General features: G+C 48.2%; 1 protein-coding gene and 1 non-coding gene across 3 annotated transcripts; one reads left to right on the top strand and one right to left on the bottom strand.

Moving 5' to 3' along the window:
• Window positions 1-825: 825 nt before the first annotated feature.
• Med27 (mediator complex subunit 27) lies at window positions 826-182,498 on the bottom strand. Of its 2 annotated transcripts, none has more exons than XM_046451423.2 (8): window positions 182,271-182,498; window positions 179,963-180,107; window positions 122,622-122,752; window positions 62,839-62,932; window positions 28,387-28,494; window positions 19,895-20,053; window positions 3,035-3,112; window positions 826-1,220 (listed from the first exon to the last, which is right to left on the bottom strand). In XM_046451423.2, exons 1-8 carry the CDS (start codon window positions 182,471-182,473, stop codon window positions 1,086-1,088), a joined length of 1,053 nt encoding a protein of 350 aa, XP_046307379.1. In that variant the 5' UTR covers window positions 182,474-182,498; the 3' UTR covers window positions 826-1,085. The 2 variants fall into 2 exon arrangements, with proteins under 2 accessions (XP_046307379.1, XP_046307380.1); XM_046451424.2 differs by lacking the exon at window positions 19,895-20,053 and adding an exon at window positions 20,083-20,124.
• A 7,071-nt stretch (window positions 182,499-189,569) lies between these two features.
• LOC124097524 (U6 spliceosomal RNA) lies at window positions 189,570-189,676 on the top strand. Its single transcript, XR_006853262.1, has one exon. It is a non-coding gene; the product is annotated as a U6 spliceosomal RNA (small nuclear RNA).
• Window positions 189,677-249,510: the final 59,834 nt, after the last annotated feature.

The following is a 249,510-nucleotide window of genomic DNA, read 5'->3' on the forward strand; positions in this document are numbered from 1 at the left end:
GGAGGGGGTGGCCGGTACTGGGCAGGAGAGATGGCCTCCCTGGGAACACAGGAAAGCCATTTCAAAGCAACCACAGGCTGGTGTGATGGCTCATGTGCCACACAGGGTCATCACTGAGGCCTGGCAGTAGCTTAATTGGCAGCGTATTTTCTTGGAGGCTCATAAAACAATGGCACATCTAATGGGTGTTGGCATCTTAAATCTGGTGAACAGTGGCATTCAGTGGGGGCTGCCTGCTGCAGGTGTCCTGCTTGTCACTGCTGCTTCTCAGGCTGCCCGGTGCTGCCTGGCCCTGGAGCCTCTGCCTAGGAGGTCCGGGGCAGGCTGCCCAGGGCCAGGTGTCCCCACCACTGAAGCCCCCGACTCTGCCTGCCAGCCTGGTGGGGACAGGTAGGACCTAGGAGGAGCCAGGACCTTCTTTGGTCGGCTCAGACGGCAGTGCCTCCGGATGTCACTCCCTGGGAAACGTCCTCTCCTCAAGTCCTTGGCCAGGGCAGAGATTGCCACAGAAATGGATGATGGCTTCACGAGTTGGTGTCCAGAAACTGGATGGACCTATAGTAATGCCTGGGGCAGAGCCAGGCCAACAGTGGCGCCCACCCTGGGAACCTGTGGGACTGGTTTAAGGGGAAGAGACACCTCCTGCTGTCTTTCTCAAAGGGAACCATCATTTTTCAAGCCACCAAGGTGGCTTTGAAAGGGAGCATTACCCAGGCTGGCCTCCCTGCAGGGAGAAGCGGGAGGTACCCCCAGAGAGCCGCGTCCACACACCCGCTCCTGTTCACTGAGCCAGCGTGGAAGGCGCTGTAAGGAGGAGACGAGGCCTTGCCTGGGTACAAAAGGTTTATTGCTTATAAAAATAACTTAGCAAGCACAAAACAAAGTCCCCCGTGTGACAGGGCTCATTCAGTCACCTTCAGCAAACTGGGGGACTCACCCGCATTGCCAGCGAATACCAAGTCTAGGCTGGGCGACCTCCCCCGGTGGTGCTCCTAGAAGGTCCTTCATGACAGCCAGAGCTGGACAGAGAGTGGACAGCAAGGGGTCAGGGCCAGTGTCACTCAGGGCTGCCTGGGTGGGTGGGGTCACTGCCGGCAGGTGTCATGGAAGGCTTCCAGTGTTCGGAAGTCCCTCCACGTGGGGGGCAGGCCATCCTGCAGGAACTTCCCGCAGCGCTGACATGGGGCCTGGAACAGCTTTATGTAGCTTCTTAACCAGGTCTGAAAAGAGAAGGGAGGACAAATGCAGCAGCCCTGGTGCTTCCCAATACCCTCCCATCAAACCTAGTGGCCCCAAGGACAGAGCCCTGGAGCTGGCTTTGGCCCCAGAGAGAAGCTGCTGAACCCACAAGGCTGTCTCGAGGGACTTTGGGTTCTGAAGCCCCCCTCCCCTCCAACCCCGAGTTATCAGCACAGAGAGGGCAACTCTCCCTGGCAGGGAGGCCCTGGGGCAGCACCAACCACGCTGCACGGAGCCTGGCAAGGACCCTCTTCTGGCTTGCTGCCAGGTAGGGGGCATGGCCACATGCCAAGGGAGTCTAGGAATAGCTGACAGCTGGAGAATTCTGCATGGAGGGCACAGCGCCTTCTAATCTGATTTCTGAGGTCACTGCTCACTGTCAGGATGTGGCCTAACACTCTGGGAAGGGATAAGTGGAGACAACCCCAGTGCCACCAAATCACATAATAAGCAGCAAATACACACTTTAATTCAGAGAGCAGAGAGCTTTCGGGCATCATCTATAAGGATGAGATGTACATAACTCAATTCTCAAACTCAAGGAGATTTGCTACCAAAAAACCCCACCAAAACAAAGCAAAGAAGCCCAACACCCAACAGAGCCAAACGCACGACAATTGAGCCAGTTCTCACTGTGCAGGGGTGCAAGACTCTCATCAATTAACATTCTCCTGAATTATGTCGACAAGAGAAAACGGCTATCTGAAGAGGTCAGCTGAGTTACATGAATCCCCTGCTTCAGCTGGGCGGCCCTCGAGATGGCAGAGTGCGGCCCATCCATGCCACCTCCGTCAGCAGGGTGGCCTGGGGGTTTCTACAGCAAGTCACGAGGAGGTCACCGGATCAGTCAGCTACACTGCTTATCCTCTGGTGCCAAGCACGTTTGCATCCTTCCCAGATCCCCAAGTCAGAGCTGAAGGGAACGGACGACCCAGAATGTGAGACTAAAGCAGGCCTCCCTCTACCGGGTGGCTGCTGGCTGCCTGCCCTCTTGCATGTGGAGGAAGCCTTCATGGACTGCTCCTTGTTTGCCCTCCTAACATTAGGAAGCCAAGCGATGAGCTGGGCTTGTCTTCTGAGCAGTGCGTGACAGGCTTTCTAGGAAGCCCGCTGGTGGAGGCCCACGTGACAGGATGGATGGGACCAGAGACACCCACCTGGCTGTCAACAGTGATTTGCACTCACTAAAGGGAAGTCTGAGGGGGTTTCTACCAGGCAGCCTTTCCAGCAGAAGACAAAAGGCAGTTCTGTGGGCAGTGAAAGATGGAGCCTAGTGACCCAGCGTATTCGGCCAAGTCTGTGCGAGGCGAAAGAGCTGGCAGGGTCTGCCTTGGACATACAACGCAATGTCACCCCTGGTCAGGCCAATGCCAGGGAAAGGTCCTGACTGTGGTCTCTGCCCAGAGCTGCGGTGCGAGTACTCCCACTGGGTTCCATTTCAAGCCAGAAGAGTTTGAATAGGCACTGCAAACCTCTGAACACCCCTCAAGAGCTGCCAGGCTGCCGGGGGCTGCCCTCACTGCTAGCTGCTCTGAAATCCAAGAACGAACTGTATTGGGTGCAGCCAGCCGAGACTCACCACTGCAAGCCTGGGGCCAGGCACAGGACCTGGGTGGGGCAGGTCAAGAGCCACGTGAGAAACTTTTAGAGGATCCTTCTGCGACCACCTGTCCAGCCACGACAGGGAGCCCGCGGTGCCATCTCCCACCCGGCTCCCATGGCAGCCCACGGGCCGAGGGTGCAGCTTCCCCCCTCAGCTGTGTGTGCACACTCCAAGGCTCCTGAAGCCACTTACCATGAAGGACCTGACCACAACATCTGGCATCTGGGGCAGCTGGTAGTGGAGCAGGGCAGTGGTGGCATGGTCTGTCACCTGAAAATGAAGGACAGTGGCTGGAGTCAGCAGTCAGAGATGGCCAGCGGGATGGACGCCTCCTTTTATAGGCACCAGCCCTGCTTTTGGATGTCTCTCAGAGAAAAGGACATCTGAAATAAAATCTTGAGTAGGAAAATTAGGTAGCAGAGTTGGGGGCAGAGAGGGGAGGAGGTGTGTGTAGGCAGAAAGGTCAGTCCCGGAGGGAAGCGGAGTACGGAACAGCCCTCCACAGAAAACCCGGACAGGCTGGAGCGCTAGGGGTGGGAAGGCAGTGGCCTGAGGCCAGTGGGGAGAAGGCAGGGCAGACCAGAGGGCGGACAGGCCTCCCTGCTCCCGACACGAGGATGCAGGCAAGGAGCCTGGCGGCCATGCTGAGACCATTCTCCCAGCAGCACGCAGGGTCTCCTCTTGCTCCCTTAGATTCTCCCTGTCTCCTAACTTGTAGCCACGTGGGCCTAGTGGTCAGGGAACTGCTCATTTCTGAGGACCCTTCCTCAGGCCTCATGGTGGCTACCTTCCCAGGTGTCTCCAGCACTTCGTGGGCCACACCCACATCTCCACTCCATGGGCCAGGAAACTGCCATAGCAGTTTCATGACCAGTGGACAGGGCACTGCTTCCTGACCTTGACTTAGCTATTCATCCTTTCTGCCACTCAGTCCTTTCCAAAAGACAAAGGGTCTGGTCTGCGATTCTCTGCAGGTCTGAAATGTGATGACAACATGAATCGCTAATGCCTGCTATCCATCAGCAAATTAATAGATTCTACTAATTTGATAGTTGTGTTCAAACTAATGGTTTATTTGATTGTCCTCATTAGGGATTCTTGGCATTATAAATGTTGTGGTTAAAACAAAACAAAACACAAGAAAACAAAAAACTCTAGACAAAAATCTTTGAATTTGAGAACAAAAATAAACACAGGTCCAAGGTGTTCATTACCAGCTGGCCTGAGCAGTAGTCGCGCACACCAGCAGGGGGCGCCAGGAACACTGTGCTGACCCCACTCAGTGGGCTGTGCGTGAGCCTGACACTGGTCCCCACACCCGTCAGAGAGGCTTCACCACTAGGTATGGGGACAGCCTCCACAGCTGGGCTTTCCAGGGCCCTGTCTTCAGCCTCGTGTGAACATAACCTCAGCTTCCCCAGGATAAAATGGGTGTGCAAGTGACACCCTCCAGTAGGCCCAGGAGGCTGGGAGGAGTGGCATGGGAGGGGCTCCTCCTGCCCAGCCGTGCCAACAGCCCCACCGGCTCTCCGGCCAACTGGCCTGCACCTGCCTCTTTCCCACCAGACTTTCCAGGGCAGCCTGGTAGCTGGTGAGCCCCGCTACGTGATCAGCTCTGTGAGCAGGAATCATCTGGTTCATGCTGCGACTATCAGGCCTGGAATATCACCAGGCAAACAGCAGGTGCTCAATACACATGTGTTGAGAAAAAAATGCCCACTGCCATAAACGTGGGGCTGGCTTTCCTGCAAAGGCAGCCGCAGCTCGTGTCCCGTGCTGTTGGGGAATTCTCACTTTCCAGCTGGGTGGAGCTTTCTCCCCCAAGGGCCAAGCCTGCTTTATTTTAAGCATTTTGACAGACAGCTTTCTAAAATGAGCAATGCTTTTTTTCTTTTTCTTTTTTTTTAACAGTCGCAATGATAACCTTGCAAAATGACTGATGGTGGCAGTCGGGTGAGGGGAAGAGCCGCATGAAGCTCGGCAAACAAGGCCCGTGGGCTTGAACCTGGGCTTCGTTCTTGCCCATCCAGCTCCCTGGCTAAGAAAGCCCACGAAGTACCCTGTGAGGTCCACGGACGTTCCCTGTACCTGCGTGTGCTGTCACAGAAAGGAACAGGGTTCCTGGAAGCTCTCTCCTGGCCTCCCCAGGGGTTTTCCAAGGCCCTGGCTGCAGCCTGCTCTAGTGTGCAGCGAGCCAGGCTGGGGTGCTCTGGGCAAGGCTCCTTTCCCACCCAGGGCACTGTCCACTTGCACCAACTCTGGGTGGCCCCCCGGGAGGGCACAGGGTTTGCTATACCCACAGCTGGAGCTGATGACCCAGAGGCACGGCGAAGGCAGGAAGCTTTGTTCAGCTGGGCTTCTTTCTTTTCACAGTTTTAACACAAATGATCAACATTTAGAATCTGCGAGCTTCACTTAACTGTGGTCTTTGGAATCTGGGGCCTCGACTCAAATGCCAACAAGAGCATGGCCCCAAGATGCCCTAACCCAGCCCTGCCCAGCCCTGCTGTCCCTGCGCCTCCCGCCTGGCTTCCCAAGTTCCGCTTGAGTGCATCTTCCCTGGGGTATAGACCTGTGTCCACTTCCTTTTCCTTTCCTCAGCTCACCTCTTACCTTGACCTTTCCAGCTGAACTTGAGCTGTCCAAGCCATCCATGAGATGAACCTAGTTTTGATCACCTCTAGGTGCTGTCCCCAGGCCAGGCTTGGTGCTCATCGCAGGGCCATCTCAAGCACTTTACAGACCTGCTCCCCGTGGCCTTGCTAAATGACCAGAGCCAAGGCTGTCCCTGGGGCCTCTTCCTACCACCACTCTCAGCAGCCTCAGAGCCCCCAGGTACATATCTTGTTCCTCCTGTGTCCTCTCCCCTGTTGCCACTGCACAGCCTAGGCTGCGTCTTTCCTATCAGGGTGACCAGAAGATCCCGAGGGCTCTTTCCAGTCCTTTCTCAGCAGCAAGCGCTGGGAGAAAGGGTGTGGGCTTGGGGCATGGACCCTGGTCCTGCCTCTTCAGAAGGCCATGTGGGTATGCAATGTCCTCTCATTTAGTGGTGGCTCCCCCTCCAGGAAAGTGGAGAGGCTGGGGCCAGCGTGAGGACCAGCACACGATGCGCAGGTGCTCGCCATCCAGCAGACATATGGTCACCCTCACACCACAACTGTCCCTGCCTCCCAGGGAACAGGAGGCCAAGGCTCCCTGACCCTGGAGCCCTGGGCCTGCTCCTGTACGTCTACCCTCGGGTCCCTGCCCACCCGCCTTGCCAGCCTCCCCTCCTGTCTAGCTCCTATTTCTTCACATCAGAACCCACAGAACTGGCTTTTTGTTGTTGGAGATTTTGGTTAGCATCAGTTCCCCTAACTTGACTGAACTCTGCCAAGTCCCCAACAAGAAGGTCTCAGAAGAGGTGGGTGAGCAAGGGCCTGACAAGGGTGGGGATGCAGGATGAGGGCAGTTGAGGCTTCCCTTTCCTGGCATGTGGGGACACTTTCCGGCTGCCCTTGCCACAAGGCTGGGCCACGTGGACAGTTCTAGTCAAGGCATCAGGAAGAGGAAGTGTGCATGCTACTTCTGCCTGGAGGCTGCGAAGGGCAAGCATGGGTTCTTCATGCCAGTTCTCCACGACAGTGTCACCAGATGGGGCAGGCCGCCTGCTGGTTGGGTGGCATGTGGCTTTCCTCCAGGCAGGCACTCTCGCCCCGAGAGAAAGCCCTCTGGAGCCTCGCCTCTTGTCTGGGGGATGAGCTGTGGCCAAGCAGCCCCCTGTGCAAGGTATTGCTCAGAATGTGGCACTTGGAGCGGGCAGGCTGGGTCACCTAGGAACGTGTTTGAAATATGCCCAAGAGCAGAAGCCTTCTCAGGCTTCTCAAGTAGTGAGCCTCGGGGGTTCTTACTAGGGACGCTGCGCGCACAAGAACAGCAAGAGACACACAGTATCTGGGGTCCTGCCAGCAAGCGGGGTTCATGAAGGAGGCCGCAAATGGCCGAGGCCTGGCATTTCCAACTGCCTTCAGGCGACACCCAGGCTGCTGGCTAAGGCCTGGCTTCGAGAGGCCAGGCTGGAGCACGTCCTGGGTCCTATTGGAAAATGGCTTCAAAGGAAGAGGCATTGGATTCTGGGACACAAAGAAGTTCCAAAGCAAGACAGTTTCTTTCTCAAGAATGGAAGTGAACAGGATCCCTCCAACCTCACAGTGGGTGCTGTGGAGTGTTAGTGACAAGATCTTGCATCCGAGTGGCCAGGTTATCCTTATTTCTGGAAGGTACATTTTAGGATCACAGGATAGTCTATCAACTGAGAAGAGCTACTCAGAATGAGAGCTTATAGGTACCAAGCTCTATCTGCCCCTAAAGTAACTCTTACAAGAATAGAGGGGGTGTAATTTTCCCCCCTGGATATTGGGGATGGACCCAGGGGTGCTCGACCACTGAGCTACACTTTAGTTCTTTTTATTATTTAAAAAAATTTTTTTTAAGATGAGGTCTGACTAAATTGCCAAGGTTGCCTCAAACTTGCGATCCTCCAGCCTCAGCCTTTGAGTAGCTGGGATCACGGGTGTGGCTCTGTAAGTCTTAGAGATCACGGAGGTTGGAAGATGTCCAGAGGTACCCAGTTGGCAAGGGGCAGTTGGCGTTTGCACACAGATCCTGCAAGACCTGAGCCCCACCCCTCCCATCTCCCACTGCAGGCTGGTGCCTAGCAGCATCTCACCATGTTCCAGTGAGGTCTCTGGAAAGCCTGAGTTACATGCAAGGTGCAGGCCGATATGCACAGGTGGCAGCTGTGCAGCAGGCTGCCCAAGAGCAGAACGAGCTGAGTGACCAGGGACACCCCCTCTAGGTACAGCCGGAGCTGCGTACTGAGGCTGTTTTGGCATCTGACTCCTGGGAGGGCATCCAACTGGTCTTTCTCTTACTGTTTGGCATTCTGGTCAAATCCAGTCTCCTTTTCAAAAGGCCTAGTATACAGTATTATCTTTTCTTGCCAAATGGTGGCAGTTTTTTTTTTTTCTAACACTGATGCATTTAGTTTCCCCAATTTCCCACCACCAATTACAGGAATATTTTAATGAGGGAAACAAGGCCAGCCGATGTGCTTTCTCCTCCCTTCCTCTTCCCTGGTGGCTCCCCTGCAGTGTCTGGATCCCGGAGGCTGAGCTCCCCAGCACCAGGCAAGGGCACCGGAGAGGCTTACCTATAACCATCTTCCTCTTGGTCAAAGCACTCTACCTTCAATATATTTTTGTTTTACACTTTTTGACAACAAAGTTGTTTTTGGCTCAACATTGAAGATATGGAAAAGACAAGCCTGAGGCAAAAAAAAAAATTGCTATTAACTAATTTAGTGGCAGCCCAGGTTTGGGTCCCATTGTGCTGTAAAGCTAATGAGATTCTGCGGGGAGATAAAAGCCACCTTGCTTTGCGAGGCGCCAGGGAAGGGCACTAATGCTACCAGGAGGGGGAGGGAGGATTCAGCTGCTAGTTGAGTGCTGGCTAGAAACAAAGCTTGTAAAAAGATCAAAGTGGACAGGGAGCCCTAGGAGAGGGAGGGAGGGAGAAGCCACCAGAACAATGAGCTGACAGGACAAGGTGGCGGGAAGGAGGGAAGAGCGGAACCTCATAGCCAGATGGAATGGCCATACCCTGCAGCCTGGTTTCCCGGCTCAGAGCTGAACTGTGGTGAGTTACTTGGGAAGGCACCATCTGCAGGGCCTGGCCACCAACCTGCATGGCTTTGTTGACTTTACTTTCTGTTCTCTCCTCCTGCACAGCCAGGCCTTGCCTCGCCCTCACCTCCAGGCACCAGAAAGGTCAGGCGCACTCCAAAGGAGGACAGCTGAACTTGGAGAAGGACCTCTTTCAAGAGTCCTTGAACCAGCTGCCAGTCAACGTGCTGGGGAAGGACTGACAGTCAAAACAGTCTCACCAAGTTCCTCTGCCATATTGTGTGCAAGGAGCGCTGACAGCCTCCCTCCCAGAGTTTGGGGATGGAGGGCTCGAGAGCTATTTTAGCTAAACCAACAACGGCACTGCCTGCAACACTGGTGACAGGCAGGTCGGTGACAGTGGGGCCTGGGCAAGGCTGGTGTATGCTGCACAGCCTGGTGGGAGCCCAGCCTCGGGACCCCACCACAGGTCATGCAGGAGCTGGGTGACCTGGGGTGAGGATTAACTGTCAAGGGCGGGCCAGTGACTGACAAAGAGCAAGCAGCCACCAGATGTGAGCCATCACAGTTTCATCTCACTTAATCTCCACAAAATCTAACAACAGAGGGACTTGTAACTGCCATTTATAAGTGAGGGACAAAAGTTGCCAGGAGGTCAAGTGACTTGCCTGGGCCAAGGAGCTGTGAAGCCGCAGAGCAGGGACGGCCCAGGCGCGTGAGCTTGAGTGCCAGAGCGAAGCCCCAGGCCTGGCGGCTCCCACTGCAGGTCTTTGGGGTTGATGTGGGGCTTGGGGGTATCACATCCACGTCTTCTCCCCCGGGGGGAAGGAAACCCATCACTCTTAGGGGGGAGCTATGGCCGTAGTACAAGTCTCCCAAGTGAAGCCATGTTCTTGCCACTTGGACGAGGTTCCCTCCACTTCTCTGCTAGAAGCTTCTTCCTATCTTGCCCACTCTCAGGTGCAGAGCCCCCGAGGTCTGATGCAGACGCCAGTGGGCCCTCAAGATGACTCTGGATTGGACAAGGCTCTGCCTGAGTTATCAAGAGGGAAACTGGGCCAATAGGAGGTGGCAGCACCAGTCTAGTCTGTACCCTGATTCATCAAGGGAAATAAAAAGTGTAGCATAAAAGTGAAGTGGGTGAGGGGGCTGGGGAGACTGGACCTCAGTGATGACTTTGGGACAAGAGCCGCTCTTGGCTCCCCAACCCTCCACTCTGCGGCGGAGGGCCACATTCGTTTTGTTTACATTCCCTTATGGCCAACCCCAGCCCGGCTTTGTTCTTCTGCGTCAGTAAGGGAAGAACAAAGGGTGTGCTGGTGACACAGGTGACACAGGGAGGAGCAGGACAGGGAGGGGACTCTCAACAGACCTCAAGCCCCAGCTCTCCCTATGTTAAAAGAAGGATCCACTGAGCCCCTTGAAGGGGAGAGTTCCAAGGACCATGAGGCCCGTTGCCAGCCAGGGCAGGAGGTGACACACTCTGCAGCAAGACTCTGGCTCTGTTTCAGGGGTGGCCTTGTATTTTCTTCCCCACCTTTTTCCTCAGAATTTTCCAACTATGTTCAACATGGGGTGTTTGATTTAATTGAAAATGTACGATTCCTGCCTGGGCTTCTTAAACAGGGGTCCCTGTATTTCTCTAACCAGGGACCGTCTTCAGGGGCTCCTGAGCCTTGTAAGGTTGTGAGTCCCCCAAAGTCTAGTAGGAGGACCCAGGTGTGTTAACAAGTTTCACGAGGTGAGGCTGAGCAGGAACCACAGGCAAATGGACCACTGTGGGTACCAGCCTGCTTCCCATCACCAGGGACGGGCCTGGGGGTGGGCAGTGCCACGCCTGCGCTGACCTGAGCTGGACTAGCGGCTTCAGCAGTTCCTTGGTGCTCTTCCTAATGCAATGGACTGATGGCACCAGGCTGCATTATCTGCAGCACACAGCCCTGGAGCCCAAGGCCTCCCCTGCTCAGCTAGGAGAGTGGGGCCTCCCACTATTAAAAGTATTTCCCCGCACGATTAATACACGGGGAAAGTTAAATACCCAAATGCTCAGATGGTGCTTATTTAAAAGGGAAGCCTGGTGGAGACCCAGACTCTGGCTTCCCTCCAACCAATGCTGGCTTCTACACAATGTGAAGATAAAATTCTCTTAGACCTGAGTTAAGGTGGATAAGGCCACATGGTGGGACAGAGGGGACTGCAAGGACAGTGGGCTTCAATCCTGGATTAGTCACTGATTGCCTGGGAGATCTTGGCTTCATCATACTCCCGCTGGCCCTCAGAGAGCATGAGGCTGGGATCAGGGCCACATGGTCCTATAGGTCCCTCTAGTCCTTTAGTGGACACCACTGCAGGCCACTGCTGCCTCAGTCACACCCCATGGATGGCAGTCACCCTCCAGGCCCAAGAGCAGACCTGAGACAAGCTCTACCCTCAGCCCTGCCAGGGATGAAGGTGAAGCTCTCTGTTCTTTAAAAAGCACAGCAGAGGCCAGGCTCAGTGGCACACATCTGTAATCCCAGAGGTTCGGGAGGCTGAGACAGGAGGATCATGAGTTCAAAGCCAGCCTCAGCCACAGTGAGGTGCTAAACAACTCAGTGAGACCCTGTCTCTAAATAAAATACAAAATAGGGCTGGGGATGTGGCTCAGAGGTTGAGTGCCTGAGTTCAATCCCAGGTTCCCCACCGCCCCCCCCCAAAAAAAGAAAGTCCAGCAGATTCTGGGTGGCAGCAGAGGCACCAGGTCCCTGTCCCATTCTAGGCAGCCACCTGCTGTGCTGCCATCTTCACAAGGTCCTCAGTCTTGGGGTGGGTAGAGGAGCTTGGAGAGCGCTGTGCTCTGAGTTGGAAGCCGCCTCTAAGCTCCAGCTAACAGGCATCAGGATGAGCATGTGCTATCTGGATGCCCTCACTCTGTCCCCAACCCAAAGAGGTCAACTTTACTTTCACTGGGTAAAGATACTTTAACGTAACAGAGGACATTAGCCCAGGAGCCAGAGCTGGCCTGGAGTTTTCCAAAGACAGACGTAGCCTTAAGGAAAAGGGCCCAGGGAATCTCTGGCTTCTGGAGGCAAAGATGGCAGCGCAGCGTGTTAAGCACGTAGAGAGACTGCAGCCCCGGCCAGCAACACTGCTCCAGGATGTGCGCTGTCTTCTGGAAGAATACTTTAGACAATCCCAGAAGCACTCATGCCACAGAAAAGAGGTACAGTTATTGCAAAATCAGAATGTGACGACCTCAGCCCTGAAAGTGGTGCTGGAAGTGATGAGGAGAGCTACAGAAGGAAGCTCCCGAGGTGGGGACGAAAGCAGGGGACTCAGCTTTTATTATGCAGCCCTAGTCTCTCCTCTGAACCTGGATTTGTGTGCCACAGGCTCAGCAGGCCTGGGGGCCTGAAGGGGAAGCGTGGCAGCCTGGGGACTGGGGATTACTCAGGGAGATCAATATTCCTCTCTCTGCCTGATGAAGGAGCCATCTGCATGGGATCTGCAAGCCTTCTACCTATCACTGGGCAAAGCCGAGCTGCTCTAGGGCGGAACCAGCATACTGTCCGGTCAGAAAGGAGAGGTGGAAACAGCCCCAGCTGCTCCACTGTTCCCCAGAACCTTGCTCACACCTGAGAACAAGCTGTGTCTGAGAAGGGAGCCCACATGTATAAAGTGCTTAAAACAGAGTCTGGCACAAACCAGGGCCTCCATAAACGAGCCTTCATTTGGTCTGGGAATGCCAGTCCTGCCTTCCTCTGTACTCCAGTCAAGATGACGCTGCTGCCTGGAAGGGAGGCCCAGACTCCCCGGGTCCCTGAGGGTAGACTGGTGGCAGACTGCCTCCAGTCATGGCATGTAAGGCCCCAAGGACCTGGATTCCAGCCTTGTCTCCCATCTCTTCCACCTGACATCCTGGCTGTGGCAGCTCCCTCGGCGCCATCTGTCCCTGCAGCTGAACTCAGGCCGCCCCTCTGTCTGGAACGCTCTTATCCAGTTAAGCCCTTACCTTCTCAGGGCTCGGCCCAGGGTGCTTCCCTAGCCTGTTCCATCCCCTGAGCTGGGGAAACCCTGGCCTGTACTTCTAGCGCAACCCTCAGGATACCCTGGCCAGTTCCTGGTCAGACCCGAGACCAGACTTCCCCACCCCAACACTGCCTACCTGCCACGTTTCTGTCTTCTCAGGCTCAGCTCGGAGTTTTGGAGAGCACCTTTGGGGAGTGGCTCTGTACTGGGTCCCAATTACCCAGGAGAACTCTGATGAGGAGAAGAGGTATTTATTTTTTATTTTTAGCCAGTAAGGGTCCAGGAAGGGGAGCAAGGGCATGGGAGGAGAAGAGGGCACAGAGTACTGCGGGGGAGGAGGGCCTGTGGTGGAGCTCTCCAGGGTCCTGACCGCCTTCCACTTCTGCTCAAGGCCTCGCGCAGAGCTGAGGGGGGATACACATGAAGGGTCCTTGACATTTCTCAGGATTAAGGAATTAAGACTTTTCATTTAGATAAAAAGAAAAAAGTTCGATGCTTTCCAAATGGCAAAATGCCAGAATGTCGCTGGCTGCCAGGAAAGTCCTGGCCCAGAGACACCTGCATTGTTCCGCGCACGCTCGGCACAGGGCATTATTTCTCCAGGAATGCCGTGCAGTGAGAGAAACAGCCAAAGGCTTCTGGGCTCCTGAGAATATCCAGACAGCACCACCTACTTCCCACCAGATCTCAGGCAATGGCAGGAGGAAGAACAAAGACTGCACGTGCCTCCCCTGCCCTGCTTCGCCAGCAGAACAAGCCTTCAGGGCAGGATACATCCATCTCAGGTGTTTCTGGGGGTCAGTGGAGGGGCCCAAGCCCTCTCAGCACATTAGACACGGACCCAGGTGTGTGTGGCTGAAATTCCAGGATCTTACTCCCTCTTTAGCTGCCTCTGTGTCCAGGGGAAGAGAAACTAGGAGTGGAGCAAAGGAAAGATGGCTTTGGTGGGATCAAGTGGCTTTGTTAGGGCAGGTCAGTGTTTGGTCTGGTTTACGTAAACACCTGACTTAAAATGGGCCATGTGCATAGATGGCTGCAGATTCTGAGTTCCAGTACTCCCTGCTCCTGTGGCAATGCAGCAGCCACCATGTTACTGAGCACCTGCTATGGACAACCCAGTACCAAGCACTTCGCCAGCACTATCACAGTAAATCGTCACAACATGTACCCCCAAAAGTGGGTATGACAATTTCTCCCTTTTTATGGAGGAAGGACCTGAAGCTGGGAGAGGCTGAATGGTTCATGACAGAACTGGATGCAAATCTAGAGTCCATGCTCTGAGCCGTGGTTTCCACTGTGAAGAGATGGGCAGAGGTGGCAGCAAAGACACAAGGAGAAGCAGTAGAGGAGGTGAGAAGCCTGTGGGCAAAATCCCAGCCAAAGGGCACCGAGGGGATGGGGAACTTCTGCAGGAGAGGAGGGCCACTGGCTACAGGCAGTTCTGAGAAGCTGAGCAGGACAGGGACTATGCTGTTAGGTCACCTTGTAAGCCCTAGAGAAACAGCCAACTCAGCCTCACACCAAGGGTAAGCGGTGGAGCCAGGACCTGGTCACCTGTAGATGGCTCCTGGCCACTGTGCTGTAAGATCTCTCTCAGGGACAATCTCCATGTGGAGCACACAGGAAAGTCAGGCTTGGAATGGGATCAGCTCAGCTGGGCAGCCTGTGCTCAGGGTTCCAGACTGCTCGGCTGAGGGATGGAGGCTGGCCGGAGTAGGGGTCTTCTCAGACGAAGCTGTCAGTCCAGCTGGTGTCCTGTGCATCCTGTGTAGTCCCGCGGGAGGAAGCCACCGAGCTGACAGGTGACTATCCTGTGATCCCTCTGATGGCAAGAAGCACAGGCCATGTCTAGGGCAACTCAGGGTCCCTGAGAACATCAGCAGGCCAGGCCGGGACTGCCTGGTTCCCTTTCTACTACCACGCAGAAGAGACTGTGGGTACCTCAGCCATGGTCACACTCAGCAGTGGCCGAGGGAGCCTTGGAGGGAAAGTTCTGGGGGATCCCAAGAGGGAAACAAATGATCAAGTGTGACCTGGGTTTAGATGCTATATGTCCAGACCCTTCAGAGAGAAGGTGGTAGCACAGGCTTTCTAGCAGGTAGGTGCCTGAGGGCCCCTCCTTGCTGCCCTCGGCTCCCAGGTCCCCGGACTGAGGCATATACTTATCTGGCCTGTCAGTGCAGGCCAGCTGTCATCAGCTGCACAAAGGGTGGCCCTCGGGGATGACCCTGGGACCACCCGACCTCTCCTTCCCTGAAACTGGTCAATATCCAACTACTGGTGCACGCCTTCCTCCTGCATGTCACTCGTCAGAGTCCACAGACGGGAATCCACTGCCTACATTAAGCTGCCCCCTTACCCTCCCATCTGTGAAATTTGTCCCCTAGCTCTGTCTGTTTGAGACACACTCATGAGGCAGCAAAAGAATGCACAGACGCAAAATGAAAATGACCCCACGCTCCATCTTTAAAACATCAGCTCTCTTCACTGGAAGACGCTGATCACAGCACTCAAGAGACACAGGCACGGGACAGTCAGAGGCACACAACCTGGCAAGAGCAGACACCCTCTGCCAACTTCTGGGTGGTCGCCGGCAGTGGGCACTCTAGGTGTGGGAGTCTCCTACACAGGGCCCTGGGAAGATGCAGACCAATATGGCCTGAGGTCTTGGGAATTTCAGCTCTGGACTCTCTCAGGTCTTTCACGAGTTTCCTGAGCGTCTGGGTGGTGTGAGGTGCTACAGCAGATGTGCTCAGGTAACATGGGTTACCCAGCCCAGCTGGTGAGGGCTCCGTTCTCCAGGAAGGCTCCTGTGCTTCAGGACTTCAATTAGCCTAGGTTGCAGGGGCAGATCCTCAACACACCCAAAATAATACTAGGGATTCCACTAACATTTCAGAGGACTGGGTCTTAGAGAGCTCACTCAGTTCCTTCTATTGAAAAGCACCCAGTGACCGCTCAGTAAACATCCTGGATAAAGCCTGTCCCCAGACAGGGCCTGGTCTTTCACAGGGCCCACATGAACTGGGCATCATCATGCTAAGTGAAATAAGCCAATCCCCAAAACCAAAGGCCAAATGTTCTCTCTGAAATACGAATGCTAACATACAGTGGGGGCGGGCGAAAAGAATAGAAGTCCAGTGGATTAGATGAAGGGGAATGGCGGGAAGGTGGGGAGATGGGAATGGGAAAGACAGTAAAATGAACCAGACATCACTTTCCTGCATTCACACATGCACACAGGACGAGTGCAGCTCCACGCCCTGTGCAACCACAGAACAGGAAGTTATGCTCCTGTATGAGTGTATGTCAAAACACACGCCACTGTCGTGTGTAAGTGAAAAGAACAAAGAAAAAAATGGACGCATGAACAAACACAGGGGTGAAGGAGTGGCAGCACCCTGCTGGACAGTCCACCTGTCCACAGCCAGTCCTGACAGAGCAGGCCCAAGCAGGCTACTCTCCCCTCTGTTGTGGGCAGAATGACTGTGGCGCAAGTGCTGGAGCTCTGTGGCCATAGCTGCTCTGCCCTTTACCTGAGCGGCTCTGACCCTCTCCCAGCCCTCCACCTGCCGCCAAGATTAACGCAGTGAGAAGCTGCAGGCTGGCTCCCGCTCCTGAGTTGCTGGAGGGAAGTGCACACTGTTGTGAAATGAGGGGGTTAAAGATCAAAACAGTGCCTGCCCCTGCAGAGTTTAAATGTCAGAAAAATACTAACACGCTTGAAACCTTTCCCGGCCTTTGTGATTCTGCCCTTTCAGAGGGTCCCCTTATTTCCAAGTCCCATTCTCTGAATCTACTCTGCTGGAGACTTGCTGGCTATGAAAAGCTGCTTCACCCCAGGATGAAGCGCAAGAAGCCTCTGGGGGAGCGCAGCGAATGGCAGGCACCTGTCAGCAGCCGCAGCCCCACAGCAAGCTGTCTCCAGCCTGCGGCCACTTCCTCACTCAGGTACAGGATCTAACGAGCACGACAGAAAGGGCTCGCTGACAGTCAACGTCTGCAGACAAAAGGAGGCCAAAGTCTGCTTCCCATGGTGGAATTTGCTATAGAACCTCAGGTCTGTGGCTTTAACTAGGGAGCAGGCATGGGCCCCAGGAGAATCTGACAGGGGTGTGCTTCTATTGTCTAGCCTCTGATGCCATTTTTCAGAAGTGAAAAGTTTTGGCTCTGCAAGGTAGTTCCCTCCACCGCCCCTCCTGGATCACAGGGAGGAGACGACCTCTGAGGGCTTCCTGCCTTCCTAGCAGGTTCTAGTGGCCATGCTGCTACTGTCCAGCAGGAACATTTCCCCTCCAGTAAATACAGCCATGTGATGACTGCCTGAGAGGTGCAACCTTGGGGCTCTACCCCAGGCCAGCTGTGTGGAGAGGGTGGTGGGGAAAAGAGTCCCCCTCTCAGAAGAGGGCACAGCTGTGCATCTACCACTGTCAGGACATTTAGGCACCGTCTTCTGCCTGAGACACCCCCTTACTGAAGACCCAGAGCCTCCTGTGCACGTCACACCACCTCCTGATGCATGGATCCAGACGATGCTGGTAACAAGGTCCACCCCGGCCAGTCTACATGGCTGGGTGCAAGCAGGCCAGTTAGGGGCGAAAGGGAACGTTTACCTCCATGCTCTTGAACAAGGTCTTTCAGGAAAATGCTATAAGCAGCATCAATCAGTACACCCCAGATTTAAGTGGGTGGACAGGAAGAAAATAGAATTCTGAGAAATAGCTGGTCCTAAAAAGCAAAGTTTAGAACACTGCTGCCTGATCCTTCTATTTTGGCATTTTGAGTTTGAGATGCTAACCATCACCCACAGGCTGCTCAGGCTTCAGAGTCTGCCGCAGACGAAACAGCCCCAGCTCTGTTTAGTGCCAGGCCTGACTGGGGCACAGGAAGTGCCACCATCTGACTGGGCTGACCTCACCTTGGCTGAGGTGAACACAGTGAAACCAGCATAGTGCACCCCAGCTCCCAGGAAGGGACCCTGACTGCCTGTTCTGCATGATCACTCCACCACTACCTTCTGCAAGCAAGGAGCGTGAACTTTCCGACAAGGTGCCAAACTGCTCATGTGGTGGGAACCAGTTGGAAGCTTTTTTGAGAAAGGATTTAATCTAATTCTGTGCTGTATTATTTTCTAATACATTGCTTCATCTGGCAGCGATCAGGCAATGCTCTGATAGGAAGAGATGAGGATTCTTCCATCTACTAATTCCCTTTTATCTTTTTGGTACCAGGGATTGAACCCCGGGGTGCTTAACCACTGAGCCACATCCCCAGCCTTTTTCATTTATTTGTTTTGAGACAGGGTCTTTCTAAGTTGCTTAGAAACTTGCTAAGTCACTGAGGCTGGCCTTGAACTTGCAATCCCATTAGCCTCCCAGGTTGCTGAGATCACAGATGTGCATTGCCATGCCCAGCTCCATCTACTAATTCTTAACTGCTGGAAGGAAAAAAAAAATACTTCAGTGTTATCCGCCTTTAGTTCTAACCAGATGGCACTGTCACCTGCCCCGAGTTGTGATTCTTTAATCTAGTACAGGTCATATTGGAGGTCAAGTCCATTTAGTTAAACACAGGGGAAGGCAGAGATGACAGGGGAATCTCAGGAGACTCTGTGCCCTCCCCAGCTGATACACAGTCCCCAACCATACTGCTTCAAACATAGCATCAACTACAGGGAAGGAACTGCGGGTGCTCTTAACCCTCTCTAACTAGACTGATATTAATCCTAAACACTGCTTCTGTGTGTGTTTGGAGTTTTTAATAAATGCAAAGAACCCCCCGCAGGTCATTTTCAGGAGAGGCAGGATAAAGATGCAGCATTGTCTCTTTAAATCTATGCATCACCAAATCTACGTTGCACACACTTCCCAATTCCCTACTAAACTTTCTGCCTATATTCAAAAACACTTAATTTTACCAGAAATTGTGTGGGAGGGATAGCTATGCAAAGGCCAGAACTGCAAAGCCCCCACTGCCATAAAGGGCTTTGGAATGGAAATGGGACCAATGTTAAAGTCCAGGGTCTGGGCTGCAGGGCTCCTGCCTGGTGAAGGACAGGGCTTTTGTGGAGCTGGGAGAAGGTAACTCATTGCCACCTCACAGAGGACACAAAGATAAGAACCAGGCTAAAGGAAAAAGCAGCGGTTGTAAATGTCCCTCACCGTTCCAGCAAAACAAGATGCCAATGATGAGCTGCATTCTCTCTCTAGAATGCTTTCAGCCAAGAGCCAGGGGCAAAGCCTGGCGAGCCAGCACACAAAGCTAGCGCTTAAGGCCGAGATGTTCTGCACGATGTCCAAGTGACCGCTCTAGGTGTGGCGACTCAGATAAGGATGCCAAGATCACAAATGCTATCCTGGCACTAAAGCCTAGGCATGAGCTCCCTGCAGGGCAAGGCAGTGGCTTTCTCAGTGACTCTCTCTTGACTTGGGAGCACTGTATTTGTAAGGAGGTGTAAATGACACCAACGGGGGCCCAGCCCCCTCCTCTGCTCGCTGTTGCTAACATCTTCCACTGTGAAGGGACCAGCATTGGACACTCGCTAGCAACGCACTCCAGCCCGCGCACCTGCTGTTGACAGATCTAATCAAGAACGTCTCACGGCACTTAGTTGGGGTAAGTTCTTGAATTCTGGCTGCTCACACGTATAGGCTCCCTAAAGGTGTGCTTTCCAGCCCCAGGCTGCTTCTCCACTCCTGGCCCAGGTCTTCTGCCCCTTATCATGGCAAATGAGTCAGGGGTCAAGGTGAGCTGCCATGAAGGAAGCACCACAGGAAGCCCTCCCTGCGCGTGGAGGTTCTCTGGGAAGATGAAATGTGGAGCTGGGGACTGGGGTTTCTCTCGTCCCTCTTTGTTGGGGATAACATTCACTTACACCTTCCACGAGGAAGCCCAATGCCTGACTAAGCTACCAGCAGAGTGTGAAATGGGGGTGAAGCCTCCCCCAGCCCACCCCCAGGCACCTGGAACTCTTTGAGAAATGAGTTGCAAAATGGAAATGACCTTGGAGCAACTCAAAAGCCCCTGATTTTTAAAGTATGTATGTGTATGTATGTATATGTGTGTGTGTGTGTGTGTGTGTGTATATATATATATATATATATATATATTTATATTAGTTATAGGTGGACACAATACCTTTGTTTTATTTTTATGTGGTCCTGAGGATCAAACTCAGTGCCTCATGCATGCCAGGTGAGCACTCTACCACTGAGCCCCAGCCCCGGCCCCCAAAGCCCCTGATTTTTAAGGTGTAAGTTACATATAATAAAACCTACCCACAGCAGGTGTGCAGTTCTGAGTTCTGACACATGCACACCTGTGTTATCTCGACCATGGCTGTAAAAGAGCATTTCCACTGCCCCAGCACCTTCCCTCGTACCCCTCTGGGGATTTCCATCCTGAGGTCTTGCTTCCTTGGCATGCCATGTGGATGGAAGTGCGCGGTGAGCAGCTTTGACTGGCTCCTTAAACTTCTTCCACAGCCTCTGGTTGGAGACCAATGCTTACTCCCCATGCCCTCGTGTTTTGCTAACACATCCTGAAGGAGAAGCAGAAAGTAAGACTTACCTTCTGGAATACTTGATAGTTGGATTTCGACCATATATCCAACTGGGGAAAGAAAAAAATCATTAGCAATGATTTCAGAATTCTAGCCTTTAAGAAATGATACCGTAACTACTGTTATCCTTACTAAACTTGAAAAAGTAAAACATTCAGATTACAGAATAGGATCTGGGGTTGAAGATCTTAAATGTTCTGCTTAAATTTCCTCTCTATCAATCTGTAGGTGACTTCAGAAAAACAAATGAAGGGATGAATACAGGGAAGGCAAATGGAGGAACACAGGCAATCAAGCACTTGCTCAAACCCTGACTCCCACTGCGGTTCTTGCACCTCATGTGCCTCAGGATCTTGGCACCTGTTGAGCTCGTTGCTGGACTCTTTTCCACAAGCTCTCCCATGGCTTCTCCTATAAGTCCTGCAGCTCTATGTCACCTTATCAGAGAGGCATTTATCAGTTACCTATCAAAATATCATTCCCAGTATCTGCCATCTTGATTCTCTACACCCTTTCAAAAATTTAAATGTATAGCACTTGAAACTGCCCGAGGTGCTATCATTTCTTTGTGTATTTACTATCTGATTTGCTCAGAGAAATATAAGCTCAGCGATGGCAGGAGGCCTTTCTTCCTCCCCATATCCGAAGCACACTGTGGGCGTCAGTAGGTCTTTGCTGGGTGGAGGAAAACTAGTAGGATCCAGCTACCGAGCACCTGACCCACGGCAGGCCCCCACCAGACCCTCCACATGGGTTCATTTAATCCCCAGAATGAGCGGATGTGGCTGATTCCATTAGCAGCCTCACTCTCCAGGTAAGGAGTCCGGGTCCAGAGCTGTCCAACAGCCAAGGTTACCTGGACAGGCTTCCTACAGAGAGCCTCACCTGGTGGTGTTTAAACCTGGTTGGGGTCAGAACCTCTAGGTAGGATTTAAAAATAGGTGCAGATTCCTGGCTCCCTCCCCTGGAGTGCTCTCCTTTTGTTATCTGTCTTTTCAGCGGTGTTCCAGGTAAACTTTGATGCCGATGGGCTGGGAAATCCCTGTGGTTTACCCTAGCCAAACACAGTTTGCATAATGAAGCAGACCTGTGCCTTCGCCCTATTTCAAGAGCAGTAAAGTATTGCAAACCCCAAATCACCCCAGTACAGAGCTGGAGACAGCCCAAGGATCACGATTAAAGAAGTTCTCAGCGAGTCCCAGAAGTGCTGGAAAGTTGGCTTTAATATCCGAGGTCAAGAGCTGAGCAAACTGAAATGCCGGAGGATGGGTCTCTTGGAACCTGCCTTTGGGGTTGGCCAGTGGTCAAGCAGGAGTCCGAGACGGGGCTGTTTGGGCCTGAATGTCACGCTGTTGATTTGGAGCCACCAGGAGAATGAGAAGCAAGTCATAGGGGAGACTCCTCTAAGAGGACAGGAAGTGGAATGGCTGCATTTGACCTGGCTTCTATTTTGAGGAAATACACCAGCTTGGCTTTCTAAAAAAAGTCCTTGAAAATTAAAAGTTGGGCTGTGACCAGGCACTCATCCAATTCTCCAGGGTTTTCCTGCTCACATTTGGTCTCCTGTCACCCTCACTGTGGTGAACACTCTGCAGGAGAGAAGGCTAAGACGGTTCCCAGCTCTGCAGGCCCCTGCTGGGGTGGAGGAGGTCAGCTGGCCAACCCCAGCGCCCTTGCAGAAGAGGCTGATGGCACGTTCCTGCCCTCCACTTGGAAACACACTGCAATCCCTCCTTGAGCAGGTCCCAGGGCTGCACCATGTCCCTCCTGGTCTTCACAAGAGCCCCCGGTCCACTCCCTCCCTCCACTCCTGCTAAATCGCTTCCTAGAAAGGCCATGTGGCCAGTCTGCAGTCATAGCCAGCCTTGCCCTCAACCAACGGATGAGGAAGAGTCTAAAAAACTCCAGGCGCTCGAGTTTTAATTTGACAGGTTAACAATTTATAGGGGAAAAGTGACAAAGATAACTCTGAAGGAAACCTCAAAAGAAATAGGTAAAATTAATTCCCCACATTATCAATTCTTTTAAAGTATACCATTGGGCAGCTGGTCACAGAGGGGAAACAAAGCCAGGTTCCTGCTACTTTCTCAGTATAGCAGTTTGGCCTAAGGTTTAACAAATGCGGCACTTAAAGATTCTTCAGAACTGCAGGGTGAATATGAATGGCTTTTTGCATCTTTTAGTTCTACCCAAATCACTGCCAAGATGACAGGGAGATGCCAAAGATTCTAAATCTACATTTTAGGAAGAGCAGCATCAATGTCTGCACTTGGGACTAACTAGTTCTCCTTATAGCTCAAGCCCACAGCTGCTGCTTCTGAAGCCCTCTACCATTCACCCTTCCTGCCTCGTCATGCCCCGCGGAAGCAGAAGACAAACGCAGAGCCAGAAGAGGAATCTGCACAAACTAAAGAGTATCAGTGTTTGCTTAAACACAAAATTGTCTTAAAACACCTTCAGTATCTTCAAAATGTTTTAATGAAAACATCATCTATGAAGAAATATGCAAAGGTTTAATTAGGAGCGGGCTCTGCAGCTCATTGTGGATTCTCAGAACACTCCTAGCTTATTCAAAGCGAGGGTGCTGCTCTTTTTCAAAGGAGGTTTAAATATATTATTCAGGACCCTAGGGACAGCTCTACCATCTGGGAGCCAGGGGCCTTGGACAATGTGGTCCCTTCACCTGGTGCACACAGCTGAGAGGGGTGGATAACAATGGGCTCCCTCTTTTGCAGGACCACACGGCAGGTGGTCTGTACTTGATTTTCCGCTAGATTTATGCCAAAGAAAGCCATTTAAATGAGTGTGCTGGAGTCAATGCCACCTCTCCTCAGGGCCAGGAAGATCTCAGAAATTCATCCAGGGAGCTACGCCATAGCTGCGTGAATATTTATTAGCTCCAGCTTACCCACTGCAAGGGCGGGTATGGCTACCCGTTTTTTTGCTGGCTGCAATATTCAGAAAAGGAGCATTGTGAGGCTGCACGCCTCCAGCCTGATGAACTAAAAATGACTCTGAACCACGGTGTCAGGGTAAGAAGGTGAGCTCCCTGGGTTTGCTGGCAAGCATTTGAAAGACCTTGTGGTGACCGCTGGCCAAGTCTGCAGTCCTATGAGCAGCATCCTGGCCTCGGGGGAGGGGAAGACGTGTCTTAGGGTGGGAATAGGGTCTATTTTCACCTCTCCCAAGGATGACCAAAAACTTCAGCACAGACACATCTGCTCTCAGGAGGTGTCCTAAGGCCTCTCTATACAGGGGCAACTAGTGAAAACAGTGACCAAAAAGAACAATCAGCATGACTTGCCATCACTGGCACATCACTTTAACTTCCATGATAACCACTGTCTCCTCTGTCACAACCGGTGAGCCCAGGCATGGCTGGCTGAGGAGTCTTATGGCCTGTACTTTACCTGTCCTCCCAGCACGAGGTTGATAAGATCATTTGCAACTCACAGCCGAGGAAACTGAGGCCCAGAGAGGTTAAACAAGTTGTCCAATGCCACATAGCTGCTGTGTGGAGGAGTCTGGAAGCAGGTGAGTCTAGAGGCCCCTTTCCCTGGGGGCGGAGGCTGCCCTTAAGCTTGACTTCAGATGGGCCACCAACTTGGAAGCCCCCACGCTGATGCCTGCACAGCTCTTCTGGGGGCACTCTCCTGCAGAGTTCAACAGTGCAAATCTGCTTCGAGGCCTGCTGCCATGGTAATCATCGCCACTAAAATTCATTTAGCAGTATCTGAAATTCTGGCAGCTTCTCAGAAAGTTATCAATTCTTTATTTCATTTTGAAAAGCAATGCATACAATGAATTTTAGATGATCTAAAATGGACATTTCAAAACAGAACTTACGAGCCACAGGGGTTTCAACTTTTAAAGCCTTTATTTAGGAGCTCTGTCTTGCAAGGTCAACAGGTGACTAGACCCGTCAGTTTGGGTGAATGTGACACCTGAGTGACAGGGATAGATTTCTCCATGGCTTCTCAAGTTTTCAAAACCGTGCAAACTTCATGTGCTCATCCCCTTAAGCCTGCCCGCCCTCCCTGGAGAAGGAAGAGGAAGTCTGGGGAGGAACGCGGTGTTGCAGGTCTATTATTCTTCAGCTTTTCACTTTCAATCAGGACACGCATTTGTTACTAAAAAAACTGCTGAAAGCACAATTTCAGGGCCCCCTCTGCCTGGGAATTAAACCGGATTCCCCTCTCCTGGCTTTCACCCTTCTCCCTAGAAGTAACAAGAGGCCATTTTTCTGAAGGTCGTCTGAACAATTTCAAAGGCTATAACAAATCAAAATGTTCCCTGCATCTAATATCAAACGGGGCTGATGCCAACACTTATTAGAGAAATCAGATTCCAGCTTCCCCAACCCCCTCCACCCAAACACACACACACACCCAACTTTGAAGTGAAAGAATGCGGGATCAGAAATTACCCTGGAGACAGCTCTGGCTGTCTTTGAAGGTTTCCTTTGATACCACCATTTCTTCTCCTCTCTTAGGCTTGCAGGCTAAAAGCTGCCTTTTTTTATTGATATGGGGTAATTAATGAAGCTATAGCATTAACATAACCTAAATCCCCTAATAAGACAAATCCAACTGAGACACTTAAATTTTTTTCAGTGAAGCCTGATGGCTTAGGATCGGGACAATGGCCAGGTGTTGCTCTAGATCCCGCCTTTTGACATGCTGAGTCAAGGCCACGGCTCTGACTCCCAGATGGCAGTGAAGAGCGGTGGGCGAGTCGGAGCAGCATTTGTGTTTTCTATTAGAGCCATCAGGCTACTGGTGTTCGGTATCAAAACACGCATTACAGGTGAAGAGACAGGGCGTCAGGGTGGTGGCTGTTCTGCAGAGGGCAAAGCAGAGTCTTGCTGGGACAGGTTCTGCAGGCGAAAAGCCCTGCTGGGTCTGCAACCTGGGGGTGGCGAGGAGCACTCCCATAGTAAGGGGGATAATGAAACCATTTAGAAAGTGCCAGCTGCGTGGTGGGCAGAGGCAGAGGCGAGCCCTCTGAGCTTCATCCAGAGCCCTAAGGCTGTTTCTGGGAGATTACAACAAAACACTGCCACCCCCCAGCCACTTCCGCACCAACTCAGCCAATGCAGGGCTGCACCTTTGCAATAACAAAACTCAAGTGACGATTTGTTCTTGTAGGCCACACCTTAGGTTCCAATGGTGCCTTCCAAATGTTACATTGCATTTGAAATGTGCAAGACACTTCAACACGCAAGTGCATACTCCACGCAGGCGGCTTCCCCGTGCCTCCCACATGTGCTCAGGCTGCTGCTGTGTTCCAAGCACTGAGGATTACCCTAGGGACACAGCAGAGTCACAGGACAGGGTCTATGCCCTTGGGAGCTCCAGCTCAATGCAAGTTTGAGACCTGGCTCTGCGAGGCTGTGGGCACAGGGATCCACCCCCCTACAGCCCATTCCTTCACCTGCGAGACGAGACAGCTGGGGAGCCTACAGCCAGGCAGGCAATGTCTGAACGGTCACGCCACCAGACAAGACATGCTACTGTCACCGGCATTTCTATTAGTTGCAAGAGGGACAGGTAAGCAAGCACACCATACTAATTAATTCTAGAACTGGCAAACAGGTGCTCAAGACTCTGATGTGACCCCTCTGTGCCGGGAGTGGAGGTGCACCCAGCTCTGCCACCTCCGGAGCCCATGCTCATGAGCACATGTCACCATAACAGGCCCCTAGGACAATGGGACAGATAAGACGACTGTGTTAGGCAAGTGTAAAGGGGAGAGAAGGGCCTCGTCAGGTGGACCACAGGGGCAGCCATCCCAGGGAAAGGCGGGCTGGAGCGGGGCATGTCCTGGAGTCCTGGGCAGCCCGAAGCCGGGGAGTGAGATGGGATGGTGTAGACAGCAGCAGAGGAGGCGGAGAAAGCCAAGTCACCAGTGCGCACCCTGAGGAGGAGATGGGGTTTAGTCTGCAAGTGGAGTTCTCAGAAGTGTGTTCTGAAAAATGCCAGTGTCACAATATGCTCTAAGAATAAAGGGTGGAGGAAGGAGCTCGGTGACCCAGTAAGATAGAAACATCTTGCGCACAGTGAGCTCCCTTCCAGACAAGGCACATAGCGCTCACGGCCCTGGGATCTCTGCAGTCTGCAGCTCAGTGGGGGAGCACATGCTGAACACATGAGGCCCGGGGTTCCATCCCCAGCACCCCAAACAAAAAACAGGACCAACTTTCCCTAACAGGTGTTTCTCAAGCTTGTTTGACTGTGGACTGCTCTGAGCCCAGCGCCCACTGCCATCCTGCTTTCTTACTTTGGGGAGGGCTGTTCCAAGCAGCAGGGGAGGGTAAAAAGCAAGAGAGTCACCTGTGAGGATGTGTATTTTAGGGAGGCGGCCCCGAAAGCCAAGGGCAGGACAAACTGGGAGGGAAGGGAGACCAGAGATGGGACTCCAGGCAGGGAGAGCAGGTGTTCAGCTCAGAGATAATGAGCACTGAAGCAGAGCGCATGCATGGGCGAGTACCAGCTGACAGATCAGCCGTGGGGGATGAAGGAAGCAAAGTTCCAGCAGTCAGGAGGTGATGTGGTGACCAACATCAGAAGAGGAGGGAAGTGAGTGTAGGGAGACATACGATGAGCCTGGGTCTGGCCTGGTGGGATCTGAGGGTCAGGGAGAGGAGGTCTGAACGAGTGATCCATGTTTGGACCACAGTGGCCAAGGGGAGGGGGTGGGAGACCCTGGGGAGCCCAAGGTCAAGGAGATGGGCGAGAAGAAGTATCTGCGGTGTGGGAAGAGGGCATCGGAGAAGTTTTAGAGGTGTACATAAGAGAGGGCTGTCCAATGCTCATGCTTAAGTGCAGAATAAAAGGAACCCTAGCCATCGTCTACCCGGCACTGACCAAGCAGCAGAGGCTAAGTGCTGGTTGTATGTTGTTTTGGACACTCTCAGTATAGGGCACTTAAATCAATGAAAGGTTGAGGGTATCAGGCAAAGCAGGTAAAATCCAGTCCTCCTCTGCGCTCGAGTATGCCTCACTGGCATCATGACTTGGTGACTGATGAGAATGGTCCTGATTATAGTTGACCCTTCTTCCCAGTTCACCTGTAAGTCAGACCAGGTGTGACTACACGTCATCAACCTTGGAGAGACCCAAGGAACCTCTAAGTGGCCAGGTCCCACTGCAGGGTATGCACTGACCTGGAGAGGCGTCAGTTGTGGACAGTGCATGGACTTCCTTCTGGAGCTGCTGCCAGAGTTTAGAGCCATTCGCAGGCCACACCTGCCTGACTGCTCACCCCCGCCTCCATGTTTCCTCCAAGGACAGTTTGATTTTTCCCAAAGAAAAACGGAAATCTCCCCTCAATGAATGACCTGCTCTAGTGCAGAGACTGACGAGAGCTAGAGGACGAGTGACTCTCCACATGGCCAGCACGCACATGGACATTGGGATGTGGGTGACTTGCTCAAAACGCAGACGTTACACCATGGGCTGCAGCTCGTGTAATACGACGTCCTTTGCTAAGCACATTTCCACCTGTTTCTGAAGAACCTTCTATTCTCAATGCACCATGGTCACTGTGGGGTGAGAACTAGTAACAAACTTTTTAGTCTGAGTGAGAGTTGGGGGGGCGGTGGGGGTGACTCCTGAGAGGGGGCATCGTGAGGACTGGGAGGACCTGGGAGTCTCTGGGAAGGCTGCTCATTACGCTTGGGAGGCAGCACAAATGAAAGCTGTCAGCTCCCATTAAGACCCTGGCTGCTCTACAGAGCCATATGGAGAGTGTGGAGTCACAAGAGACTAGGGGTCCACCCAGGTGAGCCTCCCACAGAACAGACACCCTGGACAGCACGTGTCCTCCTTCCACAGTGGCGTCAGCATCTGTGGCTGTGAGTAGGCAACTTCCTGAAGGCTCCTTGTTAGTTTTGTGGAAAGAGTGTCATCAAGTTGTGTCAAATCAGCTCGCATTTCCTCGTGGTTCTAGGAAAAGCAAAATGCTGAACCCTGGGCTATTGATGTACGGACTGACTTTGGGGGAAAAAATCTATTTCCTCAGAAGACGTGTTTAATGAGGCAGCCGGGGTCTAAGGTGATGAATTAGAAATTCGACTAAGGGCATCAGGCTTAGAGGAAAAGCAGGAGCTTGATGAAAAATGCAAGTAGAGAGAGTGGAATGTTTTTGTACACGTTCATCTTCACGCTGACAAACCTCTGTCTGTCGATCATTTTGGCTATGATTGCTAGTTTTTAATGCCATTCATCTGGGACTCTATTTGTTGTGGAATACAGAAAATAAAGAACAAGACAGAACAGCACTACACAACCCCAAGACTGCAGAGCACTCACCTTGCCGTCCTCCGTGTAGACGTTTTCGTTATACCCCTTCACTATTGTTCGGTCAATGAACAGGCTCCTCATGACCACGATCACTCTCAACACCTTCCCCAAGGTCACCTGTCAAAACACAAGCACACACTGAACATGCAGATCACTCCCAGCTAACAGCACTGGAAGAACAACAGTTACCTGGCTAGGCTGCTTCTGAGTGAGGCTGCAGGGGACAACTGGAGGGACATGGAGCCTTTGTCTGAGGCACTCCACAACTCAGGATTTTCCTGTAACCACTGAAGGGTGCTGTGGCCCAGCTCATCTGACCTCCCTGAATTTATCTGTATTTCTGGCTTATAAACATTCTGGGTAATTTTTGCGTATGTTTACTATCTGCTAGATAAAGTATCCACCCCCTACCATCTTAAGATAGACTCATCATCTTTTTCCGAAGGCTAGGATCCTATAATTCTGGCATTCTAGGACTCAGCGAGCACATTTATTTTCATACTAGCATGGCCCTATTTATATCCAGGGAACATGGAGAGTGCACAATACGGAGAGTCAGTGCCGGCACGAGGACCCCACGGATGAACCATCTATTTATAGCAGCTGGTAGAAAGTGGAGAAGTAGTACCAAAATACAGTCTGAAGGTAAAAGGAAGTTGCTTGGTTTTATCTCCAGAAAAAGAAACATGATCCTGGAAACACATTTAAGTGCTCTTACTCTCTTAGAACCTGAGCACGTATTATGGATTAAAAAAACACCTAAAAAAAAGTGCACCTTCATATGTGTCAGGGAGAGAGAAGCCCGCTGCGCTCGCTGGGGATGGACTCAGCACCAAGAATAGCAACCAGCACTGCCCTTTCTCCAGGGGCTTGGGAAATTTCTGATACTTTGCTAAGTCTTTTTCTCAGTTCCCAGATGAGACCCTGGAGGTAGACCTGATCCAGGACCCGTTCAAGGCCTGCGGGTCTGGGTTGTTCCCATGGGGCCTGACATCACAGAATTAGCTGAAAGCCGGCCCTGCTGGTCTGCAAAAGATAAAAGCCTCAGTCCCACATGGCAATACCAATCCTTTGACACCAACCTGCTGTCAGTTTCTAGAATTGCCACCTTGGGCCACACTTCCTTATTTCCCTATTTCTTGCAGTTTTTCAACTGGCCGGCCCAGCGGCTGCGGTCCTCTTCCCTTGAGTACTCTTGGGTGCCCATGAACAACTCAATATCTGGCTCCTTCAACAACTTTATTTATTTATTTTTTGTGATGCTGGGGTGGAATCCACGGTCTTGCTATGCTAAGCAAGGTCTCTGCCACTAAGCTTATACCTCCAACCCCAGCCCTCCTTCAGTAATTTTGAGTGCTGGGTTGACACCTGTTTCCATATGCCTAAACCAGCACAGAAAAGAAGTAGGGTGAGAATGGGAGGCAACACATTTGTTTACATTTAAGGGAGCGCTAATAAACACCTATTTCTGTGCACACCAGGTAACATTCAGTAGGTTCTTTTTTGAGTGACTGAGAATCATTACTTATAAGGATGCCAATAAACCACAGTGGTAGGGTCAGCAACTCTTAAGTCAAAAGCAGCCTACTGTAAGGGAAGGAGGGAGGGGAGGAAAATAACAGGGTCTCGGTGTTGCAATGAGGACCAGGGAGGTGGCCTGGCCCTGGGCTGAGTGGAGGCAGGCTTCAAACTTCCTGCAGGAGGGCCACCATTTCCAACTGAATATTTTAACCCTCTTTTGCAAGAAGCATGGATAATTAAAAACTGTTTCTTCAAAACACCAAATCTAGCTGACTACTGTCAAATTGTCATAATTTCTTAAGTTTCTCAAGGTGGATTTCAGAAACACCCTAAAGACATCAGAAATTTTATATTACAATTTTTTAAAGTTAATTTTGGTATTTTAAAGCCAGCTAAAGCTTAAAAAGTGAAAAAAAATGTTATTATGCAAAACTCTAAAATTAGAGAAAAAAGAAGATAAATTGTTCTTCCCATTCAAAGATAATCCCATTCACATTTTGGGGACCTTCCTTTAGTATTTTTATTTTTTAGTTGTCAATGGACCTTTATTTTATTTATTTATATGCAGTGCTGAAAATCAAACCCAGTGTCTCATACACGCTAGGTAAGTGCTCTGCCACTGAGCCACCACCCAGCCCCCCTTTAGTGTTTTTTTTTTGTTTGTTTGTTTGGGCTGGGGATTGAACCCAAGGCCTTGTGCATGCTAGGCAATCACTCTACCAACTGAGCTCTATCCCCCACTTTAGTACTTTTATTACCAAAGATTTCTGAATTTCTAGATGGTTATAATTAAAACTATATGCACATAATTTCAAATCAGAATTTTACTTAAAATTATGACAGGCATTGCTCTCAACTGCTAGGCACTGTGAGGTGATGTGGGCAGTTCTAGAGGGTGACAGACTGATCTTTTAATCCTTCTCCTGTGGTTGGAATTTAACTTGCTTCCAAGTTTCCTCTAATAAAAACCCGGCTGGGATGTGCACTTCTGTTAAAAAGCTTCCACTGTATTTGGGACTGTTTCTACCTTATGGTACATTTGCAGACTTGACATTACCAGGGCAAACAGTACAAATATTTTAAGGTTTCTGAAACCATCTGCCAAACTGCTACCTACAAGGGCAGAGCCAATTAGAATGGTCCACACATACCTTTTTCATTCTGTTCATGCCATTTATGCAAGTCACTGAACAGAAGCAAAATAAAACATACTAAATCCAACGTCTACCCCAACACCAATGTAGTATTTATTTATTATTATTATTTTTGTAGTTGTAGATGGACAGTATGCCTTTATTTTATTTGTTTATTTATTTTATTTTTTTACATATGATGCTAAAGATCAAACCCAGTATCTCACCCATGCTGGGCAAACGCTCTGCCACTGAGCTACAGCCCTAGCCCTCCCAATGTAGTTTTTAAAAACCCTTTTATTATAGAAGATTTAAAAACATACAAGAGAAAGTGATAGAGTATGAAGGATTCCCATGGGTTCATTCAAACTGCAACAATTACCAACCCCTTTCACCTAGATCTCCCTTTCCCTCCCTATGTTATTTTGCAACAACTAATAGACATGGTATCTTTTTTTTTTTCCTAAGAGGAAAGCCATTCTTTTTTTTTTTTAATATTTTAAAATCGTAGATGGACATGATACCTTTATTTTTTTTATTTACTTATTTTTATGTGGTGCTGAGGATGGAACCCAGTGCCTCACATATGCCAGAGGAGTGTTACCACTGGGCCACACCCCCAGAGCATGCTATCCTTTCTAAGTTAAATAGTTGCATATATATCTCTAGAAGATAAGGGCCCTGAAAACAGAAGAGCATAACCATGATGCCACCCCACACCCAAACAAAGCCTCTCCAGTATCATCAAACACCCAGTTGAGCCTATTCAGATTTCCAGTCTCATCAATGTCACTGTTATAAGGTTGGATATGAGGTGTCCCCCAAAAACTCATGTGAGAGGCAATGAATTTTCAGAAGTGAAACGATCAGATTATGAGAGCCAAAATCTAATCAGTGGAACTAATCCACTTGAATGGATTAACTGGGTGGTGGCTGAGAGCAGGCAGGGTGTGACTGGAGGAAGCAGTTCCCTGGGGGTATGCATTTGGGGTCATGTTTTGTCCCTGGTGAGCAGAGCTCTCTGCTTCCTGAATGCCATCTCCTGAGCTGCTTTCCTCACCACTCCCTTCTGCCATGATGCTCTGTCTCACCTTGAGTCAACCTGTGGAGTTGGCTGATCATGAACTGAACCTCTGAAATGGTGAGCCAAAAATCAATCTTTTCTTCCTCTACGTTGCTCTTGTTGCGTCTTTTGGTCACAGTGATGAAAACAATCTCTTAAACAGTCACTTAAAATTTTTTTGCTTCTATTAAGATCCATATATGGTCCACAGGTGTGACTGGTTAACACATCTCTTAAGTCTCGTCTAAATGGGAAGGCTCCTCCCTCACTGCATTTTATTAAAGAAACTGGATTATTTTTAGAGGTTTCCAGGCTGGATTTGCTGGCAATGTCCCTGTGGTGCACTTTAACATGTTCTTTCTTACTCTGGGCTTCCTACAAACTGGCAATTAGATGAGGCTCAGGTTTGGTTGTTTGGGGCAAGACCACATTTGGGGCTGCAGTGGTTTGTGGACCATCAGTGCCGTGATGTCTTGCACTGGTTTGACTTTTACCATCTTTCAAATCTACCAAACTCTATGAAGTTTGTCAATTTTTATTTTTCACAAAGCCAGAAAGGAGCTTTGTGAAAAATAAGGGCCCTGCAGAGGCACAGAACTAGGGCTTTCTCAATGTATAACATGGTTGTGGTGACACCATGCAGAGTTTTGAAGGCTTTGGAATAGACACACAAGGAGTTAAGACTTGGCTGTGCCCCTGGAGAGCTTGGCCCTGATCCTCACGTTCTCTCAACGTCAGCTTCCTCCATCTCAGAAAGGCTGGGAGGAGTCCCATGAGATGATGCCCTGACGGAGGGGGCAGCACAGAGGAAGCGCTCGAGTGGAAGCTAGTGTCACTCAGCTGGAGCCCTTGTTTGCACTTTCCTGAGGTGGCATGACTTGAAGCCAGTTAATATCATGGCTGGAGCCAGACCTGCTACCAACTCCATGTTGGTGAACTTGCCACTTATCTTCCCTTCTGCTGTCATAGCTGGCCGCAGGGTGGCTGGGGATGGGATGATGGTGGTGCTGGGCCCAGAAAGTTGGGCAATACTGTGGGGTCTGATGAGTGAGTGCCAGACAGGAGCATGCACGTCTGCAGGTCAGGCATGCGAAGCTGCCAACACTGATCCGCCAGGTTTCGCTGACCCCAGAGACTACCACTTGGTGTACAGATTTTGTGCCTGTGCTTTTGCAAATGGTTCTGCCTTGCAGGTGCCATATCCAGGCAGTGTGCCCAGGGCAAGTCAGATAGCCGCTCATGCCTGTTTGCACAGCTGCAAAATGAAATGCAGAGGGGCCAGCTGAGGAGATTGAGAGGGGGTCCAGATCAAGCACATCCTGAGGCGAGGCACTCAACAGAGCCTCTGAGTGTGGTGTGACAGGGCAGGAGACCCAGCCCTCTGGCTGTGCCATCAAGATGAGCTCCAGGCTTGTTCTGCAGTATCCTTCCCGCACCAATGTCACTCCACAGTGAGTCAGATTCTCACGACTCAGGAATGTGCAAGTTTCTAGTGTATGGGGATGCCAGGTTGTAGTGACCTTGGACTTCTGACAGACTAATATGACAATGTGTCACAGAGAGGCCAATGGACATCTTTCCACAAACTAGCCAATGCTACCATGGTCAGAAGCAAGATGCCCGCTGACTGTTATGGGTTGGATTTTGGCAACGGCTATGGGAAGCCACAGATAAACGCTAACACCATCTGGTAATGAAGCACGCCTGCTGTTGCCAAGGCAACACTGTTCTAGACTGAACTGCACATCTCCTGAGAGCTCATCACTCTTCCTGAGGTGGCTGGTGCTGGTGAGTGTTCAAGTGGCATGCTGTACAGAGTCAGAGCGAGCACCCTCCTTCCTGAGCAGGCAGTCGGTACGTCCCCACTTCCTGAGAGTGTTTGGAAGTGCGGACTGCCAGCCCCTGGCCAGGTTCTACCACCAACAAAACACCAACACACAGTTGGGTGTGGTGGCCCATGCCTGTAATCCCAGAAGCTTGGGAGCGTGAGGTCAGCCTCAGCAACTCAGCGAGGCCCTGTCTCTAAATAAAATATAAAAAAGGGCAGGGGATGTGGCTCAGAGAACTCAGAGGTTAAGTGCCTTTGAGTTCAATCCCTGGCATGACAAAAAAAAAAAAAAAAAAAAAAAACCCAACACTTCTGATGGTTGAGATGTTACCCTGCTGGTAGTGCACCTCCAAGGTGAGAGAAGCAGATCACTCAAACCCTTATTCCTTCCAAGGGCAGGCTGACCAGGGCAAAGCACCTACAAACTGAGCAACACTGTGGCCAGGACCCAGGGCGGTGTGCTGACCAGTGCTGAGGGGCCCAGGTCCAGACAGCACCCTGCCCTGGTAGGAAGCATGGGCGTACGAGCTGAAGGCGACCGCGCAGGGCCTGCCACCCAGACTGGCTGCATGTCTGGGGCCTGCTAGGGGAGGGGATATATCATTTTAAAAAAGAAGCCGATTATTAACATAAAGCCAACCACAATGCTGTTTTCCACATACAAGCAAGGTAAGACTCTGATGTGCAGGCGTCCTTACGGGGTCTGCTGTCACTCAAATGATGTTTTTCAAAGTGAAGGTATAAAAAGAAAAGAAAAAAACAAGAAAGAAAGGGGTGAGAAGAGAGGCAGGAAGAGACCTAAAGGAGGTTTAGGAGTGTTTTTTTTTCCATGCAGTGTCAAGAGGCTTCCCTAAGTGCTAGTTCTAAAGGGAGAGCAGGCCACGGCGAACATCTCAACTAACGTCTGCACCGCGAGCCACTGGCCTGAGACACTGAGTCAGAGGAGTAGGTAACTGTGGCACTGCAAAGGATTCAGAAAACCATTTTTCCCAACTCTCCCATGTTTTAAAGAGGTAAACTGAGGTCTAGAGATGTCAAAAGTATCAAATATGGCCCCTACCTTGAAAAAGGTGACAAAAACGACCAATGTGCCTGGGGTAAGTGGAGGGCACCTGAGCGCTGCACCAGGGTGAATCTCAAGGGAGAGGGCATTTAGCAGAGGAGGCTTGGGTCAGGGTAGAGGTGGCTGTATAGACGAGCTTCCCTACTCCTATGGACGCTCCTCCAAGAGATGCTTTCAGATGTGGCCTGAAAAAAGCATCAGGGCCACCCTGGTTTCTCACGGACTCCTGGGGTCTCCTTTCCAAATTACACAGCTCTCCCCCTTTGCTCCATAACGAGGACAGGGGTGTGCTCAGGGGCTGTGGCTTTCTCCTCTAGGAACTAGGGATGCTGTCCAAGCAGGGCTCTCAATTCCATTCTTCTTCTTCTTCCTTTTTTTTTTAAGTATTTTTAGTTGTAGATGGACACAATGCCTTTATTTTGTTCACTTAGTTTTATGTGGTGCTGGGGAGCAAACCCATGGCCTCACACATGCTAAGCAAGCGCTCTATCACTGAGCTACAGCCCTGGCCCCCTCAATCCCATTCTTAACAGAGGAAGCTGAGGTTTCCAAAGCTTTGAGTCCAAGGTGTCTGTTTTTCAGGACAGGGCCAGAAGCTGCCTCATGCAATTTCCCCAGCTCCTGCCTGGCCCCCATGATTCACACACAAGCAAGGGTGACCAGACTCCAGGGTCACTGAAATGTTTCAGCCACCAGCAATCTTCCCTGGCACTCTGCTAAATGGCTCAAAATCCTGCTCTGCAGGACCCCTGGATCCCCCCACAAATGGCTTTTTACATGCACTCCTCACCCCACCATAAGATTCTAATAAAGTACCTACTTCATCTAATTTTAATGTTTTTTTTTAAAGTCAGCATGTGGAATTCTGCACAGCTGCTGGTGTGGTAGCCCTGGAGGAGCTGTGCTGGGCAGAACTGTCCTCTGAACAGCAGCTTGGGAAGCTGTAGTGGTGACAGGCCTGGGAACTCAGAGGCAAGGGGGTGGGAATGTTGCCTCTCTTGGAAACCGAGACCCAATGGAGCCAAAGGCTGGAGCCCCAGCAAGGCTGAGGCCCAGAGGAAAGACTGTCTGCTGGGGGCTAAAGAGGCCACTGGACCCTGAGGAACACCATAAAAAGAAAATGGGGCAGTGTGACTTGGAAGCACTGTCACACAGAAAACCACAGTTCTTTCGTGCTCAAGGCCGCTGACTTTGCTGCTCAACAGGGGGACCCAGGGATACCTCTGCTGACAAAATGTGACACCCTGTGAAGCAATTCGATGTGGGGAAGGAAGCAAAGCAGAAGCGACTCCCACACAGGGACCACGTCCTTGTGGCTCTAAGAGCCCAAGCCTGCTTTTCCTTGTGACAAGGGCCAGGGAAAAGGAGGCTGCCTGCAGGTTCTATCCACCTACAAGTCAGGAAACCACTCACCAGCAGGGCAAGAGCAAGAGTCATGGCCACAGATCTGGAGAAAAACAGGCCTGAGTTTGGCTATGTGACGGCAGGCAAGCCCGTTCCCTCACCTGTGGACCAGGAGAATGACTGTCACATGGCAGGGGCTCAGTCAGGGCTCCTGCAGGGCTTCTCTTCATCACAGGGAAAGGCAGCATGGAAAGAGGCAAGAGCCAGGGCTTTGGAATCTGGGACCCAAGTTCAGATTCTCCTGTGTACAGATGGAGCAGTGTGGCTGGGGAGCAGCCCAGCGGCCTTGACCTCCTCAGCTCCATGGCAGAATCCTCTGCACGACGGCACAGCTGTGCTACCAAGGGTCTAGCACATCAAGACTGGTGCTCATCGCACAGCAGCAATTATTAGTATCACTGCTGCCATTATTTTTAATAGTTCCTATACACCCTGCCTAATAAGGTTTATTTTTCATTAGGTGGCTTATTTCATTGATGAATAAATTGGAATCATTTGCTAATGAGCCATCAATGTTCGAAGTCCAGGCACTTCTTATTTTGCCTTAACTCAGTCCTCTCTTCTCAATCCCAACTGTCATGGTTTCTGGGAAATGTCCTCAGAGGGGTGCATCCATTTGCCAAGTTTCATGATAAGGAAGGATTATAAAATAATTTCCCATTTTATATATGTTCAGATCTTATCTTGTCTTCCCCACAACAAAAATCCATACACAATTATAAAGAAGCAAAAAGAACAGAGAATTTGCTTCCTGCTCTTGGTTGGTGCTCCCTCTGGGCTTCCCTTGCAGTGTTATGCAAAATCCCCCCAAACTGCCACGGTAAAATTCGGTCCACTTTAGTTTATAAAGCATACATTCAAATCCACACCCAAGCCCTTTGAGGGAAAAGGTGTGTGCAGGCCTAGCCACAGGAAAAACAGCGCCATTCCCTAGGGACCTTACACAGGCAGGCGGGACACAGGGTAGCCGGCAGAAGGAGCACCTGCCGTGGTTTTCTGGAGCATCCTGGAAATACCTAACAGCTCTGAAGAGGAGTCTGCACAGGTGAAGCCACCACACAGGACACTCCCGGCTCACGGGGCAGCAGCTGTTTTAGTCAGCCTTTTCACTGCTGTGCCCAAAAGGTCTGACCAAAACAATTGTAGAGGAGTGAGAGTTTATTTGTGGGCTCCTGGTTTCAGACGTCTCAGTCCACAGACAACCAGGCGCGAGGTGAGGCAGGACATCATGGCAGAAGAGTGTGGTGGAGGGAAGCAGCTCAAAAGATACTCAGAAAGCAGAGAAAGAGAGAGAGACTCCACTCACTAGATACAAAGTTTATACTCCTCCAGCCACACCTACCACCTTCAGCTAATCCCACCAGGGGATTAATTCACTAACTGGGTTAAGGCTCTCACACCCAATCTCTCTTCTTTGAACCTTCTTGCATTGTCTCACACATGAGTTTTTGGGGGACACCTCACATCCACATCACGACACATGGATACCAGGCCCAGGGCATGACACAGTGGCTGGGAAAGCAGGCCCTGCCCAAACTGCTTAAGTCAGTAAAACTGCCTCTTTCTAGAATTTGGACAGGAAAACATGAGGAGTAAATGGGGAACAAAAAGGAAGAAGCCATGCAGACAGAAGGAGAACAAATAAGGGATGGAGAAAGGCAGGAGACAGAGAGACGTACACTGGAAACCTGAACTGCCCTGGGCTGCAACAGGCTCGCCTGCCTGTTCCTTTCCACCTTCTATCTGTCCAACCAACCATCTATCACGTGCCCGTCATATGCACGCAAGGCGCTAGGCCCCACAGAGATGAATGAAGCAGACGTCCACAAGCAATGGCCTAGAGAAGCCAAGCGGCCAGTGCGTGTATAAAGGAAGAAACCTAAATTGCAGAGTTATGAAGGAAGTGAACAAAAGGGGCAGTTTAGAAATGAATGTGAAAAATGACACCTTAATCGGGTTGTTCATCTGTTAGTTCCCTCAAGTGTTCACGTGCCAGGTGTTGCAGCGAGGGCTGCCGATGGGACAGTCAACAAAGCTCTTACAACTGGACACTCTGCGGGTGGTGGGCAAAAATATGTACTCTTCTGAGACTCTGAAGACAAGAAAGCTGGGCAAGGGGGTTGGTTCAAGTTTGGCTGAAGCCTCCTGGGTAAGACCAGGGTAGTCCAGGGCAAATGTGGGGTAGGGCAGAGTGGCCCAGCTGAGGAGGGGCAGAAAGCAGGTCAGGCATGCAGGAGAGGCTAAGGAGGGCCAGGCAGGTAGGAAAAGCTTCTGGGGCTCTGATAAGGAGTTTGGTCTTGCCTGGTGATGTGGGGAGTTTCGACATGTCTGACATGTGCTTTAACAAACAGCCCTGGCTGCTCTGTGGAGGGGTCAAGAGAGGGAATGGGGAAGCCCTGAAAGGGGAAGACGGCAGCTCCAAGTGGCATGGTGGTAACAGGCAAGGGAGAAGCCAGGGCCTGCCAACCGCCAGCACCTGCTGAGGGACTGGGTATGAGAGGTGAGAAAAGGGTTTTATGGTTTGAACACGAGGTAAATGGTTCTGCCATTTACTGAAATGAGATGAGAAAGAAGAAGGGGAAATCGGGAGGGGGAATCACTTCCTTTGAAATACGAGTGGGCGTCAGATCGGACCTCATGGCTGAGGGCTGGCGAGACAGTTCCACTCAATAAACAGTCCTGTTTCTCAGTGGCCTGCACCCTGAGCAACATTCGTCCAGGCTAAAAGGAGCTTGGGATGCTCTTCCTGGAAAGAGTCAGGCTCAGGAACTGCAAGAGGGGCTGTCTCCATGAGAGGCTAGGCAAGTCCAGGCAAAGGTGGTGCCCACGCACCCACTGCTTGGGTTAGGATGGCACCATGGTGTCCTGTCCTCTGGGGTAAACCTGAAATCCCCATTTCTTTTGTTGATACCCTGTTAGGCAGCACCTGGCTTTTTAATCTCATCGGTAGGATGTATGCCAACTTGACCTTGATGTAGAAAATTTTAATTCAAATCAATACACGGACAAGGTCACTTTAAAATCCAATTAATATGAATGGAAAAATATGCCCCACAGTTCTGAGAGCTGAAAATGGAACAGTTGCAAGTTAACAACTACAAGAGAGACACCTACACATTCCTGTTTGGATTCTTCTGTGTTTGATAATGCAGCTATCTGCGTCCTTAAATACATGTGGTAGTTAGAATATCAAAAAACTTTTTTTTTTTTGCTTCTCTGTATAGTGACTTAAAATTAAACCAAATTTGCTTGAAGAAAAATATAACACACCCATATCAAAAACTGAATTTCTATAACCCAATTTTAAATAAATTAAACCCTGGACTTCAACCCACCTAGGAATCCCTTGAGAAATCTAAGGCTTTAATATAGTTTGGATACTAGAAATTTGCATTTATAAAGAATGCATTTACAAAACTGTTTGCAATGATAACCATAACAGAAGGGGAAACCAAGGCACAGGAATTCTGTAAAATCAGGATTGAAGATGCTTCTCAGATTCACTACTTCTACCCATGACTTTCATTCAATTAGTTTGAAAATTTACTTAATTATCTTATTGATTTATTTTTTGGTGATTGGGATTGGACCCAGGACTTTGCAAAACTAAGCACACACTCTACCACTGAGTTTTCACCCCCAGCCCTGTAAAACTTTATTTTATACAAAGAATGAGAGCATTATGCAACAAATGATCGGAATATATTATTATTAGTGGGTTCCCGTGTGTTCTCTTGGCTTTTGCTTCACTGCTATCCAGAGTCTTTCCTACCTTTAAAATCAGGTTAGAATAGAATATAATCAACTAAGCATCCACCTAAAGACAAAATTGCATTGTTACTACAAGAAGCAACTGTTAATTTTGTAAAACTGGAATGAGATATTTTAGGGGTGCCCAAGAAATGTCATAAACCTATTTCTCAATTTATTTCATACTTGTTTCCGTGCGCCGGCTGAAGGGCCTGCTGGGGCTGCTCTGTGCTAGGAAGGCCACAGCCTGCACGCTGCCTTCAGCTCCCCAGGGACCCTCCAGGATCTGGAGTCTGCCTGGCACGGGGCTGAAGCAGCTTCCCACCTAAGCACCTGGCTAAGTGTGTGTGTTGACTGTTCACCTCTACAGATAATGCTGCTGTGACATTAAAAGCAGCCCAACTCTGCTGCCTCACACAAGGATAAGCTGCTGCCTTGCACGCACAAGGTCTGCCCTTGGCCTCCGAAGGGTGACAGGGATGTCCTGCACTCCCCTTTCTTTCCAAACCCATACAACCAGCACCTCGCCCCCTGCCCCCACCTCCAGTTACCGCATCTGCTGCTAGTTTTAATGCTCTTCACATACTCATTATTCTTTAATGATGCCTGTTTGTAAATAGCAAGACGGGATGCAATTAAACCATGAGAGGCTAAATAAACACACATTCTAATTAGGATCTTTACAAGAGATTTTTTTTCATGTATAGACTGGAATTTACCTTTCATTAATCTAACTTAATTGCAATAGTGCACCAATAAAGAATCAACCCAAATTAAGTGCTCTAAATGATTTCCCCATATTAAAGGTGAGCGAGTGAGTCTTCCTTTGGGTAACAAGACAGTCTACTGGAGGAGGGACTAAATGGGAGATCGGTGCTACTAAACCCTCGGAGGACTATGGCAATTCGACCTAGATGCTGGTGCTTCCAAAGCCAGAAGTTAACGGGATGGAGGCCGAAGGTTGGAGCTGCAGCGTCAGCCCTCTTGTCATCAACTCTGCTGGCTCCCATAGCAGCAGACACCTCTTCTTAGAGCTGTCAACTCTCTGTCACTAGTTCCAAGAGACAGAAAGGGTTTGGCTCCATCGGTTCAGATCGCTTCCTGCTCCTAGAGTAACCGTGCCTGGAGCACGTGCTGTGCAGCGAGGCAGTGATACTTTTGTTGAGAAGGACATTTGTCAGGGCATGTTCTGACCCTTGACTCCAGAAGGCATGAAACAGCATGTACATGTTGGGCTGGGGCTGGGGCTTGGTCATAGAGCACTTGCCTTGAATGTGTGGGGCATTGCGTTCGATCCTCTGCACCACATAAATAAATAAAATAAAGGTACTGTATCCATCTACGACTAAAAATAAAAAAAAAATTAAGAAGATTATGTACATGCAACTAACCTGAAGCACAGTAAGATGGCCTAGCAACATTAGATGCAGTCTTTTAGCAAAGACCTCAGAGCAACTAACAATTTATTCATTCAACAAACACTAAGACCTTCTAGGTGGCAGGTGCTGTGCCAGGGTCAAGAAACTACTGTAGGGAAAATGTTACTCTAGCTAGAACCATTTCTGTATTTTCCTTGTCTTTCTTTGGCTGCAGCTGCTAATCACCTGTCACCCTCTTCTTTGTCAAATATGGAATGCACAAACATGCAGAGGCCTCACCTTCCCTCTGGCTCCCCAACTGAGCCAGTGACACCACTGGCTTGGAACTGACAGTTTTGAAAAAGCCAGGTCCTGCAAAGTCCAGAGGGGTGAGGTTTTCAGCCACCCTGGGGAGCCACCCCTACATTAAATTACATCATCCAAGTAGTAATTAGATGCTTGTGTTCTTCATTTTAAGGTAAGTATTTGAAGCGTTCTCCACGATAACATATCCCAAAGTGTATTCTGTGAAAGGGGTCTGAGGGCAAATATATCTGGGAAAGTACATGAAATGTTCTTCTCTTGAAGACTCAGTTTGTGGAGAAAGTATATTCAAGGCTCAGAAAACGACTCTACAAAGGAGACTGCTTAGTTTTGTTTAACCAGTGCATGTTTCCTCAACTTACTGAGCATGCTAATTTCCTTAAGAATTAGTGTTTTGTTTTTTTTTTTTAAAAGATGTGTTCCCACTTTGGGAAGCACTGTTATATTACTATCGGGAAAGAAATAACTTGCCTATCAGTCAGTCACCAGTACCCTGGATCCCATTTTCTCCTCTGCTGCTACACCTGACCTCATTCACTCCCTGCAGATAGAGGCAGGACAGAAATGCTGCTCTCCTGCCCTTATTCCAGGGCCTGGAACCCACTGCACCCGGTTCCATGTGCAACAGACCAACCGAGGCTCCAAAGATAGGAAACGGCTCCCTGACTGTGGATAAAAATTTATCAATCCCAAGATGCTTAAATGCTCCCAGTTCAAGAAGTTTCAAAGATTCACTCTTAAATTCATTTTTATGGGTACATTACAAGTCTCTGAAAAACCCAGCTTTGTAAAGTACCACCAACAGCTCTCACTTAATCACGCTGGTAGATCATATATAAAAACAAAACAGAGCTAAAAAAAAACCCTTCCATGTTAGTGAGCAGATGTCGAGCCTATTTGCAATTAATACGACCCACTTCCATACAATCAGACTGCTTAAAATTCCTGGAACAAGATGTAAAAGTTAAGATGCAAATGTTCTGATTTTAATGAGAATGAATGGAAACTATAAAATCCTCTCTCCCTTTGAGGGTAAGTACAATCTACATATAAGTCCCAACTGCACACTAAATTTATCAGCAAAACAATCATTTGATCAAGCCTGTGTGGAGGAAGAAAATAGAACCGGGAAAGTCTGCAGTATTTTCAGAAAGCATTTTCTACCAAAATTAAATTTTATCAAAATGCTTTTTCTTTTAAAAAGCTTAAAAAAAGCAAAAACTCATTTCAACACTTTTCCCCCAGTCACCTACACGTTGTAGGAGTTTCCTGCTTTTTAAGATCTGTGCCACCTTTTCCTGGATGGCAACAGAGGTGACAGAAGACCAGGATGCTGGCATTCCATAGATTCCAGCTTTGCTGCTCAACCTGAGTCTGTTTCCCACCTACACAATGGTGACAGTACCTTCTGCTGAAGGTGTGGGGGGGGGGGCGGGAGGGGACCAAGGAGATAGCACATGGTAAAAGGCCAGAGAGTTCCACAGGCAGTAGGTGCAGTAGGGGCTGCAGCAGCTGCAGGGTGGCAGGGTAGACTCCTCCCTTTCTCAGGCTTGGCAGAATCTTGTCCTTCCTTGATGGCCCACTTGTTAGCCTCTCTGGGGGTCTGTGTTTCCAGCAGGGCAGTGTTTCCTTCTCAAGGAGTGGGCCCTGGCTCAACTCCATTTGGATGGGATACTCCAACCCCGTTTGGTCCATCAGGTTTGGGGTGAAACTGATATTTCTAACTAGCACCCTGGCTGGGGACAGTTCAGTGGCAGAGCACTTGACCAGCATGTGTGAGGCCCTGGGTTCTAACCCTACCCAACATTGCAAAAACAAAACAAAACAAAACAACAACAAAAACTAACCAGCACCCAGAGCAGAGTCGGAATCCTCTGGACACCAGCCCAGTTCAGGTCAGCACAGGCAGCCAATGTTGAGGCCAAAAGCAGCCTCTGAAAAACTGCCTCGCAGCACTTATTACAGTACCTGTCTTCCTACCTCTCGCCCTTCTTTCCACGACTCTCAAAAGAGTGCCTCCTCTGTGCCAGGCACAGTTCTAATCCTTGAGTAGAATTCCATTTTTTCTTGGGGAGCACCCAGTCGAGGGGGGATGTACTCATGCATGAGAGTAGAAGGGCAGGGACCAGGCATTGACTCTCCTTTTATCTTCTGTGACTGGCACAAGCCCTGGGGAAACCAGGCACTCAAAAACATTTGACAACAACAAACAAAATCAAGATGGTAAGACTTCAAAGTCCCAGCAAAATTCTTAGAGATCTGGCAGTGCTCAGAAACATTCAGAAATGGGAGGCTGTGTAGTACAGCAGAAAGCATGTGCACTAAAAGTCAGACTGACAGAGGCCAAACCTCGGCTTTGCTGCTCATCTGCAAGGGGCCAGGGCAAGTCCTTCTGCCTCTGCGCAGTACTCTCTGAGGGCTAGAACAGGATCACACTGCCAAACAGTACATTCCTTCACCTGGTAAGCACTTGGGGGACTCAACAGCGCCAGGCATTGTTTCAGGCTCAGGGGATACAGCTGTGAACAGAGCAGCTGCTGACCTGGAGCCCACATTCTGGGGTGGAGACTAATAATACAATGGAGACCAGTAGCCTCTGGGGCAGAAGAGGACATTCAAAAGAGCTGCTGCAGTGTAGAAGATCACAGTGCCAGAGGCACAGAGGGGAGGACATGGCAATACCAGGGAAGAAAGGGTGGCAGCCAGACTGGGGTGGGGGAATGGGTTCTGGATATATTTCAAAGGGAAGCCCCACAGAGTCAGCCAGTAGATTGGCTATGAAGTCTGAGGGAAACAAGAGGCAAGGGCAACTCCCAGTATTCTGGCTAGCATGGCTGGTGGTGTGGCCCAGTGGCTGAGTGCCTGCCCAGCGTGCACAAAGCCCAGGGTTCACACACACAAATTCTGGTTTGGGCAACAGTCGGAATGATGGAGAGGCCAGCATGGAAATCAAGTGGCAGCATCAACAGGCAGATGGGTTTGGGCTGAAGCCCAGGGAGAGGCCTGGACTAAGGGTATAAACCTGGTGTCATCAGCAAATAGGACAGTTGACCACGGGATGCACGAGGTCACCTAGGAGGTATAAACAGGAGCCCCAGGACACACCCACATTCTGGGGCGATGACGAGGGATCTGCAGGAGACTGAAAAGGCATGGCCAAGAGGGAGGAGATCTGAACTAACTGCAACTGAAACTACGACCTCTGGTTGGAGGCAAACTCCCAAACTCAAACTTCATACACCACTGTGATGGCGAGAACTGGAGACACATGGACATGCTGTAAAATAAGGACAAGGAGTCACCGCACAGGAAGACAGGATGGCTACGGGCAATCTCGGCTAAAACACCACTCAAGAATGGTGGAGAGGGCTGGGGATGTGGCTCAAGCAGTAGCTAGTGCACTCGCCTGGCATGCGTGTGGCCCGGGTTCGATCCTCAGCACCACATACAAATAAAGATGTTGTGTCTGCTGAAAAAAAAAACTAAAAAATAAATATTAAAGATTCTCTCTCTCTAAAAAAAAAAAAAAAAAAGAAAGGGGGAGACCCATGTTTCCCTCCTATGTCTACAGAAGGCCCCACGTTGCTTACACAGGCTGACTAGTGGAAACGGGGTCTGCTTCTGTTTACCATGTCTAGGACCGGCAACTGACAGGTAGTAAGTGCACGAAGGAGGCCTACAAAATCTTCCTGTCCTTCACCAAGAGCCCAGTAGAAACCACTGTGATCCCCACTCCCACTGCCTGTCCTGCTGGCCACAGTGCCCTGGTTGGCCAGGAGCTGACACAGCAGCTCTGCCGGGGAGGACTGCTGTCAGCTCCCTGTCACAGAAGAGGAAACGGTGGCACAGAGAGGAGTGATGATGCAATCACTTGGTTAGAAATGGCCAGGCAAGAATCGGAACCTACGCTGCCTACAATTCCCTCTGAGCCGGGTTAACTGTGGTGACGGGCGGGAAGAAGGGCAGGACTCCCCCTCGCTATTCACAGCACTGTAGTTCTGTTAGTGTGCGTTAACAGCCAGCGTCAGAGCTCATACAATTAACACCACCACGGCCCGCACTGGTGGAGATACACTCATCTTTTAATTCAATTGCCATCAGCAATGGACTGTGCATGTCACTTTTATTAAAATCCAACAACTGTTTTATCTCAATATATGGACACAATGAAAATATTAGCTGGAGGGAAAATCAACTGTGTAGACTGGGATTAAGAAATAAAGTAAAATACCAAGATAAACTGCCTTTAAAATGGTTGAAGATTTAATACAGTTCTTCAAGATCTCAATTATGTACACGTTTGGTCTATACGGTGTAAATCCGGGCTAATGAGATTCAATCGCTGTGTATAAATCTGAATAAGGACAACCTGATTGTCTAAAGACAAGAGCAGTTTGGGATTCTGTGTTAATCACTTTTCAAAACAAAGATTATGATTCAGGAAGAGTAACATCACTTTGCTGAACATTATTGATTGCATTCCCCTTGGTGTTGAGAGAAATGGTCCATTTGGTCTAGCACAAACTCTGAAACAAGCTGCAAGGGATCCAAAGAGTCGACTGAGGAGTACCACTGTTCTGCTAACAAGATCAACAACAGTAATTCACATTTTCTCTTTGTCCTATGGAAATTATGAAGTCCCAAAAGAACCCTGCTTTGCAACGTTCCCTATGTCCAGTACCAGAGGCTATGCAAAGCTACATACTGGGGCAGAATACAACAGACTGACAGGTGACTGGCAGGTCCCAGCACTTTCCCTCTGGGATCGTCATGAAGACTTTGTGTACAGCACTGTAGGATACTGTAGGCGTTGAAGCAAAGCCAGCCATTTAAGATCAGTCCATGACACTTTTGTGTATGGTACACCCTGTCAATGTAGGCATCAACAGGGCTGCAGGGGAGACCCCAGCCTGGACCTAAGTGCAGGCCTCCACAGAGGCGGGCCATGGGCAGGAGAACTACAGGTACAAAGCACAGAAGAGGCTGGTGGGGAGTCCCTAGGGGACCCTGTGGGGCCTAAGGGGCCTCTAGAAACAAGGAGGTATTTTTGTGATACAGACACCAGACTTAATTATAAAATGACCTTAGGGGCTAGGGCGGGGGCTGATGGGTAGAGTGCTTGCCTAGCATGCATGAGGCACTGAGTTCGATCCTCAGCACCACATGAAAAACTAAAAATAAAACAAAATAAAGGCATTATGTCCATCTACAACTAAAAATATATAAAAAATGAAATTATAAGAACATGATGAAGAACCAATGCTGGGGTAAAGGGTTAATTCTCCTATACTTTATAACTTTCTGAATTCTGTAGAAATCTAGCTACATCACTCAATTGCTAGGCCAATTAACTGCTGTCTAAACTATAACCTTGTAAGCTTAGTTCTTAGAACTATAGCTCTTAGGGAGATAAACTCAAGTCATCTTGAGTTACTGCTGCCTGTGGTGAAGGCCACTTCAGGATAACACTCGCAGGTGTTGTACTGTTTTTGTTCTACACCTGTGAATGACTTATTGTAAATTCCCTGTGCATGGTCTTTGGTCAAGTAGGCCAAGAATTCAAACCCACCAATGCTGCAATGGTTAAGAAATGATGTCAAATTTCCTATAAAAGCTTCATGTAACTTCAGCTCGGGGCCCAGAACTCCAGCGCACTACCTCAACTGTGACCGCCTGCGTAAATAAACCTGAGTTCTCCAATCCTCCAAGTAGTGCTTGGTCTCTTGCTGAGTGTGCTTTCCATAACACTTTTGCTTGTGGCAATGACTGAGGAGAGCTAAAGTGTCCAGTTACACACAAAGAGGAACTGTCTCCTTGGAAATGCCCTTAGTGCCTCTACTGAGAAACACTGGAGAGCACTGGGACACGGGATGGGCAGGGGAGAGACAGCAGATGAGCCTGTAAGGTAAGCTGAAGCCAGGCTGTGACGACCATCCAAGCTGCCCTAGGAGGGGTGGCTTCCTCCTGCAAACAAGGGGCCAGAAGAGGGAGAGTACATCTCTGGAACGATGACTCTAGTGGAAGATGGACAGGAGGCAGTGTCCAGAAACAGGGGCACCGGGAGACCAAGGACAAGGCGGGGGCCAGAATTCAGACAGCAGAAGAGCAGAGAGGACCGGGCAGAGGCCTCCGTGGAGGTGCGAGGTGGGCCTGGCTGCACACTGGGGAAGCGAGGGGCACCGCAAGTGGTGAGGGGCACACTGCTGCAGGAGGTCGTAATCTGGGGCTTCTTCACAGGGTATCTGATCAATAAGCATTTGTTATAAGAAAGAAGATTAGTATCAGAACAGGAAGAAGCCCAACTGGGGCCAGAGTGTAAAACATGCAGGCTGCTCTGAAAAGAGCCAACGGTTACATGGAACCAAATCAAACCAGATGGCCTTGAACCAGCAAAACTAAGGTAGAGGCAGCAACCCACCGCCCAAACCTTGAACACACAATTTCACCCTGCCCCAGGCAGCAAGAGCTTCCCATTTCTACCAGACACCAATCTCACCTAATGGATGCAAAACACTTTAAAGGTAAAAGTCAATAAAACTCCTTTGGAACTGCCTTCTCCAACCTTGAGATTCCCTAATGCATATGCCAGCCCACAAAGCACAGCCGCCAGGGTGGCAGGACAAGCTCTGCAACTCCTTCGGGCACACGCTGCCTGAGCATGTGGAAGGAGGCTGGACACGGGGTCACAGCGTTGACGAGTGAGACGGCTGCTGGCATATTAGCCTTTGGCAGGGGCACAATTGAGGCTGCCTAACTTGCCTGCTAACCATTTAGACAAACTGTTTTCACGGCATTTTAGAGAAACTCTGTTACGACCAAAGCCCTAAGATGCAGGTGCCTGGTCACTTCCAGGAATGACCATGCTGCACCAATAACTAGAGAATTCAAAGAAACAACACTCCTGGCGAGGGCAAGCAGGAAAGAAAGGGAGAGGGAAGGGCATCAAGTACGCCTGAGATTAGTTCTAAAAACAAAAACTATGTCCCTAAACTTGACATGGAACACTTCTGACAAAAATAAAACGAGGTTCTCATGATGTGTTCTTTCCACCTCAGCCGGCACCCCATAGCTGTGCCCCTCTGGTGCCCTTCGCAGGCCGCTACCCAAGAGCAGAGTCTCACACTGGGCCTCAACCTGTAGGCCACCTGAAAGCCACCGGGAAGTGATGGCCTATGAATATTCAGGCTATTAAATAGAAAAAGAGGGAGAACAGGAGCCAAATCAGGAGGCAAGCTGAAGTCTGAGGAAGGCCGGGCCCCAGTTCCTGCTCTGTCCCAGTGAAAGGCACTGTCCGCTCCACATGGGAGACCAGGGGAGTTCAGAGAGTTCCTGACACCCGTTCCTTACCTCCCAGGAGCTCAGCCAGGCACGAGCCTGGAGACTAGGACAACAGTGACTTCAACAGAGCATTAAAGAGGAATGGGATAGGGAAGTCCACAAAATGACGAGGCACGCGTCACAGAGCCCTCTACTTACAGCGCTTGGAACCACCTGCCTTCAAAAGAAACAACCGAATGTGGCTCTGGAGGGTGGACTTCCGCAGGGCGCGGCGTGTGTTTGCCTAAGGAGCCTCAGAATCAAGTGGGTCCAGAAGAACCACCGCAGCACAGCCCCCTTCATGCCAGTTGCAGGGCTTCCTGCTCTTGGTTTGCTCAGTCCTGACCTCCTCCTGGCCACAGGGAGGCTGGGTCCTCCACTGGTGACAGAACCAGACAAGCAGCTCCTAAGCCCACAGGAATGTGTTTCATGTACCTAAAAAAGCACCGACTCCTAACAGCCCCGAGTGCCTGGTTTTTACTTATTTGCTCTTAACTTAAAAAAGCATTTTCTGAGACAGGGTCCTGCTACATTGCCCAGCTGCCCTCAAACTGCTGCTCAAGTGCTCCTCCTGCCTCAGCCTCCGAGTTGCGGGATGTGAAGGGTCATGGGCGTCAGGCAGGGGCCATGCTCTTGCATAAGAGCTACCTCTCTCTTCAAGCCTCAGCTTTTTCATTTACAAAGTGGGGACAGTGCCCCGGGCTCCTGGGGTCCCAAGTAGGGAAACTTGAAATGGTGCACGGGAGAAGCTCCCACTACAGACACTTCCTGAAGAAATCTTCTGGGTCAGGCCAGTATTTCCATACCTGATGGACAGTTTTTTCTTCATAAAATTTGTGTCTACCTCCCTCACAGCCAGGACTCACTCACTCTGCAGGCCAGGCCCCCTTGATAATATATCATTTCTTATTAACTCTTCTCAGTATTTTAAGGAAAACCTTTCAATTTTAGTTTCTTTATTCTTATATGCATGAATGTGAATCACAGGTTCCAAAGAGAAAGCCAACTGTTTACAAATAATACTGAGCACCTAGTGTGCACCAGGCACTGTTTTAGGGTTGAGGAAACACCAATAAACACCAACAAAAAAAAGGTCTCTCTTGTGGAACTTGAGGCTTTCTAGAGGAGACAGACAAAAAGCAATAATCCTAGCAGACAAGGAACTCAAACACTACATTAGGAAGTGATAATCCTAATAAAATATAAAGGCCAGGGCTGGGGTTGTGGCTCAGTGGTAGAGCGCTCGCCTAGCACAAGTGAGGTGCAGTGTTCAACCCTCAGCACCACAAAAAATAAATAATTAAAATAAAGGAATTGTGTCCAACTACAATTTAAAAAAAAATATATATATATATATATATATATATATATATATAAAGGCCATTCAAAGAGATAATGTGGGGAGGCGCACATGGTGGAGGGGGGTGGTTCACTGGGAAGGAACAGAAGAGCCAAATCTTGCAGGCCATGAGGAACAGGCCCTGGGGAATCCCTGGGCCAAGGCCCGGCGGCAGCAGAGGTGCAGAGGAGCCACTACAAGAACTTGGGCTTTTACTGGAGGAAAGTGGGCAGCCACTGCAGGTTCTGAGCAGAGAAGACACATAACTTGAGTTTCCCTTTGAAAGACTCCCTGGCTCTGTGCAGAAAATAGACAAGATGGGGTGGACACAGGGAGGACAGTAGGAGGCTGCTATGATAATCCAGGTGGACAACAGAGGCCTGGAACAGTGTGATGGCAGTGGGGGAGTTGGGGAGCCACGGTTAGATTCTACACTAAACACACAATCTCATCTAATGTGTGTATCTTAAAAAGCATGCTTAAAATGTTAACTTCATACTTTGAAAGATTTTGAACAACTTCAGACAACAGAGGAGTTGCAGCGATGTCTCAGAATCCCTGCCCACCCTTCCCCCGACGCCCTGCCAGCCACCCACTGCCAGGGTCCCACCGCAGCCACCTGTGCACATCAGCTCTCCACAGACACAATCTCCACAGTCTCTCATCCAACTTCACCCACAGACTTGAGCATCTACCAGCGGTTAATCATACTACTGTGGTTGCCCAGTTACTCGATTCCTTGGACATTTATTAAGTTCACATTATCTACTATGAGGAACCATTTCCCCATGGCTGTAATGGTATAATGACACCTCCTTCATTTATTTAAATAGGACTTACAGATTATTATTGTACTGTGAACTATAATTCATCGCTATTGGGGTTTATGTGGGTTTGGCTAGTGGGAGTCCTTTCAAAATGGCATCTGAGTCCTTTGACACATCCTTGTCATTCTGACAGCGTTCCCCTACTTTCTGGCCCAGCAAGATGCGCCAGGTTTATCTTGGACTTTCTCTGCCCCAGTGTTGGAATTAGCCACTTTTTCCAAAGAATTCTCAGCATTGGAACACATGCTCGTGTGTGTGTGTTGTGTGTGTGTGTACACGCATGTGCATTTGTGTGTGAAGAGATATACCTGTTTCTACCTCCTCTATATACTAATAACAATTAGTTCATATTGATACTTCAAGTTGTAATACAATATCAAGAGTTTATATTCACATTCTTTCCACATTTTAACTTTCCCTCTCTGAAGCACAAAACCTGGTTCCCATTATCACAAAGTATTTCCACATGTGCTCAATCCTGTAACACAGTTTCAGAATTACTTATTCAAACCACCTGAAAGACCTGCCAACTAGTAAGTGTTACTACTAGTTCACAGTAACCATAGATGAAAGGCTTAGAGCCAAAATGCCATATTCAAAGGTTACTAGGGTTAATTCTCTCTTCTCCCCAGGCATAGACACACTATTGAAATAAATTATAGTGAGGTTCAGTTAAGTTCCTTTATTTTTGCTCACATTTTTTTGCGGGGGGGGGGGGCTTCTTGTTAATTTCATTTATTTATTTTTAGAGTATGTGGCACATCAACATGGTTCTAGAAGCTAGAACTCCAGTCACCCTGCCCAGCGCACTCTGCCTTGCCCTATCGGAGTCCCTGCCCCCACCTGGCCTTTCTTATTTACCTTCCCAGGACCAAACTCTTCACATCTTCCTATGTCTCCCCACCACAATAAGCAAACAGCAGATGTCTTATAGCTCTGTTCTGAGACAAGGAAGCTTATTTCGGATATTCTAGTACTCACTTTCCTCCTCTTAACTTTTAAAGGCAGAAGGAGAAGTAGGGGTGCGCGCTACGTGGCACTATTCCTTCTACTCTGTAACAGGTGATTCCCGTGCTTGGCAATCACACAGAAGCTGCAATGGTCACCCTGCACAGCTCCTTCCATCCTGTCAGATGTTGATGTCCTAAGGGCAGATTCCTAGAAGGACTGCTGGTCAAAAGTAGACACTGCCGAAGCCCTTCTAAAATGGCCAGACCCACTGGAATTTCTACTGGCAATGTGTGAAAAGACCGGTTTCCTCACAGCCTCGCCAACAGAGTGTTTTGTTATGCTTTTTGATTTTTGCCAGTCTGGTAGGTGTGAAATGGTGCACCTTGGTGAGTTTAAACTTGCATTTCTTTAATAATGGGTGAGGTTAAACATCTTCTCATCTGTTTAAGCAGAATCATTTATATCTTGGTGAACTTTTCCTCATGTTCTTGATCTTTTTCCTCTGTTTTCTGATTAAAGATTTCAGGGCCCTGTATCTGAATGTGGCAAATACTTCCCAGCGTTTTTGTTTGCATACTGAACTCCTGGTAATGTCTGCAGGTTGCAACCCCCCCCCCCCCCCCCCCCCCCCCCCCCCCCCCCCCCCCCCCCCCCCCCCCCCCCCCGCGTCCTGCTTTGCACTTTGCTTTGTTATTCCTCCTCAGGGTGGATTCAGAGAGCTCTCTGTCAGGGAAGCCCATCCTCTGCAGAGTCCTAGAGATGGGCTCACAGGTGTAGAATTCTTGCTCATTTAAAATGGTCTTCCTTTGGCCTGGAAGGTACAGATACCTACCTACATTTCCTCAACTCACACTGTTTTGAAAATGCTGCTCCATGGTTGTCTTGTGTATTGCAAGGCAGTCTGTTATCAGTCTGATTCTGTGTCCTTATAAATTATTATTTTTTATCTTTGAAGCCTGACTATATTATCAGATTGTGTCTTAGACTCAACTGTGACTGACCACCCCCAGTACTCCTTCCTTCTCAAAGTATAGACTCAGACCTGCTCTCATTTCTAGGAAGCTTTCCTAGAGTTTTCCACATCCATTCTGGTTTTCTCCCTTTGGCCTCTGACTCTACATATGTTGTTTCTTTGTGTTTTTCATTCCAATCGCTTTCTCTCTGGCTCTTTCCATGTCTTTCATCTTGGCTGTTTCAACAATGAAATGTATTCATTTGGTTCTCTTGGCTGTTTGCCTTTTCCCAACGTGCGTTATTAAATTTCATTTATCTCTTTTTCCTTGAATGTCTTCAATTTCTGAGATAATGCTATTTTCCTCCACTTCTGTTTGAGTATAACAAATGTTCATTTCTTCATACTTTCGTCTGTTTCTCTTCTTAGCTTTGGAATTTAGGAGGATTTCTTCACCTTTCCAAATGCTGCTGAGCTGAAGCCATCTGGGTGCTGGGTACTGTCTTCTGCCTTGACGGGTCTATTTCTCCTGCGGGGTGGGTTCCTCAGTAGAGGTGTTCCTTCCTTCAACATTTTATTATGAAGAATTTCAAACATCTAAAAAGTTGAGGGCTGGCCTTGTGGCTCAGTGGTAGAGCGCTCACCTAGCAAGCACGAGGCCCTTGGTTCGATCCTCAGCACCACATAAAAACAAATAAAGATACTGTGTCCAACTACAACTAAAAAATAAATATAAAATAAAAAATAAAAAAGTTGAAAGAGCTGTGGAGGGAACACTAAGATTCGCCTGAGCTGGATTCTACAGTCCATTATGCTCTACTTGCTTTACCACATATAGGCCCGTCATCCAGCCACTGATCCAGGTTGTTTTTGATGCATTTGGAAGTTGCAGACACCAGTATACTCACCCATGAGCACCTGGGCAGCATGTTGTTAAGTTGTTAAGTAGAGTTCAATGCTTGTTTTTAATCTTTTTTTTTTTTTTTTTGGGAGGGATCTGTGCTGGGGACTGAACTCAGGGCCTTGTGCATGCTAAGCAATTGCTCTACCACCGAGTCATACCCCAGCCCTGTTTTAATTTCTTTTTTGAGGTAAAATTTGCTTGCAATGAAACATACAAATCTTTAGTGTGCTGTTCTCTGCATTTTGACAAATCCATACAGCCCTGTAGACCATGCCTCTATTGAAATGCAGAGCACTCCTCACACAAAATCTTCCTCCTCCCTTCCCAATCAGTGCCTGCCTCTCCTTTCCAGAGGCAAACACTGCTCTGATTTTTACTCACCAAGTTCTGGCCTATTCTAGAACTTCATATAGATGAAAGCATACAAAATATTCTCGCTTGTACAAGGCATTTCTCACTCAGCAAAGGTTAACAGTGAGAGTACAATAATAACAGCTCACTAGGATTTGTTTCCCCCTCCAAATCCTGCTGCCATTTTTAAAGTCACATATAATTCATAGCACTGCTATTGTCTTCTGGTTGTATTTATTAGTTTTATTTGGTCTTGTTTTTCTGTACTGCTTGGAGGATATGTGAAGAGTTTTGGATTTAGACAACCATCAATCTTCCTCCCTTCCTTCCTGTTCTGGGGATGAAACCAGGGGTGCTTTACCAATGAGCGCCCCCTTCCTAAATATTGAGATGGGGTCTCACTAAATTGGCTGGCCTTGAACTTCTGATCCTCTTGCTTCCATCTACAGAGCAGCTGGGATTAACAGGGGTGTGCCACTGCACCCAGCTGTCATCTATAACGTTCCCAGTTACGGGCATTTTCAAACATGAAGCAAGACAGATTACTTAATAACTGTGCAAATTAAAAAATGATCAAGATTTTGCAACAGCTGTTCTGTCTATCCAGTTTTTCTTCCTTTTAAAAAATTATGTTGTTGTGTTAAAGTATTTTAAAGCAAACTTCACATTTCCTGTCAGTTCAGACAGACCTACATATTTGAATATCCACCTCTGAAAGATATGGACCTTCACTTCCGTAGTTCTGAAGACATTAATACACCCAACACAATTACCAACAATTTGTTGGTATAATTTCATATTTAGGTTATGCCCAAATTCTTTGGCTTGCTTAAAAAAGGTTCTATAGTTGTTTGTTCAAATCCTAATTTGAACAAGGTTTATATTTAACATTTTTGCTTTTATTTTTTGACTTGGACTTTGTGTTATGAGATTTTTAGTCACTAATACATTGCTAATCATGTCACTGCCATTTTAGAATGACTTTTTTGAGATTAACTCCCCCCCCCCCCCCAAGGGTCTCAACTATGTTGCCCAGCTGGTTTTGAACTCCTGGGCTCAAGTGATCCTCCTGCCTCAGCCTCCCGAGTACCTGGGACTAGGTGAGCACATCACGCCTGGCTGAACGTTTGTAATAACTGAACATGTTTATCCTTAAGGCAGTGGGTCTCAAACATTTTGGTCCTAGGACCTCTCCACACTCTTGAGAATTACTGAGGACCTCAAAGGGCTTATTTCTGTGGGTTGCAGCTATCAGTATTTATGTATTAGGAATTAAGATTGAGAAATGTTTAAAACACAAAAATACATGAGCACTTAGGTGTTAGCACAGTGATGTCATTTCGTATCATGTAGACTGTGGAAAATTTCATCATAAACTTGTGAATTAATAAAAAAGGAAAGCAATGCCTTAGTATTGCCATGAAAGGAGTTTTGATCTCATGGGTCCTTTGAGAAGGTCTCTACGACACTGTCCCCAGATCACAATTTGAGGACTGTGTTTTTGGAAATAGATGTCTCCGGGGAAGGTTTGGTAAAACTGTTCTTGTGTGTCAAAAATGGGAAACTATAAAGACCACTTTTTCCTATAAAGTCTGTAAAATGGCAGTTTTACAAAAAAGACATTAAACAAAGAATTCAAATAATATTCCAGGTAGTGAAAAAATGTTAAAACCTGGGTTTAGATCCCCAAAGTGACCACTCTGGTAGCATCACAGAATTTGGGCCTGGGGTGGCCTGCAGAAATGTCTGAAGGAGCCGGGCATGGTGGCACGCACTGGTAATCTCAGAGACTTGGGAGGCTGAGGCAGGAGGATGGCAAGTTCAAGGCTAGTATGGGCAACTTAGACTGTGTCTCAAAGATAAATAAGTAAAAAGGACTGGGGATGTAGCCCAGGGGCAAGCACCTCTGGCTGGGTCCAATTCCCCAGTAACAAAACAAAAAAAACCCAAAGTCTGGAGAGCAACTAAAGCTATTATCTTTTAATGTTTGGGAAAAAGCCGTTTTCCAAAATGACTGGTGGGTGTAATTCAGTATGGCTGTTTAAGAGAATATGTTGGCATTTTCACAGGAAGTTGATCATTCGCATGCCCTAAACCAGGGTTTCTCAACCATGGCACTTTCATTTTGGGGGAATAATTCTTTGCTGGGCAGGTTCTCCTATTCACTGTCACATGTAGCAGAATTTCTATTCTCTGCCTATTAGATGCCAACAGCACCCTCCCCTAAGTCGTGGCAATTAAAAATGACTCCAGGCACTGCCAAAGGTCCCTTGTGAGGCAATGATTCTCAGCAGTTAAGAACCACCCTCCTGAACCAAGCAGCCCCACTCCTAGGAGTAGATCTAAGAGAAACTTCAGCCCATGGGGACCAAGGAACATAAACAAGAATGGTCTGAGAAGGACTGCTTATAACACACAAACCTAGGAACAAATCAGATGAAGACTGATGGAAAATGGAAAACTAAATTAGAAAATATTTAGATAATGGAACATTTCATATCAGTAAACATGAGTAAACTATAAGTAAACATACAATTTGAATAAAATTTAGTTAAGAGTTAGTAAAAAACTGGTCCATGAAGACGTAATACCTTTGAAATACATTGCGTTGTAAACAGAGAAAAACGAAAGAATGTATTTAAGAATATACTAATTAGAATGACATATTTCAAGCTTGTATAAATATATCAAAATGGTTTCTACTGTCATGTATAACTAAAAAGAACAAACAAAAACTTAAAAAAAAAAAAAAGAATACACATATGTGTGATAAAGAGAACGATAAACCCCTGGAGGGGAAACAGGTCCCTACTGGGGCAGGAGGGGCACTCGGGAAGTCCAGGCTGCAGACAGTGCCTGGCTCTTGGGTGGGTGGTAGATTCAATTCAACTAAATAAATAAATATGAAAAGGTCATGCCTGGGTCAGGAAGGATCATGATGAATTCAATTTCATACACTGAAGTCAAAATTACAAAAAGCTCATGAAACCCCACATCCTACCCAGCCTCCTAAGTGAAGGCCAGCTCTTGCACACTGGGGGTGGCTCCCCCCGCAGTTCCCTGTGCCCTGCTGTCCTGGTGTTAGTGGAACTTGCCCCTGTCCCCGGCAGGCAGGCTTTCTTCCACTCCTCCGTCCCCTCCTGGACCCCGCCCTCCAGGCAGCTCACTGCTTCAGCTCTCGGCTTCTGCCCTACCCTGCAGCACCCATCCCTCTCCAGCTCCCCGACCCTCTTCTGTTCACCTTAACCTCACCACCCACATCACATCATATCTCTGGTCTGTTTTCTGAGCTATAATGCAACTCCAAGAACATAGGGCTGTGCCTGGTTCTTACCAAGCAATGCCTAAGTATGTGTGCTTCTGGCCTGGTGCAGTGTTTTCTGAATAAGTATGCATGCTTCGGTGGCACAGCTCACAGGCCAGCATGACGCCTGAGCTGGTTTGGTTTTAGATGAACCAAGAAAGGCCAGACTTCACCACAAGTCCAAGGCATGACGAGTTCAACATCACATTTCTTAAACTGTGTTCCACGGGTCCCTAGAGAGGTCCTGGGGACAAGGGAAGTGCAGCTCTTGGGCTCTTCCCCAAGGCCACACATTGAGATGGCTATGCAGCTTGCCAGGATGTGCCATACTGTGCCCAAACTCCCCTGGTGACTCTCAGGTCCACTCAGGATGCCAACTCTTGAGCTCAGTGGAGAAATCCAAGCACAAATGGTTAAGTAGTTCAGCAGTTTTTTCTCCCTCAAACAACTTGGGGCAGAGTTAAAATGAGATAATGCATCCAAATGGTTTCAGAAAAGATGTCATTCAAGCAAGGCTGGATGTGCTAAAAAACTGAAGGTTAGTTAAAATGTGCGTTTAGACAGAAAAATGAACTTTATTTTTTAAAAAATCAAATAACATCTAAATAAAGATCATAAAATATCAAGGTATATTTCAAATATCACAGTACAGCTTCTTTTTCTGGTTTTCTTACATTTTTGTACATAGTACATCAGTCAAAAATTGTAGATTAATATTTTAAATGCTGAGAAGCCAGCAGCTTGTTCCAGTCTCTGACTCAGTTAAGCTCTTACAATATTTTGACTGTTTCAAGAAAATTAATAATGGGATGTTAGGCAGTAGATTAACTGAAACTAAATATCAACATCGCTAAATTTATTTTTGGATGACTGAGCTCATTCCTCCAAAGAACAGAAACAGGATTCATTATATCATGAGTTATTAACTTAACAACACCAGCATAGCCCCCAGTGGAGCAGAGAGAGCCACGTGCATTTAGATTATGTAAGAGGCGAAAGTTTAGGTTATCACAGAAGCTGGGATTGGAAGGGTACTGGCTACAACTGATCACCTAAGGCTCAAAAGATACCAGAAGAAGTTAAGGCAATAACTGCCCTGTTGGTTTCAAGATCAGACTGTTATAAATGTCTTACTCCTGCTCTCCTGAGCAGCTAGAGAGCAGGGCTCCACTGCAGCCCATACTAAGAAGCTTTTATTTCGGCCATTCATGTCTTTATTCAGCAAGTACTTACTGGGTACCTATCTGTCCTCCTATCCCTCCTCTTACCCCATCTCATTTCCTCTGCATGTACTACCGGTGGGATAACTGTGAGGAAGATTCGAGCATGTGCTTCTTGGACTGTTCCTGTTTCTGATGGGCCTGAAACCCTGGTGCTTCTAGGCCAACAATGAAGAGCTGGTTTGGTTTTAGATGAAACAAACTGATCTCAGCTGCCTAAAATAGAAGCCTCAAAAAGTGTCATTTCCCTTGTTCTCCCCACTTCTTCTACATTCATTAGTAGACAGCCTTGGGCTCCGAAACTGCAGATGGTCAGGCACTCAGGGGCTCCGTGGCTGCATGGCAACAACTGCTCGTGAGGGAGGACACAGCACCCTGCCTTTTATTGGTGGTCCGCCTGGAGTGCAATGACTATGCACTTCTTCCATGCAGACACCCAAGCATCCCAAGAGTCCCTGTACTCGCTCACCAGGAGACTTGACACTGCAGGGCAATCAGTGGAAGGTGCTACTGAGGAACCTAGGCCATTATTAGCAACCACTTATGGACCTCTGTGTACACCCGTGTGGGACAACACCCTTATTGCTTCACAACTCAGGTGACTCCTAGGAAAAAGCCATCCCACCAGCCACGTAAGGCTTGCACTGGCACCATGGCCTAGACCAAAGCTTAAAATGTTATCCTGGTGTGTGCACGAGAATGCTCACGTTGACCTTATTTAAAATGCAAAACTGGGAAGAACCCCAACATGCCCTGACCAGAGAAAGAATGAAGTGTGGGTGACACAGAATGGACTGCAAGGGAGCAACGAACACACAACCAGTCACAGGGTGGGTACATCTCAGAAACATCAGGCATAGCAGGAAACTATTTTTTAATGAAGCTTAAACTCAAGGACCCTTAGGGTATGTATGCAGGTAGCAAACCACATTTAGAATAGGAGAAGGAGGGTTCTTAGGAGGGAGGAGACCTCGGGCAGTAGAAAGGCAGATATCAGGGAGGAGCACATACTGCCACTCTTCTGCTTCTCAAATCAAGTGGTGGGCTCATGGGTTTATTGGTGCTTTATAATTTACACAAACATTATATATACTTCTTTGTATCTAACAATTTGCACAGAAATTTTTTTAAGAAAAAGTGACTTGCCTGGCACCATTCAAATTTTTCATGGCTCCAGCATGAGCTACACTCAGAATCAGGAGGACAGCATCCTGGAGGCTGGGCTGGGCAGGGTCCCAGCTGGGAGCAATAAGAGAGGATTGCCTCTGCTTTCCACCTGTCAGATAAACATAGGTGGAGCCTCCCACCTGGGGTGGGGGGCACCAGGAGCACCACATGAGTCCAAGCCAGCCACTATGATGCGGAACGCTGCTCCCCTCTTCCTGTGGGGAATTAATCACTTCCCTTCCTCTCCTGTGCACTTCAGTGGGCAGCCAAGGCTGGATCCCCTGCCCCCAACAAAAGTGGACCAGCAACTTCAGGCTCCTCCCAGGCTGTATGGCAGGGGGGAAGGCCCTAATGACAAATCATTTGGGTCCCAGGGCCCCAAGAGGACACTGCTCTGTTCCGTATCTGTGCCTATCCTGGTTTTGAGCCTCCTGGCAAGTGACCTGAATCTTTGAGGCTGTGAGCATCATGAAAGAGCAACACCCAAGTGAAAGCCAACCCCTTCGATGCTGAAGTGAATCAGAAGAGGTTTCTGTGGGGCGCGTCCAAGGAAGCCTGCTGTAGGAGGAGAAGCACTGGCACGGTTCAGCTCTGGCCAGGAAGGGGAGAGGAGGTACAGGCAGAGGCTGCTCAAGAAGGGCCTTCCTGCTTCAAGGGCCTCCTGACTGGCCTTTCCCACCAGGCTCACCACTGCTCAAGCCTTCTCCTCTGGAAAACACTTTTAACTCCTGCTTGTGGCTCCCGAAGTGGTGTCCTTCTGACTACACTATAGGTCCCTGACCTCTACCTCTGAAGTCCAGGAAACAGGTTACTAGAAGAGGTGGTGGTGGTGGGTGGGGGTAGCTGTCCGTCCTGATGTCCCTCCTAGCTGAGACTTTCCTTCTCTGTCCCTCACAGAAGATGGTGTGGCAGGAGGCAAATGGCCTAGGGAGCTGCAAGCCACTGAAACACCTTCCTCTAAAAGTAGAAGCCAAACAAAGCAATTATGTTCAAAGTATGATTCCCTGCCTGGATGTTGATTCTCAATCTAATCACCACCTCTATCCCTACAAATAAGCACCACCGGCTGTGAATTCCTGTGTCACTGAAGACAGGTAACAACTAGCTGGCTAAACGTACACAGATCTGAATGAGCTGTTGCAGGGGTAAAAATGGTGTATGTGATGGGGATCCTTCCTCTGAAGAGCACCCCACACTCTCATCAGTCTATCAGAACAGCAGCTCCCCGGGAGCAGAGGAGGCTGACAGGTCACGGTGAGACAGAGCTGCCTTCTCAGGTGGAAGTAACTGCAGCGTCTCGGGCCTGTTTGCCTGCGATCCTGCTTACCCATTCCCTCCAATGCCAGGTTCCTGCCTTCATCATGAAATGAAAGCCCAATGACCCAGAAATAATTTGAACAAACCTATTTCACTGAGGACGCTCTCATTTTTATCTTCATTAACTCTTTGGTTCCTGTCAAATATGTTGAAAGCAGGATTTATGTTTTATCTGCAAGCTCTAGAGGATCCTAACATGTAGACAATTTGTGCACTTAATGGAGGCAGAAAATATTGCATGTTGTGTAGACAGATACCTTTTATATAAAGAAAATTGCTTTCTTTTTCTATCAATAGAACACTGTATTATTTCATTCCCTTTATATTTTAGCAGAAAGAATTTTATAGAAAAGCAGCACGTTATCCAGGTGAACTTCACTAATGTTTTTCTCACCAATGAAACACTGCACGCTTAACAAGCCCACATCCTTTCCATCCTTAGGAGAAAAACACGAAATAAGCACATTAAGGCACACACAATAAGCCTGTTCTTCTAGGATGAATGGCTTGATGAATAGCAGGCCATCTGGGTGACTGGCTATTTGTAAGATTTCACTCAAGTAAAATGCGAAAATGGGGAGTGCACCCTGGGCCCCAAGGCGGCAGCCAGTGACCAGACACGGAGCCTCAGCTCTCAACCGGCAAATCCTGCCACCCACGAAAGGTGGTGGTTCCTGAAAAACCATACGCAGGGAAGGGCCCCTCAGCACCTGCTGCTGTATGGAATGGCAGGAACCCTTGTTGCGGAGGCCCAGGCATCTCTGGCTAGCTGTATGATTTTGCGTTTCCAGCCCACTGTATTTCTGAAACACAAAGTCTCTGGTAAATTTATGAAAATTCAAACATCGGGGGCAAGATTATGAAGCCAACCTGCTTGGAGCAAACCCAACTCAGAAAGAACAAAACCAGAAGCCATTGGTGACAAGGGTGCAGATGCCTTCTTCAAACACAGAAGAATTTCATCAATGAGTCCCATGAAAGCTGGTTCTGTTTTAAAGAGTATTTTCTTGGACTGTAGGATCCAATAGCTAAACAGTATTCCTATCTCATGCAACTCTTGGGAACAAAGAAAACGTAGTCACCACAGTACTGTCAGGGACAGGTCTGCAAATGAACTGACTGGAGGGCTCACTGTGTCTTTCCACTTGGGTTAACTCTTGCATGGGCCTGCAAATTCTGTTCAAAAGCAAGGTTTCAACATGTAGAATGGTTAGCCTATAGAATGAAATTAAAAAACAAAACATGCTGTTTACCATCAAACTGGGATCTAATCTCCAGTCTATAGATCCTACCACACAGGATCAGAGAGTTAATTTTGAAGGCAATTTTTCTTCCACGTGTCGCCACAAATAGTCAAGCAGCTCTTACCAGAAGCATAGCTGATGTCCCATTGGGCCTGGATAAGTGGATGGACATCTCAGGAAACATCCTGTCAATGCGGCTGATCACGTCGTCCACATATCTAGGTGAGAATCAGAAACACATGCATGTAAACTAGAACCCTGGCAAAGGACTATAAGCCCACAGTGGACTAAGACTTGGCTTTTAATTTAACAAACAACAACAAAATGTTTTGAATGCTCATTCTGAACTATTCATCTTATGCCATGGTCTATTAGCTTTCTTCAACAGGGGTGGGAGTTCAGCTGTGCCACCTTTCAGGCCACTGGGCTCCAGGAGGCAGCCTCCACCGTCTGTCCTTCCAGTCCAGCTGGCCACAGCTTCCTGCTATTGCCCGTCTCTGGGCTGCCCACCACCACCCAGATAGCCAAATCCCTTGAATTAAATTCCTCTGTTTTAAATACCCAAAGTCATTCCTGTTTCCTCAGTTGTGTTCTGATTTAAAATCACAGCATACCACAAGTTCTGCTTAAATCAGTACTCTGTGTTACATTCCAAAATTTCTGCTTATAATTTTGAAAAAAGCTGAGCCACACAGTGGCTTATGAGTACATTTATTTGCTTGTACAGACTTCTGTTTTACTAGATCTATGTTCTGTCTTGGTTTGGTTAGTTTTTCATTTGCCTATTATGATTTTATTCCTAAACTCTTTTTTTAAAAAACATTTATTTTTTAGCTTTAGGTGGACACAATATCTTTATTTTCACATGGTGCTGAGGTTTGAACCTTGTGCCTGATACATGCTAGGTGAGTACTCTATCTTTGAGCCACAACCCCAGCGCCCCCAAACTCTTTTTCTAAAAAAATATTTTGTCTAGTTGCCAATGGATATTTATTTATTTATTTGTGGTGCTGAGGTGTTGAGGATCAAACTCAGGACCTCACACATGCCAGGCAAGCACTCTCCACTGAGCCACAACTCCTGTCCCCTTCTTTGACCCTAAAACCTCTCTCACTACAACCAAATATACCAGACAAGCATCAGTTCAATTTTTATTCCATTAACAGGGAGTCCTGTTCTTCTGGTCCAAGCAAAACCTGTATCTGGAGAGGATTAATAATCACTGAGACCACAACATTAAGCACTTGGCATGGCATCTAGTACATATTAAGTCCTCAAAGATTTTGAGTGCTCTTGCTGGCAGTTCTGCTACACCATGGGCCTAGTCTGCAAACGTGCTCTCTTGGTGGGATGAGTTCTCTGCTCTGGAGGCTCACTGTGGGGATGCCACCCACAGCATAAACACAGCCGGTCTGGCTCAGTCCCTGGAGAACAAAATCATACGAGTATTTGTGCTCACCAGGCAATCACACTGGGCACAAGGGCATGTACAATATAATAGCTGAGATGCAAAACTATCTATTAAGGCTTTGGCATTGGATTTCCTATCCGTTAGTTATGACAAATTAAAACACGTGTCCATTAAGTCAGGGACATGTAAAAGGCATACTCTGAGGGAAGGAGGAATAAGCCCTGCGCTGACAACATGAGAGGACTGCAGTTAGAGCTGGGCTCCTGGGGGAGGGCAGGCAGCATGATGTCCTTTGTTGAAAAGTGAACCCCAGCATACCCAGGACAGAGCGTAGAAAGGGATCCTGCCAGTGCAGCCGGCGGGCTTCCTTACTGCACAGGACAGCTGGAGAAGGAGGGGAGCCAACCAGGACAGCGAGCAGATGGGAGCCAAGGGGCATGCATGAGAGGCAGTGGAGGTGCAGAGGGCACAGGCTCTGGAGCGAAGAAGAAGGAGACTACGCAGTTCTCCTCAAGTGCACAACGGCTTCTGTGATCAGGAGCAACGGCTCTCTCCCTGCTCTCGAAGGGCTCACAACGTGAGAACGAGGCATGGAGAGGCGAGTGTTTCCTAAAGGTGAGGCCTCTCTCCTGGGTGGCTAAGAAACTGACTGACCAGGACCCCACCTGCTGTCTCTGGAGTCCCCACCTAGACTCACAGCCCATGGCATACAGCCTTGGGCACAAGCTTAGAAGCCACCAAAAATGTGAATAGAGGAAGAAAGGAGGCAATCAACTCCTTTTCACCACTGCCCAACATCTGCTCCAAGGACAGAAGACACATGACAAAAACTCCATGCCAAGAGTTTATACCAGGTCACAGGAAACATTCTCACAGTTCTGTACTCCTTTTCTAAATCTGTGGGTGGTTTAAACCCAGTTTCTTCAGACTCAGCAGGAAGCAGAAGTCCACTGTCCTGTGTGAATGGAGGTCACTGCTAAGTCTATGCTAATGGGGAAAGGGGGAGGCAGGCATACTGAACTGACCCTCAATCGATAGCCATCATAGCTCTGGACAAGTGGAAAGCAAATGAATATGCAGAAGTTCAGCACAAAGGCAACATCATAATTTGCTTTCTCCTGTGCCTTTCACCTTGAAGGCTTCGGAATACACGCTGGAAACCACCATCTCTTTAGGAAAATGGGAACCGGTAGGTTATGTGACCACAAGAACCTAGAAGGAAAGCCCAGCGTGTAGGTTTCCAGAATTCCACACCAACTCCCTGACTCTGCTTGCCTTTTCAGCAAGGGCCAGGGTTCTGATGGGGCAGGTCTCAAATGCTCCCTGCCATTCCTGGATTCCTTTACTTGGAAGATCTTATCTATGAGAGAAGGCAGCGGCAGGAGAAAACCAGTTCCTAGGAAAAGTATCTGCAGTGAGCACCAGGAAAGCAGAGAGGTCTGGGTTGGTTCTCCCCCCAACTGGTGACTTAGATAATGCCCAGCAAACTTGATTCAAAGACTGCATTAGGCAAGAGTGAATTTTAAGGAGACTGCTTTTCATTCACATGCCTGACATAAAGGAGATGTAAATTTCTTTGTTATAGGTGACATTATGTGTTGGCTAAAAAGAGGAGAAGAGAAAGTCAGCTGCACCTTTAGCTGAGGAAAACAATGTCGAAATTTTAGAAGCAAAAATCAAAACACTTCATTTTAAAATAGACACAGACTCTGAAACACAAATCTACCACTAGTGACTTGTCAGAAATAAGGAAAGCTCGGAACGTCAAATTCAAAGTCTGGAGACAAAAATGGCACCTTCTTCTTGCTGGGGGTGCAGGCTGGCCAGGGAGGTGGCCTTGGCAGCACTTCCCAGAACTGCCCCTGGGGGCGGTGCGCGTCTGCACAGAGCCCACAGCACGCAGTGCCCGCTGCGAGAGCAGGGCTGAGGACAGGTAGGAACAGCGTGCTCCACTCCCACACTGCCACCATATGTCACACTCCGTTCTGTGGCAGAATCAAATTACTTTAATTTTTACCTTTGGAATATAGGCAAACAAGCAGTAACACAGCAGTGGTGACTAGTTTACACTTGAGCAGACGCGGCGCGGAAAGACATTAATTTAGTGCCAAATTGAGCAGTGAGTCACAATTTGCACATATCTGTCAACCTGTTAACAGGGTAATAACTTGGAAAGATTGCTGTTCCTATTTACATTACAGGAGCCTTTCGAAAATGGAGAGCTGCTTGGTTCTCCTTCTTGAAGCACTCAGCTCATAAGCTGGTTTGACAGTCTAAGAACCAGGATAGAAACACAAACTTCTAGAAATCACAGGTTTGGATCAAGGTGTGATTCATAACTTCAGTATTTTCAGTCAAAAAATTAAGTCTAAAGCAACCAGAGTCCTGTTTCCCCGCCCTGCTCTCTAAGTATGGTCAAAAGATTTCTGACTCAATCTTTGCCAGGACAGACAGACCTGCTCTACTGAAGTTTCCAATGGTTTCCTGGGACTGAGCTTCAGTCTCTGCTGTATCAGAAACAACCACACCATTCTCAGACCCTAATGTTGATTTCTGTACCCCTGTAAGTCTTGTTCTCTTCTGATTTTCTTCAAGAAGCTCAGCTTGTTCCAGAAAGGGCCTTAATCAGAGAATTAAAGAACAGGACCTAGAGGTCTCCTTGCCCAAAGTCCCCTCCGATCCAGGCCTTCAGCAGTGCCTCCAAGAGGTGGTCTGTGTAGGTGCACCATAACACCACCCCTAAGGCCTCATCCTGCTGGATGGCCAGGTTGTTTGGAAGCCACTCGCCACTGTCGTCACCCAGTTCTCTCATTTCTACTTGCAGGGAATACACTTAAATATTTCCTTGGTGGGGGGGGGGGGGGAGTATGTTTGGCAAATACATAAAAGACTCTTGGGTTTTCAATTTCTTTCAACAGTGGCTTTATTTATTTATTTATTAGATTGATTTTATTTTTTTAAATACACGACAGCAGAATGCATTACAATTCTTACTACACATACAGAGCACAATTTTTCATATCTTTGTATATGATATGAAACCTCCTTGGGTCCCAAATCCCACGGAGAAGGTACTGAAAATGAACATGCATCTGCAGGAAGTCTGTACTCCAACTCCCTGCCACTCACAGATCCCAGTGTCCATGTGTGGATCTCATGTTAAGTGCCCTTGCCCAATCTTTCCAGAACCCAGGTCTCTGGTGTTTTCTTCTTGTTGCTTTTCTGTTTCTGGTTTTTGTTTTGTTTTGTCCCCTGCTACCTCCCCTAGTGAGGATATTTTCATGCTGGCAGGGTGGGGTGGGGGTGCAGGTGCCTGTGCACGCATGCATGCATCCATCTATCCATCTATCTCTCCATCCATCCACCCACCTATCTATCTATCCATCCATCCATCCACCCACCCATCCATCCGTTTATCTTGGTTGCAGCCTAGAAGTGAACACAACTGAACTGGGAGAGGGTATAGTAAATCTAACAGTCCTGGTAATCTTAAAATCATGTTTCCATGATGGAGTCCTTAGGTTAGTTTTATTTATCTTGAATTAGCAAATAAAACTTATATATATTTATCCTATATAATGTGTCCTGAAATACATGTACACTGTGGAATGGCTATAACAAGTGAATTCACACATGCATTACCTCACATACTTACTATTGGAGATTAATTAAGATCTATTCTCTCAGCAATTTTTAAGAATACAATACATTGTTATTAACTACGGTCACTATGTTGTACAAGTGATTTCCTGAACTTGCTTCCTCCTAGCTGAAATTCTGTATCCTCTGGACCACATCTTCCCACCCCAACCCCCTAGCAAGCCCCTGCTAACTGCCATTCTACTCTGCTTCTGTGAATTTGACTTTTAAAGATTCTGCATATAAGAGAGATCATGTGATAGATGTCTTTCTGTGCCTGGCTTATTTAATTTAAAATAATATCCTCTAGGTTTATTTGTGTTGTTGCAAATGACAGAATTTCCGTCTTTTAAAGGCTGAATTTTATTCAAATGTGTATACCTCACATTTTCTTGATGCACTAATCTGCCAATGAACACTTAGGCTGACTCCATATCTGACTACTTTTACTAATGCTACAATGAACATGGGAATGCAGATGTCTCTTAACATGCTGACTTCATTTCCTGTGAATACACACCCCATAGTGGGGCTGCTAAATCATACAGAGTTCTAATTTTAATTTCTGGAGGAACCTCCATACTGTTTCCATAGTGGCTGTACTAATTTACATTTCCATCATCAATGTGCAAGCATCCCCTTTTCCCCACTTCTCATCAACATTTATCTTTCATATTTGTTTATTTTGAACAACTGCCTCTCACTGTTAATCCCTCCGGCAAGGTCAAAGAACATGTGAAGTCATGTGAGCATGGGAAACCACCCTGCGCTGCCCTTGCTTCACCAGCTCCTTGCTGGGCCAAGGAAAGAGCCCCCTGATTTCTGCACCTCTGTGGAGGCACAGCTCAGTGGGAACTAGAGTCTCCAGTCCTCAGAGGGCCAAGGACACCCTTTCCTTCCGTCTGGCTGCTGCTACCTTCCAGATCCCTGGAAGGTTCTCTGCACAGCTGCTCCCACCCCTATGCCTAGGTCACTCTTCCTTAGGCTGCAAGTCTTTGGGTTCAGCTTAAACAACACTTCCTCAGGAGTGCCAGAACTCCCTTATTTCCCCACCTCGGAATGGTGCTGTTATAGTCTCTTGCTCCTGAGTGTTTATTCAATATCTAGCTTCTGAATCTCAGGGCTCCCTGGGATGGAATGGCTGCCCTCTTCTACGTGGGATCCCTGCCACAGGGCCTGGCACCTAGCAAACAGGCCCTAAGTACCTGCTGAAGAAGTAGGCAGCATGTTCAAATACAGCCATGAGACCCGAGTTAGGCCACTACGAAACAGCTACAATGCAAAGTTCTCATTAGCCCACGAAGATTTGAGGTGTGGGTGAGTTCATTATATCAGCCGTCAAAAGTCACTAACAACAGCGGCCGAGAGCGCCTCACAACAAACCTCAAAGAAAGCAGCGTAGACCCTTTGAAGTCCTGGGCTCGATGAGCAGCCACCAAATCCGGCATCTGTTGTGGTAAAAGCTCGATGCCTCTTACAAGCAGGAGCCTTCTAAAGAAGTGCACTGTGCTGGCATGCCAGTGTAAAATTTTGCTTTTAATGAACTAATTAATTCTGCAAAATATTAATACAAAGCCGTGTGCTACCAAATTGGGATTACAATACCAAATGACAGCACAGAATGTGGAAGACATTCCCAAAGATATCAGTTTTGCAAAACATTCATTTTCTACTATACACATTAAGATACACTGCAAACTATTTGTTATTAAAGACTTAAAATAATTTGTTGGACAGATGGCTTAGTTCTCTGAAGTCTGACCCCTCCTAAGAAAAAAAAAAAAAATCTGGCCCCCAGCCAGCAATCTCATGTTGGTGTGATGCTTAGCAGCTCCAGCCGGATTTAAATAGCATTTACCCCACACAGTGTGTAAGATACATGCTGTTCATTTTCTCCACCCATACAAAAAAATCTAAGCATTAGGAATGCATATATTAATAAAGCACCTTTTTTTTGGGGGGGGGGGAAGGGTAATGGCCAGTAGCTATCATGAAGTGAATTATTTGCATCATCTAAAAATGATTTAAGATTTTCCCCAGCACCTGTCCACAACCATGAGATGGAGAGGCCTCCGACAGTGGGTGGAAACAGATGGGGGCTGTTTAATTACTACACGAGAAGGAAACTGACTGGAAGTACAACCACCAAGCTCATGGTGCTGAAGAAAGGAACTGGAAACGTAGGTCAAACTCGTTTATATCAAGGATTTGTAAAATGCCTGCATCATGGCTGTGAACGATCTCTGGTTATTCTCTCAAAGAAAATGAAAAGTACTTTCTAAACTGCAAGTTGAGCCGCAAGACAGGGTGCACTGCAGACAGAAATAGGATCCCTTCCTTGTTCAGGATTCTACCCTGTCTCCACCCTGCTGCGCCCCACTTGCTGGCGGACTGCTCCTTTCCACAGAGACTCAAGAGTCTCTCAGAATCTCTTTGTGGAGACTCCACACCTGAGCAGGCAGGCTGGCAACATGAGGCAGAGTGGCATCCTGGAAGTGAAACAGCGGGCAGGCATGAGGAGGAGTAGAGGAGGTGAGCCCAGCTCTTGCCTTCGTTGCTCATAAACTTGTCCACGTGTTACCTGAACGCGATCAGCAGAACCACCTAGGCAAGCAAACAAAGCATCCCTTTATTTGCAAAAAGTGACCAAATCCACAAAGACCAGCACACACTGGCTGCCCGCCCTCGCCACAGGCAGCCCAGTGAGCTCACAGGGTTCACGAAGTAGGCCATGGTGCAAATCCCAGCATAAAAACAGCCGTCTTCTCACACACCATTTGGCGTGATGTAGAGAGGTACAGAACTGAGTTCGTACAGTACTCCTATGTCTCCAGTAGCAAACATTTCCCAAAGGCCCACCATTCTCAACCAACAGCACATGCCCGGAATGCTCTGGGCGGGAAGATGGAAAGCTGTGGAGGCTGAGCCCAGAACAGCCAGGCTTCCCGTGCCAGGCACGTCCACATCCCTTTACTTCATGCACTCTCTCACCACCTCTGGGAAGTAAGCAGGGCAGGTGTAAAGCTCCTTTTATAAATATAAACAACAGAAAAAAGGAGGTTCAGTGACTCACCCAAGGTGACACAAGGCTAAGTGGTGGAGCTGATGGGAGCCCATGGCCTGGACTCCCCATCCAGGGCCTTTTCACATACCACCAGGTTTCATTAGGTCTGCGAGGATTCCAAGCAAATGTAGATTTCATTTTGTCATCACCCAGGCTTCTTGTGAAATAACTAGGACAAATTTTAGTAGCAAAGTAAAAAGATGAAATCAACTGATGGTTTTCCTTTTCCAGTCATTCAGTAACTACCCATACAGTGCCTAAAGGAGCCCAGGAACTCAGGGGGTTCTGCCTCTAGGGTGCTTACAGTTCATTTGCTTACAAGCCAAATCTCCTCAGGTTCTCCTGCTGGCTTTTTGATTTTGTGACTCGGTGTATAAGTTGGCAGGCACAGGAAGGAGTGAAGTAGTAAAGTAGTGACCATTTGCTTTGCATTTTATTTTGTATTAATCACTAAAATGCACAGTTTTTCTAAATTTCTGTTTTCTTGCATTACAAATTTATTCACAGCTTGTGCATTCCAGCTTTCCCTAAAACATTTAAGCAACATGTTAAGCTGGGGAAGATATCATTTCACTATCCTCTCTGCAAGTCCTCACAAGCCTGAGAAACAGAGAGAACTCCTAACAACAAATACCCACCTTTCCCAAAATACGAATTAACAATAGTTATCACTGTCAGATCTGTTGAAAGGACACCCAGAACCCAGACAGGCTCAGAGGGGTGCTGAACTGAGATGCAACTGTCCCCCCATGAGAAGGTGACCCCAGGATCTTTCCTTTCATCCCCAGGTGCAGCTGAGGACTGGTCACTTGTGCAGACTGGCTTGCTCACAGTTGGCTCTTTCTGGCAATGTTCTGAGGTGGTGGTGACAGTGTGACACATAAGTACAGAATAAGATTTCACTTCCTTGGGATTTTTTTTAATGTCCTTGAAGATGCACATAGTAGATTTCACAAAGATAACAATCAATTCCTGAACACATAATTTGTTCTAGTCATAACAATACATTAAGCAAATGCATACCGGTAGTCAGAAATGGTCAACACATTTCAGGAAACCGCAAAATCCCTCTTGGGACAAATACATGGTTTGTATGACAGCAATTTCATTTTGTTTTCACTCAACAGACAATCAACTCCTTGAGGGGAGCGTTTGAGGTCCCATCTCCAGTCCTGTGGCAATTTTGAATAAAATATGCACTTAATACACATTAGGTGAACTGCAGTGATTAAATAAGCAGATTTAATCAAGGCAAAATAAAGTTCAGAGTAAAGAGAATCTTGTTCTGTCATTGCTTCTTCTATAGCAGGTACAAATTCAAAACCAGAAACTGTCATGTGAGGGAGTGTGCAGTCACAGGTAGATTGCTCCCTGCCCTGCCTCCTGACAACAGGAATGCAAGTGGTTGGGTGGTGACGCAGAATGGCAATGACCATGTGGAGAGCAGCCCAGACAAAACCATGCAGAATTACAGTGTTGGATTCAGTGCCTTGTGTTTCTTTAGGAAGAACCTTTATTGGGGGACAATTTCTAGACTGAGGAGACTGCATGTTGGGATGAGAAATGTGGTGACTTGGAAAATTCACTGAGGGTAACAGTGATGAGAGTAGTAGTCTTTGATTGGTAATGAGGTGAAACTTCACATACCTTTTGCTTATTTGATTGAACAATATTCACTTAACAAAATTTTCCTGGAATATCTTAACTATGGAGTATTTCCTGTCATTCTCAAAGAATAATGGGACCATAATGAGAGGACCTGCCTCCCGGGGAGCAGCAGCAGCACCTTAGGCTGCTTTTCTGCCTCCTTCCTCACTTCCCGGTTCTTCTCTTATTTTTATTTCTGCAGTGCTGGGCCCTCGCCTTTCTTCTTAAATTGTCCTGCCACCTCCTCGTAACAGGAACAAAACATTCCCTCCCAGACCACTGCCAAGAGCTAGTGTGCTGTTCCTGCTAAGTTCACTGTCAAATTCACATTCTCCCCGGACTAACAATTTTCAAAATATAACACACATACTCACAAAGAGGTGCATGAGCTGACTTTAGGTGACATTCAGATGAACATCATTTTAATATATGTACATAGAAAAATATACAACTAGCAAACAAAACCTGTGATTCCATAAATATCGCTGCTCAGCTATACCCCCAGGAAGGCTTAGTTTTAAAAGTGGGTTTATTTGGAAAAACAAAATATGCAAATGGTAGAAGAGTTGATCAAAAGTTATGACAAAAATCCTACAGGTGGCTTGTGAATGACTGGGTTTAGAAATAGCTTTTTAAAGTAAGGCAGGTAATTAAATAGCTTAGCTTCAGAGAGGTTTTGCCTATTTTCCCTCCATTCCAAACGAATTTTTACATTCATACCTTGGTGGTGGTGGTGGTGGTGGGGGGGGGGGTCCTCATGGCTACATGTAGAGGTATTGAAGGAGAAAGGGACATATATCCCAGGGGCAGCATCCAGGTTGGCAGCACTGCACAGCAAAGGCCTCTGGAGACCCTGCAGCGTGAAGTTCCTAAGAGAATGTGACCGTGGCACTATCAGCAGCACACATGGCCCCAGCTCTGCACTTCTTTAACCACTTTGAAAGGAGATAAAATGGTGCCAGTTCCTCTCAGTGGAGCCCAATCTAGGATTCCATGTGAAACAGGAGGACAGCGCACCTGAGCCAGCTGAGAGGGTGCCTTCTGCAAGCAGCACGCCACATGCCAGACTTGACAGTCACAGCTCCCCAGCTCAGGCACCCTGTGGCAGCCCTTCGCATCCTCGCACAGATCCCACCATACTGTCCATAAGAGGGGAAACAGGGTCCACCACCTGGAACCTCTACTGACCTATGCTCACCGGCCCTCTTCCTATGTCTCCCCCATGGTGTCCTACTCCAAGGAAACTCCTCTGCCCAGGCAAAGGGAAAAATGCAGGTGAACAAAGCCCATCATTTATAAGCAAAGAAGGTCATAAGACTGAGTTTTTTAAAAAGTGGAAGGGTGAATTCATGCAGAAGATGGAGGGATCTTAGAGGTGTATGATCCCCAAATGGTTAGTAACACCCTCAGCAACTGATAGGACAAGTAGACAGGACACCAGTGAGAGCACCGAGGGCTGAATATTTCTTTATTTCTTGGTTTTGGTTCAGGGATTGAACCCAGGAGTGCTCCATACCTCTCACACACATCCCCAGCCCTTTTTATTTTTGAGACAGGGTCTTGGTAAGTTGCTTATAGCCTTGCTAAGTAGCTGAGGCTGGCCTGGAACTTGTGACCTCTTGCCTCAGCCTCCAGAATTCCCGGGATTACAGGTGTACACAACCTACTCGGCAGCTTGAACACTTTGACCCAAACTGCAGGTATATTCTGTATCCCAAACAGAAGACACAACCTTTTCAAGTACACATGGAACGTTCACCACTGTGAACCATCAGCTGGATCTTAAAACAAGTCTCAAAATCACACAGGATACATTCATTGACCACAACTGAAATTTAAAATCAATAACAAAAATATATCAGAAATTCCCCCTTCCTAGATATTTGGAGATTAAACAACATAACTCATAACTATATAACTCATAGGTTAAGAAGAAATCACAAAGAAAACTAGCATACTCCCTGAACTGAATGATAGTAAAAGTACATCAAATTTTGGGGACATGGGTAAAGCCACGCTTAGAGGGAAATTCATAGTTTTTCCATTTTTCTTGTCTCCACACTTTTTAAATGGTTGCATTAGAGTGGTACACATGCTGGGATTTATTGTTAACATATTCGTACCCACACCACAATACATCGACATTATTTGGCCAATATCACTTCCCAGTATCTCCTCTTTCCCTCTCCTCTTCCCTCCCCTTGGTCCCTTTCCTCTACTTATCTCCATTAAATATTCATGAGATTCTCCCATCTTTCTTTTCCCTTTTCCTCTCTAGCTTCCACCTATCAGAGTAAACTTTTGACCCCTAACCTTCTGAGTCTGGCTTATTTTGCTTAATATAATATTCTCAAGTTCTATCCATCTTCCTGCAAATGACCTAATTTCATTTTTCTTTACGGCTGAATAAAACTCCATTGTGTGTATATACTACATTTTCTTTTTCCATTCATTTGTTGATGGACAACTAAGCTGGTTGCCATAGTCTGCTAGAAACATGGGTATGCACATATCACTAAAGTGTACTGACTTTAATTCTTTGGGTAAATATCAAGGGGTGGCATAGGTGGGTCATGTGGTGGTTGCATGCCTAGTCTTTGGATGAGCCTCCATACTGATTTCCATAGTGATTGAACTAATTTACAATCCCAGCAATTTATACTCCAGTGTAAAAGTGTTCCTTTTCCTCCACTTCCTCTCAGCATTTATCACTGTTTGTATTCTTGATGGCAGCCATTCTGACTGGAGCGAGACAGAATCTCAGTGTAGTTTTGACTTGAATTTTCCAAATTGCTAATGTTGTTGACTATTTTTTCATATATTTGTTGCCCATTTGTATTTCTTCCTTTGGGAAGTATCTATTTAGTTCATCTGCCCATTTATTAATTGAGCTATTTGTTTTTTGTAGTTCTTTATACATTCTAGATATTAATCCTCTGTGAGAAGAATAGCTAGCAAAGATTCCCCCCCGCCATTCTGTAGATTGGAAATTTATAGTTTTAAAAGGCTTATATAGAAAAGAAGAAAGTCTTAATGACCAAATATCTAAGCTTCCATTTTAGAGTTAGAAATAGAAATTAAATACAAAGGATGTATAAGAAAATATGTAATGTAAATCAATGAAATAGAAAATGGATAAAAAGAGAAAAATCATTGAAACCAAGTATAGGTTATTGAAATGGAATCAATAAAATTGAGAAATCACTAGCTAGACTGATCAAAGAGGAAAAAACAGACACAATTTACCAATATCAGGAATAAATGAGGGGACACTGTCCTGATTTTAGACACATTAAAAGGATAAGAGATTATGAAAAACTTTATGCCAATAAATTTGACAACTTTAGATGAAATGCATGTCTTAGTTGTAGATATAAATTCAACTGATATAAGAATAAATAAAAATCTAAATAGTCTATGTCTATTTTTTAAGGGAATTTGTTATCAAAAACCTTCCCATAAATAAAATTCCAGGCCCACATAGATTTATCAGCGATTCATTATGTCAAATGTTTAGGAAGAAATAACAGTGATCTTACGGGAATTTGGAAAAGAGAGGAAGACAAAGCACTTCTCAGCTCATCTAACAGGGCAAGCACCATGCGAACACTGAAACCAGACAAAGGCATCACAAATAAAATTACAAATAAAATCCTCATGAACAAAAAATACAAGATTCCTTGTGAAATATCAGCAAATGGAATATAGTCATATAAGAAAGATCATGAAAATTTGATTAACATTAAAAAATGAACATGGAGCTGAGCATGGTGGTGGATGCCTGTGATCCCAGTGGTTCAGGAGGCTGAGGCAGGAGAATCACAAGTTCAAAGCCAGCCTTGGCAACTTAGCAAGACCCTGTCTCAAAATAAAAAATAAAAATGAACTGGGATGTAGCTCCTTGGTTAAGAGTGTCTGGGTTTAATCCCTGGTACAAAAAAAAAAAAAAAGAATATCAGGGCTGGAGCTAGAGCTCGGTAGTGGCTAGTAGCGCACTCACCTACCAAGTGTGAAGGCCTGGGGCTGATGACTAGGACTGCAAATAAACAAACCGAAACTATCTGTGCTATATATACACAATGGATAATACTCAGACATAAAAAGGAAGGCACTCCTGACACAAGCTATGACATGGATCAATCATGAAGATGTCAAGTCAAGTGAAATAATTTGCTAGACACTAAAAGGCAAATGTTATGTGACTTAAGCACTTACATGAGGTATTCGGAGCACAAGCTCATAGAGAGGCAAGTGGGAGGGTGATGCCAGGGACTGGCAGGGAAGGGGAACGGGAAGTTATACATCAGTGGGCACAGGGCTCACACTTTGCAAAACAGAGTATGGGGACCATGGCGGTGATGGCTGCCCAATGCCACCGTGCCAAACACCACTGCACTGTGCACTGAAAACTCCTTGAGCACCTCAACAGACCCAAAATATCCTTTGACAAAATTCAACACCCAGCTCATGATTAAAACGAACTGACTTTCAGTAGACCAGGACCAGAGGGAACAAAAAATCAGAAGAGACACTTCACCAAGGAGGCGATGCCAGACCAGAGGCCAGGAAGCAGTGGGTGCCAACAGCCAAAGAAAATGCGCACACGCTAGGCACTCAACAAAGGCGGCACTGAAACAGATGGCAACATCGGGCGCGGGGTAAGGATGCGGAGCAAGGGCATCACGGGCGCTGCTGGTGGGAGTGCAAAACCGCAGTCACTTTGGAAAGTGCTGGGAAGTTTCTTACAGAGGCAAACACACACAAGCATCAAGACTCAGCAGTTCCACTCCTAGGTGTTGGCCTCCACGCAAACATCTGTAGAGAAGTGCATACAGCAATTTTATCTCTGGTACCCTCAGCCCAGAAACAGCCCAGAATGAAGGGTGCACAGATGAACCACCTGCGGAGTGTGTCAACAGTGGAATACCAGCGCATGCCAAGAAAGGGTGAATGGTACAGAAGCAAAGAGAGGAACTCTCAAAGACCTGCCTGAGCAAAGCAGCCAGGCACAGCACATGCTGTCACACATATCCCACTCCTGGGAGACACCTCTAATGGAGAGTGACAGGCAGAGCAGACTAGCACCTGCTGGGAGGACACAGGCAGCTGGGGAGGTAGGTAAAATTTCTGGGGTGATGAAATGTTCTCTTGTCTTGTTTGGGATGATGTTTATCAGATGCATACGTTTGTCAAAACCACACTGAAACATGTACATTCATAAGAATAAAAGAGCTGGGTGTGGTAGTACACACCTGTAACCCCAGCGGCTCAGAAGCCTGAGGTAGGAGGATCACAAGTTCAAAGCCAGCCTCAGCAACTTAGGAGATCCTGTCTTAAAATAAAAAATAAAAAGGACTGGGGATGTTGCTCAGTGGTTAAGTACCCCTGGGCTCAATTCCCAGAATGAAAATCGATCAATCAATCAATCAATAAACAAACAAAACACATAAAATGGGTGCATGTTATGTAAATTAGACCTCAAAAAAGTTAATATTTTAAAAATGCTTGGAACATGGTTTGAATTTTCTACATTTGTCTACAGTTTCAATGGGACAAGAGCCAAATTAAGTGCTTTGTAAAAACAAGTGTTGGTGAGGTATGGCAAGAGCAGGACCTCTCTGGGGCTTGAAGAGATGAGAACTCTGTTTGCTCTGCTCTCCAGGCTGCATCAGTGTCGGGGACCATCGGCTCCACTCAGCCCAGGGTGCGACAGATGATGGCAGCAGCTGCCTAAGAGCAGGGTGCCTGGAGAACCACAGCCCTGCAAGGCTCAGGCACAATGCCTGGCTTCCTCATCATTACTGTCTCCCACCTGAGGCTGTGACATGTGGATGTGTTCGTAGATCGCCTGAGAGGAGAGGGGGACTCCACAGGCTGAGCACTGCCCAGAGTAGAATGTCCACAGGACAGCTTCGTACTGAGGAGTACTTTGGGCCTTTGTATTTGCCCATGTGCACCACAAATAGTTTCACATGCATTTGAACACAGATATTCTAGATATATTTAGACCTGAGTGTTACTACTGAAACAAGATATTTCCCTCAAAACAATATCTGAATTAAAGTCTTTCTACACTGGCCAGGTGTAGGGGTGCATGCCCGTAATTCCAGCAACTCAGAAAGCTGAGGCAGGAGGATCACAAGTTTGAGGCCAGCTTGGGTAACCGTCCATATTTCAGAATAAGAAAAAAAAAATAGGGCTGTGAGTACAGCTTGGTGGTAGAACAACTCTGGCTTCAATCCCCAGTACCTGAAAAAAAAAAATTCTTTTGATGTCGAAAGGAAACAATTAACAAATCAGGAAGACAGCACTGTACGTCACGAGATCAGGTATCCAGCTGCTGGGCTCCAAGCCCCAGCTCTACCCTGAAGGGCGAGATGCCGGGCTTCAATTCTCATCTTGAAATATCTGAAGGTGATTTTGAAGACTAAACAAGATAATGCATGTAAGGAAACTCAACAATTTCCTAATACCACCCCCAAATCCCAGTACACACAGCAACCAGGTATGTGATGATAGAAGTCTGTGCATCAAATCACCCAGAATTCAGCTCACAGGGTCCCTTTGTCACTCTTTTCTCTCTCTCACCTCACCTTAACCCAAAGCAGTGTGTTTTGCAGAGAAATTCCTGGTATGGCTACAGAAAGATGAAGGTTCCATCCTGGCTCTCTGTGCATAGTGCTGAAGGGTGAGCATCTACCCTTCCTGGCCTTGGCTTTGAACTAGATGATTGCTAGGGTTCTTCTGGCTCTAGACAACCAATACCCATTTCCTAAGTAACTACTATATGCACAAAGAAGCAATTATACAGTTCCAAGGACTGTTCATCTCTGAATAGTACATACGATAATAATTCTGGAAAATTCAGTTAATCACAGCACCCAATTCCTTGCCCACTAGGAATAACTGGAATCTACTATCCTTTATGGACTTTAGTAAAACCTTTCAGTATTTTTAATAGTAGAACAATGCCAAGTGCAGTTCTGGCATAAAATACCCTGCCTTTGCCACCATCTAGGGAAATTTCTGAAGAAACTTGTAACTAGAAAAAACTAGTGCAACTAAACCTGAGGACAAAAGACAAACACGTTAATAAGAACCCCAGGAAACAGAAACTTTGCAATCAAGACCAATTACAGGAAGGACTCTGCCCACTGGAGTTCACAAATGAACACTTACTACAGCTGAGTAGGTTGCCCTAATGTGGCTGAGTAGGATGTTCAGAGGGCATGTGTAATTAAAGAGCACACACCCAACATGTCTTTCATTGGAGGATCTTAGAATAGAACAGATAAATATGATTATTTACCTTAAATGTCAACGGCTTTAGAAATAGAAGCCCAGGAGTGGAAGCATCTAGGTCCTTAGCTTAAATTTCAGACACCCACTCTTATAGTAGAAGGCCTGCTGCAGTTAACAGATGCAGTCTTGTCAATTCAGTGTCTCATCAATTACTCCAAGAACCACCAAAGCAGTCGCCCTATGGAGGCTGTACCCTGAGCCCTGGCCTGGGAAGTACACATGACAGAGCGGACTACTTGAGAGCTGGGACACAGTTCCCAATGGTGGGAGCAAAGTCACTCTTGCTCAGCTCCCACACTGGTCTTGACTAAGACTGCAGTCAATCACACTGAGAATGAGTCAGGGATGGTGTTCAGTCCACTGCTTGCCACTGTGTTCACATGGCAGGTTATGGTGAAGTGAGAGGTAATTGTTACATTTTGATAAAAACAGGTACAGCAGCAATGTGACTAATAATAAGGTGACAGCAAGTGGGAGAGCAGCTCAAACAGCAATCCTTTGGGGAAACCAGGGACACAAAGCCTCACAAACGGAGGGGAGGCTGCCTACAACCAAGATGGGAGAAAACACACCAATGGAAGGCGCTGAGCCAAGTGGGTCCATTATTCTTGGCAGATGAGAAGAGTAAGAGAGTGACAGCAGGGAACACTGAGGTTAAATGTTAGGCAAAACTTCACCACCCAAGAGGCTGCCAGGGGCGGCAAGGAAGTGGACCTGCGCAGGCGCTCAGGCTTACAGCAGAATCCTTCCTGCCACAGTTCAGGGAGAGGGGACACTGCGGTAGAGGTCTTTTTCCACCTAAATGAGCACAGAAGCATGGATGTTAAACTCCGGCTCATCAACACACTTAGCCCTCTGAGTGGAGAGGTTTTGTCCAGGGGCAGAACTCTAGACATCGAAACCCATCCTGCCCAGCTGAAGCGGCCTGCAGGAGCTGGCTGCAGCAGGCCAGCCTCAACACTGCGCCATTTGTTTCAGAGAAAAGAAAGGCAGGCTGGCCAGGTGGTGGCTCCCAGCAATGCACACTGTGATCACCCAATGGCGTTCCTTCCCTGCCTGGAACGCTCTCTGATGCTTTCCTGCCTTAATTCAAAGGTTTCTTTCTTTGTTGAGTTCAAAACATTACAGCATATTGCTTGTTGTTAAACCATATAACTTGATTAGCATGACTCAAACTTTTCATCATTTTCAGGAAAGTTCTAAAGGGCCTGCCGACAGCTCTGGGAAATAGGGCCTTCTCCAGATTTCCACCACCCCCTTGCTGTGAGGCCTAAGGAAGGCAGCAGGGTACAGGACAGAACTTTTGCTTCCACTAACTAGCTCCAGAGTCTCTCTGGTGCTGGGGAAGCTCTGCTTTTTTCCAATCCCTCCATCCTCAAGACACCAGACCTGTTGGTGACCATGGGGACCCTGACCATGCTCAGGCTGATAGATGACAACAGAAGCTGTGCTGCCTCCAGTGCTGCTCTGTCCCTGGGGTGAGAGCACTTTCGTGGATCACACTGGGAAACACATTCCAAGTACCGATAGAAAGAATTACAGTAACAGTTCCCAAAGGATCAGCCAGTTCCCGAGACGGAAGGCAAATAGAGGCTAGTATCTAGCCCAAATTCTTTCCTTTATGGAGAGTCTGTCTCTAACTGTGAAGCCTGCTGGTGGGAATGAGAATCAGAGCCTCTCAATCTTTTTTTCTCCAATACAGTCCAAGATACAGACCTTTAAATTGTAGCTTCCAATAAGTATTATAAACCAACAAATTCCCCAAAAGACAGCTTTAAGAGTTTCTTACAGGGCTCAGAGGTAGAGTGCTTGCCCTGGCACGTGTAAGACACTGCGTTCGATCCTCAGCACCACATAAAAACAAAAAACAAACAAACAAAAGGGTATTGTGTCCATCTACAACTAAAAAAAAAAAGAAAAGAAAAAGAAAAAAAGAGTTTCTTACAGTCATGAGTAAAAAGTTTCCATTGTATCTTTTTGTTTGTTTCATTTTTAATACGAGTGTTTTATGTTCTTATTCACTTTGCTTTTCCAACAATAAATTCTGGTCATAATTAAATGACCCTAAAATTATGCCACAGGGTTTTAAGAACGCAATCTATTTTCAAGCACATGCTCTGGACAGAGAATAGGTTGGTGTTTCAGGTATACGTGTAGATACATGCAAATCAATCCAGGTGGTGGGGCTAGACCAGGCTCAACTAAGATCTGCCTTTGTATTTTCTGGAATACATTTAAAATAAAATAATAATCCTGTTAAACGACTTTTTGTGAAGTCTCTCTGAATTCTTTCCTTCAGTGAAGAGGAAAAGCCAGATGAAGTTCATAGTAAGATATTTCATTTTATCTGGATTTCAAGTAACCAGCTAATGATTTTCATTCTGCAGATGTGGATGACATTTTAGCATTGATTCAAACACACTTGATTCATCTATGTTGGCGTGTAAGAAAATTTCCAACCCAAAATAAAAACTCCAACATATATTTCTGAAACCTGTGCTGCAATGACCAGTAAAATATTGAAGCATAATGTTCAACTAAACCATTTCCAAGCCATACATCATTTTCTGTTTGGGTCCTACCCAACTGTTTCAAAGTTCATTTTTACAGTGCTCAGGGATAATAGCAACCGTATCATTCATGGGAACCATGGCCAGTCAATTTCTACAGAGAGTAAATGGAATTTTTCCAAATAGATTAAGTTTTAGTGTAGAGAACAAAGACCCCCTGAGGTTAGTATTTCTGAAACAAAACGGCCAGAAATTAAGTTCAGATAATTTCAAGGGACATTTTTCAAGTGTGACTGGCTCAAAATGGGAGGCCTACTGTCTTAAAGACGAAATTGTTTAAAGCCCCCAGAAGCAGCAAGCAAAAAAGAAGATGGGAACAATCAAGGTTCCTGCATCACGGGTGAAGGATTTATGAGCGCAATGGCTGTCAGGAGCGGACGGCATCCCCACTGCCTCCCTGCGGCTGCCCTGCTGAAGAAAGCAAAGCTCCTCATTAGCAAAGGGCGCAGGGATCTCCGGCCTGGCTCTATGAATGCCTCCACTTAATTTCACCCTCCCCAGCGAGGGTCTTCTTGAAACAAAGAGAGTTGCCTTTATTCCCAACAAGAAAACAATTAAAATCCTTTGTTGATGTTAGAACATCAACTCGAGCCCTGGTAGCTGTCACTTCCGTCGCCTCTCCTGTTATGTAAGCATGGGCTCTAGCTGTGCTTAGTATGTGTGCCGCACGTTTCCAAATGCGTTGCCCTGACAACTCGGAGAAAATGGGCTGTGCGAGAGGGTCTCTAGAAGTCTGGGAAACTTTCAACAGAGTTGGGCCCGCTCTCATATACCTGGTTCTTGATTCTATTCCAGCTTTTCATGGAGTCAACAAATGGCTAGCAACTGAGTGAGGGCACCTGCATATGATATGGCTCACCCAGCCAGCCATGCACTCCTGAGCTCTGGTGGGGACGGGGGAGGAGCAGTGTGGAAGCTGCAAGGGTCCGACACATGGTTCTGGAGGACTCAGCCAAGCAATGAAACACCCGAGCCTCAATTTCCTCATCTATAAAATGAAGACTACGGCTGCACCTCACCCAGAATCCGACGCAGTGCTGAGGGCCGAGAGTTGCGCCTGCCAGGAACAACTCTGCTGCTGGGATCTGAAGACAGCGGTGGAGGCCGGGGCTCAGCTGTGCCTGTGTTAATTAATCCCCTCAGGGCCAAGAGGTCAGTGAGACTTCATCCACAGGGCAAATCACTGAGACCACATACCCGACAGGACCACAAATACAAAAACGCGTCTTTCAATGACACAAGAACAAGAGGAAGAAAACACGGGTGGGTAGTTGAGTATCATGATATTGATACCTAATCCCTACCAACCTCTCTAATATAAACCTTCAAGCAAGGACGTACAACTCCTATAAGATGGTAGAATGTTTAGAAAGTGGAAAGCGTAATGTTTAAGCACAAGGGATCCAAATGCTCTGCTTTGATGGAGTCCTTCTCGATACAAGGACATACTACCCATATTTCAAGCTTCCCCAGGGCACTATGCTAATGCATGTTCAATGCTACATCTAAAACCCACTATCCTTCCAGCCACTCCATACCCAGTTCTTGCTGGAAACCCTTATTTACATGCCTATACCTTTCAATAAAGGTTTTTTTTAAAGGAAGAAGTATACAACTTATACATATCATGTATGCATCATGGCTTTGCTTTATCTGGATCTATAGTATTTGTAGATATTTTTACTTAAGCCAAAAAGGTTTGGGAAGGTGAAAAAGTTCAGATCCCTTAATCTTTTCTTTTGAAAATAAATTATTCATGAAGCTCTCTCCCTCAATCCCAAATGGTTAGGTTTAAACAATTGCTTAAAGTGCTGTTTTTAACTGAAGAACACATTATTCATAAAGGCCACAGCCCAGGAACACTCACTTGCTAACTGGCCGTTTTCATCTGATCAATGTCTTCACAGCTGGCATGCCACAGCGCGATGTGCCCCAGAGTGGGCCAGGGGCATTAAGCGCCTGCCTCTCACAAACAAAGCAGGTAGGTTAATGGTCATTCCATAGTCCACATATTATCCTGAAAAATCTATCAGAGTGCAGCTTAGTCCGCCTTATCTGAGATGATTCTGGGGTGCTAAGCACAGTGGGAACCTTCCTGTAACAGGTTAATGGATTAATTTATTTATTTCAAATTTGTTCTTTTCAAGTTGAAACCACTAAAGACTTTGGAAGCAATCAGCTCAATAACCACGAGGCAAGGCCGGATCTGCTGACTGTGGCCCTTCTCTGTCACAGAGGGTTCCTAAGGCAATGCTGCTGGCTCTGGCTCAGCACAGGAGCACAGCAAGCAGGAGGCAAAGCATAGCTTCACTCCAGGTGTTCCTGGGATGGTTAAAATCTTGGCCTACCTTCCATTCAAAGATATCACCTCACTTTTCCCCAAACAAAACCCCAAACTTAAGGATCCCATTTAAATGACAAACCCTTAGGTCACTCCCACTTGTCAATAAGTGTTGTGAGTTTCTCAGAAAAACATGTCACTAACAGACCTGGGCCACCATCACCGCCCAGTGGAAACTCTTTTCTAAATTAACACCCTTCCAGAGCAATGAGGCACCCGTGCAAAGCAAACAAGCACCGCCAGCACAAGAGGGGCCCAAGGACGCGCCTGGGAGTGCATCCACTGTGCAGTGCGGCTCTGACACCTGAGACTGAATGTATGCTCCTGTGAATGGCCCCACTAAGGCAGAGTCTTCAGGCAGCAGCAAGAGGAAATTCTGTTTTGCCGAGTTTCAGATTATATGTAGCACGGCGAAAATCTAATGTTTCCCCTCATGCTATATATAACTACTTCTAATGAAATGACTGAAAATGCAAACTTTGGCTACTCTCTGTCAGTTACTACACTGATGCTGAGCAATGCAATGCAGCAGGTAAGAATCTGGACTTTGGACACTGACTCCCAAGTTCAAATCCCTGCTCTGACAGAATCAAAATCAGCTATGTGAAGTGTGTTAGTCAGCTTGTAACTGATGGGACAAAATTCCTGAGGCAATCAACTCAGAGGAAGGACGATTTATCTTGGCTCACAGTTTCAGAGGTTTCGGCTCCTGGTCAGCTGGCTCCATTGCTATGGGCCTGTGGCGAGGCAGAACATCATGGCAGGGAGCACACAGCAGAGCAGAGTTGCTCACCTCATGGTGGCCAGAAAGCAAAAAGAAAAGATAAAGGGGCCAGAGACAAGATACAGTTCCTAAGGACACAGAACTCACTTCCTGCTGTTTTACCACCTCCCAATAGTCCATGGATCACTAACTATCAACCATCCCTCACTGATGAGGTCAGAGCCTCATGATGCAATCACTTCACCAAAGGCCCACCTCTGAACCCTGCTGCACGGGGATCAAGCCCTCAAGCACTTTGGGGAACATTCCAGACCCTACCAGAGCAAGTCATAGAGGCTCTCTTACTACATGGGGGGTCTCTTGAGGATTAACTGAATTAGTAAACAGAATGCGCAGAAGAGACCCAGTGCCCGGCAGGACGGGTGGAGGCTCGTGTGGGCCATGACCACCTTCGTTCTTCACTAGCTGCGTGGCACTGTTAAACATGCTCATGTTTCAGTTTCTTCATCTGTAAAACAGGAAAATCTCTTCCTCACAGTGTGGTCAAACAACAACGCATGGTGTCTCAGCACCCAAGGTGAGCACGCGGCCACTATCACCATGACTCCATCAGTTATTGAACACTTTCCCACAGAGTTCCTTATTCTGTGCAAGAATAAACACTATGCCATAAGCTTATTCAAAATATAAACCCCAGGCCATTCCAATTTGTGGGTGTTAATTCAAAATTTCAGAAATGCAAGGTATTATTTTCAGAACTGTACTTCCCCAAGAAATCTCTCTACCATATCCCCCAGGACAGCAGCACCAGGAATCAACACCAGAACACCCAGGGCCCCCGCAACGGGTAACTGCACCATTGTTCCGAGTGTCTGTTTGCTTCCCTTCTGCTTCTACCCCTGGGGTGGATTTACAGCAGGGTCCCAACTCTGAAAATACTTGTCTCTTGACTCTTTTGTTTGGGAATTAGAATTTGTCTTAAACAGATATTTATACTTAAAAATCCTCGTTCCCAGAGCCCAGAAGAGTCAAGAAGGAACCAGGCAGCACTGAGAGCAGGCCCACGGCTGCACAGTTGCTAAAGGCAGGGTGGGCAAGCGAGCCCTGGCTTTGTTTCTGGCTCTGAGTTCATCTTTCTCCCCACCATGGCACGACTGAAGCACTGGGTCTGGATCTAGAGGTCATGGGATCTTACATACTAATCACTTTCTGTCTTTAACCACAGTGCAGGTACCCCCCGCCGCCCCCCCCACACACACACACAGAGAAGGGACTCCATAACAGGAGGAAACCAAGATGTCTGCCTCTTAGAACGATGTTAGTCCTTAATTCTGTATATATTTCATTACTAATTTAATATCTTAAATGGATTTTTCTTCTTGCATCTTTTAGAACCCTCATAATATCTTACAAAAAGATTTTTCTTTTGACTATTTTTTCAGGCTAATATCATCATAGGAAAAAGGTTCAGAGTTTTGGAAGAAGCTTCCCAGCTTCCAGGGTGGCAGGACCCCTACGGCACACTGGGCCATCACCACTCTAGCCCCAGGGGGATGCGGATGGAGCAGGCTAGCCCTGACACTCACTAAAGAAAGGAGAGAGAGCTCGGGAGGTGATGCAAGCCACGCACAGCGCTCAGCGGGGAGAGATGGCAGCACGTGGAGGGGCCACCAAGGCAGTCAAGAAGGCCTCTGGGGAAACATTTACCTCCCTAAATCTTCTCCTGGTAACCAGACAAAACAACCATAAGAGCAAGAGAGGAATGAAATCTTCTTTAAAACTCCCCCGAACACTGTGGGGCAGGCCAACTGGGGGTCAAGTGACAAGTGACTGGCCCTATACCTACAAGATCCCCAAACTACCAGGAAATACTCACCTCCTAATGTTTTAGGCCTACCCAAGTGGGGCCCTGGCCCAGTAGGTCTGGGGACAGCTGTTAAAAGTGGGGCTTCTCAGGGCCTAAGTGCATATGATCACCAAGGGCTGCAGGACCCTCAGTGACTCCTCACTCAGAAAGGCAAATCCTTGGAGGGCTTGTGGTGGGGAGCAGAACTGGGCGTGGAGGTGGAGGGTTGCTGCGAGAAGGCTCAGGAGGGCAGTGTCTAGAGCAAGCCAGGGCAGCATACATGGCCTCTCAAGGCCAGTCCCCAGCACACCTAGAAGGCCTGGTGGTCAGGGAGCTCCAAGAGCCGGACCAGCGCATGGGTCTGGAGGGCTGCACAGGCTACCACACTCCCTCCCACCCAAGGGCAGAGCAGGAACATGACGCCGCCCCACCCAGTGCTGGCAGAGAAAGCGAGGTGACGCTGCAGGGTTCTTGTCAGAAGGAGGTGACGGTCAGCAACTGCCAATAGTGACCAATTATTTCAAACTGAGACAAAGACATTGAGGAAACAACTAAACGATGCTTTGAAAAAATAGCACGAAGCAGTTCTCCAAAGCAAGCAGGCGGACAAGGGCACAAGAGGTGAGAGCTCGCAAAGCCAGTCCCCGTGAGGAGCAGCGCTGAGGTGACAGCAGACTGAAGGAAAGGTCAGCGCCTGGAGATACCAGGGAAGGCACAGGGAGATGCAGGGCAGGCGGTCAGAGATCAACGTGGAGTTTGTTTGGACCCTGATTTCAAAAAAACAAACAAAAAACAAAGCTAAGAAGGCATTTTCAAGATGACCAGGGATGTATGACCGTAGGATGGGATGACAAGAGGGAATCACTGCTGCGTGGGCTAAGCGTGATGATGGCATGTGATTATAAAAGCGATGTTCTTATTTTGTAGAAACAAGTACTCAGAGGCACACGACATGGCATCGGGGATTTGCCTTAAAGCCTTCAGCAGCGACACAGAAAAGCAAAAGCAGAAAGGAAACAAAGGGAAGAGAGAAAACCCAGCCAGCTGGTCTGGGCCTGGGGTGACTGTCCCCTGGGAATTCAGGTCCTATTCTCCGTCCATGTCTGTTTGCAAGTGCATGTGTGGGTGGGGGCTGTGTGCAGGTGGGAGGGGAGCTTGGCACATGCTCAGGCTCAGGAGGGTGGGGAGGTTCCAGGAATAAGGGAAAGCCAGGCAGCTAGACAAGCTGGGGGAACGGAGGGGCCTTAGTAGACAGAAAGTAAGGCTTGGGATTTGTCCTGAACATGTTGGGAAGCCACTTGATTCGTGTTCAATCATGAGGAACAAAATTAAATTCACACTGTGAAATGCTGGTATGGCTGCTGTGCATTCAGGCAGAGAGGAACCAGAGACCCTGGAGAGGTGGTACGCAGGACTCCAGGCAGACAGGAGGGTGGCCTGGCCTGGCCATCCCAGTGGAGACAGGGAAGGGTGGGCTCTGGGATCCTCTAAGGGTGGGTTAGAGATATTGCTAGCAGACTAGACTGGGGGGGTGGGGGGTGGGCAGGTGCGCATAAAAAAAAGGAGGCAGTTTCTCTTTTTGGCCATGTGATAACTATCTGTCTGAATTTAACCCTTTTCCTAGAAATGAAAGGGAAACCTGGCAGTCTTGTGTCTACGTCCTAAAAGATGCTCCATGCAAGGGAGCCTGCATCTCTAAAAGGATATTTCCAGAGCACGGTCAGGTTTACACACTATCAAAGTCTGGGTTATGTGTGCCTGGGCGGAGGCCTCTCCCTATGAACAGATAATGAAGCCACAAGTGTGCAGATGGTGTAGGTAACCCTTGGGAGAGACCTCAATTCAAGGCTAATTACTCTACACACACACACACACACACACACACACACAGAGCCAGGTGTGGTGGCACATGCTTATAATCCCAGTTGCTCAGGAGGCTGAGGCAGGAGGATTGGAAGTTTGAGGCTTACCTCGGCAACTTACCAAGACCCTGTCTCAAAATAAAATGAAAAGGGTTGGGGACAGAGCTCAGTAGTAGAGTGCCCCTGGATTCAATCCCAATACAGGTATAAAAAAGCAAGGGAAGGGAAAGAGGGAAAAGAGGAGGAGTACCTTCTCATATGTGGACAGTGAGGTCAAATTTGATATTTCATTTTACAAATGGAACCAGTCTCGATATAGAGCAGTGCTTTTTAGATTATGTTAAAGTGCAGGAGCTTTAGTGGGTAGATTCTGTCCAGTGATTCCTTTATTAAATGCTGGTTTTCATGGATGCTGCACTGTAAATACAGATAGTCATAAAGAGATCCTTAGGAATTAAGAGATATAGCAAAGAAATACCCCGAGGCAGCAAAGAGCCAAAGTCTCCTCCACAGTGCCACACTGAAGCCTGAAGTGGCAGGTCCCTGTTACTACAGGACCTACACCAGGCCCCACACACCAGGACTTAGTAAGCGTTCACTGAGTGAATGAATGGCTCCTGTGGTCCTGCTTCCCTCCAGAACGCTCCAAGCCCCGGACAGAGGGGTAGTGCTGTTAGGGAAACAAGGTCAAGAAAACCGCTGGTGACAGTCACCACAAGAACTGTAGCACACAAAAGCTGCAGTCTGCGCACAGTAGCCAGCAGAGTTTGCCCCATACGTCCTTTAGGAAAATCAAATACAAATCAGGCACCACGTTCAGACGGGAGAACAGGGAACGCAGAACTCAATCCCAGTGAGCCTCCCAGAAAGGGGTGGGGAGGCGGGTCCCCTCCCCTCCCTGAGGAAAAAGAGAGGTCCTGCAGGGACACAGGGCAAGGCTGGGAGAGCAGGCTGGAGGAGCTTCATGCAAGGAGTGACAGGGCCATGCTCTCTAAATACTTTCAGCCTGGAACAAGTAGAGGGTAGGTAAGCAGCTGCACGGTTCCAAAGACCAAGTGGGAACATGGAAAAAGCAAGCACGTAAGTCCTTGGTTGTGAAGCATTTCGAGTGGATGACAGGAAGCCTGAGTGCATGCAGGGAGGAAGCAGGGGGTGCTCTACCTTCAAGGAATCCAGGAACCCCAGCACGACGCACGTGATCAGCCAGCACGTAAACATGCAGCGCAAGGCTGGAAGCGCAAGAGTTTTTTTGATTTTCAAAACCGAATGCACTGAAATGGGTAGCAGGCAGTTACTATTACAGAACTTATAAACAAGGGAAACAATTTAACATAGCAACAAAATCTTCCCGTGCTCAAAGGCTCAGAGAAGGAAGACAACTGACACTACCCACCACTCATCATCCTGTCACCAAGTCCTTCCTGGGAGAAATTCTGAGCCCTGTCAGTACATGGCCCACTTTAGTAGGCATCCCTCCATCCACTGTGGAATGACTCAGACTCTAACAGGTGTCCTCCTCCAGGGAAGGTGACCTTGTCCCCAGCTGGAGGCACAGTCCTCAGTAGTCTGATTCTATCTAGTTTGAGGGTAATTTCAAGTTGCTTGGCAATACCTGGGATGCCAGCAGGCTCATGTGTGGCGGGCAGCCATTCTGGCCAATGCGACATAGGGAATGCTGCTGCAGGGTTTCCCGTGCCTGAGCAGGGGTCACCAGAAGAGGCAGAGCCACCTAGTTCTCTGCTTCACCTCAGCAGGAATGGACAGGCCACCGCCATCTTGCAAGCAGGCAGGGAGCCGGCCCAGGTGGACTGACGGTGGAAAGGGCATCCCGGGGCCACTGCAGTACGCAACTACACTGGCTTCTGAGACACACTTTCCTCCACATTTATTCATCTCTGAAGCCAGGTGTGTTTTATAACTGATAGTATGACATTGTTTAGTTGGCAATTATAGATTCAGAGATTATAAGTAAGAGATTTTGAAGCATAAAATAAGGGTGCATCTTATAGCTGGTAACAACTCAGAGTTTATGGAACCCATGTTACACTCTCCTCAGAGTTGCCCCACCTTGGAACTTCATGTTATACTAAATTGTCATGTTATAAATGAACTGCCTACTGTTTCAACTAGGCTACTACTGCTGTTAATTTAAGTTTGTTGGTTTCAGGGTTGCTGATATTTGTGGAAGAAAGTGCAAAGTTCAACCGAGGCACAGTTCGAGCAGGAATACCTTAAAGCCCTGTGCCATTCTGGCCCCGCCTTGGCTGCCATTCCTGCCATGCAGTACTGGCACTGGACTCAGAGTTCAATGACCCTGGGAATTCTGGGGTATGAAATTATATCTGACCAGGTAGTGTTTTCTAGTGAGAAGGGGCCTTAGAGTTGGTGAGAGGTGACCCACTTGAATATGAAGAATGAGCCAGTGATAAAGCACGGATCAGAACCCAGGACTCCTAACTTCCAGACCTGGGCTCCCGTCACACCCACTGGGCCCTCTTCTGCCCGCCTGCAGTTAAGAGAGTGTTACCTTTGACAATGTGTCACTGTGAGTTCTCCCAGTCATCTCTTAGACATTATTTTTGCACTGGATGCTATCTTGTCAGTTGAGCTGGGCCCCAGTGAACATCATCTATTTGTCCCTTTGCTAGTTACTGCATTTGCAATCACTTCCTCCATGTTCCTCTAGATCTCTCTCTCTCATCTCCCAGCAGTTCTTAAGGGCACAGGGGCTGGGGATAGAGCTCAGTAGTTGGTAGAGTGCTTGCCTTTCATGCCTAAGGCCCTGGGTTCAATCCCCAGCACCACAAAAAAAAAAAAAACAGAAGAAGAAGAAAAAGAAAGAAAAGGGCATCTGCCTTTTTTTAAGACCAGCAAACTCAAAAGGTTTGGGGGAAAATTGTTTCAGATATCAAAACAAAGGTGGCTGTGGGTGTTTAATGGAACCCAAGTGATTTTCCATCCAATGTGCACGATTCTAGGTTTCACTCTCATCTATTTTCACATTGACCTTTAAGTCCATGTAAAAAGTCAAAAAAAAAAAAAAAAAAAAAAGAAATTACTTTTTAGTTATTTGTGAAACTTGTTTTGGTTACTGATGTTTATTTATTCTTTCCTTTAAGTATGTGATTTAGAGAAGGTCTGCTGAACACTTCAGTCTTGGGCTACCTCAGAGCCAACCTTTTCAAAAAGGAATGGATCCCCAATTTTATCACCAAATAAATGTCAACTTAGCCTGTGCCTCCCTCCCCCTTTTACCCACTGCAAAGAGCCACCCCTGTTGCAGAGAGCAGGCAGCACCATGTCACTGCTCCTCCTACCTGCGGGCTCCCCCACCAGGCCTCGGCACCTCCCACCGGCATGGCAGAAGTGGACGGCGGTTTGCCACAAGCTAGAAAACCAAGGAAGGAGACTAAGACCAACTGCTATGGAGAAGCACTTTGGTAGAGTTCTGAGTTCTAATCCGATTTCTGCTTCTAAGTCATCTCTCTGGGGTTTGGATTTTCTTGTTTTAATTGGGGGGTGGGGGGAGTGGTCCAGCTATCCATTATCTTATCACCACAGCCCTATCCTGTCACAGCTGCTGGATGAATCAAGTCAATCAAACCTTGTCACTGCCTTCAAACAGTTCACAGCTACGAGGCAAAGAGAAAACTAGGGACATGGAGAAAGCCAACAAGCTAAAGAAGGACAAAGGCAAACACATGGGCATTGTGTGGACACATTGTGTGGGATGGCTTGGCTGTGAGGAACAGGACACACCAAAACTAAGTTGAGGAGAAAGAGGGAGTTCACTGGTGGGACACCAGATGTCTGTCATAGATCCGAATGACAGGGAAGCTGCCAGCCCTCCAGGGGACAGAGACTAGAACCTCCAGGAACTAGGACCTAAGCAGCCCGCACCTCCTGGCCAGCTTTATCTGATTCTCCAGGGATGTGGTGGCCACAGCCTCGCCTGCTCCACACGGCCCAGTGCCCTCTGGAGCACCCTGGCTCACTCGTCTAGTTCCACTCGTTAGGGTCTGAGATGGCAGGCTCTGGGTTCTCCAGGAAGGGTTCAGGGGCACAGAGAAGACGGCTGACAGACAGCAACTGTCATGCCTGTGACAGAAGACTCTACACGGACCAGAGTGATGACACAGAGGGGGATTCGGGGAGACCTTAGAACTCTACTAGTCCAGCTCCCCATAATTAACGAGGAGGACACGGAGGTGAACGAGTCGGGTGGACCCAAGATGAAACCAGCCTCTTGTCCCACTCAGTCCACAAATATAAGCACAGGCCAGCTCCAAAACCTGGGACACAGGGGTTGTTATCCCCTCCCAGGACTCTACCCTGCTGTCGGCAAGCTGTGCTCTGAGGGGCAGAAGTCAAGGAAGTGAACAGTGTGACAGCCACTGGCGGAGCGTATCAGCTTAGCTAGCTCATCACTGAGACAGGGAAGGGACTCCTCCCAGGTTCCTAAATGCTAGTCCCAAAACCATGCGGAACCAAGAACAATGCCAGCGCTCACCTGATCTTCATCACAGATCAGCCTTGCCAACTAATTAAAACCAGCCCTGCCAAGAAAGACAGGCAGTTTATGAAAGTCAGTGGAGAAACATCTTCAAAGTCTCTGTTTCCTTGACAAGCTAAACTTCTGAACAATTTGCTTCATCACTTACTTTGAAAATAATCTGTACATATAAACCCTTCCCAGTGGTTATGGAAAGAGCTACATCCAACCAAGTACCAGGGAGCACAGCAACAGCCCAGGCTGGCCTGTCTCTAATCGACAATGCTATTATCTAATCAGAAAAGACTCAGAAACACATCATTATGCTGCAGGAACATTATAATTATAAACAGAGGCCTTCCTCCTTTCTGCTCTCCCAAGCCCTGATCACAGCACAGTTATTTCAAGATTCAACTTGCAGGAGCCCCATTTAAACAGGAAAGGCACTAATTGGGACTCCAGCAGCAGCTGTACTGCTTTGATTTCAGTAACAGGATGAACTTGAGCAGAATTCCTTATGGCCCCGCCACAAGGGCCAGTCGGAAGGTCAGCCCTTCAACCGCTTGCTCCTCCAGCCAGCCTTCTGCAGCCTTACTCCACAGGTGCTTCTCTGAGAACACTCTGACTGTCACGGAGCAGTCAAGAGACAGCACAACAGACCAAGCAGGGAAGTGGCAGCTCTGAAACCAGACGGGTTGGGTCAAAGCCTGCCAGATACAGTACGATCCTGCAAGTTAGAAAACTGAGGTTCCGTGACCACTTGCCATTACTATGTAGCCTCAGGAAATCTTTTGGGGCCTCATTTTCCTTGTCTGTAAAAGTAGTTGGTCTGGAGGATTGCTATTGCTAAGGAGCGTTCTAACTCTGAAAACCAAGGTGGAAGTGATCAGATTTATCCAACCCAGCCCCAGCACCCCTCCAGCTCTCAGGCAGCACAACCCTTTGCTCGGGCTGGCCAGGACAGACAGCCTCTCCTCTTCCCTGGGAGCTGGGGGCCATCTCTCAAGGGGATTCTGAAATGCAGTGTACACATCTGCTCCCCAATATCCTAAGGCTGCTCTAGGTCCATGAAAGGCTAACTCATCCCCAAAAGGAAAATTCCTAACCAAAATAATTACAACAATTTCATTTTTAAAATGATTAGAAAAAAAGGTGAGTTGGTCACTATCAAAAGATACAAGGGTTAGCAACTCTATTTTGAGGAAAACTGGTACACAAGGGGAAAGAATCGCGGATTTGCTCTGCTTGTCCTATCCAGTTACACCACAGGGCAAACACAAATGGATGGCATGGGAAGTTCCTCAGCTTCCAGCTGTCAGAGGAACAGGGAGGATAGCATAGCCATATCTCTGTACCCAAAGGCATCCAGACAAGCTGCTACCATCATCAAAAAGAGAGACAACCAGACATTTGTGCCTCCTGATAAGAAAGTAGCCTTGTGAAAACATGACTCCTGCCGAGCTTCTTGATCTGGCCCTCAACTCACAGTACACAGAGAACAGGGGCACAGGCCCAAAGACACCATGGGGGTGGAGCCGGCAAAACCCAGATGATGGAAAACCTGGTTCCTCCAACAACACAATTTCAGGAAGAGATCAGATTTATCCAACCCAGCCCAGCACCCCTCCAGCTCTCAGGGCAGAAAGAAACAGAAAATTAAAGACAGGAACAGTGGAAAATCTATAAAGAGACACAAGAAACACGTTAATCACAAGATGGGGATGGTATCTGGACCCAATTCAGATAGAGCAAATGACAAACCCCGGGGGAGAGCCGGGAAGTGGAAAGCTTGCAGGACAGGGCAGCTGATGCGGTGAACTGCGGGGAGTTTTATTTTAGGCGGGAAAATCATGTTATGGTTATGCTTCCTTAAAAGTCTTCACCCTTTACATATCTTTGTACTTTAGAGACCCCTAGTGAAGGAGTTATGGATGCGTCTCGGATTTGTTTCAAAATAACACAAGAGGCTGATGGGTGCTGGGTGTGCGCACATTCATCATGATGTTCTGTCTCTTCTGTATTCAAAGTTCTCATGAAATTGTATTAAAGAAAAAAGCATTTAAAGAAAGTGACTGTCCTGTGCACGAGTCCACCCATGCAGACCTAAAACCCGAGCCTTCTACACGGGGCTAAAACAGGCTAGACACGCTGCTCTTCACAACTGCGGGTCTGCGCAAGCCACCTCAAGGAGCCCTTTATTCGCAGTTTTTAATTCTGTACACAGAGAACTCTCCACAGAGACAATTTTCTGCTGTCTATAATAGAGCTAGATCCTATCTACCCTTCTTCCCATAATCCTTGCCCTTCCCTTTTCTACCTCAGAGACCCAGAGATGACATGGGGAAAGAGCCCTTCAGGATCCTGAATGTCACGACCATGGGATTGTGGAGCTACAACAACCTTATGACAATCTGGTACACCACAGAGGTGAAGGTGCCCCCTCTCTCACTGCCTGTTTCCTTTTTTGCCCAGCTGTGTCCTGGGACTCGGGAGCTCCCTGGGTATTGACTCAGCTCTCCTGAGGCACGGGGCTGGAGGCCGGGGACACCCAATTTAGGTTAATCACGGGACCTCTGTCTCACCATTTAAAAAAATATCAGTTAACCAATGATTTGACCAAACCAGTCTCAGAATACCTTTGCAAACTTATTTTAAGCAGATTAGGGAACTTACCAACATTCACGTTTTCCTTTAAGTATTAGAAAAAATGGAAGCTAACAGCATACACTGTTTTTCCAACTAAGCTACATTACTTACTTGTTACTAAATATTAAAAGATGTTCTAAAAATATCTGAATGTCAGTGCTGAAACCAGATCCCTTGGGGAGTGCTGGTCCTGCTGTTCTCACTTATCCCCTTGTACACTGCCTGGAACATGGCAGGTACCACAGGAAACACCTGTTGAGGAAAGACACGTGAAGGAGTGCTCTTAACTCTTCTGTTTCAAAACAGAAAGTTCATGTTAAACTCCCATGGAAGCATCAGCTCAGTGGCACAGCCACTAATCCTAGATATTCCTTCCCTCAGAATGGGCTCTTTCCACTAGTCCATACTAACTCTTTGCAGAGCAGCAATTGGCACCAGAGAGGTAGTGGGTAGACGGCTAGATGGTTGGGCGGGTGGACAGAGGGGTGAATGGACAGATGGACAGATGGGTGAACGAGTAGAAGACAGAATAGATGGATAGATGGATGGACAGATGGATGGATGAAATCTGCCCTGAGGGTTCTACAGGACCTTTTTACCCTCAAAACCTTAGGCTATTTGGTCTACCTAAATAACCATTTAACTTTTAATTTAAAACTTAATATAACTGTACAATTTTCCAATTCAGAGCTACAGCCTCAAACTTGAACTGTTCCTTTCAATGGTTTGTGGTCTCTGATTAACCACAAGTACAAATATATCACTACCAGGACAATGTGGTTTCTTGGGAAGACAGTAGTAATATGTGTGTGCTGGCACACAGGTAAGAGCCCTAACATGAAAACGGACTTTAAAGAGGGGAGGGAGGGAAGGGGGGGGAGAGGGCGTGAGGGCCACTTAACAAGAGCCCTAGTTCACTTTAGAAATAAACTAGGCACCCTGTTCATCACATATCAAATGTTTGGCCAGGCAAACTTTTTCCTCTCATTTGGAGCACACTGATTTTGACCTCAAAACATAAACTACTGCAATCAGCAGAGGCTGTGATGATGAAGAGATTCCAGCATCGAGGAGATGAAAACAGACTGGCAGGCACCAGCTCCCAGACAGAGCAAGCATTTCATGTGTCTGCACTTTGTCTTTCCATAAAACAAATGGGACCTCAGGGCAAAAAGGTAAGGGGTACACAGGAACACATCGCTCTCCACTTATCAGGCAGAATCTGACAGTCGGCGGGTATGCTTCCCAATTAGTTCTTAAAAATAAGAGCATGATATTCAATCATTCTGTGAACCATGCTCTTCTTGGAAACTCTTAAAATGGGCTGTGACTGTTTGCTGGAAAAGCTCTACAGAAACATTAGCCTGCCTAGTCCCATAAAGAAAAAAAAAAAGGCACAAGAATGTTGAGGTTTAACCACTTCACTGCTGCCAAGGAGCGTTCTGAGCTCAGTGGCTTCTGATACTCCTGGCAGCAGACAGCAGGCAACTCTCAACAGCTCAATGGAGCAGATTAAGAAAATAAAACCCTGGGGGAAAAGTTTAAGTCACCCAAATTTTTTGACAGAATTTACATGTTTGAAAAGCAAGGATTAAACTCCAGGATTTTACAAGAAATCAGCATAGCTTTCTTTACTGAGTGCTAAATCTGGATGAGGGTATCATGTCTTGAAGCAGCAGGACTCCTAATTTCAACAGAGAACACCACTGAAATTGCTACCCAAAATATAAATACCATCTCAGAGCTGTTGGCTAGGACTCACATTTTGTTACTACATGAAACTTAATTTCACACCTTGTATAAACATTTGCTCATTCACAGCAATTGTTGCAAGTTTTAAGGAAAACTACTATTTGTCTTGGCTAAATTACAATAAATCACATCCTTCTGATTTTCCCAAAGGGTGATGGTTAAAGACGTTTTCCTTCAAAACTGGCATAAGACATGTGTATAACTGCCTGGAATCTGGGCCCATGTGCTAAAATGAAACCAAAATACAATCTCCGATAATGAAGAAGTCAAACACATATGAAAATGCACAGATGATCCAAAATCCTCTCTCTTGGTTTATTTTAAACGTGGCCATTTGTGAGAGCCAGTCCTAGCTGAGCGAGCTGCATAGCTCTTTCTTCATCACTACTTCCAGAAGGAAGGACCAGTCTAAAGGAGGAGGACCAGGAGGGGCTCATCGTTTACACCAACCTGGGGCTGAGGCTGTTCCACACTCACCATGGCAGAAAGGCAATTTACCACACCAACACAGTCAGAGAGTGAAGCCAAGAAATGAGAACAGAGGGCTACCGCAGCTCTGCGGGCCCCGAGTCATCCTGCTACCACCCAAAGGCAGCAAGAGATGCAAAGAGGGGCACACTGCCAGGTAAGGGACTTTCTAAATGAAAAACAGGCCTTAGGTTTCCTACCAAATTTGACAAATGTCCCCATTTTTCTTTCTACTTTATTTTGAAGTGGCAGAAAGGAGATTCCAGTCAGAGGGAAGCATCCGGGGAAGGGTGCGCCCAATACCCCAACCCCACCTGACCCCACTCCCAACTCCAGCAAATGTGCATTAGCAGCAGCGGGCAGAGCCGACACCATTTCTTGCGCAACTCCCATGCTCTTCTGTGTGTGGTCTGTCAACTGACAGCCCCTGAAGAACACTTGGTGGTATGTCTGTCCTGGTGATGTCTCCTCCTCTTGAGTCTAGGATGGCTTTGTGACTTGCTTTTACCAATAAAACGTGGTGATGCTGACAGGTGTCAGTCCCAGTCCTAAGCATCAAGAAAGCTCAGCAGCTTTTGTCTTCACACTCTTGGGAACCTGGGCTCCACATAAGAAGCCCAGCTCCTCTGTTCAAGAGGACACCTGGAGAAGCCACCCAGAAAGGGAGAGGAGGACTGAGGCCATAGGGAAAGAATATCAGCTCCCAGCCATCTATGGGCTGACAGCAGCTCCATCCGTGACCAGGGGCAAGTCTAGAAGAAGCATGGACCAGCTGGGCCCAGACCAGTTTGCAGAACCATGAGTACATAAAACGTGTTTTTTTAAGTTTTGGCATGATTGGTTACCAAGGAAAAGGCAAGTGATTCAACACGTACCATTTCATTGATTATGACAACCACTCAGGAAGCAGGCGCTGCCAGCATCATTCTACATACCGAGGAAGAGGACACAAGTGACGTGGTCCACAGCTGCTGCAGGGGGCTGATTTGAACCCTGGAGATCTGACACTGGCTGCTCCTCTAAATCAGGGAGTGCTGGTCTTTTTCTTAAAGGTCCTAAGTGTAAATATTTTCAGCTTTGCTGGCCAGATGACCTTTGCTGCAATGACTGACCTCTGTGCAATCCAGCTCTGGCACTGAAGCAGCCACCTGCTATCCGTAAATGAATGGGCGTGGCTGTGCTCAAAGAACACTTTATTGACAGCAGCAGGAAGCCAGCAGGCCTTGTTTGCCAAGTGCTGCTTTAATGAACCACCTGAGGATTCTGTTACAGTGCAGTCCCCTCCTGGAGCTCAGCGAGTGGATCTCTAGTCAGTTTCCAGAGCCGCAGCCCACACTTGGCCTCAGGGCACCAGGGGCTACCAGGGAGCCCACACTTCTGTGGCCCAGGCCTGAAGCCTGCCACTTTCTGCGCTTTCTCCGCTTTCTCCTACTGCACACTTTACAACCCCAGAGGGAAAGTTCATCTGGACACCATTTTACAGAACTGGGAAAGGCGAAAGGAGCCACCCAGGCCTGGCACTATTGGGAAGAAGAGCTCTGCAGAGCTTTCTCTCCCTGCTACATGGTTCCTGCACGTACCTTGATACCTTGATACAACCCCCTCGGTTTCCCCTTCACTTCTCTAGACCATCACACCTGGGAAGGACAATTCTAAGGCCTGACTGTAAAGCCTTGCTAAACTCCAGCCACTGAGCAACTTTCTCATAGTTCTGTCATTCTGCAAGCTTTTCCTTACAAAATAGGTCCTGCTAATTGCTTGGGGAGAATCTCCTTTTATTTCTGCAGTAGTTCCTATTTCAAAGGCTGACTGCAATACTTTAAAAATTGGCTTTGACTTTGGTGTGAGACAAATATGTGGAAGTTTATTACTACATTAAACCCAGCCTTCCCTTCCAGTCATTAACAATGAATATTTTTAGCATCTAAAAATGTGCATCTCAGACAGATATGTAAATATTTAGCACCAGCCTTTTGAGACTGTTAAGCTTTCATTTTCAATCATGCAGAGGTATGTAAGTGTTTTCATTAATAGTCTAATTATATCATATATTTCATTCCACACAATACTTTGCTTCTATATTTGAAATAATTGAATTCATTTGTGCTAATAAATGTTATAAATGGACATTTTAATAATTGAAATTAGCACATATTGTACCCCTCAAAACAATTTATAAAACAAGAACTACTGTTTACACCAAGCAAAGCTGCCTGAGATCAGGCGTGGCTCAAGGTCATGAGCAGCTGGAATTCCTTCTGCAGCTCCAGCTAATTCACCAGCATCAGATTGGACCAATTTCTGACTTCCAGTCTCAAGAGTAAGTCCAAGCCCCTTCATTGGGTGTCCCAGGACCCAGCTTATCTTTACATTCTTTGTTAATGCTCCCCATCTTCCATGTTCCTGGCTTTAACACTTTGCCCAGAGGCCTGCACAGCTACACCCCGACTGCTCCAGAGCAGCCACCTTAAGGCAGTCTCCTCTGGCCATTCTCTTCAAACCAGCAGCCCAGCTCTCCAGCCCTTCCTGCCCCCTGGCACTGCCACCTTCTGTTTTATCCTCTTCAGCACTCTCCACTAGAATGTGTGCACCTGAGGGCAGGGGCTGTGTTGGCTTGCTGGTGCATTTAGAGTTACCAGAAGAGTAAAGGCTCCCAGCAGGCACTCAGCAGGGATTAAACCAAGAATGTCCTGCTGGCTGGGAGTGTTCCAGGGTTCTATAGCAATGAACAAGACAAGAGGGGTCCTCTCTCTTGGAGATTTTGGCCAAATAACAAAAATAAAGTTCAAGATTATGACCAATAAGAGACTAGCAGAACAGAGGGTTCCAGAGGCATAAAACTGGCAGTGCCTGGAGGAAGCTGTGTTGGACTAGTTAGTCATGGAAGGCCTCTCTGAGGAGGTAACAGACATTTCAGTTAAGGAGATATTTAAATCTTCCCCTGCTTATCTGATTTGCGGTGCGATTCCCCAGCAGATGATCCAGAAGGCATCCTGACCAGGGTTTACCTGTGGCAGCCTGGCTGCAGACTCACTCCAAGTTCCCCTTCACAGCCACTGGACCCACATGCCTGGAACTCTGCCGTTTTGATTATAAGCCTAGTTTTCTTGGTGAGCCGTGCAGGACCTGTCTCCACTCAACGTCCCTTGTTGTGTGGTACCTACTAGGGTCTTTCACTTTCATAGGTACTGACCCCCCTGGTCTCCCTGATACTGCAGACGTGTCTTCTAAGTCTGGCCGTCTTACATCATGTTTCCAGCTCCGCCTGCCACCTCTGGTTCCTCCCCTTGCTGTGAAGACTGCCTTTATCATTGTCTGGGGGAATTAGATCACATCTACTTTCTAATTCTTTTAGGGGTTTATTTCTAATTTTATACAATGTACTAGAACCTGGATCTCTTGATGTTTAGAAATAATGTCTTGCTCCTAAATGCAATGAGAAAACTCACCAACCAGGAGTCCTCATTCAGTTTGCTCTGTGAATATCTTTACGTCCCCTTTGTTTTAAAATATTGCCTTCTGAAATATAATTCCTGCCAAGCATTTGGCCTTGGCTGCATATTTAAAGAGACCAATGGCTTCCCTGTTTCCCAGCAGAATGTTCACTAATGAACTGCTCCATTCCCCATGCCCCACACAGGGTTTGGCACATGATGAGCAGTCAATAAATGTTTACTGAATGAATGAGTGAACTCAGCACACACTGTCATTGAGGAGATTTTTCAAGAAATACTCACAGGTCTTTCCTGGAGTTCGTACATTTTATTTAAAAAAAAAAAAAAAGCTGATATCTTTCTACAGAAGAAAACTTGGCTGAGTATAAAATTCTTGGGTCCAGCTCTCGTCTCTGGCACTGAATAAGCACCATGGAAAGAATGGGAGGCAATGATTTCTGTGATCCACTGGGATACCTCCCCTGGCAGCCCACTTTCAAAGAGGTCCAGTCCCCTCCTGTGACTGACTGGTGCAGGTACCTTTCACTAGATTTGACTTTTCTTCTTGCTTTTACGAAGTATGGGAGCAGGGAGATCCCGAGCACTGGGGTTGAGCCTCCGGTTTTTTTTTAAAAAAGCTCCACAGGTCAAGTATGCTGCACCCTCAGCAGAGAGAATCAGGGGCCCAAGCAGAAACCATTTCAGTAAGTTTTTTGAAACATGGAACAGACACGGGCACAGAGGTGAGAACAAGCAGAAAGATGTGGGAGGGCAGCTGCCTCCTCCTGGGACGTGAAGTGCTTTGCTCAATGGGGAAACAGGGACAGGCAGATCCTGAGTTCTTTCCAAGGTAGCATTAAACTCAGAGAAAACTCACTCCACACAGGTTCCCTCCTAAAGAAATCGCTACCTCCCCTGAATACTGCAGCTGACAATATAAGAGAGCAACATGTTTTACTGATAATATTAAGTCAGTCTTTTAGTCTTTCAAAGTCATTCCTGTTTTCTTGCAAATTTATTCAATTTTCTGCCTTCTTCCTTTCTGTTTATATTACCCCAACTGTCAGGAGGACAATATTTTGACAAATTAGCCAATAATTTTTTAATTTTTGTTAGGGCATTCATCAAGAATCATGTCTGAAACTGGGCCTCTCCCTACTGTGGTGGGGACAAGGAAACCTAACTGTGCTGGACTCCACTGAGACAGCAGGGATAGCACTCAATTAAGAACGAGCCCTGGGAACTGCCTGCCCCTGTGCAACTGCCCCCCCCCCCCGCCCCTGGCCAGGACCCCAGAATTCCCAGCTACACAAAAGCATCCATGCTCTGGGGGCCTGGGCAACAACAAACTCTCTGCAAAGGACACAGGCTGCGTCATGAAGATGTCACTGGCTGACTCGTAGGCTTGCAATTTTTTAAAGTATGAACTAGGAAATTAATTCTATAAATACAATAGTCAAGAAATAAAACAAAAATCACCATGTTAAATAGGTTAAATTATGAATTCTTTTGCCTTTTAAAATTTTTCTCTAACATTGTGGTTTCATTTCTCATTTTTAGAAAATGACAATAAATCTTGAGAAGTAGGCTCCAGAGGCCACCTGGCTGCACGTCTCCATAATGAAACAGCTATTTAGCACATCACTGTCACCTGTATTCTAAGGAAGCCATCTACCTTGCCTGCCTAGTTCTGATTGAAGATATAGAAGTTCAGGGAAATGGAAATAGTGCTAGATTTTAAAATATTCGTGATCTCATTTCAACTTCCTAACACAATGAGGTGTGGGTATATTCTATCACAGGGACAAGGAAAGGCAGGATGAGAGCATCCTGTGAGTGGCTGGTAAGTACTAAACAACATTTATAGCACTTTGGAAAAGCTCCACTGTTCAGATTTCACTAATGGTAACTGAGTCTCCTCTTAGAAAACCATGAAGCAAGGAAAGAGATCTGGGTTCCACCCTGAAACTTCCCTGAGACCTTTCATCCACAAAAACATTCTTCAGAGGCCTCTGCAGCAGGTTCTGTGGTTGTTAGTCTGATATCACCTCTCTGTAGGTAAGACATACGCAACATATATAATTTTAACCTTTTTCTTTTTTTAAAAAAAGCATGGTTTAAAGAAAACACATAAAATGACCACCATCTTCACTCTTCAAATGTATAGTTCAGCAGCACTGGTCCACTTGCACTACTGTGCACCTGGCCGTCCTGTATGGAGCTGACTTCTTCAAATGGGGAGGCTAGAACACACCCAGAGGACAAGGGCCCGTCAGCCAGCCCTGGCAATTCTCCGCACCTTGACTTCCTGTTTCATTCATCCCTCCCTTCCACGGAAACATACTTTCTATAAAAAGCCAAAAAGAATAATGCATATCCCAGACACCATGAGCAGTTCTTCTGTGGCTGCTTCAGCATACTGCCATTAGTAACTGAGCCAGCTGGCCCTGCACACAATACCCAGTTACCAACTACCAGTATACTAGTTAAAACCTAACCTCAGCCTGCAACCAAGGCATTTGAATCCAGCCACCACCCTCCTGTACCCCGCACACACTGGGCCACTCACCATCTTTCTAACCCCATGGGAGGAGCGCCAGCTCTGATCTCCCCCAGACTGTCCTTCCAGGTTCAGCCCCAACATCTTCCCACACCTCTGTTTACAGGAAGTTTCTGCTTCTTTCTAAGTGGAGCTGCTCCACTCTTGCTGCAAGGAGTCAGGCCCTTAACAACGCTCTCTCTTCCCATACTGAGCCCATAGATACCTTGCAATAAAACACCTGCTGCTCATCTCCAACAACTTGGTGATGCTCCAAGGTCAACCCTTTCTGGAACTTTCCTGCATCTTCTGTTTTGTGCATGAGGCTCTACCTGGATTCCCTCTCTTTGATCAACCCAGAGGGTCCTGGAAGCACATGTGTATCTGTACGTCCACCGACTATTATCTTCATGAGAGCAGGGATCTTGACTCATGGTGCATCCCAGACCCATGACGCCTGAACAGTAGCACCATCACATGCATCCATGATCACTCTATGAATGTTCAGTGAGCATCCTGCAGATTCTCCAAAGGGCAGGAGTATCTGATCAAACAGGTGCAGAACTACTAATTTGGTCCTTTCAGACCTTGCCTTGCTTGCACAGCTCATATGGCCACTGATTTCAGAGTGGCCCTAGAAGTTGGTGGTGTCTTAGTTTACCACTGACCTTTTGAGGCACTACAGCTTGAAAGCCAGATCTAGGATTTCCATTAGCACAGGAGATCTGTCTACACTGTACCTCTCGGGGGATTTCAGCTCGAAATAATCTCATGACAGGCCATCTATACAAATCACTAGGAATTGACATTCTCTCACCTGCCTCTGAGCACAATTTCATCCTTCAATTGGATTATAAGTTCCTCATAGTCAAGGGCACATAACTCTGCACTAATCAGACATGGGTGGGAAATCTATAAACACTTGTGATCAATTCATTAATCAATGTTAATTGGCGTTACAGTGGCAGGGGACAAAGAGAAACCTGGGGTGTGCTTGAGAGCTAAGCGCAGGAGTCCTGGCTCGCAGATCATAACCCAGAGCACCAGAAGAGCCTGTTTGTCTTCCCAAGACAGCTCTTGACAGTTTCTCATAACTGCACCTTGTACCCAAATATCTCGAAGGCATCCATACAAAACAACAGGCGCTTGCTATGTTAAAGTACAGCTGTGTTTCAAAAACTACAGGTGTCATCAGACATCTAAGTCTGCATGCACCTGTAGAGGGAAAAATACCCTCAAATACAACCATTCAGAACTGACATTTCAGAGCAGAGCAGTCAGCTCCACATCCTCACCCAGCCAGGAACCCCTCAGAAAGAGGAACAGGCTAGTTGCACTAGCTGCAGCAAAATTCAAAGCAAATTATTTCTCACTCACCATTAGTAGCAAGCCTGTAACAATGATTCCCACCCACATCTGGCACAGGTCTGAAGCCGACTCAGCAAGGGTCCAGGCCAATCTTCGCTGGACCCTGTGAATCATCTGTCTTTTCACAAAATTAGGGTAATCACCACCTAACTTCCTGTTCTAAGGCACCACCTTAAGATGAATAAACTAATGACTTTCAAAATTAAAATATGATTAAAAACTACATAAGATGGAATTTTTCTTTAAAGGTTCTGAAAGGAACTCAGGTTTTTCAGTGTCTTGAAGTCATTAATTATCAGTAACAAAGACATTTACCAAGATTGCATGTCAGAAGAACTTTGTCTAAGTTCAACCAGTGACCCCTGTCATGACATTTTACTCTTCTTCATTGCTCAAGTCCTGAGACACTATTTGGAAAGAAAACAGTGTCCTCCCATATACATATATGGGGACGGGTAGAATATTCATTAGCAGAAAACATATACACTAAGAGGAGATGTAATTTCATCTGAGTTTGAACTGAGGTGACAGGAAAGACTTGTTCCTGTTTCTGCCACTGGGACAGGGGCAGAATACACCTGGCATGCCAACAGGATTAAAAATCGACACAATTCCAGTCTACACTGCAATCATCACTGCACCTCTGCAGGGCCTCTGCTGACAGGGAACATGCACACTCCTACAAGACAGCCCTGTGGGGGCCACCTCCTCCATGAAGCCTTGCTGTGCCCCAGCTGGATTCCCTGAGGAACTCTACCCACAACACTCACTTGGCACATTCTACAGCCGCTGTAAACATCAGTAATAATGACCTGTGAGTGGCCACCATACAGCAGATACATTCTACTCTTCCTTTATCATTGTCCCATTTGATAAATGTCAAGACCAAGGGTGGGGGTGGGTTGGACAGTGTCCCCAGAGGCACACAGATGGTGAACAGGAGACCAGGGTTCAAGCCACACAGTCTCATTCCAGAGCCTGTGTGTTTGACCTAAACTTCTTTATCTTACGTGTTTTCATATACAGTAACAAAGCACTTTAACATCAGTTGTTATTCTTATTTCAATAGCAACTTTTTAAAAGCCAGGTTTTCCCCATTGTAAAACTTTGTTTATCATGTTGAAAAGTTATCTAGAAACAGTAGATCCTGGAGGGAGGGGCAAAAAATTTAAACCAGCATTCTGTTTTTCTACCTCCCCCCCTCCCCATTTTGAGACAGGGTCTCACTAGGTTGCTGAGGGTGGACTTGAACTTATGATCCTCTTGCCTCAGCCTCCTGAATTGCTGGGATGACAGGTATGTGCCACTGCACCTGGCTAATACCAGTATTCTAGATCTTATCTGTACAACAATAATGTCACAGTTGAATAAAAGTGTGGTGACAGGGAGCTATACTGCTCGGATCCCTCAGGAGGGCCCTGCTGCTGGCTGTGAGGTGAACAGACAGCATGTGTTGCCAGTTCACTCAAGGACAATGCCTGCTGCAAAGCCACCTAAGTTAACAGTTATCCCTGGAGACTGAAACTTCATCATGCTTCCCCAAGAGTGGGGACACACAGACAGTAGTTAATAAATGGAGTCCAGGCTATAGTTGTATTATGGGTGCTCTGCTGGGCATCTAGCCCCACCAAACATTGTGTGAGAGTGACACACTTAGCAGTTTGCACAATAACCATATAAGGTGGTTGGTCTATGGGGTGAGATGCACCAGAGTCGGGAAGGTCCAGCATAAGTCTCTGATACTACCCTGCTCCTGCCACACCCCCAATGCACACCCACATAGCACATCAAAAATAATACTGCATCCTAGAGCAATGGCAGAGGTCAACATCAGCTGGAGGGATCTCAAGGATACAGGGGCAGTGGTCCTCAGTTTATCTCCGTTAAGTTACTAGTCTGATGGTGGCAAAACAAGAGGGATCCTGGAGGAAGACGCAGACTTCCCCAGGCTGGGTCAAGTGGGGAGATAGGCCAAGCTGGGTGCATCTATTGTCAGCTGTGGCATCTCTGCCAGAGCAGATCAACAGGCCTGTGGTTCAGACTAAGCCAATGATTTAGTGAATGTATTTTTTTTCCTATCCCAAGCAAAAAGGAGGGCCCAAATCAGTTCGCAGTCCGTGGAATGGACAGAACACACTTACAGCTTTGCCTTAAGACATTCTCCTGCCCTCACAATAGAACTGCCATGGCCCTCCCACTGCCCATTCCTATGGTTGTACCAGGAAATCCTCCACGATCAACCAGAGGGGAGGAGAAAGCAAGCCCAAGCTCGCTTCATAGATGGGCACCATGGTATGTGGCTAAGAGCCACCTTATGGATTCACCAGGGTGGTGCTGACAGAGAGCAGGGAGGGAAACGTCCCTGCTGGCAAGGTTTCAAGCAGTGCAGCCGGGGCCAGTCTCACGGAGAGAGGGGGGCAGGTCAGATGAAATGTGGACTCATGGGCAGGGGTGGCTGGCCTGCTCAGAACAAAGGCTTAGAAAGGAAAGGACGAGGAGGTCAGGACAAAAGGCCTGGGGTAAACATCTGCATGGACGTGTGGTGAGTGCTATTGAGAAGGCACTTAACAACCAGGTAGCCAAAACAACCTTCCAGTCAATATCCACTGTCGGCATAACGGGCCCACAAACAGGTGGCCATGGTGGCAGAAACGAGCAGACTGCATGAACTTGCACCTTTTGACCCATTAGTACTACACCAAGTTTTCAACTCTGTGAATATTTTAACTAAATTAACACAGGTGCAATAACATAGGTTGGGAATCATAATTTAGGGCTCATGTATAGTATAATATTAACTTACATCATAGCTACTATAATACAGTTACATTCTTACTATTATATAATTTACATATTATATGTTCATGTTTTTGTTGTTTTGTATGTAAGACAATGAGACAAAGTGGGTTAAAGCTGATTAGTTACTGATAAATATCCAGCCTGCATTATTCCTCAGCGCGTGGTGCAGGTGGACTGCTCTGGGCTCCTTCTATCCTCGAAGGCTACCCTGTTCTCTCTCACAGGAGCAGCTCACCCTCCAACTGCGAGTCTGCATTTCTGGCTCCCAGGGCCTGATTCAGCACCACCATCAGAGGAGTACTGAGAATCTCTGAACCTCCAGGAGAGATTCATACAAGATCAAGGAAGCCACTGTGCCTAGTGGACCCGTGACCATGGGATCCAATGGTAACAGCACACCCCGTACCCAGCACCTGCGGTACAGCCTGCAGACGGCACTGCCAATGCACCATCCTGGAAGTACACTCTGCAAGGCCGGGTGCCGTCCTCTAGGTACAGCACACACACTGAATCAGAAACCTGTGTATGATGCTGTGCCCGTGGGAGAAAGAACACATGGATCTGGGAGCCACGCGGGCAACAGAGTTAGAGATCTTCATCCCCAAAAGGGGCACAAACTTGGCAGAAGACATGGCAAATAACCTAAGGTTGCCATGTAGGTACTTTGGGCTCCTGCTCTAGGATCCAGTGAGCAAAAAGAAGAATCAGCACCTTGCCAGAGTAACTGGCTCTGATCATAAGGAGGCTAGGCTGCTGTCACGTGGAAACTGAGAGGAGCACGTGGAGTCTTGACAATCCACCTGGGTACCCCGGGTCCACCCTGGCAGAGGAGGTGACTGGGACTCAGCCTGGAAGGGATGAAGCACTGGGTCTCCCCACTGGGGGGTAAGACTGCACAGAATCCAGAATGGATACTAGAGCAGTGAGGCAGACCACCAAAGGCGGCACCGAGCGTACACCAAGAAACAAGATGTGCCCATACTGAACAACACAGCAGTTTGAGTCACACTCCCTACTTCTGGAATAAAAAGCCATTGTTAGCATTCTGGAACGCAGCCATACAGTAATAACACTGTAGCTGGTGAAGACCTGGGTAGAGCACTCGGCCCTGGCTGTGCAGTCCTGGCTTTCCCACAGCCAGCTCCCCTAGAGATGGAGTGAGGCAGGGCACCAGGGCCAGCCTCCTAGTCAACACAGGGCCATGCTTACTGGTAACGCTGGTTCCAGAGGTGTCCAGGGGTCGAGGCTCTGTCGGGTCTGCGTGGCTGTCCCCTCCCCCTGCCACACCCACTCCTGCTTCCTCCCTTCCCCTCACAGGTGCTCACCCCTACCAAACACATGCACCCCAACTCTACCTCAGCACCTGCTTCCAAGAGCCTAACCCATGACAGCTGGACAGGAGGCACCTCTACTCTGTACAGCTGACACATGCAGCTTCTGGAGTGCCTGTGCCAAGTCTGAGTCCTAGCCACACCACTCCTGGGCTGGGAGACTCTGGACACGGGTGAGCCCCAGCACCAACTCAGGTACGGCCGAGTGGCTTGTAGACTCTTGCTGCCTGCCCTTCTTTGAACTCTTGAGCCTCTAAAGCTGGTCTCACTGGTAAATCAGAAAGAGCTGTTCCTCCTAGCTGGTGAAGGGCATCCTCTGCCCACAGCAGTACTCCCAGGGTGGAGCTCCAGGCCAAGCCTGGACGGCCCCCTCCTCTTGCAGAGACCAGGGGCAGGGCTAGCGGTGCCTGCTGGGCTTGCAGCCAAGCCTCAGGAAGCAAGCGATGTCACACTTAGGGACATCTAAGAACAGCAAACTGGGTGGCAATCCCATGAGACCTGGCAAAAACATCACCTGGAAACAGGCAGACATCAAAGAATTCCTGCGCTCTGGGTCTCAGCTTTTGTTTTGTCCTCTTCCCACTCCGTCTCACCCTCAGGTTAGAGACGGTGGCAGAGGAACAGAACTATGAGGCTCCAGTCCTGGCTCTGCTGCTCAAAATCTTGAGAACTTCTTTGAGAAGCTGTCTGTTCCCTTAGTGTCCACAGCCATGAACTGTGGGGAGAAAGGGGGTGCCTCCTGGCTCTCCCAGGTCTGGTTTTCGTGACACCCTGATTACTGTTCCTCAACAACATCAGAAGTTCCTTCAGGTGAGGACAAGGCCACATACTGTCTAGATGTCCCCTGAATAGACTACACTGAATTAATTGGTCATGGTGGACTTTAAATTCCAAGTGTTCCTTTGTTAAAAATAAAAATCTTTAAAAAAAAAGGAGAGGCTAATCTGTAGGAGCCCAGCCCAGCCCAGCCCAGCCCGACCAGCAAGTGCTATGTAAAGTCAGGTTTACCCGCCCACAGTGGGGAAGGGTCCCTTTTAACTAACAGGACGAGGTCTGGAAATGGATGAAAAGGAAAAGGAAATTTGTAGCTTTAATTTGCTTAATATACTATGTAGTTTCAATTTTTTCCCCCAAAATGCCCAAGTCCACCTCACCCTCAAAATCTATTTTGTTGGATGCCAAAGAGGGAAGGAAAGGAAAGCTGTGAGAGCTATTGTGCTTAGGATTCATCCTGGCTTAACAATGTGATAAAAATGAAATGAAATTTTATATTTTAAGACTGTGAGAGACTTATAAGGACATTTTCTTTGGAGCACTATGATACCTTTAGTTTTCTTCTTTGGGGACAGTAAGTCCCCAAAATCTAACTCCCTGTATGGGAAGACAGGTAGCTACAAAGAAAGAAAAATCTCTGGAGCCAAGAGTTACATTCTTCTAAAAGATACACCTGGGATTGTCTTTACTGGGCTCCAAAACACAGCAGGGGATGGGTGGGGGGGAGGTTCAGCTTCACATCCATAATGGAATCTCCCCAATGTGGGAATGTGTCCCTAGCCCAGTCCCTAGAGGCGAAGGTCTTTTTGAGTTCAAGTCTGGCTACTAAAGGTTAAAAATGAGGTTCCCAGAAGGCAAGGAGGAGTGGGGGAAGTGGGGAAGAGCGGTCCTTCCCGTGGAACCCAGAGGCCTCGGCCTTCCTTGCCTCCCCAGCACATCCCAGGCTCTCTAAGGGAAGGCTTCGTCATCACTGGAAACCCAGCACCTAGCACTGTGGCCATCAGGTTTTATTTGTTGAGACACAAAAATGAACAAAAGCAGAGCAAAATGCAAATAAATACAAACAGCCTGAGTTTAGACCCCAGTGGTTCAAAGATGAGCATGTACACACATAGATGAATGAATGAATGAACGAACGAACGAATAAATAAATAAATAGATAGATAGATAGATAGATAGATAGATAAATAAATAAATAAATCGGGACAAACTAATTAGAAGCTGGTCACCACCAACAGGCACATGCAGATCTACAACTATCATAGCCATATAGGAAGGAAGGTGACATAGTTTAGAAACACCACAAAACTGAGTTTGGACTCCTGGGTGTTCAGTCTGTACCACTTCCTCTGCCATTCCCCAAAGCAACTGACAGAATGATGAGCCACAACAGGGACTCACCAGTCAGCTGACAGATAATAATTTGATAACTGGCTCTGCATTAGGGCATTTTTTAAAGCCTTCAAAAGAAATCCTGAAAATCCACATTTCCCAAGTGTAATTTCCTACACAGTAGGCCTCAATCTTTCTTCTGCACATCCCCAAAGGAGATGATATAGTAATGGCAAACAAGCATGCGAGAAGGTGCCCATAAGTCACTGAGCAAATGCATGCTGGGGTACATGTTAGGATCACTGGAGACACCACGACATGCCCATCAGAACGTCTGACATTAAACAGATGGACACATCAAACGTTGGTGAGGCTGTGGAGCAAACTTCACCCCTGTGGTGGGAGTGTCAAATGATATCTCCTCTTTGGAAAACAATGTGGCAATTTCTTAAAAACTTAAACATACACCTACTATATGACCTACACATAATATTCCTGAGTATTTATCCAAGAGCAAGGAAAACACATTATCATACAAATTCTAGTCCATGAATGCTCATACTGGCTTTACTGCATGCAATAGCAACAGCAACCCAAATGTCCACCAACAGATGCAGGTATAAACTGGGGAATATCTACTTGGTGGAATACTATATAGCAGTAAAAAATGAAAAGAAATGATCTGCCAATACATGCAACAATTTTTTGATGAACTCAAAATGTATACAGAGCTAAAAAGCCAGATTTTTTTTAAAAACTATGTTTTTTTATTCCATTTACATAAACTTCTCAAAAATGCAAACTAATCTATAATGACAAAAATCCAATTAGGGATTGCCTGGGGAGGGAGTAGAAGGATAATAATGGAGTATGAGGCAACATCTGGGGTGACAAATACGCTAGTCATCTTGAGTACAGTGAGCATGGCAGTGGTTTCACAGGCTTCACAATTTGTGTTCTTGAAATGTATGCAATTTATTGTATTTTTTTGAAACCTCCAATAAAGCTGCTAAAACATACAGTTGTAAAGAAAAAAAGAATACACATCAAATCTATAATAAACCAAACTGTGCGCGTCTCGTTTACGTATTTTCAAGTATCCATGCTTAGAGACACTAACTTAGTTAGAAGGACGTAAGGATTTTTTAAAGGACCCAGCTTCCCTCTGCTGGCTGGGCTACACCACCACCCATTTCTTTTCTTCCTTCTCCCAGTAATGGCCAAGTGACGTAATAACCACACCAGACAGCTGATATAAACAAGAACATACTGGAAGGAAGGAAATAAGCAAAATCTCACAGGTCTGTCCTCTTCCGGGATCATAGCTAAAGCTAGTCAGGGAAAGGCTGGGGCAGGCGTGCGGAGGAAGGGGCCCAGGCTCCACCTTCCTTGGGCCTTCAATTCCAGCAGGTGCCCATCTGCAGCTGCAGGACAATATGCTCTGCCAAGCCCCCCGCCCCGACTGCCGCCACCCCAACAGCTCCCCATGAGGTTCCTTGTTCCTTGCAGCTGAGGCTGGGACCCATCGGTCCAGAGGATGCCTAGCCTCCTGAAAAGAGCTGTGGCTCCCACATCTGGCTGGTTGGTCCCTTGACTTGGGAGCCAGAGGGTGCACTCAAACCCAGGTGAGAGAGTGATCCTAGAGTGGGGACAGCCTGAGTGCTCATCCCAAGGGCCAGCCGGCCATTCCCAAGGCCCTCACCACTGCCTCCCTACAGAGAAAATGACCAGTACTTCCCACACTAACGGAAGCTGGAGAGAGATTCAACGCCTCAGCAAGCTACAAATAAGTAGGATCTGGACTGAAAACAGCATTCTCATGTTTTATTATTAAGAATTCTTGTGCATCGGCCAGAGTGCTGCAGAGTGACTGTAGCCAGCAGGCCAAAGCCCGTCTGCCCAAACACCTCAGCCAAGAGCCAGAGCCACTTTCTACTCAGCGCCTGTCCTCGCGTTGTTGCCAAGATCACCGTCCCTGAGAGGGCTTCCGGAATCTTCCAGCACAGGCAGACAGAGAAACTGGCTCACAGTGCCTTATTCACTTGTGACCCTAAGTAGATCTTGAGACTAAAATGGTGGGAACACACCATTTTAGCCTCAAGAGACAGAACACACAAGGGGACCACCCAAATCCCCCTCCACTCCAGGGAAGAAGGAAGTATTTTTTTTAAGAGTTTCCCTCACAGTGGAGTGGCAAGGTTGAGATATTAACAATCCCAAGCTGGTTCTTTGTTATGTAAAAAGGGATTTTAAAAAGGACCCAGCTTCCCTCTGCTGGCTGGGCTACACAACCACCCATTTCTTTTCTTCCTTCTCCCAGTAATGGCCGAGTGATGTAATAACCACACCAGACAGCTGTCTTCCTGGATAAAATCCCTTTGCAAAAGAGAAACACAATTAGAGTGCAATGAAATATCATTTTTAAACTGATTCTACCGGCTGCCACATTTGACTCAGTGCTTAATGGCTGGGTTCTTTATTACAGATTTCTATTTTGTGCATTTTCTTTTTAACTTTTAAATTTTAGTCTATGTCATGATGGGTCTGAGACAGACAAAGGACAGGTCAGCTGCGAGTGGGGGCTGTAAGTGCCTGCAAGGCCGGGTGGGGAGGAGCAGGGCCAGGTGCACAGGGCTCTGCCAGTCTCCTCTTCAGTCTCCCCTTCACAGTCTCTGGCAGGATGTATCCACTCCCCAGAATTCTCCTGCCAACCCTACAACTGTTCATTTCCAAACCTCTACTTCGTTGACCACAATCCAAGTTCCAGACCTATATTTTTAAAAACATTTCATTGTGAAAAAATTCCAATCCAACAGCCCCCTTCTCCTTAACTCTTCTTTCCGCTGTCCAGTCCCCGCAGTGAGCTCCTGGTCTGAAGGAATTTTCAGGTATGCTGAAGTTGCTGAGCCCTATGGTAAAAAATTCATGCTAATTTTGCTGTTAATTTGTTGTTGATCTTTTACAGTGGGTACTTTATGAACTTTATCACAGATATGCAGATTTTCAATGACCACAGTGCCTAGGAGCACGGTGAAGGCACACCCAAAACATCCTGAAGAAAGATGCCCTGTCCGCAGCAGCCAGGCAGCAGCATGGAAAGGAGCTAGCTTTCAGGATTCGTTTGTTCAGCCAACAGGTGTGCACGAGGGCTGGGCAGTAACAGTGCCCACAGCCCTGGTCATCACGCTCTCAGGCTACCAGGTCGTGGGCAAGAAGGGCAAACGCCATGCAGAGACAGTGTTAGAGCCACACAGGGGATGCGGGTGAGGGAGGCAGGTGAGGGAGGCGGCCTCTTCCCTCCCTGGCGCTGGAGCACTTTCCCTTCCCCATCCAAGGTGGATCTGGAGAGACACTGCCCTCCTCCACAGGCCAATAACATGAGGAAATGAACACATAAAAAAGGACATTTCAGCCACCACTACTGGGCATGTCTTCTCCGGGCCCGCAAATGAGAAACTCTCTAAGGAGCAATGAGGACAAGGCAACACTGGAGCCTGGAAGAAGGAAGTCTAGACTCCACCCCCCCACCCCAAGGAAACGCCGCGGGAGTCTGCTCCAGCCAACAGCAGTGCGAACAGCAATGAAAGACAGAGAGCAGGAGATGGGGCCTGGGCAGTTAACTGTTACAGTCCACCCGGCAAGGCTGTTCCGCTGGGAGGCTGAGCCCGCAGGTGGCTTCAAGGGACTCTGGATACCAGAGGTTGACCACACAAAATTTCCTTCCATCCTGTGTAGAGATGGCCCTTCACCAGCTGCAATTTTAGAACCTGAAAATAACAATACATGGTATAATTCCTATACCTTTTTAACTTCTGTACACAAACCGGCTGAAACTAATAGGCAGAAAATTATTCTGTGGCCAAAAGAGGGCTGCCATGAATAGCAGGGTTTAAGATTCCTAAAGAAATGACTCCTGCTGTCTGAGCATTCCTATTCCAACTCAGGACCTGAACAGACATGGATAACTTGTTCTGAGATAAGACTGGTATTCCTCACCATTCCTGGAGACGGCTCCAGTCTTGCAGGGAAAAGATAAAAGAAGCACAGAGTCAGATGCTTAACTGTGACCGATGTTAATAAATGAGCTTTGGTAGTGTCAGTTATTGGAAACTGATCTCTTCCTTATTAATATGGTCCCGCAATGGAGAGCAAAGATCTCTCCATGTTCTAGAATGCAAACAACATTTTAATCTTTAATTATATTCTCAATTTCAGCTCTTCTGGAGAGCTACAGCCACCTAGGCTGAGGATTATTTCTTTATTACATAGCCTCTCCGTGGTATTTAATGAATATTGTTACTTAATACTTGCCAGTAGGGGAAAGAAGGACTTAGCGAATTTCCAAGCAAGTTTTGATGACTTTTTTTTAAACCTCAGACAACTTAGGACTGCACAGTTCTCTCTCTCCTCTGTGGGACATCAGTACAGGCAAAACACCTGCTTGTTCCCCACTACACTCAGGGCTGGTCAGTCTGGGTGACAGGGCATCCCTAGACAAAGGGGCTTTGGGAAGCCGGGCTCTGCACGTCCAGCTCATGACCATGACTGGGTGCACTCCTGGGTCGTGCTTCATTCACTGTTACTTTGCTTGGGGGCACATGAACTCACTCTAAGAAAAAGAGAAGCCAAATACTCTCTCCACGTTGCTATCACCAAGTTGATGCATTTGTTATAAATTAATCACTATATACACACAATATTCCCTCAATAAAGTATCAAGTCACAGAAAAACAAAGTATTCAAGAAGAAAATCAGTCCCTCAAAACCCGTGTCCATCCTCTCCATGTAAATGGCAGTCCTGTCAAGGAGCCTGCATTGGAAGCTCAGAACTCGGAGCTTCACACCAGTGTAGCTGAGGGGGGACAACCACAAACGCAACTCCTCAACAGGGCTCAAATCAGGAGCAGAAAAGATAAAGAAACAGTGGTCAGGGGGGACTCCAGGCCTCTGGGTGTCCCGTCGGCAACTGCCTGCCTTGCTCCTCTCTCTAAAACCAAGGGCCCTGAGCAGCTCCCACCGCACTCACGACTTGCACCAAGGACAGGCTGCCGCCACTGGGCTCACGTGACTCCCAGTGGCTTCATGTAAAGCAAAAGACAGTAGGAGCCTCTCCCGAGCAGAGCAGCAGTCCCCACATATGTTGGAGAGGATCCTATCCATCGCCTCTGCGCAGCGTAACCACAAGTCCATGATCTTCCTGGGAATAGTGCAAGGCAGCGGCACAAGATGCACCTCTTGCAGTTAAACTCCCAGGGCCAATCAGTGGCCTTCCGAAGGCAATCTTTGCTCCAACACCAGGACCCCAGGTATGAGTGCCACATCATCACTCGGGGGCTCCTGCGTTGGTGGCGCTTCCTCCCAGCGATTCTTAACAGAGCACGCCGCCTTGTGGTGGTGCTGCTGTTACTCAGAACCGAGGTGGGCCAGACAGGAACCAGGGCATGAAGACTGCCTCCGAAGGTGCAGATCCAAACATGGAGGCAATGCCACCAGTGGGGTCAGAGAACACGGAGCAATAAAACAGGAAGAGACACCGACGTGTCAAGAAGCAGACGAAGCCAGAGAGCAACACGACAGTCTGCACAACTCCACCAGTGCAGCATTCTAGAGGAGTCAAGGCGAGGGACAGGGAGAGATTCCAAGAGTGGTGGCCTGGGGGGTACAAACTAGAGACAAGAGGTCAACGACTTCAAAGAGGCTTGCTGTGAAGAGGAGGGGAACGAGGTGGGAGCTGACAAGGGAAGTGGGATCCAGAGATGGGGATTCTTGCAGGAGGTGGACTGTCTACTCACAGGAATGATCCAAGAGAAAGGACAATGACCAACGGGAGAGGAGAGAAAAAGAGGAGCAATGGGGAAACAGCCCAGAGCAGCCGAGGGATGGAGCTCAGTGGACAGGAAACGTGGACAGTCCACCCGAGTGACTGCGGGTAAGCGCCCATGAAAGAAAGCGTGCCTTTGGTTCAGCAGGAAGGGGCTTCTCCTGGAAGACAGTCACACAGAAGGAACTGCCTGTCTCAACTTCCAGGGCATGGGGACAGTATTCTCTAAACTAACTTCTGAAAAACTATTTTTCTCTCAAACCTAAATGAAACCTAGGTGTGCAAAATAAGAACAGAGAAGAACCTTTCACTTCTGCTGCCACTGAAAGCCTGCTCTATCGGCTGCTGAGACCCAGGAGACAGAGGCCACTCAGGCTGGCCATCTCCATCAAAACCAACATCCCATGTTAACACAGAGCACCCCAAAATCATACCAGAAAGCTGAGGCTCTGAGAGACAGCACAAGTAACACAACCCAATCTGGCAGGTATTATATACCCAGATATCTGCAAACACAACTTACCGATCAATCTGATAAGCCCAGTTCTCAGAGAGGCTGACCTTGACCAGTGAGGGTCAGAGGCCCCGTGAGGTTTACCCAGCAACAGGGGAGACAGGCTCTGCATGCAAAGACTTGTCCCGCCTGCAAGACTAAGGAACACGTGAAAGGGAGGGTGCTTCATCGGTGGCCCTGAAACTAACACACTGCAAAAGATCTTCCATGGTGAAACAACACCTTTATCTTCTTACAAGCTTCTTTGGAGGGGAAGAAAGATATGAATCATTAATCTCACAAATCAAATCATCCTATGGAACTCAGGGGGGGAACTGGAGTCTTCAAAGACTCCTACAGTTAAAGCCAAGTGCATCTGAAAAACTAACGTATCCTACAAGTCTGCGTTCCCGCCACCCTGTGGTCTCAGCTCAGCCAGGCAGAGCTGGGGAGGGGCCAGGGCTGGGGAGGGGCCGTGGTGTGCAGGAGCACCTAGAGCACTTCCCTGGCTCCCTCTATTGCTTAGAAGTAAACCTTTCCTCAGAATACGGGGGCTATGTGAGAAAGCTTGGAGCTCCCTCCACAAGATAAAGCCTCCATCCTTCCGGGGGGGGGGGGGGGGTGGAGAAAGCTGGCAGCGGCAGCCAGTCGGGCTCCCCTGGTGTGTCTCCTGTACCCTGCATGGCCATCCTAGGCATGGGGTCCATCATTAGGACCTGGCCTTTGCTGTCATGATGTCCTGCTACTTGTCTGTTCCTCAGAGCTTCCTGAAGGCCAAGATTATTACATCTTTCTGGGAGGCCCACAGAAAACATTTACTGAATAAACACGCAAATGGGGCTGGCCAGCTCAGCCAGTCCTTCCCTGAGCCAGTTCTTCCACCGGGGGAGCTCAGCTGGCCATTGCAACTAGGTGGCTTTAAAGTATGTCTGCACATTTTCTGACACTCTTTCTTCAAAAGGAGAGTTAACGCCCGGCCCCCTTTCAATGTCAGTAACACTTAATGGCTCATTTTTAATGAAGAGAACAAATGCAAGTGACCCGTGTGTCTTCTGAGGCTAGATCGTGAAAAGGATGGCCTCCACCTGGTTCTCTCTGGCTGAGCTTGCTGCCTCTAGAGGATCCAGCCGCCATATCACAAGGGTGCTCAAGCAGCCTGTGGAGAGGAACCACAGTCTCCTGTCAACAGCCGGCACCAGTGAGCAACCTGGGAAGCAGAGCTTCTGACCCAGTTGAGTCTTCTGAGGACTGTGGCCCTAGCCAATTCCCCACAGCAACATGATGATAGACTGTGGACCAGAACCACCCAGACAAACCATCCCAGAGTACTGGTCCACAGACACTGTGAGAGATAATGTGCACGTGGTTAAAATGCTAAGTTTGGGAGCAATTTGTTCTGTGACCACATTTGAGAATTTGGGTCTTTTAAAGGGGGTTCAAGGGATTTCCTTGAATTTAAGGAGTTAACGTCAGGTATTATCATGCTTATAATAAAAATGTTGTGATTAGGAATCTATAGAATACAACCATAACCCCACTAGCAATACGCAAATTCTAAAATCCCACAGATCAAATCATGCCACCTTAGACTAAAACTACCTTTGAGAATATTTATATTACAATATAACTCTTTGGGATTATATTGTAATATAAATATAGTTTTCAAAATCACGTATATACAGAAAAAAGTCTGGAATTAATATCTACTGAAATTTTAGTAAGAACTTTTTTAGGATGACATTAGCTTTTTTCTTTTTTATAGTCTTTGGGGTTTTTTAAAATCTACATTATGTATATATTACTACTGTTATATATATATATATATATATATATATATATATATATATATATATATATTTTTTTTTTTTTTTTTTTTTTTTTGAACTTTAAAAAGGGTTTTTGTAACCCAGTAAGGCCAGTAGCTATATGGAATTTCTAGCTAATATCAAACACAACGAGTAACACACAGTAGGTGTTCAATAAAAGTGCAATGAGAGTCTTAGCTGTACATCCTGCCACTGGATGTTAGTTTTATGAAGAGACTCCAGGATAATGTAAGCCCCCAAAACTCCAAGATGTGAAAAAGCAGCAGTCAGTTTTCATAGGAAATAGGTGACTAAGTATAGGAAATCATTTCACTGTTGTATTCTTAGGACACACACAGTAACTACTTTTGTCTTTGAAACTAAGTATTTTGAGTGATTTATTATAAATTTATAATGACAGTTGTGAATACCTCTCTCTCTTTCTTCCTTTGGCATCAGAACAGAGTCTGTTGATTGCCTTGGTGCTTAAAATAGTTTCTAAGTGTCCTCATAATAGCATGTCACCTGTAAACAGGTTTCAAGCCAATGCAAATTAACAAATGGTGAACAGATGGACTAAGAACTGACTTTTGTCAAGAGAGTTAGCAACAAACACTTTTTGGCTCCAGTCTTACGGGACCATTAGAAAGTCTTTCACTCCTCGCCAACATCTTGCCTCAATAGACAATCCATGCATGGAAAGTGACAAGTTACAAGGCCACCAGACTTCAGAGAGCTGCAGGTTGAGCTGTGCAAAACCCCCAGACCAACACGTAAGCAACAACAGAGTGCAACGCTCCTCAAGAAGCTTTGGGCTTCTGTGGTCAGCTGCTTCTTGAGAAATATGGCACCCAGCACACACAACACTCGAGGACAATTTGCCCAGTTCCCTTGGCTGTGTTCATCCTGTCCAGGAAGTGAACGCAAAATGTGGAGGAAGTCTGGAGAGGTGTACATGGAGGTAGAAGAGTGCATTCCTGCTGGACAAAGGCCCAGGAAGCATCCCTGGGGGCCACCCCAGCTCTTCCCTGGCCTTTCCTCCCAGGTGTCTGCCCCGGGTCATGTCCTGAGAGCCCTTTTTTGGCTATTCTACTTCAGCACGCTCCCCCCTCCCACACCTTGCTCTTCTTTATTCCCTTCCACTGATTATAACTAGAAATTATGGTGCTAACTTATAAATTTGTTTAGAGTTTTTTTCCTGTCTACCCCAACTCCCATACCACCACCATCCAGTAAACAAAAGACTCCTGGAAGACTGTGTCCATCTTCCTCGTGATTACATCTCCAGAGCATGGACCATGCCCCAGCACACAGTAGGCACAATAAATATTTGCTAACCAAGCAGAAAATAAATGAGATCTTCAGTAAGGGCAAACTATTAAGTCTTCTATGCAAATACTCCTTTGGGCAGGAAATGTAAAAATGTAGTTTGTCTTTTAGTTCATAAGCAAAAGGGAGTCTAAGGACAGCAGGACAGTTGAGGAATGTGCCTGAAGTCTATGCCCAGCCTTCTGGGGGGGGGGGGGCCCCTCTTTATCAGCAAGGACTGACAGCTGCATCATGAAGCAATCCTTGGAACACATCTCTTAGGGCTTTTGATACACAATAACTTAACAGGTAAATGGATGAAACAACATGGCATATTCACAAGAAGACATAGCAACAAAAAGTACAAACAGCCTGCTGAATCTAAAGATATTGAGTGGAAAAATATGGATACACTGGTCCCAGGCGGGCGCACCTCAGTAGTAGAACACTGCTCCTCATGCACAAGGCCCTGGGTTCAATCCCCAGCACAAACACAAGCTGACAGAGATGCCATGTTGTGCGGCTCCGTTTATATGAAGTTCAAGGGTAGGCAAACTGTTTCAGAGGCCAGGCTAGGGAGGAAGGCAGCACAAATACGCTGGGAACAAGGCAAGGAAGGGGCCCTTCCAGCCTTCTGGCAGTGGTAGTACGTGGAGGTCCACATGTGTGAAAGAACTCACAGAGGTGTGTGCCCTAGGAACCTCGCTGCACCTAGCGCAGAAGGGCACATGGTCACTGCCCAAAAGAAGCAGCAACCCAACTGCTTCCAATGCCAGCTCTAGCCGACTCTCTAGGCGTTCCTCGGCTGTCTCCTTTGTCAGATAAGGACAAGGGTAATCATATTCGGCCAAGTTTGGGACTGTGATAAGGAAACAAATGAAATGATAAGCTATGTGTCATCTAAAAGTCTTAGAAGGAAAGGTCACATACAAAACATGTAAACTACAAACTGCATTACAGCTGCTTCATAAAGATCTATGCAAAGGATGTTACCATAGCACTTGGTTTCTATTTCCACCATACTCCTTTTTTAAAGAAAGAAACAATTCTGAAAACAAAAATAACTTTCCAGCAGCTCAAAACAAGCACAATGTCGAGTTCACCCAAAAGGAAAGTTATTTTCCAAACCCATCACTCACTGAGGTGGCAGGACCAGGGTGGTGGGCTGTGCCTTTGGTCGACGCTTGGCAGACACTCCCATCTGGTTTGCAGACCGCTTCAAGGACTGCTGATTCAAAAGGCCAGATGCCAGGCCTGCATGGTACTGCAACTACAGAGAAGAAGAAAACAAAGGGGGGAGGAAACAGCATCAGACCACCAAATGACACAGTCCCAATCTGCTCCACCAGTTCAGGAATATCATACCCAGCTACCAACATGCTGCTGCAAGGAATTTTTCCTAAAGAGAGAAGTGCATTAATAGAAAAGAAATATGGATAAGGTTGCTCATGGCAGCATTACACAATGATGAACACTGGACTCAACCAAACTGTCCAACAGTGAATTGGGAAAGCGGTTAAAATGTCAAAAGAACTTTACAACATCATTTTGTGGAATTAAAAATAATTTGCATGTAAATAGACACTTAAAATGCTATCAGTATATTTCTAAATACTAGTAGGAATTGGGTAATTTTTCTTTATTTTTCACTCTTATTCATATATTTTATGGAAATAATTTTAAAGCTTATGTCACTTTAAAAAAATAATAAGAGTCCAAGGTTTCCCTTAAAGACAGAGTTAGTTCTGAGAACTCATGTTATTATCATATCTTCCATATAATAAAAACCACAAAACTCGTAGCCTATCATAGCGAGCCAGGAACACACAACCATCACACACTCAAGTGCCACGCGGCTACTGTTTTCATGGTTAAGGTACCAGCATCAATCAGAAGGACAAACTCAGGACTATATCTGACAAAATGTATACAAATAGAGGCTCGTTGAGAACTGGTGAAGAAGTCAATATCATCTCCACTTACCTATGACTGGAAACAAGTAGCAGGGAGGAAGCACATACTTTAAGTGGGCTCAGTGCCAGCATCCTTTGCTTTATTCCTGGACAAACTGCTGAGCTCTGAAGTTACAGGACAGATCATTTTACCCTCTACAGTATTTCACCTTCTCCATTGGAAAAGAGAAATGACACTGCCTAGTTCTAAACCAAACAAGAAATTTTAAAAATCCACTTCAAGATAACAGTTTGTGTAAAATGCACACATTTTAAGTGTACAGTTTGATAAGTTTTGGCAGAAGTATTTATCTGCATGACTAACACCCCAAATCAAGACACAGAAACCTTGCATCACTGCAGAGAGCTCCCTCACAGCCCCATGCAGCCAATCCCCCAACTCCTACCACTAGGACCTATGGATTTATAAAACTCATCATTCTCACTAACTGCCAAATAAAGCGTCTCTCCAGCTTGATATATAATGATGACTTTTTAATTCTGGGCTTTGTATTTTAGATTGTAAGAGTCATCATCAACTCTTCACAATAAAATCAGCCTTGAAAGTTGTCCCAATTTTGAACAGATGTAAACAAAACACTCAAATGTGCAAATGTAAAGCTATGAATCTAGACTGAGACCATTTATAACATCCAATGTTTCCTCTTCTCTTCTCAAATTAAGCAAGATCTTTCAAACATATATTTAGAATAAAGTAAGTGTACAAAGAGTAATTCATTCTAAAATTCTGATCAATTTCTTTTCAAACTGTTCTTCCTAGGCATAGATTTTCTTTGTCGTGTCAGCTACTTACAGCTCATGGTAATGAAGCTGCTGACCACCACATATAAAGGGCTGGGCCCTGGATGCGAAGGGTAATAACATTCTAAAAAATAAATGGCCTCACCTAATGCCACTGGGCTGCACACAAACAGAGTGAAGAAAACAAAGCCAATTGAAATGATCTGCTCCTTGGAAGTGGCTATAAAAATGAAGATACCAGTGACCCAGCAAGACTGAAACGGCTGTATTTGGAGCATCCATACTGCTTCTTAACAGGCTCTTGATTTACTTGTTCGATTTGCTGTGCAGTCTATGGCTGTCCCACACAAGACAAGGATATATTGCCTTCATAATAAAAATGGAGCTCTTCTCAGGATAGAAAAGGGGGGCATAATTTGCCTCTAACAACTCATCTTAGACCAATGAATTTTGTTCAAATTTGGTTTTCTCCTACAGATTTCTTAAATGGGAAATCAATGGAGGCAAGGGACAGTACAAGTTTGAAAGACAATGTTTCAAAATGTCAGCTGCCTGGGTTTCGATCTTCCCCACTAGAATTTGCAATGAGTGCAATATGCATGGGGCTTTATGGAATTTAAAGGGAAAGACGGCTTGGCAGGGCCCCTCCTGGCTCAAGGAATCATCTCTCCTTTTGGCTCTCCTTTATCCATGCAAACTCAGCCATTCCACTCCTGCTGACTTGGAGAGGAAGAGTCCTGCAAACTATGCAGAGTGGCAGGGGGATTTTGCCCACCTGGCATCATTTGAATCGTCTGCTCAAACAAAACACAAAAGAGCAGAACTATATGCTAACTGCATCTGCCTTTTACAGGGTTCCTGTGCAGCCCACCATCTTGGAGGCGCTCAACCACAGCACAGCTCCTGGAGCCCATGTAGGTGGAGGGACGTCTCTTCCCCCAGAATGAAACTTGCCCTTGCAAACTGACTCATAGTGATTAAGTGGCATTTGTTAATCATATATACGGATCCCAGTTTCCAGGAACACAGCTCCAACTGTCAAGATCTATAAGGGGCCCATTAAATATTAACCGGACCACCTTTATAATGGGAGAAAAGGTCAAAGTTAATAAAACTGACAGGCAGCTCCTGTCCAACAGGATTTATACATTACTCAAGCACCTAAAAACTCTGTTCCATGAAGCTCGGTGTAGATCCGAAGAGAGTTTTGGAGAACGTTCACTCGGCTCATCGTTCTAGAACAGAAGGGAGCTCAGAGGGAACCCACAACCAGCATTAGGAACATATCACTCTACAAAACAGTGCCATCAGTTTCCGATTACAGGTTCTGTAATATTTTCTATAAAAATACATTTCAATAAACAATCTCCTCTCCAAACGTCTGTGGCATGGAAACAGCTCTATTTCAAACAGCAACTGCTGAAGTTCTAATGTGATTTTCTAATCAAGATCATTTCACTAGCAGCAAGAATAAAAGAAAAGAAAAGAAATAAATCCATCTATTCTTTTTTTTTTTTTTTCACTTCCTACCACTGCGGAGACAGGGTGTGTGCATGGCGAGCAGGACAGGGTCTTTACTCACCACAGGGCTGCCACACCATGGCACCAACACCCCAGAGCTCTGAGTTTTGAGAGTATTTCTCCAGGTACAGTTCTGCTCTATTAATTTCAGCCTTCTATTTTCTATGAATGATGTAGAATTCTTCCATCAGTTCTCAACCTAAAGCCTTTTCTAATCAATTATATCTACTTATCCCCTCAACACGTAGGAAAATTTCAACACCTTATAATGACCTGAGGGAAAGACCAATTAGAATTAGGAAAATCTTGGTTTACTGGGTATTTTTTAAAGTACTGCTTGGTGATACTAAGCATGTGAGAAGCTCAAAGTGTCATCAGGTAGGGTCTGTAATATTTTCTATATGCCCAGCCAGCGAGCCTACACAAGCATCCTCTTGAGAAATGTGCTCCTGGGCTTTGCTACTAGTAACTGCTATGTGATCATACATCTCACTTCCTTTTCTAGAAAACAAACATTATATTTTCCTCAAGAACCCATTAAATTCTAAAATTGAATTCCTCCGTGTTCCTAAAAAGGGCATTAAGCTTCACCATAAAGAGGTGAAGTGATATCCCTACTATATTCTTATAATAAGCTTAATACAACTTCCCTTGGGCAGCCTAGGTCTTTACAGAATCTTCTTGAAAGAGTCTAAACTGGTCTGGGGTGTGCTCAGTGGCAGAAAGCTTGCCTGGAATGCAGAGATCCTAGGTTTCCATCACCAGCACCGCCACCCCTCCCCCCATCCTCCACTTCAAAAAGAAAGTCTGAGCTCCTGGTGTCAAAATTGGATTGGGCTGGGGATATAACTCAGTTGGTGGAGTGCTTGCCCCCACCATGCACAAGGCCTTGGGTTCAACGCCTGGCACCATCAAAAAAAATTTTTTTATTAGCTTTAATAAGCTATGAATTATAATTAATGACATATACTGGAAGGAAATATGACAGAAAATGATAAAAACAGCATTCAAATGCAAGTTCTGGTTAAAATTTCAGATTCAAAATCAAATGAGCAACAAATTATTCCCCTTAGTTAGTTCTCCATTTGCTTGTCGGCCACATTGCTCTGAATGCTTCTACCTGCTCCAAAATAGATAAAGAAAACATTTTCATTTTCCAATGAACCTAAGTTTAAAAAGAAATTTGTCTTGTTCAATATGCTAATTAAGCCAGTGGCATTCAATCAGGCCCAGTACTTGGAGGTGATGTGCATGCTGGAACCTCCCAGGGGTCCATGCCATAGTGTCTCACCATATGCAACATCTTTCTACCGGTGCCATATGGCCGGAATCCCACTTTAAGAGAATTTGACATTCAAAAATCTCAAAACTTATAAACCAGAGCGATCAAGATCTGATTCTTCCCACTATTAAAAAAAAGCATTACTTCCTTCTCAAAGATTCACCAAAGGCCTTCTTTACAGAAGGGACAAGTGGGGGTGCTGGAAGAACTCTCCTGACCTTAAGGTATGTTTCACTTTATTTTAAGAATTCACTTTATATATGTTTCTAAGAACATTAACAGTGCACTTGGTACTGCCATAACCAAATCCTATGGAAAAGAACAGGACAGAACTAAGCTCTAACACACTGTAGGAAGCTTAGATCAGGGGCCCTCGGGACAGAAAAAAGAAATCAGGAGGGCAAGGACACCTCCCACCCCACCCCACCCCCAGTCCCCCCTGTAAGTCACTCTGGGCCAATTCCCTCTCCAAACACATAGCTCCTATTGTCCTGGGATGTGGGACAGAAGAAAGGCAGCCTGTGCTATTTCCTTGGTCAACAGTGACACTGGCCACCCAGGAAGACCAGGAGAGTGCAGACCTTGTTATTGGTTCCTCTGTGATCCCGCTGCACACAGTGGCTGCTAGGCAGACTGGAAGGTTAGTCAGACTGCTCGGGCCTGGCCTGGCATTTTCGCCCATCTAGAGAACAGACTTGCTCCATCCAACAGTCCTCTTACCATTGGCCTCTTCCAACATCGGAAAAGGAGAGAAGCCAACCCCACCCCACTCATCTCCATTTTACATGAGGAGGCTCCAGCCTTAAAGAGGTCATTGCCCAAGGTCACACACATCTGAAGGAGGAGGTGGGCCACCCAGGACTCACCTCACATGTGAGGAACTAGCACTTGTCATGCCCACTTAAGCAATGACACCTGGTGATTCCTTCTGGACAGGAAACTACATCAGGTGAGTGTCACTCACTCTGGCAGCTCTTGTCTGTGCCCTTTGCCTGGCCTCTCGGAGGCCCTGATATGCTGCAGGCTCTCCCCACTACCAACTGCATCAGGTGCAAGGTGGTGAGTTGGCAGAAGTTTTTGTTTTTAATAATTCTTCAGATGTTGATGGACTTTTATTTTATTCATTTATTTATATGTGGTGTTGAGAATCGAACCCAGAGCCTCACACATGCTAGGCAAGTGCTCTACCACTGAGCCACAACCCCAGTCCCTTGGGAGAAGTTTTAAATCTCATTGTTTTAAGGTCTTATTATTCAGCATTAAAACCTTAGAGAAAAAAAAAATTATGAAACCATAGGAACTTCAATACTATCAGAAAATCTAAATTCTACTCTTGGCTGTAACATATTCAATGTTTTTAGCAGCTTTGATGATGCTTCCTAGTTATTGTTCTAAGACGGGGCAACTGTGGTACTGCTAATGGGCTGTTTTTACTGGAGAATTTTCTTTGAGATTTCATGTTAAACATAATGATAACAACAAGCAAGGACATAGGTGCCACTTTGCCTCTGCAAATCAGTGACCAAAAAAGCTGGCTGGTACAAGTCCACTGAAAACACTTTCAAGGTCCAGCAGAACATGCAGAAACCCATAATCACAATCTAAGAACATGTGACACCTAGACTGCTGCACGCCACACACAACTGGGTCAAGTCACCCTGCACAGATGTGTGTGGTACACTGGGGGTGACAGGGGCGTGGTGCTATCTGAAATTCCCATTCAGTCATTATTTCCCCAAGCCATTAGATTTCAACTAGAACCAAGATTCGTGCAAAACCAGGAACACTTCGTCACCACTTTGAGTCGCAAAGACCTTTGCCCCTCATTACTGAAACACATTTTGTTTCCAGCTAATGAGTAAGAGCCCTGTATTACAATAAAGCTCTGGTTCCTTTTCTGAGAAAAACTTTAAGCAAAAAAACAGGCGAGCTTGCCTGGTATTGTCTGTGCCAAGGAAAACAACTACAGAAAGATACCCAAGTCTAATTGTTTTGCTTAGATTTTAATCTAAATACCAGATAATGATATTAGCTTGATTTTTTCTTTTATCTCCCAACACTTCTTTCAAATAGCCAATAGTTGTTTAAAAAAAAAAAAAACTCAAATTTGAGCTTGTAAATAATGGGTAAATAATCTTTTTAGTTGCTCAAAACAGTACCAATAAACCATACAAAGGAAACCTCCAATTTATTTGCCTATTTGTTCTCCACTGGGAAGCTGGGTTTGGGGCCCTTCAATTACCATGAAAGCAGGACACCCAATCAGGGCTGTGCTTCCTTGCTCAACTGTGGCATGATTTACTCAGTAAATGCCATCTGGGTTTCTTTTCTTCCTACATATTAATCCTCAAATGTCCAAACTTCAAAAGATACTAAAGAAGTAAACAGACAGCAATCTTTTCCTTTCTGAATAGTGACAATGTTTAGGTTGTGCAGAGCTGTTCCACTGGAACTTCCCTGAGTTCACACGTTTATTAATAGGTCTTTCTCCACAACTGCTCCTGTTTACACTACAGCTGTAGCATGCTATCGTGCTTCCAAAATGCCAATCAGCTAGGAGACACATCACTCATGTAGCAGAACAGATTCATTAACAAAGCAAACTGTGAATGTGGCTAAAAATGGAGGAGCAGCCCTTGTGAGATGTCTGTAAGGGAGAGAAAGCAGCCTAAAGAGAGAGGCAAGAGCAGGCAACACAAGAGAAGATCAACCAGGGGACCTAGAACCCTATCGCCCTGCCCCACATCAGCCAGCCCTCCTTGTCACATCAGGCTCTCATCAAGGTGCCCCACAAGGTCTCAGAGAGAAGCGTCAGCCCAAAAGAAAGATCACTGGACAGCAGCCTAGTGCTAGGGGCTGAGGATTCTGTCCCCGTTAAACTCTCCTGTCAAAGGACAGTGCCCAGTGAGATGGGGTTTGGAGTGGCGTTATTTGGGAACTAACATGGGGGAAGATGAGGTCTTATTCAAAGAGGAAGAGGCCAGATTTCTTTCATTCTAATGGGGTAAGGACATAGCAAAAGGTGGCAGGCTGCAAACTTGGAAGAGGGCCCTCACCAGATACCAAATCTGCTGGCACCTTGATCTTGGGCTTCCAGAACTTGGCCTCCAAAACTGTGAAAAACACATGTAGCTTATGCCACTCAGTCTACTCTATTTCTTTACAGCACCCAACCCTAAGACACGTGGCCACTTAGGAAAATGCAGGCAGGAAACAGAAAGGGGTTTATAGCAAAATTTGACAATGCAGTCATAAGAGCACTGTAAGGGATCACTGAAGGGTGGTGACAAGGATGAGGGTAACTCCCCTGAAAAGGGACAACATGGCAGGCAAGTTTGTATGTACACCTATGAGAGGAAGAAGTCCAAGTAAGATGAGACATCAAGTCCCCACTGCCAATAAGCCTGAACCACCCCAAAATAATCACCACTGACATCTGAGACTTCTGTACCCAAGAAAGGGGAAAGCATATATGATGCTTCTCTGTTACTGATCAAAGACCAAAGTAGCAGGGAAGAGGACACAACCAGAATTATTCCTAGCTACACTGCCAGAAATGCAAAATACTAGTTTTTTTTTTTTTTAATTTTTGTACTTATAGATGGACAGAATGCCTTTATTCATTTTTACATGGTGCTAAGGATCAAACCCAGTGCCTCATACATACCAGGCAAAAGCTCTGCCACTGAGCTACAGCCTCAGCCCATACTAGTTTTTAAATAAATAACTTAATGCCTGGATCAACAGTGTGAGAGCAAGTTTACAATTATGCCCAAGGTCCCTTCTGACACTGAAATGCTATGATAGCATAAAGAATCCTCTATGAAAACGCACTGTGGACTTGACTTCCCAGTGTAAAAATCAACACTGGTGGAATTCAAATGTACTTATGAAATGCAAACATTTTACTAGTCACCACAAGTCCCCAATGAAGGCAGCCAGCGAGAAGGTTGAGAAAGGGCCCTGATGGTTTCTGGTACAAAAGCTGCCCAGGCGCTCACATGGTGATCCGTGTAGTACTTTGTTATTCTTCCCCAACACTTACAGGTGAGGCATGGGGAAAAACCAGCATTCTAAATAACAGATCTGACCCTGGATATTTTTCCCCAAAGAGAAAATAAGAGTTTTTCAACCAAGAAATGAGTAAAATGAAAACCAATGGACACTTCTACATCTCACGAATTCTAAGCAATGATCATTTGCAAAGTTATTTAAACTAGTAAGCATGATTTTTTTCAAAAATTACCAATTTGATAAAAGTAAAATTATAATTAAATTATCATAAACTTCTTCTTTTATGGGTAGTGCAAGGAAGGGATGGCTCCCTGGGAGCTAAGAAGGTGCTCTATGGGCCTCCTGGTCATTTAGATTTCATGGGGGAGCTTCCTGAACTCCTTTCCTCCAGGGTCATAAAAAACCTGCTTCTTCTGCTTGAAGCACTAAGTCCAGGTGTCAAATGCAGCCCCACCAGCTTCCCCACCTTCCCCCCATAAACCCAGAGTCCATTAGGAGGCAATGGCTCAGGTCAGGGATCTGATGGACACTCCTCCACCCCTGGTGACTGGGAACAGGAAGCAGGAGGCGGTAGGCAAGAAGGAAAGGCAGTGCAGAGAAAAATCAGACAGAAAGAAGGGAGCCAGAAAGCCACCAAATGGGAAAGATATACAACTATGATATCAAAACAGCTGGAGGTAACAGGTAGAAGTGAGAGGACAGCTGCTTCACTTGGCATGCAAGGCCAGCGACGGGAGAAGGCACTTTTTTATTGATCATTTTTCACAACTGCAATATTGCTTCAGGAAAATGGAAAATGAGGCCTGATGGCTCAGGACCACCAGGAGGCACTGGGTGCAAGGAAGCAACTGCTTCCTCTGCACTCTGCCAGGACACAGCAAAGGCTGAACTCAGGGGCAGTGAGCTGGCCAGTTCCACAAAGGCCACCTCAGGTTCCGTCTCCCATCTGATCCCGGTTCTTCATTAGCCCCATGAGAAGAGCTATGTCTACCCGGCAAGCCCCGAGTGTTGCCATGTTTACTGAGCACACTGCTTGAGGGGACTTTAAAGGGTTTTCTTTTCTTTCTATCCATGGAAGAAGGCACTGCCGGCCTCCCTTCCAGGTGCAGAAGACAAAGAAGGGCTGTTGCTGGATGAAGTAATATGATGTTCACCAAAGCGCCCAGCACAGAGCCCAGCACTCTACAGGCAGGCACACCAAAGCTGCTCTCGTGATCTTCAGGAGTGGCCGTGCCCAGAAACTCCCTCCTCCAACAAAACTGATTAGAGCGATCAGTTTTTAATCAAATGTCACCCAAAACATGTCAGATAATAAATTGGTAAGTGTAATGGAAAAAAGGAAAAATGCACCCACTGGGCCTCTGAATGAGTAGCTGTATTGAGAAGGAAATAACTCAAAATTTTTCCCACACAACTGAGGAAGATGATCTATCACATGGAGATGCTGATCCTGAGCCAAAGTCTCAATAAAAGGAGGAACAACGGCGTAAGGCTTGCAGAAAGCCCTGTGGGCACACTAAATGAAAGGTGATCCACAGGAGCAGCTGGAAGCCCCTCCAACAAACTGTGGAGGAGGCTGCTCTCTTAATCTAACACAACCTGACCACCCAGAAAACGGGCTCAACCTTGAGGCGTGACACAGTCGGGTTAAGGAGCATTTCTTACACACTTAGCAAAGTACCGGCATGAGAAGGTCAGGCCTCAGCAGACTGCTATGCACAGTCTCTTCCTCTGCAGGAAGAAACTTGAGTCCCGACTGTGGCTGTGTACACAGGAGGAGGAGGAAAGGCACAGGTATTGGCCTATGTAACAGGATTTTCCCATGCAAAACACAGGGCTGTGAGCTTCTCCCCTTGGTGAGGGGAAGTCACATTTACTAATGATGGGAATATTTTTGGTTTAAAACAAACAATAGATGAGAGTGAATCTCCTATTGGACACTCAACATGACCTAGGCAGAGGAGGCGTTCTGCAGTTCTCAACTAGGAGTGTGGGTGTGTAGTCATCTGGAGACACAACAGAGGCAGGCCACTCCACTGCCCCAAGCCACAGCTCTCTTCTCTCACTGTGGTGACACTGCTGCTCAACACTGCTGACTGCTCCAGAAGAACCTGGCGCATGAGGAGTGCTGAGTAAAGTGGCTGAGTGAGGACACGATCGAGGTGTGCGAGCTCTGGGTGCCGTGACCAGGCTGAGGCTGTCAGGCCATTAACAACCAGGCCGTGCCAATAACCAGAAGGCCTTGCTTCTGAAAAGTACCTTAGGACTTAGGAGCCTGGACCCATCAAAAGCAGGTCTGTCCGGGCACAGTGGCGCACGTGTGTAATCCCAGTGACACAGAAGGCTGAGGCAGAAGGACTGCAAGTTCAAAGCCAGCCTTAGCAATTTAGCAAGACCCTATCTCAAAATGAATCCATAAAAGGGCTGGGGATGTGGATCAGCAGTTAAGCACTCTTGGGTTCAACAAATCCAGGTACAAAAAAAAAAAAAAAAAAGGTCTAATTTTGATGGGCTTGAGGGAAGGGACGCACATGGGATGGCTAGACTGTACAGAGCTGAGCCCCATACTGCCCCAGATGATGAAGATGACCATGACACTTGGCAGTGCTATGCAAACTTTCTAAAACCTGCTGTGAAGAAAAAAAAAACAAGCAACCAAAATGAGGATCAGCAATAGCCAATGGGAAGGTCCACAAAGGAAGATTAATAACACATCTGTCACCAACCACATTCATCCAGAGAAGAGCTTAGATATTGGGAAGTAGCCTTCTTTAGCAGAAGTGAGAAGATAAGAATAGGCAGTCGGTACCACAGCTAATGTTTCATTTTGTCCATAACACTTAAAAAAAAAAAAAAAAGACTACTTTTCTCTTTAAGTGCCTGGGAGGTGAGAACGGAAGCTTGCTCAACCAGACACCTTCCCAAAGTGCCTCCTGCAGGGCTGACTGCTGTGCATTAGAGCAAAGCTTCTGTATCTGCTTTACTCCTCTCCCAACTGCCTGCCACAGGAGCCCCAGAGGTCACACAGTCTTGGCACCAGGGGCTATGTAGGTGAGTGACAACTATCTGCAAGAACAGGATGCTATGATGGAGTCAGCGCTGCTCCTAGAAGGCCCCGGCCTGCCTAGAACATAAGCTCCCTAGAGCAGATCCGCCCCCAGTCCTCACTGTACATCCCAGTGAGTGAAACAGGGTTTGGCCTAACAATAAAATGACAGCAATGACATGAGCTGCTGCATACACAGGGTTCCTGGTGAGCAAGCACCTAGTCTACTTCTTTTAATTCAATTCATCTGTACAACTGCTTTGTGAGATTAAGTGCTACTGTTATCATCTCTATATCATTGATGAGGAAACTGAGGCACAGAAAGCTTCCTGGCAGGGTCAGGACTGGAATCTGGACAGCCTGGCATCAGGGTCCCTGCTCTGCAAGCACTACACCTAACCAGCTATCCAGAACTTAGTATGCTCTCAAAAACAGTCTTTAATTAAATGAGTAAGCAAATATCTGTCTAGTGGGAGGCAGAGGAGATATGAAGTAAGCTTCAAAGTATGTTAGGAATTTAAATTCTGAACCAGGGGATGGTGGGGACTTAATGTCCCTCTAGTTACTAAGTTAGGTCTCAGGGTACAAGAAGTCACACTCATGGTGCTGGGATTGTGGCTCAACAGTAGAGTGCTCGCCTCACATGGGTGGGACCCGGGTTCAATCCTCAGCACCACATAAAAATAAAGGCATTGTGTTGTGTCCATCTACACCTAAAAAATAAATATTAAAAAAAAAAAAAAAAAGAAGTCACACTCAGGTTACCTGGTTGGTAAGGATTTTTTGTGAGGCTCTTAGGGAAGCAGAGAGGTATCCACAATCAAGCCTCGAGATAGAAGGGAACATGGCTCCTTCTCTACTGCGGCTTCCAGCTCTACACAGCCAACTACCTTTGAATGGTCCTGGCTCTCCCCAGCCTCCCAGGGTGACTGGGGAGTGTGAGAGCTGAGGCCAGAGCACCTATGCATCACTCACAGCCTCCTGGTGTCACATACCCAAAACAGAAGACAGGGCTAGAATCTGTCAGCTCAGAGCCAGAATTCCTTTTCAAAATGTAAAAATGCAGAGAAGCTCTGAAAGTCAAAATCTTTATCATCAACATAGGAGCCAGAACTCATGTGGCAGCAAAACCTGACACAAACTGATGTGAATCTATTTAAATCTTAATTTGTCTCACTTAGTGTGAAGAGTCAGACATTTTTGTCACACAACATTTGATTACAGGGTACTGACCCAGACATTACTGGAGAAATGAATGTGGCATATGAACCACGCCACCTTTCCATAATATAAAATATTCTAAAATCTAAATGAATTCTGACTCACAAAGCTTTGGGGAGGGAGTGTGAACCTCTGCCATGCAGTGGATGGTAGGGGAGCCAGGAAGACTGCTCATGCCAGCTGGGCCTCATCTGCATCAGAATCATCCAGAGCGCCCACCAGAAATCCAGATTCCAGGGTCCAGTTGAAAATCTGCTAGATCGGAATTTCTTTGAGGAGCCCAGGAAACAGTATTGTTAGAAGCACCCCATGAGCCACACTAAAATCTGAAGACCATTGTAGTATAATCTCCAAAGATATTTGCTGTCTCATGGATTGGTTCAGAGAGTGAACATTTAATTTACCCAGAAGCCACAAAAACTATATTTTGGAGAAAAATCTTGGGCCAGTCACAAGGATACAGCTCTTGCTTGCTCACCACATGGATTCAGGGTCAGAGACATGGATGCACCGTGCTTCCGGTATGTTCCACCTTTCCAACTGATATCAGAAGTTGGATCTTTTTGTTGCATATCCTTTCTGGAGGGAAAAGGATGAGGACAGAGACTGAGGAGCTTTTGGAATTTTGGTACCCCACTCCAGTGCTAAGCTACACTTGATTAAGCAAACACAGAACATGCATTGCAAGAGTCCTTAAATAGTTAAATTTTCAATCTTTATAAAAAAGAAAATCCATCAGATGTGATTGATAAGTGTACTTTTTAAAACTAAGGGTAAAAAAAGTGAAGATTGGCAACATTTTTCGCCATATAATTTGCTTTCTTTGCCTTTTTCCACAGCACTGCACATAAATCAAAGAAATGTTAAAGAGGCCCATATATCACCAACTGGCATTTCAAAACTGTTTACAAAGTCTTTAACAGACACAGGACAGAATCTGAAAAACCATGACTAGGGAGGCTAAAATTAAAGGGAGAAAATTAACTCAAACACTGACAGAGAGTTAATTAAGTTTACAAATAATTCTCCAATGAGCAAATTATGATATTTAATAAGTACTGCCTTGGTGAGGCAGGGTTACAAAATATGGAGGGGCTAGGTAGGGAGACAAGCCAACAGAGTTTTTCAAACAAGAATAATGTATATTTGAACAAGCTGCCTTTCTATGATTAAGCACAGAAATCTGGGAACAAGGCAGGGGAAATGATGTTTTAATAAGGTTGGAAACAGGCTTGTGAGCTGCATTTCACATTACCCTTGCACACAAAGGGGGAAGCGGGGGCATGATCCAAAAGCCTCAAGGTATACAGGCCAATACGCATGGGCCAGGACTACCGTTGAGGCAGAGAGAGGTAGAGGGAGGTGGACTGGAAAGGCCATGTTTCTTACATGGAAAATTCAAGGACTTCCCAAAGGCAGGTGCCTTAACTTGGTGGCCAATGCCCTGGTTTTCAAAGCCAAGGAGAGATGTGAGGAGGCTCCACACCTCTCTGTCTATATGAGCGGGGCGCAGGCTGGCCAACGGGGGAGTGGGGCGAGCACTCTACCTGCACCCCAAAGTAGGGTCACTGCATGGGGAGCAGGTACCGAGGCCACACTCTCTCCCAGCCCAACACTAAAGGGTCTCTGCTTCTTTGCAAAGCCCAGCTTTGAACACTGCCATCTCTCTGCAGGCACTCCTGGCTGCAGAAGAGTGAACACAGCCAGAGGGTGTCCTGGAGAGAGGGCTAAACCCACACAGGAAGAGAGGCAAGGCCAGCGCTTTCCTCTCGGGAGCTGGATGCTCCCTCCTGCTGCATCTAAACCCCTTCTTAGAAGGTCTGCTAGGGACCCAGAGACACCACTGCCTGTTACAAATCAGCATCGTGCAGATGACTGCGCAGATGTCTTCCAGTCGCGTGATGAAAAGGAGGTCCTTCGTGGAAACGCAGAGCCATTATATCAATGCGTACTTCTTAAAATCAAAGTCAAGATGCTGTGAACCCATGTGCAAAACAGAGTCCTGTTCAAACATGCTCCCCCCGAGCCACTGAAATGATGGGAAAGAGACAAACACAAAGGTAGGAGCCTACAAGGACGAAGAGAACAGGAGCTGAGATAACCATGGAAAGAAAGGTCAACTGAATTTTAGAAGACAGGAAGCTGATGGGCCAGCACCACCTCAGCAGAGAGAAGTCCACCGAAGCCCGGTGCACAAGGGAGCATTGGGCTGAGTGGGGGAGAAGTCAAGAACAAGCTGAACCACACTGCAGATTTCCAGAGGAGGAGGGAGCACAGGCACCCTGTATCAAGGAAGGCTGGGTGTAGGGCAGGGTGAAAACAGGTGGCTGGGATAACTCTTTTTTAAACACCCAGATCCCCATTCATATCAGGCGCCATGTGATGTCCTCCCTGGAGAGACTGATCTAGAGAGGCCCAAGGTTCAAGGGCACCTGAAAACAGCAGGTACATCTGCACAACAGATGGTGAAGACACCCCATAACCCAACTTTTACAAAGAGGAAGAGCAATTCTAGTACACTGTTCGGCTCAGCCTACACGGGTCCACAGTGCAACAAAATAAGACAGATGTGGGCGGGGCAAGGACTGAATGCCCACCTTCGCAGGGGAGCCCCATGACAGCTAAAATAGCAGTGGAGGCCAGTCACCTAGGAACAGGCAAGAACCGAAAGAATAAAAGGAGTCACCTCTGAGAAATGGCTTTGGGAACCATCAAGCAAGGGATCTATGCTCCTGTGACAAATCTCATGGTATTACTTATTTGCCTTTTAAACTCTGTGTTTGTATTCCTTTGATGAAAATAAACATTATGCTGGGGAAAAAAACCTAAGTGTAAAAGCAGGTCCTGAAAATGTGAGCCACGCCCACTGCCCCCACTGTGCTCATCACCTGGGGCTATTAGTTTACTACAGCAACACTTAATTTTATCTCAAGCTTTACTGCACAGTTAAAGGTTTCTACAATAGCAGATGCCTTCCCTCCCACACATCAATTAATTTGCAAATTCGCTCAGGTTGTAGAGATAATGAGGTGCTGAGCTTCTCCACTAGTGAGTGCTGCCATCAGAAGGTGGAGGGGGTGGGTGCTGCTAGCAGGGACTGGCCAGGGTGCGGGCCAGGGTGCGCAGGAGCTATCATGAGACACCAGCCCAAGGCCCAGCCCTGGCTGCAAACAGATGCGGAGAACATAATGGAAACCACCATGAAAACTGGAAAAGGATGGAAAATTCTAGAAACACTGAGACATACTGTCTCATGAATAAAATTGTGGGTTTTTTCGGCTCCCATTCGGTGTTTACAGAGAAAGTAAACTTTTTGAAAAGAAATGATGCGCCACTCTGGATCAACTTTGGTCTGCAATTTGCCAAAACCACCTACCAAGCCCACACATTTGATTTTTTTCCTTCTTCCTGAAAGAGCTGAAGTGAAGTAACCAATGTTGTTTCAAAACACAGGAGTTGAAAATAGTCATGTTGTGCCTGTCCTGCCAAAGAACTGTCTCTTTCTTCCTTTACACTAAGCTCTTTTTTTAATGACCTAAATGATGAGATGAACAAGAAGACATTCACCTATGCAAACACGAGGTGGTGGCAAGTCTCAGGAGGGAAGAGGGGCCACTTGTCTCAGTTCTCCTGGTCCCCTTGGCTCCAAGGAAGACTGAGTCTTCTCCTGCCCTCCTCCTTGGCCTCCCCTGTCCCCTCTACTCACAGCAGGTGACCCAGCCACCCTCTCTTCCTGGGCAGTGCCTGGCCTGCCCTCCACAGCAAGCCCTCCTCTAGGTCTGTAATAAATTGTCTGGGTGTGAGTAAGCATTTCAAAGGCCTCCTACCTTGAGAATTCACCTTCCAAACAAATCAAACAGACTCTACAGCAGCCTGACGGGTAGCAACCTATTTTCTTCCTCACAATTGGTCCAGAACAGAAGTAAGAACCTCACTCAAATAGTTTTCATTCTCCACCAGGCAAAAGCAGGCTCAGGCACGGAGCTGTGTTCATCTCTATTAGGAATGCCCATCACAGTCTCTGGATTTTTGAGGACAACAATTTTCTTTACACGATTATGAAAGCAATCCAAAGTTCCCCTGACATTTTCTGACCCAGCATTGTCTGTAAAGGGCACAGGTTAACAATGTTTAAGCAAAGATCACATACAATATATAAATCATGACGATTCCTGGGACATTGTTTGGTCCTGGGCTTCGGAAAGAAACTGCTTTTCTTTTCACTTGCACTCCATACTGGGCTCAAAAGCGCCATTAAAATGCCAGCAAAGGCATTTTTGGATCTACAATCATTTGACATTTTTTCTAAGAAAATTAAAATCTGAAAAAAAAAAAATGGTAAATTTAGAGTCTTGTGAAACTCTACCCGCCTCTCCTTTTACGCCCCTAAAAAGGGCAAGAAAATTCATCATCAAAGGTTGCCCCATCAAATGTCATCAGAGTGTGGAGCCTCAGCTGTGTCCCGACATCTCCGCGTGCTCTGTGAGCTGGGGGGCTTGGTGACGACCGCGCCTCCTAAGCACTAGCTTTCTGAGGCTGCTTTCCTTCACTCTTGTCAGGGTAACTTAGATCCCTGGTTTTCAGTCTCAATCCTATCTGGCATACTGGTAAGAGGAAGGTGTTTTCCGTCCTTCCCCCAACCCACCACCCAAGAATCCAAGGTCATTCATAGCTTGGTGATAAAAAAATACGCTATATTTATTTCACAATTTCAACCATACACATTCCCTTCTTTAAAAATTTTATAACATCTGTACTTTCAATTTGAGATTTTTCATTCATGCTAGGTGAGCCTCTTATGTTCTATATGAAATGCAAGGCATGTGTGATCAGTGCTATTAATAATATAACAGTGCAAACCTCAGAAGCAGCAACACAGGCCACCACACAGCCCCACGTGAATAGACCAGGAGCACGAGCCACAGCAATCTTTATTAAATAGATGGGAACAGAAGATGCGGCTTACAGCCCCGCCCACTCCACGCTCAAGAATCCCAAGGAATTTTTCCTTCCTTCCCCAAAGGCACACCATATCATTAACTCTCATAAATATAAACAGATCTGAAGCAAAAAACAAGTGATCACCTTTATTAGATTCAAGGGAAAAAAGAAAGAAGAATTTAAAAGTGTTCACAGACACATCAAGATTGTATATTCATCAAAGCACATCAGATTCTAGGATTTAGGGTCACTGAAGTCACCTATTATGACAGCAGAACAAACTCACTTCTCACTTCTCCAAGAACTGGCTTCCTAATAAAGCCTGTCCTGGCCTTTGATGCCATCATCGTGCTCTGTCCAAGGACAAAGGGTAACCTGAGAAACATTCTCTAAACATGGTATAGAAGAATCACAGGGGACAGCTCACTTTCAGGTCTGAAAGATGGCTAAGGATGAACGTTTGATGAGGAACCAAGTTTCAGAATGAGAGCCTGGCTTCTGACATGCTGCAGAAAGTCTCTCATACTGCTTAACTCAGGACAGCTCCTCTCCTGGCACAAGCAGACTTAGGTGGAGGACCTGAATGTGGCCCTCCTTCTGTCTGGCTCTAAGTATAGGTTAAGGACAAAGAAGCTAAAGGCAGGAGGAGGTGACATACAGGCCTTTGTTTTAAAACGATGAAATGTCCTGAGTAACAAGTAGGACTATGTTGAGACTCAGCTCGCTACTGAGTCTGTGGCAGTGGCACAGTCACTCTGGATTTACCAGAGCACACAACTGTACACACTTGCCTCCAATGAGCAGTGTGTAAACAAAAGAGATGACGTCACTCATGAAACAGTACAAGAACAGTGGCCTCAGAAGGTTCTGCTTTGTGCCAGGTACCAAATCCTCATGACACATGCAGGGAGGGTCCTTACAAGACCACTTCACCAAGGAAAGAGCCTTGGAGAAGTCGTCACTTCCCAAAGACACGGAGCTGATTCTGACTCCAATGAGCCCCAAACCCACAAGTTTCATTCTAGATTTCATTCTTTCGATGATGAGTAGTAATAAGTAATAATTATGAAATAGACAAATATGAGTAAAAACACACAAACACTAGCTCTGCCTTAAGGACAGCGCTGAGAATAAACAAGAAAACCTAGCCCCCCATCCTGTGGAGGACACATTCCTGAAGGGGAACAAGGCAGACAGTAAACAAAAGGCGTTAGCAAATGGTACGGGAGGTCAGAAGTCCAGAGAGAACAGGGAGAAGCCCATGGCAGAGAGAGGGCTATCCTGTTAAACAGGGTGCCAGGGAAGGCTTCCCCAGCAGGAGTCTGCAGATGCAGCTGAGAGGCAGCCAAGGAGCCCTGCAGACAGAGGAGGGGACGTGCACAGAGGACTTTCCACAGTACATCTGCAAGACCTAGAGCCTGGAGCCTTGTTTGGGACAGGGCACACCACGCCACCCACCTCTCTTCCTTCAGGTCCCACTGGGTGGGAGAGTAACTCTCCTGCCTCTACACACTGGGTGGCCCTGGTTGGTCCCAAGCCTGGGCCTCTGCTTTCTCCAATCCAGTTTACAAAAGATACACCACAAGAGGTATCTCTTCTGGCAGTCCTCATTCCACACATACACTCCTTCACTTGGTCACACAGGAAAACATGGTGATGTGTTTTTGCTCACCTGTTAGATTAACAAAGGTCTAAAAACTACATAATAAAAAACACGGGATAAACAGAAAAATAGGCAGGCAGATTCTCATACTGGAAGTGTACGCCAGTACAACTGTTCTGAAGGGCAGATAGACAATACCCATCAAAATGGTGAGTGCAGCCACCCTTGCTTCTTCCTCTAAAACGTAATTTATACCCAGACAAAAGACCTGTATGCCAAGATCTTCACCACACCATGCTGTAGTCATAAGGACTGCAGGTGACCTAAACTTCCTCTGTGGGGACCTGGTCATGGGGCAGACTCCAAGCAGAGGCTTAAAAAGAACAAGTTGGGTTGGGGTGTAGACAGCTGGCAGAGCACCTGCCTGGCACCCTCAGCACCACATATAAAACTAAAAAGGAATGAGTTGCTGGGATTGTGGTTAAGCGGCAGCGCACCTGCCTAGCACACGTGAGGCACTGAGTTCAATCCTCAGCACCTCGTAAAAATAAATAAATAAAGCAAATGTACTATGTTCATCTTAAAAAACAAGACTAGTAAGGATGAAATTCTGGCCTTTCGAAAAAGTCTGGCCAGTGTTCTGTGGCTGTGGGTGAGATGCCTTTGTTCTATAGGAGCAAAGGGTCAGGATGCAGGCTATTTACCCCCTGATGGCTTAGAAAAAAATTGTCACGAGTACAAAGACAAAGCAAATATGGTAAAGCCATGTGAAGAGTTTAGAGTTTCAGGAACTGTTCTTGTAACATTTCTGAAAGCTGAAAATATTTTCAAAATAATGTTTAAGAAAACTGTGAAGGCCGAAGCAAGTACTCACCAGGGGACAGCCCAGCACCCCAGCTTCCTCAGTACTGGTACCAGATGGCAAGGGCAAGGAGAAGACTTAAGCACCCATATGGCCACCACAAGGCCAAAACTTCAGCTAGCCAGGACTCAACTAGCCGTTGTCACCTGACCAGCCAGAGGCAATAAAGCAATTCTGCATGAGTCCCAGGGCAGGATTTGTCCCACACTCCCACTTAACCATTTTCCAATCCAGTCCCACGTGAGCTGACATTCTGAATGATGACTGCTGATTTCAGAAAGATGGACAGACAAAAGACTAACTGCATTCATGTACTGGGTTGTTTAGAGAAACAGACAGTCTGGAAGTACCTGAAAGAGCTGGAAGACAGAAGTAATCTCTGGCTAATTCTCTGTTTAGTGAGTAGGAAGGCCCCACCCTCTTGGGCCACATGTTCTGTTGGCTCTTTGAGTAAATTAATGTGTCGCTAACACCATACTTTTTGAGAAAGAGCACAATTAAATGGCTTGACCCTACCACCTCCTACCTGGAGACCTTGGCCAGGTATTAAATCTCTCTACCTCAGACTCCTTGCATATAAAACAGAAATTAAATACTGGGCATGGTAACACACGTCTAAAATCCCAGCAGCTCAGGAGGCTGAAACAGGAGGATTGCAATTTAAGGTCAGCCTCAGCAATTTATCCAGGCCCGAAGCAACTTAGAGAGACACTGTCTCTAAATAAAATATTTTCAAAAGAGCTATGGGGGGCTGGGGTTGTGGCTCAGTGGTAGACCGACTGCCTAGCATGTGTAAGGCACTGGATTCAATTCTCAGCATCATGTAGAAAAATAAATAAATAAAAGTTATTAGGTCCAATTACAACTAAAAATATTTTTTAAAAAAAGGCTAGGGATGTGGCTTAAGAGCCCCAAGGTTCAATCCCCAGTAGCAAAAAAAAAAAAAAAAAGAGAGAGAGAGAGAGAGAGAAAGAAATTACACTATGTGCATGCTTCACAGGGCTGTCTGTGAAAGACACTGTCCACTGAGGAAATGCTGAGATTCCATGTGTAGGCCAGTGGTGCTGGGTGTCAGGGATATGCTTTAAATCTCGTGGAACTTCTGCCTCTAAGTACAGACTGCATTAAACAAATAAGCCCTGAACTAAAAAGTAATAACCTTTGTGACAAATGCCACAAAGGGAAGGCACGTGCGAAAAATCCACACCAGGAAGTGCCAGGCAGAAGGAGCAGCATGTGAAGCAGAGGTCAGCTGGAACCTGACATGCTGAAGAAGGCCCAAGAAGCTAAAGGTGAACCTCTCGGCACAGCACCAGGGACAGGTCCTGCAGCCAGGAAGGAGGGAGGCAGCAGGAGATGCCACCAGGGATGAGCAGCCTCCACGGCTACTGCCCCACTCACATTCCCTCACCAGAGAGAAGCTAGGCTGGAGTCACAGAGCAAACCAATGGCACCCAGAGCTAGGCGCCACTGTGCTGGGGTTAGCCAAATCACCCTCTGATGTGGCATCCCCTCGGATGAAAACCTGATAGGTCTGCAGGACACGGCGGAGCCAGACCCCTGGGACTGCTCCCTAGGCAAGTACCTGCCCAAGGCGCCCACACAAGCCAAGCGTCAACTAGGCTTCCCAGACACTGGTTCTAACAGCTGAAAGACTAGTTGCTGGCATACAAAACAAACAGTAAGCCACCAACACGCGTGGCACGGCTGGCAGTTCATGGTTCCGAGTCTAGAGCTTGGACGGGAGAGGAACAGATGGCAGTGCGATGTGCAAACAAACCCACAGCAGCAATGGCTCCGCGGGCTCCAGAGGCACCCAGAGAAAACCTGGGCTTCTCACAGCGATGGGAAGAGGACAGCAGCACGGCCTCTCAGGGACCATCACCAAACGAAATGGATAAACAGGCAGGCCTCTGCCGAGCAGCGCAGCCCAGGCCAAGGTGACTCTCCTGTGGAAGCTGTGGCTGCCCCAGAGCACGTCCCCACCCCGAAAAGGAGATGAGCACAGAGAGCTCCAGATCAGCACTGACAAGCCACCTGCCTCTCAACACCAGCTGGATCCGCCCTGCTCGGAGAAGCCCACATCCTGGGGAGGGTGAGAGGGGCTGAGAGCCGCGCTACCACAACCCAGATGCAGATGGAGAGGAGTTTCAGGAGGAGGTTATGACACTTCATCTAGTACAAGCGGCTATTTTACCTAACTTTTTTTGTAAGGCCCAAAGAGAAAATGGCTTCACCAAGGCTATACTTCCATCCATCCATTCACCAAATACTTATGGGCCACTCCCTAAAATGGGCCTAGTATCTTTCTAAGCTCCTGGGAAACACCAGTGAAATAAACAATGCGCACCTCCTCGCAAAAGACCACAGATGAGCTCCCTGAAAGTAAGTGCACGGTATATCAGAAGATGAAGTGTGTCGTGGGTTTTGAGGTATGTAGGGAGGGGGACTCAGAGTGGGAACCTGCGAGGTCACACGCAGTGCTCGCTGAGAAGATGGCAAGCAAAGATGGAAAACGAGGGTGCAAATATTTGGGCTAGCCGGAGAAAGGGGAGTCAGCACAGAGCCCCCTGGTGAAGAGGCGGGCCTGCCTGGAAAGTCAGCAGAGGCCAAGGCCAGAGCAGAGAGGGCACAGGGAGAGGACAGGCCCCGAGGGGCTAGGGATGGCCACCACCAACTTCACTCTGAACAAGACGGTCGCCACTGCAGGGGAGTGACAGAAGACTCAACTGTCCTTACTAAAGTACACTGCCTGCTGGCCAAGAACGAGCACAGAGCAGGGAGAACCAGCAAGTCCATGGTAGGGCCAGGACAAGAACATGGAGGCCAATCTGGTTTCGTTTCAAGTGCAATTAAATAGTGTGATTCTAGTCCGTAGGGCTTCAACCTGGACTTCTAGATGGGGAGGAATGTCACATGCCAATGTATCTTCTGACAGAATACTCGATTAATGATTTCTAAATGGAAAGGAACCTTCCAAGCTTCAAAGCCAAGAAATCACAAAGAACACTCAGCAGAGCCAACGAATAAACGTTTGAACTTTACTGTAGCACCCAGCCTGTCATTTACCCATGTGAGAGCTCAGGAGCTGGTGACAAGGAAGGCGCTGGGGCCAGGTGCACCACTAACTTGAGCTCAGTGCACCTTTCTTTCCTGACCTCTAAATGAAAACGGTAACAACAATGCCCAGGCCTGGGGCTGTGGTGGAGGCCAGGGCAGGAGCACCCAGCAGGGAAACGGCGCACAGCACAGCCCAGTTCTCTGACTTACTCCATCCCACAGTGCAGAGGAAGGCACTCAGGCTGGGCCCCACCCCATCCAGCCGATGTCAGAGGCTGCCCAAGTCCAGTGAACACTTTATAAAAGACTTACTTCAATGAGTCACACAGAGATTTAACGGACATGCCATGTCCCAAGAATGAACAAAAGAGGAACTGGAGACAAAGATGTGCCCCTGCTCATGCTCTCCAATGTGCAGCTGCCACATGACACCCACCGTACCCAATGTTGGCCCTAAGGGGGAAAGACCACCAGAAACTGGGTCCTGACTCTAGGGGCTTTCACTGGAGATGGATCACCTTTCACCTCTGTGACCGCAGGCTCCTCTCTCAGAAAAGACAGCACCTCTTGGTCTTTCTCACTGCTTTGAAATTTCATCATTCCATTTCTTGCTTGTTTTGTTTCACAGTATCACAGAAGGGTGAAAAATGTCAATAAAAAAGTAGGACATTTTGATAAAGAGAAAATATACAATATTCCCCTTCACCCAGACTTTATGATATGATAAATCTCAATCACGCTACGCACCAGTATCATCTACTTACACATCACTTTTCAAAATGTTGTCAGCTACAAATTGATTGCCCATTAGTTTCATCTGGTCCGCTCTGTGCCACTGTCCCCACACAGGGGCCAACCAATACCAAACAAAGCCCCGCCTTCCAAGCCACTGGAAGCCTCAGTCTCTTCCCTGCGGCAGGGAGATGAATTATTGAAAGATTAAAAAGCAAATGCCGTCACCTTTTGGCTTTACTTCCCTGTGGGAGAGCAGTTTAAACCAAACTAGGTAGAAACCTCACGGCAGGTTCCTTAAGAACAGCTGTTTATAAGACCCACGAACCCAATAGTCAGGCTGAGAGACGGGCCATGGGGAAGACGCTGGTAGAGCTGAGGCATCATCACCTGACAAGAGCTTCCATACAAATGTCATGGGAAAGCTATAAATAGGGCTTCAGATCTCTACAGTGGCGAAAGCATGGTGCAGAAGCCAATACGAAGGCAGCATGTTTACTCAGCCCGGAGGATGGTGGAGCTTCTCCACACCCGGACCTTTTAGCTCATCAGTCTGGAATCTGGATCAAGGACACAAAGTCCCAACAAGGAGCATTAAAGGTGGCAAGTATGATGCTCCCTCAGCACTCTGGTTCTTGCACTGGCACGTGCCACACGTGTGCGCTCAGTTCCACCTTCACTTGCAGGATCTTCCAGAAAGGCCGAGCAGCAGTTTTATTTCCCATTCCTGTTGCTCATTTCAGATCGCAGACCACTGATGCTTCCTTCCATGGGGGTTGGGGGGGAGTTAAACTGCATCCCCAGCCAGAGGACAAAGGGAGAGAAAAGCAAGAGGACACAAAGTCGAAGAGGGCTGGAGGGAGAAACAAAGAGAACAAAGGCAGGCTAAAAGAGAACGGGGACAAAGCCCTGGGTTCAATCCCCAGCACCACACAAAAGGGTAGACGGACTGGGACTGAAGGGAAGGAAATTAAATTCCACGCATGCGTGACTATGTCAAAATGACCCCAACTATCATATACAGCTAAACCTACTAAGTAAAAAGAAAGAGGGCCCCTGAGGACTGCCTCCTGTCCTCCAGTCCCTGGAGCCTAGGGGGGGCAGCAGAGAAGCTGGCTCCCTGGCAGAGGAGAGGGGAGCAGGTGGGCCCAGTTGGCCAGGTCGGCTCCAGCAGACTCAGCCGAGCAGTGGGGGCACCACAGGCTCATTGGCCTCTTCCCTCGCTCACACCTCCACGACCTCTTGCACTGTGGGCTCTGAGATCTGGACACGAGGGCCAATGCTGTGGTCCCTGGGCTTGGGGAAAACTCTATGTGGCCTATGTAGGAGGAGCAGCACCAACGGCACATTGAACCCACAGGAACTGGCTCCAGGCAGGGCTGTAACCACCCTGCTCTACAGGAGCAGTGTCCACAGAGCCCACCTGCTTCTCTGCCACAATGGTTTGGATGCAACATGAGCACATCCGCCAGGGTTCCGGAGTCGTCCTCAGCGTGGAGTTGCTGGAAAGTGCTGGGAGGTGCTAAGAGATGAAGCCTAGAGGGACGCCACTGAAAGCACCTTACAAAGAATTAAGGCAGCTCTGGTGGGACCCGTGTCGGCCCTCAAGAGATGTCTGTCACAAGAGAACAAGCTTGATGACTCCCCAGCTGCCCTCTAGCTTTCTGTCTGACCATATGATCTCTCCCTCCAGCAGGCACCCCTGCAACTGTGGTGCCATCCATCATGAGGTGATATAGCCATGGGAGTGCTTACCAGAGGTGGCACAATGCTATTTTGACTTCTGGTCTCCAACATTATAAGCAAAATAAACCCCTTTTCTTGATAAGTACCCAGCCTCAGGAATTTCATTATAGTCACAAAAAATGAACTAATACACACTTCCTGCCCAGCACTGCAATCACAACTCCACATGACTATGTCAAAATGACCCCAACTATTATATACTTGCACATGTGCATTTTGGCAAAGCTCAATCAAAGTTCTATCAAAAGATGTACAGCCCCAGATTTATGTGCAAAAAAAAAAAAAAAGAAAGAAAGATTACTTTTAAATATTCAGTGTGGTTTAAAAACTTGTTCTTCAGGACCTGAGTCCAAATGAGTTCCAGGGGGCAGAGAAGCAAAGGGGCACATTCAGTTTGCAGCAATTACGAGCAAGCGCATTCACAGGGCCTGGCCTGTGGTGGCAGCTGCCACTGGCTTTCTTCTTCTCAAGAATGCAAATCATTAAGATAGATTAAATACCTACTTTGCTTAAATACTCTTGATAATGAGTTTCTTTCCTTCTTTTAAGGGTGTTTGATGTTGGCAGTTGATGGATCTTGAGTTAAATTGTTTTAATTCAAAACAGCACCATCTGTTGTTAGGATCTGCCGGCACTGTAGAGAACCAGAGGAGGTGACAAGTACGTGATCTGGAGATGTAGGGAGACAGGCAGGTGGCAGGCTGGAAAGCGCTGTGCACTGAAGTCCAAAGATTGGCACTATCCTCCCTGCTCGGCCACTGACTAGTCCCAGGGGCCGTAAGATCTGGAATTCCATTTCCACCTCTACAAAATGAGGCTGGCTTAAAGATTTGATGACGATAACAACGGTAATCAGTATTGGCAACTACAATTGTTAACACATACCATGTGCCAGGCACTGAGATAAGGGCTAGAGAGAAATTAGCCCATTTATGCTCTGTTTATATCTTGTTTAAACTCATTTTGCACAAGTGTGTGTACTAATGCTGTCTCCATTTTACAAATGAGAAAACCAGGCTCAGAGAGGTGAAGTAACTTGCCCCAGGTCACATGGCTAGGAGCAGCAGAGTCAAGACATGTGTGACTCCAGTTTGTATTGGTAACCAGAATGACAGACTGCCCAGAGGCCTATGGGACTCAAGATCCCTGTGATTACTGTCCCTAGGATCCTCAGTGGCTGCAATCTGCATTCACTGTGAGTCACCACCACAGCTAAAGACAAACTGAGCGTCCTGCATTTCTAGGCTGGACTCGCTCTGGGAGGGGCTCTGCTGCACGGAGGCTTACTGCAAGGTTCTTCCACTGGGCTCTACTGCTAACTCTCCGCTGAATCCCAACGCTGATGTGAGCTGCAGAGTAGAAAAGGCTGAACCAGATCCAGTGGAGAATCCCAGCCTTCGATTTCTGGAAAGGCTAGCTACCTTCCAAGATATGTTTATTCATCTGGAACAACGGTATTGATTGTTGAAAAGGAATGGTCATGCCCCCTTTAGTCACGTGCATGCTACCTTTACCAGCTCCAGCCAGGACTACATGCTTTCCATGGACTGTCAGTCAGTCCAGCCTCTGAGGGATGGGTAGGCTTTCCAATAACATCAGGAGGAGGCAAATGTGAATCTCAGCAATAAAAGCTCTGCTTGCAAACAGTTCAGCTTGCTCTTCAGAAATATTCATTAAGAGGGTAAAGGTCAAGGAGAATATCCCATGAGCACCAGAGGAGGAGGGTTTGGCCCAAGGGTTAGGTGCTAGAATCAAGAGTTTTTTATTGCCAGAGCCTGGGCAACTTATTTAACCTTCTAAGGCTTCAATTTTCCCATTAAAAAAAAGGAGAGAGGGGCTGGGGTGGTGGCTCAGTGGAAGAGCACTTGCCTAGCATGTGGGAGGCACTGGGTTCGATTCTCAGCACCACATATAAAGAAATACAACAAAGGTCCATCAACAACTAAAAAAATAAAACTTAAAGGAATAGATACCTGCCTTCAGAAAATAGAAATAAACTCAAAATTCAGAATTCATCTGATAGGGTCTGCCGCAGGAACTGGAGAAGAGGGCTCTGCTGAGGAGGGCACAGCAACTGGCAGAGGACACTGCCTGCTGTGGTTCTGAGGCTGGCAGCAGCAGAGGGGACTCACCCCACCATTACTAATATTCCATATATGTGATCTATAGAGTACTATATATATAAACCTCTAATTTTAAAAAATTAGGGGCTGGGGTTGTGGCTCAGTGGTAGAGCGCTCACCTGGCATGCGTGAGGAACTGGGTTCCATACCACATAAAAAATAAATAAAGATATTGTGTCCAACTAAAAAGTAAATATTAAAAAAGAATAAATAAAGTAAAGGTATTATGTCCATCTACAACTAAAATACTATTTAAAAAACATTGATCCCCCTATTATGAAGACCAAATGAAAATATACACTATAAGAGTAAACAGAAAAAAAATGATTTCTTTCCCTTTCTTTTTTTGGGGGGAGTACCAGAAATTGAACCCAGAGTTGCTTTACCACTGAACCACATCCCCAGCCCATTTTTTTTTTTTTTTATTTGGAGACAGGGTCTCACTAAGTTGCTTAGGGTATGGCTAAGTTGCTGAAGCTGGCCTTGAGCTTGCAATCCTCCTGTCTCAGCTTCCCTACCTACTGGGATTACAGGCGTGTGCCACTGCATCCAGCTAAGAAATAATCTCTTGTTAAAATTTCTTGTTAACAAATATAAACAGGAATTCTGATGGTCAGTAACTTAATTTACCATTCATGAAAAATGATTCTCGGGATGTAAAAGTCAAAGCTCTAGGAGACTGATCTGTAAGAATAGTGACTAGCCACCCAATGAGGACAGGGCAAAATGAGGCCAGTGACATGCACAAGGGGGCCTGAAAAAGCCACCTGGCCCACAGGCACAGGCAAAGACAGCCACTGTGGTCGCACGCCAATTGGTGGCGTTACTTCTTCCTCATATTTGCTATATTTTCCAAAATTTCTATAATAAACTTGCCACTTTGATAATTTAAAGTGTTATTTTTAAAGTGATTCATGATGTAACTGAAGGGAAAAAGAAAAGGTCAGAGAAGGACAAAAGGAGGGTGGGAGGGAGGGAAGGAACTTACTTAACAATTTCAAAACATTCTATAAAGCTAAAATAAGGTAGAAATATAGATCAATGGAAGACATGCAACAGAATGGAATTAAGAATCCAGAAATATCAATCCTTAAATTTACAATCAAATGATTGGGACAAAGGCATCAAGGCTGTTCAATGGGGAAGAAATAGTCTTTCCAACAATGATGCAGGGGCAACTGGATATTCTAATGTTAAAAGATGAAGTCAGATTCTTACACCTTACACAAAAACTAACTCAAATGGATCAAAGATCTAAATGTAAAATGTACACTATAAAACTTTTAGAAAACCTTTGTGACCTAGGAATAGGAAAAGATTTCTTAGACGTGACACAAAAAAAAGCTTAATCACACATACACAAAAACAAATGTTTATATTACCTTCATTTAAAATTGCCATAAACTTAAAACAACCCAAATGTCCAACGGGTAAAGGACAATCTGTGGTACAGTCATAAAATTGGATACTTGTAAACATAAAAAGGAATCAACCTCTGACAAACACAACCTGGAAAGATCTCAGAGGCATTGTGCTGTGGGGAAAAAGCCAGATTCAAAAGGATTTTACTCATGACATTCTCCAAAAGACAACAATGTAGTTTGAGGAACAGGTAATAGTTCAGGGGATAATGAATGAGGGGAAGGTATGCCCACAAATGCAGAGCATGAAGGAATTTTTTGAGGGGACAGAGGTGTTCCAGATCCCGATAGGTATCTACATGAATCTGTAAACGAGTTCAAATTCACAGAACTGTGTGTAGAAATAAAAGCAAAATGTCCATCAACTTTTTGAATGGAACTTTTTAAAGCTACCTCAGGTGACCATCTTACAGTCCTACCATGTTGGCATCTATATGATGATAAGAAGACAGGGCATCTCAGGTTTCCATTCTGCAGTGAAGAATCAACATCATCACCTTCGAGCTTTCTTAATGCCTATTTATCCCATGGATGCTTGGCATAGAAGGGGCAAAGCCTCCTGTCCATGTAACACCTTCACATCTGCCCTTCCAGATTCTGAGCACTGCTTTCATGTAATTAGAGCACTAGAGAGACCAAACTCCATCTCCAAGTACCTTTCAGAGCACAGTTTAGAAAGTATTGGGATTGAAATATAGCATAAAGAAATAAAGGTGTGTGTGTGTGTGTGTGTGTGTGTGTCTTGAGATTATACTTGCTGCAGGGATCTCAGTTCCTTTAGAGGTTTGCATCTCACCTCCAGAGAAAATGACAGAAACAAAACTCCATGGCATGTCACATACTTTGAGCTTCAAAGGTGAGGCAGAGTGGGAGGTAAATGACATAAGATACAGATCATTAGGATGATGATGGGTACCCATCTGCAAAATGGCAGAAGATAACCAAAAAACAATTTAAAAATGTTTGACTTTGTGTGCTTTGGAAATACACACACACACACACTCCCCATATGTCTTGGTCCATCTAGCACCTTGCAGTGATTTAAGGGGAAACCTATAATTATGTAGTAAAGCTTGTCTAAATCCTGGGGGGGTGGGGGTTAAAAATACTCCTTGACCCAATATTTATTCTGGGACTCTATCCTTAAGAAATTCTCCTAAATAAAGATATTTATCCCATTGATATTTGTAACAGTAGAAAATAAAATTTCCAACATCAGGAGAATAAGTATGGGAAACCATACTGGTTTTTTAATTTAAAATCTGAACGCCATCTAACAACATCATATAACATCCTTAAAAACATCTTAGGATATAGTAGGGAATGGGATGGGACAGTTGTCATTGTGTATGAAGAATGAATACAACAAAGCTAAGCATATATTATACATCTACCAGGAAAAGAGGACTAGAAGGAAAGGTAAAAAGTCAAGAGTATGTAAGTGGCAAGATCTGCTTTGCAGATCCGATAATCAACTACCCTCACAAACAAAAAGTTAAATTTGTTTCTATCTTGTAACATTCTCAAGGTTCTCTCTTAGGATACTAAGTAATGATATAGATTTTTCAAGTAAAAGTTTTCTCTCAGAAAGTGGGAAAAAGCATTTCTTGAGTGCAGAAATCATAGCTGCTCTCATTTCCACAGCCACTGGGAGGAATGCTCCTACAGCTGATGGTTAATAAATAATGTGAAATTGTTCACAACTATTCACATCAGACCATTCCTCCTTATTAGAGAAAAAATTAATATGACACATTTGCAAGAACACCACTCCAAAGCGGCTTGGTCTCTGTGGACAATTACAGAATGTCAAGCTGTCACACAGAGCGCCACTAATAACTAAACTGTTCTTTTGATTCCTCGTAACTTAAAGGTCCCCACCCTCCCAAACTGTCAAAGAGGCCCCTTACTCCATCTGTTCTATAGCACCATGCCTAACATGAAAGGCCAATAGCAGAACCCTCTGGACCTGTCAGCTCGGTTCACCAACCACTCGGAGAAGCCAACCCACTCTGGCCGCTGCCCATCCTTCATCTAACACCCATGTCACAGGGGTGAAGAACAGGGTTTTGGCAGCATGCTGGGGTGTCATCCCCTTCGCGTTAGGATTCCACGGGCTAACTACACCATTTCTAAACCACAGCCGACTAGCTGTAACTAATTTTTAGGATAATAAATGCACACTGAGTTTTTGCCCTTTAAGCACAGCGTAACTGCTTAGTGAATTAGAGATGTGTTGTTAAAAGTAAATAGCAGCAAAGGAGAGCACAAAGTCACCATGGAACCTGGGCAGCAGGGCATCTTCTTCATCTTCTTGAAATGTGATTAAGGGTGACCTTTAAGAGCAGTGGATCAGCCGATCGACGCGGGTGCAACGGCCTTGCCCGCGACATGGGGATGGAGGAGTCTACCGTGGCAGCGGGGCCTGCCCATCTCCCGGTGCAGGAAAAGTTCCTGAGATTTATCTCCATTGATTTTACTTGCAAGAAAAACACATCAGAAAACTGCAACCTCAGCAGGACACTAAAGGTCGGTCTTGGCTTCTTGAGGGATGAACTTGATATCAATAGTTATTAGGACACATTCATACAAGACCCACAAGAGAGATGGAAAGGAGATGCTGGTAATCTTACTTAATCCTGGTGTGGCCCTAAGTCAGGCTCTGCAGACGGTGGGAAAAAAATCAAGGAAAAACTTCAGTGTTTCTGAGGTGAGATTCTGTATGCATGTGCTTGTATTTGGAACCAGATGTAAAGCAAGAGCACCGTGGTGACCCCTGAGCCCTGAGTGGGGCAGGCAGCATGCAAGGAGCAGGAGGACAGCCAGAGTCAACGCCCACCTGCTCCCTGCAGGTCTCAGGGGCAAGATGGTAAGATGTGGTTGCACATCTAGCAGAGTACCAGGTCAGCCCAAGCAGGAAAACAGCAGAGGATCCAGGACATTTGGACCTTCCAGCCAGAAAGGGCTGAGGGAAAAAACAAAGCAATCTGAGCTCTCTAAAGCAGAAAATTGAAAACACTGCCAAAGAGAAACAAAGGAAATTCGAAGAATCAAACAAGGTAAAATTTCTACTAAAGAATCCAGAATCAGACTGTGTGGAGGGGTGTGTGTGTGTTTACAGTGTTTTAATTTTTTTTTCCCTCAATCCTAACATTAGAGTCCTGGAGTTCAACCCCAAGAAACTGGAGGAGTAAACTATTTCTTACACTGTGAAAAGGGCCTAATCATACTTGTTACCAACTTAACAAATGCCGAGACATTATTTAAGATGTAACAGAATGCACTTCACTGCCAATCAGGTGGTACAGTTCTAGTTACAACTAGGTGACACGAGAAACGTCCCTGAAGAAGAGAGGGCAAGCAGGCCTTTAAGGATGTTAGGATCTGCAAAGGAATGAGGGGAAAATGGTATCCTGGAAAAGAGGCACAACATCGATCAGCAAAAGGGGAATTTGGAAAGTACAGCCATGTCCCCAGGACAGAAAATGGGGCAGTTTGACTAGAGAAGGCATCAGATGGAAATAAGAGGCAGTCAGGGTGCCAGGCAAGGAGGGTGGCTGTCAGCAGCATTACCACTGCCCAGTCCACAGGGCTGTGGTTGCAGTTAACCACCTGACTGTGGCTGAATGTGCCCACCAAGCAAAGCCACTCTATTGGAGACCCGGTCCAGGCCTCTTCTATTCACAAGGGAAAGAATAGGAAGAAACCAGTATAGACTAAAGAGCATCTTTTTCGACACTAAAAGATGCTAAGAGCTCCAACTCTAGCATATTGCCTTCAAAGACACCAAAGCCAGACTTCCTACAGCTGCCTGTGCTCAGAGGGCTGCTGGCTGGCCCCCTGCACGCAGGCTCTACCCCTCAGCCAGGCCTCCCCCAAGCCATCTAAAGTGCCCTCCCCAGCTCCCTGGTCTTTCGGCATGCGTGACTCTACCTTCAAAGGACCAAACATCACTACCTGATGCGAATTCTACACTTCTGTCTCCCTAGATGGATGCAAGCCCCATGAGGGAGGCAAGGACTCTGACTTTGCCTCTATATTACGTAATGCCAGTATCTGAGCATTTGGTTGGCACTTGGTAAATGCCAATGACTGAAACGAGCAGGCGATGGCTTCAATCAGTGCTTCTCCCATCATCACCTGTCCAGGAAACCCTAGGCTCAACACACCTATACACACAACTGCGCATCACACAGAGCTTTCTGTAAATGCTCAAACTGATTTTTTTTTCAGCAGAAATGTCAACAAACAGCATTTTTGTAATCAATTGTGAGGTACATCCATCCCAAATAACATGTTTCTGATAAGAGTTAAGATTATCAGGTGGGTGTGGTGGCACACATCTGTAATACCAGTGATTCAAGAGGCTGAGATAGAAGGACTATGAGTTCAAAGCCAGCCTCAGCAAAAGTGAGGCATTAAGCAACTCAGTGAGACCCTGTCTCTAATAAAATACAAAAATAGGACTGGGGATGTGGCTCAGTGGTTGAGTGCTGCCAAGTTCAATCCCTGGTACAAAAAAAAAAGACTGTCAACTATTTACTAATAAATCAGATTCAAGGTTATTTCCACCACTCATTTGCATTTCAGTATGCTCTCCTAAATGGGAAAGAAAGGGGAAGAATTATAGATAGCTGGTATGTGAATTTCTGAAAGGATTAACTCAAATGCCAAATGTACTATCTAAAATCTAACCAAGAAAGAGGCCTTGTCTCAGTCACGGGCTGAGACTCTCATCTCATCATCATAGCCACAGCCTTCCAAGCTCTATTCTGCCTCCAACTCCCACCTGAGCTGGGTATGAAGATTGTGGAACAGCAAAGCTAAGTGGAAAATGGCAAATACAGGTGTTATGGTTTAGATATTAAGAGTCCCCCAAAGGATCATGTGTGAGACAATGTAAGAAAATTCAGAGGCGAAATGACTGGGTTATGAGCCTTAATCTAATCAGTGTATAACTCCCCCATAGGGATTAACTGGGGGATAACTATAAGTAGGTAGAGAGTGGCTGGAGGAGGTGGGTCATTAAGGGCATGCCTTTGGGGTTATTTTGTCCCTGATGAGAGCGCTCTCCCTCTTGTTCTCTGCTTCCTCGTGTTCTGTCCTGATCCACTTTCCTTCACCACACTCTTCCACCATGTTGTCCTGTTCTCACTCAGGCCCAGAGCAACAGAATCGGCCATCTATGACTGAGACCACTGAAACCATGAACCCCCAAATAAACTCCTCCTCTGGTTGCTCTTGTCAGGTCTTTTGGTCACAGCAATGAAAAACCTGAGTAAAACTGGTCAATGTGCCCCAGGTTTCTTTCTGGCCTCCAAATCTGTGCTAATACAGTGATCATTCGCTCCATATGGCTACTTAAACTTAACGAAGATTAAATGAAATTAAATGTTTCATTTCCTCAGTAATAGCAGTCACATTTCAAGTGCACCAAGGTTACACATGGCTGGCTAGTGGCTTCCATACTGGATTGTGAGGCTACAGAACACATCTATACTCACAGAAGGTTCTGCTGATAAATAAACATGTCACATGCCACACTAAATCCAGAGGAAACCCATTGCAGGAGACTAGGGTACCAAAGCAGGTTCCTTTTCTTGCCATTTTAACTATGACAAGAGCGCTTATGATCAATTGCACCAAAGATGAGTAATAAAACAAACTATGGTCCAGGGAAAAGGGCAACAGGATAAAATGACACGGCTACCATTCAAATTTCTGACTTATTTCACATAGTCCAAACATTAGCTTTTATGTGACAAGGGCAGGATGCAACATGACTCTTACAAGCAGAGGCGGGCACCCACAAGAAAGGGAACACCCAGGAACACAGCATCAACAGGGCCCTGGGGGTCTGGACTCTGAGAGAGTAGCCTAAGGCAATTTTACTCTTTTATGTTTCCTTTTCAAGAGGTTGGTTATTTGTTTGCTTCAGGAGCAAATAAAGCATCTTGGAGAAGATCTGTCTAGCCTGCAAATAGCCTCTATTCTGATGTTTAATAGTAAGATTAATTCCACTCAGTGGCTACCTGGTAGTTATGCAAGCTGCATATTTTGAAGTATTATTCAACAGCTTTCGGGATGAAGCCTAATAACTTCATAGAAGTCACATTTCAAAGGCAGAACTTAAATGCACATACACACACAAAAGCTCTCCACAGCAAAACCCAACCAAACCCAAGTGCGGAGAGACAGCACCGCACTCCAGATTAGCCGCAATTACCTGTCCACTCCATTGTTCTCGAGTGTGCTCCTTACAGATTCCACAGCAGGGCTGCTCGGTAACTGAGGTGGCCTGACTACAGAGAAAAGCACGTAAGGACAAAGACAGCACCTGGGTGGAAGGTGCTGATTTCTTCAGGATACGCACCAAGGCTCTGAATACAGCACCCCAGAGAGAAAGGGTCGGAGCACGGGGTGCCTTTCTCCTCAGAAACCTAGTTTCCCAAGCGCCCACTCATGGAGTGGGCAATTTACAGACACCACCTCAGCCTCATAATCACCCCGAGGAAGACGCTGCTACCAACCCCATTTTACATGAGATAACGAAGGCACAAAGACACCAAATAACACACCTGAAGTCACAAAGCTAGGAAATGGCGGAAGCAGGCCTTGGACCCACAGCCTATATGCAGACCCAGGTTCCTAATCCTGGGCCTTACTCCCCACCTTCCTGCTCGGCCTCCTCTTTCGTGTACCTTTCAATCTAGGCGAAACAGTCAAGTCTCATTAGCTAAATTCAGAGTTCACCAAAGTGTGCAAGATGCACCAGTAGTAACTACCAGGTCATTCCTGGGTGGTTCCCAGGGGAATTCTGGTTTCATTTTAGTGACTAAACATTTGTTATAATATGTATTTAAAATATATATGTACACATCTGTAATTAATAGTGATAAAGCTTCCTTTTTAAAGGAAATATATTCAAAAACATTTATCTATTTTTAGAGATATTAAGTAATCAAAAAATAAAGACAGCATGGAAATATGGCAAAAAAGATCAAAATGGTAACATGGAATCAAACTTCTTAGATTGGAAATTTAAGAACCCTGTATTTTGGGGATTTTTGTTCTTATAGCCTTTGTTCAGGCTGGCTCTCCCACCTGAAATGTTCTCCCACCCTCTTCCTGCACCCTGGGTGTGCCCTTCAGGATCACCACACACCCTTCTAGGGCTGCCAGGATTCTCCTGCTAAGCTCAGCAGGGCCCTCTCTTTAGCTATCCCAGGGTTCCTACTACTTTCTGCCCTGTGCCATGTGGACCTGCATTGCTGCCTTCTCTCACTGTCCTGAAAGCACTGTGACCGCAGGGCCTTGTCCCATTCTAGGTCCCCCAAGGTCAAGCACACAGCTCTGCATACAGTGGGCCCTTGATACATAATCCTAAATGACCATGTTGGGACTCCGCTGAGCATTCTCATGAGGAGACAAGATCTGTCATTCCTCAGTTCTGCCAACAAATGACAAAAGGTATCAAACAGCTATTTATGCCCCAACTATTTCTCAAAACGAAGAACTAGAGCAGGAATTTCTTCAGCTCAATCTATACGGAGCTGGACATCCTTCTCTCTCCCATGTTCATCGGGTTTTAGCGCAGTCTACAAGTCCGTTCTAAGTCCTCCACGTGTGCCCAGCCTCTTATGAGTACTTGATAAGCAAAATACAGTAATTAACCTTGGGACCGCTGAAAACCACATGTACAAACAGACTAAATTAATATTTACAAGATCAAACAGGACAGCAAAGACGATTAGATCAAGAAGGATTTAGATGTGGGTCAACTCATACTCCAAACCACAAATGAAATCTGCTATTAAGATGCCTCACACTCACTCTCGGCACTGATAAGTTGCTTCCAAGACAGAACATTAGGAAGGATAAAGCATGTGGGCTAACATCAATGTACAGAGTACTCCCCATCACCGGTCCACTCCCCAGAGCCCACACAGCAGCCAAGATCGGACATCCACAGATGACACAAACATCTCCACCCCAGCCCTGCAGGGCCAGTGACGACCCTGGCAATAGCAACTGCTTTCTGCACCCTCACAACGTTCCAGGCTGCTACGGCGAGGTACCAAGAGACTAAGTAACTCAGTCCAGAACACCAGGAACAAGTGGCAAAAACAGCTGGAACATGGCATCGGGCAAGGCCCAAGACTCCACACCTACACTTGTGATTTTACCCTCAGATATAACTAACATAACTGCCACCACAATAATCAAGACATGTTGTCTACTTCGTGTCTTCATTTTGGTAACCTTGTTAAGTAGAGTAAGTGCTGGCACTATGCCTAGTTGCAGCAGTCATGACAGGGAAATGGAAGAGCAAAGCTCAAACCCGAAGGCTGATGCATGGTATGTACACAGCAACAATCTCCACCCCCACAATGAGATGACGTCAGCCAGGTGGAAACATCGCCAACTTCCGATCAGCTATGAGCTGTTCCAGAAGAGCAACTTTCCAACTTCCAAGGAGCAGGGAAAGTGCACATACCATAAGAAAGGACCACTGACCTTGCAGAAGCCGTGGACAGCTTAGCATGACCCCAATCTCTCTCTCTTTTTTCTTAATATTTTATTTTTTAGTTGTAGTTGAACACAATACCTTCATTTTATTGATTCATTTTTATGTGGTATTGAGGATCAAACCCAGCACCTGGCACCTGCTAGGCGAGCGATCTACCGCTGAGCCACAACCCCAGCCCCATGACCCCAATCTCTAAGGAGTGCCACCACAACTCCACAGACAGTGACCAACACAGCTGGATCCAGATTATCTCCTGAGAAACAGAGCAACTGCACACCTAAGCTGAGGAGTATGGTGTCCACCTTGCTCCAAGTGCTCCTACCTACAAACAGAAGGGCCAGAGCCGACAGAGACGCACAATGAGGCAGGAACAAGGGGCCATGGGGCCTGGAATGCCAAGACTCACAAAGAAGTTGTCCTTGGAAGCGTTTGCCCTTCTGTCCAAAAGCTCCTTTTTGGCTAACTCTAAGTGAATGTTTTTCTTATGTCCCAAAGAGCCTAGACTAAAGCAAGCCTGCATCACCTGGCGAGATCCTCAGCCTGCTTCATCCAACCGGGTGATTTTAAAGGGCTGGGCTTGTTTGGTGGCCTGGACCTTGGCAGAGACAGAGAACACTGTGGAAAGAGCCTAGTGCCGACCACCTCAGAGCTCTTTGGTTTCAGGCAAGGCATTTCCTTTCCTTGAGTCTTGATGTCCTCATCTGACAAGCCAAGAGGGACTACCATGCTCAAAGGACCTGTTCCATAAGGAGGCGGGGAGGGGGCGGTGTCACACATAGGGACAGCACTGATAAAGGTGTGAAAGCACTCAGTGTACCTTTAAGAGGGATCCCAACTGGGCTGCAGGCACACCCAGTGTGGCATTCAAATATTCTCTTACATCTGTAGCCACCATCCTTCTGCCTAAAATAACCAGGGATAACTGAGGTAGGAGCTCACTAAACTTCAGTTTCTCTAAGATAAACATAAGCCAGTGAGAGAGCAGAATTCCATTTTCCTAGATACTAAATGAACTAGTGCCTGGAAATTCTGTGCCTGTGACTGTCTAGCAGGTGGTCCCAAGCATCATTCATGCAAGTAAAAAGACTTACTGAGCTGACCTTCCTTCAAGACTCTCAAGTTGTCAATGCCCTCCTTGATGATAAAGATGGTGGTGATGACGACAGAGACTTCACCATGTGGCCCAAAGTGACAGTAATAAGCACAGTACAATTTTCTGTCCTCAAGAGAAAAATACTGTCAAGTGACAGTACTATCTTTTTAAGCACTAAGAATTATATGAGATTTGGTCACCTATTTTAAAAGTAAAAACTTCAGATTGTGAAAACACGTTGAGTGTGATCATCTGAAAGTCAGAAAAAACATGACATAACAGGAACCGCCCATTTGTTCCAGTTTTCTCATACATAATATAAGGCTACTGGTCCCTCTCTTCCCACCTCACAGAGAGACAAGGTGCATTACTCCTTTTGCAGTAACTTGGAAGATCAATGAAGGTCACTGAATGATGAAAATGTCCAGGCTTTCCAAATCCACATCTCTACAGTTTCAGTGAAACTCAAAAGCTAAGGATTTTACAGTTAGCCCCATTACCAATGTCATATTTCATTTATTTTAAAATGTTCTGAAATCCTGACACATCTTACAATCACAGTGTCTGAAAATTATCTCTGACAATGTTAGTTTGACAGTTTTGCAGTGGGACAAAGAAGAACGACGCACCTTCCAGTCAACGGCATCTTACACTCAATAGAGCAGAAACCACTTGGTGAGGGTGCCCGCCACACCATTCACACCACCTCCCCTGCCTCAAGGACTCATGCACCTCTCCAGCCCCATACTGAAAATCCCACTTGACTTGAAAGACAGAAGCAGCAGTGGCAGCCAGCTACAGAACCTCACTGCTGAGAGAAATGAAATTTAACTCACATGTGAAGATAAAAGGGGCCAGGTCTCCACCTGTGAAATGTGACATATGGGATCAGAATCCAAACCAGTGCTTTTCCTTTCTTAAAAGCTTTTAACTCAAATCAGAATGTGCTGTTGGAGAGTCTGGTACCTCAGGGAGGCAAGAGAAAAAACATCATTCTTAGAAAGACTTCGGGGAAAAGCGATGGACAGGCATGGGGCTTGGTGAAAGGGAGACAAGCTACAAGTTTAAATAGTAATTTGTGCATAATTATCCTCGCAGGTTGATACAAGATAGTTAGATTAAATAAATTAATCAGAGTACAAATTGTGCTGGCAAGCTCCAGTGCCTCGCTTCTCTTAAGACCAACCTGCCAACAGCTCCAAGGCTGCAGCTCACAGCCACCAAATCAGAGCTGGCAGGCGATGGGGCCAAAGAGATGCAGTTACTCTCCGGAGTCAGAGACAGCAAACTGAGGGGCGGGCGGAGGGAGGGCTCTGCTAAGCCATGACAAGGGAAACCTTAAACACAAGATCCATTACAGGCTGAACACCCACTGTCATCTGTACACCACGGCTGGAAATAAACCCTTAGGAAAGCCACCACTGACAGGCCTCGCCCAACACACAGCTCGAGAGCCTGGTCTGCAGAGAGGAGCTGCTGGGACGCAGGATCTGCCCTGCCCTGCCCAACCTCCCCTCTTGGTACTGGAGGAAGGGCAGCAGCGAGGCTGTCTCCGTGTCAGTGCTCACTAGAGCCAACACGCCCTGAGCACGAGCCCAGTTCTTCCCCAGCGTGAGCTCACTGTCATCCCCATTTGAAGATAGTGAAAAAAACAAAAAGAACAAATTAACAAGACTCAACTGCCATTCCTTAAGAAAAGGACCCATGAGCATAAACAGGCCCCATGTGGAAAGATCAGCAGTAGAACAATAAGCAGGTCCCTGGCAGGAGGCACAGTGGCGGAAGCACAACCCTGTTACAGTGCGAACCTGTCTCACCGCACACAGACACAGCAGAAGCTGGGCCCAAGGGAGCCGATGCAAGTTAGCGGGAAAAGCTGCAGAACACACCCTTGATCCACACCCATGGGTGCAGCCAGGCTGTTGTCAGACCAACTCCTGAAGGCCTTCCTGCACAAGCACACAGGGTCAGGGACTGCACCAGCCCAGTAAATGACACATATCTGTGGAACCTTCCTAACGCACGACCTCTCCCAGCTACATACGCTCCAACCACACTATGTTGCTCAGCAGTAAAATTCAATTTTCAAAATGTTTCAAAATGCCTCCCTTTATCCTTTCAGAGCAAGGAGTCCCAAGTTCTGAGAGCTCTCCATAATAACACAGTCACCCTTCATCAACTGAAGGACTGATACAAGACCCGCTTGCACAGACAACCACTTCTGAAACACTAATAGGCATTATAGAAAAGGAAGAAGGGTGGGATCAAAGACACACAGAGGAAGCCTTGAAGGAGGCAAGCTGAACCTCAACTTTGGAAATAAGTTCTCTGTGGGAAAGCGAAATCGGAGCCCAGAAGACCAAGATGCCACACCTGCGGCACACACCTCCTGTGCTACCCAGGAGGGTCCATGCAGCCCAACACAGTTAGAACTGGAGACGATTTCATGGTATAAAATAATCATCCCTCTAGGTCTACTGCTTTCAGTTCTAAAATTTTTCTTTTCATCCTTATGCTAGTAGTAATTTGCAATGAAACTGATTTGGCATATTTTGGACTTCATCATTTTGGCTTAAATATTTGAAAATAAACCTTTATAGAGTTTATCATGTTAATCACTGCAAAATGTGTTGTATTTTAAGAAGGGTATAAACATTTTATTAATCAAATTCTTTGTTTATAAACTTAGTGATGCTTCTCCCTTCACAGTAATGGTTCTCACTTATCAAAGTCACAAATCATGAAAGAACCTTGATGAATGCTGGGGTTACTCCCTGAAAAGGTATGCCCACAGACTCATGGGCCAACAAAGGCCCAACCACAGACACACAATTAGTACCCAATGCTTTAGTTACTTCTATGAGGTCTCTGCCAAGGGCTAGTTGAAACCATAGGAATAGATAAGTTCTGGTGGGATCACCTAGATCAGAAATGCTTTTTTTTTTTTTTAATTTTTATTATTGTTTGTTCAAAACATTACATAGCTCTTGACATACCATATTTCATACATTTGATTCAAGTGGGTTATGAACTCCCATTTTTACCCCGTATACAGATTGCAGAATCACATCGGTTACACATCCACTGTTTTACGTATTGCCATACTAGTGTCTGTTGTATTCTGCTGCCTTTCCTATCCTCTACTATCCCCCCTCCCCTCCCCTCCCCTCCCATCTTCTCTCTCTACCCCATCTACTGTAATTCATTTCTCCCCCTTGTTTTTTTTCCCTTTCCCCTCACTTCCTCTTATATGTAATTTTGTATAACAATGAGGGTCTCCTTCCATTTCCATGCAATTTCTCTTCTCTCTCCCTTTCCCTCCCACCTCTCGTCCCTGTTTAATGTTCATCTTCTTCTCATGCTCTTCCTCCCTGCTCTGTTCTTAGTTGTTCTCCTTATATCAAAGAAGACATTTGGCATTTGTTTTTTAGGGATTGGCTAGCTTCACTTAGCATAATCTGCTCTAATGCCATCCGTTTCCCTGCAAATTCCATGATTTTGTCATTTTTTAGTGCAGAGTAATACTCCATTGTGTATAAATGCCACTTTTTTTTTTTATCCATTCATCTATTGAAGGGCATCTAGATTGGTTCCACAGTCTAGCTATTGTGAATTGTGCTGCTATGAACATTGATGTAGCAGTATCCCTATAGTACGCTCTTTTAAGGTAATAGTCGGAGAAGGGGAATAGCTGGGTCAAATGGTGGTTCCATTCCCAGCTTTCCAAAAAATCTCCATACTGCTTTCCAAATTGGCCGCACCAATTTGCAGTCCCACCAGCAATGTACAAGTGTACCCTAAATGCTTTCTATGGCCCTAAAGACTTAGGGAGCTAAGGCATGCTTCAATAACTCAAATTTTTAGAAAAAAGAAACTAAAAGTATGATAGGATATAGATATGTTAAGAAATGACAATTTATCTAGAGGTTCTCCTTTGCCAGCACCTCATATAACCTACCCACCTGAATACTTAAAATAAGAATATTGACAGTAATCCTTGTGATTTGTATCAATGTTCGAGAACCCAGACACTCTGCACAAAGTTAAGGAAACGTTCTGAAATTCCACCCAAAAATACAGCCATTCTCAGACCATGTCCTCATCCTGGAGCTGTAACACACTCTCAGGAAGCAGCCGCACAGCGCCTGCCCTTGTGGAAGCAGCAGAGGAGAACAGAGCAGAAGGGGCTGAAGGCAGAGCTCTGTGACTCTTCTCAACCATCTAAAGCCTGTGAATGGGGGTCACCTTAAATTTAGGAACCCCGGTTGCCTCCCCAATAAACTAAGGCCAAGCCCACCCCAGCCATCAGAGCTCCCAGAGAGCCAAGGAGCATCCCAACAGCTAATGTGAGCCAGCCACTCTACCTCAGACACGCAGCTCCTGACGTGCCTGATAACTGTAGGGTGGATACTGTCATCAGCCTCATTTCATAGATGGGGAGAAGGAGTAAGTTGCCCAAGGTCACGAGCCAGTAAGGGGAGGCCGAACTTGAACCCAGGCACCGGAGCATGACTTAACTTCACCAACTGAGCCTCACCTGGTTGAGGAGATGGTGAGTGTGTCCCTGCTTCAGAACTGTAAAGTGCTAAAATGAGTACAAGGCGCCTCTGAAACTTTCACAGTACCCTTTCTCTGCCCTTTTCCTATCTGCCTCAAAATAATCAAGATAATTTGCCTTCTGTTCGTATCCCCAAACTAGTTTAAAAAGAAAAAAAAAAACACCTTAATATGCATTATCCTTCAGTAAGCCAAATCACGAGCAGAATCATGAACCACAGTGAGACCTTCCTACAGCTGCGTGCAGGAAATGGCACAGAAGAACCACCTCCTCCCCAACCCTCAGCAGAGGGGACTTGGAATCCCAGCTCTGTCCCTGACCCCTCCTCCCAAACACAAATGGAATTGAAGTTATAACACTGTTTCTGAGGACTAATAAGCTACTTACTGAACTAAAAGTGTTTGGTTAGTTTGTTACACTGAGAACAGGCCCGGCTAGCATGGGCCCTCTCCTCAGGCCAGGCAATTTGGACTTCTGCTGCAATGGGAAATGGGGCAATGTGGGGAGGAGGCTGCAGCAGTGCTCAGAAGGAACACCTCACCCTAACTTGGGAGGAGTAAAAAAGACTCCTGAATGTGTGAGTAGAAGCAAATATGCAAAAATGAGGGAGTAAGTCAAGCAATATTCGAGAGAAGGTAAGGCCTGTTTTGGCAGGATGTGGCACCGGGACCATGTGGCACCTCAAGGTGACAAGGTGCCAGAGTGGTGCTCTATGGGAGACAGCCCCAGAGAACCATGGTGTTTGCCTTCATCCTGAGCACGGGGAGTCAGAAACACATCTCAGCAGGAGGGCTATGTGATCAAACTTGCATCTGAAAGGTCACTCTGACACTGCAGGCAGAAGACTAGCAGTGGGAAGACAGGGAGGCCAGGGAGGAGGCTGCTGCCAACGTCCTGGTGAAGGGAGGCAGCTCAGTAATTTGGCAACAAATACTTGTTATTAACAGAGGCATGGAGTCAACCATGGGAGATGCAGTCATTGGGAAGTGCCCTCTAGACTACACCAGGGTGCAGGAAGTATCCCGTTCCTCCAGGACCCAGGCAGCTCAGCCAGGCCCTTTCCACTCCGCAACTCCTAAGAATAATGCAACTCTGCGGAGACACCTCCACCATCCTTCCTCGAAAGCAATATGAGCACATCGCTGTGTGACTGCGGAGGACATTTCAGTGTCAGGAGGAAGTCTCAACAGGAAGGCAACATTCCCCCAAGACATCTTGCTGGAAATTACTACACTCCAGCTTTGCAAGATGAGGTCCCCAGCACAACATTTTGGCCGAGGATTCCAACAAACTGCCTGCAAGATAATGTGGTCACGCTGTCTGAGCTACTGTGAAAATGCATTCAAATCTCAATGTTTGAGTGCATCCAAGGAATTAAAATTAACACAGTCTCTGTTTGAGACTAGGAAAAACAAAGGACAGGGAGTGGTGGCCTCCATAACCTACTGCTGTTTTGTTTTGTTGTTGCTGGGTTTTTAACATTTTAAAGACGCTTGTAGCTGGCATTTTTGCTATCCAAATCAAGCTTGAAGGTGATCCAGTTAGCAGGAAAGTCTCCACCAGCTCAGTGAAGTGTCTGGGGGACGGGGCACAGGAGAGGGGACTAGATAAAGACCCAAGGAGTACCTCCCATGTGCCCGCCCCATGCCAGGTGCACTCACTGCCAGAAACAGAAAGGTCCTCAACCCCATCTTGTAGGTGAAGAGGGTGAAACCTGGGGAGGAACCGCAGCACACAGAGCCATGGCAGAGACTTCAGAAGGAAAATGCACTCCCTCCATCACCAAACGGAGCCCTTTGGTGGTCACTTAATCACTTCCTGCTCACTAGGTCCAGTCTACCTAGAAACTTGGATCATTGTGATTCCGATCACAAGCACCACATAGGAGGCACTATTTTTGATCAATGTGTTCAACTCAGGGAAACATATTGAATTATAAAATGTGGTTTTAAAAGGCAAGGTAGACAAATCTTGCTGACAGGACAACTGGATAAACAGAAGGTGGGCAGCAAGGCAAAGGGAGGAAACACCAGCAGCAAGGACCACAGCTGACCCCCGAGAGGCACAAGGTGGGTGCAGAAGGTAAACCTCACACAGGAGCGAGAAAGGCCTCGGGCTCCCAGATCTCAAGGATATTTAAGCAGATGCAGCTGGAAGCACAGCTGTCCTCATCTGTAGCTTAGCTTTCCACGGTCTCAGTGACCCGCAGTCAACAGCAGGCTGAAAATACTAAATAAAAAACTTCAGAAATTACCATTTGCAAGTTTTAAGTTGAGTGTCATTCAGAGCAGCGTGAGGATGTCAGCCATGTGATCAGACTGGCGGGGGCACTACAGTGCCTGTGCTCCAGGAGCCCTTATTTTACTTAATAATGGACCGAAGCACAAAAGTAGTGATGCTGACAATTCAGATATGCCCAAGAGGGGCTGTGAGTGCAAGCTATAAGTAAAAAGGCAAAAGCTCTCAGCTTAATAAAGAAAGAAAAAAAATCATATGCTGAAGTTGCTAAGGTCCACCATAAGAACAAAACTTCTATTCGTGAAATTATGAAGGAAAAAGAAATGTATGCCATTTTGCTGTCGGATCTCAAACTGCAAAAGTTACAACCTCAGTGCAGTACTCAGTTAAGATGAAAACGGGATTAAGTTATCAGGTCCAGTACTATCTGCAGTTTCAGGCCTCCAAAGAAGTCCTGAAGTGCATCCCCTGCAGGTGAGGGAAGACGACGTAAAGGGCCCGCCACTCGCTGCACACAAGATGAGGAACATTTTCTTATGACAGAAACAGACCAACTGGGTCAGGTCTTAGGTCAGCAGCAGCAAGGAAGTCAGCGCCCTCACGCTGATCAAGTGATCATCCACCCCCCACACACACACACAAATATAAGATGTATTCTTATGTATTGTCTTGAAATCAACAACAAACAAGCACAGTCTTGGGCTGGAACAGAGTTAAGGGCAAACTAGTGACAAGCCAAGGACAAATAAACCAGAACACCGTATATCGCTAGCAAGAAATCTGCATTTGTGTTCAGAGTGTGACAGAATTAAAATGCAGCAAGCTATAAAACAGGATGATATTTAAAATACTTGGACAACCGAGGCACAACTGCCTTTATGTTCAGACACTTTTCTAGTTAAGCTGCATGTGCCAGTTATGTCACCCAGTCCTCTGTGAGTTATGTTTCTTTCTGAGAACAAGGAACAGTAAGCTGAGGCATTTAAGGCCACTGGTGAAGGAATGGGTGGGACCAGCAGGAGACCCAGGAATTACTAACACCAGGTGCTTTGGGCACTGGACTCCTCTGATCAAGTCAGAGAACTGAATGAAGCTAGGCCCACAAAGGTGGGAATTCATCTGCTCTGTCCACTGTGTCTACAACAGTGCACACAGTATGTGCTCAATAAATATATACTGAATGGATGGGTTGGGTATGTCCTAGCCAACAACACAGCACCCAAAACCAGTTTGGAAATGATTACAACTGAGCACCTGACAAAAACAGCAACCATTTTTTCACAATGGAATGCGCGTGCGCGTGTAACACACACACACACACACACACACATTCAGGCTGCACACTCATCCCCCAAACTCTAACAATGTGAGAGGCACTGAGGACATGCTCAGTGGTGGCAACTGCTGACACTGGTCTATAATCAGAGAAGCCTACAGACTGAAAGTAACACATAGCACAATGCAGCTCTCTAATCCTAACACAGACAAATGGAGAAAAGAGTAGCTCACGAACCCAATGCAGGACTAAGCACCATTCCTGTTTAAAAGAAAGACAAAGGGGCTGGACACAGTGGCACATGCCTATAATCTTAGCAACTGAGGAGGATGAGGTAGGAGAAGTTCAAGACCCACCTTAGCAAGACCTATTACTTTCAAAAAATAATAAATAAGGGCTGTGGATATACCTAGAGCAGCCCTAGACCCAATCCCCATACCACAGAAAAGGAAGGAAGGCAGCTGGGCAGGCATGGTGGGGGGGGTGACACCTGTCCTGACACAGCCATTCTTTGTTGCCCCTCCCATGCCAGAGACGGCAGTCAGGAACTCCTGGGCAGTTCCTTTTTCTCTGATGAGTTGGCCAGCAAAGATGCAAACTACCTGCTAAGATCCCAATTTGTGGTATCCTGAGTTTAAAGCAGGCGAGGACACCTGTCTCTCCTGAGGCCGAGGGGCCTGAATCTACTTTGCTCATAAGGCAATTCCCCCGGGCCATGCCCAAGCCTGGGCTAGGTCCCACACACTTAGCTGTCATGCATCCCACCTGTCCCTGGAGATTCTGTTATGTCTTATGTATGGACCACTGCTCCTGCCTCCCTCACAGTGGGTCCCTCAAGGGGAAAGGGCAGTATCTCACAGGCCTCAACAGTAAAAGAAACCTCTTTTGTTCTGGACACCCACCTGGCATTCTCTTTTCAAGCTGCCAAGATACTGCTGGTCCCACTAAGAGGGCGAGCAGTGTGGCCACACACTAGTCACTCCCTCTAGAAAATGAGGTGTGATAACCTGACAGCTGAGGTTCCTGTGAGCTCTAACTCAGTCCAAGGACGAGTGTGTCTGGAAATATGTGGGGTGGTGCTCAATCACTAAGTGCTACTACGCACTAGATTCCAGTCACCCAAAGCTGACTCCACAGTCCCAACCCTGGAGAAAAAGAGACCTCAGACAGCACACAGCACAGCATGGCCAGCACATCCATCCAGAGACTGGGGGGCAAAAACAGCTTCAGTCAGCTCTGAAGAACGCTTTATAGGGACTGGAGGAGGAAGCAGGAAAGAATGTGCTCATAAAGCTACAGGGCACACCAGGCAGAGGGTGGCAGGCAGCAGGGACAGGCAGCTGCTCAGGTTCCTCAGGCAGCAGGGCACCACGAACAAGAAGTCACTGACTTGCCAGAACGTACTAACTGAGCAAACTGTTCCTGGGGCCAAGTGAGGGTCCTGAGGAGTTCCATTCACTTTGTCAAGTCAACAAGGAAAAGCAAGCAGAACAGCCCAGCAAAAGATTTACCAAGCAAGAAACTGCAGCAAGCTGGGCCTCCAAAAACAAATAAGTGACTGCAGCAAAGCTGGCCGCACAGAGGGAAGGCAGAATGCAGCTTCCAGAAGCCAAGGGACAGCGCAGTGAGCAGGAGGCAAAACAGATGCCCTGGCTTGGCCTCCCTTGCACCAGCAGAAAGCCTGACCCCAGCCCAGGGCAGCCTAGAGAACAGGGACGGACTTGGCACCAGCCCATGCCTGTTTCCTCTCACTTCTCCTTACCTAACAAGCACACACAGTCTGCAAAGGTCAAGGTGAAGCAATCTGAACAGACTCCGAAGGGAAAAACACAATCTAAAAAGGAGAGAGGAAGAGAGGCCAGGGCTTCAATTTAACTGGGTTCAAATACTGCTATACTGCACACACAGAACTAACTGACACAAATAATTACTATTCACCAAATGCCACTAGCGTCCTTTCTGGGACTAGAACGGTACTTTCCTAATCAGACGCTCTGAACCATCCTGTGAGATCAGTACTGTGCCCACTGGATGGTTCAACAGACTGAGGCCCTCAGGTATTTGATAACTTGGCCCGAGTCTCAGTCCTAACAGAATAAGGCTTCACCTTGTGAGGGAAACAGGCCAATAAACGAGTGGGTAAAAGCAACAACAGAGGCACATCTTAGAAGGCTTTGCTGAGGAGGTAGCGACTAGGCTGAGCCCTGAATAACTAAGAGAGAAAGGAGGGAGGACATGTGCAAAGTCCCTGGGACAAACAGATCATGGCCCCTTGGAGAACTGCAATTAATTTTTGGAACACAATTGGCAAAAGCAGCACAGGGAGAGTGGGAAGGAGGGAGCTGCACACTGAAATATCTGCAGACAATGACACCGCATCTGGAAAGTGCCCTAAATTACTCCAGCCCCCACCCTACCACCCCACCCAACAAGGAGAGCAGGTGGGGGAGGGAGATAAGGAAACAAGATGGGCAAAATGCACTTGGCTGTTGAAGCAGGGGATGTGAGGGTCACTATCCAGCCCTTACTTTCGTGTGTATCTGAAATGGTCCATCATAGGAAGTTTTAGCTTTTCTGTTTCCTCAGGAAGAGGAGAGAAGGGCGGGAGGGAGACAGGTGGCTAGTGAAGAGAGCCCTGGGCTTCCCTGAGACTGCCAATGATCAACAGGTGATGCACACACTCACCTGGGCAGCTAATCGGATACCTGCACAACTACCCGAAGAGGCAGGACTGCTGGCCCCATGCCACAGATGAGGTGGGTCATCTGGCCACAGGTCTGACTGCTTCCAGACCCAGCTTCCTGAGCACTGTTGCTAGAATGCCTCCCAAGAGATGGAAGGAGTCGCCAAAGAGCCACAAAATCAGACTTTGACTTTATAATGATCCCTCAAGAGCTGCGGGGAAGAAGGGCAGATGGGGAGCCTGGAGCATGGCCTCAAGCGAGGACCACCGAGGCTCCGCCTGGGCAGCAGCAGGCCGAACGAAGGAGGAGCTGAGAGGCTGTGAGGAGGGAAGAGCAGAGCTCAGTCAGTGGGTCTGAAGGTTGCGCGGTGGCCATGGATGACAGTGGAGTCTGGGCATGTGGCTGGACAGGGCCACCCACCACACGGAGTAGATAGGGGTGAGGGTATTTTAGTTCTGGGCTGCTTCTGTCCATAAGGCCCGTGAGCATCTAAGGGCGAGTGTCCAGCAGGCAGTTTCATACAAAGGTTGGATCTCAGGGGAGATCTAGGCTGGTGACAGTTAGCTGTCATCTTGCATGGCTGCTAAGTGAAGCCACAGAAGCACTGATATCCCTGCAGCTCTAATCCTAGCCCAAACCACCAAGAAGAAAAGACAAGTGACAAGAGGCAGGACAAGAGACTCCTCTGTACACAGTGGCATACATCCTTCCCACCAGCCTCGTGCAGCTAAGCATGAAGAAAAATGTCTTCCTCTCTACCTAACATTCCGGGAAAAGACGAGATAGTACCCTTTTGAGGCTCTAGTTGAAGTCTACAGAAGGTTCTGGACAAACCACACAAACCTCACCAGTCCAAAAAAAGCTAAACGGAAGAGAGCCAAAGAGGGTATCTAAAGAGCCCCCACAACAGAACAAGTCCTGCGGGGCTGTCAGCTGCTTCTGCAGCTGCGCAGGGTCAGGCCACTGAAGCTTAGGGAGAGCTCCGTTCTCCCTTCCAGAAAGACAAGGAGGGGGTTCCAACCTGATTCCAGCAACAATAAAGTAACGATTCTCACAAGCCACCACTAATAAGTAAAACTTCAAAGCCTTGAAATGGAAACCATTTAAACTACCAGGGTGTCACTTGATCTTCATCAACATTCACACCCGGTGCATTACAAGAGGCCAGGGCTGCTGGAGAACCTTTGCCAGGTAATTTTCCACTGAAGTCTTTGAGGGCAGCTGCTCTGCTCTGCCACAATGAGATGCTCTGGAGAACAGATTTCAAAAATGTTCCTGGACAAGAAGGAATGGAAAGACTCCCTCCAGGTCCTGGGTGGCTTTCATTTTGTCCCCAGAGGAATCCATCGCTAACAGCTGGACTTTCCCAAGTCAGAGCTGAAAGGGCCTTGAGAGGTCATCCAGTCCAACCTTTCAGTCCACCAACGAGGATGTAGAACCTGGAGGAGTAAGGCGACTGGCATGAAGTCACCCAGCTGGGCCAGGGACGGCCAAGACTAAACATCAGTCTCCGGAATACTCTGCCCAGTGTCCCAGAACACACATGACCTGACAGAAGTGCTGCCATTGGGATCAAACTGCACGTTCACCCGCAAGCACTGCTCTAGGCACCACGAATGTGCTAGGCTCCCTCACCCCAAACCACCCACAGGCAGAAGTGCCATGGCCCACCTGCAGCAGCTGGAGAGGCTAAACACAGGCAGGTGGCATCCTTCACCCCATCACAAAGCTCAAGAGCTGACTCCACCGCCCTGCTGGTAAAAGGCACCCAAGTGACACCATGGACATGATCCAAACTGGGTTTTATGCTCAAACCATTTCCTAAAGAAACAAACAAACAAACAAAAACCTAAAAATCCTACAGGGGTCCACAGCACTTTTTCCCACCAGGTAAAGGACTACTGGACCTATCAGAATTCCAATTCCTGGGAAGAAGGTCTTATCCTCCTCAGTTCGAAGGGATGATCTGCCTGAAGTGGATGTGCCCTTCTCCCCTCCTCTGCAGTCTTCTCATCCCACCTTGCAGTTCTCCCAGGGCCCTCCCCCATCTTTACTGCCCTCAATTCCCAACTCCCCACCAAAACTCCCAGTCACTCCCAGCCAGGCTTCCCTCGCCTCCAGCCAGTCTTTCTGCGGAAAGGACCACATCCTTCTGCAGTCTGGCTGCAGAATGCACACCTAAGCCGTTACCTGTCTCAATCTTACAGGGTCTAGAAGTCCAGGAGACGTGTTTCATTTCATTGTTTCTTCTATTTGTTTGTCTTACTCTGTTATTTTCATAATGGCTCCTGGGGTGTCAGGGTTTGAGGGTGGGAGGAAAGAGGAAAGTTTGGGGTTCAAGGCTTACCAGAGCAGCCCATACTGCAGTCAAACCACGACACTATAGCAAGTCCACTCTGAGTGGGTGCTATCAAGAAGGATTTAGGAGAAAGAGCACCTGTAACAATGGTACCTGAAGCTGGGTGTGGTGGTGCACAACTGAAATCCCAGCAGCTCAGGAGGCTGGTGCAGGAGCATCATAAGTTCAAGGTCAGCCCCAGCAATTTAGTGAGGCCCTAAGCACATTGGGAAGACCCTGTCTCAAAATAAAAAGTCTGGGGATATACCTCAGTGATAGAATATCCCAGGTTCAGTTCCTACTACTCCCCAATAAAGAAAGAATGGTACCTGAACAAAGATAATCCAGAACACTGAGTGGTCCTAAAGTCTTGATGACTAAGCTTTGAAAGCATCTAAGTGACTTTCTTTTCTATTACATCCTGAATGGATCAGTGTTCCCTAAACATGGATCAGCTATGCAGAGAGAACAAGTTAGAGATGGGCCTGGTGGCCAGGAAAACAACAGGAACACAAGTGAGTTCTCAGTACTCACAAAGTGAAACAACCCCAAGAGCAATGGCGTCAACTCTGCCCCTTCTAGACAGTGTTTTCATTGTTGTCAACACGACAGCTGCCACAGAACACCTGGTATCAGGTGTAGTTGCTCAAATCAGCCTGACTTAGTCAACTCCAAGAGACTTCTACCAAGTCCCATCCCCTCCTAAGCACTGGCTGTTGACTCGGCTCACTTTGCAGGGCACAACAGTGACAAACAACATGGATGAAACTGCCAACCTCAGCCCTCAAAGAGCTTATCATCACCATCAACCTAGCCCTATCCTTCCAAATTACCATCCTGGAAGCCAGCCCTGGTCATCATCACACCAACTCAGAGTTTTTTCTCATCTATCAACAGCATTAGACTTCCCAGTAATGGCTGAAAATGGAAATGCCCTTACCGTACTTCATCAAAAATACAAGCACACAAGCCACCAAAGGGGCTATAAATTAAAAATTCAACACAAAAATCTTTTATTTATTCTTTCATTCATTCAGTTAATTTTAATTTCATGCTTACTGTGTACAGTAGTCTTACTAGATGCCAGCAACTCCAAACAAGGAACAAGAGGGGGGCCACGGTACCTCTCTTCTTCTCTAGCTTACCCTTAAAAGAGGACAAGGTCCCTACAGGAAAAGCTCAGTGCTGCACTGTAGAACACTTCCAACCCTGTCCACTCCAGGATGCAAAAACAGGAAGAGCACCTTTAAACATGGAGAAACAAACACCAGAGTAACATATAGCTCCGGAGTAACTAGATGCTGATAACAGTTCAGGAGGATAGAATGAAGCAAATATCTTCAGAGTTTCAAGCAACTGTATCTGAAAAAGAAAGGTTCTCTTTAATTAAAAAAAAAAAGGCATAGTAAAAATAAAAGGGATAGCAACAGTATCTTGCACTGGGCCCATGCTAACCCCAACAGAAAGTGATGCTCTGGGGGACTTTGTTGCTCCCAGCATCACTAGGGAAATGCAAAGACCTAGTCTGATTTTCCAGGCAAATGCAGTTGGCTCCCTATCTGTGGTCTGCCCATTGAAGATTTGGGAAACTGCTAATGGAAAATACTGCATCAGTACTAAAAATGTTCAAATTTTTTTCCATCATCACCTAAACAATATAGCATAGCAACTATTTACATAGTCCATACATTGTATTAAGCTTTATAAGTCATCTAGAGAGGATTTAAAGCCTATGGAAGGAGCCAGATACAATGGTGCATCAACCCATAATCACAGCTGCTGGGGAGGCTGAGGTGGGAGGACCACGTGAACTCAAGTTCAAGGCCAGTCTGGGCAACACTGCATATGGAAGGATATGCATATGTTATATGCAAATATAACCATTTCATATAAGGGACTCGGCATCCTGGAGATTGGGGGACTCCTGCAAGCAATCTTTCCACAGACACCAAGGGACAACTTTATATGATTAGCCTATTGCCACAAATAAATAAAGTCAAGGCTGAAATTAAAGCCTGGTGACAGGACACTGGGAACAAGAGAAAGGGACCTTCATGGTAAATCTGGCCTAACCCTGAGCAAGTTGGAACATAATAAGCAACAAAGGCTGCACCAACTATTTTATAGCAAGAGTAGTGTTGATGCCAATTATTTTTTGCCCTAGTCAAGAGAGCTTGTTATCCTTCCACAGAACAATTATCTATAGGTGCATAATAGTTAAAAGCTAAATTCTTTCTCCAGTTCAGCACAGGAAAAGTGCTGCTCAAAGCTATTTGACATCATTTACTAAATTAGATTAATTTTTAAATGTGTTATTCTAACAATTATACCAACTCCATGTAATTATTATTCCAACTGACTTTACAAAAATTACAAAAATCCCCTAAAGAAAATAATTAGTCATTAGGCATGCATCAGACTTTTCTATGGCCAACAGCACATAAAACAGAAAGTTCACCACATAACGGGCAGTGTCAAAGCCTTCCCCACACTTCCTTCAATTCTTAGCCAATAGCGCAGAAAGCTGACATTGGCAAGTTACCCCAAACTTCACTTAATATATTAATGCACTTACTGGTTTCAAATCTTTGAGGGTAAAATGATGAATGGTGAAAGCTTGAGCAATTAAAAAGCTCTTTTCATTTGCAAGAGAAGATAAACACACATAATTAATTGTTTGCCTCTTTATGTCGCCAGCTGGAAATTGGAATGCTAGCTTATTTCTCCAGGCTATTTCTTGAGTTTATTTATACAGAATCCTTGTCCTGTTCTTCCTCTTCTTTCTGGGTCTTATGGATTCTTATAATCCACCTTAATTCCTTCCCAGTGTAAGGTAAGGCATAAACAACAGTCACATAGGAAATTACCTACTGTAACACAAATAACAAACAGGCTTTCCCTGCAGCCCTCCTATAAGTAACTGGCAATGACCAGAGTTGCAAGGATTCTGAGCCAACACACAGTATCAGCAGGAAAGAAGAAATGGTTGATCAGTGATGTCTGTCCTGGAAAGAGTAATAGCCTGAGGACCTAGGTAACATGCATTTGATGTCATCTCCATTCTTTGTTAAAGCACTGAAAAATAGGAAAAAACACACAGACTGAATGAATAAAATGTAAGGTGAACTCTTTCTTGGATGCAACCAAAAGGGGAAAAATTGTTTTCTATAGTTGAAAACCTTAAACCAAATAAGACTAACCATCAAGTTTTAGAGGCGGGGCGGGGGGGGGGGGGGGGGGGGGGGCGATGACAGCAAACTAAGTTAGGAAACCCAAATTTTAGTCCAGCTGGGGAGCTGGGAAGAGGCAGTTCACCGGGCCTCCATTTTCTGGGCCCTCCCCAAAAGGCTCAATCTTCTGACTATACTCCTCTGCTTGTGGCACTAGGAAACTGGTGAAAGAATACAGTTTACTTTGTAGGAGCATCACCTCACCAGACTGGAGACGTGCCTAAAATTCCACATGTGCTCACATTGGAATAGGATTCATCACCTGTATTTTTAACCTGTGGCATCTAAGGCAAGAGGTTCCATATACATAATATTTTTTCTTTTCCACCCTGGGGCAAGGGTGAGGATCACAGACTTCTATTTTAATAGCTGAGCAATTAAAATTAATGAATAAAAATAATTAAACAACCTTCACTCAAATGTTCAGTGTCATCATGTCAACATAATACCAGTTGCTTCCCATGTAGGTCCCCGTAACTCATACTTCTGATATCAGCCTACATCTTCCCATCACTGAAAAGTCCTCGTCACTCTAAACATCTTTCAAGAACTTTACCCCTATGACACATCAAAGTGACTTCCTTATCCCAACACCAAAAATCAAGACATTTTATAAGGAATCCAACCAGAAATAAATCCACACCATGAACCTACAGACCAGATTGCACCAATCACCAGGAAAACTCATGCAGATGACCAAGAGCACACCTGGGAGAAGCAGAAAGCTCTCCCAGAACAGTCTGAGGGCAGGGCTATTGGCTAGAACAGTGCCATGTCCCAACAACTACACAGACATCTATAATTTTTTTGTCTGCCTGATCCCCTCTGCTATGGTTTGGTTATATTCAAATGTGCCCCCCAAAGGGTCAAGTGTTTCAAACTTAGTCCTCAGTGCGGCAATAATGGTGTGGAACCTTTAAGACGTGGGAGCCTAGTGGTAGGTCCTCAGGCCAACTGAGGACACGCCCTCAGAAGAGACTATGGAGCCCAGCCTCTCTGTCTTTCTGTCTGATGAGGTGATCTATTTCTCTCATGTGTATTCCCACTGTTATAATGCCATTCACCCTGAGAATCTCACCAGAGTCAGGCCAAAGCCAGCACCTTGCCCTTGAGCTACTAAACTGAAAGCTAAACACAATTCTTTTCTTTATAAAGTTGGCCTGCTTCTGGTATTTCACTATAAAAAAGAAAAATGAATTAATCGACTGTCTTTTTGGTAACTTCCCAACTCCAATCCCAAGGAGTATCACTTCCTGTCCTCCAGGAGATCCAAGCTGAGAAGCCCATCAGGGTTCAACGCATGTCTCTGTGGACACCTACCAAGCAGGGCAAGGATCCTTTCTCAAGACCTGATGTAGGCTCTGGGAGATCTTCAGGTTTAAGGGTTGCTCAAACCTAAAACGCCAGGCCATCTTTTCCAGCACCTGAAGAATATCACACCAACAGTAGAGAAGGCCTTCAGGAAGAAAGAGTGTGCAGATTCCTGCCACACCACCTGCACACCCTGCTCCTCATGAGCTCAGCCTAATACCACAAACTCCCTGAACATTTTGGTTCCCTTACCCAATAAAGCCTTCTCCAAACCTCAGGTTTTTTGCAGAGTTTGTTTTTTTGTTTTGTTTTCTAGCTCCCTATCAACAGGAAAACAAACACGTGCAATAACACATAGCAGACAAAAGGAACTCATCCGTCAACAAACTGTTTCCCAGCTTATGAGCCTAACTGCTCCTGTTATTTTTAGACTACAGTTCAGTTTTCCCTTTACAGTTATTTAAAACAATTAGCAAATAATCTAACAAACAGCATGCTAGAGATGTTGTTCCATCCATGACCAGACAATGATACACAGGAATAAAAACAATGTGAGTGCCTAAACATTTAGACCCCAGTCCTTACTCTTCTGGGTGTCATAAACTCCTCTTAAGAATCTGGTGAACACTAAGATACCTTCCTCAGGCAAGAATGCACACACCCCAACATTCACTCATAGAATACCAAAAGCTTATGAAAGCTGCTGCCTACACTCAAGCTGATTAAATGTAATCAATCACCTGGGCATCACTATTAGTCCTCAGATTTAAAAGGACTACAAAATAGCTTACAGGAAAATTCTAAAATTTCCAACTCTATAACACTATGTTAATCAAAATTTTAAAAAAATAAAAACTTATCCTCACTCTCTGCGTTTATGAAAGACAAGAACGACTGGCTTTTGCTCTATTAACTCCATTTATGATGTCTCCTTACCTTGTTGGACCATTTATATGCTTGCAGGAGTTGACTATAGAGGGGAGTTTTGTCCTGCACGGGATCCAGACTTAACAGCCCACTGTTATGAAGAGGATGGTTCTCAGATGGCTTGCCTACCAAGTTGCTCAGACGTTCCAATTCACTGAAAAATAAATAAATAAAGCAAATAAACCTGAGTTCACTTAACTCCAGAGAAGCTGACCACACTGGCTAAAGGCTGCTCTCTAAAGTATCCATCAGAGGGCCTGGCAGTGGCACATCTATTGTCCCAGAGACTGGGGAAGCTGAGGCAGGAGGATCACAAGTTCCAGGCCAGTCTCAGCAACTTGAAGAGGCCCTAAGCAATTCAGCGAGACCCTCTCTCTAAATAAAAGAAGAGCTCAGAAGTAGCTCAGTGGTTAAGCACCCCGGTACCAAAACAAAACAAAAAAATTAGGGACAACCAAGAAAACCCCATTATGGGATTTTATCTTAATTTTAAAAAGGGCTCCCTGGTGCTGTTGCAAAGGAGAAAAAAGGTTAAGGGCACAAAAATCAGCAAGACTGCTGAAATGAGGATTTAACGACTCGAATTAAGTCTCCGCAGTAGGAGGAGACTTTCTGGAATTTTGCAATGTGGTACAACATTGCCTCTCACTAAGGGTTTTAAGACCCACGTGCAGATCCCTGCATTTGGCAGAACAGCAAGTACCTGAATAAATGATGATTATTTATCATTCACATAGGAATAAATTTGTACATGATGCTTCACAGATGGTAACACTTAGCAAAACAAAGAAGAGATAAAATAAACAAATGAGATGGGAAGACACCACAAAGGGGGCCATGTCAAACAAACACACTTCAGTCTAGCAGGAAAACTCTGGAGAAGCTCGAGAAAGTGAGCCAACAGCAAAAGCAAAAGCACATTACAGGAGCATGTTCTTAGAGGCCAGTCCCCAACTGCCAACAAAAGACTTAGCACACAAGCTTCTCACACTACATTCTTTCCAGAATCTTCAGCTTCCTTCTCCTTGACACTACTGTACAAAGATTTAAGAAAGCAAAAGGGTAATGTTAACATTTTTAAAGTTTCTAAAATGGTGAAGGGTTATAATACCTTGACAATTGCAAAGGAAAGCAAATCAGAGAAAATGGAAATGGAAAAAAAGAACCACCAACCAGGAAATTCCCTCAAGTAGGGAAAGTATTAACTGGCGCTGGGTACCACACCTAAGAACAAGAAGTGGATGTGGCAGCTGAGGAGGGGGATATGATTTATGGCAACTACTGAAAATGGGGTAAAGGTATCCCTCATTTGGCCACCTTCTATCCCAACTCTTTTCGCTCTGTTACTAAGGAGACCAAATTGAAAAAAAAAAATCTGGGCTGAGGATTATTTCAATGGTAAAATACCTGCCCAGCATGCTTGAGGTCCTTAGTTTGATCCCTAGCACCATCAAAACAAATAAAAAATAATCCAGCCAAGAATCTTCCTGGGAAGCACTAACTCCCTTAAAAAAGGAAAGGTAAGTCTGGGACCTAGGGACCTAAGCATCAAGTACCTACCATGTGCCTGGCATTTTACAAACATCTACTCATTTAATTCTTATGAATTAAGACTCGAAGCAGAAGATGACTTTAAGAAAGACGGGCATTTACGATCCCTAGCCCTAAAGGACCACAAATTAAGAGTTGCTGGGGGCAGGGGTTCGCTTAAGTGAACAGGCTGGCTAACAATTACAGATCAGGTCGCTACTGAAGAAGATCTGCCGAACAGGACCAATCAAGGAGCAGTGACAATGCTGGGCAGGTGGTTGAGAAGGAGCAGAGGAAGAAAGAACGACAGATCAGGGCCTGTTTTGTCATGTTGGGAGTGAGGTGAGGTACAACTGATGAGTTCGGGGGCGAGCAACTGGGTCAATCAGTTCCAATGCACTCACCTGGGTCTGAGCAGTGCTGGTCAGGTCCTGTGCGGACTCTCAGCACAGTCTGACCAGACACCACCGGGAGCAGAGGGCCTACAGGTGGGAAACCTGCTAAGCTCAGAGGAGAGGTGGAAGTTCTGCGAAGAGCACGCCGCCTCTTCAGGAACGGACCACCAGAGCCGAGATGAGGGAGGGGGGAAACAGCCAGGACTAGGGAGCCCGGAGAATGGAGACCGGGAGGCGGGGCCCGGGGTGAGGGGGTCCCCGAGGGGCTGGCAGAGACCGGAGAGGACGGCGCAAACGGAAGGGGAACAGCCCTGACCCGTAGGACTCGCGAGGGGTGGGCGCTGCCTGGGGATGGGGCGGGTGCCCGAGCCGACCCCTCGGCCGGTACCTACTTGAGGTCCCGGTTGACCGAGTGCAAGTTGTCCTGGAAGTGCGCGATAAAGGCCTTCTCCCGGCCCTCCAGCGTCTCCTTGTTCCGCATGCCATCTTTCAGGCAGTCGAACACCCTGCTCACGCTGGAACGCAGCGCCTGGATGGCACTGATGGCCTGGGCGAAGGCCTCCAGGTTCACCCCGACGCTCAACACGTCCGCCATGCCTCCGCCCCCGCGGGCCCTCCCGGTCAGCTGCGCGCGCCGCGCGCGCTGATGACGTCGCCGGGCCGCCGGGAAGTGAAGTGCTGGAGGGCCCCGCCCACTCCGCTGGGGCGTGGCCGGGAGAGCTGCCAGGGCTCAGGGCTGGCGGCCTGCACTTGCTCATTGGTGGGCCGCGGGGTGAGCTCGTGCGTTTCCCCAAGCTTGTGCTTTGGGGAGTCACGTAGAAAAGAATTGCTCGGAAGAATGAAGTCCCGGAGTCAAGGATTATAACCCACTGGATAAAATGAGTCCATATTCATAAATAAGGTGGTGATGGGGTTCTCCCTATTGTGGTATGCTAAAATAATAAATGTCAAAGGAATTTTGAAATTAAAAAATCGCCACTTGGCAGTCGTTCAAATAATCAACTCAGGAATCAACAGATGCTAAAACTTGTGGGTAAAAGTGTGACAAAAATTACAGGATATTTGCATAGTCTCAAAATACATATTAATTAAGAAAGGAGAATTAATGGTTCAATAATTTGCTTCTGGACATATACCCAAAAGAATTAAAAACTGGATCTCTAAGAGGTCATTGTACACCCATGTTCGTGACAGCATAGCTCACAATAGCCAAAGAGTGGAAGCAACCCAAATGTCCATCAACCAGCCGGTAAATAAGATGTGGCATCTCCATCCAATAGAACATTATCCAGCCTTACTAAGGAAGGAAATTTGGACACAAGCTAATCCGATGAAAATCTCAGGTCCGTAGGTTAGTTGATAGTATTTTATCAGGGATATTCATGAATGAAACTTCAGAACATTAGGTTATGTTAAATAAGGCAGTCACAAAAACACAAATACTCTATGACTTTTTTACAAGAAGAGCTTAGAGTTGTCACAATCATGTGGATAAAAAGTAACTTGGTGGCCACCAGGGACTGGTTTTCAGTGAAGCCTACACCTTTGGGGAAAAAAAAAATAGGTTGTAGAAGGAAGATTGGGGTTTAAACAAAACCAACAATACACTTTTGGCTCTGTGGAAGGTGAAGCCATCTTCTTTCTTGGTCTTGTCCACTATGGACAGGTTTGTGAAAGTGTTTGTCCTTTGTTACTAGAGTGCACCTGCCCGAGTCCTCGTGTTTGTCCCTTAGAGGAGCTGAGCTTGCACATCTTGGAGCAGAGAAGGTGGGAACAGGAGTTATGCTGTGATGGTGACCTTCAGCCTGCCTTTGTGTCTCGGGGAGGAGAGTTTTCTGGGTTTCCTAGAGGCAGTAACATGAGTCATAAGGACAAGGGCTTCCATGTAATATTGCAGCACAATATTGGCAGATGCAGACTTGGAAAAGTTCTGTGGGTGGGTGTGCTGTGGTCACAGAGCCGTGTGAATGTAGTAATTCCACTGAACTGGACACCCAAGATAGTTAAAGTGGTAAATTTTGTGTATTTTACCACATTTTTTTAAAAAAATCCGTAATGTTAAAAGGGGCAGTGGTGGAGCACTGTGGTGCACTCCTGTGATGACAGCTACTTGGCTGAGGCAGGCAGATCCCAGGTCAAGGCCATCCTGGGCAACTTAGCAAGACCTTGTCTTAGGGAGCTGAGGTATAGATCAAGTGTAGAGTGGGCCTCATTTCAATCCACAATAGTGAAAAAAAAAGATGGGGGACAGTAACTTAACAGTGCCTTCTCAGCAGAGAAACCTTGCAGATACCAGCTTACCAAAGAGGTCAAGGTCGATATCACGAGTGGAGAGGTGTTTTATGTACCCCCAAAATGGCATACTGAGAAGAGCACAAAGTGACTTCTGCAATACTCCTGCCCAAAGTGCAAAATCTAAATTTAATGAGGACGTCAGTCAAGCTCGAATTAAAAGACATTCAACAAAATCACTTACCTGTTGTTTTTAAAAAAATATCTGTGTCATGAAAGACAAAGAAGGCCAAGGAACTATTCCACGCTGAGGGAAACTGAAGAGACATGACAACCAAATGCCACGGGTGACTGGGATTTTCTTCTGCTGGTCCAACTGGGACAACTGGTGAAATCTGAGTAAGGTCTGTAGGAGAATTAGTATCTTACCTGTGATCATTTCATGATTTGATCAGTTGTTTTGTGGTTATGGAAGCAGATATCCTTGTTTGGGGGAAATACACCCAGGAGTGGCAAAAGAGCATCATTTTGTCTCCTTGAAAAAATATGAGAAGATGAGATGTTTACTGAGAGAGAGAAAGATGAGCAAATGTGGTAAAATGTTAGCTGTCGTGGGATTTGGGTGAAGGGTGTACAGGAATTCTTTGTACTATTTTTGCAACTGTAGGTTTGAAATAATGTCACAATACGTTGTTTTAAGTGACTTAATGTTTTAAGGAGCAGGGGAAGCATAAATACAGTCCAGATGGTAAGAAAAGCTTCCATGCTGCCAGGCTATGCTGACCAGGATTTTGAAACTGTGAAGTTCTCAGTCCTACATCCTCAAGAATTCCCCACTTCCCCACAACTCCACTGTGCCATCTCAGTTCAAATCCACTTTTTCTGGAAACTTTATAGTCAATTCTGAGACCGGGAACAGTGGTGCGCACCTGTAAACCCAGTAACTAGGAAGGCTGAGGCAGGAGGGTCACGAGTTCAAGGCCAGCCTGGGCTACTTAGGAGGCCCTAGACAACTTAGTGAAAGCCTGTCTCAAAATAAAAAATAAGGAAGGGCTGGGGATGCAGTTCAGTAGTTGAGGGCTCCTGTATTCAGTTACCACTAACAGAAACAAACGAAAAACAATTCTTGGGGCTGGGGTTTTTGGCTCAGCGGTGGAGCACTCGTCTAGCACGTGTGAGGCACTGGGTTCGATCCTCAGCACCACATAGCAATAAATAAAATAAAGGCATTGTGTCCAACTACAACTAAAAAAAAATATTTAAAAAAATAATTCTGCACAAAATCTGGGCCCTGATATTGCTTTCCAGGAGACAACTCTTAAACACTCTTTAAATTAATTCATAGTCTCATGTGAGAGAAAACTATCTGGTGGACTTGGGTTTCTACGGTGGCTTTCGTTTCCTAACATCAACCTCAGCTTCATGGTGTTGCTGTGAATAACTATTCTTGAGGGGAAGGAGGGGGATTACAGAAAACTTCCAACTGTAGAACTTTACCTGTTACTGATTGTCCCTGAACCTGTTTCCTTTTCTGTAAAACAGGACTAGTAATGATTCTACCGTCATCAAGTAGCATTAGCTGGAGCAGTGCTGTGCAGGTAAAGCTTTTGACATTGGCTTGGAATGTAACAAACACTCAGAAGTCACAGCTGTTAGGAGAAGGGGCTCCTGGCCTGTCCACTGGAGGGTTCTTTACACGACCAACCAAGGATTAGTACTGGGGCCGTTCGTTCAAATCATCTCCAGTGACACAACTCTGTTGCCAAGAGCATGCCAATCAACTGAGTCCTCTAATGCTCTATTTTTGGGGGAGGGATCTTTATATTTCCTTTGGGATGCAGAGGTTCTATAGGAAATATTTTTTAACTTTACCAAAGTAAAAAAGAAAGGAAAACATCAATGTTTGTTGACTTGTTTGGTTTTATCTTGGTTTGTTTATTCTTTCTAGAGAAAGACTAGAGAAGGCATATTCTATTATCATGTTTACTTACCTTTTAAGGGTCCCTGGAGGATTGGAAAATGTGATCCATGTTGTGTACCTTGTCCCCATGAGAAAAAAAATAAGTGCCCATCTATTTTTGTTCTCACCCATATATACCCATGCACATGAGATTTTGCATACAACTTGAGGGGTCTCACAGCCCAGTAAAGCCCACACATGCATGTCTGGTATAGGATCAGGCTCTGCTGCAAGCACCCTGGGTCTCTAATGCCTGAGGCATGATAGATGCTCAGTGTTCATTTGTGGAAGCAGTGAATGGGTGCAATATGGTGTGTTTGCCTTCTTGGATCCTCTCTCCAAATTGTTCCGTCTCTGCACGCTCAGAGCTCATCTCTTCTCTCCATTATCCCCAGCCCCCCACCCCAGCTCCCAGCCAGTACACACGAGACTTCCCTTTGTCTCCTTCTCTGATTCAGTGGTTTAGACTCTGATTGGTGCAATAAAGTACAAATAGACTTTGCTTCCACAGTCATTAGTTTTCAGGATTTCTCTGTGGCTCCCCTCTTCTGGGAAACTCAGAAATGGATCAGTGGAAATACACATTTCCCCTGAACCTAGTAAGGCGTCTTTTATCACATCAACAGAAAACTTTTCATTTTGGAAAGGAATGGACAAGGTTTCTCTAAGGTGCTGTAAATTCTTGAGAACGTTGGCACTTACATGCCTGCATCTGTGTGTGTTTGTGGGATATAAATTGTTTTAAAGGAGTTCATTTTGAGCAATATCAGATTTTAATTATTATGATCTTATGTTTGGGTAATTGGCAGCACCCTGCTGCTAATATCTTCCAAACTGAACAAGCCATTAGCTCGATGCTATCAACTCAGGAGTATTAGAATAAGCAATCAGAATTAAAATTGTCAGTATTTAATTAAAATATGCTGCAACTCATATCATATTCAGAGAACATGTGGTTTAAACATTCAGACTGAGAAAATGCCCTCATCAATTAATAATTATTAAGGATTCACTAGATGCAGAACAATGTGTTGATGGTTGGGCACAATGTCACTGGACAGAGTCAACAAAATCTGCCATGGATAACCTACAAGGTAGCTAAGCCACCTATTGTAACCAGCACAGCATAACACTTAAGACAGTGCAGGTAAGACTGAGGATTGGATTTGGGCGGCACACAGTCCTGGGGACATAGCTCACAATCAGTCCTTCGATAAACATACCAGCATTTTGCCAACAGCTGGGAAGCCAGGGGTCCAGCTGAGCCTGATAAATATCACTGAAGCTGTCTGAGGTTTGTCACATGCTCCCCCATGATTACCTGGTTAAGGTTCAGAGCATCAATTTATGTTTAAATTGCCTAGAATAGGTCTATTATAATCAATCTAAAACAAGTCTGGTGGAGAGTCCTGTTTGGCTCTCTGAACCTTTTCCTCTTGTTTCCTGCTCATCATAATTCTGATGTGATGCTGATTCTGGTTATGATGACTCATCCAAAGCCAAAGAGGATTCTAGAGGGCTGGGGATAGAGCTCAGTTGGTAGAGTGCCTGCCTCACATGCCCAAGGCCCTGGGTTCAATCCCTAGCACCACAAAAAAAAAAAAAAATAGAGGGTCCTAGAAATCAGCCTAGATAAGAGTCTCCATCTCAGCTCTTCCAAATCTGTGTTCTTGCATCTAGAGAAGGAGGAAGTGGATTCCATAGTCTAAGATTCCAAGGACTGTGCTAATTCAAGGAGGAGAACGGGGAGGGAATCATTAGGCATTAACATTAATCATAACCACTGTGCCAGGATTTCTGCACTCCCAAATTTGTTCAGTGGCGTCCACCCAATAGAAGGATTAAATAAGAATCCAAATCAAACATGTTCACCCACAGCTTAGGAAGAGAGGCAGACACAAATGGAGCAAGGAACCCAATGAGGTTCAAGTGCAAGGTAAGAGAAATGCAGAGAGAAATTTGGACCCCTGAAGAGGATGGTCAGAATATCCTCCTAATGAGGGGAAGCCTGAGACCTTTCTGCTGAGGTAGAGGGCTAACCAGATGAAGTGGGGTAGAGGGACGGGAGGACTGATGGACTGAGTGGTCTCCCAAGTAAGAAGCAGCATGGTGTATAAAGTAGTGGAGGCTGCGGCAAAGACCCAGGAAGGCCGTGGGCAGCATTGTGTTGTCAGGTTTCCATTGTGATGGCCAAATACCTGAGATAATCACCTTAAAGGAAGAAAGGTTTATTGTGGCTCATGGTTTGCTTTGTTTGGGGGGTGCTGGGGATTGTACTCAGGGGCACTTGACTACTGAGCCATATCCCCAGCCTTTTTTATATTTTTATCTTAGAGACAGTGTCTCACAGAGTTGCTGAGCACCTCGATGTTGCTGAGGCTGGCTTTGAACTTGCAACCCCCCTGACGCAGCCTCCTTAGGCACTGGGATTATAGGCATGGCCACCTCGCCCAGCTAGTCTCCTGGTTTTGAGGGCTTGAGTCCATGGTCACTTGGTGCTGCTGTCTTTAGGGCTGTGGCGAGGCAGAACATCATGGTGGGGGGCATGTGGTAGACCAAAGCTGCTCACCTCATGGTGGCCAGGAAGCACAAAGAGAGAAAGCGTCAGGCTCCAGACAGCTCCTTCAAGTCACACCCCCAGTGACCCATCTCCTAAAGCTTCCACGGCCTCTTACTAGGGAAGGGATCAAGCCTTCAAGACACCAGCTTTGGGAGACATTCCAGACCCGACTATAGCAGCTTTTGATAAATAAATGTAACAACACTCACACGTGGCTTCTCTTGAGTAGGTGGAGGCCGGGCAGGTGCAACAGATGGCTTTAAGTGGCAGCACCATGTCATCAGATCTGTTTCTGAAAGTCCCCTTCTGGCTGTGAGGGGAGTGTGTGGAAGGGTCCTAGCTGAGAGGCAGAGCGACCAGGGGAGCTGGGGAGACCATCACCTGCAGAGCAGCAGGCAGAGGACCACACACCAGCTGTATTCTTCCCATCACGGGAAACCAGGAGGTGTTTTAAATATCTTAGTAAATTATTGATTGCCTATTTGGATGCCCACTTAATCAACCACTGAGCCGTGTTGTTAGGGCCTCCAGTTTCTGCCATGTTCATGCGTAATTAAGTACCAGACAGCTGAGGAGTGGACCCTTTTACCAACACATTAGGCCAAATCAAAGTGGAAGAAACAGTTGTTGGTACAGCCGCAACCACAGCCCATGTGAGGGAGGACCTGCCTCTGACTCTATGCCTAAGCTATGGGGAAGGTGCGTTTTAATCAAGTGGGGCTTGCACTGTCAGCTTCAGAGACTGCTAACCCTGAAACCCTCACCCAGAACCTGGGAGCCCAAGGCAAAGGCCTGGTGTCCAGGCTCCCAGGGGAGGCCAAGGCACAAGAGGCAGCAGCCCACCAGGACCTTAATCTCTGGAGCTGCCATTCAGCACCCCTACACCTCCCAACACCCCTCTGCTCCCCCATCCCCAACTCTTAGTAAAACAACCAAAGAGTGCTCGCTTCGGCAGCACATATACTAAAATTGGAACGATACAGAGAAGATTAGCATGGCCCTTGCGCAAGGATGACACGCAAATTCGTGAAGCGTTCCATATTTTTGTCAAGAAATTTGTAATGTTTTGAACAACCAACAATAAAAAATAAAAAAATAAAAAAAATAAAACAACCAAAGAAAGCACATGAGGTTCCCAGCAAAGAAGCAAGTCACTCACTTTGAAGCTGGAGTCCAATTTTTTTAACGTGCTGCTTTATTTTTCCTAATTTCAAAATATATGGCTACTTTGAATTCATAGGATGGCATGACTTGAGCTGTGGAGACATCAGAACCCTTGTATGCTGTTGGTGGGAATATGAAATGATGAAGGGATAAATAAAACGAGCTTCAGTTGTACAGCAGGATGTTGCCCAGCCTTCAGAAAGAAGGAAATTCCACTCCTGCTACAACAGGGACGGCCCTGAGGACATTATGAGAAGTGGAATGAGCCAGTCACCAAGGGACAGAGACAGCCCTTACCTGCAGCATCTAGAATACGCCATAAAGACGGGAAGTGGAATGGAACCGCCAGGGGATGCTTGCAGCGTAGGCCACGCCTCAAGGCAAAGACGCATAGCACAGAGGTCGTGGGAGCAAGAAAAGTCTGGAGATTTAACCAAAACCCATAAAAATACCGTCCAGTTCTGGCTTTACAGGATTCCAAGAGGTGTCTAGAATAGTCCAATTCATTGCAACAGAAAGTAAAGCCGGGGATGCCAGGGACCCAGCAGCTCATGGAATGGGAGTTGCTTAATGGGACGGCATGTCCACTTTGCGACATCGGGAGCGTTCTGGAGATGGATGGTGACAATGAAGTCACTGTGCTTAATACTGCCGAACCCTACACTTCCAGGTCGTCTGGGGCTGGCTGACGCTCAGCCATAGGCATTCCCCTCGCATGCTCAGGGCCCTGGGTCCAATCTCTGTACCATTAAACAAGCCAAAAAACAGGTGGTCCAGAGGGTCAACTTGATGTCATGTTTATTTGACCACAATTTTTAAAAAGTAAGGAAGAACAGGAATTCATTTTAAAACTATATTTTATTGAATCAGTGCATGTAAAACATTATAATTTCCCATGCAATCAATATTAAAATTGCCAATGAAATGTTGACATTTTTCAATTAAGTCCTTGAAATTCTTTATGTACCTTACAGGGCATCTTAAATTGGGCTGCCACATCGGTTACTTTTTACTTACTGTGCCCAGTGTCCTCATGCACTTAGTGGCTACACTACTGCACAGGGCAGCCCTGTAGTCAAGGCCGAGAAGAAAGAAGTGTGAGTGAGCGGGAAACAGATGGGGCCAGAGGCCTCCAAGTGCTCAGATTCACAGTGATGGACATGTTTGCCCCAGCAGGGCAGGGCCTCTCACCTCCTTGAGATGGGAGGTGGGGTGGGTAGGTGATAAACCCACCGTTATTGATGCAGATATTACATTGGATAGTACGTGGCGAGCATCCAGGAAATGATCCAGCTCTCGGTAGCTGCTTTCGTTGATGGTGGCAATCAATGGCTATTCATGTTGCCATGTGTCCATGGAGAATAGAGATAATAACAAAAAGGATATCACACAAACTTTTTTAAAAGCTCGTAATAAAAGAGGGGTGTTTTTCTTTTTCAAAAAAATATCTTTACTTTGTTTATTTATTTTTCTTTTTATGTGGTGCTGAAGATTGAACCCAGTGCCTCACAAGTGGAAGGCAAGCGCTCTACTTCTGAGCCACAACCCTAGCTCCAAGAGGGGTGTCTCTGTAAGAGAGTCGTCTTTTAGAGGTACATAGACCTTTGTAAGGTTATACAACACGTGAGCTTTGCTTCAGAATAATAAAGGAGGGGCAGAGGCAGATGGGAGAAAGGTGAAATTGTTGGAACTGGGGTTCGTTATACTGGGGTTTTACTTTTACATGTTCAGTATTTTCCATAATTAAAAGTTTGGGTGCTTTTTTAAAAGGTTATTATGGGGTTTTGGACCTGCCTTGAGTTTTTCAGCTCCTAGGTCCCTGGGGGAATGTGTTGGTTTCTGGTGACTGCTTGGTAGAAATATATGGTTCAGGTCGCCTCGTGGGCACCAGAAGTAGCTTGCACCTTGTCCTCTACCATGGTCTTCACCAAAAAAGAAGAAGATAGTCCTGTATCACCAACAATCACTTCATGTCCTTTAAAACATCACTGAGAAAGTGACTTGTGTTTGATCTCTGCCCCAAACATTAGTCTTGTCACTGTGCTGGGAGGGGATAGTTGACGATCGTCCAGTGGTGGTTGACTATCCAACAGCCAGGTGTGTATGTGTGTGTGTGTGTGTGTGTGTGATTCATAGTGGATTTGCATATACAAGAGCTAACTATGGGGATCTATTTATCACACTTTTAGTTACTCAAAATGTTTATTTTTAACAAATAGCAGGCACGTTGAGATACAACATTCACCCTTTTTTTTTAAGTTGTAGATGGACACAATACCTTTATTTTATTTATTTATTTTTATGTGGTGCTAAGGATCAAACCTGGTGCCTCAGGCATGGCAGGCGAACGCTCTACCACTAAGCCCCAGCCCCGGCCAACATTCACCTTTTACAAGTGTGCAATTGGGTGCTTCAGCACAGAGTTGACTATCTGCATCATAGGTCCCCACTCCGTGGATCCAACAAACCCAGATAGGAAATATTTTTGTAAAAAATATCTGAAGCCTTGTGGTCCTTTTTCCTTGTCATTGTTCCTGAACGATACGGCATGATAACTCTTTACATAGCATTCACATTATGCTAGCATCACATTGTTCTAGGCGTCATAAGTAGGGTAGAGATGAGTTAAAGTACACAGGGGACTTGCCTAGGCTGTATGCGAATGCTGTGCCATTCTATGGAGGGGACTGGAGCCCCTGCAGGTTTGGGTGTTCAAGGATCCTGGTACCAATGGCTTCAAGGGATAATGAGATTCACAAAGTTGTGCCACCATCCCCATTATCTAATTCCAGAACATTTTCTACTCAGTCCGTGGAAACCACAACTCTGTGTCTCTATGAATTCGCCTATTCTGCAAATTTCATATAAATGGAAATCTACGATATGTCTTTTGGGTCTGGCTTCTTTGACTTGGCAGAGGTTTTCAAGTTTCTTCTACATGTAACATGGATCAGAACTTCACTCCTCTTTGTGGCTGAAAGGCATGGATAGACCACATGGTGTTCTTCCACTCTACAGCTGATAGACATTTGGGTCGGTTCCACTTTTTTGGCTATTCTGAATAATGCTACTATGAACATTTGTGTACAAGTTATGTGGACATACATTTTCAATTTTCTTTGATATCTATCTGGAAATGGAATTGCTGGGTCATATGGTTACTGCTTATATTTTTGATAAACTGCCAAACTCTTTTGCACAGTAGCTGTACCATTTCACACTCCTACCAGCAGCACATAAGGGTTATTTCTCTACACCCTCCCCAACACTTTTTATTATCTCCTTTAAAAGTACTCCCATCCTGGTGGGTGTGAACTGGAAACCTCATTGTATGTTTTGTTCTTTCTTCAGGCCTGGGGATTGAACCCAGGGCCTCACTCATGCTAGGCAAGCACTGAGCCACATCCCCAGCCCTTTCTATTTTTTTTTTATTTTTTATTTTTTATTTTGAGACAGAGTCTCACTAAGTTGCTTAAGGTCTTGCTAAGTTGCTGAGGCTGGCCTCAAACTTTCAATCCTCCTGCCTCAGCCTCCTGAGTTGCTCCCTGGGTTTATAGGTGTGGTTACTGCACCCGGCTCATTGTGGTTTTGATTTGCCTGATCAATGACTAATCAGGCTGAGCATATTTTCTTCTTCTTATCAGCCCTTTGTGTGTGTTCTTTGGAAAAACGTCTATCTAAATCCTTTGTCTGTTTTTAAATTAGGTTATTTGTACTTTTATTGTGGAGTTGCGAAGGACTTCCTTCTAGGAGTTCTAAAGGGAACCTGATATCCCAATGAGCATGACCAAGCAGAAAGTGAAAGCTCTTTGAGATATGGATGATACTGCCCTTTACCCAGATGCTAACCGGCGCTCTACTGACGATACCTGATATGACAGATTTTCATCATGAACAAAACAGATTCCAAGTATCTCCAAACCCTTTCCATTACGGAGGACAGAGGAGGAGGGGACGCCACTCCTGTATAAACCTAGGGTGCTCTGAGCCCCTGCTGGCACCTGGCTGAGCCATTGCTCCCTGGAACCTACCAGGAGACGTATGAGCGCACGTCAACCCACACTCAAGCGCTAGGAGGTGGAGGCCCCGAGTGCTGAGCCCGGGTTTGAGGAGGCCTTGGAGAGGGAGAGTCGCCTGATGTGAGCGGGTCGGAGAGGACTCACAGAGCAGGTGGCATTGAGGTCAGTTCAGCCATTCTCATCCTCCGAAGCACAATCTGAGGATCCAAAGATTGATCCTCAAACATGCATCCAATAAATATTGATTAATTGAATTCTCCATGCCAGGCACGATCCGGACCCCAGGGACGCAGCAGGACCCTTAATTAGACAGTCAGTGCTTCACGGGACCCACATCCCACTGAGGGAAAGCAGCCGATACGGAAGAATAGATGTGTCTATAATGTGTCCGGGAGTGAGGCACGTTAGAGAGAGAGGAAAGCAGGGTGACGGGAGGAGTGACAAGGAGCTGGCCATTTCCGTAAGTTGTTCTGATAAGGAGACCTTCCGGTAGCCACCCATGTGACGCTGGGGTCCACTGAGCTGTGGGGTTGTCTGCGGGAAGGGCATCCAAGCCGAAGGAACAGCAGGTGCAAAGTCCGGAGGAAGGGGCCCAAGAGAGCAGGGAGGCTGCAGCCCAGAGCGGGAGCGAGAGGGGAGGGAGCTGAGGACAGACGGACAAAGTGGTGGGCAGCCAGGTCCCACGGAGGGAGCTTTCGGGCCACTGCATACCATGGCCCGATCACCCCTGGGCCACCATGGCTTTGCGCTGCCTCAGCTCATGAAGCCATTATCTCAGTCCCTGCACGTTGGTTCTCACAGGTTTGGGGCTTGTCTCTTTTCCATAGAGAGCAGAAATGACTGGAGCAGAAGGTCTGAGGGCTCCTTGGAGGGCGGTGGGGTGGGCATGGCCCGCAGCCCGTTCCCCTTGAGAGCCTCTCCACTAATTGGAATCTGGTGCTCAGCCAAGTCCTCCCTCTGAGAGAGCTGCGTGGCACAGAGGTGGTGGAAGCAAGAGAAGGGCTGAGATTCCAGCAAAACCGACAAAACCCTGCCCGAGGTTCAAGACATCCATCCTCCTGTCTCTCTGTCCTTCAGTGTGGGTGGTCCCCCTACCCCAAACAAAGAAAGCACCTGCCCAAAGTCCTCTTGTTCTCTCCTCAGAGGGGCTGAGCATGCTTAGCTCGGAGCAAAGAAGATGAGAGCAGGAAAAACGTCATGCCAGTGACCTTCAACTCACCTTCATGTCAATGGGAGAAGAGTCCTTCTGGGTTTTCCAGGGACAGCAAGAAGAACCAGAAACATGAAAGCTGTAAGGAGGAAGATTTCAGCCTAATGTTGCAAAGGACTTCCTGCAGTCAGAAAGACAGTGAGTTCCCCGACACTCGGGTATTCAAGCAGAAATCAAATGGGCATTTATTCAGGCCTCTATGCATGAGATCCCTGCACTGTTTGGAAGATTGGAAGATTGGACCAGGGCCCTCCCAGAGCTAAGGTCCTGTAATCATATTGCATCGATTGTATTGCCGTTCTTGTAGGTTAAAAGCAAGACTGTGACTGAGAACCCTGAAGAACAACTTGAAGGTCATGGACAGGACGCCCTGAGTTTTTTTCCTAGAGTTGTATGCTGTTAAGGGGGCTTTAATTAAGCTTTCCCCTCCGGGCACAGCCAGCTTGTTTTTGGTGAGTGCAATATGCCGTCCCAGAATATGTCAAACTTCATTTGCAAAATATCAGACTGCTGTTTCTTTTCCCAGAGCCAATCTGCAGAGTAATGCGTTCAATAACTTTTGCTCTTTTTGCTCTCAAAGATAGGTCTCTTTTTGGAGTCGATAGCGCAATAAATGCGGAATCTGGTGCAAATTCCAATGGAAAGAAAAGATATTGTTATTTAAAGGCCAAATAACGGCTTAAAATTAGAGTCGTGAAGGCATCGAAAAACACCAGACTTCCCAGATGGCTTGGAGATAATTCACTCTGCACTCAGTCCACTGACACGCTAAAAAAAAATACTTTTGACTCTGTTTCTCCCCAGATTGAAAGTTGGTGCCTGCTTTAAACATATGTGCTTCTCTCTTTAAATTTAGCTCTGAGTCATGTTGTATTACATTAGGAATTCAGCAGGCAGGCACATGGAAAATGTACATCAAAGCGTTTATTTTTAAATTATATAAAAATAAAAATATATATGTTTAAATATATTAGGCTGTATTTTTGCCCAGTTTCAAATGGTTTGTCTCCAGAACAGATTAGATAAAACAATAATAACGATGATGACACTATGATTCTGGAACACAGCCCATTCTGGAGGATCCCAGAGCGACTTGGCAAATCCTATAGCTCCTAGCCCCCAGCATAGCTGAGCGCGGGATTTGTCACTGAAACCTCCACCTCCACGGGGGACCAGGCAGCTCCCTTAACAGCTGCACAGTGGCCTAATTAAGATGCTCCTGCCTCCAGAGTGTCAGGTCTCTGGGCAGAAGTCAGCAAGGGGTTAGGGACCATCTAGGTGCAGAGGCCAGAGGCACACAGCCTGGAGGGACATCTTTAGCTTAGCGTCTGTCAGAGTCCTGCTATAGCAGAATACCCAAGTATGAGTAATTTATGAAGAACAGAGATCTGTGTCTCTCAGTTCTAGAGTCTGGGAAGTGCAAGATGAAGAGTTAGCATCTGGCGAGGCCTTCCTCCTGCCTCATCTCATGGTGGAAGGCAGAGGGGCAAGAGAGGGAGAGAACATAGGCAAGAGCGGGCCACGCTTAGCTTTACACACACCTACTCCTTCAATAACAACAGTAACCTATGCACAAGGGCAGGATCTAAAAACCTCCTGGTAGGTCCCACCTCTTAACACTGCGGTACTGGGGATTAAGTTCCAGCACACAAACTCTGGGGGACATGTTCAGACCTAAAGCTCATGGGCTTTAGGCCCAGCCAGACAATTCTGGCTTCAAACCCTTGCTCTGTCCTATCTAATCCATACATTCTTTGAAAAAATGGTGGGGACTGGCTGTGCCTCATTTCCTTGTCTGGGAAATGGACCTTTTTTCCCACTTCCCAGGGTTACCTCGAGGGTCACCAGGGATGGTTCATTTGAATCATTTGGTCATTCACCCAGCATATGTTTATCTGAAGGACAAAGTGGTACATAAAATCAACAGATCCACCATCCCAGCCCTCGAGAACCAGAGAGGTAGGTGAGTGATCACAGACATGATGATTTCATCGGATGCAGTGAAGGTGAGGAGGAAGGTTTGACCAAGTGGGGCTGGACCTGAAGGCTCAGAAAAGCCTCAGCAGAAGGTCATGAATGCAATGGGTGCTTATAAGTTCCTGTGCACGTGTTCTACGGCTGTTGTCACAAATTGCTGCAAAACGAGTGACTTAAAATAACCTACAGTTATCATGTATAGTTGCAGAGGTCAGAAGTCTGAAATGGCTCTTGCTGGGCTAAAAGCAAGACGCCCGGCTGTGTTCCCTTTGGAGGCTCAAGAGAGGTATTTCCTGGCCTTTCCCAGCTTCTGGAGGCCACCTGCATTCCTGACTCCTGGCCCCTGTCTCCCTCTGCAAAGCTCAGTTGCTCCAACTTTCACTTCCATTGTCCTGCCTCCTTCTTCTGACTTTGACCTTCCTGCCTTCCTCCTGTGAGGATGTTTAAGTTTCCATGGGGCCTCCGGCCTAATCCAAGACAATCTCCTACCCCAAGGTCTTAGCAAGGTGACCTCTCAAAACTGTAGGACACACATTTCCATATTTTAAGAGCCTTCTGGGGCTCAGCACAGAACTATATCAAAAGTTTCTGGGCTGGGGATGTGGCTCAAGCGGTAGCGCGCTCGCCTGGCTTGCGTGCGGCCCGGGTTCGATCCTCAGCACCACATACAAAACGAAGATGTTGTATCCACCGATAACTAAAAAATAAATATTAAAAAAAAAAAAAAAAGTTTCCAAAGAGAAAATTTCCGGGGTCAGGTAGAGGGCTTTCTAACATCACCATTTGCAATTGGAAGACATGGGTGGAATTTTCATGATCTCAAAGAAAAAACATTTTCAACCTAGAATTCTTTCATAATTGTATTAATCAAGTGTAAGTATGGACTGACTCCACTGCAGACACCTGGGTCTCAGCATGCTTTCTCCCAGGCACCCTTTCTCAAAAGCTCCTGAGGATGAGCTTCATCAAAAAGAGGAAGTAAATCAGAAAATGGAAAACTGGCCAATGTAGACTCAGAGGCCAAAGCAAGAGGATTGCAGGTTCAAAGCCAGCCTCAGCAACTTGGTGACACCCTGTCTCAAAAAAGGTGGGGGGGGGGGTGGGGGATATGGCTTAGTTGTTAAGAAAGGAGAGAAGGAAGGAAGGAAGGAAGGGGGTGGGGGGACTGAGAATATAGAAAACAAGATAAACACAAGAGAGAGGCATATATAACACAGAAATCCAGAGCACAGGTGTGCCTTGGCCCACAGGTGCGCCTTGGCCCACAGGTGCGCATGGGGTCTGGCACGGCAACCAGGCACGACAGGGCCCAGGCAGGAGGGCTCAGAGCAAAATGTGGCACTGACAGGCTTCTGAGGTTTTCATTATTTTCACAAGAACTTTAGAGTTATGACAGAGTTTAGATGCAAATTATAGTTACACAGAAAACTAAAGAACACCCCCAATTACTGGCAGAAAAATATAATTGACCAAAAATTGCAATCATCATGCACTGGGTGATCAGAGGCAAGCAATATTTATACTGAATATTAATTTAACTGGAACTTATGAAATTGGGACGATAAGCAGAGGGGGGAATGTAAGACTGTGTGTGTGTGTGTGTAAGAGAGTTAAATCTTCATTTTCTAGAGCAGGACACTAATTGGACAATGCCTAAGGCTGAAAAATCAAGATCAAGCTATGAGTTGCAGGTGGCCGCTTCTGAAGCAAGGAACCAGGTCAGGGAGCAAGACTGACACACAAACTGGACACGACTGTTTGACTTTTTACACTCTGTACATGTATCAGTTTAACTTAAAATTTTTAAAGGGAAGGAGTTAAGGTTCCCTGAAGGAGGAGAAGGTGGTGGCTCTGGAAGAGGCAGCCCCTCCCGCCCTCCAGGTCTTCTCTGACTTCAGCCTCATTAAGTCATGGTGGGGGATGATTTCAGCAAAGGACATCAGACCTGCGGGAGGTCCTGAAAGGCCACGTGGCCCTCTGCTCTCTCCGGCAATCACATTGGCTGCCACCCTGAGAGCAGGTGGGGTGGTGGACAGGGCCCTGCGAGCGGCAGGCACCTGTCACTGCTCAGAATCTTCCCAGCAGGCCTGGTGGCCCCAGTGAAGGGGTCAGTGTGGGAGACAAAGCTCCCTGGGACAGACCTGGGCCGGGAGGTGTGCAGGGACAGGACGCTTCTTTGCATATGGAACCCCGTGTCCTCTACCCTCTGAACCCCAGCGGGGTCTGGACACAGTTGCCAGAGGCACTCTGTCCTCTAAAGTCTTGAACTGGCTGTCCAGCCACCCTCTGGGAAGAGACCTCAAGGGGGGTGCAGCCCCTGGCAGGGAGACGTGAGGAACTCAAAGGAATGTGGTTGCTGTCTCCATAAGGCACATGGCTCCTAAGGGTCAACTCCTGGTGCACCCCCAGTCACGTGGGGCCACAGCGGGCCAGGATTCCAGGTTCCCAGAGCCAGGAAGGACTGGAGCTGGCCCCTGACAGGAGTTGGTTGTGTAACTCTGACAGTCTGGAGCTCAGTATAGTCACAAAGAAAGGTGATGGACAGGGGACAGGAGAATGGCAGGGGACCCCAGGTGGGTTCCTCTGTCCATCTTTTGAAGGTGATGATCACCATTAAGTTATGCTAAGCTCAGGCATATAAAGCACATTTCAAAGGAGAAACAATCTAAAGCAGATGGAAAATCAGAGTGGAGGCCTTGAATGGCAGACTCCTCCCTCCTGAACCCCAAAAGTACTGATTCCCCAGATTCTCTACCGGATCCAAACCCATGTTCTAGAATATAATGGGTTTTGTGGGTAACATGTTAAAAAGCGGTGTGTGCTTGTCACAGTACGTCTCCAGGATCAAATCATTTGGAAAATGCTGGTTAAACAAAGAAAATGGGCAGGAATACCCCTGGCTCGAAATTTTTGTGTGTGTGTGGAGGGAATGAGTACTGAGGATTGAACTGAGGGGCACTCAACCACCTAGCCACATCACCAGCTCTATTTTGTATTTTATCTAGAGAAAGGGTCTCTAATAAAGAGTCGTTAGTGCCTTGCTTTTGCTGACTTTGAACTCTCAATCCTCCTGCCTCAGCCTCCTGAGCCGCTGGGATTATAGGCGTGTGCCATCAAGCCCAGCTCAGACTTGAATTTTCCTTGTAAATATCCCAAAGGTTATACCTTCTGGAAGTTGAGCCTTTTTTCAGGAAGCCACACTTGGGGTTAGAGTCCTATGCTCACACTTTGGAAAACACTGGCCAAGAGCCCTGAGTCCCAAGGGCTTGGGCATCCTCACACCTCCCTGCAACTTATTTGGTCAGAGGACACATCTATGCTCTTCCTGGCTCCCCCAATCCTTTGCCCAACCTGGAAATCCCAAAGTGTTTGAAGGACAGACTCCTTCTTTTCTTCATGTATCAGTCATGTGATTTCTGGTATGTGTAGAAGGTGTCTTGTTTTTAATTGATGGCCTGACATGGGGAAGAGTTGTGGAAAATAGAACTTTAGGTAACCCAATTCTTCTGATTCTTTTTTGAATTCTTGGGTTTCTCTTCAACTTTCAAAAAAATTATTATGAGAATTTTTAGGCCACACCCCACCCAGAGAATAAAAGTAGTTTCCCTGCCTCTGTTCCTAGAGCCGTTTTTCAAATCTCAAATGATGTATTTATTAACAACCCTAATGCAACCGCTTCATCAAAAGCCCCTTTGCCTTCTTAAAAGAATGTCAGGACCAGCTTGCAACAGGGGCTTCTCATGCAGTCCTGGAGCCTTTGCAGCCAGGCCAAGCTGCTGGTGACAATGGTGATCTCACCGGCATCCATGTTCTCCAAGCTCATTGGCTCTGCACACTGGAGCCTGGTGAGTCATTAACCCCATCTTCCTCATTTATTCATCCATCTGTCCAACATATATTTAATTAAGTAAGTATCAACTCTGAGTCAGGCTCCGAGCTAGATGCTTAGAGACAGTGGTGATCAAGACAGATGTCATCTCTTCCCTTGAGGAGCTGACAATCCAACTTCATAACTCATCATCAGGGACTCCCTCCTGCCAGGCTGCCATGCATGGGCATGCAGGGCAATCCCTGCACAAGGACCATAGGCCAAGAGGGCACATGGGAGCTGAAATCCACCCCTCAGTCCATCCATCCACCAAGTGTCTTAGCGTGTTAGTGCTGCTACAATAAGGTACGTGTAACTGAGTAATTTTTGGCAACAGAAATTTATTTTCTCACAATTCTGGGGACTGGGACTTCTGATGGAGGTGCCAGCAGGTCCAGTGTCTGGTGAAGACTGCTCTCGGGTTCCAAGATGGCGCCATCCTTCGCAGGGAGCAATGCTGAGTCCTCACATTGCGGAAGGTGGAAGGGTAGGAAACCCAAGGCTGGGTGAAGCCTCTTATACAGACCCTAATGCCACTTGCAAGTGAGCAGCCCCGGGGGCCTAATCACCTCTTAAAGGGCCCACCTATTTATGGCACCTCACTGGCAATGCATGGATGTTGGAGAAGACACACTCAATCCATAGCACTGAGTCAAATGACATGATTCGGGGCTACACTGACATGGGGTTGGGGAAAGGCCCCTTTTCCTAACTTGCATAAAGGGGCTGCTGTGTGTCAAGAGCAGTTCTGACTTCCTGTAAGGTGCCAGCCTTTAGATTAGATTAACTGGGAGCAACCTCATATCAATGATTTCTGGGTTTTTTTTACTGGGGTCTTTGAATCCCAAAATGGAGCTGAGTGGTTGTTGGACTCATATGAAGGCCAGCAGGCCCACACTCGCTCCTCTGAGAAGTGAGAAAGAGGAGCTGGGACGTTCATTCTCAGCTGCTCAGCTTTGCAAATAAAGATTGCCACCCTCCTTCCAACTGCTAATCCCTCTTAATTGGTACAGGGAGGTAACATGGGACCATCAACAGCATGTGAAGGTGACCCGGCCGCTCTTTACCACTTTCCTTCGGTTTCCTCAGCCTGGGTGTGGGGAATACTCGTCCTGCAGTATTTGAGGGACCCCTGGAAGACAGTGGAGAAGTGTAATGAATCTTTTGGGGTTCCAAGGTGTGCCCGTGTCTGAGAGTAAGGCTGTGTGTTGAGTGTGAGCTCCCCGGCTCAGTGCTTCTCGAATGCTAATGTGTAAATGAATCACCTCCATAGCTATTAAATTGCAAACCATGACTGAGTAAGTGCCTTTCTAAGGAGAGCCCAAGTGATGTCCAGCAGCTGGTCACTCAGGGCCAGTGCTTCGGGATGAGGACATCTGAGTTCAAGTCCTTCTGCATGTTCTCCCTGTGCGACGCCACGTAGTTATTCACCTTTATCTTGCCTTGGCTTTTTTATTTGCAAAACAGAACAACATCCATGACTGGACATTGTGTTAGACTCATGTGAGTGGATGAGTTCCGGCACATTTGGAAGGACTCCCTCCCTCGTGGCCCCTAATATCTGTCCTCCACCTTTTAAAAAGTAAATATGGTGGAAAGCGAGAAAACCTGTTAGACAAAACCTCAGCTCTAACGTTTCCCTGATTCTTGCCACCAAGGCTCCCCCACAAGTCAAAGCTCAGGACGCTTTTGTGGCACCCGAGTGCACCTGAGGGCCGCGGCTGTGGGGCCTGTGCCCAGTGAGAGGCTCCTGAATGAATGACTAATGTACTTCCGCCAATAATAGTAGCTGTCTCTGGCAGTGGGGCCCACTTTTCCCTAAGGCAGCAGAATTAGAACCTGTGGGAGGTGGGATGGAAAGGAATGAGAAAAGCTCTCTAGGGCACCCCTTCTTCCCACTTGGGAATCGCGACGGTCCAAAGGAACCTCCAAAAAACTTGATTCTGTCTCCTCTAAGATCACGCATCGTTCAGTCTCGCTGCCTCACGTAGCCTGGAATGAACAGAGCTGCCATGGCAGCCGGGAGCCATTGTCAGCTGTGCTGCGAAGGAAGGTCCCCCGCCCGGGGGCCCCAGCCTTAGAGGCCCCGCAGTGATCATCTCTGCCTTGGGACCTACAGTGGCCTCCTCCTGGACCTGGCAGGCCTTTGGCTAGGGACTTACACATCGTGACCTTTGCACCTCCTCCCGGTCCTGTGTCTTGTGGCCGCCACACCCACGAGGCCTTTGGCATCCGTCCACCCAGCGCTGGGCTTCCCACCTTCGCCCCACTCTCCAAGCCAAACTGGGCTGCTCCGCCTGCCTTGCCTTTTCCTCCACTGTGCGTAGGATTGTGGGGAGAGCCACGAGAAACCACAGGTTCCCTGCGTGTTTAGCATCGTGTGGCCCCTGTCATGTGGTTGTTTTTACTGTGTCTGCTATGAGAGCTGTTGTCAGGAGGAAAACTTAAAAACATTTCGGGGAAATGGAAAAAACGTAGCCTCCTGACAATGTGTCACCATTAAGCTAATGAATGAATCAGGCAGCCAAGTGTGGCGTCTGCCCGAGCTCTGTGCCTAGCTCTGTGTCAGCGCCGGAGCCTCTCGGTACTTCCCAGGGATGAGCAAAGCCCACACCCAAGGGAGAGCTGCAGAGCACAGGGTGGGCCGCCAGGGCGGGGCAGTCTGTTGACCAACGGGTAAACCACCAATGGCTGTTTTTAAGAGCTGAGGACTGGGAACTGGGCAGAGAGCAAAAGCTGCAAGGGAAATAAGTATGGTACCTCCCTTACCCAACACACAGCTCTGTAATAGGACTGGGTTGGATTTTTTTCTTATTATAAAGTCCTATTTACCTATTAAAGACAACTTAGTGCACGGGGAAAAATGAACAATTCCACTTTCAACTTGCATGGACTATTAATATATATCCTGTTAATTTCTATTTACACCTGCACTGGCTGGCCTATAAGTGCGTCCTGGTACTCTGCACCCAGAGCAGCACCCTGAAGCTGCCTCGGGAGAAGCAGCACAGCTGCGGTCTGCCTTGACATTCCACGGATCACCCTCCTGACCTTTAAGGCTAGTGTTAGAACTTGCTCTTGGTTCTCTATGGCTGCAGTGTTTTCGTATGTGTGGCCTGTCGTCCAATCAGTCATCCATGGAGCCGTGTTCTCATCTCACCACCTCTTACCACCTCCCCTGACACCTCCTGGTCCGCGTCATGGTCCTCCCTCACCTGGAGTGCTGCTACCCCTTCCTCTCGGTCTCTTCATCTCTACTCTTCCTTCCTATGGTACTTCCTTCTTATGGAGGCCAAGGGGATCTCTTAAAACCATAAATCAGGTCCTTTCATCACTCTGCTGTGGCTGCTCATTGCGTTTAGAGTAGAACCCAAACTTGGCAGTCTGCACAGCAGCCGCGCCCACCCCTCCCTCTCACCTGTTGCCACTCCCCCCTTGCTCAAGCTGCTCCAGCCTTGCTGGCCTACTCATCGTTCCTGGAACACACCAAGGTAATTCTTCACCACCGGGCTCTTGCACATGCTCCTCCTTCTCCTAGAGATGCTTCTCCACAAATCTTTGAGCAGCTCAAGTCTTTTCTCCATATTCTTCAGAAAGGGGTCTGACTACTCAATCTAAAACAGCTAACTTCCCAAGTCTATTTTCTTTTCATTCTTTAAACATAAGGATTATTATGAAATTATTGTTAACGTACAGCATGACTTTCAGAGAATCTTAAATGGCAGAATTCCAGAATCTGAGAATCCTAAAATAAGAAAAAAACAAAATTTTACTGGGATGGGGGCCTCTCAGAAACCAGTCCAAGGCCTTCACTGTACAGTTGAAAAAACTGGGCCCAGGGGGTTAAATGACCTGCCCAAGGCCCAACAGTCAAGGGAAAAGCCAGCACAGAGCTCGGCCTCTGGGCACTGGGGCACAGCTCGGCCCTGCGCCACGCGTGGTCCCCCAGGCAGCTCCTCCAGGCAGGGCGGTTCTGCTGCCCAGGGCCACACGGTCAGGGGGTGACCTCAGGGCCTGCTTAGCCAAGCGAGCTCCACTCTCCTTCCACTGGGTTTCTTTCCTCGTCAAAGTCTCAGAAACCTCTGTGCTGTGCACCGTGTTCACGAAGTGATCTTGAAGACAACCAACAGCTGAGCCCAAACTCAACGACCGAAAGCCCACCCTGTCACAACAATGCCACCAAGGAGGTCTCTGGAGATGATGGCTATCGACACTGGGTGCTTAAAACCTTCGATGTCACCTGCGGGTCGTGGGTGAGGGCTTGGGCAAAAGCTGTCCGTGACAGCTCAGCCCAGAGATTCGCATCTCAGCTCACTTCTCAAACGTAGCCTGTCAACTGCAGCTTCCGGGGACAGGGAGGAAGAGAAAACACTGTCCCAAAACGCTCTTCTGGCACCACATCAGGAACCACGTGTATTTATAAGGGAGGCACATGCTCCCGAGGAACTGTGGCTGATAATGATATTCCTGCAGGCTGGGATCCTGATTATGATTAAGACCTTCAGTTACACAAATAGAATGTCTCCCTTGATCGCCACGGAATCTTTCAGTTTCACCCCCTGAAATGAATGTTCCCCACTCCTGTGAGGCATCACCCCCAAATTTAAAAGAAACAACCAGCTCCAGATCCTAACCACAGCAATAAACAAGAAAAAAAAAATGGGTGAAAGACTAGCTGTGGAAAGACATTTGTCCAGGCTCGTCAATTACTGAAAGTGATAGCATCCTCACAAGGTAGGGAGAGAAGCCGCCAGAGGACAGCCTCTTAGCCCCCAGCTGTGTCGTTGCATCCAGACTTCCAAAGCAGCACTCTCCACCCACGTACAGAAAGCCGTGTAAAGTATCTTCGCCTCTATAATGACGTGGAGCTGAAGTGTCCCCCAAAACTCATGTGTCAAAAGCTTGGTCCCCAGTGAAATGTTCATATGTGGGAATTTTGCAAAGTGATATTGGTTCATGAGGGCTCAGGCTCATCAGTGGATTAATCCATGGATGGATGCGTAATGGAATGAACTCTTGGCAGATGAAGACTAGAGGAGGTGGGGCCCAGCTGGAAGAGAAAGATCATTGGGCTTGTGCCCTTTGGGTCTCTATCTTGTCCCTGACCCCCTCATCTCTCTCTCTCTCTCTCCCTCCCTCCCTCCCTCTCCTTCCAGGCTGCTGTGGGGCGAGCAGCTCCACTTCGAGGAGCCCTCGTTGGCCCACAGCAGTGGAGCCATGGACTGAACCCTGTGAACTCTGAGCCCAAGAACATGCCCCCTCAAGTGGATCTTCCCAGGTGCTCTGTCACAGCAATAAAAAGCTGACAAAGACAACCCCCAAGATGGGAACTCCCACTTCCACTGTGCCTGGATCAAGGTTCGGCTTGGTGGCAGTTCAGTGTTCCTGTGGCTGTTGAAAGAGCCAGGATAAGAGATATCCTCTATGGAAAGTGGTCAAGAGCAGAAGTAATCCCCAAGAGGGACAGACTGTGCTTTCAGAGGAGTGGGTTTTAAAAAAAATTGTTTTTAGGTTGTAGATGGACACCATACCTTTATTTTATTTATTTATTTTTATGTGGTGCTGGGGATCAAACTCAGTGTCTCTTGCATGTTAGGCAAGCACTCTACCACTGCACCACAGCCCCGGCCCACCAGTGGGCTTTAATGTACCCCCTTTCCTTTATTTTCTGTTTCTGGTTATCTGGTTTTCACAGTCAATTCAAGGGCCACAGGAAACCTTGGTGCACAAGGCAATGACAATGCATTTTTTTTGCATGCTTTATTTTTTCATAGTTACAATGACAGTATAAGTTATAGTACAAATGACACTATAAATGTGAAAATGAACATTGATAAGCATTGTGAGCTTATTTATGTGTGTGTTCAGTTTCCCTCACTGTAGCAAGCTGACTGCTCAGTTTGCCTTAGGGTCTTCAGCACCACGGACAGCACACCCGAGCTCAGCGCAAGGACATGCAGCAGCAGGTTTAGAATTACCTAATGAGAGACCCAGGGCTGAGCAGAGGTTTCCTACCCAAACCCCAGTGGAAAGCTTCTGTGCAAACTCCAGGAGCAGGAGCTGATTGCAACAACCTCACTGTGGCTGCAGTGGAAAGGCTGATTGGGACAGGAGAAGAGACGCGGGAGCAGACTGTGCAAGACTACCCCAAGGGGCATGAAAAACCGCCGAAGTACTTTAAGAGAAGCAATGACTCTTAGTAAGAGACACTGTAAAATTCATCCACATTTAATGATATCAATATACTTTTTAATTGCTAACACTTTTACATGGGTCAAAATAAAAAGCAGTCAATGAAAAGCCTATCTTTTCCCTCTGTCTTACCTCAAGTGATCAATCCGTGTTATTAATCTCATATTTATATGTGCAGGGATGCGCGTACCTATAAAGCTTATGTGTTATTTATATATATTTGTATATAATATACATTCATATATAAATATTTCCCATCCTTTTTGTTAAAAAATAATGAATGCAAGCTTTATACACTCTTCTGTACCTAGCTTTTAAAAATCTAATACAGTATATATGGGGAATCTGTCAGCAATGACCATATATTTTGGTTTAGCATTTAAGATATTTCATCCACCCAAAAACTGTTTTCTGCTACTTCTTTGCCCCTCCTCCTCCTCTTATTCCTCCTCCTCTCCTCCTCCTCTTCCTTCTCCTCTCCTCCTCCTCTTCTTCTTCCTCTCCTCCTCTTCCTCCTCTTCCTCCTCCTCCTCTTCCTCCTCCTCTTCCTCCTTCTCTTTCTTCTCATGGTGGGGTCAAACCCAGAACCTCATGCATCCCAGTGAGTGCTCCATTACTGGGTTCCATCCCTGACCCCAGGTCCAAATCTTTTCTAAACCGTGTCTCATATTCCCAGACATTCCTCACTCCACCTTAACACAGGTGAACAACACCTCAGGGTTTCTCCAGAGAAAGACAACAAATAGGATGGATGCATGCATGCATACATGCATACTGAAAGGATTTATTGGGAAAATTGGTTCATATGACTATGGAGACTAAGAAGTCCCACAATTGGCTGGCTGCAAGCTGGAGACCCAGTATCACGACTCAGGCCAAGTCCAAATGCCTGGGAACCAGGGAAGCTGATGGTGTCTGAGAGCCTGGTGGACCACTAGCATAAAGCATCAAGTTCAAGGCTTGGCATTCTGGGGCCCAAGGACAAGAGTGCATCCCAGCTACACCGTGGATAGAGGAAGTTGTCTTTTTGCTCTGTATGGGTCTGTGTGTTGGTGCACACCCACATTGAGGGTGATTTCCGTCACTCAGTCCACAAACTCACATGCCAATCTCCTCTGGAAACACCTTCACAGATACTCACAGAAACAACTTCACCAGGTCTCTGGGTGTTCTTTAATATGGTCTGGTTGACACCTAAAGTTAGCCATCACCCCGCACCCACTTAGGTTTAGAAATGCCAGGTTCAACAAGGCTGGTAGGTTGCTTTACCATAGACCCTCTCTTGGATGCAAGCGTCCTGGAAGGGTCCAGTGCTCCTGTTGGCCTTCAAGGGTTGGGGTATGTGGTCTTCCCACATACACTGTTCTTGGGATCTTTCTAGAGCATCACAGGGAAATGTATAGCAGAAGGACATTGGAAAGTGCTGCTTGGCCAGTGTCCCTCTCCCTGGGAAGTACTTGATAAACAATGACCAACTCCAGATGCCCACCTTCCTGCCTTCTAGGCTTGATGCTGACCAATACTTTCCTCTTAATAGTTCCTCCCTGAACAAATCCATTAGGTGACCACTTTCCTGGTCAGTCCCAGGGCTGTCCTCAGATCACCTTGATTAGACTTGATTATTTCCCAAGACAGAAAGGTATTCGTAAGCCATGTTTGAGTTCACAGGTTCTATGCTGATTCTTCCTACATCTGCATTGTAAGAGGGGCTTCTGCTTCAAAACCGGAGTGCTAGCCCCAGCTCCCTCATGACAAGCCATAGCGCAGAGGACTTTGGACTCCACCTCTGGGGCTCTCAGTGCTGCCCCACCTCCACCGCCCGTCCCCACACTTGGTAGTACAGGATGTTACTCTGAGCACTGGGCTCCTCTCTCCAGCATAATTGCTAAATCTTTCAAGACAGAAACTTTGCTTTCCCCCCCCTCCTTTGTATGTTCTATATCAACCCCCCACAGTGCCAGGCATACTGGAGCTGATTAATTATTTTTGAAATAACTTTATGGGAAGAGATGGGTATTTATAATCCCTCTCTCTCTACCTGTCAAGCAAGGACATGTACTGCTGACTGGCCAGTCTGCAAACCAGAGCACTCACAGGTGGGGATGTGTTTTCTCTGCACCTGCTCTCTCTAACTTCCTGTGCCCTGGCATGCAGCAGGCACCCAGTGAACGCTGGGAGTTGGGGCACAGTCTGCCCATCTATTTGAATATTCACAGAACCACTACTTGTAAAGGCTGTGGTCCTTGGGGATCAGGGACTCCAACTCTCCTCACTCTACTGAAGCGGAAGCTATCCAAAGAGCACCGTGACTTGCTCACACAGAGCTGGGACTTGAGCCTGGGTCTGCTGGCCTTCCCTGGAGCTGTCCTGGCAACATGGCCTCCTTTGTTGAGTAGGGTTAGAGATGTTCACCTCCTGAGCCTCGCTTAGCTGGGAGCGTGTGTCTAGAGCCCTCAGTGTGGCGCCTGGTGCTGTTGGTGCCCAATGTCTGGTGCTGATTGTTTCTAAGCAAATGCCCATCCACTCTGAAACCTCATAAGTTCAAAGCAAGGATGGCTTCTCGGCACCTCTAGCATCTACTGGTGTCTTACACTTCATAGGGCCCTGCAAGCACGGTGACGATACCAGCTCTCTGACTGCGTATATAAGTTTCATCTTATGACCTCAAGTAAGACTGTGCCCTTTTTAAGGATAGTAGATGTAGACTCTGGCAGAAAACTAAGTTCCCATGTGACTTTGGTTAGATAGGACTCTAAAAGTTCCCGTCCCCCTGCCTCAATTTCTCCCTTTGGCTGGCTGAGCTTGGCTGGGGGAAGGAGATGCAGTAAGCCCTGATTGATGCATTCATTAGGACTTGGACAGGGCCTCTGGTCCTCAGAGCCAAGCACTGTTATTTAAAGAACACTGATGGAAGAGTGGAGTTGGGTATTCAAATTGTCCTCGGAGGACCCACAAGGCGGCCAGTCAGTGTAGGGCATTTAGAGAGCTAATTCCTTGCTTCAGTATTTAAGGCCTCTGAAAAAGCTACATCTATCTTCTATGAGGAAAAAAAAATGTTCTTGCATCTTCCTGCTATCTAGAGATTATTTAGTGCTCGGGTATTGACACCACTTCTGTAGAAAGATTTAAAGATGAAAACGCAATGTATTCAAGTGCTGATCATTTTTCACCGTCACTTAGTGACAGGACAGCCTGGAGTCAATTGCAGCAGATTTATCTTTTGTGATATTGATTGTGTGCTGCGGCTGTTTGCAAATATACCTGGCTCCAAATCAAGGGGCACACGAGGGGCGGGGGATGGGAGGCCGTCGGGGACCCTGCCCCTGGTTTTCAGCTCTACCAGAGACCAGATGCATGTTCCCAGAAGGTCCTCGGCCAGTTGGCCCTGGGCAGGCTGGCCATTAAAGGCCTGGTGAGTGACCTGCCGTTTAGTCATCATGGGAAGCCCCTGAGGAGTGGGGAACAAACCCCCCTGGTGTCCTTTGTGTCCGGAGGCTTCTTAAAACCATGCAGATGTGGGTTTCAGCCTTCCTGAAGTTGGACTCTCTTCCCCAAAGCTGGGGGTCAGCAGCTCCCCATTTAGGAGGTGGCTGCGCTGGGGTGCCACACCCTCTGCCCTCTTCTTACCAGGGCACAACCTGCGGGCCACAGTGGACATTTCCCATGCTGCCTTCTTACAACAGGGGCCGGCAAAGCGGGGGGACTGTCCGAGCGGAGGCAGTGCCAGTGGTCATCATCCTGCATTCTACAGAGAAGGCTGAACCTCAAAGAGTTAAAGGTCCCGCCTGAACCACCCACCTTTAGCTCCCTCGTGGTTTCCTTCTATCTTATCCCCTTGGTGGTCGCTTCGTGGGTTATTTTCCTTCAAGGTCAACTCCAGACCCAACAGTCTCCCTGTTAGGAGGGGTTCTCACCAGACCTGAAGCTCCCGTTTAGAGAAAATGACAGCAGATACAGCCAAAGAAGAAAGAGCAGAAGATGAGCGCCCGGGAGTGGACAGGAAGGCCACACCAGGCCTCCGCGGGAGCCTACTGGGAGACCTTGCTGCTCAGCCTCTGCAGGCCCCGCCGGCCTCACCTGTAAAATGGAGTAACTGGAAAGAATGCTGGGATGAGGGCACCCGGGGCTACTCCTCGGGGCGCCTGCTCACTTCGGTGAGGCACTGATGTGTCTTCTCTGCAGGGGAAAGTCCTGGGCTTCAGGGACAGAGACGTGGGTTTGAATCCTGCCATGATAAGTCCCTTAACCTCCCGGCCCTCAGTCTCCTTACCTGTACTATTGAGGTGGTTGCCTCTGCCTCGTTGGGTGGCTACGGGACTTGATGACCCTGTGGGGTGGGGGTCAGCCCAGCAGTATGGCTGTTCGAAGCTCAGCCAAAACCAGAGCCACTCAAACGAGTTTTGGTGCCTGGCTGGGGGCCTGGATCCCCACCCGCCCCTGCCGAGCTACCTGCTGGTTGAAATAGGGGCTCCCAACCCTTCCCCCCCAGACTGCCCTGCTGAAAGCCGACACGGGCTTCACGGTCTCGTGTTCTGCAGAAGACACAGCCTGCTTCAGGATGGCCGGGTTGTAAATGCTGAGAATTGCTAAGAAGGCCCATCTCTCACTGTCAGAGAAGCTTCCTTGATATTTAGTCTACATCTGCTACTCCTAACTCATCAATCTCGCCTCCTCCGACCCGGCTCAGCCATCCTCCCCGCCTCCTGCCACTCCATCCGCTCTTCCCAACAACACCGGTTCTGATACCTCAGTCAGGAGACGGGGGTCTCGTTCCCTGTCCTGGCCCAGCCATGAACACCTAGACTTTGGATAGGAGGGACCTTAGAGAGTGTTGAGTGACCTGTCCTCTCGTTTTACAAATGCCCAGAGAGGGCATGACCATAACAAGGGCTCCAGGTCAATAGGTAGGAGATAGTCTAGCCTTTTGGAAATAAGTAAAAAATGCAATTAATTAGAATGAAACAAGTCTTGGGTTTTAGTAAATAAAATAATGCATGTCACTGTCTTGGTTAAGGCCATTTGGCCAGAGTTATGAGCTTAGTCACAGCTTAATGCTGTTATGAGCAGGTCCCCACGGGTCCGGAAGTGGGCTTCCCCAGGCTAATGATTTATCTCACTCAGTCCTCTCAGTACTTCTCTGAGGCGCTACCATCCCGTTTCCCAGCCGAGAAGACAGAGGCTCAGAGAAGTTTAGGACCCTCTCCACGGTCACAGAGCCAGCTAGAGGCAGAGCTGGATTTCAGACCCAGGTCTTTTTAACTCAAAGCCCGTCTATTCCCTCTTGACGACATTTGCAATCTGAAGTCAGGAGGGTGGCCACCAAGCACCAAGGAGCTCAGCTTCCAAGATGGGGAAAGGGAGGGCAAAGTGCTGTTTCCAGGAACCAAGCCACTGGCCGAGGCGCCCAGGAAATAAGGGGCCCGGCAGTTGGTGGAGCTGCTTCTTCTGCCCCAGGAGCATCCCCGGGACAGGGATGGGGCTGCTGCTTCTTTGTACCCGCAGCGCCTGGCACAGAGAAGGCGCTCAATAAGCGTTTGGTGAATAATAAATAAAGATTGTGGGAAGTGACCTTTCAGAGGAAGAGGGGCGGCGGCGTGCCACATGGAAAGCATGTCACAGCACGTGTCCCTCTGCTAGTGCACACCTGGGAGGGTGTGGCTGCACTGACATCAGCCAGACAGAAATTATAAATGCTGGCTGCGATTTTACACCAAGATACCCAGAAAATGCCGTTGAAACCGAGAAGAACCCCGAATCAGCTCCCAAGATGTCCCCTGCCTCGCTGTTCTCAGTTAACCTGAATCACCCTGCCCACCCTCAGCCCGTGAGCACCCAGCCCCCTCCTCGGGGAGGCGGATTTGGGAGTCGTGTTTCCTGTCTCCTCTCACGTGCCTGCCTGGTGAACAGGCTCCGAGTCTCTTGCAACACTCATTGCGATTGGCACCTGGTGCAGTGGACACTGGTGCTGCCAGCTGTCTTGTGCATAGTCGTGAGGTCACAGGAACTGAATGCTCGCTGTTTCAGTCAGCTTTTTCACTGCTGTGACTAAAAGACCTGAATAGAACAATTTCAGAGGAGGAAAGTTTACTTAGGTTCTCACGGTTCCCGAGGTCTTGGTCTGCTCCATTTCTCGGGGCTCAGAGGTGAGGCAGTGGGAAGCAGCTCACTTTGATGATCAGAAACAGAGAGCGAGGCCTCCACTCTCCAGATACAAATTATATGCCCCCAAAGCACGCCCCCCCCCACTCCCTCCTCCAGCCACACCCTACCTGCCTTCAGCCACCACTCAGTTAATCCCATCAGAGGACCAATCCACTGATTAGGTTAAGACCCTCATAACCCAATCATTTCTCCTCTAAATCTTGCTGCACTGTCTCACACGTGCTTTGGGGGACACGCCAGACCGTAACACTCATCAAGGTCAGACACCCACTACGGAAGTGCATCCTTTCATTTACGCCTCACATCAACTCCCAAGAAGCAGGTGCCCTTGATAGTCCCGTTCTGCAAAGGAGAAACTATGTCACAGAGAGGTTAAGTGACTTCCCAAAGGTCACATAACCAGGAGTGTTAACGCTTGAACTCCAGACTCCCGTCTGCAGACTCCAAAGTCCATTAACTCACAGTTAACCAGCTAACTCCGAGTCATAGATGGGTTGTCCTCTCACTGAATTGTGAAACGAGACCTCCGATGTCATCGCCCCGGGAGCCCCCACTGGGAATATGTTGTAATCCCTGCCTGTTGCCTGCTAACCTCTTGGTTGCATTTTACTCTGTGTCCTGTATTTTTTCATAATTTTTTTTGGACTCATGTGATCACCTAGAAGATAGCTCTCTAGAAAAGTGTTCAGTCACAGCACCACCTTCCTGTTGGCTCCCGCGGTGGAGGCAGGTGGCCTCCGAGGCCAGTACAATACTCGCTGGGGTGTGAAGTCCAAGAGGACAGGGACCTTCAAGTTGGACACCCACACTGTTGTGGGTCCTCAAAAATGCATTTCTATGGGGCAGAAACGGCATTGATGTCCCCAGGCAAGGCAGAGTCTTTCACAACACAGCACAGCCTGGTCTCCCTGGTGTCCTGGTCTTGACAAGCATTTCCAAAATCTCCTGTTTCCAGAAAACCACAAAGGGCCCATCTGTTGGGTTATCCTGACTGTCCTGAGCCCAGAGGCCTTCTGAGGACGATCCTTTCCTGGCCCACAGTGCCCACCCCAAGGAAGAAGTTTCTAGCCTCCAAGAGGATCTCATAAAGGCAATTTGCACATTTTTCCCAGGCGGAGGTCCAGTCCCTAGCGACCAGTATGGTCCTGGATAGAGTCCCTGGGATCTCCAAGGGGGTCCATGGGGGCTGGGATCTCGCCATTGGACTGCATGCTCCTCCTTCTTGATCACCTTGGCCAGTACCCCATGGCCCCCCGCTAAGACTGCTTTCTGCCTGAACCTCTCTTGGCATCAGTTTCACATTGTTCTTCTCTCCGGGGAATGCCCTGTTTTAGATTTCCCTCCCAACTGAATTTGCCTTTCTCCCTCGGAGCCCAATCCTATTTTGTTATTTTCCATCCTTGTCTTTAGCCCCCTTTGAGGCATCTACATTACTTCTCTGCCCTTCTTGGTGACAGCAACCAATTAAGGATCGTATGCAAATTTCATTAGCATGCTATTGACACCATCTTCCAGATCATTATTAAAAATGTTAAATGTGAGTCGGATGGACCCCGATGGCACACACCGTCCACAGGGACGCGCTCGGCCGTCTGTCTTGGGCTGTGCCCGTGTGCTCCCTCCCATTTGCAGAGTTCTTTCCCCCTGGTTGGAATTCATTTCATAAGGAAAGTTGCATAATATATAGTGGCAATGATTGGAATAGAATCTAATCTGATCCATAGTACCCCTGCATCTGTGGGCTCAGCAGAAGAATGAATAAGCTTGGGTGACCTGCCTGCTTTCAATAGGAACTCACGTTGCTGGGGAGTTCAAGGTCTTCCTCTTCTTCTGTGTTTCCTTGACTATTTGCATCTCTAGGTTTGCCAGTCAAGAACATGTATTCAATTTCTACTGAATTCAGACTTTCTCTGTGCTGGGAAGAGATGCCAAAATGGAAAAGGTGACTGTATAGGTTCCTAGTCCATTTTTCACTGCTATAACAAAGTACTTGAGGTTGGATACCTTATAAAGAAAGCGGCTTATTTAGCTCGCAGCTTGGGAGGCTGAAAGGCCAAGACCAGGCAGCTCCATTGATTTGACCTCTGATGAATACCTCCTAGCAGATGGCATCATGCTGGCAGCATGTGCAAGAGAGACCATGTGGCAAGATGGGAAGCCAGAGAGATTAAGGGGTCAGGCTTGCTCCTTTATAGCAACTCACACTTGCAGGAAGCATCCTGTGGAAACTCCCTTAGTCCCTTCCAAGGACAGCACAGTGGTCCCCAACGACCTCACCACCTCCCACTAGGTTTCACCTCTTAAAGGCCCACCACCTCAAGCCTGCCACACTGGGGACCAAGCTTAACACATGAACCCTTGGGGGACACACTTAAGCCATAGCCGTAGCAGTGGCCCTTGTCCTCAGGAACCCCACAATCCAATTGAGCGGAAAGGACGTTCCCACCCACATGCCCACGGCACGCGGAGACAGGAGCAGCCGAGGATTCCGAGGAAGGCAACGTGCCGACAGGTGCAGGATACACGTTGAAATATGGACGCGTGGCGTGTGTTTGAAAACTTTAACTTTTTATTATGGAAAGTTTCCAACTGACAAATGAAACGCGTCTCCAGCAGCCATTACCCAGCGTGGGCAGTCGGCGTTTCCAAGCTTACTTCATCCCCCCCTTCCTTCCCCCTTGCTCTGGTTGCACTCTAGAGCGAATGCCCGCCATCATATGACTACACCAGCAATTATGTTAGAAGGCACCGCCAAGGGATCAAGACTTTCTTTTTTTTTTAATATATTTTTTAGTTGTAGTTGGACACAATACCTTTATTTTATTTATTTATTTTTATGTGGTGCTGAGGATCGAACCCAGCACCTCACACATGCTAGGCAAGTGCTCTACCGCTGAGCCCCAGCCCCGGCCCTGAAGACTTTCTTTTTAAACAGAAACACCATGTTGGATGTGGATACATCCAACACAATTAATGGTAATTTCTTGTGACATAGGATCTATTAATTGGTCCTGGTTCAACTTTCCCCCTGATGGTGTAAAAGGCGTCTTTTTTCTAGTTTGGTGGGTTGGCATCAGGACCTCCCCAGGGACCAGACGTTGTATTTTCTGGACATACCTCTTCAATCTCTTAACCTGTTAACGCACACTTTTTTAAAATGTCATTTGTTTGTGGACAACATTAAGTCGCTTATCTTGCAGAATTCTCAATGTGGTCCATTTTAAAAGACATTCCTCATCTAAAATATGAACACAAGAAGATATAGTAGGAGATAAAGTTAGATCGGCGAGGAATGCCCAAACATTGAAACACGGGATCTCTAACTAAGTTGGAGGGAAGCCTAGGAGGTATTTGCACAAACTCGGTCCCTGCCTCCCTCCCCCTCCCCACAGAGCCTCATCAGCAGTAGCCTGGTTGATGTCCTGCCCTGTCACTTTGCACTTATATCACTTTGATATAAGTCATTCTCATGCAGATAAAAAAATTATTATCCAACTTAGTGACGATTACAAAATGTCTGTGCAGATCGACCGTGAATATCTGCTGTCCCAAATGCGCTATGCCTGGGAGGCCCTGAAGGTAGAAAAAGAGAAAGAGAAGGGGAGATGGAGAAGGGGAAGAAAGTCAAAAACAGAACGAAAGGAGCGTCCAGAGACTCACGAAAACCCCAGCTGGAATCAGAGGTGGTCAGGAGGTCAGAGCAGCGGGCAAAAGACGGCTAACACGAGGCCCCGCAACCCACAGCTTTTTTCCTTTTCTTTCTTTTTTGGCAGGGCTCACTGTGTTGCCCAATCTGGCCTCAAACTCCTGGGCTCAAGCGATTCTCTTGCCTCAGCCTCCCTGGGAGCTGGGACTCAGGTGTGAGCCACCACACCAAGGTGTCACCTCTAAACTCTTCTGCATCTAAAACTTGGTGGGTCATTGGAGTAGAGAGAGAAGCCAGATCAAGTGGCAGAGTACCCAGCTGACACAGAACGACTCGGGATCAGACCCATCTGGTGGAAATCCTGCCTCTGTTTGGCCTTAACTTTCTGAGCCTGGATCTCCTCAGTGACCTGAGATGATGACTCCCATCTCCAGGGTCACTGTGTGCAGGAAGCCCAAAGATAGGAAGAGGACAGGTCACCCAGGGTCTGGCACACGGCCCGGGCTCTGTCGGGGAGAGCTGGTGTCTTGTCTGAAGGTGGACTAAGCTCTATCTGCAAAGGCTGGACAGACAACCTGTTGTTCTGCCCCACAGATGGTCACTGCACTGGGAAAATCTGTCAAATCAATCAAATCTACCAAAATCTATTGGCTCTTAGACTGGCTGACAGGGGGGGCAGGGGTGGCTAAAACATTGGCCTAAGCAGAAAAAAAGGGAGCAGGCCAATTGGTTGGCCTTGTGGGGAGGTGGCCTTAGCCCCGGAGCTCTAGGTGTGAGTGAGCGAATCTCAGAGCGGCTCTTGTGGCCTTTCCAAGATATTTGTACCACATGCAGATCATTTTGCATGTCCGGTTTCATCTTTATAATTTTCCCCAAATTCTAAGAAGGTAGGTGACTCCTCCAGAGCCCTGGCACGCTGCTGCGCCCATTGTGCTGATGGTCACTTGTTTACCCAGAGGGATCCAGGTGAGGGCAGCTCCCGGCGCCTCCGCAGCCAGCCTCCAACACCCCTTGGGAAGCCAGTGCCTCTACCACGCAGGGCCCGCAGGACAAGAGAGAAGGCCCTGCCTGCCCCGCCAGCCCTCGGGCCCTCCCCGGAGAGGAAAGTCGAAAGCCAGAAAAGGAAGGCGAGAGCACAGCAGCCGACGGGCATCATCTGGGGCATGGTGACCGGCCCAACTGCGATTCCTCGCCTTCATCGGCCTTCCTGGGCGCCCAGCAGTCTCCCCTCGGGTCGCTCAGCCTGCTGCTGAGGTAGGATGGGCAGCTCTTTCCACCAGGAGCCGTGGTACAGCGCCTCCCCCCCGTTTTTAGCAAACAGTTGGCTCCTCTGGTCTCCTCTACTGCGCTTTGGGCTTCCAGATCCACCACACAGCTTCCCGGCCCATTAGACCCCTGCCCCATCACAAAGGTCCTCATCAGGAAACTCCGTGTTCGGTTCCCTGAGGGAGGGAAAGTCCTCTGCATCCAGAAAAGGATGCTGTGCCACCTGATGTCAGAAGGAAGGCCACCCATTTGGGTGCCCGAGGGCAAGGTTGCTGTCTGCACGAGGCTCCCTGTTTGGACAGCGCTCTCCAAGTCCTGGCCTGGAAAGAAAGCAAGAAAGGAAGTGATTTCTGAGTCCTTCAAAGCCAGTGATTCAGACAGAGCTCTTTACTGCTATCGATTTCCAGCAATCGATACCTTCTTTTCAATAAGCAAGGCTCATATTCCACCTTCTCTCCACAAGCCCCCAAAATAAACCTAGACGGCCATTAAGCTGCCCCCAGCTTACAGCTCCCGTCTTCTCAAAACTGACTTGCGTTTCTGCGAGTGGGGACTTCCTCCGGCCTTGCTAGTGACCCCCTATTACTGAAATATAAAATAGGAAACAGGCGACAGAGAACTGATGTGTTTGCAAGGAGTGAGAGCAGTGGCGGCCAGCTCAGCCCACTGTCTCCATGAAGACCTTCAGTGACACCGGCTCCTGCCCTGGAGGGGAGGCCCACAGAGGAGTCATTCCAGTTTCTCCGATCGCATCGTTATTTTATTAATAATTTAGCCGTGGGTGGGGTTGGCTCTGCTGGTGAGTGGATTCAGGGCCTCAAGTTATCAAAATACTAATGCTACCGATTAATCAGCCTTTGCTGATGGTGTGTCAGAAGGTTCTGAAAGTTGTGTGGTTCTGAAATAACAGGGGAAACGCTGCCCGAATGGGAATCTCTGCAGGAGGAAACCAGGCTGACTTTGTCCTCTGCCCCTGGCTATCCCAGGACCCTCAGGGGAGACTCTGGCTCCGACTCAGATCTCAGATGGGTTACACCCTCCAGGAACCGACAGTGGAGGGCGGGTGGGTGGTACAGGTGCTTTGGCTTTTTGAAATCTAGCACCTGGACCCCAGATGGAATCCCCTCCTCGGTCATTCCTCTCTGTCGACCCGTGGGATGTCTGGCCCTGGGGGCACATGGCATGTGGAATGGGGTCGGAGCGGCCTAACATCACATCACACACCCAGAGGGACTCCATTTTCCACCTCCCTTTCAAGCCTCGTGTTGCTGGAAGGGACACTTGAGGTGTGGCCTTGCTGTTGGCCAACTTCCTCCTTCTCCCAGCCCCTGCCCTCAGGCTGCCGGGCTCCCACAGGAGCTGGGTGCTGGAAAGACAGCATCCCTGGGCTGTCACCATGCTCATTTCTATCGTCACCTTGTGTTGTAGCAAGTTGTGCTGATTCTTCCATTTGCCATGGAGACGTACAGTTTCCTTTTAAAGAACATATATTTAAGCTAAACATTGGAAGGCTCCACAGTCAAGGCAAGACGGAGCCTCCACAAGCAGCAGCCCTGCTCTCCAGCGTCCAACTGGTACGTGGATACATCAAGGGACATGAAGGGACGCTGGGAAGTCAGGAAACCCGAGTCTGACTTGTGGAAGATGGGCCTTGAGAGCTTGCAGCCCACGCCCGTCCCCAGTGGTACCAGGAGAAGGAATGGGATGGGGCAGGGCAGGACCACAGCAGTCTAGGCCTCCCTCCTGCCCTGGCTCCCCGCCTCCCAGCACCAGGTGGGGCCACAGCAGACACAGGACAGAGAGCACCCTCCACCCTTCCACAGAACCAAAACCTCCCCGCCTTCAGGAAATGGCAATCATTTGTCCAGAGTGGCCCCTCACTCAGGCCGGCCAGTAGAAACCCTTCCCTGGCAGTCTCCATCTGAACCCAGGAGGTCTTCTTTTCCTCTCCGTAGGGAGTCCTAAGGCTGCATTGGCCCATGGCTGTTCTGGCTGGGTGAATGGGGCGCACCCACCACAGAGCTGAGCCACAGAGGGAGGCGGGAAGAGAAGCCTGGTCCCCTGCAGGGCCTGGCCCCGGGGGCCTCCCACCAACTTCTCCCTCTGCTCTTCTAGACCACACATGCTGTGGTGCTCACGCAGATTGGGGGAGGTTTCTGTGCCTTCATCTACAAGAGCCCTGATTAAACAGGCACATCATAAGGTACCTGAGCTCATTAGTCAACAGGGAAACGCACATCCAAACTGCAGGGAGAAAGCTCTTCGCACGCACTAGATGGCAGGAATCAGAAAGGCGGATGATAGTAACAGTTAAGTGTTGGTGAGGACACGGAGAAACCGGGCCTCAGACTCACCCGTCTATCAACAGTGGAGTGACATCAGAGGGCAGGGCCTAGCCACGACCAAATGGATGAAGGGCGGACCCACACTTCAACACGGAGGATCTTGGAAACGTCACGCTGTGTACCCGAAGGAAGCCAGTCACAGAGAAGCACCGTCTGTGGGTCCCAGAACAGGCAAATCTGAAGAGTCAGAGGTGGATTAATGGCTGCCCAGGGCTGGAGGGGTGGGAGAGGTCACTTGGGGGTGACTGGGACAGCGCTGGCGGTTAAGGGGAGCACGGTTTCTTTTTAGGATAATGAAAATGCTCTACAATTGATTGGGGTGATGGATTAACAACCCTGGGAATATACTAAAAGCCACTGGAGGTCCAGTTTAAGTGGAGGGATCGCACAGTATGTGAACTATGTCTCAGTAAAGCTATTTGATAAAGGAGCTCTAACACAGCGATTGTGGGTGGTGTTAATCGGGAGACGGCGTCATTTGGGAGTTCTGCGAGCCACGCGCACCTCTTCGCGAACTCCGCTCGGGGCCAGGCGTTGCTCAGCTCTCAAGGCTGGCTGGGTCACCTCCTTGGACTCTGCCAGCTACTGGCCCCGACGGCCTCAGTGGAGGCTCCTCTGAACCTCCGTGGCCTCCTCTACAGAGAGCAGACTTGGTGGCTCTTACCCTTGTCACCACAATCTTTTATTCGGCACAGATTTAAACACACAGGGCTGGGGCTGGGGCTCGGTGGTAGAGCCCTCGCCTAGCATGTGTGAGGCACTGGGTTCGATGCTCAGCACCACATTTAGATGATTAAAGAAAGGTCCACTGACAACTAAAAAATTATTAAAAAAAATAATTTAAACATACAGATAAGGAGGAAGGAAAGAAGGATCAGCCCAGGAGAGACTGGTGGGAAAGTGCAGCTCCAGTACCAGGAATAAGAAATGGCTGGCTCTGAGCGTGGCTCGCAGAACTCCAGAGTCATGGGTGAGGGGGGAGCAGCTCCTGAGGACAGGGGGCATTCACGTCAGGATGGTGCTCAGGAACGACCCTGCCCGGCCATCACTCCGGGGCCTGAGTTCAACTCCTACCCAGACTGGGAATTGATGGGGTCGTCTTCACTTGTGCCCAGGTGAGGAAGCAGGGCCTGCCCCCCTTGGCTCCCCTGTGACGCCAACACAGCCTGGCTGTGCCATTAGCTAGCTGCCATTAGTTGTTGTACTCTGTCTCTGGATCCTGGGAGGTCCTGGAGTGAGATCGCCCCATGTTATAGAAGAGGAAACCGAGGCAGCGGACCGATCGTTGGTGCGTTAATTGGCGTGTTATTTCTAAGCGGCCTGTTTGGTGAGCTCCTTGTCAGCAGTTTGAGTAAGATGTAACTATGTTCAATAGAAGTGCTACTTCCTACAGATGGCGGACGGCGGGTGGGAGACAACATCGGCTTTCCTACTGTCCCCAGGGCCAGGCAAGGTTCCAAGTGCACATGGGTGCCATGGGGGGGTCTTGTCAAGAGGGCTGTGGGTGGGTTTGGGTTAGTTTTTTGTCTGTATGGCTTGAGGCACAAATTTATTTTAACTTTATCCTTGTAAGTGGACCATCTTTTACTAGAGACGCGCATGTGCACATATAGCCCCGTCACATCCTGGGGCCCATTCTGTTTGCCCAGTTTACCCAACATTGTACCAGGGACATGCTGCCATTTCACCCCACAGTGTCAGTCTTTTTGTGACAGGCTCCTTTTGCTCCACATGGTGTCCTGGGGATGGTCCATGTGGTACCAGGTGTCAGGATTCCCTTCCTTTTTAAGGCTGAATAATATTCTACCGTACGTTTATACTGCATTTTGTTTATCCATTTATCTGTTACTTGAGTTGCTTTAACAGATACTTGAATCGTTTTATCTGTTCTGAATAAATTGCTATGAACAGGTATATACAGATATCTCTTTGAGATCCTGCCTTCAATTTGGGTGTACATATCCAAAAATGGAATTTCTGTGTCACACGATAATTCTCAGTTTATTTTTTTGGGGGGGGGGCAACTGCCATACTGTTTCCCATAGTGGCTGCACCATTTTATGTTCCCATCAATAGTACACAAAGGTACCAGTTTCTCCACATCCTCATAAACATTTGTCATTTTTTTATTAGCCATCATAGTGGATATGAGTGTCTTCCTACCCTTTCTTCTACAGAAGGGAGTAGATGTTAGCTTTGAACTACATCTTCATCATTGTTGGTGTTCTACTTACTGATGTATTCTGGAGAGTTCCCCATATCAATAACTATCTGCCACGTTATTTTTTGTAGCTGCATAGTATTCCCCCATGTAAGTGTAGCAACTAGACACTCACTGCTAGACACTAGGATATTTCTAATCTTCTGCTCTTAAAACAGTGCCATAAAAAAAGACATTTGCCCTGTCATTTCCTACCTGTGCAAGGACACCTGTAGACTCTCAGATGGGGGATGGTTGGGTCAGAGGAGTAATTACTGGGCTGATTGTCCTGGGCAGCAGAGTTCCCTGTGGGGGGAGCAGTGCCCCTCTCAGGGTTGATGCAGCAGATCTTCAGGGTCAGAGACTGCAGGTGGCATTTCCTGGCTGCGCCTCGTCACCAGCCGTCATTTTATTTGCTCACTTCTCTTGTTCTACCCCTGCCCACGGGAATGTCAGGTCCCTCAGCTGGGGCCAGGCCCACCTTCCTCCTGGCTGGACCCCAGCTCTGGACATAATGCCTGGCCCATTGCAGCTGATGGATGAATGGCCAAAAGACTAGAAGCAATGCCGGGCCAGGCAGGGGACCTTGGACTTGACTCTGCCCTCCTCTCCAGTAGGAAGGGCCACCTGTGTGGCACCAAGATGTCCAATTCTGACAGCAGCAGGGGGGCTGGGGGCCCCAGAGGGCAGGGACAGCTCAGCAGAGGACCAAGTGTGTTCTGCTCTGGCGTCGACTCCACATGGGGGGGGCGGTCTCCAGCCATCTGGGAAACGCCAGTCGGAGGCCCCTCCCTGTGTCCTGAGGAGCCCGTGTGCAGGGCAAGCCCAGCAAGTGCTCAGGGCCGCGCCAGGTCCTTTCTCCTGCTTGGAGCCACAGGGCCTTCAACATGCTTCCGAGGGAGCTAGGCTGCTCTTTCAGTGACAGTGAGAGGGGGCGACCCAGGAACCCTGCTGGCTCCCCTGGCCTGCAGAGCGTAGCCTGCCTGTGGGGTTCCAAGCCCAGCATGGGACGGTTCTGCTGAGAGCAGGTCTGTGGAGGAGGGAGCATCTCTGTTTTACCAGAAGTGACCACATGTCAGAGGGGTCTGGCTGGGGAAGGGGGGGTGCAGACCGCATGAAAGTGCGAAGGAGGGCAGCTCATTAGAGCAGGTCCTGCCCTGCCTGGGTCAGCAGTGGCTCCTGGCCCTGGTCAGTGCTGTTGGAGAAGTCACGGTACCCACAGCCGTGCTGAACAATGAAGGTCAGAGAGGAGGGTGAGGATAGAGGGGGTGGGCTGTGGGTGCGGGAAGATGCCCACCCACAACAGAGCGCCTGAGAGGCAGGTCCGGTGCTCTCCCGGGGCCCAGGTGCAGGTCCCTCCTCATCTTGTCCTGACCACTCCAGAAAGGAGCAAGCTGCCCAGGAAGACTCCTGGGGGCATCACAGTAGTGCCAGCTGCAACTCGTGCCTGGAAACCTCGGGCTAGGAAAGGTGGGTGGCAGGGCCCCGCTGCAGATCTTTCAGACATGCCTGGGGCAGCTGCTGAGGACAGTCACCCGGGCATACGGGCGGGGACTCCAAGGCAGTGTGCCCAGAATGGAGCACAGCAAACACTGCTCACTCTCAGGTCACCTGGCACAGACTGTCCAAGGGGACAGTATCGCCCTGTGTGCAGCAGGGACCTGCCCTCCTGTAACTGCCCCCACTTCCAGGCCTCAGGGCCTGCTCGGAGACTCAAGCAGTGGAAGGAGCCCCCCGGACTCTGTAGGGCTGAGTTGTGACTCCCAGATTTGTATGTTGGTATCCTAGTCTCCACGCCTCAAAATGTGACTGCCTTTGGAGATGGGGTCTCCAGTGTGGTGATCAGGTTACAGCAAGGTCATTAGGCTGGCCCTTTGCCAACATGCTAGGACCCATAAAAGAGACACACACGGAACGATGACCATTGAGGACACAGGGAGAAGCCAAGACGAGGGGCTTCAGGAAGAACTGACTCTTGGACGTCCAGCCTCCAGGACCACGAGACTGCTCATTTCTGTGGCTTAGGTCGTCAGCCATGGTGGTACTTTTTAGGGCAGCCCAGCAGACTCACATGGGTCCTCTCCTGTGGGGTGTGCCAGGCTGGCCGGAGACCATGGTGAGGTCAGGCTGGGGGCACCCAGGGAGGATTCCACCAGCTCCCAGAATTAGCACACCTTCCCCTGGTGCCTGTGGGACTCCGCCCGTCCTGCCCGGGCACCATGGAATGCAGGAGAGAAACCGCTCCCTGTCTGCCCCCTACTCTGTCACTGCACCTCACCCCTCCCTCTTCCCAGGGTGCACCTGGGCAACCTTGACCCCGATCTATCCCTCTTTGGGTATTTTTTATCTGCCTTTGGCAATCAGGACAAACACCTGCAGCATCCGTCGTCGTCCAGCTGTAAGTGAGGTCAATTGCTCCACAGTGATGGGCTCAGGAGAGCTTGGATTTTAATCCTGCCAGAGCCACTCACTAGCTGGTGACCTCGGTTGAGTCCCTTAGCCTCTCTGAATCTTTATTTCCTCATCAGGAAAGTGGGGGACACGGGGGACCTGGTGAGGGCCTGATGAGATGCCGGGTGTGAGACGAGCAGTCTATTTATTGAGCGCTTGAGAGGTGCTGTGCACAGTCCCGGGCTCTGGGACACAGCAGTGACTAACAGACAAGAACATAATGAACAAGTGAAATGTGTGGTCTGTCAGATGTTAAGTGTGGTCGAGGGGAATCCATCAGGAGAGGGCCCGGGAGGCGGGGGTGAGGGGTGGCGGGTCTGGGTTGCCTGGCTACCCAGAGCCATTCGGGGATTATGGTCCAGGGTTGAGGGTGGGCCAGCAGCCCTGAGCTGCTGGGCAGCTGATGGAGGCGGGGATAAAGGGTGCAATGAGATCAGTCTGTGGTCTGGAGGTGGGCGGTGGTGGGAGTGCTGGGGGGCGTCTTCCCAGAAACACACAGACTCCCTCCCCCTACAGATGGCCAGGGAGGGAGGTCTTGGTGCCCTGTCCTCCTCCTTAACTGTCGTTGTTGTTACTGGTTATATGATAAGAGCGTCAATATCAGTAGCTGTAGTACCAGTAGCTATAGCAACCGTGGCTGTAGCCCTAGTGGTTGTAGGACTGGTAACTGTGTTATCGTGAGTGTAGTCACAGTTGTGGTAACAGTGGCTGTAGTCACGGTGGTTACTGCAGCGGGGGTTGTAGTACTAGTAATAGTAATAGCGGGTGTAGTCGGTGGCTGACGGTGGCTGCTGCAATAGTAGCTTAGTGTCGGTGTCAACAGTGGCTATAGCAATAGTGGCCGTAGTCGTGGCCATAGCAGCGGTGGCTGCAGTAATAGCAGAAGCAATGGTGGCAGGATGTTTGCCCTCTATGGGCCAGAGAATCTCTTTTGGTTCCTTCTAGTTCCAAGATCTAAGACATGAAGGGTTTTGCCCCAGATCAGTCTCTTATAGGCTAACCCTGGCTTTCCTCCCTCTGGGGCTGGCCTGATGAGGGGGAAATGGTTTCTCCCACCAGCAACGCTCTGAGAACCACCTGCAGGGGCAAGGAGGCTGCTCTAGTGCCGGACTGAAAGCAGGCAGGACTGTCTTCCACCCGTCAAACCTAGGGACGGGCCTCCCTCCATGCTCCGCAGCCATCTCCCAACATGATCCGGAGAGATTTTGCCTGGCAGGGGCCTTGGTTTTCAGGGACCCCCTTTGGGGTGAGGCTGGGAGTGCTCTCCACTCGCCAGCCCCCGAGGCTGAGTCCTGCAGTGGTGGTTTCATCTTGGAAGACTTTTTCCCACTCAGCCTCCAACCACCCCCAGGGCAGCTGCAATCTGCCAGGGACGTGCCGTGTTGCTGTCCCTCTTGGTTAGTTACTGTCCTCTCATCTTGGAGGTCCCCATCTTCTCACAACCCCGGTAGCTGAGCTCCAGGGCACATGCCAGGGGTGCTCACTGACCCGAATGACTGAGTTCCGGCAGGGGCCACACCCACTCCCCTGGCCCAGGCTCTGGGCCACCTTCTGTGGCAGGTTCCTGAGCAGAGCTAGGTCAAGGGGGCAGCCAGAGCCGTCCCCCTGAACAGCTGACTCCTGCTTTTTTTCTGTTTGCTCAGGTGTCTGGCTGATTTCTGCGTGGACTTTTTGTGTCTGGAGCTCCCTAGGCCCTTCTAGAGTTTTCTCTCCTGCACTTAGCGGATCTCCTTTCCGTTGACAAATGGACTCCCTCTCCTCCCTTTGGATTGGGATTCTGCTGGTCTGTGCAGCTCTGGTTATGACGTATTCGCAGGGCTCGGCGCTGGCAGCGCCCTGTCTCTAGCTTTCTGCCTCTGTTCCTTCCCAGGAAGATGAGTAACTGGGCAGGACGGTGACCAGCCATGACCCTGGAAACTGCCCCAGGGCCTCCTCCCAGCTCCTCCTCCTGGGACAGCTCCACAAGCACTCACTGAACATCCTCTGCACGCTGCGCTGTGTGTCGCGGGAAGGCAAGGCATGGACAGAGGCGGTCTCCAGTTGGAAGTGCTGGCTCCTGGTAGGCCAGGCAGGGGGAAAGGGGCTTCTCCCTGGGCCAAGTGTCCTGAGTCACAAGAGAGGTGCGGACAGAGGCCCCAGAGTCCCAGCTTCCAGCAGGGCAGAGAGGGCTTCCTGGAGGGTTATGGCATCTGACCCTGGGTGGAATCAGGGAATGGGGAGATGGGGAGGGGGACAGAGGGAGAGGGACAGTAGGGCAAATGTGCAGCCACAGGGCAGAGTCACAGTTGTGTGTCCAAATACAGCCTCGTGGGGCTGGGTGCAGCTCAGTGGCAGGCACTTGCCTAGCACCCACAAGGCCCCGAGTTCCATCCCCAGCTCCACAGGAACAAAGAAACCAAGAAAGCCCTGCCTTAGGGCACGAGGCCCCCCATGGAAGGGTGGGGTGGGGGCGGGTGAGCTGAGACAGAGTGACAAGGTGGTGCTTCAGGTGGAGGGTTCTAGAAGGCAGGAGAGAAGGAACCCAGCTTTTCCTAAGCATCTCTTCTGGACCCACGTCAGTTTGCTGTTGCTGCTACAGTAGGCCACTGTACCCTCAGTGGCTTCAAACAGCACACGTTCGTTCTCTTACCGTTCTGAAGGTCAAAGATCCAAAATCAGTTTGCTGGAAATACAGCCAAGGTGTCAGCGAGTCCTTGCCGAGGCTCCAGGGGAGAATCAGGGGTCACTGAGACAGGCCTAAGCCTGGGGACCTCGGTGATGAGAAGTGATCGTGGAGGCCAAAGACGCAGGGAGAAGAGGTGGAGGGCGGGCACCGTCGGGGGAGCTGGGGCTGTGCTGGGGCAGGCTGGGAGGGCCCAGCTGGAAGGCACCGAGGGCCAGAGTTCTGAGGGCTGAGCAAGAGGAGGTGTGAGCAGAGGCCCAGAGGTGGAGGTGAGGGGTGGGGAAAGAGAAGAGTCGGGGACAGACCCAGGGTGGGAACGGGGCCAGGAGGCAGTGAGACTCCCGAGGTGTCATGAGAAGGTGGCCCATGTCAGAAGCTGAAGGGGTGGACTTTCAAGAGGGCTGGTCAGAAGCCCCACAAAGCTCCCAGGTTGGACAACGTGAAAGCTCCTGTCCGTGAAGGTGGGGGTCCCTCCTGTCGGCGCCTCAGTCCAGGGAAGGGCAGGCTCACCGGGAAACCTGGCCAGCTTGTGTGAGGCACCTGAGCCCCAGAGCACCCCTCAGGACCCCAAGAAAGAACCGCCCAGCTGAGCCCTGCCAGCCCTGCCACCATGGCGGAACACAGTGACGTCTGGATGCTGTCCGAGCCACCAGGCTGTGACGCAGCTTGTCAAACAGCATGAGGTCATTGTGGGTAGAAATTGAGCAGCAAAATCAGAGGTCTGTAGGTGGGTATTCTGGTTTCAAGTGGCCCCTGCTACTGCCAGCTGGGCACAGGATCGTGGAGGAGTTTCATCTCGAGAGCCCCCACCCTCACTTGATGCCTCCCCTGCCAGGCCCCCCGCTCCCGTGGCCTCCTGCTTTGTCAGCTCATCAGCCAAGTCTGCCCTGAGTCAGTGTATCCCAGGGTCCCTGGACCCTTAAACCAAGCTCCTCCTGTGGAAAGAGAGATGTCGCTCCACCGTGAAGGATGGAAGGCTCTGGTAACTAGGGAGAGTCTGCACTGTACTGAAGTCCGCTATGATTGGCTGGACAGGCCTGACTGCTGCATTCTTGAGAACCTGCTGTGGTGGTTATCAGGATGAGACCTTTGGTGTCAACCTGTCTGGGTTAGGGAATATCCAGATGGCTGGGAAATCTCACCTCTGGGTGAGTCTGTGGGGTGTTTCTGGAAGAGATTGGTGTTTCAGTCAATGGACTGACGGAGAAGATCCTCAGCCCCTGGGTGGGCCCAGCCTGAACAGAAAGGCAGAGGAAAGGCCAACTGGTGCTTTCGCTGTCTCTTCTGGAGCCGGACGCCCTTCTTCTCCTGCCCTTGGTCAAGAAAACTCAGGTTCTGCCAACTTTGGACTCTGGGACTCACCAGCAGTCTCCCTGGTTCTCAGACCTTCAGCCTTGCCCTGGGGGTGAGGCCATCAACTCCCCTGGCCCGGAGGCCTCTGAACCTGGACTGAGCCCGGCCACCAGGCTCCCTGCCTCTCCAGCCTGCACATGGCCTCCGTGGGATGTCCAGGCTCCATCATCCTGTGAGCCAGGTGCCCTAGTTAGTCTCCTGGTGCGTGTGTGTGTGCGTGTGTGTGTGTTAGTTCTGTCTCTCTGGAGAACCCTGACTAATGTAGTGATTAAACACAGCCATTATTAAAAATTAAATTATATGAAACTATAATTAAACAAATTATATTAAAAACAAAAGCAATCAATACTCGAAACTCACCCCTTTCTAATTATTGTATTGTACTTTGCCGTTACCTGTGCTCTTGAGGTCATTTGCATCCACTGGGTCTGCATGGGGAGACACTGCTTCTCCTCCTAGCCCCACGCTGGACGACATCATCGTGTGGGCAGGCCAAGACCAGCCATGACTGCAACGTTCATACCACGGACATCGGCCAACAGTACAAAGCTTTTGTGTTTTTTTTTTTTTCCCCTCTCCCAGAGAGTGGATTGTGAAGCTTTTACCTGCACAGCTTTTAATAATGGTGAAATGATGTTCAGACAGGGTTGAGGGGAGCCAGACTGACCCGGGGGTTGATTCTTACGGTGACGTTCAGTAGCACACGGTGCCACGTGGCATAACATGAAATCACATGTGCTGTTCTCACCAAGGCCCACGGAGGCCGTTTCCCCCTCCTCTGTTTTGCCTGTTCCAACACCTGTTCCTCTGCACACGTGCCAACAGATTCTGGGATGCCGGTCGGGCCTCTCTTCACCCGCAGTGGGATGCCGGTGGCCCTTGCTGAGCCATATCTGGGAGGCCGAGGATTAGAGAAGACGTGGAGTCCACCATGGTCTTCTCAAGCAACCTTGAACTCTCTCCCCCTCCTGCCTCCCCATTCCTAGGCTGCTTCAAGATCAGCAAACCTCACACCTGCTCTTTCTTGGTGATACCGAGGGCTGAGATCACACTCACCCGGGGCCCTGCCACTTGCTAGTGTGACATCTGGGCTCTTAACTCCTCTGTGCTTCCGTCTGATCCTCTGTCAGATGGGAATAATGATGGATCTACCTCTCAGAGAGGTCAGGGGTGTTCAATGAGATAACACACTCACATTCTTGGGCCAGGGTTTAGCCCACAATAAGTAAGTGGTCACCCTTTGTAAGTGGTCTTGGGATTCAGGTGACAATGACCATACAGACCAAATCCTAGAGTGACACAGCTAAAGAACCTTGGAGACCATCTTGTCCAAGGGGGACACAAACACCTGCCGGTCGACCTACACGACGACCAGGTCACGGGTCTTGCACTCTCTCCCAGCAGTCCTGGTCACGACAGTGTGTGGCAGAGGAGGGCTGACGTGCTGGCCAGAAAACCTCCCCCTTCTGCTACCTCCAGGTGTCGAGGGGCCACAGCACCGAGAGAGGCGGCCGGGGTGGCTGAATCAGGCTGGCCGGCAAACCCTGGAGCCACAGGGAGCATGGGTGAGGGCTGCTGCTGGCCTGGCCTTCCTGCTGCACCCCCTCTGACTGGATGTTGGCCCCCGAAGACAGTGACTGTGCAGCCTCTAGTAGCCGCGGGGCTCCAGAGTCATGGGAGCTGGAATTCGACCACAGGGCAGCACGACCTTGGCGGGTCTTGTAACCCCGAGTCTCCACTTCTTGCTTTCCACAAGCCAGAGGACCGGCCAGCGTCGCGGTGTCTGGACGGCTCAGCCCTCTTTGCTCTCGCCCGGCCTCCCAGGGCCCCCACGATGGGTTCACTCCAGGTGATGCCGAGGCCCATCGGGGCAGCTCCCAGTTAGTGCAGCTGTGGTCCCTGAACTGTGGGCTTGAAGATGGCTGGTGCTGTTGATGGAGACAAGGAAAAGTGAGGGGGACCGCCCTAGGCCTTGAAGTGGAGTCACTGTGGGAACCGAGTCGTCACTCTGACCTCAGGCAGCCCTTTCCCATGGGCCTCCCATCCCCACCTGCAAAATGGGAGAGAAGGGCCTTGAGGTGATTTCCAAATCCCTCCCAGTGAAGACGCCTGGGCTGGCTCCCCAGCCCACGCTGCAGACTGTCCCCCCGCCCCAGGTCCCCTCCCTGCCAGAGAGGTGCTGATTCCCAGAGCAGGGCCCAGGCAGCTTGGCAGCCACCTCTCCCCGGTGAAGGAGCGCCTTTGTGCAAAGCTTTTAAACCTTCCTGGTTGCCGGGGTATTGATCCGCTGGGTCCTTAATGGAATTCTTGTGTGCTCCAGCCGCCTCACCCCCCAGCCCCCATGATTCTGCCCCCCCCACCTCTGAGTGATACGCCAAGAGCCACGAGCCTCTCAGCTCTGCAGGGAGAGGCAGCCAGGAGGAACCAGCTGCTCTCCCTGGGGTCCGGAGCTGAGCCACCGCCACTGCAAAGGTGGCTGGCTGTGAGCTCCTGTGCCCAAGGCTCCGTTGGCCACTTCCTGGCTGCCTGTGTTGGGGTTGAGGCCTTGGGCCCCTCCTGAGCCTCGGCCCCGCTTAAGTCCCCACAGCCTGGTGTCCTCCCCTCAGGGTCCAGGCAAACTGGCCCTCATGTGTGGGTGGCCCTGAGCGCCAGAGCCCTCCTCTCCTCCCCACAAAGTGTCACCTCTGAGTGATCCACCACCAGGTTCCTGCGTTTCCTGGACCTGGGGGACGGTGGGTTTCCTGGTCGGTTACCATGGAATCCAAAATTTGTAGCCGTGCGTGGGCCGCCTGCCTTTGGTCCTGCGACTTCCTTTACAATCAAGTCCATAAAAGTGTCCCCTCGCCCTCGTCTTCTTAGTATTTATATTTCAGATCAATGAGAGCCCCGAAGCCTGTCGATTACCCTCCAATGAGTTGCTAAAAAGTGTGGCACTAAAAGGGCTGGTGCTGGAGGGCCCCGGGCAGTAAGGGCAGGTGACGGGAGCCCAGCCTGTCCTCGTCCAGCGACCTCTTTCAGCTCTACGACCTCCATGTTTATGTTTGTGGCGGTTCCGTTCGTGGGTGCCTTTCCCGTGCTGGTAGGGACTGTGTGGCTGAGCCTCGTCCTGATAAGGGACACCCGTTGTCACAAGCAGTCCATGGTGGCCCCCGGTCTGTGCTGGACCAGCCCTGGAGATCAGGGACTGGGTGTGATACCCTCTGTGACCACCCCAAGGGGGCACCTTCAAAACAGAGACGCACAGCACCCAGAAGAAGCCGACCGCCCGCCACTGGCTGGCCGGGGAGAGACCGTGCTGGGGGGCAGCCAGGCCGAGCACTCCATGGCCATCCATACAGGGGTCCTCTGTCGGCCGCCAGCCCCACTTCATAGGCCCCAGCAGCCCCCTCCTTGGGCCATCAATAAAGTGGTAAAGACGGTCACTCCAACATCGGACAGGCCCCAGGGTAGCTTTTGAGGCAGGCTGGAAGGGAACACGACTGTCCACAGGCCTGGGCTTGTGCGTCCACACAGAACGCACGGTGACAGGCCATAAACCCAGCCTTTGAAGCAGAAGGAAAGTGCCCCATGACATAGCCCTGGGGGCAGAGCTGCCCGGGGAAGGGAGCCTAAACTGTGTTTTTAGTAGTTGACAATTTAGGGAGTGACAGAGCCTTGTGGTGACAAGCAGAGGCTTCGGAGCTGGATGGGTCTGAGGTCCAGACCCGGGTCCCTGACTTAGCGGGGTGATTTGGGCCAAGTGACTCCACATTTCTAAGCCTTGGTGTCCGCGTCGGTGAGTCAGGCTAACAGTGCCCGATGTCAACTGAGAGGACACAGGGGAAGGGTCTGGCTCAGCCCTGGGAGCAGGCCCAGCTGCCCTGAGCGGACCTCACAGAGCCAAGCCGGGCTCTGTCTCAGCACTGTGTGCAGGTTGGTTCAGTGGACCTCGAGCCAGCACGGCGGTTCTAGAGAGCGCATTGTGGTTCCGAGAACCTGGCTGTGTCGACACTGGGGTTCTGACTGGCAAGGCTGGAGGTGACGAACCTGCGGGCTTCTAAAGACCCAGGCTGGGGACCCACAAGGATACGGGCCACAGGCAGCCATGTCCTCTTGCTCCTTCTCTCCCTCCCCCACTCTCTTTTAGGTGAAATTCATGTTATATTAGCCACTTGAAAGTGCACCTGCTTGAGCTCATTCCAAGTGTCACACTGCCACCACTGCTATCGTCACAAACCCGTATCCATTAGCACTCTCTCCCCACTTCCTCCTCACCCGCCCCTGGGAAACCCCACTCTGCTTCCTGTGGATTTACCTATTCTGGATATCTCACCGAAGTGGGCCCATACAGTACGGAACCCTCCGTGTCTGGCTTCTTTCACTCAGTCCCAATTCAGGCTCCTCCACTGAAGCATGGATGTTCCTTTTTATGTCTGAATAATATTCCTTTGTATGGACAGGCCACATTTTGCTTGTCTGTCTTCTGACGACAGGCACTTGGGTTGCTTTCACTTTGGGGCTATTGTTGCCAATGGTGCTTCGAACATGAGTGTGCAGCAGGAAGACCTGATTTGCATTGCAGTCAGACTTGCATTTCTCAAACCCTCCACCTCTGGGCCTTTGCATGTGCCTCTCTGTGCAGTGGACTCCTGTCCATACTTCAGGGCTCAGCTCCCTGCTACTTCTGTGCTGATGGGCTCGGGTGGACAAAGCCAGAATTCCCTGGCTGCCTGTGCTCCCTGGCCACCCCAGGGAAGCCCTTCGGCACCTGCTGGTCATTGCTCGAGCTTTGGTCATCCATGACCATCCTGGGGCTGGTTCTGGATGGGCCCTGGGCAGCTACTGGGGCTGTGGCTGCTCTGGCCACCTTTGCGTCCTTAGAGCCTCGGGCAGTACTGGGTATACAGTAGGTATTTTTAAATGCTTTCATGGCCATCAGCTCTGCAATTGCTGGGTCTTCTCGTGGGTCTTCTGGCCAGGGAGCAACGGGCAGATCGCAGGCTGGGCAGGGTCCCTGGACGCGGGAACGGCCCCCTCCAGCTCTTACTCCAAAGGCAAAGGCCCTTGGGAGATGTGTTGATGTTTAAAATACAGCATGAAAACGGGCACGAGGCCGCCCTTACATGATTAATCAGGGCCCTGCTCCTGTCCTTTTTGGAGCAACACTATTAATATTAATGAGCCTTAAAAACACTCCTGGGGGTGGGGGGCATGTCGCTCCCCACGGCATCATTTTAGCCTTTTCCTCTAAGCTCTCCAAAGCGTGGATTCTCTCCCAAATTGTCCGCCTGGAGGGCAGCAGGCCAGGGTCCCGCCATTCCTCTGCTGCAGAGCTGACCCCATTGTTCTCTGCCCGCCCCAGCCAGCCCCCAGCCAGGACGGGCAGAATGTGCCTTTGGACAGGTTTATTTTGTGGCTAAACGCCTGGTGGTTTCTGGGGGGAGGAGGACAATGTGGAACCCCAGGGAAGAGGGCTCAGCTTTCCCTAATAAGATGGCAGCAGAGAGGTGACACAGATGGCGTGAAGGGGCCGCTTCAGCTGGGCACTGAAAGAAAATCACTGCCGGGAAAGGCAGAGTGAGCAGCCCGCAGGGGCAGGCTCCCGCGGCCCCCAGCTGGGGCGCTCTGACCAGGCCGGAAAGCGCCAATTAAAGACCTTAACCCGGCTGGGGTGCAGCTCAGCAGAGCACCTGTCCAGCATGTGGAAGGCCCGCGATCCGTCCCCAGCTCGGCAAAAAATAAACACATTTTTTAAAAAATTACCTTCATGGACCCAGCATGGGTCACGGCAGGAGCAGCTGCTCTGTGCTTTGAGGAAGACGTAGGGGACAGCCTGCAAGAGAAGGGGACAAGGTGGAGAGAATGTGGCCTTGCTCTTTGGTTTGCCTGTCCCTGGGGGGACAGACACCCCTCTCTTGCATCCTCTGCTGTTTCTGGACCCTGCGGCTCCTTTGTCCCCATCTGCCCCCCAAGAAGGGTCTCCCACCACTTAGGGCCACGCCTGGCCATCTGGACCCCCGAGGTCCAGGCAGAGAGTGTCTGCCTGCTCACTGGGGTCCAGCACGGATCGAGGCCCTGCAGGTGCTCACCACTCACTCCTGAATGATAACCAAGTTACTCATCCCTAATTAATTAGAACCAACTCTCAATTGTCTTTGATCTGGAGGAGACCAAGAGAGCGTGGGGACGTCTGTATCTGTTTGGGGATTGGGTTTCTGGGGTCATTAGGTATTTTGCAGAACTCTTTTTCTCCAGGTCTAATGTGCTAAGTCTGTTTTTTTCTTTAAATATAACAGATGCTTAGGAGACACTGGCCTTGCGCAGGGGCCCGCCCGAGGGCTGAAAGCTTACAGATTCTGGTGGGGAAGCATGGGGAAGCCCCGTCCACAGCACCGAGAACACGATTTAACCAGGTCCATCCCAAATAATAGACAATCATCCCTGCTCCCTTATGTACATGGTGGTGGACACACACACACACACACACACACGCACACTGCCCAGAACTCCACGGCCATGTTCAGCAATTGGCTAATATTAAAAAGCTTCTTTTTTTGGTGGAGGGGAACTGGGGACTGAACTCAGAAGCACTAGACCACTGAGCCCATCCCCAGCCTTATTTTGTATTTTTGTATTTTATTTAGAGACAGGGTCTCACTGAGTTGCTGAGCACCTCACTGTTGCTGAGGCTGGCTTGGAACACACCACCCTCCTGCCTCAGCCACCCAAGCTGCTGGGATTACAGACGTGCACCACTGTGCCCAGCTAAAAAGCTTCTGAAAGGCGAAAATGAATAGCTCACTTACTAACAGGTATACTCCTAGCCTTATGCTGATGAGGAAACTGAGGCCCAGAGAGGCAAAGTAACTTCCTGGGGTCACACAGCTAGAAACTAGCAAGCTGGGAGACATGGTGCTCATGTAAATGCAAATTGATCTGAAGCCGTTTGATTCTGAGGACACTTTACTCCAGTGGATCCTATTATCTCCTCAGGCAAATGAACAGCCTCTCCTTCCAATTTGCTACCACATGATCCACTCCTAGCTCTTGAGTGGAGCCAGCTGCCAGACAGGGGTCTACCTCAGAGCCCCCACCTTGCCAGATTGCCCCAGTCTCCAGATGATCAGGCCGGTCCCCCACCTCCCAGCTCGTTCTTCCATCCCCTTTAATTAAGCAGCAACTCTCTAAGGAAGCAGATGAGTTATCCAATTATGCCCTTCTAACCTGATTGCCTCCTTGGCACGGTGACTGGGCGAGCCCTGCCGACGGGCTCAGTGGGAACCAGTGCCCCTCCCCTCCCTCCCCAGCCCGGGCCAGGCACAGGGCTGATCAGACGGTGGCAGAATAATGGAAACCCCTGGTTATGGCCTTGGCTGCCAGGGGTGGGGAGGGTACCACAGCCTGGAGGGAGGGGATGCCCTGGAGTCCCCCACTGTACTGGCCAGGCCCCTGGGAACTTTATGGACGCCTCCGGTGTTTGACTCCCACATCTGCTGGTCCATTTCTGGGCTGTGTCTCTCTGGAGTCTGTCCTGTGGCTCTCTGGTGGCCATTTCCCATGATTGGGCATCTCCCAGGAGCTGGGCACAAAAGATGTGCTGTCACCCGGCCACAGTGCCCAGGCAGGGCCTTCACCCAACCAAGGGCAGGAGCGGGCAGATTCACCTGCACCTCTGTCTGGAGAAGGGTTCAAGGCCCATTTGTGAAAATAATTGATAACTATGAAGATAAGATTCTCGTCGTGTAGGCGTAGATAGTTACGCATCCTTTTATGGGACGAGCCTTCTATGTAGCAAGCTCTAGTTTGTTTGAAATTAGGTGTATTTATTTTTCACTTTTTAATTCAAAAAACTCAAAGTCTGTTCAGGAGCAGTCAAACTCACTCTGGGGCCTTTCACCTGGTTCAGCAATGGCCGACCTGTCTCCCTGTCGCTCTCCGTCTACGCGTAATCCACGGTAGGTGTTACTGTTTGACCAAGTCCCTGAGGTGACCTGCAGGCGTGGGCCCCCCATCGCTACTCGTGGCCTGCACCTGCAGGACTCTGTCTTTCACGGCCTCGGAGGACGGTCAGAGTCGGGGTACTTTGCACTGACAGGATACTCTGTCCCGTGTGTGGCCCGGAAGCTCCTGGGTTAATTTCCCCGGTTCTGTTCTTTTCAGCAATTTCATTTTTTCCCTTGACGAGGAGCCTGTGCAAGACCCCAGCGGTGCCTCTTTAGACTCCTTCATTTGGACCAGCTCCTCAGCCCACGTATAGGGTCCTGGGTCACTTGGTGGCAGGGCGTGGCCTGTGAAATCTGTCGTTGGGCTATTTCGTGGTGGTGTGAATGCCCTGGCCTGTACTCACCTGCCCAGAGGGCGCAGCCCCTCACTCCATCAGGAGACTCCGTGAACAAGAAGTGCGCGTGCGGCCGGTGGGACATGGCGCGGGCTGTTTGACAGTTATTTTTCTTTAGAAGTGGAAGTAGGTACAGCCTAAAATGATGACCAGAGGAACAGCACAGGAGATGCATACGCCTGCACGAGGTCCTGTACCACTGTCGTCAAGCACTCTGCAGGTCCCTAATGCCCAGAGGCCACGTCCCCTATGACTGGCAGCGCAGTGGGCACATCTGCACCAGCATGCCCAGCGCAGGTGACAGTGCGGTGCCCAGCGGGACTATGACAGCTGGGACCTGTGCCTCTCCTGAGCAGGACTGTGAGAGGCCACTGCAATCTCAGGTGAGCACCTCCCTGCACGTGGTCCACTGCGAATCACATCATGGTTCCGTGGCGCGTGGGGTCATGTGCGCAGGCACATCTTTCATCTGGGGGAGATTTTAATCTACAGAAACGTTGCAAAGGTGGTACACCCTCCACCCAGCGTCCCCTGCTGCCGCCGGCATCCAATGCAGCCCCGGTACATCTGTCACAGCTAAGACATCAGCCTTGGGGCTGTGCTGTCAGCTACACTCCTCTGGACTCTGGGTGTCGTCTGCTCTCCCACTAATGCTCTTTTTTTGGTCCCAGGGTCTCACTCTGTGGCTGTTTCTTATCTTCCCAGAGACTGAGCAACCTGGGCTCTTGATAGGCAGGTGTCAGCTTTAACTTCCTCCACAACTATGTCCAGAGGCGTTTGTCCCCATCCCAGGAAGAAGCAGAAACTGAGGTCTCTCTCTCTCCCCTCTTTCACAAAACTTCTGGTCATATTTGGGAACTGGATGACATAAAAAGTCTCAACATTGTGTCAAACATTAGAAGAGTCCCTTACTTCATCCAACGGGAGGATTCCTACAAAATCACCTGTGCTTCTCTGGAGAAATGTTCTACAAAGTACCACACATCCACCGCGGGCTGTGCTGAGCACCTTGTGCTTCCTTCATCTGGCCGGTGCTCAGCCCTCGGTGGCTCGGTGGCTCGGTGGCTCGGTGGCTCGGTGGCTCGGTGGGCCATCCTACCTGTTCTATGGATGGGAAGCGCGGTCCAGGGAAGCACGTGGTCATCAGCCGAGGGGCTTGCACTCAGCTCTCACCCCTCCTGCACTTGGTCCCAGGCTAACACCTGGCCGTCCTCCATCACCCTGGTCTGTCCTGGGAGGCTGAGCAGGGCCAGGGGGTCACTGATAGGGCGGCCTCGCCTCGCTCGGTGTCACGCGCTGGGAATATGCTGATCCCGGGGCTCCGCTTCACAGCCAGCCCAGCTGGTAGAAGCTTTTATTTTAGAGAAGTGTGAGCGCTGTTGCCAGGGACCGCAGCCTTCCACCCGAGCACAAGTGCCGCCGGAGAAGCGCTCGGCACTCTTCCCTTCAGCCAAATTCCCTCTCCCTCTGTCCTCACCTCAGTCCCTGGAGGACTGGCTCCTGAGTGACCGGCGAGTCAGACCCCCCGGGGGCGGGGGAGAGGCAGTCATGGGGACCCCCTGTGTGAAGAGAACCGGAGTAGAGGGAGGTGGGTCCAACCTGCCAGACGTCAGCTCCTTTGCTACAGGACACGGGTCCCCAAACCTCCCCTCTGCTCCCCTTAGCTCTTGTTAGAACTTGATTGAAAGAGTGTCTGGGAAGAGAGCGCTGGGCTCGGGGGTGGTGGGCTGGGCAGGCACACCAGGCTCTGGAGCCACACTGTGCATGTTGGTCAGGGTCCTGGCTTCAGATCAGCAGACTGGGCTCCCCTTCCGACTAGCTAGGTGACCTTGGGCCGGAGGCTGTACTCAGGGTTCTGACTTCTAAACTAGGGCACCCGAGTGGTTACAGCACAGGAGGGTGGGTGGCAAGGCCATGCAGTTAGATCAACCCATAAACACTGTACATACAACATGATGTTTGGTACATGTGTACACTGTGTGGTTGGTGTTCAGGTCATCGTGAGCATACCAGTCTCCTCAAACGTCGTTTCTTGGTGGTGAGAACAATGGAAAGCCTTTCTTGCAGCTGTTTTGGGAGCACAGTGCTTTCTCTGTGGTCACCCTCCTGTGCATCAGGACATGCCCTTCCTTCCTGCTGCCACTACCGCCTCCTGCCTTCCTTTCTCCACGTCACCTCCTCCCAGGCAGGTGAAGCCCCAAGGAGCTTCTCAAGGCAGGATGAGAGGAGCCCCGGTGTGCTGGGCTCCCCTCCAGGGCCAGGGCAGCACTGACTAGCCAGGCAGGAGTTCCTGGAGCCATGGACCTGCCGAGGGAGTTCCAGGCCGAGAGGCAGAGGGGCAGAGGTCAGGAGGACTGTTCTGGGTAGCAGTGAGACGGAGTGGCACCCGGGCGTCCCCTTCAAAGGTGTGATGCACATGGGAACAGCTGACAGTTAAGACGATCCTGTTGGGGAGTGGGAGACGAGCCTGTGCCTTAGCAAGGGCTAGAAGGAAGTTTGATTTGAAACATTCCAATTAGTATCTCTGCTGATCCTATTAACCCACCAATTACTCAGCTTTACCTGACTGCACGGGCATCATATAAATCCCACAGTACTGCCCCCCTCGTCCTTCTCATCCACTGCGTCAGCTGGCCAGAATTCACTAAGCCCCTGCCCTGGGCCAGGCCCAGGGGGTCGGCATCCGAGCAGCCAGGCGGAGGCTAACCGCATGGAGCTTACAGCCCAGGAGCATGGGGAGAAGGGACCCTGGACAGGAAATCACAGCACAGTGAGGGCAGGGTCCTCCACCAGGGGCTCAGGAACCAGGTGGCAGTGTTCAGTCTTGTGGTCCCCTGCACATGCCCATCCGACCATCTGCCTCCTGCCCCTTGTGAAGTGCATGAGGGCAGAACTCTGCCAATCTTGTTCTCTGTCACTCCTCTGGATAAGGCCCAGGGAACAGCCCCAACGTGTACCTGTGGGAGGAGAGGCCATCCCTTTTAACCCCTACCCTGGGCTACCAAGCGCAATGCCCTCGGCCTTTAATACTGCTGGCTTGCTAGTCTTTGCTCCTGTTTGCAGATGAGAGGATTCAGGAGGTGAGGTTACTCACACCAGGCCATCCAGCCAACAATGTCCCCGCTTAAGGTCCCAGGCCCCCCACCCCTTGCTTCCAAAACCAGACTCTTTCCATGAACATCTGCTGTCTGTCTTCTCTCTAGACAGAGGCAGGCAGAGGCTGGGCAACGAGGGGCAGGTGGGAAGGAGGAGGGCGAGGGCAGGCGGGAGTCGAGGATATCTAACTTGCTCTTCTGTGCATCTTGCAATGCTGAAACTCAAGAGCCCCTGACTCAGCAGGATATTAATAACCCTGGCGGTCCTGGGGGGGGGGCGTCTCTGCCAGGGAGAACAGCAGGGCTCTACCCGCTCCCTGCTGCCACCATGGCCGCTCATGCACTACCTGTGCCCACCTGGGGGGTCTCCCCACACAGGGAGCTCCCTGGAAGCTCCTTGGAGCCGACCCACATCTGTATCTCCAACTTCCAACAGAGCTTGGCATACAGTGGTCACTCAATAAATAACTGTGCAGGAGATGAACGGTGGCTGGGTGAATGATGGCCTGAGCTTCCAGTTTCTCCTACTTTATCATCGAGGCGGTTGCGTGTAGTGTGTGGTCTCTAAAGCTTGGTCCGTGTTTAATATTGCCCTCCATTCACAGCATTTGCACATACGTGTTTGTGTCTGGGAGGCCCTGCGCTCTCCACGGGTGGGCAGAGGCTCACTCCCACCTTTTGGCACAGACAGAACGGCCCGACGTCGCCATCCCCCACCCCAGACAGGCCAGAAACATCGACACTCACGGCCAGTCACTCTCAGCACTCTGTCCTGTCCCTCTGGGGTCCCACTCAAGGCAACCCCTGGGGTAGTCGGTGCCACTGCTTGGATCAGCCCCTCTTCACCCTGCACTTCTCCATTCTGTAGTGGGGTTGAGAGAGCAGGTACACACAGCCGGCGGGCAATGCCCTCCTCCACCAGCTCCTTCCTCTAGTTACAAAATGCAGTGTGGGGCGTGGCCTGCCTGAAGAGAGGCTGGGGGACAGGATGGGGCGGGGTCGCATGGGCTCTGGAGGCCACCTGGACTCACCCACTCCACGGGTGGCTGCTGTACTGAGGTGCCTAGAGAATCAGAAGTCACCTTCTGGCTCTGCAAAAGGAACACCCCAAGGGGGCTGCTCCCGAATTCGGGAGCAGGGTGTTCCTGAAGCCACATGCACACATGCAGGGGGTCCTGTGGACAGTGGAGAACTACACCACCCTAAAGTGGGCTCTGTGTGTGTGACCAGCAATGATAGTCAGAACAGATAACAACCTGAAAGCCACAGGTGCAGACCAATACAAGCAGTGCCAGGTGAGCTCGACCCTGTGACCTGGAGATCCTGAGCAGTATCAGCCCAGGGAGCGTGGGTTTGTAGGAGGTCTAGATACCCAGAAGTTTCTAAGGAGAGGTCCTGGGTAGCCTGAGGAACGGAATAGTGGGGGCAGCTCGGAGGCCTCAGGGTGGTGGCACTTCACCAACTACCAGCTGCACAAAGGGTCTTGATGTGTCAGCCCACAGTGTGGCAGTCCTGGTGCTAAGGGGTCCCCACCGCTCAGGAGTCCCAGGCTCACCTCTGCTGCTCAAGACCCTGCATCGACCCAGCAGTTCCTTGTCCAGTCAGCTCCACAAGAGGAGCCCCGCGACATTTTTTAAAGACATTTCTGGAGCCCACTTGGAAAATAGAAACTAAAAGCCATTCTGAGAGCCAGGCTGCCTGCCTGCGGCCCAGTGTTCCCCAGGGCCGCTGCGGGGCTCGGGTCTCACCTGTGAATGTCAGGCTTCTAACGAGCCTGCTGGCCGAGTCTCTACTCTCCTCGGGGAGTTGTCCTTCTGCTGGCCCTTCCTGAGACATTTGTACTGGGCGAGCTCAGACTCCTGCACTGGGAAGGGGCCTGGCAGGCTGCGCACCGAGCAGCCGAAAATGCCGGCCAAGGCGGGGACTCCAGCTCGCCCCACTTCCTGGGCCTGCAAGACCCGAGGCCGAGAGGGTGACCGGGACAGAGCCAGGGTCCCCAAGCTTGCAGGGGACTGATTGGGGCAAGAAACTCAGAACCAGTGTGGTAGTGGGGCCAGGGCCAAAGTCTGGGTTTGAATCCTAGTGGTCTTGGAGCAAGACCTTCCCCTCCCCAAGCCTTGGTTTACGTCTGTGCGGCGGGGACCACTGCACCAAGGTCTGACCCTGTCTGCCATGTGGAGAGGGACCAGAGGAGAGAGGGTTGTGCCTCTGGTGTCACCATGGGCGGGTGATTCAAGCTGACCTTGGGGAAGGAGTCCCCTGGACAGAGCTCAAGTCTGGACCCTATCTGATGGGAGAGTACCCTTCTTTTGGCTTCCAGAGCTGTCCCAGTTCACGTCTCCTAGTGCAAAGCCAGAGGTGGCCTTTCCCCCTTTGAAGTGGGTGAGCACTTCCTTGTCACCAAATCAAAGACCCGTCAACTCAGACTGCGGACACCCTCCAAGGTCAAAGTTCAGCCTGACCCTTGCAGCCTGATCACACGGGGGTGCTAACACCCCTGTATGCACTCTGCAGACGCGGTGTCATTATTACAGTGGGGGTGGGGTGTCATTATTGTTCCCATTGCACAGATGGACAACCAAGATGAGAGGGTGCCCCAGACTCAGGTGGTAGTGCAGGGATTGTACCCAGGGTGGATGGGCTCCCCAGGGCAGCCGGAGGGAGAGGGCTGAGGCACTGGAGCAGGCATTTCTAATACTGGTGACTGCTCTGTGATCGGGCTGTCAGGGTCTGGAGCCCAAGCTTATGAACACCAGGCTTTCTGCACACCAGGCATCTGAGAACCATGCCCGGGCCATCTCAGCTTCTCCAGCAACAACCCCACAGATGCTTGGCTCAGGACCCCGTGGGCCCCACAGTGATCTCCCAAAGCAGCATAAGGAGCTGAGGTCATCAGAGCTATGTAGAGGGTCCCAGGCCAGCCACTGCACAGGGGCAAAAGGGGCAGGAAGAGCAGGTAGCTGCCTCACGCTGTGAAGTTGGATTCTGGAATCAGTTAGGCCAAGAATACAAGAAATCAGTCCAGAGTTTTTGGGTCCCCAGATTGAAAGGAAAAAGCTTCTGGGAATCCTCAGTTGGGTGGGGCATTTGAAGCCCTGTTCTTCCAACTCTCAGACAACATGAAGAGCAAAGCACTTGGTCAAGGGACCCCTGACAGCCCTTTCCTGATGCACATCTGCATTTGCTCAGTGACAAGGGACAGAGGGTGGGAGGAAGAGGCTCCAGGCTCCACGGAGAGTCCAAGGTGAAGACAAAACTGGGGGCCCTTCTGGACATGGCGGCTGTGTGGGTCAAGTATGGAAAATGGAGAGGTCACTGGCTGTGGCCAGCAAAGTCAGCAGAGTGGAGAACTAGTGGCATCGGGAACTGTCTCCATCCATTAGGCCAAGTGCCACTGAAGAGAGATGGAAGCTCTTCCCAAGATGGAGAGCCGAGCTTCAAGAGCCACGGCCCCGCAGCCTCCAGACAGCACCATCCTGGGTCTCTCTGTGCAGAGCAGCTGGGCAAGAGCCAGGGAGCACAGGGAGGGGGGACAGGTCCCACTGCACCTCACGGTCAGGGTGGCCTGAAGGCATAGACGATGGGCTGCTTGGGGCTTCACCTGGTGCCCTGTTGGCAGGAGTCAGCACAAGGCGGGGCCAAGGTCACAGAGCTCTAATGATCTGAGAGACCCCAGGGACAGCCGAGGGAGGAGACTGTGGGGTGCAACGCGGCGAGACCAGGAAGGGAGTCGCGGGAAGGCCTTGGCTCCTGTCACCGTGGTGTCTTTTGGAATTCTGGCTGCCTTTCATTAGAGGGACGGTCCCCCCAGCTGGCCCACCTCCCCTCTCCCGCTCAGGACTCTTGCACGCGGGTGCTCTGGGCTTGGGCCTACCTGGGCTCTTTCTGAATGATGTCGAGGACTGGGGGCATGGAAGGGCCGAGGGGGGCGCGGGGCGCGGGGCGGCCTGGGAGAGCAGGAGGAGGGCTGGGGCGCGGAGCGGGTATTTCCATAACTGGGTCAATTATTTTGTGATCAGCACATGTCTGAGAGGAAGGCCACATCTGGTGTGCATCCTGGAGGCCCAGATCACCTGCTCCACAAGGAAGAAAAATGTTTTCCTCTAGGTGAGAAGTCTCAGGCGGGGGAGGCTGCCTCCTGCTGAGGACGCGGTCCCCTCTGCTTGCCCCCTCTCGGCAGTCCTCCAACCTGCCGGTGCGCCCCTTGCCCATCCACCAGCACCATTACAGGGCGGCCAGAGGGGGGGACGGTGGGTCCTCTGGGCCCTCTCCTGCTCCTCAAGAAACAGTTTCCAGAGGGGAGAGGAAGGGGAGGGAGTGTGGGGAGGGGTTCAGATCCCAGAGCAGATTCTGGAGGGCGGTCTGTGAGTAGGATCACTGGGACTGGTCTCCCCACTACCCCTGGGCTCCACGGGCAGATGTGACTGACTGGTCTGTGATTCTGACGCAGCACAAGGGAGCCGTGGGCTTCCCGCCATCACAGAACAGGAGCCCCTGGCCAATGTGAGGGGTCAGAGGCAGCACTGGCCAAGCACACACCGTCTACTGGCAGGTCCCCAATGGAGTGACCCACACATTTCCTCAGTGAATCCTCCCAGCAACACCAGGAGGCCAGTGCTCTTATTATCACCACTTGACAGATGAGGAAACCTCGTCTCAGCAGGGTAAGAGCCCAAGTCTGCTCCTCTAGGCAGCTGGGGTGGTGTTGGTGGTGTTCACAGGTGAGCTTTCCTCGTCCCCAGCCTGAGGGAGGACTTGCTTCTGCAGTTAACTTTGGGGTGTCTAGTGTTTGGGGGCCACACCTGCACTCAGCCTGAAGATGCACGTGTTTGCGCGCACACACATACACACTACCACTTTTCTCAGACTGCACTGCCTCTCTGGCTTGACCTCTCTGGCACACAGTAGGTGCTTAGTAAACTTTTGTGAGGTACACAGGCAGCTTGCCTCTGGGTTCTTCTGAGCTCCCCTGGTTTCATGCTGCCTGGGACTCGGGAAGGAGGCCTCCCAAGGCCCCCACAGATGGGGGCATCCTGACCAGGCTGTTGAGGGAAAAGACCCAGCAGGCAAAGGCAGGGTGGCCAGTGGCATTGCCACCCTTCACCAGAGCCCATGGGACCTTCTCGAGCCTCACCTGCCATGTGCCCTCGGACGGCGCCACACACTCTGGCCCTGGTGTCTTCTGCTCTCAAGTGGAGCCTGCAATGCCAGCTCCCTCCCAGGGTGGGACAGACCAGACAGTGAGTCCGGGGTCAAACTAGGGGCCCTGCTCTGACGGAACGACCCCGGGCAGAATCCACCCCAGCGTTCTCATCTGAGCGATGGGGAGAATAAGCGCATTTTCCACCAAGAGGTAGCGACATGGGAAGGGGAGCCCCTCAGCAAGCCGCTGTGCACCACGCCCAGGTGGACGACGCTGCGCGATCACCTCCGGGATGCCCGATAGGTCTCAAGCATTTGCTCATGAAATTCTCACGCCACCCTAGGTCTTTGGATGCCATTACAATCTCCACTTTCCAAGTGGAACAACTGAGGCTCGGCAAGCTGGATCCTTGGCTCAAGGGCACCGTGATAGGCCAAGGTGAGCAGGAATGTGAGACCAAGGATGCACAACTCTGGGACCTGCAGCGCCCACTGTCACTGTCATCAGGGCTCATTCAGATCTGGAAGGAGTACTTGAGGTTGGCTCATCATCCCATTGTATAACTGAGAAAACTGAGACCCAGAGAAGAGAAGAGACTGAGCACTTACTATGTTCCACAGGCTAAGTGCTTGTGTGCATCTTTTCAGTTCATTCTTACAATAACGTCAGGAAGAGACAATTAGCAATCTCATTTTTCATTTGGGCAAACTGAGGCAGAGAGAAAAACAGCTAACTCAAGGTCACACAGCTAATCAGCGGTGGAGGCATAACCCAGGGAGTCAAGCTCTAGAGTCCTCACCCAGTGCTTGTGGCCCTGCCTCCCCCACAGAGAGGCTGGCCTCACCCAGCATCCCAGGCCCACGCAGACTTGCCTCCCAAGGGCTCTGCAGACTCCCAGGGCATGGCTACCTCCAAGCAAGGCAGGGTGCAGCTCAGGGAGACAGGTGCAGAGCCGGGCTGGCAAGCCCCGGGTGCCAGAAGACCATGAGCCCCCTGCCTCTGCAAAGGGAAGTTTATCCAACAAAATGCAGCCAGCAAGAGCACGTCCCGCTTTGTGTCTCCCGTTGCAGGCAGCACACATCTTGGGAGATGTGTGGATGAAAGGCACCATATAAAATGCAATCAATTATGAATCACCATTACTGAATTAATCACATGTATGATTAATACAGTAATAATAATTAATGGGAGTACGGTCTAGAGATTAGAGCTGAGAACTGGCAGGGAGGAGCCAGAATATTCCTCGCCACTGCCTGGAGGCGTCACCCGGGAAGGGCCTGGGTTTGGATCTTGGTGTCTCTCTGCCCGCCCCTGCCTTGGCTGTAGAAGTGAGGGGCTTGATGTCTCAAAACCCCAAGATGGGCCTGGGCTCGGTCCTGGGCTCTTCCATCTACCTACAGCTGCATCTCAACTGCTCAAGGTCAAGAGGACAAAGTTTCTTGAAGAATCCAAATCTTGATCTGGCGTAAGATGGTGAAGGGTGTGAATGAGGCTGGGGCGAGGATGTGGTGGGGTGGCCTTTGAGCTCACACTTGACTTTAATCAGCCCTATAAGCTCATTTGCTGTCTGTCCCATTGTCCGTCTGCATTAGGATTTGTCTTTTCTCTGAAATCCCCTGAGGGCTGGACCTCATCTGTTCTTTCCCATTGCAAAGCTGGTGGATTATTTTTGCATGTGGCTTTATTCTTTCCCATGACTCCGCCAGCCCAGGCACATTCCTTATTCCCAAAGAGGGGAGCAACGCAGACAGCACACACGTGAGAACGCCTGCAGTCCTCCCAGCTCCCCTGTGCGCATTTGGGTGTGTATCTTTGTAAGCCTCTCTTTCCACAAGTATACATATTATGTATATGTTACACATGGGCGTATATTATATATGTAATTATATACAGGCCCCTTTTTAAAAAATAGGTGGAATAAAATTAAATACTTGTTGTGCAGACGCTTTTTGATAGTAGCTGCCACATGCACAATTCAAATGAGAACTGCACAGTGCAGCCAAAATCCCACCAATGAAGTAAACCATCAGGCTGTTGGTGAGAGGGGGGCCAGCGGTGAGTTTTTTGGAGGGAGATTCATTAACACTTTCCTGCCCCTGGTGCTCAGCGTCTTTTTACTCTTGAGGAAAGGTCATTTGTCCAAAGACACCTTAATGCAGTTTAGAAATGAACGTCCCCCAGCCACCTGGTCCCTACAAGGCTGGAATCCTATTTGTTCCCCAGCATGGAAACAAAGCATCTTATTGTTCCCTTGAAAGGAAAACCACCTCCTGCAGGCCGCACAGAGCTTGGTCAAGTCAGGTTGTCAGTATAGGAACCCCTGCCCGGGGCATATTCCTCCTAATGTGGATGGGGAAACTGAGGTCGGGAGCAGGGAAGGGATCTATGCAGGGCACACAACCAGTTAGGGACCAAGCCAAGACAAGCCCATCATCTTGACTCCCAGTCCAGTGCTCTTCCACTATCCCATGAGTTCCAGGGTCTGAAAATGGGGAGACCCAGAGACAGGTTCTGGAACAGGTCCCTGGAAAAGCCTGTTGGCATCAGCTGGCTGCAGAGGTGAAGAGCCCTGGGAAGGAGGACTGCTGGAGAGGAGGTGGAAATTTTTTCAAGTGGCAAATATCTTTGCAAATGGGTCACCCAAACCATCCTGGCAACTGCAGGGAGGACGCACCCGGGTCCCTTGGCTGTGCTTGGATGAACTGTAGATAGGAAGCATCCTCCTTCCTGTCTCGTTGGCTGTTCCTGACAGCATCCAGGCCCTGGGTGATGGAGGAGCAGGGCGTTTCCTGGGGATTGATGACCCTGCCTGGGGCAACAGCAGGCAGAGGGCCTACCGGGTCATCACTCAGCCTGTGCGGGAGCCCCACACAGTGCCCTTCTCTGCTGCCTACAGGCTGAATATTTCAAAATCAAATCGCTGAAATCTGTTCTTGTCCTAGGAGGAGCTTCCTCCTGCTGGACGCTCTGAGACCAGGAAGGACATGGCCAGGGCTGGCTGCATCTGATTTCCTGGATGACTTTGTGGGGTGGACCCACCTCCCTTGGCAGAGACCTGAGGGTACGTGTGGCAGAGATACTGGATAGCCCTGTTTTGACCCCTCCTTGGAAAAGGAAGAGCTTGCCATTCACAGTTCACAGATGGGGACACTGAGGCCCTGAAGCAATCAGTGCCACACCCCAAGTTAAACAGTAAGTCAGGCAGTAGCCAGCACCTCCTGGGAACCCAAAAACCCTGCCTCCTGGCTCAGAATCTTCCTTAGCTATGTGACCTTGGACAAGTGACTTAGGTCTCTAAGCTTGTCTCCAAGTTGGGACTTTCCTAATAGAGCTAAGTCACAAAGCTTTGGGGAGAAATCAATGAATAATGCACATAAATTCATTTGCAGGGAGCCTGGCACAAAACAGGTGTTAAGTGAGTGCTCTTGTTGTTGTTATTATTATTATTATAACAGATGACAGTTTTTAATTCTGCATACTTTGTCTGCTTTGTCACAAGAGTCTAAATGTTATTCAGCAGTATGACCCTCTCTCCAGGTTTAGGGGGAACCAAGAGCAGGAAGGGTTAAGGTGGAGGTAAGGGTGACAGTGGGGTGGGGCACTGAAATGCTATCTTATGCCATATCTTGCTCCCATTTCTGACATTCTCTGTGACCTTGGACCATTCTCTCTCTCTCTCTCTCTCTCTCTCTCTCTCTCCTCTCAGGCCCTTTGTTCTTGATGCATCCAAATGACAGTGTTGGCTGCTTGGGCACTGCAGTAAGAACCCACCCCAGGAGGCCAGGAGAACCCCAAACCCACAGGGGCCAC

This window comes from Marmota monax, unplaced genomic scaffold (genome assembly GCF_021218885.2).
Source record: "Marmota monax isolate L192 unplaced genomic scaffold, Marmota_monax_Labrador192_F-V1.1 WCK01_AAM20220418_F8-fsc00020, whole genome shotgun sequence".
Lineage (NCBI taxonomy): Eukaryota > Metazoa > Chordata > Mammalia > Rodentia > Sciuridae > Marmota > Marmota monax.

Bases quoted from the DNA above. Each gene is read 5' to 3' on its own strand.
- Med27 (XM_046451423.2), bottom strand. From the start codon at position 182,473: ATGGCGGACGTGTTGAGCGTCGGGGTGAACCTGGAGGCCTTCGCCCAG. The intron at 180,108-182,270 runs GTAGGTACCGGC...TTTATTTTTCAG, and splicing joins TCGGTCAACCGGGACCTCAA to TGAATTGGAACGTCTGAGCA. The intron at 3,113-19,894 runs GTACGAGGGAAG...CTTCATTTTCAG, and splicing joins GGATGGAAATCCCCAGAGGG to GTGACAGACCATGCCACCAC.